This window comes from Colletotrichum karsti (genome assembly GCF_011947395.1).
Source record: "Colletotrichum karsti strain CkLH20 chromosome Unknown Scaffold54, whole genome shotgun sequence".
NCBI lineage: Eukaryota > Fungi > Ascomycota > Sordariomycetes > Glomerellales > Glomerellaceae > Colletotrichum > Colletotrichum karsti.
The window spans coordinates 140,924-393,136 of NW_024065954.1; the positions used below are offsets into that span (position 1 = coordinate 140,924).

The 252,213-nt window shown below is 50.5% G+C and overlaps 63 protein-coding genes across 63 annotated transcripts in view; 36 read left to right on the top strand and 27 right to left on the bottom strand.

Annotated features, from left to right (window-relative positions):
* CkaCkLH20_12081 (GATA zinc finger) overlaps positions 1-508 on the top strand; it is a gene marked incomplete at both ends in the record, with an annotated part of 3,220 nt that extends 2,712 nt beyond the window's left edge. Inside the window, 2 exons of the mRNA XM_038894795.1 lie at positions 1-147; positions 215-508. The exon at positions 1-147 is cut by the window's left edge and continues 2,712 nt beyond it. Of these exons, the coding sequence (XP_038739875.1) occupies positions 1-147; positions 215-508 (441 nt within the window). The remainder of the gene's footprint in view (positions 148-214) is intronic.
* Positions 509-2,279: 1,771 nt separating this feature from the next.
* CkaCkLH20_12082 (uncharacterized protein) lies at positions 2,280-3,803 on the bottom strand (the record flags this gene model as incomplete). The annotated part of the gene is made up of 1 exon (XM_038894796.1): positions 2,280-3,803. One exon carries the CDS (start codon positions 3,801-3,803, stop codon positions 2,280-2,282), a length of 1,524 nt encoding a protein of 507 aa, XP_038739876.1.
* Positions 3,804-5,561: 1,758 nt separating this feature from the next.
* CkaCkLH20_12083 (uncharacterized protein) lies at positions 5,562-9,298 on the bottom strand (the record flags this gene model as incomplete). The annotated part of the gene is made up of 5 exons (XM_038894797.1): positions 5,562-6,788; positions 7,189-7,748; positions 7,807-8,653; positions 8,710-8,812; positions 8,871-9,298. The coding sequence occupies 5 exons, from the start codon at positions 9,296-9,298 to the stop codon at positions 5,562-5,564; spliced, it is 3,165 nt and encodes a 1,054-aa protein (XP_038739877.1).
* Positions 9,299-11,126: 1,828 nt separating this feature from the next.
* Positions 11,127-12,341, top strand: CkaCkLH20_12084 (OTU-like cysteine protease; the record flags this gene model as incomplete). The annotated part of the gene is made up of 2 exons (XM_038894798.1): positions 11,127-11,493; positions 11,542-12,341. The coding sequence occupies 2 exons, from the start codon at positions 11,127-11,129 to the stop codon at positions 12,339-12,341; spliced, it is 1,167 nt and encodes a 388-aa protein (XP_038739878.1).
* Positions 12,342-12,545: 204 nt separating this feature from the next.
* CkaCkLH20_12085 (uncharacterized protein) lies at positions 12,546-14,515 on the bottom strand (the record flags this gene model as incomplete). Its single annotated transcript, XM_038894799.1, has 8 exons — positions 12,546-12,883; positions 12,950-13,192; positions 13,244-13,332; positions 13,432-13,734; positions 13,820-14,050; positions 14,106-14,163; positions 14,364-14,382; positions 14,441-14,515. The coding sequence occupies 8 exons, from the start codon at positions 14,513-14,515 to the stop codon at positions 12,546-12,548; spliced, it is 1,356 nt and encodes a 451-aa protein (XP_038739879.1).
* A 703-nt stretch (positions 14,516-15,218) lies between these two features.
* Positions 15,219-16,589, bottom strand: CkaCkLH20_12086 (uncharacterized protein; the record flags this gene model as incomplete). Its single annotated transcript, XM_038894800.1, has 4 exons — positions 15,219-15,929; positions 16,009-16,185; positions 16,264-16,370; positions 16,436-16,589. The coding sequence occupies 4 exons, from the start codon at positions 16,587-16,589 to the stop codon at positions 15,219-15,221; spliced, it is 1,149 nt and encodes a 382-aa protein (XP_038739880.1).
* Positions 16,590-18,907: 2,318 nt separating this feature from the next.
* Positions 18,908-21,596, top strand: CkaCkLH20_12087 (uncharacterized protein; the record flags this gene model as incomplete). Its single annotated transcript, XM_038894801.1, has 2 exons — positions 18,908-19,157; positions 19,219-21,596. 2 exons carry the CDS (start codon positions 18,908-18,910, stop codon positions 21,594-21,596), a joined length of 2,628 nt encoding a protein of 875 aa, XP_038739881.1.
* A 1,053-nt stretch (positions 21,597-22,649) lies between these two features.
* Positions 22,650-27,411, top strand: CkaCkLH20_12088 (RTA1 domain-containing protein; the record flags this gene model as incomplete). Its single annotated transcript, XM_038894802.1, has 4 exons — positions 22,650-22,756; positions 22,818-22,964; positions 23,029-23,781; positions 26,913-27,411. The coding sequence occupies 4 exons, from the start codon at positions 22,650-22,652 to the stop codon at positions 27,409-27,411; spliced, it is 1,506 nt and encodes a 501-aa protein (XP_038739882.1).
* Positions 27,412-28,742: 1,331 nt separating this feature from the next.
* CkaCkLH20_12089 (uncharacterized protein) lies at positions 28,743-29,504 on the top strand (the record flags this gene model as incomplete). The annotated part of the gene is made up of 1 exon (XM_038894803.1): positions 28,743-29,504. The coding sequence occupies one exon, from the start codon at positions 28,743-28,745 to the stop codon at positions 29,502-29,504; it is 762 nt and encodes a 253-aa protein (XP_038739883.1).
* A 4,379-nt stretch (positions 29,505-33,883) lies between these two features.
* On the bottom strand, positions 33,884-34,849 carry CkaCkLH20_12090 (thioredoxin reductase; the record flags this gene model as incomplete). Its single annotated transcript, XM_038894804.1, has 1 exon — positions 33,884-34,849. One exon carries the CDS (start codon positions 34,847-34,849, stop codon positions 33,884-33,886), a length of 966 nt encoding a protein of 321 aa, XP_038739884.1.
* Positions 34,850-35,440: 591 nt separating this feature from the next.
* On the bottom strand, positions 35,441-43,704 carry CkaCkLH20_12091 (uncharacterized protein; the record flags this gene model as incomplete). Its single annotated transcript, XM_038894805.1, has 9 exons — positions 35,441-36,896; positions 36,960-37,300; positions 37,362-37,436; positions 37,498-41,441; positions 41,499-41,675; positions 42,163-42,286; positions 42,351-42,440; positions 42,504-42,924; positions 43,001-43,704. The coding sequence occupies 9 exons, from the start codon at positions 43,702-43,704 to the stop codon at positions 35,441-35,443; spliced, it is 7,332 nt and encodes a 2,443-aa protein (XP_038739885.1).
* Positions 43,705-44,791: 1,087 nt separating this feature from the next.
* CkaCkLH20_12092 (Clavaminate synthase-like protein) lies at positions 44,792-46,083 on the bottom strand (the record flags this gene model as incomplete). Its single annotated transcript, XM_038894806.1, has 3 exons — positions 44,792-45,418; positions 45,645-45,702; positions 45,758-46,083. 3 exons carry the CDS (start codon positions 46,081-46,083, stop codon positions 44,792-44,794), a joined length of 1,011 nt encoding a protein of 336 aa, XP_038739886.1.
* A 532-nt stretch (positions 46,084-46,615) lies between these two features.
* CkaCkLH20_12093 (short chain dehydrogenase) lies at positions 46,616-47,439 on the bottom strand (the record flags this gene model as incomplete). Its single annotated transcript, XM_038894807.1, has 2 exons — positions 46,616-47,340; positions 47,403-47,439. 2 exons carry the CDS (start codon positions 47,437-47,439, stop codon positions 46,616-46,618), a joined length of 762 nt encoding a protein of 253 aa, XP_038739887.1.
* Positions 47,440-48,568: 1,129 nt separating this feature from the next.
* On the top strand, positions 48,569-53,081 carry CkaCkLH20_12094 (UPF0187 domain membrane protein; the record flags this gene model as incomplete). The annotated part of the gene is made up of 9 exons (XM_038894808.1): positions 48,569-48,688; positions 48,809-49,006; positions 49,079-49,131; positions 49,241-49,916; positions 50,031-50,178; positions 50,236-50,790; positions 51,705-51,763; positions 51,864-52,011; positions 52,066-53,081. 9 exons carry the CDS (start codon positions 48,569-48,571, stop codon positions 53,079-53,081), a joined length of 2,973 nt encoding a protein of 990 aa, XP_038739888.1.
* A 640-nt stretch (positions 53,082-53,721) lies between these two features.
* Positions 53,722-54,057, top strand: CkaCkLH20_12095 (uncharacterized protein; the record flags this gene model as incomplete). Its single annotated transcript, XM_038894809.1, has 1 exon — positions 53,722-54,057. The coding sequence occupies one exon, from the start codon at positions 53,722-53,724 to the stop codon at positions 54,055-54,057; it is 336 nt and encodes a 111-aa protein (XP_038739889.1).
* A 57-nt stretch (positions 54,058-54,114) lies between these two features.
* On the top strand, positions 54,115-55,062 carry CkaCkLH20_12096 (mitochondrial carrier protein; the record flags this gene model as incomplete). The annotated part of the gene is made up of 1 exon (XM_038894810.1): positions 54,115-55,062. One exon carries the CDS (start codon positions 54,115-54,117, stop codon positions 55,060-55,062), a length of 948 nt encoding a protein of 315 aa, XP_038739890.1.
* Positions 55,063-55,374: 312 nt separating this feature from the next.
* CkaCkLH20_12097 (uncharacterized protein) lies at positions 55,375-56,306 on the top strand (the record flags this gene model as incomplete). The annotated part of the gene is made up of 3 exons (XM_038894811.1): positions 55,375-55,436; positions 55,486-55,651; positions 55,707-56,306. 3 exons carry the CDS (start codon positions 55,375-55,377, stop codon positions 56,304-56,306), a joined length of 828 nt encoding a protein of 275 aa, XP_038739891.1.
* A 142-nt stretch (positions 56,307-56,448) lies between these two features.
* On the bottom strand, positions 56,449-58,512 carry CkaCkLH20_12098 (uncharacterized protein; the record flags this gene model as incomplete). The annotated part of the gene is made up of 1 exon (XM_038894812.1): positions 56,449-58,512. One exon carries the CDS (start codon positions 58,510-58,512, stop codon positions 56,449-56,451), a length of 2,064 nt encoding a protein of 687 aa, XP_038739892.1.
* An 11,699-nt stretch (positions 58,513-70,211) lies between these two features.
* CkaCkLH20_12099 (uncharacterized protein) lies at positions 70,212-72,700 on the top strand (the record flags this gene model as incomplete). The annotated part of the gene is made up of 2 exons (XM_038894813.1): positions 70,212-70,240; positions 70,297-72,700. The coding sequence occupies 2 exons, from the start codon at positions 70,212-70,214 to the stop codon at positions 72,698-72,700; spliced, it is 2,433 nt and encodes an 810-aa protein (XP_038739893.1).
* Positions 72,701-72,989: 289 nt separating this feature from the next.
* CkaCkLH20_12100 (udp-glucose: glycoprotein glucosyltransferase) lies at positions 72,990-77,552 on the bottom strand (the record flags this gene model as incomplete). Its single annotated transcript, XM_038894814.1, has 3 exons — positions 72,990-76,130; positions 76,185-77,358; positions 77,419-77,552. 3 exons carry the CDS (start codon positions 77,550-77,552, stop codon positions 72,990-72,992), a joined length of 4,449 nt encoding a protein of 1,482 aa, XP_038739894.1.
* An 841-nt stretch (positions 77,553-78,393) lies between these two features.
* On the top strand, positions 78,394-82,342 carry CkaCkLH20_12101 (coatomer WD associated region; the record flags this gene model as incomplete). Its single annotated transcript, XM_038894815.1, has 6 exons — positions 78,394-78,423; positions 78,495-78,544; positions 78,616-78,935; positions 78,998-80,896; positions 80,945-82,044; positions 82,100-82,342. 6 exons carry the CDS (start codon positions 78,394-78,396, stop codon positions 82,340-82,342), a joined length of 3,642 nt encoding a protein of 1,213 aa, XP_038739895.1.
* Positions 82,343-82,789: 447 nt separating this feature from the next.
* On the bottom strand, positions 82,790-83,684 carry CkaCkLH20_12102 (GANP/Nin1/mts3/eIF-3 p25 family protein; the record flags this gene model as incomplete). The annotated part of the gene is made up of 2 exons (XM_038894816.1): positions 82,790-83,068; positions 83,136-83,684. 2 exons carry the CDS (start codon positions 83,682-83,684, stop codon positions 82,790-82,792), a joined length of 828 nt encoding a protein of 275 aa, XP_038739896.1.
* Positions 83,685-87,642: 3,958 nt separating this feature from the next.
* CkaCkLH20_12103 (uncharacterized protein) lies at positions 87,643-90,533 on the top strand (the record flags this gene model as incomplete). The annotated part of the gene is made up of 2 exons (XM_038894817.1): positions 87,643-87,725; positions 87,878-90,533. The coding sequence occupies 2 exons, from the start codon at positions 87,643-87,645 to the stop codon at positions 90,531-90,533; spliced, it is 2,739 nt and encodes a 912-aa protein (XP_038739897.1).
* A 249-nt stretch (positions 90,534-90,782) lies between these two features.
* CkaCkLH20_12104 (uncharacterized protein) lies at positions 90,783-92,006 on the bottom strand (the record flags this gene model as incomplete). Its single annotated transcript, XM_038894818.1, has 4 exons — positions 90,783-91,096; positions 91,147-91,275; positions 91,333-91,692; positions 91,748-92,006. 4 exons carry the CDS (start codon positions 92,004-92,006, stop codon positions 90,783-90,785), a joined length of 1,062 nt encoding a protein of 353 aa, XP_038739898.1.
* A 1,907-nt stretch (positions 92,007-93,913) lies between these two features.
* Positions 93,914-95,902, top strand: CkaCkLH20_12105 (uncharacterized protein; the record flags this gene model as incomplete). Its single annotated transcript, XM_038894819.1, has 1 exon — positions 93,914-95,902. The coding sequence occupies one exon, from the start codon at positions 93,914-93,916 to the stop codon at positions 95,900-95,902; it is 1,989 nt and encodes a 662-aa protein (XP_038739899.1).
* Positions 95,903-97,525: 1,623 nt separating this feature from the next.
* Positions 97,526-98,953, top strand: CkaCkLH20_12106 (uncharacterized protein; the record flags this gene model as incomplete). Its single annotated transcript, XM_038894820.1, has 1 exon — positions 97,526-98,953. The coding sequence occupies one exon, from the start codon at positions 97,526-97,528 to the stop codon at positions 98,951-98,953; it is 1,428 nt and encodes a 475-aa protein (XP_038739900.1).
* An 883-nt stretch (positions 98,954-99,836) lies between these two features.
* Positions 99,837-100,949, top strand: CkaCkLH20_12107 (uncharacterized protein; the record flags this gene model as incomplete). Its single annotated transcript, XM_038894821.1, has 1 exon — positions 99,837-100,949. The coding sequence occupies one exon, from the start codon at positions 99,837-99,839 to the stop codon at positions 100,947-100,949; it is 1,113 nt and encodes a 370-aa protein (XP_038739901.1).
* Positions 100,950-101,771: 822 nt separating this feature from the next.
* On the top strand, positions 101,772-102,860 carry CkaCkLH20_12108 (uncharacterized protein; the record flags this gene model as incomplete). The annotated part of the gene is made up of 3 exons (XM_038894822.1): positions 101,772-101,944; positions 102,038-102,530; positions 102,609-102,860. 3 exons carry the CDS (start codon positions 101,772-101,774, stop codon positions 102,858-102,860), a joined length of 918 nt encoding a protein of 305 aa, XP_038739902.1.
* A 1,034-nt stretch (positions 102,861-103,894) lies between these two features.
* Positions 103,895-104,458, top strand: CkaCkLH20_12109 (uncharacterized protein; the record flags this gene model as incomplete). The annotated part of the gene is made up of 1 exon (XM_038894823.1): positions 103,895-104,458. One exon carries the CDS (start codon positions 103,895-103,897, stop codon positions 104,456-104,458), a length of 564 nt encoding a protein of 187 aa, XP_038739903.1.
* A 553-nt stretch (positions 104,459-105,011) lies between these two features.
* On the bottom strand, positions 105,012-110,771 carry CkaCkLH20_12110 (uncharacterized protein; the record flags this gene model as incomplete). Its single annotated transcript, XM_038894824.1, has 5 exons — positions 105,012-106,390; positions 106,443-106,450; positions 106,502-106,572; positions 106,627-106,712; positions 107,354-110,771. The coding sequence occupies 5 exons, from the start codon at positions 110,769-110,771 to the stop codon at positions 105,012-105,014; spliced, it is 4,962 nt and encodes a 1,653-aa protein (XP_038739904.1).
* Positions 110,772-112,662: 1,891 nt separating this feature from the next.
* On the top strand, positions 112,663-114,345 carry CkaCkLH20_12111 (major facilitator superfamily transporter; the record flags this gene model as incomplete). The annotated part of the gene is made up of 4 exons (XM_038894825.1): positions 112,663-112,987; positions 113,039-113,072; positions 113,130-113,712; positions 113,791-114,345. The coding sequence occupies 4 exons, from the start codon at positions 112,663-112,665 to the stop codon at positions 114,343-114,345; spliced, it is 1,497 nt and encodes a 498-aa protein (XP_038739905.1).
* Positions 114,346-115,137: 792 nt separating this feature from the next.
* Positions 115,138-125,465, top strand: CkaCkLH20_12112 (uncharacterized protein; the record flags this gene model as incomplete). Its single annotated transcript, XM_038894826.1, has 7 exons — positions 115,138-115,285; positions 115,343-115,481; positions 115,548-117,373; positions 117,696-119,076; positions 119,172-121,924; positions 122,034-124,648; positions 124,695-125,465. The coding sequence occupies 7 exons, from the start codon at positions 115,138-115,140 to the stop codon at positions 125,463-125,465; spliced, it is 9,633 nt and encodes a 3,210-aa protein (XP_038739906.1).
* Positions 125,466-125,873: 408 nt separating this feature from the next.
* CkaCkLH20_12113 (uncharacterized protein) lies at positions 125,874-126,488 on the bottom strand (the record flags this gene model as incomplete). Its single annotated transcript, XM_038894827.1, has 1 exon — positions 125,874-126,488. One exon carries the CDS (start codon positions 126,486-126,488, stop codon positions 125,874-125,876), a length of 615 nt encoding a protein of 204 aa, XP_038739907.1.
* A 6,742-nt stretch (positions 126,489-133,230) lies between these two features.
* CkaCkLH20_12114 (tartrate transporter) lies at positions 133,231-134,991 on the top strand (the record flags this gene model as incomplete). The annotated part of the gene is made up of 5 exons (XM_038894828.1): positions 133,231-133,420; positions 133,478-133,770; positions 133,830-134,003; positions 134,058-134,566; positions 134,628-134,991. 5 exons carry the CDS (start codon positions 133,231-133,233, stop codon positions 134,989-134,991), a joined length of 1,530 nt encoding a protein of 509 aa, XP_038739908.1.
* A 2,320-nt stretch (positions 134,992-137,311) lies between these two features.
* On the bottom strand, positions 137,312-143,439 carry CkaCkLH20_12115 (major facilitator superfamily transporter; the record flags this gene model as incomplete). Its single annotated transcript, XM_038894829.1, has 12 exons — positions 137,312-137,697; positions 137,761-138,128; positions 138,183-138,515; positions 138,571-138,777; positions 138,833-138,962; positions 139,031-139,164; positions 140,518-140,687; positions 140,745-140,856; positions 140,909-141,058; positions 141,114-141,272; positions 141,377-141,962; positions 143,361-143,439. 12 exons carry the CDS (start codon positions 143,437-143,439, stop codon positions 137,312-137,314), a joined length of 2,814 nt encoding a protein of 937 aa, XP_038739909.1.
* Positions 143,440-144,948: 1,509 nt separating this feature from the next.
* CkaCkLH20_12116 (cholinesterase) lies at positions 144,949-146,721 on the top strand (the record flags this gene model as incomplete). The annotated part of the gene is made up of 3 exons (XM_038894830.1): positions 144,949-145,237; positions 145,295-145,522; positions 145,583-146,721. 3 exons carry the CDS (start codon positions 144,949-144,951, stop codon positions 146,719-146,721), a joined length of 1,656 nt encoding a protein of 551 aa, XP_038739910.1.
* Positions 146,722-147,581: 860 nt separating this feature from the next.
* Positions 147,582-149,511, top strand: CkaCkLH20_12117 (uncharacterized protein; the record flags this gene model as incomplete). Its single annotated transcript, XM_038894831.1, has 2 exons — positions 147,582-148,081; positions 148,140-149,511. 2 exons carry the CDS (start codon positions 147,582-147,584, stop codon positions 149,509-149,511), a joined length of 1,872 nt encoding a protein of 623 aa, XP_038739911.1.
* Positions 149,512-150,420: 909 nt separating this feature from the next.
* CkaCkLH20_12118 (putative major facilitator superfamily transporter) lies at positions 150,421-155,815 on the top strand (the record flags this gene model as incomplete). The annotated part of the gene is made up of 9 exons (XM_038894832.1): positions 150,421-150,603; positions 150,717-150,963; positions 151,026-151,259; positions 151,313-151,745; positions 151,793-152,034; positions 152,095-152,153; positions 155,123-155,263; positions 155,425-155,457; positions 155,525-155,815. The coding sequence occupies 9 exons, from the start codon at positions 150,421-150,423 to the stop codon at positions 155,813-155,815; spliced, it is 1,863 nt and encodes a 620-aa protein (XP_038739912.1).
* A 2,603-nt stretch (positions 155,816-158,418) lies between these two features.
* On the bottom strand, positions 158,419-159,546 carry CkaCkLH20_12119 (uncharacterized protein; the record flags this gene model as incomplete). Its single annotated transcript, XM_038894833.1, has 1 exon — positions 158,419-159,546. One exon carries the CDS (start codon positions 159,544-159,546, stop codon positions 158,419-158,421), a length of 1,128 nt encoding a protein of 375 aa, XP_038739913.1.
* Positions 159,547-160,294: 748 nt separating this feature from the next.
* CkaCkLH20_12120 (uncharacterized protein) lies at positions 160,295-162,373 on the top strand (the record flags this gene model as incomplete). Its single annotated transcript, XM_038894834.1, has 1 exon — positions 160,295-162,373. The coding sequence occupies one exon, from the start codon at positions 160,295-160,297 to the stop codon at positions 162,371-162,373; it is 2,079 nt and encodes a 692-aa protein (XP_038739914.1).
* A 649-nt stretch (positions 162,374-163,022) lies between these two features.
* On the bottom strand, positions 163,023-164,030 carry CkaCkLH20_12121 (WW domain-containing oxidoreductase; the record flags this gene model as incomplete). Its single annotated transcript, XM_038894835.1, has 1 exon — positions 163,023-164,030. The coding sequence occupies one exon, from the start codon at positions 164,028-164,030 to the stop codon at positions 163,023-163,025; it is 1,008 nt and encodes a 335-aa protein (XP_038739915.1).
* A 4,499-nt stretch (positions 164,031-168,529) lies between these two features.
* On the top strand, positions 168,530-170,178 carry CkaCkLH20_12122 (evolved d-pantonohydrolase; the record flags this gene model as incomplete). The annotated part of the gene is made up of 8 exons (XM_038894836.1): positions 168,530-168,706; positions 168,766-168,920; positions 168,970-169,163; positions 169,222-169,329; positions 169,400-169,609; positions 169,681-169,777; positions 169,831-169,910; positions 169,967-170,178. 8 exons carry the CDS (start codon positions 168,530-168,532, stop codon positions 170,176-170,178), a joined length of 1,233 nt encoding a protein of 410 aa, XP_038739916.1.
* A 902-nt stretch (positions 170,179-171,080) lies between these two features.
* CkaCkLH20_12123 (uncharacterized protein) lies at positions 171,081-172,023 on the top strand (the record flags this gene model as incomplete). Its single annotated transcript, XM_038894837.1, has 2 exons — positions 171,081-171,449; positions 171,520-172,023. The coding sequence occupies 2 exons, from the start codon at positions 171,081-171,083 to the stop codon at positions 172,021-172,023; spliced, it is 873 nt and encodes a 290-aa protein (XP_038739917.1).
* Positions 172,024-173,419: 1,396 nt separating this feature from the next.
* CkaCkLH20_12124 (uncharacterized protein) lies at positions 173,420-176,537 on the top strand (the record flags this gene model as incomplete). The annotated part of the gene is made up of 3 exons (XM_038894838.1): positions 173,420-173,499; positions 173,573-175,838; positions 175,896-176,537. 3 exons carry the CDS (start codon positions 173,420-173,422, stop codon positions 176,535-176,537), a joined length of 2,988 nt encoding a protein of 995 aa, XP_038739918.1.
* An 860-nt stretch (positions 176,538-177,397) lies between these two features.
* CkaCkLH20_12125 (uncharacterized protein) lies at positions 177,398-179,085 on the top strand (the record flags this gene model as incomplete). The annotated part of the gene is made up of 9 exons (XM_038894839.1): positions 177,398-177,478; positions 177,544-177,603; positions 177,664-177,751; positions 177,977-178,099; positions 178,155-178,177; positions 178,231-178,268; positions 178,326-178,463; positions 178,534-178,956; positions 179,010-179,085. 9 exons carry the CDS (start codon positions 177,398-177,400, stop codon positions 179,083-179,085), a joined length of 1,050 nt encoding a protein of 349 aa, XP_038739919.1.
* Positions 179,086-179,403: 318 nt separating this feature from the next.
* Positions 179,404-180,418, bottom strand: CkaCkLH20_12126 (nucleoside-diphosphate-sugar epimerase family protein; the record flags this gene model as incomplete). Its single annotated transcript, XM_038894840.1, has 2 exons — positions 179,404-180,072; positions 180,137-180,418. The coding sequence occupies 2 exons, from the start codon at positions 180,416-180,418 to the stop codon at positions 179,404-179,406; spliced, it is 951 nt and encodes a 316-aa protein (XP_038739920.1).
* An 813-nt stretch (positions 180,419-181,231) lies between these two features.
* Positions 181,232-192,753, bottom strand: CkaCkLH20_12127 (uncharacterized protein; the record flags this gene model as incomplete). Its single annotated transcript, XM_038894841.1, has 7 exons — positions 181,232-182,496; positions 182,550-190,397; positions 190,452-190,664; positions 191,798-191,834; positions 191,891-191,959; positions 192,017-192,622; positions 192,673-192,753. 7 exons carry the CDS (start codon positions 192,751-192,753, stop codon positions 181,232-181,234), a joined length of 10,119 nt encoding a protein of 3,372 aa, XP_038739921.1.
* A 719-nt stretch (positions 192,754-193,472) lies between these two features.
* On the bottom strand, positions 193,473-194,346 carry CkaCkLH20_12128 (polysaccharide deacetylase; the record flags this gene model as incomplete). The annotated part of the gene is made up of 3 exons (XM_038894842.1): positions 193,473-193,546; positions 193,600-193,900; positions 193,954-194,346. The coding sequence occupies 3 exons, from the start codon at positions 194,344-194,346 to the stop codon at positions 193,473-193,475; spliced, it is 768 nt and encodes a 255-aa protein (XP_038739922.1).
* A 2,153-nt stretch (positions 194,347-196,499) lies between these two features.
* CkaCkLH20_12129 (uncharacterized protein) lies at positions 196,500-197,549 on the bottom strand (the record flags this gene model as incomplete). The annotated part of the gene is made up of 2 exons (XM_038894843.1): positions 196,500-197,239; positions 197,312-197,549. 2 exons carry the CDS (start codon positions 197,547-197,549, stop codon positions 196,500-196,502), a joined length of 978 nt encoding a protein of 325 aa, XP_038739923.1.
* A 4,789-nt stretch (positions 197,550-202,338) lies between these two features.
* On the top strand, positions 202,339-203,518 carry CkaCkLH20_12130 (C6 finger domain-containing protein; the record flags this gene model as incomplete). The annotated part of the gene is made up of 3 exons (XM_038894844.1): positions 202,339-202,436; positions 202,496-203,266; positions 203,317-203,518. 3 exons carry the CDS (start codon positions 202,339-202,341, stop codon positions 203,516-203,518), a joined length of 1,071 nt encoding a protein of 356 aa, XP_038739924.1.
* Positions 203,519-203,822: 304 nt separating this feature from the next.
* On the bottom strand, positions 203,823-205,641 carry CkaCkLH20_12131 (endoglucanase c; the record flags this gene model as incomplete). The annotated part of the gene is made up of 5 exons (XM_038894845.1): positions 203,823-204,415; positions 204,476-204,592; positions 204,649-205,153; positions 205,222-205,509; positions 205,567-205,641. 5 exons carry the CDS (start codon positions 205,639-205,641, stop codon positions 203,823-203,825), a joined length of 1,578 nt encoding a protein of 525 aa, XP_038739925.1.
* A 1,193-nt stretch (positions 205,642-206,834) lies between these two features.
* CkaCkLH20_12132 (hexose transporter protein) lies at positions 206,835-208,738 on the top strand (the record flags this gene model as incomplete). Its single annotated transcript, XM_038894846.1, has 6 exons — positions 206,835-207,081; positions 207,144-207,480; positions 207,536-207,816; positions 207,873-207,944; positions 208,006-208,053; positions 208,107-208,738. The coding sequence occupies 6 exons, from the start codon at positions 206,835-206,837 to the stop codon at positions 208,736-208,738; spliced, it is 1,617 nt and encodes a 538-aa protein (XP_038739926.1).
* Positions 208,739-209,158: 420 nt separating this feature from the next.
* Positions 209,159-210,602, bottom strand: CkaCkLH20_12133 (cytochrome p450 family protein; the record flags this gene model as incomplete). Its single annotated transcript, XM_038894847.1, has 5 exons — positions 209,159-209,234; positions 209,289-209,362; positions 209,594-209,731; positions 209,797-210,422; positions 210,479-210,602. The coding sequence occupies 5 exons, from the start codon at positions 210,600-210,602 to the stop codon at positions 209,159-209,161; spliced, it is 1,038 nt and encodes a 345-aa protein (XP_038739927.1).
* A 1,718-nt stretch (positions 210,603-212,320) lies between these two features.
* Positions 212,321-213,112, top strand: CkaCkLH20_12134 (uncharacterized protein; the record flags this gene model as incomplete). Its single annotated transcript, XM_038894848.1, has 4 exons — positions 212,321-212,371; positions 212,430-212,804; positions 212,862-212,903; positions 212,957-213,112. 4 exons carry the CDS (start codon positions 212,321-212,323, stop codon positions 213,110-213,112), a joined length of 624 nt encoding a protein of 207 aa, XP_038739928.1.
* An 871-nt stretch (positions 213,113-213,983) lies between these two features.
* Positions 213,984-214,761, top strand: CkaCkLH20_12135 (uncharacterized protein; the record flags this gene model as incomplete). Its single annotated transcript, XM_038894849.1, has 2 exons — positions 213,984-214,418; positions 214,483-214,761. The coding sequence occupies 2 exons, from the start codon at positions 213,984-213,986 to the stop codon at positions 214,759-214,761; spliced, it is 714 nt and encodes a 237-aa protein (XP_038739929.1).
* Positions 214,762-217,723: 2,962 nt separating this feature from the next.
* Positions 217,724-218,684, top strand: CkaCkLH20_12136 (pectate lyase; the record flags this gene model as incomplete). The annotated part of the gene is made up of 3 exons (XM_038894850.1): positions 217,724-218,240; positions 218,307-218,441; positions 218,512-218,684. 3 exons carry the CDS (start codon positions 217,724-217,726, stop codon positions 218,682-218,684), a joined length of 825 nt encoding a protein of 274 aa, XP_038739930.1.
* A 1,082-nt stretch (positions 218,685-219,766) lies between these two features.
* Positions 219,767-221,458, top strand: CkaCkLH20_12137 (periplasmic beta-glucosidase/beta-xylosidase; the record flags this gene model as incomplete). The annotated part of the gene is made up of 1 exon (XM_038894851.1): positions 219,767-221,458. The coding sequence occupies one exon, from the start codon at positions 219,767-219,769 to the stop codon at positions 221,456-221,458; it is 1,692 nt and encodes a 563-aa protein (XP_038739931.1).
* Positions 221,459-224,933: 3,475 nt separating this feature from the next.
* CkaCkLH20_12138 (2, 4-dichlorophenol 6-monooxygenase) lies at positions 224,934-227,087 on the top strand (the record flags this gene model as incomplete). Its single annotated transcript, XM_038894852.1, has 9 exons — positions 224,934-225,024; positions 225,087-225,147; positions 225,208-225,328; positions 225,377-225,487; positions 225,540-225,684; positions 225,745-225,899; positions 225,952-226,109; positions 226,167-226,515; positions 226,566-227,087. The coding sequence occupies 9 exons, from the start codon at positions 224,934-224,936 to the stop codon at positions 227,085-227,087; spliced, it is 1,713 nt and encodes a 570-aa protein (XP_038739932.1).
* A 71-nt stretch (positions 227,088-227,158) lies between these two features.
* CkaCkLH20_12139 (pectin acetylesterase) lies at positions 227,159-228,010 on the bottom strand (the record flags this gene model as incomplete). Its single annotated transcript, XM_038894853.1, has 1 exon — positions 227,159-228,010. The coding sequence occupies one exon, from the start codon at positions 228,008-228,010 to the stop codon at positions 227,159-227,161; it is 852 nt and encodes a 283-aa protein (XP_038739933.1).
* A 532-nt stretch (positions 228,011-228,542) lies between these two features.
* Positions 228,543-232,466, bottom strand: CkaCkLH20_12140 (uncharacterized protein; the record flags this gene model as incomplete). The annotated part of the gene is made up of 5 exons (XM_038894854.1): positions 228,543-228,698; positions 228,767-230,073; positions 230,126-230,337; positions 232,040-232,142; positions 232,202-232,466. 5 exons carry the CDS (start codon positions 232,464-232,466, stop codon positions 228,543-228,545), a joined length of 2,043 nt encoding a protein of 680 aa, XP_038739934.1.
* Positions 232,467-233,345: 879 nt separating this feature from the next.
* CkaCkLH20_12141 (uncharacterized protein) lies at positions 233,346-235,454 on the bottom strand (the record flags this gene model as incomplete). Its single annotated transcript, XM_038894855.1, has 4 exons — positions 233,346-234,040; positions 234,092-235,158; positions 235,212-235,288; positions 235,347-235,454. 4 exons carry the CDS (start codon positions 235,452-235,454, stop codon positions 233,346-233,348), a joined length of 1,947 nt encoding a protein of 648 aa, XP_038739935.1.
* Positions 235,455-235,988: 534 nt separating this feature from the next.
* On the bottom strand, positions 235,989-237,017 carry CkaCkLH20_12142 (uncharacterized protein; the record flags this gene model as incomplete). Its single annotated transcript, XM_038894856.1, has 3 exons — positions 235,989-236,522; positions 236,575-236,810; positions 236,861-237,017. The coding sequence occupies 3 exons, from the start codon at positions 237,015-237,017 to the stop codon at positions 235,989-235,991; spliced, it is 927 nt and encodes a 308-aa protein (XP_038739936.1).
* A 459-nt stretch (positions 237,018-237,476) lies between these two features.
* CkaCkLH20_12143 (nuclear condensin complex subunit) lies at positions 237,477-242,201 on the top strand (the record flags this gene model as incomplete). Its single annotated transcript, XM_038894857.1, has 3 exons — positions 237,477-238,505; positions 238,555-241,917; positions 241,977-242,201. 3 exons carry the CDS (start codon positions 237,477-237,479, stop codon positions 242,199-242,201), a joined length of 4,617 nt encoding a protein of 1,538 aa, XP_038739937.1.
* Between the last annotated feature and the right edge of the window lie 10,012 nt (positions 242,202-252,213).

The window sequence follows — 252,213 nt, forward strand, 5'->3', positions numbered from 1 at the left end:
AAGAAGAAAAGGAAGAGAAGGAAGGGTGTCGGCAATGTCGTCCGAGACTGCGCCAACTGCCATACCCGCAATACGCCCGAATGGCGACGCGGCCCAAGTGGACAACGGGACTTGTGTAACAGCTGTGGTCTACGGTGGGCGAAGCAGGTAAGAAGCCCCGGACAAACAACAATCGCTGATCGACTGGGAAACAACGATACTAATGGGGAATCAGGTTGGGCGCGTATCTCCACGCAATTCTTCTCGGGGTGGGGCAAACACCAACGGCGATGCCCTGAGCAAGAAGTCGAACTCGCCGAATCACTCGTCTCAGCTACAGAACGAGGTAAAGACCAGTAGTAGCACGCCTGCTCGCCCTGGCGATGTAACTTCTGGCAACGCGACACCCGCCACGAATGTTTCCAAGGGGCATAACACAATGCCTCCCCCGAGCCAACCGATGCTGGAAGGCGGCAGCAAAGGCGGCATGACTTCAATACGGGAAGAAGGGATGACCGGTCCTGGTTAACGTTGGCAATGGCCTGCTCTACTCAAACGAGCCCTAATTTTGATCGCCACTTTGCCCTTCGTGATACCATTCTTTTTCGTTCATGACTCCCCCCCACATAGGTGGTGGTGGATTGGTGCACTTTGATCTGGTGCAGGTAATCAGTGCACGGTAGTTGACGGATGTCTGGGATATCGGTGATCATTCAATCTCGACACACGTGGCGTTCTACTCTCTGGACAGGATGATGGGGATACTTTACCTTGCACGTTGCTGTCTTCGTTGTTGGCTTGCAGCCACTACTTACGCTCACGCTTACGACTGGGACTTACCTCTTTCGATACCAACCGTCGACATCATTTTGGGTGAGGCGACGCATGTTCTTTTCAGGGCTCTGTTTCCTTGGAGTAGGTGGCTAGAGTTCTTGTTCCTTGGTGCTGGATCTGGGCGGCAGCTTATCTCGTGTTGGGGGTTAGGGTGCGAATTTTCCGCAAGTGCGGACACGGATTAGAAAAAGAAGCGATCAAGCACCCAAAGGGCTGACCTGGTTTGTTCTTTTGAGGAATCTCGATGATGGAAGTCTCGGCTCGTTCACACGAGGACCTCTCAAAACTGACGAACTGGAGGATGCGATGTGAGCCATACACAAATGAGACTATCCGAATGAAACCAAGCTCTCTCTTGACCAACCCCTACGAGCATATTGTTCTCCTCCGATGAGACGCCCATTTACGTCGTACTGCTCCTCAGCGAACGTGACGATGCCTCCACTATCCGCGACCTGAAGTCGTGTGAGACCTTCGTCAACGATTTGGTAGTCGACAATGTGATCGAGTACTTGAAGCTAGGGTAAGACTGCCGCCAAGCTGGGCCTGAATGCTTACGCTCCGGCAGTGGGACAGCACATGCATACACATTCAGACGTCATTGAAGCATCAAAGGAAGAACATGTTGGTTTGCGGCGTTTGGCATTTCATGCCTCGACCGATTTTTTTCTGGTATTTTGACTCTAATAATGCCGGACATCTTGTATGCCTAGCTCGCAAGGAAGGCTCCCCAGCACTTTATGCTTCTTGGCTAGCCTGCATGTCTATTTTTGTTGACTTGCGTCCTCCTGCCCAGACGAATACCAAATGCGCCCCGCGTTTTGTGATTCAGACGCCAGTCCATCCGTTCCTGCAACATGGAACAAGGCAGATCAGCAGGTAAAAGAACCATCTCGAGGGGTATCTCCTGTCCGTCGCAAATCCCAACGCCGTTGTCGTCACCTTGCTTCGTTCCTGTGATAAAGAAACACACAAGCATCCAAATACCAATGTGCTATTCCAAGCTGTTAGAAACAAAAACGAGAAGAAAGACACAAGAAAAAAGACACAAGAAACCTAAAACAACGCGTAGAACCAAGTACTCATACGAGAAATGAAGGTAAGAAATCCACCGCCGCCCACTGTGTATGTTAGACTCGAAATTTTGCCTGTTGTTCCTTTTCGTTTGTATGTTGGGTCAATCTGCCAATACACCAATCAATTATTTTGGTGTGCACCAGGTGTACGCAGACCTTGTTCCATGTGTGCGAGATGCTAGCGAATAGACTCCTCGTCGTGTGTGAAAGGGCGAATCCCAATCTGATGCCAATGCCGAACCGTCTTTCAGGCGCATTTCCGAATTTATATCCCATCCCTATCATATTCATATCCCGAATCTCATCGACACAGGAGGCCGACAAGCTACTTTAGGGTGTGAAAATCGGTACTACCTTTCGGCAAGCACCACAAGATTTTTGATGTGTGATTCAAATCTTGATGCCCAAAGGCGAAATCGACTTGTGGAACGACCCAGACGCATCATTCGCGAGCCCGGATGCCGGCCTGAGAGAAGCCGCGCATCGGAAAGCGGTGATGCTACTGGTGGCAATGGAGTCAACCTCGTCCAAGGCGTTGGATGTGGAAATTTGCAGCTGCTGTTCGTGACCGACAGTGCTGCTCGATCGACTTGATGTGAATTGGTCCAATGGGGCCGGTCGGTAGCTTAGCACCGATCCAAAGCTCTTCACCTTCTTCTGAGGAGAAGGTATCCTCCATTTGCCCTGGAGCGGGCTGGCCTGAGCAGCCGAAAACTTCTCCGACTTGACTATCAGCGTCGACTCATTGACAGCCTCTTTTCCAAGAGATACAGTCCAGTGAGTTTTGCGCTTGAAAGAACTCTGCACAGAGCGAAGGCCGGGACGAGACGCGTGCTCTGCGGCGAGACTCTCCAACTGGGGACGGTAGACGGGGTTGCAGAACGCCTGAGTGTATGCATCGAGATAGTTGACGCTGTAACGGCCAGCCCATTGGTCGTTATCGACGAATTCCGGGCTAGTCCAGATGCCGGCGCAGGTGTTCTTGAAGGCATAAATCTCGACGGCCCAGCCACGTTTGAGAGCCCTCTTAACGTCGGCTGGGAAACCGTCGGAGAATCCGGTTTCGTTCTGGTTGCCATCACCGGTCACAAGGACCATGACACCGGGGTTGTCGTCCATCACGCTGTAGTGCATCTGCGTCTGAATCATCTCGTCCACGCCTTCCTCCGCTTGGTACGAGCCTGCCATATCATCAGAGTCGTCATCGTAGTAGTGTCTTCTCTGGGACTTCGCGTCCTTGGGCAATGTGACTCGGTTCTTTACCAGCGGTCGATAGCCAAGCGCCTCGGCGTCGTCGAAATACCTCGACCGCCTCTTGTGTGTAGGGTTCTTGGAACCGGCGATGTAGCTTTTGACGACGGTGCGTTTTCGTGCCAAAACCTCGTGCACTGCGCTCATGCTGATACAAGGAGGCAAGGGTTTGTGCTTGTGAACGCCAAGCAGCTGTTTGAGAGCGTCATAGAAGCCAAGAATTTGGTTGGAAGCATCGATGAAAATGTGAAGACCGTGTCGAAGGAGTTCAGGGTGGGTCCGTTTGAGGCCAGCGTCATGTACTCCAAAGTCGTCAACGACACGCAACGCAAGAGACTTCTCAGAGAGACCACGAGCTCTGCCAGCAGTGTTTCTTTCAAACAAACGATCGGCTGCAAAAGGTGTTGGTGCATGGATGAGAGGGCTAGTGGGTGGTGTGGTAATATCAGAAAGATCAGCGCCACCATTGATGTCCAATCCGTCTCCGACGGGATCAAAGTCTCCAAGAGATTGGACCGAGTCTGAGTCCGAGTCGCTGACATCATCGGAGACCCGAAGAACAGGTGATGAAGTCGAGTTGCTGGTGGTACGCTTAGCCGGATCTTCGACTCTGCGCCTTGCGGCGGCCTTGACCTCCTTGTGATTGTACTTCTGGCCAGCCATTATATCTCTAAAGACCTTTTCCGGAATTTCGAGAAGGCGGGTGCTTGAAGATGCGCTCTGAATAGGACAACTGGGTTCTGAAAGAGAAGAGAGCGGTTGTTGAGCTGGTTGCAAGGTAGCATCTTGACGAGAATCGATGAAGGAAAAGATCTTTGAGAAATCGCCAAGGCTGGGAGGAAGAGAAGTACAAGTGTCGGTGGTTGGGTGAGTCTGAATATGATCGTTCGTGATGCCTGGGCTATCTAATCGCTGTCTCTGTCGAGGCTTTCTTCGACTGATTGAGGATGCCATGATGAGATCTGAAGAATTGATATACGACTGTCGACATAGGGTTTGAAGAGACCGAGGTTGGTAATATTCGGGTCGACCCTGGATCGTCCCGGGCTGGGTCGTGAGACGACGTTGAGAAGACGATCTGTATCGTCAAACCCGGGAGTTGAGTTCGACAAACCAAGAACCGTTGAAGGCGACCAGTCAAGGTCGGCCGTCGAGGTGAGTTCGTGAGTCACCCGTGAGTGGATGGACCTCAGTGCCGGGAGAGCGTCCGAGATAGCATGTATTTGAGTGCAGCCAGGAACGGAGAAGAAGAACCAGAACCAGGAAATTATAAGAAGGCAATTCCCAATATGACCAAAACCTCCTTAGGCTGCTGTTGTGGGTTGGCGAAGGAACAAGACGCAAAAGTATGGAACAGTTTCAAGAGACAAATAGGTCGATGTCCTCAGGTACGGGGGGTTTTGAAGATGATGTGATGGGTTTTCGACGTTGAGGAGGCAAAAAATAGCTACCGAAGGTAAGGTGAAGTGGTGAAAGGAGGAAATGAAGAGAGGAAGTCGAGAACGTCAGCAGTTCGTGGTTGGCCACGCTTGAGGCTCAGTTAGCGTGCCTGATAAGTCGAGTGTCTGTCTGCAGCAAGTTTGCCCCCCAAGACGCCCACTTGGGCCGCAGAGAGATCCAGATCCAGCAGCAGTTCAGTTGTTCCCAGTGGCTCGGTCGTCGCGAGGGGCGAATCAGATGCACGCTAACCCCTCTTCGGCCTAACCCACAGCCGTTAATGCCCGGAGTCGGCGCTGTGACCACCTGACTAAAGTATGCGCCTGGAACGGGACGGAAGCTGCCTTACGTAAGGTGATACCTTACCTAAGGCAGGCCCAAGGGTCGGAGGCGAAGACGGCTCTGCCTTTTTCTGTCGAAGAAAGATACCGTTCGTACCTCAGGTACCTCACGGTCCTTGTGTCTTTTATATCATCCTCGATTCCTCACTGTCTCGCGAACTCCGATTATCCATCTGCACCCGGCGTCCTTGTGCAGTCGGACATACTGTACAAGCAGTCGCGAGTCTGTGTACCTTACTAAAAAGGTCTCATTTGAACGGACATTTGACAGAAGTCATATCCTCGATACCTACCTGCCCTTGTTTTGTTCTACCTTACCTCAGGCACCTAGGGAAGCAGGAACCTCCTGTTTGGTACCAAAAATAAAAATGAACCGTTCTTGGCATGGCACATCACATCATGAAAGTCGTGCTTACCCGCCTTCTATTCTTAGCATTACCTATGATGTACAATAACCGCAGGAACCCCATTGGCGAATGTCCTGTCTTCACACGATGAGCCATGGCTCCATAAACTCCAAACCAAAAGGTATCACAGCGATCCGATCCCTTGAACTCCTTGTCTATACAGTGACCCCAGTCCCACATCCCTTACTGCGTTGGGTTCTGCGGGACGTGATTCTGCTCTGAAAGCTGATACCTCATCAAACATGGCGAGGCTTGGATGGGCGCATACTGGTATGGGCGTGATAAATGCTTTCCAGGTAGTTGGCCTTCTTGGCCTCTTCGGCCCTCTCGGCCTCCTCTTCGCGTTCCTTCCGGGATTTGGCTCGAGTCGTGCGCTGGTCCTTCACGAGCTGTTCGTGGCCCGCCACATCGTCAACTTGCAGCATGCGTGCCGTCTCCTGGGCATGGCTCTTCCAGTACAGAGCCCAGGCGTCACTTGCCCAGTCGCGCAGTTCATCGTGGGTCTTGCCCTTTGTCATCTCATCGATGGCGATTTTGGTCTTCAACTCCTTCTGCTTGGCGACGGAGAATGCCTTTGCGCGGTTGGTACGCTCCGACAGCCATTCCGGATTGCTCTTGGCAAGGTAGGCGAGGCTGTGGCCGGTATTGGCGTGGTCCGGGGCGAGGCCATGCTCGGGACGGGCGACGGGCGGTGTGGTGAAGAAAATGATTCTGCCGTTCTCGTCCCTGTTGTACTGACTGCGCACCTCTTCGGGGATCTGGTCGTTGACGTGGTCCGGCAGAACAAAAACCTCGGGAGGCCGAGGCGGGTTGTAAGCGTTGTTTGGCGGCATGCCGTTGGAGCCGGACGCCATGGGGTTGCGGGCTGCAGCTGGGTGAGGCTGAGGCTGCATTTGATGGTGGTTGAAGGTCTGGCTGTGGCCTAAAGGGTTTGCTGGCATCATTTGCGGGTGCATTTGATGGTGCTGTGGGACGGGCGGCGCTTGGGCCTGCTGGTGGTGCTGGTACTGCTGAGGAGGAGGAGGAGGAGGCGGCGGCGGCTGGTGGTGTTGCTGGTGCTGAAACTGGTGGGGAAGGTGCTGTGGTGGATGCTGCGGGTGGTGCTGCTGGTGCTGCTGGTGTTGGTAAGGGCTTGGCACGAATCCCTGTTGCGGGTACATCGGACGGATGGGCTGTTGCGGAGAGTGAGACGCCTGATGAGGGATCTGGGGCAACGGCACTGGAGTTTGATGAGGCACCGCGACGGGAGACGCAGACGGGTGCTGAGGCGTGTATTGCTGGCCGTACATGGCCGGTGACGGCGACGGCGCACCTCCCATGCCGTGCCCGTATGGCGTCGGCGCGTTGTTCATCGACATGTCGCTGGGCGTTTGTCGCATGGCTTGGAGTACCGAAGGGCGTCGCGCCGCGTCCTGACTCATAACCGGGGGCGGAGACGGTGTTGGCTCAGGCGGAGGAGACTCCTGTATGAAGGAATTGCCGTGTCAGCTGTCTGAAATCTTGGAACGCGAGCGAGGCTATGAAGCAGGCGGTCTTGGTTGCGAACGAAGACGACCAAGGGAGAATGAAGGCAAAAAGTAAATAAAAACGAGACGCGAAATTTGCTGGGGGCTGACGGGATGCAGGGTACTGTTTGCTGTGTGGCATCCCTTCCCCTATGCGCGCCTCGCTCACTCCCTTTATCTACCTGTACTGGATAAGGCAACGGAACGGAGAAAGAGGGTTACGGCTCATCCAACGCATCCATTCAAGATCTGCCAAGACCAGGCGGGAATGGCGAGGACGGGAGGGAAAGCATTACCTGACCGGCCATGTATGTAGAAGGGGGAAAATGAAATCATTGGGAAATCCGTCACCACTCACATTTGATTCTCGCGGTCGTCGGTGCACGGCGCCAATGATAGGCGGTGCGTTTGGAGCTCCCCAAGTCGGCTTCGGGAGCTCGTCCGTCTCCTTCGCGTCGGCTTGCAGCAGGTGCTTGATCGGGCTGGGCACTTTTTTGAGCCGTCGGGGATGATCAAACAGATCCATCTCATAATCCTTTTCTCGCACCTCGTCCGGCACGCAACTGGCCCACGTCTTGATCTTGTTGAAGCGGCATGTTGCCTCGTTGTACCGCGACTCGCACACATACACTTCCTTGTCCGCAGGCAGCCCGCGTGGCCGACCTTTGTTGAAGCGTGTGACGAACATGACGAAGCATCGATCGAGCACCTCTTCGATCTGGTGGTCGCGGTACTGGCCCGTCTTGGCCACCTCGTTCTCGAAAAAATGCTTCTCAAACCGGTGCACCGTTTGCTCCGGCCGGTAATACCAGCAGGCGTTGATCCACCGCTGGCCGGCACGATCCTGCCAGGTGCGGAAGATCTGAGCGACGATGGGCTTGGCCATGTCGTTGACGTTACGAATATGTACCCAGTCACCTAAGGGAGTCGTTAGTCAGAACGATTTCGCCATGCCACGAATGCACGCGTGACTTACCAACCCTCCATGACTGGCCATTGTACTGGATCTCGGCCAGCGGTAGTTTGCCGTCTTCGTCTCGAAACTCGTCGTCAGACCTGGCCTTCTCCTGGCCTACGAGCTCCCGCGCTTGCTTCTGCAGCTCCACAGCAGCTTCGAAGATGTCACTGCCTTCCTCGTTGTAGTGTTTTGCGTTGTTGAACATGAGGTCAATGTCCTTGAGAACGCTATCGACTGTCGGGTACTTCTTCCTCTTGGCCTTTCGTTTTATGTTATCCAGCGCAATCGGTTCCGTAATCACCTGGTAGTAGTCAGGGTTCATGGCCTTATCCGGAAGCCTCTCAAAGGGACCGATGAGCAAGTCGCCGTCGTCCGACTTGAACTTGCGGAGGCCTTTGATGACGTTGTTGATACGGGCTTCAAGGGGCGTTAGGACCTTGGGAGGACGACCGCGCTTCTTATGCTCTTCGTCCTCCCTGGCCTCATCTGTTTGACGCCTGTTGAGAGAAGTCCGACCTCTTCTCCTGTTGCGGCGGCCTCTCCCATCGTCATCGGAATCATCATCCTCTTCCTCCTCCTCCTCCTCCTCTTCCTCCTCCTCTTCCTCTTCTTCAGACTCGGGCTCAGGAGAGGATTCGTCGGCGGGCGGGAGTTCGCCCAAGTCTGGCAACGCGGCCTCCTCGGGCTTGATGGTACCCTTCGTGACGAGTTTCTGCAACTCTTTCTTGAACAGGTCCCTGATTATGGTGGCGCCCTTGAAGATGGCGGAAGAAGGTCGGTTGTAGACCTGGGCGTTGTGGCAGATCTGGGCAACGTCGCGGACGAACTCGGGAAACTCGGTGTACAACTTTTTGCCGATTTTGTGCTGCTTCGCATTAGCTTTCCGTCATTCGCAGTGACCGACTAGAGTAGGAGACCTACGCGAATCGTGCTGAAAGCAATGGGGGTCTCGATAATCTCAAAATAGTCGGGCAGCTGGCGTTTATTCGGAATGCGCTGGAAGCTAGCAGCCCACCATTCCCCGCTACAAAGCATCAATGTTAGCAGAAAGTGGTAAGCACATTTGTCAGTGTAGCACGTACTCATCGTCCTTATAGTTACTGAGGAAAGAGTTGAGTGTCGAGATGATATCTAAAAGATCGCCGGGTTCAGACTCGGCCGGGGAAGCCGCGTCGTCGTCAGGGTCTCCGTCGGCATCGGGGTCTCCATCCGCGTCGGCGTCAGCATCCGCATCGGCGGCGGCATCGGCATTGGCATCGACATGAGCATTGGCGTCAACTTCTCCAGGTGCATCCACCTCCCCTTCTGCATCGGCGTCGGCGTCGGCGTCGGCATCGAGATCCATTTTCTCAGAAACATCAGGTTTCGCAGCAGTCGGTACCGATTCAACAATATTGGGAACAGATCCGGTAGAGGTGGCCGTGGGGGCGTCGGTCATTTCGACATCGTCAGTAACCTTGGCCTCGATGGACTCGCGCACTTCGGGCGCGTCGCTGCGCGTCGCAGTCATGGCTTCCACCACCACTTCGGGTCGCAAAGGCGATGACTGGATGTCGGTTTTGGAGGGCTAATTGACAGCGTAGAAAGCCAGTCTCGTTATTGGACCTTCTGCATTGACAAGCCTAGTTGGTAGACGGGGTTGAGAGGCTGTGTCGCAAAGGTCAAATTTTCCAGGAAGAAACCGTCCAAGAGGAAGAATTGAAGGTTCGCGAAAGCGGCGAGGCGGGAGAGCTGGCCGGGTGCTGGCGCAGAGTTACCTAAGGTACCCGACTCCGTACCTACCTGAGGAAGCTGCTGGGATGCAACGGGGTACAACAGGAACGACGAGGATTCCATTGTTAGTTGAGAAGCCATCGTAGCCCGAGAGTGCTATGCGCCGGGCCCACCTCGGCTAACGGAGGGAGTCGCTGATGGCCGATTGGATGACATAGCGAGGGTTCAGACCGACCTGAGCTTCTGGGAGGGAAGCCTTGCAATTGCAAATGCCCTGAAGCATCCATCTTCTTACAGCGTAATGAGGTGTTCTTCAACTTAAGGTAGGTATCTTACCTACCTTACGGATACGAGCAAAGGCAAAGAAGGGACGATGGTTCCTGGGAACGTTCCCTCTTGAATGAACATGCCATCTTGAAAGACGGGGATTCCCCGACATCGCGTAGGAATAATATCGCTCGGAATCTTCCCTCGTTTCTTATCGTCAATGGTCTCCGTTGCAACTGATGGCAGGTCTGGTCCAATGACCTGGTCTCACATCAGGAAACTCGGAACGATGGAAACCACCATTCGACTTTCTAGCCAGAAACCATGGCTCATAATTATATTACGCCTAGAGATCAGTCACCCATTTCCACGCCTCGCCAGTAACCACGGACACAACTAGCACTGCTCGAGGATCAAAGCCCAACAAACATCCTGATGCTTCGACCGGTGACGAGTAGAAAGTAGCACAACCTCAATAGGCATGCTGCGCAGCACCCTTTGTTAACGCTCTACAATTCGCCATAGCCAGAGCCAAAACCGTCTAAACAAATGTTCATGGAGTTTTCTTGATAAATTTCCCGTCGCCATGGCTACTTACGGATAGGTAGTCAGTCATTGGAGCTGCGGGACTCGACACAGCGTCAGCCCATGCAAGTCATGTCCTTGATTGCCACCTGGAGCTGTGAGGCGGTGCTTGAGGACAACACAACTCCTATTCCAACCTCTTCACCTCCTCAAGAAAGAGCATGATACCTCTTGAACGAAGCATTCGTCGCTCCCGTCACGGCACCCAATTCAGCCTTTGCTCCATCGTCGCACCCCGTCCTACTGTAGTTTCCTAGCCACGCCAACGCCGCCTTTGAGAAGTACTTAATAAGCGGAGAATCTTCTAGCCCTGTCTCAACATCCCCAGAACACCACCACTCACTTGGTTGCCACCTACACTGCGAGCATCTTTTGTGTATCGCATGCGACTTTACCCCATTCCTACAACACAAGTCTCTGAGGACGTTGACATCATTGGATTTTGTTACCTTCGACATACAACTTAACTATCACATACAAGGCTGCCGAGACATTGACAAGTCCTTCCCGTCTCTTCTGTCCCCGCCATCATCAAGACCTCCCGGCGTCTGAGGTGCTTTAGGTAAGATTAACCCCTCCGGTACCCCGCCGTTCCAGCCAAGACCTCTCGGGTGCCCGTCGGCTGCCCTCCGGATCCGGGCCGGTCGCATCGAAGCTCTTCCCGTCTTTCACCCCACAGATCTTGCCGCGCGGACTCGTCTCGCATATTTCGTCTCGGATACGACCTTGCGCTTGTCACGGGCTTCTTTCACTACGACTCATCCAGCGACATCATGAGGGCCAGGTACAAGGGCCCTGAAGGTTCTGGAGTGGTCTCACTCGGCGATGACGCTACCGTCGGTCAACTTTTCGACGAGATCAAGTCACAGACTGGCATCGCCGCATTCACCCTCAAGTATGGCTGGCCATTCCAGACCCTGAGCCTTGAGCAGAAGGATGCCAACGCAAAGGACCTCGGCCTCAATGGCCAATCCTTCACTATAGAACCGGCCCAGTCGCGAACCATCACGCCTCCGCCTCCCGCAAGAACAAATCCCCAGGCAAGCGTGCCTCTAGCCAAGAAGCCTCGACTCGGCCCTGCCGCCGACCCCAGCCCATCCGATATCAGCATTCCTTGGCCCGAACGCGAGTCGACTCTTCGTGAGTAACATCAACCATGAACTGCGAACCGTAGTTAACACTCAGCAGTGCTCCGTGTCATGCCTGATGACAACAGCTGTCTTTTCACGGCCTTTGGAGGCGCCATCCCTGGCAAGCAAATGGAGGCTAAAGAACTCCGCAAGATGATCGCAGATTACATCCGCCAGCATCCCGACGAGTATTCCGAGGCCGTCCTAGGAATGGCCCCTGACAAGTACTGCCGCACCATGCAGGATCCCGATCGCTGGGGCGGCGCCATTGAGCTGGGCATCTTCTCGGATCTCTTCGACCTCGAGATTCTCGCCTTCGACGTCAAGAGCCAAAACCCGCTCAAGTTTGGCGAGAACAAGGAGTCTCGCTGTATCCTTGTCTACTCGGGCATTCACTACGACCGCGTGGCCTGTAGCCCTTCGGAGGCCCCGTATACCCATTCCGATCTCCCTCCCGAGCTCGACCGCACCAACTGGAGCACCTCGGATGAGGCGGTTCTCGAGAAGACCAGGGAGCTCATCCGCAAGCTGCATGAGATGCACTACTTCACCGACACGGTCGAGTTCCTGCTCCGTTGTACGATTGCCGGCTGCGACTGGATCGGCAACGGCGAGAAGGAAGCCAACAAGCACGCTTCACTGACTGGTCACATGGGCTTCGATGAGATCAAAGATAAACCTGACGGTGGCGCGGGTACGGGTGCAGGTGCTGCTGCTTCGGCTACAGCCATCGGTGACAGCGCGCTACGAAAGTGCAATGCTTCTGGTTGCGACTGGCTTGGCACTAGTGCCGCCGAAGCTCAGATGCACACAAGTGAGACCGGGCACACTTCAATGTCCGAGATTCCCGACTTCTGAAGAGACATTGCTTAGAGACATGGAAGCATGGAGTTGGTGGTGATGCAGTGATGATGGGGAGCATGCGTTAGGTGTACTTGGGGAGTTTGGGTAGTTGCGGGTGCGAGAACGGCTTCAGAACAGACCTACGGTACTATTCTTCTTCACACAGTTAACGAACATGATCCCGTTCCACAATGTCCGTTTCACGTCTCACGGTCGCATTCAAACACCTCCCATGACTTTATCCTTGACATCCTCCACGACCGACTTCTTATACGTCAGCCCGCCACCGTAGCTATGCTCACTGTTCTCCCCGCCCTGCGTAATCTTGCCTTCCGTGACCCCCGTGGCGAACACGCAGTTGCCCAAATCACGCTTTTCAACCTTGCCAGCAGCCGGCGAGATGTCAAAGTCGAAGATGTCCATCGGCAACCCGATGGTCGTGCAGGCGTTGGGAATGTCGACAATGCCAGCCACGTGACCCTGGATCGGTGCGCACGACATGAGAAGGTACGCCTGGTAATCACTGTAACCGAAGCGGCGAAGGTATTCGATGACGCCTGATGTGGTCAATAGTCTTGCTCTGCATCGCAGTTCTGGACAAGCCAAGAAGCGGGTGAACTCACGAAGACACGTCTGGCGATATGCGACGGTGACATCCATGTAGTGCTGCTTGCCGTGCTGATCGACGGAGAACCCCTCAAAGTAGATTTGTCGTCCCGGTCCGAACTGGGGCTCGACGGGCCCCGGGATGTAGATGGGCGACTTGAGACCCAGATCCGCCACGCCGTTTTTGATGACCTTGAAGTTGATCGTGATGACTCCCGCCATTTCGATGGCGCCGCAGAAGGATATTTCCCCGTCGCCCTCTTGTTTCCATGTTAGTTCAAGAGAATGAGGCGCAGCTTGGCTAGACGTACGAGAAAAGTGCAAATCCCCCACGCTGAACTTCGCGCCCGCGACGTGAACCGGGAGATATACCTTGCTTCCCCTGCTCAGATTCTTGATGCTGTTCCATGTCAGTCTCTCAGAACCCACCGCACCGTCCACCAAGTCTCAACCACGACACCATACCATACTTATCCCAAAAGAGATGGGGATAACTCACTCGCAGTTTCCTCCGTGCTCAGGCCGTCCTGGGATCGTTCTGGCGCCCTCCTTTCCAACCCTCTCCTTCACAGCATCGTCGGCAGCCCCGGCGTGCACATTGATGGGCTCCGGAGGCTTCGCGACGTCTCGGTCGAGCTTGTTGGCACTGATGAGCTCGCCTTCGCGCGTATTCCATATGTCAAGAACCTCGGCGGAGGGCGCACAACCGAGGATGCCCGGGTGGATTAGGCCCGCAAACTTGACGCCGGGAATGTGGCGCGAGGTGCAATAGATTCCCTCAAAGTCCCAGATGGCCTTAGCTCTATATTTGGAAATCGTTTTCCATCGTCAGACCGGGCTTCGGCGATTTGGTCTCTGGGGAGTAGGAGACAAAATGACGGACTTACGCGGTGGGATAGAACTCGTCCAGGAAGCCGCCGCCGTTGTTCTTGTCGAACACGCCGGTGAATCCCCACGGCTGGTCCTCGAACGGCTGGACGTCCATGATTTCGACGAGCAGAAGGTCGCCTGGCTGGGCGCCTTCGACCTCGAAGGGACCGCTGAGGTAATGGATCTTGGTCAGATCGACATTGAGCATATCGTCTGCGGAGTCGTTGTTGCCGATTTGACCACCGGTCCTGAGATACGTCAGTGTCTACAAATACCACGAAACCGAACCGGCTGGGCTCTTACCAGTCGACACACTCGATCTTGACCGTTTCGCCATCCTTGATTGTTCCGGCGAAGGGGACTGAATTCGGTTACTTAAGTGGCCCATGTGTTCTTCCTGTTTGAATCCTATCGCTCATGAGAGGGATATGGTGAAATACGTGTCCAAGACGATGACGGCAGACAAGACGGCAGGGAAGTAGCAGTAGTTGCCATTGAGATGACCTTATCGCCTGCGCTCCTTCGAAATGTTCATGCTCGCCCGAAAACATCATTACTTACTTTCAGGGTGCCATCTGTTCTAGTTATACGAAAGTAAATACGAGGGGAACCACCATGCGCAGATCTTCAAGACTCACATGTAGACCAGGCTGTTCGGAAGCCGGCTTGTCAAAGCTGACCTTATTGGCCGTTCGAACTCCAGTCTTGCCCATTGTGAACGGGAAATGGGTTGCAGTAAGGTAGTCGAGTATTATCAGATACAGCGGAATTTCCAGAACTTGGGACGGAGCTGTTCTGCATCCACGGAAGATAGGTAGTGCATCGCTCACGCAGAACAGCCTAACCTCCCAGATATAAGAGCATCCAAGTGCCTAGCTAGGCCAACGCCTCCAGATTACCCCGCCTTCATTCCTCGGAACGGCTTGTTTCCCGTACGTCAACCGCGCCTCATTTGTTCATTCATTTTCGCTATCAGTTGGAGAATACAGACGATACGACGGATGGCTAGTGACGCGGTTGTGCGGTGCCGGGAGCAGTGCGGAGCTGGAGTCTGATAAGAGCTTCCCTCAACGCCGTATCAGGCTTATGACTGGCAACCCCCGCATGGCAAGGTGGGCTCCGCCGTCGGCCGAACGCATGCGCAAGTGGCACACCAATCGATAAGACCGCGTGGTGATCTCATGCCGCATGGATACCCTATCACTAAACGTAATTGCTTCGGGGTCCGGGGGTATTTATCTCGGCATCTGCTTTATGGGTGTTGCTCTGTGCCTTGTGGATGCAGCAACAACAGCGTCGCATTACGGAGCTCACAGTCCTGAAGATGGCACGGTGTTGTTATTGGATAGGAAGAGCTCAATATAATAGGCAGCGGATGACATGCGCATAGGGCGCCGTGGACATTTGTCAATGCTCTTATTGCAGTTTTCGGGTCTCCTCCCCGGCCTGCGTCTCATGCGGCTTGTTGTGGATGGCATCCAGGTTAGCAAGAGATAAGTTTAGGAACTCGTGTTTGTTAGTCCATTCTTGCTGGCGCTCGGCGAACACGGCCTTCTGGGCCGGAGGCGGCGGAGGGTCGGTGATCTTGGTGATCAAGTACGCTGTTGACGCCTCGGCAATGCCGTAGATCAAGACGCCGACCAAGGGGATCTTGATCATGGTGTAGAATCCAATGGCGAAGCCGAAAAGAAGCCCCTCACGGTTGCGGAACCAGTTACGCTTTTGCTCCTTGGTGAAGTGCACTCGAGAGAAGTATGGCTCCAGCAACTCTCTCATCAAACTCCTGGAAGCAAAGTAGCTCTGGAGAAAGATGATGAGGTAACGCTTAGGCAGGAAGATACCCGTTCCAAAAATGACCGAGGCCGGGCCCAGACCGACAGCTTTGTTGAAGGTGTAGAAACTGGCGGCGGGCAGAACGAAGCGGCCGACGACGGGTAGATACGAGAGGGCGAAGACTGCGAGAGAAATGGCACCCTTGCGGGCGAAGCGGTACAGAAACATACTGATGGCTTCGGCGGTGCTCGTGGAGTGGGTGCTGCCGTCACTGACCTTGTACTGCTTCAGGTTGGGATAGTACATGTCTCGTAGCTTGTCGGGGTCGTCGTGCTTGTGCTTCTGGACGTATGTCTGATCAACCCAGTTGAGTGAATCCATGAACCTGATGAATGTCAGCGTTTGCCATGGAGCACGAAGGAGAAAGGTTGACTTGCATATTGTCGAGAGTCGGAGTGACGTAGCGCATCAGTGCCATCAGAAAGAAGGGAACTTGGAGGACATATTCCTCAATGAAGTTGAGGCCTCCGACGATTTTGTCATCCCAAGTGACATGATCCAAGCTGAAGATCAGGGACATGAACCACAGTAGAACCTTGACGCCAATGATCTAGCCACATGTCAATTGCCCAGGCCCAACAACAACAACAATGTCACCAGGTGTTTCGAGCGGTTCGCGGAAGCTTACGGGGACGGAGATGATGAGGCGGATGGCCAAGCCGGTCAGAACGGCGATGCCGGCTTGTCGATAGTGGTCGGAAGTAAAGATGGCTGGGTTCTGGAGAGCTCGATGAGCTTACTTGAAGTTAGCATGACTGTCAGAGGCGACAATAAGAGGTTCCAGAGCTCATGATAGTTACCTCCGACCAGCGTCAATTGGGCACCGCGAATGACGGAGTTGATGTCAAAGTGGGAAAGGTCGAATTCCTGCTTCAAGGTCTCCTTGTCGATGGGCAGCTTGTCAAAGGGAATCTTGTCGAGCTTGCCGCCCTTCTCGTGCCTTTCGGTAGCCATGATTTCAGAGATTTCTAGGTTGATTGTGCAGATCAACGCAGAATTGGCTGTGATGGAGGTTGAGGGATGGAGGGGCACGCGAGCTCCCGTCAGATTGAACCAGGGCTCGCTGGTTGTAGCCGAGCTACCTAGCTACCTTGTGTACCAAGCTTGGCGGGTGCTGAGAAAGATGCAATGATGACGACAACTGCCGGGAATAACGGAGGTGCATACTTTTGTCGTTGCCGGCTGGTGCCGGATGGGTAGATCAGCTGAATTTAAGGCACTGGCTGCCAGTTGTCAGCTGAACACACCGCACTACCAAAGGTCAGGTACATACCAAACCCCGCCTGTCCATTGTAACAGGTATTATCTACCTAATCCGTACCCAGTCGCAGTTACAGGTCTCATGGTATGACTGGCTAAGGTAGGTAATAACGGGTTTCGATTCGACCCTCTAGAGCTGATGAGCTTAGCTCCAAGTGGATAGAGCCGTGGCACCGGTTCATGTCGAATGCTGCGGCCACTATTATGTACAGCTGCGGCTGCAATGCGCACGCGTCGAACTCGCATCCTAGGCTTTCTTGACTGGCTACAGCTGCAAACCCTGCAGGGCGCGCATCTCAGAGCACGCACGTTCTTCATGCGTTCTAATAAGGTGGGAGTTGTCATGGGAAACCCGGCCGAAGGTCTCGGGAAGAAAACGACTTGAAGAATGTGGTGAGAGCAGCACCACAGCCAAGAGCCAATGTGTATCCGTAGTTGTGACACAACCTTGAAGTCAACCAGAGCTGAAAATGCCACAAAAGTCGTGGTGTTGTGTTGAGGACCCTCAGTTCAAAAGCCCACCATCCCCATGCTGCTGCTGCTGTCATTCTAAGCGAACGCTGTCCTCCGTGCTCCGTAGCTGCAGCGCCCTTGTTCCCCCATAATCCTCATCGGATTTCTGCAGTAAGGATGCAGGAATCGGCTGGGATGCTTCGGTTGTCCCCGCCGCGACCCGAATCCCAGATTTCCAAGGGCCTCGGATACCACGCAACTAATCTCATTAGCAGCCTAGAGTCTATTCTAGAGGGGCCGGGCACTATCACAAGACGCGCTGGTTCGAGTCCCTAGTCTGATGTACTAGCGTAGTGAGTGCAAAGGCTTGGATGAGATGGGATCGTGTTGCTTCACCAGATCCCTCCCCCCTTTCTTGGGCTTGACTAGGTAGTGTTAGTATTGGAACAGAATCAGGGGTTTGCAGGAACATGCGGTATCCGTAAGGGTACGGAAACAAGAGACAAAACATGTGAACGGCGAATCGTATGTTGGCTGGAATCAAGTGTTTCTATCCATCATTCATTACCTTAGATACCTTGCGAAGTATCCAATGGCAGTAAACATCGTCCGTCGGAATGGTCAGTTGTCAATAATGCCAATCTACCTTATGCGTAGGGCGCCTCTTAAAGGCCCATCGCTATCAAACAGACGCGCCGCGGCAGAGATTCGAGGAAACTGGCAGCGTCAGAAACCCCCCTTGTCTTCGCGTGGTTTGCACCGGTGCGTCGAACGAGTCCCCAGAAAGCCGTGACATCGTTGCCCCCTGGTCGAACCATGGGCAAATCCGTCCAAGCTTCTTTCCGCATCCTGGCCTGACCTTGCTTCTTTCCCCAACCGCCTCACCCTCGCCAATTGAGTCCATCATCTCAAAAACCTTTTTTTTCCCTTCTTCTTCTTCTTCCTCTTTTTGGTCCACTCGCCGTTGGGTCTTTGGGGTTGTGTCGCTACATTTTGCGGCAAGAGTGGTTTCTTCTTCATCTGAAGGTTGGAATCGACGGGACCTCACGTCCTGAGACCCGCGCAAGACACGACATACCCATCCATCAGCTCGGCTCAAGAAGTGTCTTATCTTGTCTTGTCCCTCTCTCTCACATCCACATTCACTCCTACCTACGCCTCCCACATTCACGTCCACGTCCACGTCCATCCACGTCTACGTCCACGCATCCATACACTACCGAATGCACGCCGAACGCCAATCGATACCCACGCCGCTACCTGCCGATCGGATTCCTCAAATCACCCTCAAACCCCTGCCATCTCTCATCTACGGAATATAGGTGGGCGCGCCGACGAACGCCACGGAAATTGGGAGAAGCGAGTCCGGCACGAGGGGGAAAAAACACCATCTCCGAAGCCTGCCATGTTCCCGAACTCGGTCTTGACATGACCCAATGCCAACTACTTGCCCTCGCTCTCGCCCATCAGCTGACCCAATTCGCCCTTACGTGACGGAACCTTCAGTTACGACCGAACGACCGCCGCTCGCTACATTTCCCTTTCTCAGGGACACCACCATGGAGTCCCTCCGCACTAATTATCCGGCCCCTCGCCGTGTCGCGACAGCTCCGATACCGACGCCAGCTCCAGCCCCACGATCGACTTCAGCAGGCGGCCTCGTCGAGACACTTTACAATCATCCAAATGTCAAGATCGTGGCATTCTCCGCTGCCTCTAGAGGTCGCGCCCGGAGTCCCGGCCGTGGCCCCGCTGACGAGCCTGGCACCTTGTCCGCCTACTCGCAGTTGGAAAGGACAATCGCCGTAGGTATGTGTGGTGTCGTGATCCTGCTGCAGCTACCACCGCCGACTAATCTTCATGTCCACAGGTCCCTTTCGGATATACCGCACGGGTTCTGTAGCTTTTCTGAATTGCGGCTCCGCCCTGCAGCCTATGCTCCCCAAAAGCCAGTGCTGGGCCCTCGAAGAGGATTCGAGCAAGTTCGTCTTGCAAATACGTCGGCCGAACTACTGGAGGATAGAGATTCCTGTGACAAATCCCACCGAGCAGGAGCTCGCCGCGGCATTCAAAGTGGTCTTGGACCAGATTCTGCAGTTTGAGAAGACCGAATGCCCCTTCAGAAGATCGTTCACCATTCTGCTCCCCGAAAAGCCCAACACACCAGTCAAGAAGCGGCCGTGGACACCTCCCGTGAAACGCGCTCTTCCCGTCCTTTCTACGCCTACTCACGAGATATCGCCAACACAACCAAGGGCGCTCACACCCAAAACGCCGAAGAGGAGGGCATCGACATCTCTCAGCTTAAGGGGTCGCGCCGAGCAACGCCGCTTTTCCGTCATTGGAACCGAATTCCAGTCAAGCTCGGAGTCGAGAGACACCAGCATTGACACCTCCCCGTCTTTCGACCCTCCACGAGAACAGAGACCCATCAACGACTTGGCAATTGCAGAAGAAAAGACAGAGACGGAGGGTCCTACATCAGAAAGCGCTGTCAACGCTCAGCCATTACTTGACTCACCTCAGGTGCCGTTCGATGAGGGCGAGGCTGGCGATGCCGGCAGCTTTGAGGCAGCCGCCTCTGTGGATGAAGTGGACGAACCATGTCATGTGGACGTCGCCCTGCCGAAGAGAGCGGAGCCGAAGAATGTCGAGCTCGCGGCTGTTGTCGAGAAACGATTCGACGAGCCTGTTCAATCCACTGGAGAGCAATTAGACAGGATTCCGGACACGAAAGGGGTATTTCCGAACGGGAAAGAACAGGAGTCTGAAGAGCAAGGAGAGACAAGTCGACCTACTACAGCAATTGCAGTCGCTTCTGCCAAGCCTTTACTGTCCAAGGAAAACATGACGATTGCTCAGCCACCTAGCAAAAGCAAGCGCTCGTATGCTCAGCTTGGGGATAAAAAACCGTCGGCGTGTTTGGGAAACATGGAGCCTGAGAAGCGTTCAAGCAAACTCATGATTCCGGGACGGTCGAGAGCGTTGTCAAGTCCTACTGCACAACCTCAAATCAAAGAGCAGCTAATCACTGTCGAGATGACTCCTCGGACAGTCTCCGCGCTTGAAGTCGGCACGCCTACGCCGACGAATATTTACGACGTGATTCGCAATTACGAGCAGAAGCTGGCAGCTACTACTTCGACACTGGCGACCGCCGAGGAGACCAAGCTGGTAGGGGACGAGCCTAACGTTGCATTCGACAGCACCGGTGATACTGGGCCGGGCCTTGAGTCGACATCTGGAACCGATGGAGAGGTGCTGGAAGGCAGCGGCGTTGGTGGCGGCAAACGGAAGAAGCTGCGAAGTTTTAGGAAGGGCCGCGCTCTTGTTCCTCCACAACTGACCCTCGTCACCTCGCCGCCGTCGAAATCAGCCGCGAGGAAGACACCGATTTTGGAGGCAGACGACGCCGAAGAGCCGCTATCGCCCACGGGCTCAGCCGACTCGTTTCATAGTGTGAAATCGCGACATTCGCCTGTGACGCCCGTCCCGCGATCTCCTGCTTCGGATGTTTCCCCAACGAGGTTTCCGTACCCTCACGACAACATTTTAATCCCTAAGAAGCCATGGCACTATCGAGACGTCTCCGATCTGACTGTCACTCCCGAAACCCGTCGCACCTGGGATGCGATCTCATCAATTACCGACGACAGTTCGCTGGAAAGTGCGGCAACTGCACCGGACATGCCATCGGAGGCGGTGGAACAACCGGGCAAGACTGCTCTGTCCGAGGATGAAGCAGCTACGACGGCAGCCCCGCGACGCCCGTACATCCGCCACCGGGCCACTCCTAGTAGCATTTCGGTCGGACGCAACGGCCTGTCCCCGCTGCCACCCCCGGCCAATCTTTTTGCGCCTACGACCACCGCCACTAGACGACAGCCGTTTCTCCGCAGTCAATTGGAGATCGTCCGCAGAATCCCTATGGCCATTGTGTCAAAGACTTGCGAGATGCTTCTCGGCCCGCCCAGCCACTTGATTGCTTTGATGCTGCAGGTGGCCGCCAAGATTGCCGCCGGGCAATGGCGCGGCATGATGTTTGGTTACGGCGAGGGCGGGGAGACTATTCCCGTGCAGTGGGACTACTCGGATGATGAGTACAGCAGCTGGGGGGAAGATGACGACTACTATCTTAGTCAGGTTGAGTCGTCATGTGCAAACAGCGTGATAGGCTCCGATGACCGTGACGACGAGGCGGCGGACGATGCTGCGGACGGCAACGGTCGTGGTTGGGAAGTTGACTGAAGCCGGAACCGCGGCGGTCCGTAACGAATTCATGTATCACCACTGTATGTTTTAATAAGCAGCAAACCGTATCTAGGATGGAACCTTTTTTTAGGCGTTTGAGCAGTGAGGTACCACGCGGGGTGCCTTGGATATACGGAGATGTTCGAGTCGACAACCCGTTCCTGGCTGCGGTCGGTATTGGGTCTGTTGGGTTTTGCTATGATGAACAGGTAGTTGCATGGGAAACGGTGGGATGGGCCTTTTGTTTCTACTTCTTTGGCACTATGAGGTATTTGGTCGGGATATTGACCCCGCAAGCTACAATTCGAGATCATCCACCTTGATGCTCCTCTAATCTTCCGTGAATCTGTCACTGCATGAAACGTGCGCATATAGGCAATCTTGCACCAAGTGCTTGGCTTGGCAATACCGATCAAGTTCCCACTCTTGACGGGCTCACGGACGAACGAGTGGCGTCTGACTGCAGACAACCAGTGGGAAGAGGCAATGCGATCAATACACCGTCAAGCCAACACACCGGGTACAGCTCCCACACGTCATCAACTTCGGGCGTAGGGCCTGCGAACTGGACCAATGCGAGATACGATGATGCGCCATACTTCTTCCTATGGCTGCGCCATCCGCGCCCAACGTCTGTTGGCTTAGGGTAGAATATGCAGTGACTGCATCCATCGCCCTCCTCCCTTCAAGAAGCAAAACGAGTTCCTCCCAATTTGTGCAGTGTCTTGGTGGTCTTCGTTGCGTCGGGTCATCATCACGCCGGTTTGGGCATCGTATTTGAGGAAGAAATGCGATTGGTCGATGGGTTGTAAGGCTGATTTGGGACCGTATTCTTCGGGTTTTAGAGGTTATTGGGCTTTTTGTGACAGAATAATGCCTTTGACAACATTTATAAGGTCGTCGTCGTCCCAGGCTCGATGGCAGCTTATGGGACCGAGTTCGGGCAGGTTATTTGATATCATCAGAGAAGAAGGGTCCACCGGCGAACATGACAGACGGCAATTACGGTACTTCCAGCCAGATCCTTGATTGGGGGACTCTTTCTGACAGATGACAGTCGATGGTAGCTACTACTTTTACGCTCCAAACAAGGGAGCGCCGGTCTTCTTCGCGGTAGCTTTCCTCGCGTCCGGCCTGATGCACTTTTGGCAGTGCTAGTGAGTATTGCTCTTTGGCAACTCACGCCGAGGTCGTACTGATCAAATAACGCTTCGGCAGTCACTACAAGTTCTTCAAAGTCACGGGCCTGTTCTCTTTTTGCTGCCTTCTCTTCACAGCGGGCTTCGCACTTCGGATCTATGGCTCATATCGCTATGACGACCTCGACCCGTTCATCGCGAGCGTCTGTCTCATATACGCTGCGCCGTAGGGGAGATTCTTCTATATGGTGTCGGAACTATCAAAAAGCTAACTTGCGCACTTGACCCAGACCTCTCCTTGAACTCGCAAACTACCACATCCTAGGCCGCGTCCTCTACTACGTCCCGTACTGCTCCCCCATCCACCCAGGCCGTGTGCTAAGCACATTCGCCTTCTTTTCCAGCGTCGTCGAGGCGCTCAACGGCTGGGGCGCAAGCTACTCCGCCAACCGGTCGCTATCGGAGCGCGAGAGGGAGACGGGTCATGTGCTGATCAAGACGAGCCTGCTCCTCCAGATCTTCGTCATGGCGTGCTTCGTCGTCTTGGCGATGGTGTTCCAACGCCGGTGCGCCAAGATGGGCATCGCGTCCCGGCGTGGGGTGAGAGGGCCGTTGATCACGTTGTACGCCAGCGTGCTGCTGATTTTCACGAGGACTGTGTTCAGGATCGTGGAGTACTTTGGGGTTGCGAACATGCGCTGGGATTCGGATATGAGTGTCGATGACATCTCACCCGCGATTCGGTACGAGTGGTTCTTCTACGTCTTCGAGGCGAGCTTGATGTTGGCGAATGTGGTCATGTTCAACTTGAGGCACCCGAGGAGTTATCTTCCGGAGAAGTACACGGTGTATCTCGCCAAGGACGGGGCTACGGAGGTGGACGGGCCCGGATGGAAGGACCCGAGGCCGTTTTGGATGACGGTTATCGACCCGTTCGATTTGATGGGGGTGTTTCGTGGGCGTGATCGTAGTCAGGACAATTTCTGGGAGACGGAGGTTAGCGGACAAGATTCGACAAAGGGAAGTAAAGGCCCTGATGCTGTGTGAGTGAGGCAGCTGCGGATTGCTAGATTGTTTATTTGTTACTTGGCTGGTTTCTTTTTTCTTGTTTGAATCGAGGGAGTTATTGTTAGAAACCGTATGCTATATCTGTTGTGTTTGTGTTTGAAAGGCCGCGTTGGTTGTAATTTTAGCACCTGGCAGGGGCCAGATGGATTGCTGGGCGGCGGTAGGCATAGTCTAAGAAAAAGAGTTGCGGTGCAAAATCACCGCCAACGCCTTTGCTTGTTTGGGTCCAACCATCCATCCATGCCAATGATTCTTTGAACTGATTGACAAGGCTGGCCGCGAAATTGCATCGTCGGCCTGCGACCTGAGGCGATCGCATTTCCTCGGCGTTGGAGGACCAACAGTTGAGCTAAGCCTTGACAAATCGAAGGAGGTTCAGTTGTTGTTGATGCTTGTTACCGACGACAATGAACGGACATTGGATGTTTCGTCCGTTCTGCGTTGGAGGCTTGAAAATCGGGAACAAGCGGTCTGGCTGTGTCGTCGAGGAGCTCGGATGACGAGAAGTTCGGATCGTAAGCGAACGAGAGCAAAAGGCAGCGGGGTGCCGAATTTGACATTCCGTTGTCGTCGACAAGGCAACATGCACCCGATCGCTGACGACGGCGACAAGTCTGAGGAAATAATTGCGGAGGAAGCTTAGGAAGTTGGATCTCGAAATAGGGAAGCGAAGAGGCGGTGCTCGTAGGGCTCATCCACTTCCTCCTCGACCCTAGACTCGCGCCTGCAGGCGTCTTTTCCGAAGAAGCCTTTGTTAGGCGCCAGTTTTAGCCACGGTTAGCATGCTAAGAGATGGTCGCCTGAGTAGGAAGCCCTCCAGGCTTTCGGTTGTCGTGTTGAAGAGCGACTGACCGCGACGCCGAGCAGATACGGAGAGTTCAACTCAGGATCCGGGGCCTGTCCGGAGAGGGGCGGAGGAGTGGGGTCCTTGTGGACAGGAGAGGTCCGGGTTGGAGCGGGAGCGGGCGTGGACAAAAATAGCTGCACGTGGCCCGGGCGTATGTGGCTTGACAATCACTTCTTATGTAAGCTTGGTGGTGAGCCACTCGGCTAATTTTTAGACCGGGCCTGGATTGGATGCGACGGGTGATCACTACGTAAGGTACCTACCTAGCATGTAGCATGGCTGTTGACTGTTTGACCATCAGCAAACAAATGCGCGGCACAGCGTTCATTCTTGCCCTGACATGAAGACACTGAAAAGCCATGATGGTTGCTGCACTTTGCCGCACGGCGACATTCTGTGATGTCGAGCAAGGTATGGATGGCATTGAGTCCTATCTATATCTCCTATCCGAAGCTACGAATGCCATGCAGATGCAGCATAGCATCATACACAAGGTACGAATACTCCGTAAGGTCGCTGGTGATTTTTTAGGTGCTGACTGGTCCACTCCGTGGAAGGCTACCTGGAAGGTTCCATGAGGTGATCGATCAGTGTCTGTATGGTAGGTAAGGTACACCAAGGTAGGTAACAGGTAATAGCATCCAGCACTTGGATTTGGTGTCATCTTACTTCGCCGACCATACGTGAGATGTCATACCACGTACTCCGCAAACGACCTTGGCAATTCTGAAGCCCCTAAAACGAATCACTGAATAATGATGCCTACGATGATCCCGAGCGGTGGCAGACGATGGACATCTTGGCTGCAGTTGGAGCAACATGGCAAATTGCTAATAGCACTCTGGTGAAGGGTAGCCAGCCGCAGCCACCCACGTAGCTTACGGATACCCGCCTCAAGTCAAGCAGAGGCAGGCGGAGGCGGGCAGGCGGCAGGCCTGCGGAAACTTGTCGGAAGTTTTTTATATGGCTGCCTAGTTGATGGACGAGATGCAGATGTCCCGTCCCGCACGCTTCGCCAGAGTCAATTCCGGCGAGGACCCAATGACAGCGGTCGGCGAGGTCACAGCGGGGCTTCTGTTCTCGAATGACTGGTAAGGTATCGGCCGGGGATGATCGGCGGGTTCAATTGAGATTGAGACCCATGAGGCGATTAAACGGGACACGGGGGGCGAATGTCACCATCGGCCGCGGCCGACGAGTCGGGACACACGGCCGGAACGACACTCGACTTCTAAATGTTCTAGTGTGTCATCTGCGTGTCTCTGCTTGGTGCTTGGTATACTTCACGTTTGTCAAACGCGAATCCCAGATCTGATGTGACCAGAGCATGTCTGGCTGGCTGCCGACCGTCAACAAGAGATGAGATCAACAGCGCATCACGAGCCGGCAACCGAAAATGGCAATTGAGAAGAGGCTGAGCAGCGGCAGGTCTATCAGATCATCCTATACTATGTGCTATCGTTACTGAGAAGAGAAGTTTGAAGTTGCTTGAAGCCTAGAACTGAGGTATGCAGGTAAGTTAAGGTACCTTATTCGAGGTGAGGTATCCGTAGTTGTAAGTAGCATGCATGCTGCCCTTTCCCTGGCTTGACTGAGGTAGGTAGTCAACATATTGGGTGGGCTTTAACACTATAAAAATTATTAATAACGTGGCAAGATGAGTGAAAACAAATCAAATCATCAATCAGTTGTGCATGAATTGCTTCGTTGCTTCATGTTTTGTAAAAGTATGAATATGAAGAAGGGCAAGTACGGCTGCCACTGGAACGGGTCTGGGGATGGATTGGCTTCGGCGGGCATTTCCCAGGGTGCTTCGGGGGCCTGTACCCTGTTTCGGCTCCCGCAGCCCAGTCGACCCAGCGTTCCGAAGACCCCAATGATAGCCCGGAAATGGAACCCGCTGAAATATCCTAGGTACCTAAGTAAAGTAAGTACCTGTGCACCTCAGGAAAAGGAGGATTTTGCTGCATCTTTTCTCCCCTTCAATGAGGTAATTGGGATGGAAGTGAAAAGTACTTTCACATATTACCTGATGTTTTAACTGGGAAAGACACAACGACAGCATCTTCTCCAACCCGGGCGGGCGAGAAACAACGACCGAATGAGGTACGTACCTCGACCGACTTCTATCCGTACCTCGTCGATGTCGCCGCCAGGTTTCTCATCCTTCCACCAACCTAAGCTGTGCTGGGCTAAGCTCCCTCACCATTCCACCATTTCCTTTCCCTTTCTCTGCAGTGCCAACCTAACACTACCTAGGTATGCAGAAGTCCGTTCGCTCATTTCACCCGCGCCCCGCGAGGACGAGGGCGAGGGCGAGGGCGAGGCCCAGAGGAGGCGACACTGGCCGTTACTGGCCGCCAACCCAGTCGACCATGGCCATCTCCATCGCGGCATCCGACATGCCAGATTCGCTTTCGCCCTCGCCGCCGTCGTACTTGGCATCATCCCTCTTCGGCCGTATTCGACGACTCCCATCTCATTTCAAACCACATCTTCGCCCACTCCGCGACCCGAGCTGCCGTCACTTTACCCCATCAAACGCATTGTTTCCTATGGTACTCGCCCGTTGGTTTCGCCCGCGATAGTTCATCTGAAGCTCTCGCCAGATGAACGAGGCGCCGAGGGGCTGTACCTGCACCGTACCTACCGTTTGCTGTGCTGTGTTGTCACTGCTCCTGCAAACCTCACAGACGGCCGACTTGGCCCAAGGCAAACCTCGCTGTTCGAGGACGTGCTCTGCATCAAACAACATTGATGAATCTGTAATCTGCAAGCCATCATTGCCGCGGATACAAACTAGGTACGGCATCTGCGACTTGTCAAATATTACCCACAGATACGGGTCACTCACACGCCAGTTTATTCTGCTGCCTCAGCTGCCCTCCTCCACACCTCGCTCAGTCGAGGGAACGTACCTCGATTTGGTCTCGCCTCGCCTCGCCTCACACCTCCCGGTCTCACGCCGCACGCCTCTACGCCTCACCCAGCACACCAACACCAGCACCAGCTCCAGTACCAGCAATCCAATTCATGTACCAGGGCAAGCTTAAACCACCGCCAACTTGACGCTGGATCGCCAATCCTTGCCGTGCCCCCCAAGGGACCACCCCCTTTGGCTGTCCCTGCCCCTTCCCTCGCTCACCCTGCGCCGGCTGTGAGCTTTTCACGGCTACGATCCCTCGACGGACGGGGAAGGGTACGGAGATGGACGGGGACTGGGACGGGATTTCGAATGGGCGGTGTCTTGTTTCTTCCGCCACAAAACTCCCCCCTCTGGCTCCTTTCCCTTCCAAATACCTCCTTGGGCCATCTCGTGTCTCTTCGCTCGCCCAATGCAACATCGTGTGCCAGTTTGAGCTTTCTCGCCTTCCCTTCTTTTCCGAACCCGTCTCCCGCTTACATCGGAGGGATGATCCGCAGCATCTGATCTTACATCTCTCCTCGCCGCCTCGCCTCAGCGCTACCTTCTGCCCATCATATCACTGCGACACACACGCCTCGCCTCAGACCTTTGACACTAGCGTCCAAAACCAAAAGCTCGGTCCCGTCGTGGTACGGCGGCAGACAACGAGTACCTCACCCTTCGTACCGCATCGTACCGTGCCTCTCCCCATACCAAGCATTCCTTGACTTGCGGTACTACACGTCCGACTGCATCTCCGCTTTGTCCTATTTTCACCCTAGCCCAGACCACCGTCGAGTCCAGGTCACCCACTCCTTGGCCGCCTCCCTCGACCTCATATCAACCGCTCACGTCCCCCTCCCACCATGGGCACCCGATGGAGGACAGAACCTATCCCACCTCATCTACAGCTAGATCAAGACAACGATATGGCGTCAACTGCGAGCCGCCGGCCCCAAATCTTTGTCCATTTCGAGTTTGGAGTCTCGTTCTCACCCAGACATGCTCCCAATCAGCATTCGGTTACTTATGTCTCGAGGGGGATGCGCGATCGTGCCCAACACTTCCCCAGACAAGTCCCGCCTCCAACTACGAATTACCTCACGACACCCGCACACCAGGCCGGTCCGCCTGCGCAACCCTCACAAGCCGTTCATGAACAGGATCCGTCCTACTACCAGCCAATGCTGCCCCATCTCGAGCCGAGGAGGCAATCTCGACAGGAGACTCGATCATCCGGCTCATCACACGAACGAGGAAGCTCCGCGCCTCCTCCATGGAACGATAGCCCTTGGGACGCTGAACCAGACCCTTTGGGAAGCTCTGCCCTGCCACGTCAACGGCCACGAGCGCCCACGGCAAACGCTCCGGACTACTGGAAGGCTTTGCCTGAAGTCCCCTCACGTTTCCGACTAGGGGAAGATGAGCTGCCGTGGTCAGTTTCGTCATGGCCTGGCGAGTATGGAATGCCCGATGAAACAGAAGTCGACGACTACTCTTCGGAACTGTCAATGAAGTTCCGTAATGTTGCTGTCACCAACGTCGCGCCGAGTTCTCGAACTCCTCGCGAAAGGGAGGACCCCGAAAGACGGTACGAGCTGGAGGCACTTTCCGCGGCTATGATGACGGTCGACAATGGTTTCGAGGACCAATGGTGGTACCAGGGTGAAAGACAGCAGACGACGCCCCTGGCCGGGGAGCTGTTCACTTCCTCTGCATATGCGTCTGCTACGGCAACCGCAGAGGCTGTACCCCATACGCCAATACAGACAAATGACAGAGAGTCGATGGGTTGGACAGTTGGCCATGACGACCCTCACATGAGCTTGATGAGTGCAACGGCATACAACCCGAGCGTTTTGGTTTCTCCCATGACGGAGTATGCAAGCCCCCGCCTACATCGATCTATGACTACGAGGTCTGAGGAGCTCTTTCTTTGCAACTGAGAGCAGAACGAGATGAGAGTCGGAAATTTCATAGCAAGGCGCATGGTGTCATCCACTAGAGGTCATGATTATGGCGGTCGCGTAAAGGGAAGGTCGTTGTCACGAGAGGCTGGAGAGTCTTTTCGTAAAGGTGATATCTTGGGCTGGTGGACATTTTGATTGTGGAGGATATATCCCAATTCGCTGAGGCCTATGTCGCCCAGCCCTCGCCAAGGGCGAGCGAGCCGAGCAGAGCCACGATGCCAGTCTCGAATAATATTTGTTCCAGTTCCAAGCTCCCCCCGATCTTCTTGTTGCTCTCATCTTGCAAGATCCCTTCAACAAAGAAGTTGTCCGCTACCATTGGAACTCGCAGACAAGAAAAAGGTCGGATGTGCCGAAGGCAATAACAGCCTCATCGTCCGGGAAAGGCAAGTAATGCCCCGGCGGAACAGCTCGTTCTAGAAAGCAAGCCTGGACAGCCCTTGTTCATCCCATGATATAATAATTAATGACCCAAAGATGGCAGGAAACGGATCCGCGACTCTGCGGGCGGCTACCAGAACCGAGATCCAGGCGACGTTTGCCAATACCACCTTGTCTTCATGTGGAGCATCCAGTTCTGTCTACAATGATCCCAGCACGGAATCCGAACAGCCTACGATGTTGCTGTTCTTCAACTTACTGCCACCTTGATTGATCGATTCGAATCTCTGGCCATCACTAGATGACACCGCTCCGCCTCAATGGTCGTTAGTTCCAAACCGAGGTGTTCCACCAGAACTTACAATTTGAAACCTTTGTTTTTAACTCGTCTTCCGCCTGTCAGCGACGATGCCACTTTTCACCAACGTCGCGGATTCCTAGTGCCCACCATCGCACTCAATCACACTTGGAATCGACGGCAGATTTCACAATCGCACCGTTTTCGCGATCGGACGGAGACGACAGCCACGAACTCCCCACAAGGGCTTACTGGCGCACTTCCTCACCACCGTTCGGTCACGAAATCCATTTTACATCGCCGACAGCACACCTTGCTAACGTCGGCGTCATCTGCCAGGTTCGACTAACACCATCTTAGTCTAAGCCCCGGTCGCGTTTTGGAGACTGCTCCGGAGAAGGATCCCGCCGCCGTCAAAGCTTCTCGGCGCCAACTGAGAGCAATTTCGGCGGAGAGCGACCACCCGACAGTAGTGACGTACCTTCAATTTCCAACAATCTTCTTCTCAGAGTTGTGACTTGTGATGTGCCCAAACGGCGCGAAAAGGAGCCTCATCCCGCCTCACCTCACCTTAGATACTCCAGGGGGGTCCGCGGCGGTCGCATGAATGATCAACAGAGCCCCGGCCGGCGCCTGGCGGGGCCCTGAGTCTGTCATGAGCCACCCCCGCATAATAGAAGGTCAACGAGCCTACCTAGACCCTGATCACGAAACCAATATTTCTTCGCCCCCCGTTCCGGAATTACCATGATTCTTTTCGCACCGAGATGCTGGTGCGAATCCCACTTGGGAAATGCTTGAACCCCCACGCCGGGAACAACCCGTCGCTGCCTCGCCGTTTCATCCCATAAACACGCGAGGATTGGATGGGATGACACCCGTCAATCCCAAACTCCGTTTTCTATTTCTGACTCGTTCATATGCGCATGACCGTCGATATGGCAGGTGGTCTCTTGCTTACAGTTACTGGGAGATCCTCTCGACGAGTCCCACGGAGTGGAATGGTTTGCGCATGATGGCTAGTAGTTTCTGAATATACTCGTGAAGATTGACCCTTGTCGGCGCAACGTTAAGTGCGTTCTTGCGCGCTTCTTTTTGGACTTTGAGGGCATCATTATGATGAGACGGAAGAGGCAACGCCGAGCGGAATGCAAGGGAGTAGAGTATGGTCGACAGTGTCTCTAGATGGAGCCCGTCCAGTATACGTGGTCCGCAACCCGGTGAATTGCGGAAGTCTAGATGTGTGTGGCCATCAAAGTTCACAACATTGGCGAGTATACGGAAACTACCCATGCGCAGAATCTTTCCCAGAAAATATACGAAAACCCCATGCAAGCTTTCCTTCAGACACACCCAAGTCTAGAACACCGGGAACCCGAGCTTAATGCTCCCTCTATTCTCCTGCCACAAGTTGATTTCCTTGTTTGCCTGACAAAGTTTCGTTTCACGGAGACCGAAAACCGTCAGACGAGTGTCTAGACCGTGCTTCAGAAGGAAGTCCGCCGCGGTTTGATGGGGATCAGCCCCGCTCGGAAGACCGGAGGGCTGGGGCTATTACTCAGACGACGGAGGAAGTATTCGCTGTAAGCCGATGTCATTGCAGGCTTGATATTTCTTCAATGATGGAGATCACGCGCAAGGAGGCAGGACTAGAAACGTTTTGATATCCGAAGCTATTTCTGGTAACGTTCCATCCAAATATGAGAGACAAGGGCAACAAAACGTTCTCGGTGACACGGTTTGGGAGTCGTAGGGCTCGAGATCAAGAAAGCTGACCAGAATAATATATCAATGCCGGTAGTAATGGTTTAAACGAACACCCTTTGTCAGATTTCCAGAAAGAATATTTCAACATCGCTTGCTAATGCTGTTCTGAGATTCCGTTTTATCACATTGTGTATAAGTCTGCTTCAAATGTGTCAAATTGCGGCAGCTCATGTTGACTCGCATTTAATGAAAAACACGGCTTTTGAACAGGCCCAAGTGAAGAATTCCACATGTACAGGGGCCCGGGAGTGAGACGGAGAGAGACATATCACAAGAACTGGGCTTAATGTCAAATGGCATACACCGTAGTCTCTTTCTACGAGAAAGAAACGCAAATTAGAGCTGCCTTCGATCTCGATAGAAAACTGCCAACCAGGTTAACTTGGGAAGCTTCACAGTGGAGTCCCTGCTTATTACCCCAGCTCTTTGCTTCCAACTTTTCCGATCTTTAGTCACGAAAACTTACTACGTACAGGAGGACGAGGCTTTGAGTTGTGGTTGTCTCCTGACCTCGCCTGATATCCACACATGCTCACACACAAAGCGCAACAGGGAGTAAGTATTCATCAGACATCCATGGACGGTGGCGTCGGAAGCGATATCGACAGCTGTGTTGATTCGCGGGCGGTTTGCCGTGCGGATAGAATGCGGTTAGGAGAGCGTGGGTTTGCGGAGACAGAAATTCTGCTGCCTAATCCCCCGGCACGCCGCGATGGAAAGATGTGGGTGGGCACTAATGCACGCCGACAGGAGTCGGGCCGTACGTCTGATGAGTTTGACATCGGTTCGGCATTTTGAGGGTCGAGCAGTATTGAAAAGTCCGAGGAACTTCACAAAGACTAGTGTTGAAATCCGTGATGGAGGACTCGCTTTCCGTCGTTGTAGATGCGAAAAGCTACGTCATGAGTACACTGGCGAGCGGCTTGTTACAATTAACAACTAGTTTTGCTTCTCATAAGGAGAATTCGATATTGGATACAAAACCCGGACGAGTTCCCGGCTTCTTTATTGACGCACACCGGACAGGATACTATCTCCGACATAGCTTGAACGGGGTGTCTTTGGTTCCGGGGTGTTCTAGCCCCCACAAGACCGGGCTCATCTCTAGAATCCCTCATGCCACGATACGTTGCCAGCCTTCTTAACCCCTTGTATTTCGGAGTGCTTGGGGAGACTACCAGGCAAGCAGGGAAGTCCTTCGGCGGGTCCTGAAAGCTTGCGGTAGACTTCTTTGGATGTAAGAAGACTCGACCACCGTCCTCATTAAGATTGGATTGAAGAGAAGAAACCGGAACCATATGGTACCTGCCAGCAGGCAGCCAGATATATGATGCTGGTAGGGTGGACAACCGTTTCTAAATGCGCATCTACATGCATGGGACTATGCGAACCGTTGCACTCTTGTCCGGCGGCTGCCTCATCGCCAATGTTTTGCGAGAGGCGGTGTGACACTCTTGAGGCATTCTCTCAACTACTTGCAGATGTAATCTTGTTGCCTTGAGGTGGCCGATATTGCATCCCCCCTGGATAGCAACATATGCAAAGTCCTCGGAGCCCATCCCAAGACCTCAGGCCCAGGCTACTTGGTGTGGACGGCGATGTTCCTGAGCTTGACGTGCCGTATGATTCCGTAATCTCGATCTTGGGAACGTCATTCGACTCTCTGTATGTAATACAATTTGAGTTGAAATCCCTTCAAAAGAGCGAAGCGATCACCCTGCTACATTTGCATATTTAGACAACTCTCCTTTGCCTTTTGGGAAAGGCAAGGTCACGGAGAAGAAAGACAAAGGCGTGTCCAAAGAACCTGGGGCACTTCATGGCACTTCATGGCACATGCGGGAAATGTAATCAATATCAATGTTGAATTTGTGCTCGAATCAGAAAACCTGCCTTTGCAAAATAAGATTCACCCAATAATCTTTTCAGTCGCTTCCGCATCTAATTCGACCTTTGGCTCACTTTGTAACGGCACTACCATGCCGGCCACACACATCGCGCCACCTGTGGTCGCAGGTGCAACGGCTTTGATCATGTTTCCACAATCACCAACCGCGTAGATCCCCGCAATGCTCGTCTCCCCAAATGGCTGTGAAGTCTTAATGTCTCCGTTTTCCGCCATCTCGAGACCAAGCTGTTCAGCAAACGGGCCGTTCACCTTTGTGTAAGGTGCATGCGCTAGAAAACCCTCCATCACTTCTGCTCCGTCGGCGAAGGTGATGATGACGTTGCTCTTCTCGCCCATGCGCGTCTTGACAATCTTGCGCGGATCAACTCTCCAGGGTGAACCGGGAAAACCAGATAGCTCTGAGGCTAGGGCTTCGTTCCCGTTGGTGTAAATTGTGACTTGCCTAGCAAGCGGGCGGGCCATGTAGGCAATGTGTGACGCCATCTTTAGATTTCCAAGCATCCCGAAGCCAAGAATCCCTGCGCCTTCAGACCCGCGTTCCTCGAAGCCATGGCAGAAGAGGCAATGGAAGATTCCATGGCCCCAGCAGTCTGCGAAGCCTTGTATTTCTTCAGGCATGATATCCGCGACACCGGTGGCAAGAACGAGTTTCCGTCCGAACCAAGTCTTGCCTGTTGCGTCTTCAGCCGTAAAGATGCCGTTGTTGAGCTTTTCTGTCTTGGTGACTTCGACGTCGGCGAATGTTACGGTTTCGGAGTAGCGAGCTTGAATGTCTGATCTTGCTTTGGCTCTGTAAACAGGGGGAGGGACGTGGTCGAAGCCGAGGACGTTATGCATGTGGGTTGCGCGGGCGTTGCGGTATAGACCCGAGTCGAAGAGGACTGTGGTGTAGAGCTGGCGAGACAAAGCGGTGGCTGTGGAGAGACCTGCAGGTCCAGCGCCAATAATGAGAACATCGTGAAGCATTCGAGCCGTGGTGTTGGATGTCATCGTATTAAGCAGAAGTGTCTGTGTAAATGCCTTATGCAATGTCTTATGGAAGGATATCATATGAGGTTGCTTGTGTCTTTGGAAGTCTGTCTACGATGAACGAACAAACTTGGATTTACAATAGTTTTTTATTGCGGTTTTATACCAAATCGTTGTGACTCGCGTGCCCATATGTCTCCGAGGTCCCGGACCAGCTACGGCAGAATGTCGCCGAGACCGGTAGGATGTGGGGCGACCGCCCGGGCCGGGAAAATGTCTCCGAATAATGGTCCGAGATGACCGCGCCGGCGTTGAAACTGCGGCGGACCGGGTGGCTGAAGCTCTGTGAATATTTGCGCTACTTGATTCGTAAGTCTTGCGCATATTCATGGTCAGAACATTTTGAGTATGAGGCTTAAAATGAGGATGAAGCATTCTTGGTCTCAACAATGATATGCGAACATACTCTTAGTTGGATACCCGATAGTCACGGGACAACAATTTCTTTCACCCATCTGGCGCATTTCTCTGTTTAAAATATCTCGTACTCTCTTCTGAAAACTTTCTAGATGACGAGCTTTAGATGAATTACTCCGCAACCTGCGTAAACTTGGCTTTCAATCCGTCCGCCGCAAGCATCCCCAAAGCCTTCAGAGTTCCAGTCGCCAAAATTTCAAGAACGCTTATTTCCAGTCCAAAGGCAAGCTTCCACCAGCGTCGCAGCTCGATCGCCATCAGAGAGTCCAGCCCAATCTGCTGCAGTGTCATCGACGTATCGATCGTTTCTTCTTCCTTCAGCATGAGGCTGAAAACCTTTCTGCAGATCTCCTGAGCCAAGAAGTCTGCACTGCGAGCTTCGCTCAGCAAACTTGGGTTATTGACTGCGTCTACCAGAAACTTTGCAAGCTCGCTAGAGCCTTTCTGTGCGGATGACGCGGCTCGTGAAGCGTCCGAATCGCTGATGTTATGGTAGAAACCCATTCGACGGTCCCGTCGCCAGTTGGTCCGGGTGTTCGGGTTCTTGAGATCTCCCTCTGATCTGAGACCCATCACCATCTGAGACATGCTGGTCCATGGGCTCTTATAGAGAAGCTTTTCGGGAATTTCAAAGTGTGTGACGGCTTCGTTACTGGCCACCTCGGACGTCGAACGAGAAGACGCTGTGGCCGAAACAGGCGATAGTTGAATGGACAGCTCGAGGAAGTCGAGCAGCTCTGTTTCGCGGAGGAAGTAAAGACCCTGTGCCTTCATGTTTTTGCGAGCGAAAGAATTCTCCGCGACAAAGCCGACGCCATCAATAGGGCAGATGTTGAGGACTGACGCCGGAAGCCCCAGCGATCTTCGATATTGGGTGAAAGCCTCGAGGAAAGTGTTGGATGCGCTGTAATTGCCCTGACCTGGCTGTTCCACCACAGTCACGAGTGAGCTCGCCATGACAAAAAAGTCTAGAGCAACATCTTCGAGACACTCGTGAAGGTTCCAAGCTCCCTTGACCTTGGGGTCATTGGCTGCAAGCCAGTCCTCGTGTGCCATCGTGGCAATTGGAGAATCGCGAAGGACCATGGCGAGATGAATTACTCCTCGAACCGGCTGAGGGGCCAGGGCGATGGCTCCTTCGATGTCTTCCCTCGCCTCAGCTCGACCAGGTGCAAAGACGACGGAACACCCCGAAGTTTCAAGCTCACGCGAGAAAGCCTGGTCTTCGGGCTTGAGCCCGGCGCTTCTTGATAGAAACACCAACGACTTCGCCCCATGTTCGACAAGCCAGGTGGCAATGACCTTCCCAAGACCCCCAAGTCCGCCCGTCAGCAGATACGATGCGTCGCTCTTGAGCTGCAACTTTGTATCTTGAGGCGAGCTGAGGATAGTTGAGATGTCATCAGGAATTCTCACAACAGATTTGCCAATGTGGTTTCCATCTTGGACCCAGCCGAAAGCCTCCTGAACCGCGGCAGCTTCGAATGTGGCCACGGGACTCAAGGCTCCGATACTTCCGGCTTCGTACATGTCGATGCATCTCTTCAATAGTCTGTTGCCATCGTTGCTGTCAGCAAACCATCCGGCTCTGGCACATTATTCCACCGTCGGGGTAAGAATTGGGACTCACGCTCCAGCCCGCTGAGGGCGCTTCTGGGCCATGTGCGTCATGTCAACGCAGCAGTAAGACCGGTTCATTAGGAAATTTTGCATGCTGAGGCTTCCGCCTTCAACAATGTCTTTTTTTCCGATCTCGATTAGCTTGCCGAACTCAGCGACGCAGTCCCAAGACGCATGAAGTAGCTCGCCAGAGAGCGAGTTCAGCACGATGTCGACTCCACGCCCGTTTGTTGCACGCTTGAGTTCGGCGGCGAAAGACTCATCGCGAGAGTGGAATATATGATCTCTTGGAATGTTGAACTTGTCAACGAGGTAGTTTGCCTTCTCTTGGGTGCCAACAGTGGCATAAATCTGCAGAGTCATGATCAGTGAGTCTTCACGTTGACGAACGATCACCAGCCGTATGACGCACCTCGGCTCCCATGCTCTGGCATATCTGAATTGAAGCATGACCAATACCTCCGGTGGCTGAATGAATCAGGACGGACTACGGAATGGACTACGTTAGAGCCACATACTCTGAGGACTGACATGGGTTCATGACCTACCTGGCCACTCTCGAGCTGACCCAAATTGACCAAACCTTCAATCACAGTCGTATAACAAATTGGTAACGTTGCTGCATCTTCAAAACTCAAAGTCCGAGGTATTCTTTGTACCAAGGAGGCTGGGGTAGTGACGACGGTCTTGAATGCTGCGGACGGTGGCATGGCCAAGACTCTGTCGCCGACTTGCAAGTTGGACACGGCAGAGCCCACGCGAGATATTTCGCCAGCAACTTCAAGCCCGAAAGGAACAATGCTGTTGCTGTCAGGCTTGAGAACTCCCATAGCGTACAACACATCCTTGAAGTTCAGGCCAACTGCTCGGGTCTCAATAACCACTTCATCATCACCGATCTCGAGGCTGCTGGCAGTATCGCTGATCCAAGACAAATTCTCCAAAGAGCCGACATGGGAAGTATGCAGACTCTTGATGAAATTTTGCCGCGCCACCACATCGCCAGAGATCTGTCCGATCTCGCGCATTTCCTTTTTGACAAGGAATGGCTGGTAACGACCGATGTTGACGACGCCCTTGTCCACCACGTACTCCCTGTCGGGGGCCAGGAGCTCAGTATCACTACTGCGCTGCATCTTCTGTAGAACTTGACGCACAATTCTCGCAAAATCTGGCTCGGCAGCGTCAATCTCCAGTGTGTGGAAGGGTACGCGCGACTCGGCACGGATGGAACGCGCCACGCCAATTGTTTGAGCCGACCGCGGATCTTTGCAGTTGATTTGGGCCGGCCTGGTCAACCACAAGATGCTTCCGGACGCATGTCGCTGAAGGACCTGTTGGAAGTCTGTCCAACGATGCGAGTCAATCTCGGCAAAGAAGAACGCCTCAACATCGAGCAAAGAGATAATATCTTGATCGGTGGGTAGTGCGTTGTCGCCAAGTTGAAAGACGGTTGCCTCAATACCTGACTTTCGGAGTTCCGCCACCACAGTTCCAGAGAGGACGCCCACGGGATCATCGACGAGAACGGACACGCCTGGGAAGCCACATGCAGCTTTGGCAGTGTTGTTGTTCTCGTCTAATTTGGTACTCACAATAGCCGCACAATAGTGATATGGCTCTTGAGCGTCACGAACCGCGGTGTCAACACCAGAAAAGCCAGTGTTTCTGAGTTCATCATCCCACCGGTCAACGCTGACGTACGGCTCATTAGGGCGACCGTCAGACTCTCCAAGCCACCAACCCGAGAAATTGCCAAAGATGTAGTTGGGTGTACGGACAACAGCGCAAAGCTCGGTGAGCACGAGAAGACCTCCCGTTCTAAGCAGAGGGTGCAGATTACCGAGAGTCTCGCGGAGAGATGGCGTCGCATGGATGACATTGGGAGCGAGAATAACGTCGTAGGTACCGGCCTCGAATCCTTGCTCAAAAGGGCTTTGCGAGATATCAAAGACTCGGTAATCCATGTTGGGCGCGTATGAGAAACGGTCTTGCGCTTGTGGAAAGAAGCCAGCAGAGACGTCGGTGAATGTGTAGGTGCCGTAGGCAGGAAGACCGTCTGGACGAACGAGGTTTCGAAGAATCATTTCCGTAGTGCCGCCGGTACCAGCACCAACCTCAAGAACCCTGAGGTTAGGTTTCGAGTGCGAAAGAAGCTTGAAGAAATCTCCTTTCCCAAAGCTCACGGCGTTGTAGATCTCAGTCAAGATGTCGCCTTGCATCAACGTGTCCAGCGTGTCTGCTTGTCCTGAGAAAATGGCCTGGCAGTTGTCGTAGATGCGCTTGATGCCAACCGCAACAGCGCCTTTGGATGAAAGAGTGAGAAGTTTCTTGTAGCGTTCTTCGATCATAGCTTGTCGTTGCTCAGACGGCATGTCGAGATAGTCTTTGCCATACGTCTCCAGTAGTGGGTAGGTGCCATTTCTTGCACGACCAATTTCCAAATCAAGCCAGCTGCGAAACTTCTCGAAGTGCCAGTTACAGGGTGTCAGATCTCGGACCCTATCCGCTGTCTCGATGATGCACAAGAGTGTCATTTCCTCCTGAAGCTGCGTCTCCTCCGGGATCGATCGAGGGGGCGTGAACAGAGTCGCGTGGTTGATGAGGTCGAAATCGGGCAACCACTCAAGACGAGCAGCTGCGTGAGGCTCTTCTTGTGTCACATGGCCATCGTCAACAGGAGTCAAATCGAGGCCACTGAGACGAAGTACAACACTGTCGCCCGCTGTGACCTCTACTGAGAGGTCGTCAGACTGTTCACCCCGAGCAACGGCAGTCATGACAGGAGCACCACGTGAGACAAACAAGTCTTTGATCGTGGTCGGGACACGTAGCTGGCCGAATTTGCGGCCGATGCCTTTTACCATAGCAACCAAAAGGAGCTGCAGACAGGCATCTATAGCCACTGGATGGAGATGGAACGCTTCGTCAAGATGACGACTCTCATTGATCACCTTGGCCACAGCTACGTTGTCTGTGGTTGCTGACACGATGTCCGAAAGAGCCTGGAATTCTGGTCCGTAAACAACACCAATGCTGTCCATGCAGTCGTACCATCGGCTTGAGGGAATGTTTCGAATCATCTGTTCTGGGCTTGGCTTCTGAGACGGTGCCGGCGTGTCGGAACTGGCCTTGATCTGACCCTCGCAGTGTTTGAGCCAAGTTGAACCGTTATATGACACAACGCGGAACTCGTACCAAACAGAGTCGGTTGTTCTCGTCAACTTGAGGGGTCGAAGTGAAGTAATAAGCTCCACTGACTGCTCTGTGAGGATCATAGCTGACTTCACAGTTGCATCTCGCAAATGATACCCGCCTTGGACGCCCGTCAGCTGACGAATCGCCTCTCCAGCCATGGAGATGTAGCCAGCGAACGGGAACACCACATCGGAACGGATTTTGTGGTCAGAGAGCCAGGGCTCATCCACCAAGCTGAGTTGGTTACGCCACAGAGGCTCAACGTCAGAACTTTCCGGAACACGCAGGCCAAGTAACTTGTGATGTCCAAACTGGCGAAACCGTGACTCTCTTGAAACTCGAGCTTCGTACCAAAATGAACCGCTGCTGTGGTCCCAAGGATACCGCGGAAGATTTGTCAACACCCGACCGGAGGGCACTACGGCCGACCAATCTATGCCAATTCCGTGCTGATAAAGCTGGCCAAGCGCGGCAAGGGCAGTTCGGAAAGAGTCACAGCCGCGGGAAAGAGTCGACACGTAGCGATACTCAGTGCCAGAAACAGAGCAAGTCTGTCGTAGAGGACCGCCTAGGGTAGAGTGAGGTCCAACTTCCAGGAAGAGACACCGAGGCTGGTCCTCCAAAATTCTGAGAATGGCGTCGGTGAATCGAACACGAGAAGTGAGATTAGCGACCCAGTACGAAGGTCCAACATCCCTGCTGGAAATGATCTGTTTTCTCACAACGGAGGAGAACATAGGGATATTGGTAGTCGAGGGAGCGGTCGAAAGATCTTCGTGAGCAGCCAGTTCCTTTCTCAGAAGGTCTTCATAGCGAGCCGAAAGGGGTCCCATGTGGTGCGAGTGGTATGCCATGTCCACCTTGAGTTTCCTGGCAAGAGTATCCGGCTTGGTTTTCTTGATCTCAGACAAAACTTCATCCAGAGCGTCGAGATCGCCAGACAAGGTGACACTGCTCGGGCTGTTGTCGCAAGCAACCACAACACTAGCCGTGCCTTGGATGTAGGGTGTTACATCGGCTACACCCAACCCGACGGCAGCCATACCACCGCCAAGTGAAGTTGACTTGGTAATATAGCCGCGGTAATAAGCTGTTATGATGGCCTCCTTGATAGAAATCACACCTGCGGCGTATGCGGCTGCAATTTCACCGCTTGAGTGACCGACAACAGACACCGGGCAGATTCCGGCTCGTCTAAGGCGATGGAGAAGGGCAATTTGCAATGCTGTGCACAATGGTTGAGCCAACTCGGCAGTATGAAGTCGGCTTGTCTCGGGGGGCGCCAACATTTCGTCTAGGGACATAACGTTAGTTTGTATCGACTCAAGGTGTGCACGCGAGAACTATTTACCTTCGATAGTCCAGCTAGGGGGGTGGATCAACGACTTCAAGATGGAATCCATCTTTCGAATGTCATCTCTGAAGGCTTGGTCTGCATGAAAGAGGTCTTTGCCCATCTCAGGCCATTGTGCGCCTTGACCACTGAATACCATGACAACCGGAGGCTCAGTAGAGGAGGCCTTGGTGGCTGATGAGGTTTCAGTGACAATACCTTCGTTGTTGACAACCATGAATGCTCGATGGGGGAGACTTTCCCGATGGCATGCGAGTGTGTATGAAAGGTTGGAAATTTTCTCAGGGAAGCGTGATACATAATCTTGAACTCCCTCAATTGATGTCTTGAGTGACTTGGCGGTGTTGGCTGAAAGGATGAGAAGTTGAGATTCCTTCGGGATTGGGTTTGTGACAGCTAGCCTCTGGGGTGCTTCGAGGATGACCTAGTACAAGTGGTTTCATCAACACACGACCAAATGTAATTTGAACGGTCTGGATTCTCCTCACATGTGCATTTGAGCCTCCGATTCCGAATGAATTGATGCTCACTCGCTTGTCGCGGCCCGTAGGCCAAGCTTCTGGCTTGATTGGTACACTAAGGTTTTTGGATTTGAACGGAACTACATTATAACACAATGTGAGAAATTTTCGTTGGTTAGGGTAGAAACTTGGGGACTCACTCTTAGGATTGGGGTTGGAGAACTTGATATTGGGTGGTATGGTGTTGTGTTCAAGAGCCAGAACTCCCTTGATAAGACTCGTAAGGCCTGACGCGCCCTCAGAATGGCCAACGTTGGGTTTGACCTTTTCCCCCCGGCTATTAGCGACCAGACGATTGATCAGGAGACATGCGTTACAAAAAACTCACTGAGCCTATGTAGATGCCATGCGATCCGAAGACGTTGCCAACAGCATTTGTTTCCAATGGATCACCAGTTGGCGTTCCGGTACCGTGGCACTAATTTATAATCACGTTAGACTACCACGTCGGACTCATGGTTCTGTGCCCGAAAGACTGTACCTCGACGAAAGCTGTCTTGCCCGGATCCAAGCCGATGTCAGCGTAGACTTTACGCATCAAGGCCTCGTGCGCAGCGCTATTCGGCGTCAACAAGTTTTGACTTTTGCCGTCGCTGTTCGTGCCGGAGTTTCTGATGACAGCTCGAATTGGATTGTTGTCACGAATGGCGTCGTCGAGCAGCTTGATGTATATGGCGTTCACAGCTTCTCCACGGGCGTACCCATCTGCGGCAGCATCGAACGTTTTGCAAGAGCCCTCTGGCGAGAGCATACCCTCCTCGGTCATGGCGGCCGTCGTTGTTGGACCCATGATGAGATTGGCGCCCGCAATAATGGCGCCCGAGCAATCTCCGCTCTGAAGAGCGCGGCAGGCTTCGTGAAGACCAATCAATGATGCTGAGCATCCAGTCTTCAACACCATACTGGAGAACATTGTTTGTCAGTATATGTATTTGCGTGCACCAAGATATGCGAAAATAACACGAAAATTCTGCGCACCTAGGACCTTTGAGGTCATATTCGTAAGAGAGGCGATTGGCTAACATGAGATCGCCGTGGCCAGTCATCAGGTATCCGCCGGCATGTTGCTGTTCTCGAGCACTGAGCTGAAGCCAGTCTTCACCAAAGGTTCCAACATAACATCCAATGGGCTTTCCGCGGAAGTTGACTTCGCCGGCACTCTCGAGAACTTCGCGAGTCACTTCGAGAAGCTGACGCTGCTGCGGATCGCATCGCTCAAGCTCCGTCCTGCTCATGGTAAAGAAACTTGTGTCAAGGGTGTCGAGATTTTCATCAAGAAAGTATCCATGTTGCGTCTTGATGGCACCCCGCTTGCCGAGCTTGTCCGTGTAGGCCAATGCATTGTATCTAGTATCAGGTACCGGGCCCCGAAGATCCTTCTGGTTCACGAGAACTTCCCAGAACGCGTCAGTATCGCGAATCCCGTTGGGAAGACGGAGAGCCATTCCACAGATGGCGATGGGCCGAGGGGTTTGATGTCCTGCTTCTGAAGCCGCACCGCTCCAGCTCTCCGTCAGGGGAGGAGTTGAGGTTTGACCGTCCATTTTTGGCTCGACTTGAGAGCTGCTATTAGACTCAGTGTCGAAGATCTCGGATGTGCCGATTTGAGAGTTCATCTTATCCAGCGAAGTTGAGAAGCCCGAGGCTTCGGGAAGAACAGAAGCCATTGCGGACTTGATCATAGACTCAAGATGGTGTGAAAGTACGGAGAGAAATGTGAATGTGCCGGGACAGAGTAAGAAAGAAAAGTAAGAAAACACTCTAGACTTTGGGCCACGAATTAGGCTTATTTGAGAATAATGGCGTAAGGTAGAAGAAGAACAACCGTCATCGGCTTTCCAAAGTCAGTCCTGAGATGGACGTTTCTTCTTGATTGCGTTTACGCTCTCTGGACCAATCATTGATTCAAGAGCCGGCTTATGCGGTCAATTCTGCAAGATTTCCTTTGAGGGTCTCGAAAGCGGATCAATCTAGATATCTGACTGTCAAACACATACCAAGCCTACGTGCGTTGGGCAGGGGGCGTCATCCTTCCAATGTCACGAAGGAACACACTTGTATCTTTCCCAAGGCCTCATGTATTGATACAGCCATGTCAGGGCTGTTTGGGCCGAGACTTACTGCAACGTTTGGAAGTCTCCACAAACGAAGTGGCAACTCTGGTATCTACTGCAGTTATCCTCGGCCAAATTGCCCCGACTAAAAGACACCAAGATCTCACGAGATGCGGGGATCCACTGGTGAGATATTGGTCAACTCCTACACAGTGTCCTTGAAGCTTCATGTCACATCAAATATGCGGCTTTCTTCCGGGTGCAATTGGTTCGTTTGCGAACCGAGAGAACTTATGGTGTAAGCCTCAAAGCAAGTACGAGCAGAAGCGTGGCAAGGGTGAAGCCTGACACACTTGAGGGAGTTGAGGATAACTTCTTCGACGGTGGTCAGCGATCCTTCGGGGAGGCAATGGGTTTAAATTCCGGTCACTTAAACGTCTTGTGCGGGTCAAATCAGGATAATGGCATTTGTGCCTCTCCAATGGGAAGACATCTTTAGATAATTGCACATGTTCAAAATACCACTTCTTCATGATGTCTTACTCGACACGAAAATGCCCAAAACAACTTCGGTCATACTTCAAGCGATGCTTCGCCTATATGACTCTACGGACTTTCTCTGTGAATAATGATTCTCTTGACTTTATGTACTCGCAGATGCGCGAACGAAGAAGTCATCCTCTGACCAATGGCAGCACCAGAAAAGATCACCCGCTTATGTCTTGCGTTGTTCGAGGACCTGGTAGACCTTCTGGACACGCTGCGCCCCCCACTCCTCACAAGTCTGGATAGGTGCGGCGGCAAGCTCATCGCTCAAGGGGGGTATGACGGGGCTGGGAAGAGGGCGCATGGGGGTGTTGAGAGCAGGACGATATCCCAAAAGGACACTGTACTTGTCCAACCGGGCCTGGTTCCCCGGCGCGCCGATGACCCGGTGGAATCCCGACTTGAGGACCTCGTTTGTTAGGACGGCAAGGGCGTCTCCAAGGTTGACAATTACGTGTCCATCCACAGGCTCAACCCATCGCCAGGCAGATTCGTCGTAGCCGCCGGTGACAGGGTTGCTGCTACTACCTGGCTCGAGGATCTGCAAACCGCCAACCCAGGTAAAGAGGATGGCGACGCTGACGGAGTCACGATGGGGTGGGAACTTAGCGGCGTTGGGGTCGTCGCCAGGGAGGGTTGCAGGATACCGCAGCACGCGAAGGAAGTCGTTGGACGGATCCTGCACTCGATGCAGAGATGAAAGCTTCCCCGAGTCGAGCTGAAGGTGCTTCTCCAGGGCGCCAAGCAATACGCGGCAGATCTCGTTGCCGTGCGTTAGGATGGAGCCGAAAAGTTCCTGATGATCGGCTAGCCAAGACGGGAGCCGAAAGCTTGTTGTCTTATCCACCAACAATTCGTAGAGTGGAACCTGTCAGACGGACCCCACGTTATTATATGTGCTCATGCGGCGCGGCGGTCGCCCCCTTGTCAATCCCGCTCTATTCGACATGGGCTCCGAGATGATGCGAGAATCTCAAGGGGGGTGGGGGAGATCGAAGAAAGTTCTTCAAGGGTCTGCTTACGTTGAAGGCTTCGCTGAACTTAGGCTCGCCGGTCTTGCTGATGCTGGGACATTTGTATCTGACCAGTCGCGTTAGCTCTGATGTTGAGATGTTACGTCCATGTCTTGCCTGACCCCATATCGAATACGCCAGTCCTCTCTCTGGCTTTGTAAGACAGTTTGGTGTCCATGTCCAACTTGGGGAGGGTCTGTTTGCCGACCTCACAAATTCGGCAGGCTTTTTCCCACAGTCGCTGTCCGTCGGGATGATCTTGAAGATTGAGGTAGAAGAACCCCGTGGTGAGGCATATGTCAAAGATCTTCAACATCTCCGTCTCATCATTTTCGAGAAGGCCTCGAAGAGAGATGCGGGGAAGCTCGACAGTGGGCAGTCCCTCGGGAAAGGTTGCGGCAGGAGAAACTTCCGCAGGAAGAGACTGAGTGGTAGTAGTAGACGACATCGCTGTCATAAGATTGATTGCAGTGTAAGATATCCCAGTATGTGATGCTTCAAGAATCTTTCGGGAAGCGGTCAGAGAATTTCTTCCTCGCAATGCCTTTTTAAGTTGGTCTCGACGGTATTGGGCACATGACAGAGTGAGTTGGATGTGGCTACGCTCAATCGAAACTAACTGTGGAATGAGATGGGGTTACCGTTTCGAAACATAAAAGCTAGTATTACGATTATGTTGAAATACGGAAACTTATGTACCAGAAACATAGACATAGACAGAAGTACACGTACTCAAGCTTGTTCCGATGTTATATGAGCCGATTCAGGAGGGAGTCGGTCCAGTCAGAAACTTGACATTCTTCCAAAACGATCTAAGAATCATTCTGAGGATCAACATATGCAAAACGTTAGGAACGAATGTGCTTATCTCAGATTTTAGCTCTTGTCATAATAATAGAAGGTCAAATATCGTAGCACTATATGTATCGATGATCTGTTTGTTCCTAGGACTACTTTGGCTGAGGTGAGGATGTGACATACTACCAAGGACAGACACCATAGACTCCAACAACGCGACCAGCATTTTCATCCTTCTCACCCTTGATAACCGTAGCGACGCGTTCACCCCCGTCGGATGGCTCCGCAGCACCCCTGTTCCTCAAAGAAGTAGGGTCTCCGGTGAAGTTGGTGGCGCACAACCCCGGATCGGCACCGAGAACGAGGAATCCTTCGGGCTTCAGTCGAGCAGCGTACATGGTCAGCAGCATGTTGACTGCCGCCTTGCTGACTCTGTACTCGGTGCCGTGGGGGTTGTAGTAAGGAGAGGAAGGGTCGGCGGCATGTGTGATGGATCCCATACTGGAGCTCACGAAAACAAGGCGCGCAGGCGTGTGAGCAGCTTTCTTGAGAAGGGGCAGCAGCGCCTCAGTTACGCCTAGAGCTCCAATGACGTTCGTGTCCAGCACTTTCCGAAAGGCGGCGGTGCTAGGCGGGCTCGCCATAGAAATGATGCCGGCATTGTTGACGAGGACGTCCAGCCTTCCGTAGTCGGACTCGATGCGATCCGCTGCCGCTTGAATGGACTTGTCATCAGTCACATCTATCTGCACTGAGGATGCGCTGCCTTTGGCTCCTTCTGCGGACCGCAACTCCTTTGCAGCCGTTTCGCCTCTGCCGGCATCGCGACTACCCAGAATTACATGGTAATCAGCAGACGAGAGTAGCAGGTTTTTGGCTGTCTCGTAGCCAACACCCTGGTTTCCGCCTTTGCAAAGCAACGTATGTCAGCATGTAATGCAAGTCAAATACTCGGAATGGAAGACGTACCGGTGATGAAGACAATCTTTTTGTCGGTTGAAACCATGATGAATGCGAGAAGTGTTGTACCTGTTAGAGTCGATGGAACAGGTAGAGGCAGAGAAGTTGGTTGCGAATCGGTCTTCGTGCAAATTGCGATGTCGGTTGTTTCTACAACGATACAGCGAAGCGAAGCAATCGCTGCTGCAAATATAATAAGAAGGCGCCGGAGCGGTGCCGGCTCGGACCCCTCCATGCTATGCAGCAGTACGGCGGCGCGGCCCGGAGTTAATGAGAATAGTCCCGGTTCCACCGCCAACGCCCGGAGCCATTATTTCCGTCCCCATCTGCGCCTCCTTCTCTCTCGTCCACTGGAACGCAGATCTCAAGCTGCATTCCTTCGATGCCGCCGATCTTGTTTTCGAGACTCTCTGGAGGGGGGCCCCGAGTAGTTTGGATAAGCATGCGTGTGGCGTAGATGACCTTCTCGTATATCAGGCCAATCCGGGCTAGGGTGAGTGCTAAGCTTGCCAAGAGCGGGAGCCAAGTTCAGGGGAACGCGGCCCGGCGTGGATCTCTTTGGTATCAGTGGGGCCGCTGATGATGCTCTTGTGCAAGAGTCCGACCCAACAGGTAAGACGGGACGGGACTTCGGCCGCTGAATACCTGCAAGGTTCTATGCAAGGTTCTTTTACCCTGATTGCAAAAGTTCTGAACCGATGTGTTCCGGTTAGCCGATGACTACAGCCCGAGTCCAGTATCCCTCAGCTCCACTCCTACCATGCGTGGTGCATCGAAGAGGCCACGCAACGCGCCGATGCCTAGCACGTATCTAGAGAAAAGAAGTAGCGGTACATAGGCAGATATCTTTGAGAAGATCAACTGTTGGCTGGTAATAGGTCTATACTAGTAAGACACGCAGGATCACTCCCCGGCCGGGCGCAAGTCTGACTATCAATAAGTCGACCAACAAACGAAAGTAGCATTTTACCCTGCCACAGCGGTATCTAGACAAGGGAGCCAAGGCAGCAACTGAGCATTGGAGACTAGACTTTCAGCATATTCAGCCATTCGGATCGTATAAAGTCTGCATGATCATCACTGCGTCGATGAAACTGTGGATAGGCGTTGTATTCAGTGACTGGTCAGAATTTTGACTTGCAGGTTACCCCTCAGTTTGAATAGCAGTCCAAGCGATGAAGAGTGTAGCATTGTTGGCCGTGGCCCTGTTGGCAGGGTCAATATCGGCTGCAGAGTCGGATTATTACGGCGACGCACTCGGTAATACTGGGCACAATGAGACGTACGACTACGTGGTAAGTTGGTGTTTCATGTGTTCTAGCCAAATGAAGTAATTGTCATCGACATGAAGACTCTCATGAGTGGCGGGATTCATATACGTCACCATTCAAGCAGAGCTGACAAGTGAGCTGCAGATTGTAGGTGGTGGAAATGCTGGCTTGGTTGCTGCACTACGGTTGTCGGCCGATGGCAACTATACGGTTGCCGTTGTGGAGGCCGGAGGGTTCTACCAAGATGACGCCGGCAACATCACTGAGATACCAGCGTATGAATCTCAGTTCTTGAGCGCACCGCCAAGTATTGATTGGAAGATCACGACATCTCCTCAAGCCGTAAGCATTGAGCTTGCCACGACACCTATCCTGATTCCTGAACTTCGTGACTGATTGACCATCTCTCGTCAGCAATTGGGCAACCGTGCCGTACTTTACTCTCAAGGCAAGACACTCGGAGGCAGGTAAGACTAATTTCGTCATTAAGTTTGATGGTTGAAGGATTCTCGAAGACCGATTCTCCGTCATTCCGTCTTCTTACGTGATACGCGAGTTACTGACTTTAATGTACAGCACGGCACGTAATGGAATGGCCTATCAGAGAGCAACGGTCAGCTTCCACGACCAATGGGCGAGAATAGTGGGTGACGACAGCTACAACTGGGAAAATATGGTCCGCTTCCTCAGAAGAAGCATATCGTATACTCCAGCAAACATTGAGCTTCGCGGGGGTCCTCCAGTGGAATCGGACCCTGAAGCCTTTGAGCCATCCGGTGGTCCGTTGCACTTGACTTTCTGGAACTATTACGCACCGGTTTCTGCTGCCTTTGCTAAGGGCATGAGGGCGTTAGGGTTTAAGGAGACTGGTCTCATCCAGAGTGGTAGCCTCCTTGGCTTCGCACAGTTCCCTGCTACGATTGATCCCGACACCCAGATCCGCGACTCGTCGGAGACATCTTTCCTCAGGACAGCGGTCAAGCTCGATGAAGATCGTCGGAGGGTCAAGATCTATCCCCGTACGCTCGCCAAGCGAGTCATCTTTAACGAAAGCAAGTCGGCCACCGGCGTTTTGGTCAATGGGGATGGAACGGACTACGTTCTAAGTGCGTCGAAAGAAGTGGTGCTGGCGGCCGGGGTTTTCAGGACACCGCAGCTGCTACTTGTATCTGGCGTTGGACCGGCCAAGACATTGGAAACGTTTGAGATTCCCGTGATCAGCAACATATCAGGTGTTGGCCAGAACATGAGAGTGAGTGGGATTTTGACTTATTTCACGCACGAAAAGCTTCTTATCGTCGCTCGTCATTCATTTCTTTGGCCCGCCCAGAACAATACATAACTAACGTAAAGATACTATCCACAGGACCACCCCGGCTTTGGTACTCTATTCACCGTCAATGGAGTGTCGCAACACAGATTGTGGAACAACGCCACATACTCGGCCGAAGCTGAGACAGAATTCGAAAACTCACATTCTGGACCGTTGACGGCTTTCGCCAGCAACTATCTCTGTAAGCCTCAACATGTCATGCGGCTGTTCTGCACATGGCTGACGTCCTGGATCCCAGTGTTCGAGAAATTCCCCACGAGCGCAAATTTCAGTACCTCGACTCGTGAGACTATCAGCAAACTTCCAGAGGACTGGCCTCACGTTGAATACATCTGGAACACGGCCGGACTGCCGACCAATGCAAGCGGAGACCAGTTGAGCCTCGGGGTCGTTGTCCTCGCCCCAACTTCGCTCGGATCTGTCACATTGAACTCATCAGACACGTCGGACAACCCAGTGGTAGACGTAGGATGGTTCACTACTGAGTCTGATCGTCAACTCGGCATTGAAGGCTTGAAAAGGGCACGTGTGCTTGCCAATGCCACCGGTGTAGTTCTGAGTGAACAGCTTCCTGGCTCGAGTGTGCAGACAGACGCGGAGATCTGGGAGTGGATGAAGTCCGTCGCCTCACCGAGCCATCACGCGGTAGGTACTTGCCGAATGGGCTCTCGCGATGACCCTTCTGCGGTTGTAGACCCGAAGGGTTGTGTCTTGGGCGGCGTGTCTTCACTTCGCATCATCGATTCCAGTATCATGCCGCTGCTGCTGCCGGGCCAGCCCATGGCAACTGTGTGTAAGTTGCTGATGAGCATTTTTGCCTTGATTTCCTCTTTCTTTTCGAATACTAACGTAAAGTCACAGATGGCATTGCAGAGAAACTTTCCGCCGACATCTTGGCGGGGTCTAATTGTTAAGTCGGACATGTCTGTCATTTAAGTTGTTTGTAGAAACAGCAGGATGCATGAGAACTGGGGCCTTAGTTGAGAATACGGAGAATCTGAGATTGTACATTATTGAATTCCCTTTACATTTACTGCGTAATACTGGCATCACTCGAGTACGCACCGTCTCCGACTCATCTCGGGTACCTTATTTCGATTTAACTTGATGACCTCCCGGGCACTAAGGATGGAATTAATATTGTTCAACGGAAGCTTCGAGTATATTATGGGGTTAATAAACATGCAGTCGAGAGCAGTTAGTGCCCAGCACGTGACTGCAGGACGTTGTATAAGCCAGACACGGCAAAAGTCTGGTCGTGAAAACAAGCATCATTTCGATCAATTTTCCGGGGTCTTGTTGGGGATTCAACACACCTACTCAGACAGGCGGGTGGCTGGACTGCGGAGGCCGCGGGGATCCGGGTTGGCCCTCTGAGCTAGAAATAGCAAGTGGTTTCTTCAATTTTGACCAGTTTGGGCAGCATAGGAGGGTCAACCCTTGCTCTCTCCACCAGAACTTGTACCCTGAATCATGCTGCGGATCCTCTTTCGAGAATGGTTCCTTGCCATTGAAGCACTCCTGAAGGTAGGGGGAGTAAAGATGTAGATATATAAGATTGCAAGGAACCGAAGCTCTCAAAACTTGGGGTTTGTAAAGGGAGGGAGGTCGAAGCTAAGAAGGCCGGTGACTTTCATGTCTTTTCTCGTCATACTTCGTATCCGTCCCGATTATACCGCTAGTTTGCCATGACCGACTTCCACAAAGCTCCGGGTGCGGCATCTGACGAAGATGTTGAGATTGCCGGCACCTGGGCGTCGTATTTTGTACGTCTTCCTTGGTGAGAAGGGTCTGTCCTCGGCGAAAGCTATGGGGTTCAGTATTCGAGGGGATTTGGACATTCAACTCACAAGACATCCTTCGCAGATAGGCCCTAGGAACCTTGCCCATCACTCAAAATGGCCCATGTTCATGCGTATGTACGGCAGTGTCACACCGTTAATGATACTGCCCATCATTTTCGTCGCTTCTTGGGCTACAGCAATCACGCTGATATCGAAGAACGTTTACCACCGTGAGAAACCTCATACCCGCCGTCGTAGAGGCCGCTCTAATTGCCCCGTCTTAGTCGGAGTCAACCATGTCCTTCTTACGGTTCTCGGTTTTGTCGTTGGTCTGTCTCTGTCATTTCGAAGTTCGACGGCGTACGAGCGATACAACGAGGGCAGAAAGTACTGGGCGCAGTTGGAACATACCATCAACTGCCTGGCGCGCCTCGTTTGGGTTCATGCCGAGGAGCGCGCCGACCATGAGAAGGACGATCTGGTCGGAAAGGTTACCTTTTGCAACATGCTGCTTGCCTTTTCCGTGGCGTTGAAACACCGCCTACGGTTCGAGCCTTTCACCCACTATGAAGACCTACACCCGCGAATCAAGAACCTCAATGTTCTGGCTCACAAGGCGCCAGTCAGAGACTTTCCCGAACCGTCGGCTGGGAGAGTCGTGTGCTGGGTTTTGGGGCTGCCGATGGCCGAGTCCAACCCTCGGAAGCTCATCAAAAAGACGTGCGAGCCCCTCGGCAACATCCCGTTGGAGATCCTAAGCCACTGCTCAGCTTATATCAAGAAGTCGATCGATAACGGCACTCTGAAAGTCACGATTTATCAGACACAGGCCATGACGTTTCTCATGCAGATGAACGACGTCCTCGTGGGCACCGAGCGGGTGCTGAGCACGCCGCTGCCGATTGCTTACTCGATCGCCGTATCGCAGATAACTTGGGTGTATATCCTTCTGCTCCCATTCCAGCTCATCAACCTCCTGGGGTGGGTGACGATTCCGGCGACGGTGTTCGCGGCGTACATCATCCTCGGCATCGCCCTCATCGGGCGGGAGATCGAGAACCCGTTTGATGACGGCGTCAACGATTTGCCCCTCGATCACTACTGCGAGCAGATCCGGCGGGACCTCGACATCATCACCAGCAGTCCGGCGCCCAAACCCGAAGACTTCATCAAGAGGGGCGACAACGTTGTGCTCTGGCCAGCGGATGAGGACGGCTACTTCGAACTGCAGGCGCGTTCAATCGAGTCGATTCGCGAGGGTCTCAGGCTGAGAGTGGCAATGTCTCCTGCCAGGAATTGAGGACAGTCCAGATTCAGCGTGAAAAAGACCTTCGGATCGCGTTGTAGAGAAATTGGATAATAATATGTCACCTGAACTTGCAGGAAACCTGAATAGCGTCAATCGACCGAAACGATCTGAAGTCGGAATGGCCGAAAGTCTCTGCACGCTCAGGCCGTTTCCAGGCTGGCATGCAAGGTTACCCCGAAGAGCGAATAATTTCAGGGGCACCCTCCTGACCGTTGACGTCAGGTTAGGCGAGATAGGCGCGAATGTGATTTTCGGAGATTTTTTTTCCTTTTCTCTTTAGGAGCACAGCGAACGACTGGACGAGACCTTGTCAGTGTCACCAAGAAAACCGCCTCAGGCGACGACAATTGTTTGTTGAGGAATCCATGCACCTTCTTTTCGTTTAGTCGCGTCTTCATTTTCACTTCCTCAGAGCCAGTTCTTCTCCAACCCAATTGACTTCCACCCCGCATACCAAATCAGCCGACGACGCCCGCGCAACACCGTGACCCGCGTCTTTCACGTGCCTGGAATTCCGAATCTCGAACAGTCGGGTGGATCCAGATCTCGGCCTTCCCCTTGTCCCGGCAACTCTCGACGACCCGGAGTCTCTAACTCAAAGCGCGGCAAAACGACAAGAAACACAACCAAAATGTCACAGCATCCACATCCACATCCCAACCCCTCATCCTCCGCCTCCGATCCAACGACCCCGCTCGACCCTCCCTCCGCCCGCTCCGTCTGGATCGCCGACAACTGGATCTATCTTGTCGCCAGCACTGCTGTGGCTCAAGGCCTTCATTACCGACACATCGCTCGAAGCCGCAAACCGAACCCGAACTCGCTGAAGAATGCCCGCTTTTGGGCCCTAGCAAGCGGCGGATGGATGCTCTCGTACCTCGGCATCAGCACCCTCGTCGCCGTCGCCCAGGCCCGCGTTAACCACTACCGCGACCCCGATAACCGCCCCCAGTATCGCAATCCTTGATCCAGCACCGAGAACGTTCTTCGCTATTGAGCAAGGAATCACCCAACCAAACACACCATGTCTGCCGATTTCTGGGCCGGCTACATCAGCGGTGCCGTCGGCATCATCATCGGCAACCCACTCGACCTCCTCAAAGTCCGCCTACAAGCCCCGCCGAGCGCTCCTCCTCCCGGTCAAATCCCCGCCGCCGCAGCGACCTCATACCTCCGTCACTTTGAGAATCCCGCCTCCCTGGTCACCGGTTCCGCCGCTCCCATTCTCGGCTATGGCGCTCTCAATGCCCTCCTCTTCGTCTCCTACAACCGTACCGAGGCTGCCCTCAACTCTGCCCTCGACGTCAAGTCCAGTCTCTGGACCACATGGATTGCAGGAGCCGTCGGTGGCCTGGCTACCTGGGCTGTCAGCACGCCCACCGAGCTGATCAAGTGCCGCGCACAACTCTCTTCCCCGCCAGCTTCCAGCTGGGCCATCACCAAGGACGTATGGCGTGCCGAGGGCATTAGGGGTCTATACTTCGGCGGTGTTGTCACCGCGTTACGGGACAGTATCGGTTATGGCTTCTACTTTTGGTCGTACGAGCTCAGCACGCGCTGGATGGGCGTAGGTACTGCCAGCGCCAATGGCGAAACAGACTTGCGCGAGGAGGCCGCCAAGGTTCTCCTCTGCGGTGGCCTTGCGGGCATCGTGACGTGGGCAAGCATCTTTCCACTCGACGTCATCAAAACGCGCGTGCAAACCCAAGCATTCGAGAAACCCGCGGAAGCCTCTCCGCTTCTAGAGGCTCAGAGGACAGAACCCACGAAGCGCGCCGGAGCCATGCAGATCGCCCGGGAAGCGTACCGCGAAGGCGGCATGAAAGTCTTCTTCCGAGGCTTAACAATCTGCAGCGTCAGGGCCTTCGTCGTCAACGCAGTCCAATGGGCTGTGTATGAATGGGCCATGTATGAGATGGGTGAGGGTCGAAGACGGCCTGCTGCTACCCTTGACGTCGGACAGCCTATGTGAGTATTGGCGTGATGGGATTTTAGACGTTTCCCGTCGTGTAACGCTCCCTGCGGAGACTTTTCCTGCACCTGTTACCTGTCAGTCGTTATGTCCCCGCAGCGTGACACCCGTCCTTTTATGCCCCGAGAAAGTGGCGAGATGTTTCCGAATACTCTCCGATGACATAGACGTGTGGTCTGCGGGATAAGACCATACTTAGTATAAAAAAGACTGATTTAGGAAACAAGAAGAGTAATAGAAAGCCCTGTTGAAAGACTCTGCCTGCACTCTTCCACAAAATAGGCTATATCTTCCACACACCCATCCGCAACCATGACTGCCGAAATTCAAGGCAAGACAAACTCTCTCGCGGAACTCAACCGCAAGTTTTGGGAGTATGTGATGCCGTCCGATCGTTGCCCCAGACGACTGACCAGAATACAGTACGAACGCCGACTCCATCTTCGAGCAAGACTGGCTCAAGATCTTCGCGGAGCAACTCACTCGCTTCCTCCGCACACAAGCACCGAATCTGGGCTTTCGCTCCCGGGACGCAGAAAACCCCGTCCGCTTGCTTGACTATGCTTGCGCCCGTGGCGGGGCCTCGTGGGTGAGTCGGAATCTGGCCGTGCCGAGCTCGTCCCTCAGCTAAACTCGAGGCATAGTCCCTGGCCCCCTTCGTCGACGAGATCCTCGGCATCGACATCGCTCCAGCAATGGCCGACCGCTTCAACAGTCACGCATCGCGTCTGGGATACACCGCATCTCAAGCTCATGCCGTCGCGGGAGATCTTACCACCGATGACTCTCTCGCAGCGCCAGCCTCCTTCGACGTCGTCATCATCTCCCTCGCCCTGCACCACCTCGACGACCCGCCCGCCATGTTGGGCCGCCTTGCTGAGCGACTGAAGCCCGGTGGTGTGCTTGTTGCTGTTGAAGGGATAGATACCGATGAGAAACCTGCTGGTGCGGTTGCTGAGTTGGCCGTCACGTATGCAGCTCATGGAGACATACATCATCGCGGGCACAGCCATGACCATGGTCATTCACATACTCACAAGAACATCGAGGGAGAAGTGCTGGAGACGACGAACCAGCACATTTACGATGAGGCAACTTTCAGAAAGTGGTTTGGAGATGCTAGGTGTGACGACAAGTTTGTGTATATTGTGAACGACGAAGTTAGTCATATCCCTGCGTCGGCGTCTAATGTTCCCGGAGGCTTGAACCGAAAGATGGTGATTGCGGCGGCGATGAAGCGGTAGGATTTCTAGCATAGAATCAAGAGTCGCCCAAGGGGGTTGCCTTGTTCTCCAGTTCGTGGTCATCAAAGACATGATGGGTTCGCGGGGATTTCTCTGAGATTAGATACACATATACAGCTGGCTACATGACGGATACTAGATATCACTTGATACAAATTTCCCGCCATTCGGCCTGTTCACTTACCGCTTCTCCATGCATAATGCCGTGCAGGTATGCCTCTCCTACCACTCGGTGAAAACCAGACGTCGGAAGCCCTCGAAGAGCCATGGGCGAAGGGCAACCTGCAACTATCCAAAGTGAGTCGCCTAGCTGTAATGACTGACACCCAAGCCCAAGATACCCCGTATCTGTCAAGAAGGGACGTCGGTCCCAGAGTGTTTCGAACGCGAGGTTGACGTATGCCTGGCATTGATGCCGAAACCCCTCAAACAGGCCCTCGGCCTCTTCCTGTTTGTCCATCTCCCGCAGCCTCTCGAGGTAGGACTCAATGACTTCACAGCTTGGGACCGTCTTGCTGACATCCGAATCTGCCAATCTCTGAATGCTTTGCAGACGGGTCATGTAATCAGCGGTATCTGTTCCTTTCTTCATGGCGCAGTAAACTTCCCACACGACGTGGTCTGAAATCCAGTGATGAAATGCTTTCTGCAGGCTGGTGGGAGCGGGGTGGTTAAAGGCGTCGCGGTCGACGATCAAGGTTCGCCAGAATGCCTCGACGCGGCATTGGTTGGTTGGCTTGTAGACTGGGTCGCATTGCAGTAAGAAGTCGGCCCATTGAGTAAAGCTTCCGTTGACGGCCAGTTCGGAGTACACCTCCCCGACCAGAGACACTGTCCCGACGCAGAACGCCTTGACGTGCAAGATGCTGTCATCCTCGACATGGAAGTTAGCCGGAGCGGCTCGGCAAGCATCGAAATATGCCTCGCTAGCTGGCCATCTCAAGGCTAGAAACGCAGACGGTCCGTTTGCTGCGAAATCAGGTACCCATGACGGGAGACCGAAAACCTCCTTGACCGCGTCGTCGGGAATAGCAGTCAGAAGAGTGAGATTCTGAGTTTCTTCCATGATGAACATGGCGGCGTCGGTGAAAACACTGACGGCGGTCGAGCATGCGCGATAATCCGGCTCCAACTCTGTTCTCTCGCGACCGCTAATGTCCAGCAGCAGATTGAGGATGCCCATGAGGCCAAAAACCTGGTCTCTGGGGTCGCTTGCGTCGACGCCGCATGTCAAACGGAGCATCAGGAAAAGCAAGGCACCGGCGCTTTTGTACCTGTTGCCTTGATTGTCGCTGACGCTGCCGGAAGTCCCGACGATGTGATCGAGCGTCATGCTGTCCCAGCCTGTAAGAATGTCGTGCCTGCACCTCTGAATTGCGACAATGCCTGATGAATTGCTGCCTACGTGAATGCCCTTGACGGACGGGTTGTTGTCGTACAGCATCTCGGAAAGCTGCTCGTACAGGCGACTGTCGTATAGGAAATCGGAGCAATACGCGACTGTCCTCCATGGGATTATTTCGTCGCCCCAGAGCACACAGGCGTCTTTGCTTAATGCCACTTCCTGCACAACCCAGACACGATTGAACCATTTCCTGTCGAAAAAGGCAATGAAGGCGTACCAGATGCACTCCGATATACCCGTCAGCCCGTACTTCATCAAGGCATCTTTATCGAAGGTGTTTTCTGACGTGTACTCGAAATTGGCGCGCGTGTTATCGGACATTGTTTTGATCAACCGGGAAACTTCGGCGGGATAATGCTCGTCGCTCACGGAGCCAAGCCAGATGTCGACGCGAGCGGCCAGCTTGTAGACATGGTCCATGATTCCCACTTGAATTCCTCGCTCTGCGGTATCGGACTGGTTGATGCAAATGGCATCGATCCAGTACAGATCGCACGAGTCGCGGGCTCTGATCCACCGTAGAGCATCGTTCAAGTTTGGGAAAATGTCGAATTCAAAGCCGTTGAGGAGGATTGTCACTGGAATGGGTTCTGGCGAGAACCTTGCTTCTGCGATGGGCGAACCCCAAGTGTAAGAGAGGGCATTGTATGCTGGGAGACTACTGAGGGGGTGCTCTTCGAGAAGAAGGCTCAGCCGATCGGTCGTTACACTCCCGCAGCCCAGAATGCGGACAAGACGAAGTCTGTCATTGCCAATGGGGTTGTCGTACTGAAATCTGGCACTGCAGGATGTCATGACCATGTCCCAAAGATCTATTGAGAAAGTGTCGCCAGTCCATTTTGCATGAACTTCATCAGCATTAAGAGGAGCTGCTTGGATATCACCGACAGAAAACAAGGTGCATCACGAGTTATGTGAGCCACGTATGACTCCCGAAGAAGCGTCAGCTGCATCTTTAGGACCATGACTAACGCAACGCCAGGCCTGGTTCTCACGTACCGCGCATCCTTCCGCCATTGATCGATCCCTAGAATCTTCGTGTGTGATACAGGGCACGACTCGATTGATAGTTCACTCATGAACGATGGAGTTGGTGCCGGATATTACATCGCGAGGGTAAAGAATGCGGTTTCGCTGTCGGCGATAAGCACAGGCGCGTCACTGCCTCCACTACCAGCGCGCGTTAGGTACGTACCTACGGCACCTTGAGTGGATGGGTGCCTACCTTAGCTCAGTCATGTGATCGCGTGTTTGAGTGGCGACGTGTTGAGCAACAGTTACAGCCAGCAATATAGTATATTAAATATATTAATTAATATATAACTAGCTAAAAGGGGCTAAGTTAGCCTAAGCACCTAAAAAAAGGAGGGTATATATACCTAATATAAATAAGCTATATTTAGGTAGGAATCTATAAGTAGATTTATTAAGTTAATACTTATATTAATTGAATAATATAAAGTTTAATATATCCCTTTAGATCTTATAATATTAATATTATAAATTCTAAATATATAAAATAGACCTTAATAGCTATATAAAATAAAATAATAACTCCCTATTATAGTAAATAATATTATATAATAATAATAAGATATCTTTATAGCTCTAATTACTTTTAAAACTCTTATTAAAGTTCTACCCTTATAAGGATAACTTAGAGTATTTAGCTTAATAGTTTAGCTAGCTATAAAGTTATTTATAGTTAACTATAAAGCTTAATAAGCTTCTTATTAATATTTTAGGTTTAAATTATAATATAGATATTAAAGTTAACTAAATTTATAGTTATTAAAGTATAATAACTTTATATTATTATAAAGTTAATAAGTTTTTTTATTACCTTATTAGCCTTTAAGTTTAAATATCTCTATTAATAATCTATAGTATTATTCTTAAAGCTAGGTATAATATTAAAAGTATTTTAATAGGTTTCTCTTTTATTATTTTATTATAATAAAGTTAGTAATATTAATATTAAGTTATAATTAAAAGGAATAATAGTATAAGTTAGTTAATAACTTAACTTATAAAATAAAATAAGATATTTAAATTTAAAATAATAATTTATTAAATAACTTAAAAAGAAAGCTATATTTATAAGTAGACTTCTAACTATTAAAAAGAGTAAATTAAAGTAATTTAAATAATATATTTTCTAACTATAAAAGTAGTAGAGTTACTAAGATATTTAATAATAAAGTTAACTAAAAAGAGTTAACTATTCTAGTAGTTAAACTTTTTAATAAGGCTAATATTATTTAGTAAAGCTAATATTATATTATTAGTTATTAGAGACTTAATATAGGTTATACTTAATTATATAATAAATTAACTTTATTTTTATATTAATATTACTTTTATAAAACTATTTATTACTATTTTATTTATTTTAACCTATTTATATATAATATAATATCTTTTAATCTCTTATTATAGCTATAAGTTATTAATATTAATATAGTATAACTTACTTATTATATAGGGTCTTTTAGTAATTAAAAGGTATAATATTTAAGTATTATTATAATATATTATAAACTTATTATTAAGGTATAGTTATAGTTAATTAATAAGTTATATAACTATAATATACTCTTTTAATACCTATAAAAGGGCTATAAGTTTAGCTTTAATATTTAAAGTTATAATAATCTATTATTTTAATAACTTCTAACTAATAGGTCTCTTAAATAATATTATTATATAGCTTTAAGTACTCTTATAAGTAATATTACTATTAATAAATAAAGCATTAGAGATATAGAAAAGTATACCCTTATTATTAATATTAAACTTAATTACTAAATATTAAGTTTACTAGAGATATATAAAATATTAATTAACTACTTTATAATAGTCCTTTAAAGGGTTTAAAAGGAACTCTAATAACTATAATAAAGTCTTTATAATATTAAGGTATATAATAATAATAGTATAATTAATTAAGCTAACTTTATATTAATATAATTTAATCTCTTTTAGTATAGCAACTATTTTATTAAGTATAAAGTTATTAATACTTATAGGTATTACTATCTCTTTATTATTATCTCTTTTAATTTTAAACTTATTATATATCTTCTTAATATAATTATTAAAATAGAGCTAAATCTTTTATTAGTAATAGTTATAAATAATTTAAATACCTAAAAATATATTAAGTTTACTTATCTTTATAATCTTATATACTTTTTTTAGTTTATTAATAATATATTATACCTTATTATAATCTCTCTTTTAGAAAAGAATTATAATATTATTAATAAATATAAAGATTAATATACTATAGCTTATAAATATATAATTATCCTTATTAAATAGTTTTATATTAAATAGTTAAAGAGTTATATTAATACTCTTTTACTAGAGATATAGTAATCTTCTAAGCCTATGTAATATATTATATAATATAAGATATTTACTTAGTTTATTAAAACTAAAGGAGAAATAAATATAAACTAATTTATTAAGTATTATATTTATAAATATATTTATAATATTAAGTTAAATTAATTTAAAGCTAAATTAAATAGCTATTACTATAATACTTTAAAATAAAGTTAATATAATATAAATATTAATATATAAGTTTTTAACCTATTAAGTAGCTATAAGTCTCCTCTTATATAAATATATATCTTAAACTTCTTTAGATATCTATATTTATTAAATTTATATATAAATACCTATTTAAATAGTAAAATATAATACTTTTTTTTAATATTATTAATTTAAGTTATTTTAAATATTTCTTTACTCTATATAGTTTTTTATTTAATATTTATTATTATTAGCTATTTACTCTAGAAATAGTATTATTTTACTTTTAAATAGTTATTTAGTACTATTAGTAAATCTCTATAATAAATCTTTTTAAGACTCTCTATAAATATATTTATTAAGTCTTTATATTTTATTATATCTATTAATAATAAAAAGTAAAATAGTTTATAAGATTACTCTTTAGTTTAATATCTTATAGAGGGTCTTATAGTATTCATAAGTTAATAATTAACTTAACTAATAGAAACTTCTTAATTATATAGCTAATTATTATAGTTACTTTTTAACTTACTTTTTACTCTTATTAAAGGTATTAATAAATATAAATATATATTTATAATTATATTTATATTTTTTAGAGGTATAAAAATATTTATTATTATTATAATTATTTTTAATTTTAAACTATTATAATACTCTTTAATCTCTATATTAAAGTTAGCTTTATTAACTTCTATAAGTATTATAGCTATTATCTCTATCTCTTTAAATAGAGTTAGCTCTATTAATACTAAATAGTAAAATAGAGTTAATAGTAACTTAGCTTATTAAACTTATTAGCTAAGTAGTTACTATAGAGAAGAAGGCACTTTAGCTTATTGAGTTAATTTAATACTTTAAAATAGCTCTTTTATATAAATATTTTTAGCTTTATTATTATTATTATTAGTATTATTATTATTATTATCTCTATCTTTAGAGTATTTAATAGGATTTATAGAGCTAATTAATATAGTAAATATAATAATATATATTAATTAGACTTTTATTTTAACTAATAATATATCTACTTATAGAGGGATTTATTAACTTTAATATAGAGAGCTATTTATATTAACTAAAAATAGAGTATTAAATTACTATAAGTATTCTAGCTTCTTATTAATTATTTAGAAAAAAGTAAATTAAGTTAATAGTAATAATAATACTATATTTATATCTCTTATTACCCCCTTAATTAGAATAATAATATTAGCTAATACTTTATAAAATAAGCTAAGATTTAGTAATTATTATTTTAAGTTAGTATTAACGTCCTACTATTTTTTAAGCTATTATTATTAAATTAGCGCCTTTAGGCACTATATTATAATTTAAACTATATATTTAACTTACTCTAGGTTTAGCTTAGCCTACTAACTATCTAATAGCTATTTAGCTATATAACTTATAGACTCTATATATAAGCCCTCCTACTTTAGCTACTAATTTATTACTTTATATCTTAACTTTCCCTATTATAATAATAATAATAATAATAATAAATTTTTTACTATATATCTAACGCTATCTAACGCTTTAATACTCTTCCTCTAAGCTACTCCTCTTAGCTATCTACTAGATAATTAGCCCTAAAGCTATTAGGCTAGTACCCTATTATACTATTATACTATTATATTATTAATATTAAGCTTTTTAAGAAAATTTAAGTATAACTTTTTACTTATTATTACTATTAATACTATTTAATAAAGCTATTATAATCCTATTACTTACTATTAGCTATATTTATAATACTCTAAATAGGCTTAACTTATAGATTCTTAACCTTAGGCTTTAGATCTCTAGCTATTTAGAGGAAGCCTATAAAGTATATATAGGTAGATAAATTAATATTAATCTATATAAATAGCTCTATTTTACCTTCTTTATTATCTAAATGCTCTAAAAAAGGTAAAATAAGTCTAAAAAGTAGTTTATAATTAAGGATAAATTCTATAAGAGTTCTCCTTTTAGATAAGGTTATTAAGTCTTTATATCTAGAGCCTAAGTCCTAGATCCTATACTTAATAATTAGGTTTATTATATTATTAAGCTTATTAGGAAATATACTACATAATATCTTAGAGAAAGGATTTAAATATAGTAATAAAAAAGAATTATAAGAAAATAAAGAATAAGCCTCTAGCCTAAGAGTTAGAATAATAGCTAGCTTTATAGGCCTACTTAATAATATAATAGAGATACTATTTTAGCTAAAGGACCTTAAAGGTATTATAAAAAGGGATTTATAACTAAAAAGTTTAATACCTTTATAATAGGTTTAAGCTATTATTATTACCTATTAGTAACTAAGCTTACTATCTACTCCCCCCCTACTTTTTCTATAGCTCTTATAAATAATATATATATTTAAAAACCTTAGTTAGGCTAAATATATTAATACTAATTTAATTATAAATTATATCTATTTATTTTATTAGGAGATAATATAGGCTAAAGTATTACTATTATAATAAATATATTATAGAACTTTATATTAAGAAACCGCTATAAAGCTTATTTAGAGCTAAGTACTAGTTTATCTTTATTATTAAATTAGCTAAATTAGGTTTATATAAAATAGCTTATTATTATTCTAAATAGATAAATTAAATAGTAATTCCTTATTAATTAGGTCTAGGTATAGTATTTTAAGCTATTTAAATTAAATCTAAAGTTCTTTTTAATATAATATATTTATATCTTTAGTATTAAGATTATATATAATATTCTTTTATTTATACTATATATTTATACTATACTATAAAAAGTTAGGTTATAAATAATATTAAATAAATAGAGGCTAAATAGGAGCCTAGCGGTATAATAAGTATATTAAGTTATTTAGTTAAGGCTTTTTTGCTAGGTATATATAGTATAGGGTATTATACTATTTTATAAGTTATTTATACTAAGTATTTACTTATTAGGTTGATTTATATAACTAAAGCTATATATAGCTTTAACTTAAGCGTATAGAACCTTAATTATATAAATATATAATATTCTTATTAAATATAACGTCCTAAATATAAAGAACTTTACTTAATAATAATATATAAATATAATATATATTTATACTATTATATCTATAGAGATATTTAATATATATATATATAGAAATATTTTATTTATATATTATTTATCTCTTTTATATATTATTATTAATAGATATACTTAGTATTTAAATCTTTTAAGATAAGTAACTTATAGCTTTTTAATATAATAATAAGTTATACTTAATTATTTATTTAACTATTTATTAATTAAGCTTTTTAAAGTCTTTTAGTTATAATATTAATAGCTAAGCTAATTAGCTATATAAATTACTACTCTTATAAGCTTTAGAGCTAAGGATTTAGGGAATCTTAATTAATATCTTAAGGCTTATATAATTATAAAAATATATTCTTTATACCTTTTAGTAGGGTTTTAAGTACCTATATAATTAGTAGAGTACTTAATAAGTTTACTTTTTATTATTATTTATATCTTAAATATATTATATAATATAGAGTTTTAATTAAAATATAGAATAAATATAAATATATTATATTATTATTTAAGAAAGGTTATAATATTTTAAACTACTTTAAAGCCCTCTTTATATATATAAAGGGGCTATTTCTAGATAAATCTAAACTATTAATTATATAAAAGTAATAAAACCTTTTCTCTATTATATAGATTACTTATTATAAAGAAGTTAATAGTTATATAACTACTTAGTGCTATTAGCTAGTAATTAAGAGTTCTCCTTAATACTTATTAAATTACTTTATTAATAGTATATACTTTATATTTATCTTTTATAATCCCTTTAAGTTTAATACCTATTATTATCTTTATAAGTTATTTAAACCTTTATATACTTAAATAGCTAAGTCCTTTATATCAAAGCTAAGCTTTTACCTTATTAATATATAATAATAATAAGGGCTTAAATTTTATATATAACTAGCTAGTTTTATCCTTTAATATATTAAAGTAGACTATATATAATAGAGATTTAATATTATTATAGTCTATATCTATATTAAATTTCTAGTATTTAAGAATATATTAGCTATAAATTAAAGGGGTTTTATATACTACTTTATTCTACTTATTTAAAAGTTTAAAGACTCTCTAAAAGAATAATAAACCCTTCTTTTTAAATTAGCTAAATAATAATAATATTATAAAATAAAATAGATAATATTATACTTTATAAATATATAAATAAGCCTTTAGGCACTATATTATAATTCAAACTATATATTTAACTTACTTTAGGTTTAGCCTAACCTACTAACTAACTAATAGCTATTTAGCTATATAACTTATAGACCTTATATATAAGCCCTTCTACTTTAGCTATTAGTTTATTACTTTATATCTTAACTTCTTTTATTATAATAATAATAATAATAATAATAAATTTTTTATTAAGATATATCTAACGCTTTAATATTCTTCTTTTAAGCTACTTCTCTTAGCTATCTACTAGATAATTAGCTCTAAAGCTATTAAATTAGTACCCTATTATACTATTATACTAGTATACTATTAATATTAAGCTTTTTAAAATTATTTATAGAAAACTCTTTACTTATTACTATTATTATTACTATTTAATAAAGCTATTATCTTATTACTTATTATTAACTATATTTATAATATATTATCTAAATAGGCTTAATTTATAGATTTTTAATTACTTTAGGCTTTAGATCTATAGCTATTTAGAGGAAACTTATAAGATACTTATAAATAAATAAATTAGCTTTAATCTATATAAATAGCTTTATTTTATAAACTTTTAAATTATTTAATTACCTTAGAAAATATAAGATAAGCTTTAGAAGCTATTTATAGTTAAAGATAAATTTTATAAGAGTTTTCTTTTTAGCTAAGGTCTTTAAGTCTTTATATCTAGAGCTTACGTTTTAAATACTATACTTAGTAGCTAAAGCTTTTATATTATTATACTTATTAAGAAGTATATTAAATAATATCTTATTAAATAATATCTTAGAGGAAGGATTTAAATATAGTAATAAAGAAGGAAAATAAGAAATAAGCCTCTAGCTTAAGATAATAGCTAGCTTTATAAGCCTACTTAATAATATAATAGAGATATTATTCTAACTAAAGGACCTGAAGGGTATTATAAAGAGGGATTTATAATAGAGATACTATTTTAGCTAAAGGACCTTAAGAGCATTATAAAGAGGGATTTATAACTAAAAAGTTTAATACCTTTATAATAAGTTTAAGTTATTATTATTACTTATTAATAATTAAGCTTATTATTTACTTCCCCCCCTACTTTTTCTATAGCTCTTATAAATAATATATATACCTAAAAACCTTAGTTAGGCTAAATATATTAATATTAATTTAATTATATATTATATCTATTTATTTTATTAAGAGATAGTATAAGTTAAAGTACTACTATTATAAGAAATATATTATAGAACCTTATATTAAGAAACTATTATAAAGCTTATTTAGAGCTAGGTATTAGTTTATCTTTAAATATATAAGTAATATATCTCTTTACCTCTTTAGTTTAGCTATACTTTTATTAATCTAATAGTAATAGCTATAGTCTCTCTACTATTAATAAGATTAACTTTAATATATATATAGTTTAAATCTTTTATATGGTTTATATTATTATATATATAAAAGTTTATACTATAGTTTATAATTATATTATTATAGAGGGTATTACTATTAATATAACTTAAAGTAGTAATATAAAAAGAGGAATTAAAATAGATTAACTTTATATTAATATAAAAGATAGTATAGAAAGATATTTATTTATCCTTTTAATCCTTAGATTAAAAGTATCAATAAGAGGGTTCTTAGCTTTTATTATAATCTCTTTAGTTATATAAATTTATACCTAACTTCTTATTCTTCTATATATTACTTATATTAGTATTTATATTATTAAGCTTCCTCTTAAGATAACTATAAAATAGTATTAATAACTACTTATATTTAGCTTTAATCTTTTTTTTATTATTAAGATTATTAAGATTATATACTTTAAGCTAAATTAATAGGTTTATATAGATATAATCTATAGCTTTTAGTTATTATATTATATTTAGAAACTATATATTTAACTAACTTTAGGTTTAGCCTAGCTAACTTAACTAATTAATAGCTATTTAGTTATATAACTATATATAAGCTCTAGCTTTCTATCTTAGCTACTATTTTATTACTTGATGCTTTAACTTCCCTTATTATAATAATAATAATAAATTCTTTTATTAAGATATCTCTAATACTTTAGATCTCTTTCTTAATATTACTCCTTTCTATTATTTACTAACTAATTAACTCTTTTAACTATATAGCTATTAAGCTAATATATTATTATTAATTAAACTTTTTAAAAGACTATTAGCTTACTTTTAGTATTTAAGACTATTATAGTTCTATTACTTACTATTGGTAATATTATTAATATATTATAATTTAGATCTATAATACTTATAACTTAACTTTAGGCTTAAGATCTTTAGCTATTTAGAGGAAACCTATAAGATACTTATAAATTAATAGATTACTATTAATATTTACAATAAATATTTTAATAATATTAAGATCTTTATTCTTAAGCCTATTAAGAGTAAATATAATAATACTTTTATCTTTAAGGTCTAGAGCTAATAATATAGTCTTATAAGTAAAGAGAGCTAAAGTAACTTTTATATTAAAGTCTAAGTTATTATATTTATAGCTATTAATACCCTAAATATTATAAATATATATTAATTCTTTAATATTATTATTATTAAGCTTATTATATAGTATATTAAATTAAATAATACTTATTTCAAAAAAAAGATTTAAATATAGTAATAAATAAAGAAAATAAAGAATAAGCTTTTAGTTTAAAATAGCTAGCTTTTTATACCTACTTAATAATATAATAGAGATACTTTATTAGCTACTCTTTTAGCTAAAGGATTATAAAGGTATTATAAAAAGGGACTTATAACTAAAAGGTTTAATATTATTATAATAGATTTAAGCTATTATTACTACTTATTAGTAATAAGGCTTATTACTCCCCTTTTTCTTATAGCTCTTATAAACTTATATATATCTAAAGACCTTAACTAGGTTAAGCTTATTAGTTAATATTAGTTTAACTTTTATTTATATCTATTTATTATATTAAGAGATAGTATAAGCTAAAGTACTAAAATTATATTAAAGAACTAAAAAACTTATATTAATAAACTACTATATAAAGCTCCCTTAAAGCTAGGTAATATTTCTATTTTATAGATATAATCTATAGTAAAGTAAAACTTATTAATATAAATAGGATATTTTAATATATTATTATTATCTTTCTCTATCCCTTTAAGTAAGAGTATAATTATTATATTTTTATTATCCCCTTATTAAATAGTATAATTAATACCTTTAGATATAATAAAAAGAGGTTTTAATACTATTAGCTAATTTAAATAAAATATATAAACTTATTATTAAAACTTATTAGCTACTTTTATATCTATAGATTTTTCTTTTATTACTATTTTAGTCAGCTCTATTTTATAGCTATCCTCTAAAAATAATATTAAGATATTATTAAAATATTTAAATAAGATACCTTTAATAGTATATAAAAACTCTAAGACTTATATAAATAGATCTATAAGTATTAAAACTTTAATAGATATTATATCTATTATAATCTCTTTATAAGTTAATAGCTATTAGTTTAGTTAAAACCTCTTAATAGAGTAGAAATAAGTTTAATATTATTAATAAATATATCTCTATTATATAAAGTTATTTAGTTTAATATTATTTTTAATCTCTTTTAATATAGTATAAATATTACTATACTTAAGGATCTTTTAATAATATAATAATAAAATAGATTTTATAATCTCTTTAGCTATAGCTTATATATTAACTTTATTATCTTTTTACTCTTAGAGAGTATCTTAATATTATATCTTTATAAGAGATATCTTATTATTAAAGTTAATATTAGCTATATTAAAATATTAAATTATAAGCTTTTTATTAATATTAATTATATTTAGATTAATATATCTCTTAACTTTATATAGTTTAGTAACTATTATAATTTAAATATATTATTTATTATAGTTACTAAGGCTTTATAGAGTTAATTTATTATTTATATTAATATTAAAACCTATATTAATTATTTAAATATAAAATTAATAAATTATTTTCTTATTTTAATTAAAAAAATACTTTAAAGTATCTATTTTAATAATATTTTATATTTATATTAAGATCTTAATAATTTTAAGATATATAAGAGATCTTTTTATTTTAATATAGAGCTTTTATTTATTTTAATATATAAAGTTACTAGTTATTTATTTAATATAAATAATATTAAATATAATAAGGAATATTTAAATAATCTTTATTATTCCTATTATTTTATACTATTTATAATTACTAATTATATTACTTAGCTAAATTAAATATTAAAGCTATAATAAGCTCTACTATATTAGATCTATTGATTAATAGCTTAAATAATATATTAAATAATATATATAATAAAAGTCTATTACTAGAAATTACTTAAGCTTATAACTATTAAGTAATAATTATAACTAGTAATATAGTATATTAAATATATTAATTAATATATAACTAGCTAAAATTAGCTAAGTTAGCCTAAATACCTAAAAAAAGGAGGGTATATATACCTAATATAAATAAGCTATATTTAGGTGGGAATCTATAAGTAGATTTATTAAGTTAATGCTTATACTGGTTAAGCGGTGTAGGGTCTGACACGACGCGGGTCTAGTCGCGCTTTCTTGAGATCAACAAGGTCAGGGCTCTTTCTTCCCCCCTCCATCCTCATCCGCCACTCTCCTCCTGCCCTTCAACAACCTATTGAGTCGTCGGAAGATTGCAACGCACTCTGCAGGTTGCACAGCCGCCAATCGTGGTTCAAAATGTATGAACTTCAGACGAACTCATCATCCAAACATCAATCACTAACTCTAGTCGCAGGACTGCCGACGTCGCCGCCACCCCGGGCGCCAACAAGGAGAACGTCCCGTCTAAGAGATATGGCACTCCCCAGTCTGCCGACAAACTTCACAAGCCGTTCAAGTGTCCCGGATCCGCAACGCGAACCGTATCGACCGATCGCCCTGCGCGAAAGAAGAGAAAGGTCGATTATAAGGGCGCGGATGGCGCAGTTGACGCGGATAAGCCATGGACCAATGCCGACAGACTCGCCCTCGCCAATCGAGACGCGAACAAATTCCCAGTCTTTCAGGTGAAGGATAAATCAACAATCTTCCGCAAGGCATTCTCGATACCTCTTATCAACAAAGACTCTGCCGCCTTCAATCCGAATCGTCCGCCACCAACCCTCGGTTTACGCACGGGTGCCGTTTTCATCGCGAAGCCGCTGCACGACCCCAGTGGCGAATTTTCGATTGTGCTCTATGATCCGACCGTGGACGACAAGCCAAAAGTGCCCGAGAAGAAGGAGGAGAAGAAAGAGGTCGAGGCCGAGAAGATTGATGCACCTCTTGTCCACAAGAGCTTGGCGGAGATTCTCGGGATCAAGAAGAAGGTTGAGGGAGAGCATCCCAGGGTTCCAGTTGTCATCGACCCGAGACTGGCCAAGGTACTAAGACCTCATCAAGTCGAAGGTGTCAAGTTCATGTACAGATGCGTCACTGGTATGATCGAGGAGAAAGCCAACGGCTGCATCATGGCAGATGAAATGGGTCTTGGCAAGACGCTCCAGTGCATCACGCTTCTGTGGACTCTTTTGAAGCAGTCACCGGATGCAGGAAAGCCTACTATTCAGAAGGCCATTGTCGCATGCCCATCCAGTTTGGTACGCAATTGGGCCAACGAGCTGGTGAAGTGGCTGGGAGCCGATGCCATCACCCCTTTTGCAATCGATGGCAAGGCCTCAAAGGAAGAGTTGACACGGCAGCTGCGCCAGTGGGCCATTGCCAGCGGCAGATCAGTCACACGACCGGTCATTATTGTCTCTTACGAGACCCTTCGCCTCAATGTCGAGGAGTTGAAGCACACCAAGATTGGCCTGATGCTCTGCGACGAGGGCCACAGACTCAAGAACGGCGACAGTCAGACATTTAGTGCTCTCAACAACCTCAATGTCACCCGGAGAGTGATTTTGTCCGGCACACCTATTCAGAACGATTTGTCCGAGTACTTTGCACTGATCAGTTTTGCCAACCCTGATCTTCTTGGCACCCGCCTAGAGTTTCGCAAGAGATTTGAGCTTCCCATCCTGCGAGGCCGAGATGCTGATGCGGGCGAGGCCGAGAGGAAGAAGGGCGATGAGTGCTTGTCTGAGCTACTTGGCATCGTCAACAAGTTCATCATTCGCCGCACCAACGATATTCTGTCCAAGTACCTCCCCGTCAAGTACGAGCATGTCGTATTCTGCAACCTGGCGCCCTTCCAACTCGACTTATACAACTACTTCATCAAGAGTCCGGACATTCAGGCTCTTCTCCGTGGCAAGGGGAGCCAGCCACTCAAGGCCATCAACATCCTCAAGAAGCTTTGCAACCATCCTGACCTGCTCAACCTCACAGATGATCTTCCGGGATCGGAAAGCTGCTTCCCCGAAGACTACGTCCCCAAAGATGCTCGCGGCCGTGACAGGGACATCAAGCCGTGGTACTCGGGCAAAATGCAGGTCCTTGATCGCATGCTGGCCCGCATTCGCCAGGACACAAATGACAAGATCGTGCTCATCAGCAATTACACACAAACTCTCGACCTGTTTGAGAAGCTGTGCCGTTCACGACAATATGGCTGTCTTCGCCTTGATGGTACCATGAACGTCAACAAGCGTCAAAAGCTCGTCGACAAGTTCAACAACCCCGATGGAGAAGAGTTCGTCTTTCTCCTGAGTTCCAAGGCCGGTGGTTGCGGTCTCAACCTCATCGGTGCCAACCGTCTGGTTCTCTTCGACCCCGACTGGAACCCCGCAGCCGACCAGCAGGCCCTTGCCCGTGTGTGGCGTGACGGACAAAAGAAGGACTGCTTTGTGTACCGCTTCATCGCTACTGGCACCATCGAGGAGAAAATCTTCCAACGTCAGTCTCACAAGCAATCGCTGTCTTCATGCGTCGTCGATTCTGCCGAGGACGTCGAGCGACACTTCTCATTGGACAGTCTGCGTGAGCTGTTCCAGTACAGACCCGGCACGAAGTCTGACACGCACGACACGTTCAAGTGCAAGCGGTGCAAGCCCGATGGCAGGCAATATATGAAGTCGGCTGCCATGCTGTACGGCGACACAAGCACGTGGAACCACTTTGTCAATGAAGGATTGAAACCGATTCAGGACTTGCTGCTTCGGCAGGAGTGTGGCGAGCCTGAGGTGTCGGCGGTTTTCCAGTACATTTCACATTAGACGGGTACGATGCATGATTATGAAAGGGCGCTCTGGGTCCGGACCGGTAGATGTGTATGGAGTCAAGGCTTTTCGGTGAGGTTTGCGACGGTGTTTGGTGCGGGTTTCGTACTTTTGCTGTTGACGTCAACGAACTTGGGCGCGTTCAAATAGATCATTTCACACTGCACATTGCACGACGTAGATGTTACTTGTTTGCTCAAATCAAGACAATCAATCTTTGTTATGCAGAACCGGGTCGTTTCTAATGCTGTGTGTGCTTGGTATAAGTCAAAATGTCTCCCACCCTCTACAGCTCGTCTATTACGTGCGTCTTTTCGGCAGGCGGCTCCTCCCAGTTCCGACTCTTCGTGTTCTTCTCCTCGACCGTCTTCTCGCCCTCGCTCTTGATATCTTCCTTCTTGGGCGCTTCGGCCGGCAGACCCTTACGCTTGCGGTCGAGCACGGCAATCTCGTCATCGTACACAGTCCACTCCGGAACCTGGCGGCGCGCGCGGTCGAGCTTGGGCTCCTTGGTCTGCGGGTTGTTGCACAAATCAATCGTCTTGGCCTCGCGCTGGCTCTCGTCCGAACACCAAGTCTCGCACCACAACCACTCCTGGGGTAGGCTGTGGATGGGAATCTGGAACTGCATGTGGTTCGGCAGGTCTTGGTCCAGGTTGGCCAGGGAGTTGGGGTCGGCGCTGAGCGAGTGGTAGGTCTGGCGCAGTCGGTCCCCGGCGGCGAGCTCGCGGAAGCGACGGAGGTCGACGACGTAGAGGGCCGAAATGTGGTAGGGTTGGCCACGGAGGTAGTTAGCCCAGTAGCCCTGCTTCCAGAATCGGAAGCCCTCCATCTCGGTGCGGGAGTCGCACATGGGCGTGAAGCCGTAGGGCTTGCCCTCAAGGTCGTGGTTGACGAGGTTGATCATGTCTGTGCGGACGATCTGGTCGGCGTCGACGAAGATGACCTTGTCGAGAGAGAGGGGGAAGAGGACGTCGAGGAAGAGGATTTTGTAGCCCCAGATTTCGCGCTGTTTCTCCTTCTGTTGGCGGAGCCAGTGCGGCCACTTGAAGGTCACCATCTCATACTTGAAGCCATACTCCTTGGCCATGTGGGGAATGAAGTCCTTGAAGGACGGGGAGAGGAATTGCTCGATGAACCAGAACTTGACGGTGTGCTTCGTGTTCTTCATGACGCTGACCATCATAATGTTGAGCATGCGCTCGTAGAGATGGCCACTGGCGACGGAGAAGATGTTGATTTCGGCGTGTTCCTCGTCTGAGACAGACTTGGTCTTCTTGCCGAGGATGCCCTCGGCGAACTTAAGGCCGCGACCGACAATGCTGTTGTCTTCGGGTGACTCAGCGAGGACGTCGGCCTCCTCTTGGCCTGGCTTACGCGACAAGCGCGGGTAAAGAGTTGTCCCCTGGAAGTCCATCAACACCACCTCAGTGCCTTCGTCGCCTGGCACAGGTGTCCATCCCTTGGCGCCGATGGAATCGATGGTGTAGATTTCAGAGCTTTTTCCTTGCTTAAGTTGAATGTTGTAGAAGCCTGGATTGGCCTTGAACTGGAAGTAGCCAAGGTTCGCCATGACAATAGTGTCGGCGAAATGAGGTTCTTTCTCAGTGCCCAGCACAAGCTGCGCACCGCGTGGGGGTTGCGTGGCTCCACCCTCACGAGAATGGCCTTCAATGAGAATACTCTCCAGCTCGTAAGAAGCGTAAACATTTGTCTTGACAGAGCTCAGCTTGATGTTGTCAGGATCGTGCACGGAGATCTTGGGCGCCACTAGCCATGAAGGAGGGACATCCATGCCAGCGTTGAGAAGCGCTTCAGAAGGCAAGTTCTTGAAAGAGGCCTCGAGAGCTCGCACCTTGCCAGCCTGATCAAAGGTGGGCTCGGACTCAAGAACGTATCGGAAGAATCTCTTCACTGGCAGCTCGTCAATCTTATCTTTTGGGTTGAGGAAGAGCTTCAGGTAAACGCCTTCAAGTTCGGAAACGACCTTCAGAATCGGGGCCCATCGCTGAGCCTGTTCACTGGCAGGATTCAAAAGACCAACCAACTGAATGCTGGAAGCTTCTGGGTCGCCGATCTCAATCGCCGTATAGGTTGAGTTCCAAGTGTCGTAGGCACTGACTCGCATTGAAGGCGCGGATTCGAAGATACCCTCGGGCAGGTCAGACATGGTGGAAAGAGCCGTAACAGACGTGATCTTGGCCGCTGCGACAGGTCCGGAGATCTTGTCACTCAAGCCAAGCTCATCAACGGCTGCATACACAGGCAGGATACGAGCCTTCTGTTCGAAGTCGAGGAGGTACTGGAAGTCGTCGGCCTCGAAAGGCTCGTCGGCGGTGAAGGGTCCGACTACTCGTCCGTTCAGAATGAGTACATTCGATCCGGGCTTGATGGCAGCGAAAGATAGGAAATCGTTCAATGCTGCGGTGTGCATTGCATCGGTGTCGCTACCAGCTTTCTCGACAATCGCCTTGATGTCAGCCGGAGTCTCGACCTTGATAGGCTTGTCATTGTTCTTCAATGCAGTGTTCACTGCAGCAGCCGTAGCAGAGCTTTCAGGGTTATGGAGGATGTCGAGGCGAATGCCAGGGTTGTTCCGGCGGAAGTCCAGTGCAGAGAGAAGAAGCTCAGCTCCAGCGTCGGTGGTAACGTCAGTAACAACCGTCAAAACTGCCCAATTCTCCTTGGTAGAGTCGGCGTATGCCTCAATGACTGGAACCTTGCTGAAGAGATCGTCATGATCGGTATAAATCTTGTTGACATCCAAGATCTTGAGAGACTTGTCGTCCTCGGGGTAGATGTACGTGTTGCGTCTCTTAACGGCCTTCTCAATAAAAAAGTCCGGAACCCACATCTCGTCGTCAATCATGCCCATGTAGACAGCGCGCTGAATCGTTTGCAAATCATTTGCGGCCTTCACGCTCATCGCCTGTAGCCAGTTGTTCTCTCTCGGGACTGGAACGCCATCGATGAACACTGGGGGGACGGGAGTGTTGGCGTTGAGTCTCTTGACCCAGTGCTGAGCGAGTTTAATCACCTGTTGAGCTCCTTCAGACTGCAACACGTCGTCAAAAGTAACAGCCGTGGCTTCAGGCAGCAGTTCACGATCCTTGATAGCCTTTTCGAAGACAGTTGCATCGGCCTTGTCGGTCTTGGAATCTTGCAAAGCAATGTCCAAGTAGTCGACGAACGCGTCCATACCGTAGCTGTCAAGGAGGTAGTAGAGGATCTTGGCGATGCCGGTGGCCTCCTCTGTAGGAGTCAAGGGGACCAGACCGAATCGGAGGGGAAGTTTTCGCTTCACAAAGGAATTGAGCTGGGCGACGACACTTAGGTCATCGACCTTGGAGAAGTCGACGGGGACGATGAGATTGAAGATATCTCGGCGGACGGGAGGAAGCTGGCCAGGATAGACGCGTTGGAGGAGCTAGCAATAAGTTAAAACGGAACAACTCGGGAAGTGGGAATAGTCTCAGCTTACCGACATGAGGTCCGTAGGGAAGTTCTCATACTGCTCATCCTTCTCAAGATCATTGAGAAAGATGATAACCTTACCCTCTTCAATGTCATCCGTCCAGTCAAACCGTGGAGGCTCGTCTTCTGCCTTGGACTCGGCAACCTTAGGATGGCCCAAAAGGGCCACGGCCTGGCCACCGGTGAATCCAAGGTCGCGAACGCCATCAATGAGCTTGCGTTCGCGGCGGAGAAGGTCGATCAGAGTAAAAGCCTCGATTTGACGTTCAATGAGCTGAACGCCGTTCATCCAAAGCACATTCATGCCGCTCGGGACGAGTTGTTGACGGTTTTGTTGGTGCTCGGCGAGAAACTTGTCCGAAACGTTATGCGCAGCAATCGACGCTGAAAACTTGGGGAAATCCTGCGTGAGCTTGAGCAAAGCATCGAAGGGCTTCTGATTCTGCATGACGAACGAAGCTGCCTTCAAGCCGAGTTGCTCAAGCTCCGACTTTGCCAGAGGCTTCAGGTCTGCCACATCCTCCTCGGCGTCCAAGACCTCCTCTGAGGTGATCTTCTTTTCGGAGTCGTCCGCATGAGCCTCGCGATCGTCAATCACGATGTAATCAGTCCTCTTCAATGCCAGCTCCACGCCATAACCACTGACAGGTAGCGGATCGTTGTAGCTACCCGGCGGCTTGGTGTAGCGCACTCTGTATTCGATCTCGCCGTTGCGGGCCTTCTGCGCTAGCGCACTGTGGAATGCGCCAAATGCGGACGAGGTCGGATCCGCGTAGAGGACGGCTGGATTGCCTGAACCCAGAGTCCGATCGAAGGGCAGAGCCTTCGCCTCTGTCAGTTTCGTGTCCTGCGGGCTGTCTAAGGATGGGGTGCAGTATTGCTTTCCTCCCAATTCAGCCCACACTTGGCATGCGTCCTGGGCATCGGGCTCGATCTTCGGTTCGACAGCAGTTTGATAGTATTGATAGTGAGCCTCGACTCGCGGGGCGGCTGTTCTCAAGGAAAGAGCCAACTTGAATGTCGAGAGGGCATCGGGCGTTTTGATGTGTCCGTCATCGCGGAGGAGTTGAAGGAACTTGTCGTACACTTCCTTGTCGGTCTTGGAGTCGCCGAAATGCCCGCTGGCAATACGGTCGAGTAGAGGGAAGTATGACGTTGCGTTCTCACTTGCGGCAGTCTCTCTGGGAAATCGAGGTCAGCTCACTCACGATGCCACCAACAATGGGACTTGCGCAGCCTACAGCAACTCGAGAAGGTAAGGGCCCGACGGGAACGCTGCCTTCATATCCACAGTGACGGAAGGAACTGCCGCAACGTTGACGGCGGCCAGCAACGTCAGGGCAAGGCCCATTGGCAGCTGGGACGGGCGCACCATTGCGTAGGAGAAATTGCGACGGCCTGCGCGGGCTGTCCTCCGGAATGGTACTTGCGTTCAGTTGGTGGCTGTGGAAGGATGTAGTTGCTCCCGGTGGGAGATAATTAGCTCGGTGTCGCTTTCGAATTTCTTGGAGACAGGTAAACAAGGCTAGGCCGCCTGATTATTTAGCTATCTGCTCCGGTCGCATGGCACTTGTTGCGAGAATGTTTGGAGGGGTTCCAGAAATATGTCCGCCTAGGCCCAAGGAGGTAGTGCAATGTTCCAGGTGTAAGTGAAGCCCGCCTTCTGAACACATTGACAAAAGAGCTCTCCCAAAGCAGACTAGCGCCACGGTCGCCAGGGGTCGTAGGTCCACCCGAAAATGTGGCAGAAAACCGGCCTTACTGGAGGGGCAATGACAGGCGGCTCTTTTGGACACCTCTAGCTTTTTGGCAGGGGCGGCCACTGCCCGGTCCACGGGTCGGGTCGGGTGTCCAGTGTCCGGGCGGTGAGATGCCGGAGGACGGCGGAACTCTCTTGCGACAGCTCCTGTCAATCGGCGCCATTCGGGACCCACCTTAAACCCACACTTTACAGATGGCCACGAAGCGGAATTGTTACTAGGGGCCTGAGACGAGGAAGTGGCCTTTACGTATCTTGTCTACATCTGCGTGTCCAACCACTTCTCACCGCGCCTCAACCTACTCTTCGTGACCCGTGAATGTCACTATCTCCCCCCGACTCCAGCTGTACCTGATTCTGGTCGGTAAGCTGGCCTGCACCTGAATATTTCCCTCTGAGGTGCCGCCTGTTTCTCTAGTTGCTTGCTAGAAGCTCCAGCTTCACCTCCCCGCCAAAAATGCAGGCCTCCTCGGGCATGTTGACCAAGGTATGTCGGCAGCTGGCGCATTGGGTCGAGATCCCACTACGCATAGACTCGATTGCTCACAATCATTGCAGTTCGAGTCGAAGTCTTCGCGCGCGAAGGGCATTGCCTTCCACCCCAAGAGGTGAGCTAGCTATTCACTCTCCCCCAACTTCCTACCACGAGACGGCCCCCTTGCTGACGTATAGCTTCCAGACCATGGATCCTCGTCGCCCTCCACTCATCCACCATCCAGCTTTGGGATTACCGCATGGGAACTCTGATCGATCGATTCGAAGAACACGACGGACCGGTTCGAGGAATTGACTTCCACAAGACGCAGCCCCTCTTCGTGTCGGGAGGCGACGACTACAAGATCAAGGTTTGGTCCTACCAGACCCGGCGATGTCTGTTCACCTTGAACGGCCATCTCGACTACGTCCGAACCGTCTTCTTCCATCACGAGCTGCCATGGATCTTGTCGGCTTCCGACGACCAGACCATCAGGATATGGAACTGGCAAAATCGCTCTCTGAGTGCGCACAACCCCTGGGATACCTTGGTCGCGATGCAATGGCTGACTTACCGTGACTTGTAGTCTGCACAATGACAGGACACAACCACTACGCAATGTGCGCCCAGTTCCACCCCAAGGATGACCTCGTCGTCTCCGCCTCCCTCGACCAGTCCGTCCGAGTCTGGGACATTTCCGGCCTGCGCAAAAAGCACTCGGCACCGACATCGATGACTTTCGAAGACCAGGTCGCCCGGGCGAACCAGAACCAGACCGATATGTTTGGCAACACCGATGCGGTTGTCAAGTTCGTTTTGGAGGGACACGACCGCGGTGTCAACTGGGTTGCTTTCCACCCAACCATGCCCCTCATCGTGTCTGCCGGCGACGACCGCCTCGTCAAGTTGTGGCGCATGAGTGAAACGAAGGCCTGGGAGGTAGACACATGCAGAGGGCATTTCCAGAACGCCTCGGGCTGCTTGTTCCATCCTCACCAGGACTTGATCCTTTCCGTTGGCGAAGATAAGACGATCCGAGTCTGGGACCTCAACAAGCGCACCGCAGTCCAGTCCTTCAAGCGCGAGAACGACCGATTCTGGGTCATTGCTGCCCACCCCGAGATCAATCTGTTTGCCGCTGGTCATGACAACGGTGTCATGGTCTTCAAGCTTGAGAGAGAGCGCCCTGCATCTTCAGTTTACCAAAACAACCTTTTCTACATCACCAAGGAGAAGCATGTCAGGTCTTACGACTTCCAGAAGAATATCGAGAGCCCGACCCTCCTGTCGCTGAAGAAGCTCGGCAGCCCGTGGACTCCTCCCAGAACTCTCTCCTACAACCCGGCTGAGCGCTCTGTCTTGGTTACTTCACCCTCCGACAGCGGCTCCTATGAATTGATTAACCTTCCCCGTGACGGATCTGGTGCGATCGAACCTACCGAGTCCAAGCGCGGCCAGGGTAACTCCGCCATCTTCGTCGCGCGCAACCGCTTCGCGGTTCTGAACACCTCCGGCCAAACGATCGACATCAAGGACTTGTCCAACAACACCACCCGATCTTTCAAGCCCCCTATTGGAACTAGCGACATCTACTTTGGTGGCACTGGCAACCTGCTCATCATCACACCGACTGCTGTCCACCTTTACGACATTCAGCAGAAGAAGAGCGTTGCTGAGTTAGCTGTCAACGGTGTCAAGTATGTTGTTTGGTCAAATGATGGCTTGTACGCTGCGCTACTGAGCAAGCACAACGTCACAATCGTCACCAAGACTCTGGAGCAAGTCAGCACTCTCCACGAGACGATCCGTATCAAGAGCGCAACCTGGGATGATGCTGGTGTCCTCTTGTACTCGACTCTGAACCACATCAAGTACACTCTTCTCAACGGTGACAATGGTATTGTCCGCACCCTTGATCAGACTGTTTACTTGGTTCGTGTTAAGGGCCGCAATGTGTACTGCCTCGACAGAGCTGCCAAACCCAAGGTTCTGCACGTCGACCCCACCGAGTATCGCTTCAAGCTTGCCCTTGTTAAGAGGAACTACGAGGAGATGCTTCACATTATCCAAAACTCCAGTCTCGTCGGCCAGTCCATCATTTCTTACCTCCAGAAGAAGGGCTACCCCGAAATTGCCCTGCAGTTCGTTCAGGACCCGACTACCCGGTTCGAGCTTGCGATTGAGTGTGGCAACCTAGATGTTGCTGTTGAAATGGCTAAGGAGCTTGACCGCCCTAAGCTATGGCAGAGATTGAGCTCCGAGGCGCTGGCCCACGGCAACCATCAGGTTGTCGAAATGGCTTACCAAAAGCTCAAGCAGTTTGACAAGCTCTCGTTCCTCTACCTGTCTACCGGTGATCACTCTAAGCTCGCCCGCATGGCCAAGATTGCTGAGCACCGTGGCGACTTCACTGCCCGGTTCCAGAACGCTCTTTTCCTCGGCGAGGTTGAGGACAGAATCCAGATGTTCAAGGAGATTGACCTCTGTAAGCCAATTCGAATACGAAAACGTTCAACTCGCTAACTTGTGACAGACCCTCTGGCGTACATGACCGCCAAGTCCCACGGCATGGACGAGGAATGCCAAGCCATTCTGGAGGCTACCGGTCTTACCGAGGACCAGTTGGAGACTCCTACTATCGGAGAAGCCCTGACTCCTCCCAAGCCTGTTGTTCCCACTTTCAAGGCAAACTGGCCTACAAAGGCGACGTCAGTGTCCGTCTTCGAGAAGGCTCTCCTCGGCCAGGTCGAAGGTCTGTCGTTGGAGGACCAGCCTACAGCGGCTAACGGATTCGACGATACTGTCGAGGACGACGCGGCGAAGAAGAACGGCAACCTCATCGATGCCGAGGACGACGATGATGCTGCTGGCTGGGATCTGGGCGAGGACATTGTCCCGGAGGTTGACAGTGACTTCGTCAACGTAGACAGCGCGGAGGCCGGCGGCGCTGGAAGCAGCGAGGCTGACCTCTGGGCTCGTAACTCTCCTCTGGCTGTGGACCATGTTGCCGGTGGCTCATTCGAATCGGCCATGCAGCTTCTCAACAGGCAAGTGGGTGCGGTCAACTTTGCGCCACTTAAGCCTCGCTTCCTTGAGGTCTACCAGGCATCAAGGACATATCTGCCAGCTTCTGCGGGTCTTCCTCCGTTGATCAACTACGTGCGACGCACTGTCGAGGAAACAGATCCGAGAAAGGTGCTGCCGATTGTGCCCCGCGATCTCGAATTCCTCGCCACCAACGATCTTCAACAGGGTTACAACTCCATGAAGACCAACAAGCTTGAAGATGGCCTAAACGTCTTCAAGGGCATCCTCCACGCCATTCTCATTAACGCTGTGTCCAGCGAGAGCGAAGTTGCCGAGGCGAAAAAGCTCATCACGTCTGCCAGCGAATATGCAGTCGCTATGGAAATCGAGCTCAGCCGCCGCCAGCTTGGCACCAGCGCCGACCAACTCAAGCGCAGCCTGGAGCTGTCCGCCTACTTTACCATTCCTAAGATTGAAGTTCCTCACCGTCAACTTGCCCTCCACAACGCGATGCAGCTGGCCATCAGGAACAAGAACTACAACTCGGCGCTGAGCTTCGCCAACCGCATTATCGCGAACGGCGGCTCTAGCAAGCTGACCGAGAACGTAAGTGGCAACCGAATTCCCATCCCTTGAGCATCTTGAACTAACTATTTCATAGGCCAAAAAGGCAAAGGCACAGTGCGAGCGCAACCCGTCGGATGCGATCAACATCGAGTTCGACCAGTTCGCCGAGTTTGAGATTTGCGCAGCAAGCCACACACCCATCTACAGCGGCACTGCGTACGAAGAATGTGCCTTTGACGGTTCCAAGTACCACAGCAAGTACAAGGGGACCGTTTGCAAGGTGTGCGAGGTGTGCGAGGTTGGCAAGCACGGCAGCGGCTTGAAGCTCTTCGCGTAAGAGAGTACTATAATGGGTTTCAACCAGTGATGAAAAGCTGCCGGAGACGCAGTTTTCTCGGCCAGAAGTGGGCGGTCTTGGGAAAAGTTACTGTAGACAGGGCCGAAGGTCTGAATGAAGTCCCAGACTTTTGATTGTTAGCAATAGTTTGCGGGAGACGAATATATGTCATCTTTTGATCATGATGCTTCTTTTAACTCCAGGGTGCTGCGCATTTTCCCGAACCTTTCGTCTATTTCATCACATCTATGACGTCGATAGCAGTATGTTTAATGAGCACTGCGTACTCCAGATATCACCAGTGTTTATCGCATGTGCCATTGCTGCGGAGACCGTCAAACGCCAAAGCCTGGATTCCAATGTCCATGCCCCCAATTTCATGGTCTATCGCGTGATATTAGTAGTACAACTGAAAACAACCACCCTCTTCTCAGCCACGATCGTCTTTTACACAATGGTCTCGAGTTCTCTGGCGTAGCCCAACGTGTTCTCTATCACCATCTTGCTCATCTCCTTCTCTTGGGTGCCATCCTCGGCGGCGGCCTCAGCGGTATCGGGGAAGAGGATCTGGCCGTCCTTCAGGATCCAGCCGCGCTGCTGGGCAAACGAAATGACATCGCCTTCGGAGTCGAGGAAGAGGAGGGACTTTGCGGAGCTGATGGGCAGACTCGGGTAGGCACGCTCGCTGCTGGAGGCGATTTCGGAGCGGATCTGGAAGGTAAGAATCTGTGGTGTCTGTCAGCGCGTGTCCCTGCCACAATGTGAAGGAAGAAGAATATCGGGTCCAGCGTACCTCTGAGAAGACGCCGTACTCCTCGCAGGGCACGTCACGGCTCTTCATGGCGTTCCACACACGGTCGTAGCTCCCCTCCATCAACCATCTCTCCAAACGAATGGGGTAACCCAGGTATCTGTCGCCCTCGACGGCGCCGCTATCGCCGCCGCCCTCGCGGTTGGCCAGGCTCTCGAGCTCGGAGTGGAACTCGGCGTAGCGGCCCTGGGTAAGCAGGAGCAGCAGGTACAGGCCGGTAACCTTGTTGCGCTCGGGGACGTTGGGTGGAAGGACATTCGAGGGCAGCTCGTAGAAGGGCTGGAGCTGCTGGACGTAGCGTGTGAAGGCGTCCGGGTTCTTGGCGCGGATGGAGGCAAGGGCGCCGAGTTCGTACGTCTCGCGGGCGAGGGCGAGGAGGTCGGCGGAGGTTGTGGAGGAAGGGGTAAGGGCGTTGAGCTGAAGAAGGTGCAGCTTGGCTTTGGAGAGGTGGGCGGCGGAGTCGTTGTAGGAGAGGGAGGAGCCCTTTTGGCGGAGAGTGGTGAGAATCTGTTGGAGGCTGCGGTCGGCCATTGTGGCGGGGTGCGCTGTTGCAGAGGGGACTAGGGATCTTGGTTCCGTCGATTGGATTTAGGGAGGTATATTTGCACTTGTTAGAGACGGATGTATCGCTGGGGGTTGTTGTGGACGTGGTTTGCTGGCGTTGGTTGTGATGGTGATGTTGTGTCCGGATGCTCTGGGTGTTGTATTGATTGCTTGCGGTGGTGTTTGGTTGCTGCGTTTGGCTGCTAGGCTGAGAGGCTGACGAAAGGTGCCGTCAAGCTGGGAGGAGCCGTGCTGGGGTCTGTCGAGGTGGTGCTAGCCGCTTTCGGATACCACCGGGGAAGCTCTGAGGTGGCCGTGAAGTAGTCGATCACGTGCTACGGAGTAAAACTCTCCGTCATCCGACTAGCTGGGCTCCCGTCGGTAGGTGGATATCGGTCAGCCTCGGTCAATTGTCACCCTTGCCAAGTTAGATCTCGGTGAGGGGTCTCACAGTCAGATTTGCAGTTCCCCAGCTTCCACGTCCAAAATGATTCGACTAAGCCCATTCAAGCGAAGCATTCTTTACTTACGCTACTGATGCAACGCGCTTCACACTTGTGGATAGCTCGAAGTGAAGGTCACGCGATTCCGAATGGCCGCCTTTCAACCAGAGCCCGCGATCGGCAGCGATATAAGGCCAATTCTCGCACCAATGCCCCGTGACCAGCTCCAAGCGCAATCGGTCAACAGGTTCGACGGCGTAGACCGGCGGCTAGTTGGTATGGAAACTACTCAGCCTTATGACTCGGTCCCTACTTGAACCACTATGCAGCATGGGAAGTCGATCATGGTTGTTGCAAGCGTACTGGACACCTAGGCAGGTACTTTGCTCGTACATAAACAATTGAAAGTCACTTGGCCGCGGAAGTGTCGGATTCCGTGCTGGAAGTTTTAGGTGCTGACAGGAATGTCGCCGTCCACACAATTGGGTAAACTCCAAGCTGTGTTGATCTGCCGCAGCACCACCGGCCCACGAATCCGATGGCGAAGCAAGCCGTGGTATTCTTGACGGCTTTGGAATGTAGTTGGTCGCGCGCGGCAGAGCGGCGGCTGCTTGACGAGCCGGGAACGTTGGGATTTTGACGCGGTGTTTCAAGTTACCTGCCCCTTTGAGGCGATTACGCATGAGCGCCCGCGATGCGCCTCGTGGACTGTCAGGCTTATGTGGTGGCTAGTGCTACAGGGCACAGCCTGGGAGGGGGAAGACGATTTCGGCTGGCAGGAGAGATGGGATGATTGCCGTGGGCCTCCATTGAGACGTGGAGTTCAGGGGGGCTGGGATGACTGGTGGAAGGTCATGGAAGACGACTTTGTTGTTGTGCGGCTTCTGAGGACGATGTTTCATCTGGTCTGGCCACGAGTTGATGATATGCGGTTACATCCAGTTGCGGAATGTCATCTGTGCAAGATATTGCAGGGTATAACCAGATCGACCCAGGATGCAGCTATTCAAGCCCCTGAGCAGTCATAAATTTGCAGTTCCAATGATGACTAGGCTGACGCTTCCTAGCACATCTTGCGCGATTACAAGAAGCTCGAGATTCTCCTCGGCTGGGAGCCAACGGGGCCAGTTGCGGGATTGAATGTCACCTTCAAAAAGTCTTGATTTCCAAACATAGAAACATAGTCTCGATGTTGTGGCTGAGCAGAGGCGCACAATGGGAGGACCAGGGCCAGGTACCTGGCCTGTACCCAAGCACCCGCCTATCGGGAAATGGTTCACCTGGACTGGCCATGAACATATCAGAATCAAAGTGCAAAGATGCATGAGTGTAAGTGTCCATTCCATTAGGTTCCATGTTGACCTGAGCGTCCCGTTGGAACAGCGACTTTACTGCCCAAGAAACAACCCTGCCCGCTAACTGGAAGGCGGGAGCAGTAATAGGAAGGCACGATTGGCAGGTGCGCACTTGCCTTCTGTCAAATGAAGAATCAACATCCAATATTTCTGCGCAGCTGCCTATCTCACCTACATGGAAGGCCGGATAGGGCGGGTGCGGATTATTGTCCCATCTTTTCTGTATATTTTCAATTTTCCTCTGTTCATTCGTCTTGGTGTCTTTTATCCAAGCCGCATGAGTCTCAATTTTTCGGAGCTGTTGGCCAGGCCATCCAGTCATCGCCCCGACTGCCTCCCATTTTGTCGATCTAGAATTACCTTAATCCCAGCCGGCACTGACAAACCTTCGTCTTCTCTCGCCGTTCAACCGACAGGCAAGACATGACAAACTCCTACGAATACACATGGCCATACGCGCGGCATCTCCAGGGCCCTGCGCCGGCATCCGGTCGAGATCCACCAAACGACGGCGCCAACAGTCGCGGTGGAACTCCCGCTGGACCTGGACCGCATTCCATCTCCGGCTCTTCAAACCGTTGGCACCAAATCGGTAAGTCAAAATTGGACTTGCTCCCCCTTTCCCCTCTTCCTCAGCTGCTCCGGTCTAGATTCCTGAAGCATCTCATTTTATTACACCCCAGCTCTGCTTTGCTACGCTGCTGTTGACGCTGGCTCGTCTCTTCTTCGAACAAATTCCGTACCGGCACCGTCCGCGCGAAGGATATCACGGGCAGATCGAATATGGCAGTCGAGATACGTACACCACACTACAGTCAAGCACGCCCTCCCTGCGCCGCCTTATGCACCTGGGTGCCATGTGCACATGCCAAACCGCCCCCTTGAAGGATTATGGCTGCTGAGGTCTTCGATGACGATACGCCGTCACTCGCTCCTCTCGCTTTCTGCCGTTTGAATTACCACGGACTTCCAGCGCCTACATTATGCTTGTCAAAGGAGCCATCCTAGTCGCAGACGGGATGGACGAGCGCCGAATAATGGAAGGGCTCGCCAACGGCTATTCATATTGCCTATATTACATGCCTCATCCTGGGCCACTCTCGATTACCTTTCGGTACTCTGTACCTGATCAGCACAACCGGCCACCCCCTGCTGCGCCATCCACCAAGTACAGACGAAGTCCCTTTTCGACTTTCAGCTTGCAGCACGCGGCAGCACATTCTCAAAGCCAACGGCCACGCGGGGCACAAACAACAGCAAACTACGCAGTCCTAGCGGTGACATCCCTTAAGTTACCTCGCACTTGGTGCTGCGGCTTGGGTGGGCGGTGGAGCGGCATCTCACAACGAACCCCTCCTTCTCTATAACTTCCCTGACAAGTCCCGCTCCTGAAATCATGGGGACACGCGCGATCCCCCTTCCTCTTGACCCTGTTCCTCAAGAGAAGAGAAATGCGACTCTGGCACCTGGCACACCCATCCAGTCGAGCTCCAATGTTTCACTAGCCAAAACTGAGCACAAAAAAAGGGGACGCGAACAACATGTCTGCACGCTAAAAAGAAAGGGCCCGCCGTCGCAAATTCCGATGCTTTGAGCTTCGTCCCTCTCCACCCCGCTTCCGGACGCACTCAGTGTCATTCCTTCGAGACCACTGGCCAAAGAGACAACGAGAGAGCGAGTGAGAGCGAATCTTGGGCACCTCAGAGCGAACAGGAAGAGGCCTATTTTCCGCCCTTCAGCAACCCACACCAAGGTACATACATACAAACCTACATACCTACACAGCAGACAGCCACAACTCAAGTCAGCCCGGCCTCTTATTCCTCATTTTCGCCTATTTTCCCCCGTCCGATTCTGGCCCTGACCCGATCCTGGCTGAGTGGTCCAGAGAGGAAAGAGACCGTCAGACGACAACCCGGCAGCACCCAGCACATTAGCAACTCGGGGGCTCCAGCAGAAGGCGGCCGGCCACAGCAGTGTCAGCAAAGCAGAGCACCTACCTGACAGGCAAAACGAGCCCAGGAGAAAAGAAAAAAAAGCTAGCGGTGGCTCCAACCTAAACGTCATTCGAGTCAACCCCCCGCTGACTGGTAACCTCCTATTTATGCAGCTGCACCTCAGCCCAAAAACACAACTGAAGAGCCCGAGATGTCCAACTTCGGCGCAACCTTCGTCCCTGGAGGGTTCGACGACTATTACATGCCCGAGGTCGTTGCACCTTCGCCTCAGCGGTACGCGTATTCTTTCATTTTAATCTTGGGCGGATCATTTCATGGGTCCTCCTATCCGCCCGCTACAACTGGCGATGGGGCCGCCATCCTGCGGCGCCGAGCCTTTGTTCCCTTTTTCTCTCAGCCTGTTGCTGACATGATCTCTTCTCCAGTGTGACGCCCCAGGTCCCCCAGAACATGCAAAACGACCTTCAGCGCATGGAACTCGAAGCCCGCGAAGTCGACCCGAACCGCCGCGACCCCAACATCGTTAACCGTCACGGCCGCGAGCCGTCCCTGTCCTCCGTTCTCAAGCCCACCGACGCTGGCGCACCTGCCTTGCCCCCCAAGGGCTACACCAACCCCTCCGCTGCCGCGCCCTCTTCCGACAACTTCAAACCTTTTCACGAGGACAGCGCGAGCGGCAGTCACCATACCATGCGGCCGAGCGCGACGCCGTCCTTCTCCCCCTTTCCCAAGGTGAAGGGCGACAATATACCCCCAACCGATGAGGAGAAGGAGGAGATTTTGTGGAACGCCCGCGAACATGTCCTGCACTCCAACAATGTTTCCATGCAGCTGTCCTGGGCTCGTGACACTTTGGCTTGGGCCGAGATTGTCTCCGAAGCCAGGTCCAGGGACCCGGAGAGCGGCCGTCAAACACCAAAGGTCGAGCACGAGCTGCGTACCGACGCCTTCAACATCGTCGAATACTTGGTTGGCCAAGAGCATCCCGAGGCGCTCTTCATGAAGGCGAAATGGCTCGAGTTTGGCAAGTTCGGCTGCCGTCCTGACAAGAGAGATGCCTATGCAAAGTACACTCGCGCTGCAGAGCTCGGCTACGCGCGTGCTGAGTACCGCTTGGGCATGCTGTTCGAGAACTCCAACGATTACAGCAAGGCCGTCGAGCACTACTACCTAGGCCTGCGACTCAAAGACTCGGCAGCCATGTACCGCCTGGGAATGATGAGCCTGCTGGGCCAGCACAACCACCCCAAGGACTACCAACGCGGCTTGGATCTCATCAGAGAAGCAGCAGACCTGTCGGACGAGGATGCGCCACAGGGTTCTTACGTCTATGGTATGCTCCTTGCGAAAGATCTTCCCGACATCGAAGTTCCCGAGGCGTTGCTTCCTGTCGACCTGCCATTGGCCAAGATGTACGTCGAGAAGGCGGCTTACCTCGGCTTCGCCAAGGCTCAATTGAAGATTGGCCAGGCTTACGAGCTCTGCCAGTTGAGCTGCGACTTCAATCCGGCTTACTCCATTCACTACTACGGCCTTGCCGCTCAGCAGGGTCAGCCTGAAGCTGCGCTTGGAGTCAGTCGTTGGTTTCTGTTCGGATACGAGGGCATCTTCAATAAGAATGAGCAGCTCGCGTTCAAGTACGCACAGGACGCCGCCAACGCCAAGCTGCCAACGGGCGAGTTTGCGATGGGCTACTACTACGAAATCGGTGTTTACGTCCCCAAGGATCTTCGCCAGGCCAGATTCTGGTATGAGGCAGCAGCCGATCACGGCAACAAGGACGCCGTCGGTCGCCTCGAGGCCTTGGATCACTCTAAGAGCTTGACCAAGGCCGACCACGAGACAACGACGCTCACAAGGATCAAGTCCCAGCATGGGTCTCAGCGCGGCAAGCGGCCTGATCGCTTCAAGCAGCCCAAGCAGATGCCGACGGTTTCGGAGAGCGCGCCGGCCACCCCTACCGACCCCGGATACCCCACCAACACATCTGCCCGGACATCTCCCCATCCGTCTCCGCGAGCCAACCCGACTGTTGCCCAAGACAACGTTGACTTCCCCGATCCGTCCAGACCCAGCAGCCGCGGCAGACCTAACGCCTTCAACGTCAATCTTGATGCCAACTTGGCAATTAGACCCAAATCAGCTGCGCCGTACCCCGAAGACGACAGGCCAGCGCCTCTCAACCTCAACCGGCCAAAGTCAACGGCCCCGTACCCCGAGGATGATCGGCCCGGCCAGCGACCTGGGGCTGGTCCGCAGCTCTCTCCTCACTACAGCAGCGGTGGCCGCCCTCCTGCTGGCCCTCACTCTGACCGCCCGGGCAGTGCCTTCGGAATACGTACCGGACCTGGCCCCCAGGGAATGGCTGGCAACGTGCGACCGTCGCAGTCGATGGGCAATATGATTCCCCCGGCTGGCGCGGACCCGCGGGGCCGTCCCATGACGGGCGGCTGGGACCAGTCCGCACACAGACAGCCGAGCCCGGGCCCTGGCGCCCGACCGGCTACCACCCAGCCGTACCCCATGTCTCCTGGTCTTCCCTCAAACCCGGCCGCGAACAAGCTCACCAAGCAGGGCCCCCAGCAGTTCGCCAAACCTCAGCCGTCACCTCCATTTCAGCAAGGGTACGGACCGAGCGATTACGGCCAACCCGTACATGCGCAGCCCGGCCGTGACTATGGTCCGAGAATGTCATCCATCCCTCCTGCCGAGCAATATGGCTATGGCAGACCGCCTAGTGCCGCACCCAACGGCGCGCCCTCGCGCGTCGACTCATTGCCGCTCAGTCCCTCGGGTAACCCGCGTCCACAGGGCGGACCCGGCGGCGCGCCTCGACCCTATGCCAACAGGCCAGATCTCGTTGAGCAGCCCGGTCGCGTTGGCAGTGCGCCCCCTTCGTCTCAGCCGCGACCCCAGCAGAAGCCCAGCCCGGCTCCCAGCGCAGCAACAATGCCTCCTCCGAAGAAACAAGCGACAGGCCAGGGACCCGCGACTTTCGAGGAGATGGGTATTCCCAAGGGCAAGGATGATTCGGACTGCGTAAGTTCATCTCGTCTCTTGACATATGGAGCACTTTGCTAACAAATGTACAGATCGTGATGTAAATTTCTCTCAGATACCACAGCCACTTGACGATGTGATGCTTTCCACTTTGATACCGGGGGTGGTTGGAGCGTTCGTGCATGTAGATAGACTTCCATTCAGGCCAAAGAGATGGCTAGCGGGAGTACAACAGCACCCGAAGAACAATTGCAAGAAATTTGATCATGTCTATGCCAAAGTCTGCTCGCGAATGCGGTCTTGAACCATTTACTCGTCCGAGATCCTTGCTTACTTGGTCTCAGAAGCAGCATATTGAGCAGCCAAAGGGGCAATGCAGTCTCTCAAACTGGTCCAGCTCTGTCCTCCTCGCACACGTTTCAACAACTCAGTCGCCCTCTCGTTGGCGACAGTGCCTTGGTCTTCGGCGAGATCGGGCACGTCGGCCGGGAAGCTGCGGTCTGATTGCGTCTCCCGAAAGACGGCCAGAAAATCGTTGATGGTGAAGCGGCCAGCGTACGCGATCAGGCGTTCTGATTCGACGTCCGGGGAGAGAAGGGCGGCGATGTGCATGTGAGCGATGTCGACTACGTCGCAAAACCATTCTACCTTGCGTCAGATCAAGCTGTTCGTCTTTCACCCCGTCGAAACTTACGAGCTGGGAACATGGAGATGAGCTCCGGCGATATATGGCCTTGCCACAGCGCTTTGAGAAGCCCAACTGCTGTCGGGAAGCCTTGGTGCTCTGGAAGGAGAACCCTACCCAGTGCGGCGTTCGGGACGACTACACGAGGTTCTCGGTCAGTAGATGTCAGGCACAAACGGTCGCACTGCGACTCACTCGAGTTCAACACAAATCCGGGCTTCTCCTCGGAAAACCACTTCCATAGTGCCTGCTCGGCTTTGGTCTTTGCGGCAGAGTAGGCGAGGTAACCTCCAGCCAGCCCACCAGGCCCCTTGCCGGAGTAGGCGATGGCGACGGCTTCCTCGTTGTAGGTGTCCGCTTTGACCTCGTACGGCACGCCTGGCTTCGGCATCGCGGCGGCGCCGGAGGAGGAGGTGTAGACGAGACGCTTGACGGACGGAGAGGCGGCGGCGCTGCGGGCTATGGAGAGGGTCGCGGCGACGTTGGGAGGGACTACGTTATCGGGGTTAGGGTCCATGTTCATGATTGCGACTGTGTGGATCGCGGCGTCGGCTCCTGTCGGTGAGTGTTAGTGAGAGTAGTCTGGACCCAATACTGGCAGGGCGGTGACCTTTGACGACCTCATCGAAAGCCCCATCTTTGGTTACTTCGGGCACGGCATGCAGGGTGAAGCGCCCTGCGCCGTAGGTCTTGTCGAAGTGGGAGGATAGCCAGGTGGTTTTGGAAGGATCGCGGACAGTACCCCGGACAAGGTAGCCGGCGGCGAGGAGCTGGTCTGCGATGTGGCTTGCGATGAAGCCATTCGCGCCGGAGACTACGACGGTGCTGTTCTTTGGGAGTGCGGGATCCTGAATGGTAAGGGGCGCCATGTTGAGGTCTTGGGGTGATGGGCTCGAGATGCGTTTGCTTGAGGGCTGAAATTGATCATGGTGAGAGATGAGGAAGAGCTTGCTGGCTTTTATGAAAGTTGGTCGTTCGGACTGTTGAGACAGAATTAAGTCCGTTAGAGGCGGCCAAGATATTGTTTCTGAGCTTCGTTGTCGTCATGAACGGCGTTGGTTGGGCTTCAAATGGTGGTATCCCACCGGGGCCCGGAGGAGATTATGTGAGCAGGCGCGGAGGGCGGAGCCGGTGGGAGGTCCGGTGTTGTGGGATGGGATGCATAAGCAACTTCTATTGACATCGGAACGAATGTGATGGAGCTTCTTGAAACATATCATGCGAGACTCCCAGCTGTGTTCGATGATGGTGTTCCAGAGGGCTAGCTTGTCATTAACCTTTCCCCGTTTTGCTCAGGCGCGGTACTATTGCGTTTGGGTCTAATCAGCAAAGCTTGACTTCTGTCAAGTTCATCTCTTCTTTTACAAAGAAAGCTTCAATTAGGATGGAAGGCATCGTCGCTGTATTGGTGCCAAGGAAATCGATGCAAGTAGCCGTGAAGATGCAGCCACTGTCACTCCACGTCACAGTCACACTCTTACCGCCGCCGTCCACCAACCAGTACTCGCTGAGGATTCAATGGTCGATTAGACGCATTATCCGCTTAAGGCCTGCTAGTGTAGCTAAATGAGAGTTGCGACGCACATGGTCCTCCCGAGCTCCAACCGCCAAACGAGAGTCAACCTGGATAGCTCTTTCATATGTTTCAGGTATGGAATCTTTTGGTGTCAATTGCTGTCGACTGCTGCGTGGTTGAATCATGGCGAGATCGAAACGGTGCGCCGTGTAGACAATCTCAGGCCTCCGGGACAATCTTCCCGATCGGGGTGAGCAAACAAACCTACCATGCACGGTGATTTTGATGAGCGATCTGCAGGAGTCTCGACGCGTTTTTCATATTGCATCTACCCGTCGGTCTCATCGAGTAACGTCTTCGGATTTTGTTTGCTTTGGCAGGATGGCGGGGTTGGTTGGTGTTGGTGTTTTCCTGCGGTCCGTCCCCATTTCGAGTACAAAACGAACATGTTTCCTTAGGTCTCCTTTTCGCCGCTCGCCGCCGTCCCAGCAAAATTGGTGTATTTTTGTAAAGATTCCGAGTATTTGGGTTTTGGTGACGGAAATTGCTGATTGAGGCTGGTGATAATTGCCGCTTGGGAAAGCACCAAACCTTCCGCAGCGGTCGTCTTCCATCCCATCCCGTCTTGAGATCGCTTCTTTCCTGATACTGCAAACAAAAACACTACGCTTCTTCGTAGTGTAGCGGGCTGGCTACCCTACCTCACCTTAGGTATCTCGCATTCACCCTTGGACTTTGTTGCCAATTCACCTCTACGGAAGTCGACGCGACGCGATCGACTGCAGTCCAGTGGTAGACGCGCCCATTCTTTCTTTTTCTTCCCTCCTTTTTTCTCTTTTTTTTCTCTCTCCCTCCTTCTCTCTCGCGTGGTCAACAATCTCCTGGTCGACCATTTCCTCGACATCCCTCCGTCCCTCCTCCACCCCACCCTCACTCACCTCAACTTCGACCTCGACCTTAAAGGTTGGCCGCGTTCTTGCACCACCCGCGCGGCGACGCCATTGGCATCCTCACCCGCAACATACATACGAGATAAATCATTCGGCGCCAAAACTACAAACATGGTGAGTGCGCCCTTTTTTCTCCCCTCTTATGCTTTGTCCGCCTGCTTGTCCTCGTCGCACCTCCACGCGACACCCTGATCTCGGTCTCGAGTTCCGAAGATACCTTCAGTCCTTCGTTTTCGCCCGACATCTTCATTCACTACTCAGCGATCCTTTCGGCTAACTCAGAACAACAGATTACACAACAAGCAGCACCATGGCGAACGGAGCCTCGGCCCGCAGCCGGATGGCGTCGCCGCATGCTCTCAAGCAGAAGAGGCCATGCAGCGTTGCGTTCGCCGACACCGACGATGACGGAAACGACTACACTGACAACATTCCTGTCAAGAAGCAGAAGCTCGTCAGCTCCAAGCTGAGGCTTACTTACCCCTTGGATGAGATCAAGCAAGCCATGCGCGGAGAGCTTCTGTCCACCCCGGCTCTCAAGTATGTCTTGGACGAGATGGTCGAGGACATGGCCGACTGCAAGCAAGACGAGAGGCGCTCGCTGGGCTCCAACAAGTTCTTCGGGCCCACCAAGGCCGCCCTGAAGAATGGTCAGCAGTCTCTCGTTGGCATCAAGCGCTACCTTCTGGCCGAGGCATTCATCCGAATCGACAATTGGTCTCTGATCAACATCCGCGAGTGGTTCGACCTTGTGGCAGAGGCCGGTCTCGAGAAGGATTTCCGCGACCTGTATTGGGAGGACAATCAGAAAATCCACGCCATCCAAATCGCCAAGCTTGCCCGCCATGTCACCAAGCCCCAGAGCTCCAGAGTTCGCGAGCTCTCCCTGGCGCAAGCTGCCCAATTCGCCCAGGTTGGACAAGACATGGTCGCCCGCTCCGTCTTCGTCTCTGGTCGCGGTCATCCCATCATCCGCAGCGCTGCCGCCATCATGGTATTGGCTGAGTTTTCTGATGCAGAGCTCAGAGACAAGCGACAAGAGAACAACATTAGAGTGACCCAGATCTGGGCTGCCTGGTGCATCTCGAAGCACCTGGATGAGAAGGAAATGCAGTTCCTTGCGGTCCTCATTCTCGATCGCATCCACAAGAACGACATTGTGAAGGCTTGCTTTATCCACATCCACGAGGAGTTGAGACGATGCGCCCGGAAGGCAGACGAAGACGAGTACAAGAAGTGGCAAAGAATGCACTGGAAGTGTCATGTCATCAACTCCTCGGAGATCCTGAACAGACCCAAGGCACTCCAGACATTCGACGATTCGCGAGACACGCCCTCCCGTCAGAGCGACACAAGCAAGATTATCAAGACCAAGAACGCTGCTGGAACACCCAAGAATACGTCATCGTCTCGAAGACCCTCACCAACTGTTAAAGCAGGTGCTACATCCGGCACTAAGACCAAGAGGACCACCGACATGGCTGTCGAGACTACCGAAAGTACCATTGTCGAGACTGAGCAGACCGCTACAAACCACACGCATCCTGATGAGTCCGCGCAACCTAAATCTCAGACGACAACACTCAAGTCGACAAAGCTTGCGAAGGCGCCACATATTCAGCTATCTGTTCAACTGCCTCATCCTTCCGTTGCCTCTTCAACCCTGAGCTCGCCGTCTCCTCTGATGACGCCTGCATCCACCATGTCACCTAATCAAAGCATGTACCCCTCTTCTTCCGAGGATCCAATGGCCGTTGTCGCCAGCTTGATGCAGCAATTTGCACACCTGAACCAGGGGAAGAAGTCAGGGATCGACAACGAGCTGTACCAGGCAGCCATGGCGAACATGCGGGCTGAGGTGGCTGAGACAGCTGAGCCAATGCGCGACAGAATCAGTAATCTTGAGGGTCTTTACAAAGACATCGGCAACAACTGTCAGAATTTCTTCGATAGATGTGAGGCCATTGGGGGCCTAGAAGCTTTAGCGGAGAGACAAGGGTCCATGGCCCACAAACTGGAGTCTTTGGGCGACAAGCAGACGAATCTCGATAGGATCACGATTCAAAAGCTGGCAACCGAGTCTAAGAAAATTGGAGACCGAGACAATGCCATCCAGAGCCTTCAAAGCGAGGTCAGCTTCCTCAAGAATCGACTTAAGCAGTTATCCTCAGAAATGCGCGCCCTCTCCAACAATCGCCGCGGGGGGTCTAACTATCCGCCCCAGGCACCGATGGCCATGATGCATTCGGGTCAGCAAGACAGAACACCAGACCGATTCAATCGACGGGGAAGGAACTAAGTTACGAGTCACGGTGTGTGCAGAAAACATAGCGGCGGCTGGCCGATGACGAACGATGGAGACGATGATCGATGATGAGTTTGACGTGTTATGGCAACGCCGGTGGACAACGATAGCAGAGACAGACGACCATGGGGAGAATATGCTGACGCCTGCGGACAATTGTGTTTTTATTAAGTCGGAACGATTGGGGTGAGCCCCTTATGATGGATATACCCGGAGTTCTCTTTTGCAAAACGGCGGCCGGACTGGTACGATGACGATGATGGATACGGAAAGACTTTTCACTTTGAACATGGCCAAGTGTATTTCTGGGGCGGCGGACTCTTTGTATGAGAAAAGCATTACAGAATAGAAAAACAATGGAACAGGGATACCACCACTTTGGTCGTAAGACTGCTGGCCTTCCAGCGGATGACTCAAGGCTTCAAGGCGCGACAGACAGAACAAGCATTTTTCTCAATCTACTTGAGAGGCAGAATACAGCGTTTGGAAGAAGCCGACTTACTACGAAAGACGCAGACGAATCGTGCGTTCAGAGCTAGAAGGCAATAGACTGGTAAACAGCAAGGGCATGTGTCTGCTTAAAACTTGTTTCTTCATTCTCCGAAGCATCACTCAGGTCTACATGTGGACGCGGATTGAAATGTTCTCGTAGTTGTTAATGATTTCATACTGGTCCGCAGCATCATGTTTCTACATTGTTGATGTCACCTGAGGGGATGAGACCGCAGCCGTCAAATCATTATCGAGGCTTCCATGCCATGATAGCGGCATGTCGGCACAATGGCTGGTTAGTAGAAGATTTATTTTCACCCATTTCACCTACTATTCTATGAGAAAATACAGCCCGCTGGGTGTTCTTACACGCGTCTACTCGGGTGCAGTGGGGATGCTGAGGAACCAGCTTTCGGATCACAAGCCTCAGCTCAGTCAACTGATAAGATGAGAGAAGTCCAGCATCTTCTCGGAGACCGGATTCGCCAGAATATTTTTGTAATTCATCCGAGATATGGAAAAAGAGCAAGGACAAGATTTGTGAGTTATTGCGAGTGGATGGGTTTTAGTCAAGGATCTGGACTTTTTGTCCCATGCAAGACAGGGAGTGTCATTCAATCGCCCTTGAATAGCTCCACAGGGTATATAATATTTGGATGTAAAGAATCAAAGAAAGATTCATTGGCAGTGACTGTCCTTGTAAAGTATGCTGTGGAAAGAAATATCTTGACAAAGTCTTTGTACGGAAAACGTTCCTAGCGAGCCATTGACTGAATGAAACTCTAAGGATAGCCCTCGGATTGATGGCTGGTTCCTGGACAGCATGGATTGTTTCCAAAAAAGCAACAAAGATATCCGGAGACGACTCTCAAGTCCATCTGGCTTTATAACTACAGCAATAAATCTACCTAAATCTTACGAGTCCAGCATTACCATCACAAAACCAACAATAAGCATTCACACATTCACACACAAAAAACAGCCCTTCTTCAATCAAACCTTTTGATCATATAACTCGCCTACGACCGCCTCAACTACATTGATATTCTCTCTCAGGCTACAATCAGAATGTCGACCTCACCCTGTGTACCCCGTCATTTACTCGTGGCAAACCCCCTTCACGTTATGCCCGTCCGCATCCCCCTCTTTCCCAATCTCAACCCCGAGCAATATGAGGAGGCACTCATGAAATGGCGCGAAAACCGCACTCCGAAGGCGATCCGACGGCTGATATCCAGGTATGTCGTCTTTAAAAAGGACTACAACAATGTTGACTTCGCTCAGTGGAACCCGGACGCAACCCCTAGCACCCGCGACGTCAAGCAGATGCTGGATTGGTACACCGTCACCAAAACACATTACTTCCCGCGGGTTAAAAGCGTAAAGCTCCTGGGAGTTGGATTCACGAACGTGTACTTCGTGGTCAGATTCTACACCCCACAGGACACCCCCGGCGAGGGACCCATGACCTTGCCCGAGAAGTTGTACCTGCGATTCACACTACCATTGCACTACCCAGAGGATGCCATGCCTTGGGCCGGGCCGCGCCTGGAGCATGAAATCGCCACGATGTCCTGGGTTGCCGAATACAACTCCCTGACGCCCAAAATTTACTTGTTTGACTCCTTTGCGCAGAACCAGCTTCAACTGGAGTGGCTTATGATGGAGCCCGTGCAGGGATTTGTCCTCGAGAAGTGCATCGACAATCGATACTGCACATGCGAGACGGGTCTACAGGGCTTTGCACCAGTAGGTATGAAAGCTCCTGCTATGAACAGGGATGCTGTTGCGAAAACCTTCTCGGAAATTCATGGTGCTTTTAAGAAAATGACCTTTGCTCGCCCCGAGCAAGGCAAGGTAATCGCCGGGTTCCATGTCCACCAGGGCACCTGTTACGATTTTCTGGGCAGGGTGGTGTCCAAACAGTTCGACGTCGCGGCGAGAATTTCCAAGATTGAGACCAGCAGCGATCCATTCCCATCTTTCGAACATTACTTTGACGCATATTTTGACGCGGTGTACCACGACATGGACTCCGGCGACCGGCACATCAGGAAAATGAAGCTTTACAGCACACTTGAAGCCCGAGGAACGCCTTGCCGGAAGCTTTTCAGTTACATGCACCGCAAGAACGTCGACCCCAATTCAGATGAGCCACTCCTTCTCAGGAGCTTGAATCTGCACACCGGAAACGTCCTCGTTGACGAACATGGTCATGTTGTTGCTGTTCTGGGTTGGGAGGACGCGGTGGTCTTCCCACTAGAATGGTTAAAGTCAGCTGACGAACTGAATCAGGGTCTTCTTCATTGTACTAATGATCCTCTTTTCCGACCGTTGAGGAGCGTCATGGAGTCGTTTGACCTGATCCCCCGTGGCAGTCGGAGGCCGAAGTACGAACTGGGGTTCGATCACGGATGTCCTGATCATACTCGCGACAGCCAAACCCACTTCCGTCCTGACCATGATCGTACAGCCACCCCGAAAACTCCAAGGACCCCGATCACTCCCGTGAAAGAGATGTTTGGAAAGGTCTTCAAGGAGCTTAGAAAGTGAGAATGGTCCAGCCCAATGTTTTTGTAAGTCGTTTTAGTTTTCGTCAGCCATCAGGAAAATCCAAAAGTTGATACTTTTGAAACAACTCAGTTCTTTCCCAACAGTGAAAAGCATGTGATTCTTGAATGGTTGACCCCTCGACCAGGAAATAGTTGGGATGGAATATGAGTGGTGATCAAGCCGTTTGGCAAAAAAGGCGCAATAACCAGTAGCACCCCCCTCTTGTGTCTTCGGAACTGTTCAAGCAACTCCAAAGCCTCATGAAGTGCAAGAGGGGCTGAGGTACAGAAATTGAAGCACGATATCGGAGGAGCCAGTCTCTTGAAAAGTTCAAGTGAGATTCAAGGAAGAGAAACAAGAACTGGAGGATCCGAGAAGATCGAAGGCAATTTGTCCACTTCTAGTTCGAAATCAGCCGCCTGGAGGATCATGCATGTAAGGCAGAACGAGCCTTATCCTTGCCGCCCAATTGGCTGGCTCGGTAGTCGTAGGCTCATTGCTACCCAAAAGCCTCAGCAAACACCCATCAGCAGGCCAGATTGCTGTTTAACCGAGTAATCCGTGATGCGGTTGCCTAACCCGACAGGCTATGAATCATAGTGTTCTTACACACCCATTTCCCTACAAATGTGCAAATTTTGATGCCATTTTGACTTTAAAAGCTACAAAATGTTATAAAGGCGCCTGGCAGAGACCGCTTCCACAGAGACCATCAGTTGGTTATGTTTCTTTGGCAATAGACGAGTTTTCATTGCCGAGGGACGAGAATAATCAACAGCAACAGTCGAACGAAACCTGCACGCTAAACGAACCACAAGGCGCCTGTCTGAATCAGTGCTGGAAAGTTGAACTTGGCCAACTTCTCCGCGGGTAACGAGTGCCGATGAGATTTGAAAACACGGAAGATGATCCATCCCGCGACGTTAGAACGGCTGCCGGGGTGATCTCGGCCATCGTCATCTTTTTGGGTCTTTGCGCGGTCTGCGTGAAGTCCAGCAAGTTTCGCGAATCTGGAAAGTCTCGTGTCGTGGCGAGGAACCTCGACTTTACCAAGCTAGACATCCCAGCGGATTCTTCTGAAGAACAGATCATATCAAAACTTCAAAACGGATGGCAACAGCATCTTCGAGGCCGAGCGACATCACGCCTGGAGAACGAACGGGATACCTCACATGGGGAGCCCATCTGGTTGTCGATTTACGCCAACATGGCCAACTTCAGGCACTGGGCGCTCTTGACGCATCGGTACAAGTACGAGCTCAGGGAAAGAAAACGCAACGGAATCCGGTATGATCCGTATGATCTCGAGGCCGGCGGTTTCCAGAACGAAGCAGACCAGCCGGTGGAAGCATTCGCCGCTAGAGATGCTGTCGAGGACGTCAGCAACACGTCGGGATTCGCCAGGTACTACGAGCAAGTCATTCGCGAAGACAAGGATCACGATCCGATGATGGCACAACGCGCAGAGGCAATTCGACAGACCCAAGTGCCACGAGTTTACAAAGACAACGTTGGGCTTCTGTATGTCATCCACCTCGGGTGGACTACCAAAACAAAGGACGAAGTGGACAAGATTTGCGTGGCGGTAGCACAAAGCTTCGGCCGGTATAATGTTGTGAGCAACAACTGCCAACATTTTGTCAGGCTCCTTGCTACTAGCATCGTCGACAAGAAGTCGGAAGATTGGGAATGGTTTGAAGGAGCAGCGAATAAGAGGTATGAATATGTAGGGCCTCTGACGATAGGTCCTCCAGCAGGTCTTGCTCAGCTTTGTCTGGACAGACTGACCAGTATGCTGGCAAACGACGAGATCAAAGACCCCGAGGTGAAGGCGAAGATTATCGAGCACATACAGACGCTGTCTACGTACGTGGATAACTTGAAAAGGGAGATCGACGAGGAGCTCAACAGAACTGTGGAGTTTGGCAGGCGGGATGCGGGATGGAATCAAATGATGGGGCAAATGGGGAGCGGCGGGGGTATGGCCGGAGGGTGAGGCGGGCCTTGCTTGTTTCTAGTTTCCCTGGCATTTCGATTTTCAGAATACATCAAAATCATATCAAGTTGGATTTAAGAGAGTATAAATGATGGAGGGAAAGAAAAAAGGTCTCAAGCTGAATGAACGCGCTGAGTTGCGTCGTCATCACGAGCCACGTGGACTTTCGTGGACACTGACTGAGACATCCTCACATGCGAGGTAACACTAACAAGCATCACAGGTTTTCCTCACTGTAGCGCCCTTGAGAAACATGACTGACTGCGGGGTATTATATGAACTTCGCTACCTTAGCGATTTGACTGGCTTCTCGGGACTGAAGGCGCAGCGGCGCGCCGTCTCCGGTGCATCTGCATTGTCGCCTTGTTTTTATTCACTTTGGTTGGTTAGTTCGGGGCCTGGATGGTCAAATCGTCTCTTGGCCGAACGAAGTCCAGTACAAACTGGGGTTAGACCACATCTTGCTGAGGTGCTTGTGCGGCACAGCAGTCGCCCGGCCAGGGTGAAATGTTGCCAAGGTCAAGAATGAATCCCCAAAATCGTAAGCTCCTGGAAACCCGGTTCATGAATTACTTAAAGTGTTTGTCAGTCCGTACCTAATCGGAGGTTATTTTGTCGACTTGTTGAACCAGATCTTACTCATCGACATAACAGCAAAGGAAAAGACAGCTTCTATCATCAACAATTGCAGCACGCCGCGCAATAGGTACAATGCAGCAACCCTTTTCCCCTCTCCGCTCTATTCAGCATCTCGCCGTACCCAACGAGCACACATTTAACGTTCAACATGCGGACAAGTTTCTTGATAAGACAACTTCAATCATGGGTCTGCATACATGGGACATTCCACAGTTGGTTCAGACCATCCTCACTGGTCTAGTTCTCTTCCCAGCTATGGCCATCTTCGCTCTCGTCTTGTCCAAGCCGGGTGCCAAGCATGACTACACCCTCAAATGGGTCGACTTTACCAAAGTCGCCTTCGGGCTTTGGAGCGCGTAGGTCAACCTTCATTTTTGCGCCTGCGTTTACACTTGAATGTAATTGTTGGGGAAATATGATATGTTCTGACTCGCCCGACCCCATCATAGATCTCATCTTTTCAGCTTCATCGCGTCTATTATGTTATTGGTCATCTTCTCCCGCCAGTACTGGGGCCACTCCCTTGAAATTGACATCATCAGCTACTTTTACGTTGTCAGCTTATTTCTTGACATCGGCGCTCAAGTAACCTTCTTTCTCGCCATTTTCTACCTTGCGCATGCTTTTACCCAGCTCCGTATCGGTGCCGGAGCAAACGAGACCCAGCAGTTCCGCATCGGCCAAAAGGGTGCGCTCGGGGTGTCCGCACTCCTTGCCCTGATCGCCCTTGCCGTCTTTTCACTCGGGGTCGCTATGGTAGCCATGCTGAGCAGTACGAGGGGATCTGGAAATTTCAACGATTACGATACTATCGTGAGAATAAACATTGCCCGGGAATATCTTTACTATATCAACCTGGGCATCCTCACTGTTACTGCCCTCGCCGTCACCGTATACGCCATTGCGGCTCGCAGGAAGGAAAGAGACAGTCCCGTGGCGAAGGTACGGGAAACTCATTGACATTTTGCACAAAATCTTCCCCGAGACCGGAAGATGCTGACATATCTTTTATCTCTTCAGGCCGCCACGCTTTTGCTCGTCTCTGCGTCTCTCTGGCTCAGCACTCTCCTCTGGACTGTGATCTCCATCCTCGTAGCACGCTTCGCTCCCTTTCCTAGTGCTTATAGATACATGATGGTGATCGACGTTTTCCTCAGGGTCTGGCCTTCGTTCGCTACTCTGTTGGTGCTTTATCTCTTGGCCTCCAGTGACTCTTACGGTCTTTCGAGGATTCACTACCGGGTTAACGACGACGAAGAGCAAGATGCGTGAGCTTCTTCAGAGCACGTCCAAGATAAGCACTCAGTGTTCGGAGTAGTGCAAGTATGTTTCGTTTCAGTGTTATTGGAATCTGGATATACTTAATAGGCTAAAGTTATTTCTTTCGTGGAAGGTTGTATGTGATGTTACAAGGCGCATATTTGGAGCATGCAGAGCAGTTGGAAAGCAACATAGATACCCGCCACAGTATCCGACAGTTACTCTACCTCATCGTCATCAAAACCAGTTTTTGATTCTTCGGAGCCGTGTTATCACTTCGAAATCAACGTCGGTGTACTTTGACGCACTCCTTGGCACATTCTCTGCTGTCATACCGAAGGCGGAGACCTAATTGAACCTGTGAGCTATATTTGTCTGTGAGACTCTACGCAATTTACTGTTACTGGAGAGTTTTCGACTCTGCCCTGAGAATTCGAATCCTATTTGCCAGCGAAAGGCTCAGGAACTCGCGCTACAGCTACATTGAGCCTCTCAAAGTAGTGATAGGCAATCCTCTAACCTAGTGTTTGGTGGCACAGCATGATGGCTGGCTTAAACATAGGCATAGAGTTGCAATATTTGATCATCTAGGACGCATACTACATGATTTTCGTCGCGTTTTCTCGTATGGGCACCGGTTGTGCACATGAGATGACATGCATAAGAGCCTGAGATCAAGTATCAGGTCGAAAGCCCCTCAGTGGGGCGTGGAATATCGATTGGCCTCAATGATCTCAAAGTCTGTGAAAGAAAGTCAGTGGTACCAACAGGACTGCTCGGCATGGCCATGCAAGTAGGATCGCGATGTCTTAACCTTGGAGTTAGCTAGATAAGAAGTCGTCTAGATAAGAACATGGTGCTTACCTACAGAAGTGCTTTGTTCCGAAGAAAAGAGTCCACGGGTATATAAGTTCCATCAAGTTCCCGTAGTCTATCAACCATCAACCACACACATACTTCTTCAACTTCAACTTTCTCTGAAAACACACCAAGCAACCGTCATTGATTAACTGATTCCATTGTCAAATCAATCGTCCTTATAAACCATGAAGTTCACCAACACTCTTCGGATCGCTGTTCTTGCCATCGCCGGCCTGGCTCAGGCACTTTCTGATGGCTTTTACGAAGGCACCACCTTTTCAAACGGCACTATGAGTGTCAAGCAGCTTGGAGCCACTGAAGCCAAGCGCTTCACCATCGAGCCGCCCTCCGGCTGGGAAGGAACTCTCCAGGAGCGCGACCTTGTCGAAGGTGAAGCCGCCTCGCGCCTCGGGAAGCGTTTCGTCGACTGCTGGGGAAATGCCCTCGACCACTCCGGTACCGACTCCGCCGTGCAGGACTGGAAGAATCACGTCGGCGCGAACGGCCAACACTATCTCGAGTCCGGAAACAGCCCAAACTGGGTGGGCTACATTCGAGAAGCAGTCCTCGTATACTACTGTATCAACGCACCCCACAGCAGCGGCAGCCTCGACCTTGTTGACATCAACTACGCCCTTAGCCAGATGGATGCGGTGTGTGTCCGGTACACGGCAAGCTACTTCCGCTGGGATGGCTCTGTGGAGATCTTTGGCAAGGTCCAGCAGGGTGTGCCTATCTGTCTTGGTTGAGGTGTCATTTTGAGCATAGAAATAGGTCAGGAGAACACACGTAAGAAGTGAGGAGAGTTAGGGGCTTCCATTCTTGTCATTCGTTCATACGCTCATGTGTTTGATTACTTTTCTTCAATGACGGATATGTATGTGATGTGTTCTCGCCGTGAGAGCGGAAGTTGTTGGAAAATCTACGCCTCTCGGTCGAACGTCGGTGTCTTGACTTTCCCTGGGAGGCTGGCCAGACCTTGGGCATTGTTCTTACAACTGCAAGTCCTGTCCCTATCACTTCTTTTATTTAGACCCCAAAACATTCGCTTTCTGTGATAGTTGGACTGGCATCTCCCTTCGTGATTCCGTCGGCAAAAATTCGTAGAAGGCGTGACTTTGAAGCTTTGAAGTGCAAATGGACTCGTCACTGGGATTCAGTCTCGGTCGAAAAACTTGCGATTCACGAGTAATAGTACACGGTCAAGACCCAGAACTAATCTTTGGTGTGAAATCAACTGCTCTGCTGTCTCTACTCAAAACTCTAGAAACGCTATCTGTATCGCCAGCACCGGGACAACCTCTAAAGACGCATACCTGCAATCCCGGTCCCGAGCTGTTCAATTTCACGCGCATGTCGAACACCTTCTGCAGATTGATGATTTTGTCCACCGACAGGAGCCCCGCATTCGGGACACCGAGCTGCTTGCATCGCCATGCCGCATTCTCCGATGGTGAAAGGATGGCCGTTGCGACAAGTGTACCAGTGCCCAGTACCCAAGAATTCGCGAGACATGGCTTGGTAGACGGCTCGCATCTCGTCCTGGGAGACCTCGCTGTAGAAAACCCCATCGTGGAGCATCCGCCAGGCGGTGTCGCATTCGCCCTTGAGCACGGCTGTCGACTCGTGCTTTCCCATGAGTTCCTTCGCGATCTCCAGGTGCTCCAATCCGAGCTTTTTCATCTCCTCGTGTTGCGTCTGCTTATTCGGAGTTGTCGGCTTGTCTTCCGCAGTATCTGTAGCGGGCTTCTCGGTCTCAATGGGCTTCGGCTCGCTGGAAGGCGTCACGAAGGAACAGAACATGCCGATGAAAATATGTCCCTCGACTTCTTGGCGGACGTAGTTTCTTGTTCGCGCGGTCTGGATGAGTTTCTCGCAGTCATTGAGATATGTCCTCACATCAACCTTGGCAGACTTGACAACTCCGTCCGTCGGGCTGCGGCAGAGGCTGAGGTAGTCAGAGATGACGAGAAGTTCGCAACGAAGAAGGAGCGCCATGGCCTGAAGGTAACTGCCCATCTGGATAGCAGACTCGTCGAAAGAGAATCCACCGGCTTCCTTGTGCCGTCGCTTGTTAACATGCCAGACAAGATGGGCCACGCGTTGATACGGCTGCTCTTCCCGCTTGACCTTCCCAAGGAAGTTCTCGATCTGCCTCAAGACCTTCGCCATGTTCTTGTGCCGACTAGCTCCCGTGACCTTGAAAAGGTGATTTAGCTGTTCGTGACGCGCACCTTGTAGATCATAGGTCCCGGGTGGCTGGACCGGGAACACGAATGTTTCTTTGTCCAGCTCCTGTAGCGCTTTCTGACCGTTGAAGAAGATCTCGGAGAGTTTCTGCCACTCGGTGTTCGACCAGCTGATGAACTTTTTGGTCGACTCGTCGAGAAGGCCGCGACGAACTATCCTTCCGTATCGAGAGATGTTTCTTAGAGGGCCTCGGCAGTTAGGACAGACACTGATTTTCTCTGACAGGTCAAAGGGTCGCGAGTCACCCCTGACGGCAGTAGGAAATCCTTCTGGGGAGATCTCGTAGAAATCCTGCAATCTCATCTGTCCGTCCATTGTCGAGTAGGTCAGAAAGTGGCCGCAGTCTGGGAAGATGCAGGGCTCCTCGTTGAGGTCGATTGAGCCGTAGTCGCTCATCATGATGAGATCGACGACTGTACTCTTGATCTCATCTGTCGCACACTGCTGACAGTACCGATCATCTGGGCACAGTTCCCCACATACCGACGGACCTGAAGACAGTTAACAAAGTGACATGAGTTGAGGGTTAGGCAGGGACTCACACTGATGGCTGCATCCCAAGAGCTTGGTGCATCGCTTCGTGCAAGGAACCCAGTCGCAGGGCGCTGCACACCTGTGATCGCATTGTCAGCTCAGTAATGGAAATCAGGAGACATCAGCAACTTACGGCATACTGCATTTGGAATGCGGACAGCACGAAGAACACGTTTCTTCCGCACAAGGAGGACAGGGCTCGTGGCACTTCTTGCTGCACTTGGAGTGCATGCACTTGTTCTGACATGGGGAAGCGCATGGCGGGCAGTCCTTTCCTTCATGACAGGTCTCCCGACAACGATGACTGCAAGTGGTGTAGTTCCTGTCGCATATCTGTCGACAAACGCCATGATCCTCCTTGCTCACCTTCCCATCCGTTCGAGTCCGGCAGTCCCAACATCGTTTCTTGCATGCGTGACCACAGGGCCTGAGAAACCCGCAATCCGCCTTGCACAAGTAAGTGGCTGCAGCGACATCAACGTGACAAGATACCCTGACTGTATGCTTGCAGCCTGGAACCACTTGGTCGACCTGCACGGCACATTTGATGGCGGCGGGATCTTTCAGCTTCCAACACTCCACGGTGTTGATGACGTGCCCGCATGGAAGCCTGAGTCCTGCGTCGTGCACCACCTCCATGCAGAGCCTGTCGCAGGCATCGCCACATCGCTTGCGGCATGGGTGATCGCAGTGCTCCTTGGGCCTTGCGCAGTCCTCCAAACACTTGACGGCATTGTGAAGGAAGTTCGAGTGGCAGGGGCCGGTGCAGGCATGTCCACAGTTCAGTCTGCGGTCGCAACGAAGATGGCATCCTCCGTCTGGAGCAAACTGAACGAAGTGCTCTGGATGCGACACCATACTCCTATTGTCTGAATGTCGTGGGCACTGAAGCTCAAGTTCTGTGCCGAAGTTGTTGTCCCTTTGCAAGATGTCGATGGCCTGTGCCCACATCGGAACATGGCTGGACGTGTGCGAGTTGCCGATGATGTACATTCCATGCCGCGCACGAGATAGCAAAACGTTGATGCGGTTGGAAGTGCTGAGGAAGCCGCATCGTTTCTCGTTGTTGCTCCGAACAAGGGACACGATAACTACGTTGGCTTCTTCACCCTGGAAGTTGTCCACCGTCGCAGCGCGAACACCCTGCAAGGCGGAAGATTTTGCCGCTTCTTTCTTTGGGTTGCCTTGGGAAGGAGTGTCAGCTGACTCTAGGTCAGCTAGATCATCCATGTCCCGATCGTTGATAACAATCTGCATGGTAGACCCGAGCTTCGATCGTAGCTTATTCAGCTGTCCCAAGTACGGGGTCAAGACAGCGATTTCTCCCGCCTTGTAGACGCCCTGTCTCAAAAGATGCGAAACCAATGCCGCAACCATGTCGACCTCGAAGTCATTTGAGTAGGATGTTTCGATGGAATCCTGGTCAGATTTCCGTCCCGACTCGGGGCTTTCATGATGAAGCCAGAAGAGACGCTTGGTAATGCCACAGACAGCCGGATAGTCCTGCACAGTATCGGAATCTGCCAAGGAAGGGTACAACGCGGAGCGTATGAGCTCTGAGATAGAGGGGTGCATGCGCCGTTGTGTGTCCAGAATACTGAAAGGAAGAGTTGGCGTGTTGGGAATGGTCGGATGAACAAGTCGTTCGAAAAGAGATACATCGAGCGAGTACTTGACTCCTGCTGGATTCGCGCGCTGAAGTCTCCAGTCTTGAATCTGTGGGCGGAGCTGTAGATGGTCCCCAATCAAGATGGCATGCTCTATGGTCGGAAGAAGGGCCGTCAATAGGTGCGCTTCGAGGACCTCGCCCGCTTCTTCACACAGAAGAACCTTGCCGTTGACACGTCGGAGAAGGTCAAGATTGGTCGCCAGACCAGTGGTTGTCACGCCGATGATGTTCGCCTGCTGTAGACACCGAAGATCGATAGAGCTCCTGATACGATTGTTGCGTTCACGTGTCTTCTCGTACGTTTCGTGAGCCGCAGACAGTCTCTCCAATTCTGGTGCTAGGGCCTGACGTAACCAGTCTTGGTGCAGAATGGTTCGCTCTTTGTGAGTCATGTCGGATAATCTCGTGTAATAGAGTTGATCAAGAGGGCGACTGGGTGTGTTGTTGGTCGTACCACCTCGCAACCAAGTCTCCATGGCCCTTCTTCGTCCATGCCGGACGGTCTCCCAGCCATCGTCTTGTTGTTCGGAACCAAACAGCTCATCATGCAGAGATTTGTACTGCGCGGAAAGAAGAGCTCGGATCTTCTCGTTCGTGTTGAGATACTTGTAGGTGGAAAGCCTCTGGCCGACGTAAGAGCTTTCAGACTCAAGAGCCTCAATTGAGTCGTACATGGCCTTTCCCTCGGTCTTCGTGCGGGTCATTCCCTCGGCGACCTTTCTGAGATTCACGGGCTCAAGTCTCTCCGATTTGGATCGAGAACCAATGCGCACAATGTTCTGGACATCCGCATCGATGAGATGCTCCAGAAGTTGATCCAAGGCGTGGTTGGTATAGCACACGCACATGACTGGACCAAGCTTGGCTTTTGACTTGTTGGCGAGAAGCACTTTGATGAGAGCCTCTCCAGTGTAGCTCTTGCCTGTGCCTGGTGGACCTTGAATGAGGGCAAATGATCGACTGAGGGAGTTGAGAATGGCCTCGGACTGAGTCAAGTCCAATGTGGTATGCCTGCTTAGCCCGGCTGGGTCGATGGGATTGCCGGGCGTGTACGACAGGTTCGATCCGTCATTGGATAAACTGCTGAGGTCGAACGAGAACCCCGGACGCTTAGAATAAAGCGGAGGGTCGATCACTGGCGGCCGATCCGTGCCGTGAAGAGTAAGGAGATGTCGAAACGGCAAATCAAGCTTCTCGGACATGGACTGCAAGGCTTTGAGTGGAGGAGCGAATGCAGGAAGAAGGATGGACGGAAACTCGAAAAGCTGCCGATGCTGTCTCGATCCCATATTCTTGAACCAGAGAAGTGACCTTCTGACCTCGGCAATACTCGCATCGACAAGCTTGAGGTATACGAAAGCATGGCGTTTGTCATCGGACAAGCTGTATCGAGGGCCGTCTCGCTCTCCTGATGTCTGATCACGCTGGTTCGAATCGTCGAGCGTCCGAACAGTGGACCTAGATACTTGGAAGAAGAAGATGTCGCCCATGTCGTCCACAATGCAGACAAGTGTTCCATCGGTGAGCCTCTTTGTCTGAACCCACCACGCCGCACGTTCTAGCTTGTCCAAAGCCCTTGCTGCCTTCGGCTGGTCAATCTTGACGATGAACTCGAGACCAGAGCGTTTATCGAAGGTGACCTCCACAGCAGTGGCATAGTCGTATACCACTATCTTGGTTCTGACTTCGCGGACTCTGTCGGTCGACTCGACTCGCGTTCGAATGGCGTTGCGCAGATCGTGCAAGGTATCTTCGCGAAGAAGTCGAAAGTGACGATCCAGTAGGCCGGGTAGCCCCTTCAAATGATGCTGCGATGGGTTGATTGTCGGCAAGTACTCGTCGCGAAAAGACATGATTTCGTTGAGAGTGGGCATGAGCTTGATGTCAGCAATTTGAGCATGATCGTTGTCGTGACGTCTTCCTCTCCGGGACAGAGTGCCAGGGAGGTCCTGGCTGAGCACAAACTCAGCAACGGGGGCCGATTGAGTGGAGATTGAGGCGTCGGGGAGAGAATGGCCGATGCCCAGTCGGCGACGGACATATTCGAGGTATTTCGAGGCTTGCACGGAATAGAAGGCCGCTTCTTGGTCGCCAAAGACGTCGAGACGGAGCTGGATTTTCTCGACAATGGACACGAAGTGTGCGTTGACAATATTGGCGGAACTCGTGTCAATGACCTTTGCCAGAACTCCACATCCGAGCGACAAGGCTTCGATGGCAGAAGCATCCGCGGATTGGAAAGGAAGCTCCGTCCAATGATCAACGATGTGAAATACAAAGTTGTAGAGTCGCTTGAGGCGAGCTGTGTCGACGCCCAGAAGAGATCGATAAATCGTGGCCAGTTCCAGTTCCAGAACGACGGAATCCACAATGACAGGATGGAGAATAATCTGAAAGAACGAAGAGATGCGCGACTCCCAAAGGTGGGCCGCCAGTGACGGTGTTACTGTCAACGAAAGTCCCTCGAGAACGTCTTTGATCAGAGACAACCGGCGCTCTGTAGCCAAGTCTCTGATGACTTCTTGCGCGAGACTGACATCCTCTTCGACAAGATCAAGGGCCAAGCGGAAGAATCTGGCTGTCTCGGCGTCTTGAGCGAAGGCTGGCATAGGCCGAAGACGTCTCCAGGAGTAGACTTTCTCGCGGTCGGGACCAGGAGCTTGGCTTGAGCTGCCAGATCCGCCGGGATGTCCATTCTGAGGCCGGCCGCCTCGGGCACCTCGGTCGTGGGAGAACTTGCAATTGGACCCGTATCTACATCTTCCATGCATCCACTGGTGACATGGCGCAGACGACGAGAATCCGGGGTTGCCGCGGGATCTGGTCACATAACTATTAGCCTGGCTGAATACTGAACAGTGATTGACACTGATGCTGTTGCATATCTCACACTCGTCCTGGAGCCATCGCGAATGGTCAAAACTGTAGGTTTCTGAAAAGCGTGAATGCCGGCGTGAACGCGTAGGGATGATTGAGAAAACAGAAGATATGCTCCGAGAGAATTGGGAAGAGGAAAAGAGGCGCTTTTGAGCAGCTTGGACTTGTGGACAATGTCTGATCTTACATATTTCTCATAGCCGTAGATTCATATGCAACGACAGCGGCTACAGTCTGCCTGCAGCTGGTTCGAGAAGCATCTCGGCAGACCCAACCAACACCACTCACCGAGCATGTTGGAGTAGCAGCGGGCAAAGCATGCCAAGGTAAAAGAAAAGAAACTCCACCCAAAAAGCACTGGATCCTGCATTGCCCTCAGGGATCAAAGAAAAGTGTAAGAATCTAGGGGCATTCCAAGTCTCGTTTGACCAATGAACGATGCTGTACGTCAAGCCGGAGGCCGACTGAAACTCCAAGCACTATCGTGGGAGGTGGCTGCAGCGAACCATCCACGACGAATGATGACGACCGGAGCAGCGAGATTGCATGGCAGAAGGATGCAGACTCTGAGTTATGCCTTGCAGTCAGGCAATTGGTTTTCAGGACACTGCCTGCATGGCCACAAAGTGGCCGGAGGGCGCTGATGAAATCTTAGTGGAGTTGTGGCCAACAAACGGGCCGTGTTTGGCCAGCGACATGGCTGAGTTCTTATTGTTGGCTGAGGCAGCGTAAGTCTCTCCATGGATCAAGCTCCTTGCTGTTGCATTCTGAATGGTATGCGAGCATTGAAGGCGAAGCTTTGTCGACTGACCGATCTGGCGACGGGAAGGTGAAGTTGAACAACCTGACGGACGTACCAGGGACGAGGACGGAGGAAAGATTCCGGGGTTGGACTGGTTTTATTAGTCATCCAAGAAGAAGCTGTGGTACGTAAGCAAAGCTCAGCAACAAGGTCAACAAACCGTTCCAGCTGTGACCAGATGGCGCTTCTCTGGGAGCTCTCAGGTGGAGCCAATGCCGAGCGGGCCGTATCCCGAATTCACCGGAACCGGACCCGGCCGATCCTCCGTCTACCGGGTGCGGGCGTGATGCCATCCAATTCGAAGACGGAAATGATGCACGTCACCACCGGCTATTGAAAGCTGCGGAGCAGCCGTTCATCACCTTAATCAGCGCTCTGGCGCACACAGTTTTGGCAAAGATTGCCGACCCCGAAAATTACAGTCGGTAAAATAACTCGCAGCGTCATTCTGCGTCGCATCGCTGCGGTGACCCACTCCGAACCCCAGGTCGTTTATCTCAAAAAGGAGACAATCTATCCCGGCCGAAACCAACTTCGCCGATGGCCGGTGCAAAAACGTTGAAATGCCATGACTCAGGCGACCCTCAAATAATCACCATGTCGCGTTCGTTCCTCCCCAGTACCATGCAGTCTATCGCAACGTTGATCAAACACTTTCCAGCAGTTCTGTTCATCGAAACTACCGAGTATGATGATGACCTGCTGACGATTACACGTATCCTTTCCATTTAGTCGCGAACGAAGCATGATGCCATCAAGTCTTGTCTAACCACAAAACACCCGGCGACGCTTTGGGTTGGGCTTTTCTCCGCTAGCTGGTTATGGCCCCTTCCTCACCCCCTCTATCGCACCTCAATCGCGATGCCGAAAAACAGACTCCGGGGATGATGCACAATTTCGGCCACAAAGCACCCGATGCAGATGAGAAAGCAGCAGATACCGAGAAATATGGAAAGGCAGAGACTCCTTCTCTATTTGTGCCATTACCGGAAGAGAGCGATGAGCCCGACTCGTTGCCCGGCGCCACAGACCTAAATGCCGATCCGGACGGAGGCGAGGCGGACCGGGCCATGAGCCGGATAACGACACAATCAAGCATCGGCCCTGGACCGCCTCCCGATGGAGGACTGCAGGCGTGGCTGGCAAGTAAGTTTCGACCGACATCACCGTCTGCAGAACTGAGTTGACTCGACATAGTCTTCGCAACTCATCTGGTCATCATGAATACCTGGTAAACATTTCGCCCCCTTTCACACCCGTAGCATAGTGATCTAAAACGGGCATGTAGGGGCATCGTCAATTCTTACGGCGTCTTCCAGCCTTACTACACAACCACTCTTTCACGCCCGCCATCCGACATCGCATGGATCGGTTCATTCGAGGTCTTCCTGTTATTTTTCATCGGTGCATTCGCCGGTCGGCTCACTGATGCGGGCTACTTCCGCCCCCTGTTCATATCTGGTTTCCTCCTTGTGGTCCTAGGCATGGTCGCCACGTCTTTTTGCACTCAGTACTGGCAGTTTTTCTTGGCGCAGGGCATCTGCATGGGCCTTGGAAATGGTTTTCTTTTCTGCCCGAGCCTATCTACTGCGTCGACCTACTTCGACAAGAAAAAAGCCCTGGCCCTCGGCTTTGTGTCCATCGGAAGTTCGACGGGAGGGATGATCTATCCTAGTATGGTACGGCAGTTGCTTCCCAAGATCGGTTTCGGGTGGACCATTAGGGCTATCGCACTTGTACAGATGGTGACGTTACTCGTCACCTCCCTGGTTCTCAAGCCCCGGATCAAGCCGAGAAAAGCTGGAAGCTTGGTTGAGTGGGCTGCTTTCAAGGAGTTGGAATACACCTTTTACGCCGTGGGTTCATGGCTGGTAAGACTTCTCTCTCTCTCTTTCTTTCTCATGCCGGATAGAGTAAGCTGGTAACTAACATTGTGATCTCTCGTCAAGAACTACCTTGGGGTATTCTTCGCTTCATATTACATAGCGGCGTACTCTCGCGACATCATTGGGCTGAGCTACACTTCCTCACTCAACCTCCTTCTATTGTTGAACGGCACAGGGGTTCCCGGGAGAGTGATACCGGCCTACTTTGCTTCATACTACATCGGCACCATCAACATGTTCATACCCATGTCCTTCATTTCCGGCATCATGATGCTATGCTGGCCTGCTGTGTCATCTGTCACCGGTCTTTACATCTGGACCACATTTTACGGGTTTTTCACGGGGGCCATACAGAGTCTTATGCCATCGGGCATCGGCACTCTGACAGTAGATCCGAGGAAGCAAGGTACGAGAATGGGAATGACTTTTACCATCATCAGCTTCGCGGTCTTGATCGGCCAACCCATCGCTGGTGCAATCATCTCTGCAATGGGCGGAAGCTATGTGGGCGCGCAGGTATATGCAGGGGCATGTATGCTTGCCGGCATGTGCTTTCTCGTCGCCGCGCGGATGGCGAGGGCAAGGAAGTCAGGAAAATGGTTATGGATCAAAGTCTGAGGAACGGGCTCGTACTTTCTTTCATCAGTAAGTAGAAAGCGAGTCTTTATTTGTACTGATTCCTTGACTTGAGCTCAAGTAGAGCTGGGTTTGTTAATAATCTTCATGTCTATTGTTCACTTCTGGCCCAGAACTTCAATCGCCAGGACAACGACAGAGTGCCTGGCACAAGTGCTTTGGCATCTTTGGATGAATTCAGATAGACTTCTTGGTTGACACGGATGAGTGACGACTTGGGATGATCAACATCTGGTCTTTACATAACTTCTTCCACCCATCTCTTCAGGGGCTTCCACCGTGGCGTGGCGCCTTGAGCAGATCTGAGGCTGAGGCATCCCGGCCTCACCTCATCGACTCACCAACGCTCTGCCTAAAAGGCCGTTTGTCTCTTGCCCCAAACGCGACACAGGAGGCAGGTGCCGACAAAAAGCGAAGTGGGTCCGCTGCCTTCCCGCTCCTGCCTTCAAAGTCTTCAGATCTCAGACTTCAACCGAACTGAGCCTCAGGTTAAGTACGCGCTACCGACTTCTCCCACCTCCCACCTCACATTTTGTTGTTGCCGTGTTTTTCCCCCTCCTTCTCCCACTTCGCGTCGTGTTGACCGCTGATTTTCCCTCTTCTCTTCGCACTATCCCAGTTGCACTTCCATCTCACCCAGGGTGTCCCAGAACGTCACCGGACGGGACGACAAACAAGAGCAATACCAACTCCCACCATACTACCAACTGAAAACGACCAAAGGAAAAAGACCGGCACCAGCTGCAGCGCCGCCGATCGGCAGCATCGCCGAAGATGGAGCCAGTACCCATCAACGACCTGCTGTACGACCATCTGGTGCTGCCCGCCCAACTTCCTCAGGGACGGGAACATGATCGTCAGCTGCGGCTTGTGGAGGAAGCCCTCACCAAGCGACTTATCGACGCGGCCAAGGTCATGCAAGGTATCCCCGGCAACATTTCAGGGCATCTTTGGAAGTCACTTCACCAAACAATCGTAGCCTCCGGCGCCCTCAACCGCAATGGCAGAATCGACAAGTCCGCATTTCTTCTTGAACTCCAACGCCTTGGCCCATCTGGCTGTCTGATTCTCCACATCGAGAGCCAAAATGCTGGTCTCCTCATCCGGAGGCAACAAGAGTAAGCCTTTGCCAATATGATCACGTGCAACTTACAGGAGTCGCGACAGCTAACATCTTCCCACAGCCCTATCTTCAATGATTGCGTCGTTTTCGAAGCATTTGAGGCTTCTCCGAGAAACGAGGACGTGCTTGCCACCAAAGGTGCCCTGCAGTGGGACTTTCCCGGCATCGCCGTGGCAGTCCCTTTCGCCACGACTTTTAGTGACGACGACTTCCTACTCAATGTGGCGACTTTCATTGAGCAGGCGTCGCTGGAAAACACCAAGTCGTTTGCTGCCCATACCTTCAAGGCCGGCGCCGTCGTCTACGAATACCGAAATACCGGCGACCCGTCCATCATTACCTCTTTGTTCATGGCAATCCTCGAAGAGAATGGAAGAAGGGTGGCACCGACGCTGTTGAGGAAGCGAGTCAGGGACGATGTTTGCTGGAACCGGGCTGAGAAGCCTTGGCGGCGACTGCCCTACTGGCTGGTCCTACGTGTCGGCATCCAGCGCTATCTATCACTTGCCTCGGACCTCAACGCAGAGGGTGGTCGTTTTGAGTACAAGTTTTTCATCGCCGTTGTTCTCTCGACCTTCCTCGACGATGCACCAAGCCAGTCGATCAGTGTCGAACGTGTCCACTTCCTGAGGAAGAAGCTTTGCAGACGTCTCGTCAAGCTCGATCTCGACAAGCAACGTTGCACTGGCGACATAGCGTCGTCCCGCTGTGACTTCCTTTTCGACTACCTGGGGCCAAAGTTCAACAAGACCATCGAGTACTGTACCAACGTTCTGAACCGCGCCTTGGCCACTCAAAGGGCTGCCGTCATAAAGCAGATTCCCCTACTGCCACCCCGGGCTGCGGATGCAGATGTCCGTCTGAATCTCCGGCTGAGTCACCCATACCTCAAGAGCGCCCTCCAAGGCTTCCGGTTCCCTCGGAAGGCGAAGCGATTTAGAGCAATGCCGGACGCAGCCCTGACTGAGGCAGCCAAGGATCACTTGAGCCAGTACGCTCAATCCTATCACAAGCTGATCGACAAAGAGCTTCAACTTGCCAGGTTGCCAGGAGAGAGTTGTTTCGAAATATCTCGACAGATCTTGGACTATGTCAATATGGCCAAGCCACTGTATGCGGGAAATCCAGAGCAGAACAGTCAGATGTTGCTGACCGTGATGGAGATGTGGCAAAAGATGGATGCCATTGCTTGTCGCTCCTTCCCATTGCTCTCTGAGTTTCATCCAGTTTTCCAGCCGCAGATGCTCGACGTCCTTCTTCTTCCTCAATTTTCGGACATGGTACGGCTCAACGCTCTTCAGCTGCTCCTATCTGATCGCGTGAGACGCGCGAACAGCGACCGCCGAAACATCTTCGAGGACCCTTCGATCGGCTGCTTTGGAGAAAGATACTATTCTGAGTCGTCGGATGCGGCTGCTCTCAAGCAGCTGCATGAGTCGATCGTTGAGATGGCAGACGACACGCGCGAACGGAAACTGGAAGAGTGGAAAACGAAAACCCAGAAATACGACAATCTGATCCGCCGTATCGACACCAGTGCCTGCACCTACTTCCCAGATGATATCGACCCGTTGGGTCGTGGACGTCACGACCCGGATTGCCTCAGATGCGGCTTGATGTGGAACGCGCAGAAAATGCGGATCGCCATCTTCGAGGATCCCTTACCGACAGATCCCATTGCCACGCGGGCTGTCATTTTCGAACTTGCCTGCCCAAGGGAATTCACCATTTATCGCGATACCACTTGGTGGATTCTCCGACAACTGGCAACTCCCTTTGACGACGAGGGTGTCAAGCCTAGATGCTTGCTCAAAGATTATGTCCAACTGAAGCCCTTCTTCGAGGTAGGCTCAAGCAAAGTCGGCTTGGCATCGACTACGAAACCTTGTGAGTAATTTACGTTCAGTCTTTTCTCCTCTATCGGTCGTCCTCTCGTCACTCTTCCACACTTTCTGGTTCCCCTTCGTCCTCACAATCGCCTCTTGTTCCAGGCTGTTCTTGTTCTTGCTTCTCCCACAAGTTACGACAGTCTGCTAACAGTTCTTAGTTGCAACAACCCATTATATATCTGTCCCATTCCCAGTCGAATGGGAGGGAGGCAGAGATGGCGTTTGTCGGCCTAACGGAATGAAATTGGCAATGTTTGACGAACAGACTTCGACATGGCCCGGAAGGCTCAAGTTTCGCCCGACGTTCTCTCATCATACAGCGCTTGTTCTGCCCAGGTCATCTCCCTTCGCCAGGATTTTCGATAACAGGACATTCGCCGTGGATGGGCCTGGACCCTCATCCTACGAAATTATGGCCAGTCAGTCCGGTTGTCCCGCCGGTGCCAATTTGCACGAGTATCTGGCGATGCAGACACTGATGTGTGGCAAATCGCAACGATGGATTGCTTTGCTGACTGAACTTGGATCCACCAACTTGAACTTTTCCAGCGAAGTTACTATGCTCGTTGTGTCTCACCTCGCAACCCTCAGCGGACCGATGGACGATGACAACAGCAGCAGTACGAACAACGATACAGGTGTTCGGGGCGAAAACCTTTGCCGGGCGGCATATGCCGGGGGCAGGAACAACAAGGATGTCCTACGGAAGGTTCACAAGATATTCCGCGATCAATGCTTCTGCGACAAATTGGTGGAGCAGCTATCCACGCGGTTGAACAGCATGGAAGCTAACTGGCGCGAGACGTACTTAATGGATGTGGTCATCACCATCCTGCTGCGCACCCATACTCTCACGGCAACAAACCCAAATGCCTCACTCAAAGCATTGGAGGCATTGATTCGAGCCCGTGAGGTTTGCTTACGTTGGGTGGAGATGCTTCGGGCGGAGACATACAAGTCCAGCGATACTGAAGTGGCAAAGAGGTGTCAGCAGTACGCACTCTGGGCTGCAATCCTTTGCAAGCGAACTTATGTCATCCACCGAAACCAGTCCACGATTCTGGATGCCAGACCCCTTCAAACTTATATCGAGTGTTGCATTACAGTCCAGGACAATTTAGTTGTGGAGGTTGGCGCATTGCCCCAAGTTCTCCAGCACGCCGTTGTCTCCGACCTGAAGCTTTCCCATCGCCTGGCCCCCCTGGTGGGCAACTCAATCGTCAACAGTCCCGATGTCTTCCGAACTGCTATTCGAGCCGTTTGGCCGGAACCCGAAGACCGTCCCCGCCAGCTTTACCACTTGAGATCAGATCTGTCACAAGCGGGATGGGTTCTTTGTGAGATCCAAGAGAACGATCATGAGCAACTCGTACAGGTCCACTACAACTATGTACAGGGACTCCTTCTCGTCGATAACAAGCCTCTGGGAAAGCTTCCAAAGGCACCTGAGCACATTGAGGCCCTCAATGAGCTTTTTGGAGACCAAGCTCTTTTGGCCTTGCCCTCCGCCTCCGGCATGGATTACACTTTGTGCATCCGGCCTAACAACTACCGCATTGATATTGGATTTGAAGCCGGAAACATGATTGTTCGAGCTATGAAAGGATCTCAATTCCTCCAGCTTGTGGACCGGAAAGTGTTTTATTCAGAGAACTCGTCCGATCTCCCGGGGCCCCTTCTCGAAGGCTGTTTTCACTGGCTGTAAGTTTTCTGGGCACATCCCCTTCCTATGAACGACCCGAGTTACATTCATGCATCAGCCGTTTCCAGAGAGAAAGGTTCTAACTTTTTCGTAGAGATCTTCATACCGGTACACTGTTCATCACCCAGGCACCAGAAATCTGGAACATCAGCAGATACAACTGGACTCTCAATGTCCATCACCAAACTTGTTCCCGAAAGCGATTGAATGGTGTTGAAAGAGTTGTTGACCCAGGCAGCCCTTTGTTCAACAGAGTGAGCAGAATTTTCAGCGGCTTTGAGGACAGGCAGAAAATCATGGTCTATCAACCCGAGGGAAGAAACTTACAAGTGGAGATCAAACGGTTGCAACTTCTCTTCTACGTGAACGCTCGTCAGGTGCTTCAGTCGCCACAACTCGGATCCGAAATCGATGTGGACCAGGATGCCGGTACCTGGTACGGGCTCAGCAGCAAGCTTGTCTTTCGCAACCCGCGCGATCCTCTGCAGAGAACAATTCTGGTTCCGCTTGGACAGATCGAGGCCAAGAAAGACGGAGACAACATGCTCGTACGCACGCTTCCCGACCCGGACTACGGCAGATTCATCATCAACAAATCCCTCGGGCGTTTGGATTGCGCAGCAGAACCGGCGCTTCTTTACACCAAGGCCCTACTGCACGCGTATACTTCCTCGGTTTTCCCAGACCCTTTGACCGGGAGAACCGGGACTGAAGAAGCTTTGCAGTGGCTTTCTTCCGGGGTCTGCCAGCCATGGCAGGTGTTGGGCAACGGTCCATGTCATAAACTTCTGAAGATCGCCGAGCTGAGCCCCCGGCACGACTACTACCCCGATGACTTGAAAGTCATGAAGACGGACAACTGGAATGATCAAGCGACCGAGAGCATTCAGCATGAAGATTTCAGGCCACTAGTTGAGAAGATTCTATCGACCTCCGACGAGCTTCAAACATTTTCGCTGCTCGACGCCCATCCAGGTTTGGCGCTGTTACCTCCACCCGGGAACGAGCATCTTCGTGACAGGGCGAAGTCCCGCCGACAAGTCTTTGAGCGATCATTTGACGACAAGATAAACATCGGCCCGGTAAAGGATGAGGAATATGGCCCTCGCGACAGTCCTATGCCTTCCAACCCTCGCCACCGCCAAACGCTTGAAGTTGTTCATCTCATCCGAACTTGGCCTGAGAAAATGGAAACCACACAGTCTCTAGCTCAACAACTCTCCATGGGCAGTACTGTTGGTGGGTTTAGAGACGTTTTCGACAAGGTCTCACTGAGTGATCGCCTGAGTGTTGATGCCGTGGCTCACTGGGGGTCCCTGGTGAAGGCTTGCATAGTGCAGGAAAGCCCTTTTGCCTTGATGTTTACCCTGGCACCAATCGCATTCAGTTTCAAAGTGGACTTGGGGCTGGTCAAGACTCTTGCAGCGTTTGGCATATTTGAAGAGTTGAAAGCCGTTGATCTTCCCATCTGGGAAGAGTACGAGCGATTCAAGCCCAATCAATCGCCTCAACTCGAGTCCCTCACGAAACTCATCTTGCCCTTCCGCACCCCGCCACCCAGAGATGACAGCGATGAATTGCGGCAATTTGCCAGTGCCAAACTTCTCCGAAAAATGAGGGACCAGAAAGATACCTGGGAAAGACGATCTGAACAGGACTGCAAAATCTTGGCAAATTTTCTCCTCGCTCAATGGCCCTGTGTGGAGCCTAATGTTGCAGGGCTCTCAAACTCTTTACTTGTCGACGTCGGGGCTGCTTTGGATATTGTCAGAGAAGAGTGGAAGAGACTTTACCAGAACATGGATTTGTCGATTCATCTCGATGCCGTTCAGAATGTTCTCAACCGACGACGCGGTGACGAGGACTCGGCCTACGAATGCCCGCTCTTCATACCCTCCGAAGAAATACTCCAGGAACGTCTTCGCGGGGGTGAGATACCACGTCTGAGGGCCGACCTACTCAGAAAGGCTTTCCCTGTAGCCAACGGCTCGCACAGTACCAAGGCTCCGAATGGGACCAAGACCCCGAACGGCACTGAGCACAACATAAAGAGAAACGTCAAGCCTCCCAGTGCTCCAGCCATGCCTCGCCACCCGGCTCACATCCGTGGACCTATTGCCCTGCCGACTACTTCCAACTCGCGAAGCACAGGCACAAATGTCTTGGCGCCCAGTTGGATGTCATCGAAAACGGCATTGATACCGTCAAGCGATTCGACAGCGGAGCTGAAACAGATTGTCACTGGGTTCTCGATGTCTCAATCCATGGTACGACAGAAGTACGCAGAAGACTTGCAAAAAAGCCTGGATGCCTTTGTGACGCGGAAGCAGCCAAGAGACTGCGCTAAGCAAACGCCACTGACCCTTGTCGCTCGAGAAGTTTCAATGTCTCTCCTGTCTATTCAACGTCGATTCGACAATATTCAAAGGGCTTTGGAGACGCCTGACGATAGCATCTCTGCCCAACGTGTGTTGTGGCTCAAATCCGGCCAGCTCTGGCCTGCTGTGACCTATGTGACTCTTTTAGAGCAGCTGCGGACAACAGCATCGCCTGCTGCTTTTGGTAAATACGCCAAGGAGACGTTGATTGGCTTTGGCCTTGCAATCACAAATACGCAACGAGATCTCCGGATCAACGACTTCGTTCTTAGAGGCGATGCAGGAAGATACAAGGATGAGATGGAAAATCAAGGCCATTCGAATTGGCAGCCAGCCGAGCATCCTGACTGGTTGCTTCTTGAGATCGAAGCCAACTTGCTTATCCGGCCTGATCAAGTTGATGTGGCTTTGGCTACCATTTCTCCGGCGTCTGGTGCCAATTCTGTTTTGCAGATGAACATGGGACAAGGTTAGTAACGCTGCTGCCCCCCCCCCCCCCTCCTTTGTGGAAAAGTTCTCCATTTTCCCAACTTCCTTCCCGTTATCTCGTACACAACAGATGTACTAACTAGTCGAAGGCAAAACATCCTGCATCATTCCGATGGTTGCCGCAGCCCTGGCAGATGGCCAACACCTTGTGAGAGTTGTTGTGCCAAAAGCCTTGCTACTGCAGACGTCGCAGCTACTCCAGGGCCGGCTGGGCGGGTTGCTGGATCGTCAAGTCCGCCATATCCCGTTCTCCCGCCGGACACCTACAGACGAAACCATCATTCGCGCTTATCACAGAGTCCACCGAACAATTTTGAAGCAGGCAGGAGTCATGGTCTGTCAGCCTGAGCACAGTTTGTCTTTCATGCTGAGTGGCCTACAACGTCTCCTTGACAACCGAGTGCCAGAAGCAGGACCGATGATCAACGTCCAGACCTGGCTGCGAACTCGCTGTCGCGATATTCTTGACGAGTCCGACCACACACTGGCTGTTCGAACGCAGCTTATCTATCCATCTGGTTCTCAGATGACGGTTGATGGCCATCCCCATCGGTGGCAGGTAGCCCAGGCAGTCTTACGTCTGGTAGACCGCCACTCGTACAGCTTAGCGCATGCTTTCCCTAACTCGGTCGAAGTTGTTCGACGCCCCTGTGGAGGGTTCCCTATCCTCTACTTCCTCCGGCCTGACGCAGAGGATGGATTGATTCGCGGACTTACGACGGATATCGTGCGAGGTATTGACGGAATACTCCCAAACTTGGATCCAGATGACCGTCGTGCGGTTCGAAACTTCCTGACAGCAAAGCCGCATGAGACCGTCATACAACATGTCAAACAGCTTTGCCCAGATAGACCTTCGGTTCGTCAGACTGTGTACCTGCTGCGAGGAATCTTGGTCAACCGCATCCTCATGATGACTCTCAAGAAGAGATGGAACGTCCAGTACGGATTGCATCCCCTTCGGGACCCCATTGCAGTCCCTTATCACGCCAAAGGAGTGCCAAGCGAACAGTCGGAGTGGGGACATCCAGACGTCGCAATTCTGTTCACCTGCCTCGCTTTTTACTATGACGGTATCAGCATCGCTCAGCTCACCCAGTCTCTTGAGCATCTACTAAAGTCGGACGACCCATCAGCCGAGTATGAAAAATGGACACAAGCTGCAGATGCGTTTCCGGAGTCTCTCAAAGCCTGGAACTCCATCAACGTGGACGACGACATGCAGCTCGCAGAGATTTGGAAGGCCGTGCGACACAACATCCCAACCATCGATTATTTCATGAACAATTTCGTATTCCCGCAGCATGCGAAGCAATTCAAGGTCAAACTCCAATCGAATGGCTGGGATATTCCCCTGTTCTCGGTCACCAACACCTCGCTTTCTTGCAATAGCGGAACGGAAGGGCGGCCTCCAGCCCTCACCACTGGTTTCAGCGGCACCAACGACAATCGGACTATGCTGCCTCTCACAATCAAGCAAGAGGATCTTCCAGGTCTATCCCACACCAACGCCGAGGTTCTGACCTATCTACTTCACCCCCGGTCTCGCGAATGCCACAGGATTGTTGGTCGCTACGGCGCAAGAGCCTCGGAGTCAGATTTACTGGAAGAGCTCAAAAGGCGCGACATCAATATTCTCATCGATGCTGGAGCTCAGATTCTTGAGATGAACAACGTAAGCCTTGCGATGAAGTGGCTCGAGATCGACGGACGAGCTCTCGCTGCCCTGTACTTTGACGAACAAAACAAGCCGTGGGTTGTTCAGAGGGGAGGAAGAACGACCCCCTTTTTGGCCTCGCCGTACGCAGACGACTTGAGTAAGTGCCTCGTGTACTTGGATGAGGCTCACACAAGAGGCACTGATCTCAAGTTCCCACCGACCGCTCGGGGTGCGTTAACCCTCGGCCTGGGACAAAGCAAGGATCACACAGTTCAGGCTGCTATGCGTTTGCGACAGCTAGGGACGACCCAGTCTGTGACCTTTTTTGCTCCGCCAGAGGTTCATCAGAGCATCCTCGACCTTCAGTCGAAGTCAAGTGGTGCGCAGCTCGACTCACACGACGTCATATGCTGGCTGCTAGACAATACATGTGACGGGATTGAACAGTTGCAGCCTCTTTACTATGCTCAAGGCATCGATTATTGCCGGCGCATGCAAGCAGCAGTCGAAAATCCCGACTTCCTTCGAGATTCGCAACAGCGCGAGGATTATCTTGCCATCATCAAGCAGAATGAACAGCACACCCTTCAACAACTTTACGAGCCAAAACGCAAGATCAAGGGCACTGGGGAGTTCCGCGCAGGATCAGATATGAAGATTAGGTCATTCGTCAAGGAGCTCAATACGAGGCGGAAGGCATTTCAAGACAATGGCCGAGCAGTTCACGCGTCTGCTTTGCAAGAGGTCGAGCAAGAACGAGAAATGGCGTTCGAGGTGCAAACGGTTCGGCAGGTCAAGAGGCCTCAATCGTATCCTGCATTGTCATTTCCAGGCTTGCATCAAGACATCGAGTCCTTTGCAAAGACAGGAAGGATGCCCGCCGGCGCGCAGGCGCTTGTTCCGGTCTTCAAGTCTTTGGCCAAGACTGGTAACGGAAAGAAGTACAAGATATCCGACCGGCTCTTCCCAGCAAGACTATTCGTGTCGACAGAGTTTGAGCGGACTATCAAACTCACCTTTGACTTGACCAATGACAACTTTCTTGTAAGTCCAAAATCTTCTTTCCTAGACTTTGCTAATTGCTCTATAGCGGAATGTCAACTGGATTCTATGGAGCCAGTCAAGCGAGATTGCAGTAATTATCATTCCTGAGGAAGCTGAGATGCTTCTGCCCTTGATGCGAAGCAAGGCTTTCAGGCCCGCCACCCATCTCCTCACCTATTCCGCGCCTGTCACCCGCAAAATGTTACACTTCGGCGAATTGAATTTCTACAGCATTCCCCTCCTCCCAGAGGATTGGAAAGCACCAATGTGGTTGAAGATCGAGCTTGGATTATATGCCGGACGACTGTACTTCGAGTGGGACGAATACGCTCATATTTGCAATCTTCTGGGCATTGATGAGGATTCGTCTCTCGAGTGTTTGGACGAATGCTCCGATGAAGGACCCACTGAGGATCAAACTGACGGACCGAATCAAACTGCCAACCGGGCTGCTGCTTCATCCAGCACTGGTTTGACCTCCCGGCCTCTGACTTTCTTGCAAGAGTGGTTGGCTGCACGGCGTCGCGGCCAGGACTTTGTGTCAACTCCCATGGGCTTTGTCGCTCAGGGCAAGCCTCTTCAAGCCAGTCACCCTTTCTTCCGGAAAGCCGAGGAGAACGCCAAATGTGAGAGACTGTTTGTTCCAGTCAATCGAAAACATGTGCAACAAGACGCCGAAGACCACCCTGTGGATTATTACGATATGGATTTTATGGGCAACCATGGGGAGCCGGAGAGTGACGCTGAGTACGCAGAGATTGAGTACAACGACTCGGAAATGGAGAGTGGAAGCGAAGAATTGGAGTCAGAAGACTGATCGGGCAGTTCTTGCCAAGAATGTTGCTTTACATCTCCGGTGGATGAGAAATTGCTTTTCAGATTGTTTGAGTTTTGAGAGATTCTGTGGGTTTACTTGTTGTTCATCGGCTCAGATAGACACCTAATGTTCTTGGTACCATACAATGCTTCTCTGACGTACTTTTGAGTGAAACCAACCAATCCTTCCGGGTGCCACCCGAAACAGTTGCTGTCCTTGGGCTGTCTCGTTATGTCGTTTTAACTGAGATAATGTCTGTATTCCCGAACCCTATTCCGCCTAAAGCTATTTTATTTACATAGAACGCGATCCCTTGGTGGTTGTGTGAGGTGCTACTGACTGGAAGGTGCGTGCCTGTCATCTTGTCCTCATCGAGATTCGATGTCCACGGTGCTACCCACTGACCAGCTAGGGCTTGGTGAGCCAAGACTTCAGAGGAGTAATCCTCTCAACTGCATCCGACTTCGAGATTGCGACGACGGTGTCGTCCTCGAATCGGCCGTAGTAATACCGCATGTGCCGTCCACGGTCCGTGAATCCCTCGACGATGCCCCTTAGACCGGAGGACTTGATCGCCTCGCAAACCGCGTCCAGATGCTCGCCGATCTCGGCGTGGGACAGTGAATCGGAGAGATAGATCATCCAGGTCTTCTCGTAGATCGCTCCTCCGATAACAGCCATCTTGCCACCGGCCTCGCGTCGGACGCGTTCGAGGTTCATCGGCTCCTCGGCGGAGCTTTTCAGGGGGAGGAAGCTCTTACAGCCACCTCCGATGTGGCTTGCATACCGATCACCGACGATGACCATGTAGGGAAGAGGGTCGGGCTGCGAGGGCTTGGCGGAGGGGAGCGTGGTGGTTGGCCACCAGGTGTCGGTTTTGGGCCACCAGGCGTTTGTCTTTGGCCACCAACGGTTGGTTTTGATGACTTCGTCCTTGATGGATGCAGCGAAGACTCCCAGAACGAGTAAGAATGCAAGGGTGGCGAAGAAACGAAGAACAACGATGAAGCGGTGGGAGATCATTTCGTATGGTGCTTTTTGTGAAGGCTGTGTATAAACGGAAGAGTTTTCGATGGGTAGGGACTGCGATAGATCGTCGGTAATGGTGATAATGATGATGGCAATGGTCAAGATCTGTGTATTGCAAAAGATGGATGAAGTGGGATATTCTGACTTCTAATTGCTTCGAATTCAGTGGGAGTGGGATACGTTTATATGTCTGATCTTTTGCGATACCATGGCCCAGCCTCAGTCTCCCACAGTCACTCATGGTCGGGCAAGGCTACTATGTTGGTAAGGATGGCCTCTGACACTGGATGGAAGTTCTTCGTCGTTATATTCTCATCACGGATCGATCAATTATTTTAACTCCAGTGCTTTCCCGATATCTGATATCGATATAGGTTGGCTGGGCTCTGCGAAGCAAACTGAGCCGGGGGGAGCCGGCTGTGTGGGGCCGACCGGGCCGTGCCCGACGGAAACGACGGCGTCTCCGGGATTCTTCAAGAGATCTGATACTCAAGATGCGGGACAAAGAACATTTTTGCTATTGGTGAGTGGCAACAGGATATGTCACAATCTGATAATCACAAGTGCGGATGCAAATCTGGACCAGAATTCGGTCCTCTTTGATTTATTACACATGTCTCATCTGCATCAGGTAGGATATGCGGGCCATGTCCCCTCCCACTGCTCAAAGGTGAGATTGAAACCTCTTAATCAGAACGATGTTTTATGCATTTTGGTCGGCTTTGGAATGAACTTGGATGAAACATGTGGCGGCCTGTCGACTTTTTGAATAATCAAACCAAATACAGGGGGTCCAAAGACGCCCTCAGCAAGATAATCCCCTCCCCAGCTCGTCAATGGCTCGGCCGGCCCTGGTAGTGCCTGTTCCCCCTCGGTGTCTTTCCGCAGACCAGTTTGACGCATAATGTCACCAAAATATCAATAAAATGACTCGCATACGGATTCTGATCGATTTCCTTGCGTCTCTCCCGGGTGCTTCGAATTAGAATGCGGCAGCGTGGGACTCTTCCATTAACCAGTCGAAGCCTTCCACAGGACGTCGAAGAGAACATAACGCATAGCCGTAATCATCAAAATGTGGAATGCGAAGAACAAGGTCCAGAGAGTCCAACCTGCGGTCTTCATTCCGATTGTTTCTCTTTCCTGTTCTGGCGCCTCGGGGTCTTTGTTAAATCTTCCCATTCCCTCCATGAAAGTCTCATACTCTCTGCAGGACGTGGCCCGTAGTCTTTGAAGCTCTTCGTGGAATGGAGGCAGTTTCTTTTGGCCAAAGACCCTCGTATTCGTGGGTAGATACTTCCCGCAAATACTCAGGCTCGTGATATTGATAAACGTCTCGGCCGATGGTAGAGTTGGAGGCCAAGCCGGAGGATTTGTTTGGAAAGATGTGAATCGAGGCTTGAGACTTGTGTTTTTGGTAAACTACAGGCTGAAATGATAGCTACTGGTATGGCTTCGTTAAAAGATGTGGACGATATGATATGCCTTGATGTGGAATTCGGCAAAGTTTTCGCAGTCAGGCCCAGAAATCCATCCAGGTTGGCATGATTGAATGCAGCTAGCTCTTGTTTACGTTGGGCTATCGGCGCCATGAAAACATCCTCCGGGCCTATGGTGATGATACTGCCGTTGGGTTTCACGGATTCAGGTTGCAACCAACCAAGTACAAGGCCGACATCTTGAGACAATTTGCATGCCATGATCAACTGCCGCGCTTTACTGATCATTGCCTACTATTTTCTTTGGTCTATGATAGACGGTGCACTCTTCAGCTTATCCTAACGCACCGTTGAAGCAACTGACATTCAGGCGCAGAAGAAAGAAGTATGAAGCTGTTCTTGTTTCGCCGCCTTCGGTATTCTACCTGTGAGTTGGCATAAATACGTATTCATGTAAGAAGCCTGGAAGTCCGCTCCAAATCATCGAAGGCCAAAAGGGTATGAACGTAATTTGCTACCATTTGGGCTCCGACCACACGGGTTCACATGCTCTCTCATTCCATGGGTATAAGAACCTCGCAGATCTATTGTTGTTAAGTCACACACGCTCCCCGTTTCCATTCTCCCATCACACACACACGTTTCCCAACGCGGACGTTCATATCGAATACTCCTCACTTTCATCCAAAATTTATCACCGACCATGGCTTTACTCATCCGGGCTTTGGCTTTCGTCTTCTTCGCCTCACTATTGGCTTCTGTCCATGCCTTTCCCACCAACGCCACCAAGGCAGCCATGCGTCCACTAGAAGTGCCAATCACGGAGCTCCGTTGCTTCGGTAAAAGTCCTCTGGTCGATCTAAACGGCCCCTACCTAGGAGGAAACATAACACATATTACAAACGGCAAATATCCTCCCGATCTCTTCATTACAATGGATCGCCGCATCGTCAAGAACTCTTACACCATCCACCTTGATTTTGGACAGGAGGCGAAGGCGAGCGACTCTGATTACCGTCGACACTTCACACAGATATGCGATCTTCTTGCGAAACACAACTACCCAAACATGCAGGGCCAGATCAGCGGCGGTCGAAAAACCGGACGAACCCAATTTCAATACGATGCAAAGGTGGACAACTTCATGATTTCGCGGATTTCCAGCCTCTCGTCAGTCAAAATGATCATGCCACAGACCGAGAAAGTTTGACTTCGGCTTCAAAGCATCATTCGTCACCGAATGCTTAAGAACAGAATGTTTTGCAACCTTCACCCCATCGAGTGTGTGGAGGGTGGCCAGGGCTTCGGAAAGGCAATGATTTCGATTTGAGAAACATTTGAATGTGAGAAAAAGTACTGTCAGCTAGGGTCGTTTAGTCTGCTAAGGATCTTATTTCCATGTATCATGAGTGAACAAATGAATCAGGTCTTGGTTATATGCGACTATTCATAATCATGGTGTGCTTGCTCGGTGATTCCACAAAGAATGGATTCGGTCCCGCAGTAAGTCGAGACAAGAACAATAATCCAACTTGGGATGAATTCTTATTCATGATTTAACACATCGCTCATGAGTCATTCTGCAAGCCGGGATGTGGCTGAGTGAAAAGCCCTGAAGCTATCAACTTTGCTTATTTGGGTATCCTAAGACCGAACGCTAACATGAAAACATGGGAAAGCCCTAGAGTCCATGTCGGCTCTATTTACTTCTCAATATCCAACGTCTTAAAGTCGATTCGCCGTTGTCCAACGAGCAGCCGGGGCTGTGAGATAACTCTCGACCTCGACGACTGGCATGGCGCCAAGTGTGGAAGAGCTGGCCTGAGAGTCGAAAGAGCGGCGGTTGTTACTGCGCTCAGCCATCACGCGCTTCGACGCCTTAACTGCGGGGGAAAAGGAGAAAGAGAAACGTTTGTTGGAGCTTTGTCTTGGTGTTAGTTTCTATGTGCTGAGAATTTGGAAATAGACATACTTGGGTGCCATGTTGGTTTCGTGTTGGGGGGTTTGATGATGAAGTTTTGAAGGTGATTGTACTATTTTGGTGTAGTGTTTGATCGTGCTTGTTTGCTGTTGAAGTCTCCAACTCTTCCTCTCATTGAAAGAGCATCCCGGGGTTTATATAACATGTTTCCATGAGGGTTGACTGTAGGATTCCATACAAATTCTCAAATGCGATACGCGTCATTTACAGCCATCGCCGTGGGAAGCTCATGAACATCATTCCGTAATTGAAGCCTTTCAAGACGGTTCCGAGACCCAGCTGACTGAAGATCCAGTATACAAGCAGCCTTGGCCACCACTTCAAGCACCGCCTCGCAACCAACCGCGCCCTTTTCAGTGGCTACAATTGTCATGCGCCACCGCCGATGACGTTTTGAAGTGATGTGCTCGTTCGAAGTTGGTGGGCTCATAATAAACGCCGACTTCAACCTGCGCGGCACAGTCCAATCGCAGCGGCGGCGATCCTCCGGATCGACAGCCCCGGAGCTGTCCAGGACCCTTCTTGCATCACCATGCAGAGCGAACCGCCCTCTGAATTTTTCAATGCTGAGGCTACGCTCTCCAGTTTATTATTGCGAAGATTTACATGGAACCTTCACGAATCAGGGGTCGGTGTCTTCATCGATTGTACGCCCCGCCATCCAATCTAAGCAGGCGATCTGAGGAATGACTACCCTTTTTACATCGAGATTCAGCGAATGAGTAATATCTTTTTAATTGCCCGCATGATATTGTGCTGCTCTGCGTACACTTTGGATGCCTCAAATCACCACTGATGATGTAAGTCATAGCGATGGCCGATTTCAATTGTGAGAGAACAATAGGCGTGACCATAACAGTCGGCCGAGGAAGTGAATCTCACGCTTGCTTCACTGCCAACATAGCAAGTCACTTCGCATAATGACCTAGCTCCAAAACTGGGAGAGGTCAAGTTCTTCCCCGTACCAGTCTTGTAAACAAGGAAAGCCTGAGCTGCAGAAGCCAATTTGCCTTGAGCGGCGGTGCGTTATTCCAATAAGGAGAGACCTGATGCGTAGGTGAAGCTCAGCTCCTTTTGTAAACTAATTAAACACTCGTCATGTCTTAAGTTGGTGGCTTCCCAAATGCGCAAGTAACTAGGCAGTGAACCGGCGCTCGCCGAGTGGGGCCGGACCGAAGACCGGCTGGAGAACCGCGCCTTCCGCGTCGCCCGTGATTACGTGGTTTTCGAGACCTCTTGGAATTTCCGCCTTTCTCGATTCAATGTTTTCTCAGTGAGCTTCGGAGCGTTGTTATGCTGCTCACCTACTCTGGCAAACTTTTCGATCACATGAGCCACTGGTCCCATGCTTAGGTTCTGCTTTTCTTTCTTTCTTTCTTTTATTGATTTGGGTACTTCTGTGTATCGTTTCGAGTCGAACCTGGTGATCTTTTGTTCGAGTGGTAGATACACTTTCGTCTTTCACACGACATCTACTACTCATACGATGTATATATTGAGTCAACGTTTGGCGTAGAAACCTTGACAACCTGCTGTGACTGAGTTTCGTTTCGCAAGAACTCATCATACTATCGAAAGACCACGGGAATCAGTTTCTTCCAGTAAATATTCACGGCGTTCTGTCCGTTAATTGTGGTGTTGTGACCGGCGGGGCACCGGTTTTAACTTCTTGGCCCGAGCCGTTCGGACTGCGAACCACCAACCAGATTCTCGTCATGAGCCAGATGCAGTAATTCAAGCCCCATTTAGAATCTTAGGGTGCTCTGTTGAACAGGCCTAATCCAAGCTCAACATTTGCTTCCATCAACATGGAGAGAAGATTTATAATCGATAGACCAACCATGACGAAGTCAAGCTCTGCCAAGCAGCGCCGAGGCCACGCAAGACTCGCGATTTAAAAATATTGGAAATTGTTCGTAACGAGACCCCAGCGTTTTCATCTCAACATTCGGCAGAGCGTTTGACGTGCATGGACTTCACGTGAGGAAGTCCATCAAACACCATTTCAGAGTTTTCTCCCAATACGTCGGATCAAGCTGCTTTTTTTGGTGTCATGGGAGACGACACAAAAACGTCATTTTCACATTGAAGAAGATGGCCACGTGAGATGGTGGTTGCGAGAACGAGACAGTAGTTGTTGGGAGTTGACAAGCCGTTCAGAAAAGGTCGGGAAATTTCGAAACGACCAGCTCACGTCACAGCCGTTAAACTCCGCAAGACTCCGCGCCTTGGTGCTTGAGAGACCGACTCTTCTCGGCCTTGTATCCCGGAACGGGATAGCAACGCCGACAATCTTGCCCATAATAAGTCAAGCTCGCTTAGTCGGTGAGGACTTCATTGGATGATTTCTCCACGTTGCCCCCCTCCATTCTGGTCCCACTATCCTGCTTGCGAAAGGCACTTGGAATGCTTGAATTGTCAGGTCTGTCTCCCCAAAACGCCAGACTCCCGCAGCGTGGTGCAGCTTGCGCCCGGAATTTACGGATCTCGTCCGGGACTTGAGGCAAATTGTTGCCAAGATGGCGGGGCGCGCCGGTGAAAACTTCAGTCCTATCCTGCATCAGAAAGATTTCCCCAGTCGTGCGAGGTTTTTCAAACAAGAGGATTTGCGGGATCCCCTCGGGGTCATGGAATCTGGAGTCTGGGAAACTGGGGATGTCAGCGTGAGAAAGAATTTCCACTCGGGCCCTCCAAGGACTCCATGTGACCGCAAAACCCGGCTTTTGGGGAATGGAGCAAATGGGGCAAATGGAGCTGTTCATCCCCTCGCTCGTTTCCCCCCGGGACGCAAGGTGACGTTCCCCGCGGACTCGAATGCGAAGCGGCGAGCCATCTCAGTGGTTTCTCAACCAATTCATTGTCTCCCCGTCCAACCCATCCCCCTTTCCCCGTGGATAGGCTTATCCCCACGTCATTCCGATGCGGCCGAGGAAGCTCCATTGCAGCTGCATCGTCAAAGTTGCTGGTAGGCCAGTGTAATCCAGGGGCACAAGAGCGAATCCCGGCCGCCTCCCAAAGTCTTACACCACAGTCCATAACACGCGCCGCGCGATTACACGATGGGGACCTGGGTTCAGCAGCTTTAACCCCACATTAAAATGCTGTTTGGAGGGGTGGTTATATGTTACCCCGGGACTTGACCGAGACCGGGCATTTCTTTATAAACTATTAGCCTCCCGTCTCGTGGCAGCCTTTTTGGGACCTCATCTCGACTCAATCCAGACGTCCTCTCACCCGGCCAACTCCATCTCATCACCGACCTCTTTCGACTGCTTGTTGTGAAGAGCGAAGTCCGAGATCCGGCAATATCGACAAGATGGATGACAAGATCGACCACGCGGACACCAACAAGGGCGTCTACGCCGACAATGTCGAAAACCAGCCTCAGGCGCATGATCCTAATGCGCCGCGTGTCATGGACCCGGCTCATCGCGCCGCCGTTGAGAAGAGCATGAAGCGCAAGCTCGATCTCCGTTGCTCTCTCTTCGTGCTCATCTACATTCTCAGTAGGGCTCTACCAGCTGCACCGCCACTCAACTTTGAGCTAATACGATGAACACCAGACTACCTCGACAGAAACAATATTGCTGCTGCCCGCCTCAAGGGTCTGCAAGATGATCTCCAGCTCAACAACACCGAATACGCCACCTGCTTGAGTATTCTCTACGTCGGCTACATTCTGATGCAGGTTCCATCCAACATGATTGTTAATAAGATCTCTCGCCCTTCGCTGTACATTGCTGCCGCTATGTTGGTCTGGGGTCTTATTTCTACTCTGTCTGGTGTCACCACGAGCTTCGGCGGCATGGTTGCGACCCGTTTCTTCTTGGGTTTCATCGAGGCCGCGTTCCTCCCTGTGAGTAGTTTATATCCAAGAGTCGAGAGGAAGCCGGTACTAACTCTGTATCTACCCAGGGTGCCCTCCTGATTCTTTCAAAGTGGTACACGCGTCGTGAACTCACTACTCGCAACGCCATCTTGTTCTGCGGAAACCTCATCTCTAACGCATTTTCGGCTCTCGTCGGTGCTGGTGTTCTTTCGAACATGCAGGGCGTTCTTGGACACTCAGCCTGGCGATGGCTTTTCTGGGTACGCAGAACTTTCCTTGGATGATGTTGTGTAATACAGCTAACGCGAGTCCAGATCGAGGGAGCCGTCACCATGGCCGTTGCCATTTCCGCCGCCTTCATCTTGCCCGACCTCCCCACCAACTCCAAGGGCTTCACTGAGGAGGAGCTCTACGTTGCTCAGCTGCGTATGACTGAGGATGTTGGTGAGGCCGATGCCGACTCTGCTGAAATGGGCCCCATGGACGGTCTCATCATGGCTGTGAAGGATGTCAAGATCTACGTTATGATGCTCACCTTCACTGCTTACGTTGTCGGTCTCTCCTTCAACGCCTTCTTCCCTACTCTCACTGGCACTCTCGGTTTCGCATACGTCCCGACCTTGCTCATGAGCGCTCCCCCTTGGGCTTTCTCCTGCATTATCTCCCTCATCAACGCTTGGCACGCTGATCGCTGCCAAGAGAGATTCTGGCACATTGTTGGCCCCATTTGCGTCGGCATGGTTGGTTTCATCATCTCCATGTCGACGTTGAACGTCGCTGCTCGCTACATCGCTCTCTTCCTCCAGGCCAGTGCCTATGCTGGGTAAGTCGAACCATCACGCCCCACCTTCAAAGGGAACATTCACTCATTCATCGTGCCACAGATTCATCGTTTTTTACTCCTGGATCTCGTCCTCGTTCCCTCGTCCTCCCGCTAAGCGCGCTGTCGCCATCGCCATGATCAACGCCTTCTCCCAGCTCGGAAACGTCGCTGGCTCCTATGTTTGGGATCTCAAGGAGAATGGTTACCGCAAGAGTTACGGTATTGTCACTGCCATGTTCGGTGTCACCATCGTCGGCTGCTACATTTTCAAGGTCATCCTTGACAACCTCAACAAGCAGTTGGAGGCTGGCGAGCGTGAATGGGAGGTTCACGGTGACGTCGCGCAGCAGACGGCTGACGTCACCAAGACTGATGAGATTGAGGCCGCTCGCATGATGGGCAAGGGCTTCAGGTACCTCGTCTAAACAGATGACCCCAAGAAACGGGGAATGAGGGACAATAATGGTCATTTGATACCCATGATAAAGAGCGAATTCTGTATGTAAATTAGTAAGGCTAGGTCGCAACACGACTACGTCGCATCACCTACGACCTGGAAATGAATCCATAACGACTTGTGCCTTAGATATTTGACAGTCCAGTTCGTAGAGTGAATGGTTACAAGCCGCTACTGTGTGCAGAGCTCACCACCCCTGTTAGGCCAAAAAATCTTTACATTGGGGAATCGACGAGGGTCCAGGAATTGGAGAAATTTCCCCAACGTAAGAACAAGCTGCTGTGGAGTCCGATTGTGGGCTGGAAAATATTCGAAGTGATGCAAATTGCCAAGTTTTGTGCAGCCCAGAAGTTCACATTCAACGATGCGTAGTCGCACATGAACTCACGAAAAACAACCGGAACCTGCTGTACGCAGGACTCAACATCCCCGCGTTTTCATATCCCGCAATTCCACATAAGCGTCTCTGGGGAGCACCCCGAGGAGCTCTGGAGTAGCTTCCTCCACCTTTTGTCCCGCGTCTCCCCTCACAACTGGGCTTCTAGCGTCCACGACGACGGACTCTGACCGAGCACGAAAAAGAGCGCCAAATCCCGTGCGGCGCTTTGCCAGGGATTAGCCGCAAATCCACTCCTCCTCTACCTCCAATATTTCTTCCCAGATCCACTTCATCTGTAACCGTTCGGGCCAGATCCTTGGTCAGCCGCTACAACCTTGCTTTTGCGTTACGTAGCGTGGAGAAGTTGCTCGGGTACGCAGTAGTCGTCGGGAACTTCACGACATGACGCGACGACGCGAGCCGACCGCACACCGAAGTCTGCATGCCTCGAGAACGTGAACTTAGCCCAGGCTTCGGAACATTTGTCCTCCGGTCGTCGACTGAGCGGATTGGGATCAAGAGTTGATGTTCAGCCTCAAGCAACTACGAACATGTGCTCGACTTTAATCTGCAACCGCCAAGGTCAACGAGTACACCTCTTAAAACAACGCGCGGGATGTTCTTGACAATAGTTTGGAGTCTAATTGTATTGACAGGCCTGGCCAATAGGCGTGAAGACCGATGGTTGTTCCACCGGCTCACGACCCGCTTAACAACCAATTACTGGAAATATTGCCGAATGTGGTGATGACAGTAGGTAAGGCCTTCACGAATGAAGGGTCTCTCATCTTGAGAATGAAGATAGATTGCCCGTGGAATCCAATCTCTTTCAAGATTCCGGGGCTAGGAGTGTTTGCCAGCTGCCTCACGGTGTGATATCTGAACTATGTCGTTGGGTGACCCGATGATCTGGACTATGAGATGACTTCAGAGAAGCTGTTGCATACCCGCTCCAACTTGACCCTGGCTGCTTTGCCGTCAAGTACTTGCCGGGACATCCCGCGCTTGCATTGCAGCATATGCCGAGCTGCTGCAGCTGGCCCTGCTCATGGTTCATATTTACATGGCTTGGAACCCAGTCTGCCACATGGCGCGGATACAACCATCAGCTTCCTTCGAGTGGTTTACCTACCCCTCATCAGACATGGTTTGTTCACTCTGTGTCAAAGACGACTGCTTCAGTCCTAGGGTATACTCCGAGTTGACCAACGAACTTGAGATGATCAACTCATAGCATTCTGTGTCATGACCGAATAGATTTAGTCATGTCTGTACTCACGATTCTGATTGCCTTCAATCGAGAATGCTCAATACGTCGTTCCATTTTCGTCTGATGCGGTCTGGCTCACACCCCTGAAGCCCCTGCAGTCGATCAGCCTTGAACCGGTTCACCGGAACTTTCGATGCCCAATGCCCCATACACATCTACACTCTTCTTACAAAGATCCTAGCTCATACATGTGTACACTACCACTCACATATTGTAAGCATCTGTCAATGCCCCCCACACTCCGATGACATTGACCCGCCGGGACGGTTCCGGTGGGATCGCCGTAGTCATAAGTTCCGACCTATGGAACGGAACGGAGCTCCACTCGGCCGTTCTCTACCCAATGATTTCCAACAAGTTGGCGCATTCATTATTCATATCACCAGACGTTACTGTCTGGAAAAGACGCTAGCAGAGCCTAAGGCTTTCGTCATTAACGGTTCCCAGGAGTTAGTATGACACTTTAAGGGACTAAACATAATGGTAGAGCGGAGGGTCGGACGGAGAAAAGAGTTACTAGATCTATGATGTACACGACCGGAGTGTTTAATTATAGTACAACGGCGGGTTTCAAACCCCTCTTTCAACATTTAAGCTTCAGTTGGCGCCAAGCCAAGCTGGTGGAACCGAGAGAAAGACTCATGATTCTTCCTTGGAAACTTTTGCTCGATCGATTTCCTCTGATTTCTTCATCATGCTCCTCGACGGCGCTGACTCGGGGGCGGAATGTTTTGCTCGAAGAAAGAGAGGAGGGAAGGCGAAGAATACCTGCACAACTGCAAGAACAGTTACCGCGATCCATTGGAGACGGTACACATCGTTGTAAGTTCGACGGACCATTGAAGCTATCTCCTTATCCATCCTAGGCAGAACTGTAGTTGGCGAGCTGAGAATTGCCTCCACGGCATTCTCAGGCAGTGACTTAAGTCGCTCTGGCATCTCGCTGTGCAAAATCGCAGAGCACACAGAGAGGGATATGCAACCCCCCATTGTTCGGATTGTGTTGAAAGCACCCATCATCACAGCTATCAAAAATATGTCAGCTATACCTCAAACTTCGAGGTTTGAGCGAATAGGTAAGCGCCTACCATTGTCTCTGTCTTCCACTTCCACCCTTCCAAGAATCATCAGTACCGGCATCGCTATACCAAGACCAATGCCAATGACAACTTCATAGCCGTAAGTCCTGGCAAGAACGTCATCATCGAACGGGAGCTCGATGAGCAAGCCAACGCCGATTAGCGATATGCAAGACCCAACAGCGATGGTCTGCCAACCAAATCGAGTTGTCTTGGACAGCATGATTCCTGCAATCATGGAGAAGAAAGAGGACACCAAAAGAAGCGGCATCAGCCGGATTCCAGCCATCGTGGCCGAGTTATGGTGTACGATTTGGTTAAGTTGCGGAATGTTGATCACAACAGGATAGAAAACGCTTCCTTGGAAGAATGCGGTACTGTTACTGTGTCGTCAGCGCTCAGCTCCAGCTCTGATCCGAATTTGGTCTTACAGCAACAGGCAAGTGACCCGTGGGTTCTTGAAAAGACGGAGTGGTAGCACTGGCTCAATCACAGCTTCTGCGTTACGCTGGATGAACCACTCGTAAATGACGAAGATGACGATGCTCACACCACCAGCTACGATCGTTCCCACGATCCTACCGTCGCTCCATGGGTGTTCAGCGCCGCCGGTCTGAAGGCCGTAAAGCAGCATGACGGCAGAGCCGATAGATAGAAGCGATCCGATGAAGTCGATTCTTCGAAAGATGGATTTGCCGAAATCTGTGTCATCCTGAGGAAAGTAGAAGAGGAGAATAGATCCAGCGATGGCGGCACCTGGAACACTGCATGGGTCATTAGCATATACGCTCAATTTCATTGAATGGAGGTGTAACTAACTTCAGGAGGAAGATCCATTTCCAATCTCCAGTATCGCTAATTACTCCCCCAACGATGGGGCCCAAGATCGAAGCTAATGCAAATATCGAGCTGACTGCTGCCGAATAAGGACCTATCCAACGAGCAGGACAGATGTCAATCACTGAGACAAAGACCGTTGAGAAGATGCCAGAAGCACCAACTCCTTGAAGTGCTCGGAAGACGATTCTGTTGTCGCGTTAGACAGACTTTCACTTGAAACGCTAATTAGTACGTGACTTACAGATGCGTCAGGGTCATCGATTGAGATGCAGCGCAAAGACCTGAGAAAAGAGCGAACCAAGCTAAGGCGAAAAGAAGTACATTTCGCTGGCCGAAGATGTCGGTCAGTTTTGAGTAAGTTAAGATGAAGCCTGGACGAAAAGATTAGGCACACTCTATTACACGATGCAACTATTTTGGGTGAATAGGTGCTTCTTACCACTGTTGGTCACCAGATACGCAGTCACCACCCATCCAATCTTGTTGTAGTCATTGAAATGTGCGCCAATGGTGGTCAGGGTTGTGGCAACGATGGTTGTCTCGAGGGCGGAAAGCAATAAAGCGAGTGACAGGCTGCGGGCACAATGTTGGTCGTCGTCATCACTTTTGGTATGCACAGGGCGGAGACGAATACTTACCCGAGCATACAGATATGAAGCCTCCAACCATAGATCGCACGGGCAGGATCTTGAAGCTTGTGTCCAACGGTGGTTGTATTCATGTTGTTGCCTGCATCGGACAAGGGTGACGGGTCTGGCCTTTTTTCTTCCATCTTGGATCGGTGGGGACTACACGGCGGAGGTGATCTAGGTATCGGCTTGCGTCTGGAGAGGTAGACAATTGGAAAAAGTAGAATGGAAAGTAAAAGGTTTCAAATCTGCAATGCGCGACTATTCAAGGAACATTTGTATCGGATCCCGAAATGCGGATTGGAGTGTGTCGCCGAGTCGGCGTGTTTATTACAAAAACCCGCCGAGTGGTGCGATCTCGCGAGAGACGTTTCCGCGGTGGATGGCCATACTACGCTGGCCGAATTTCCACGTCCACTAAAAGGGTTAAAAGCACCGATAAGCACGTCTTAAAACCAGGCTGCAGTCCTCGACAGTTCTGGAGGTCAATGTCAGCAATCGTGTCCGGTGACTGGGCTCGCGTTCCACTGATTCGTCGGCTGTAGTTCAATGCATGCACCATAAGCAGCCTTCCAAACTTTTCATGCATCTGTGTGGTATTGAAAAGAAGAGGAGTAGACAGCGGATTCTTCCTGTCTTACATTCCCAGAATGGTGACGGGAGCTACAATCGCTCACCCCGTTGATGACAAGGATGGCCTTCCCCGTCGCAAGAGTTAGCATCGGCTTGCTGTGCTGATGGTGGCCCGAAAAACGGCGCCGGTGTACGGGGCCGGAGTGGGGCTACTTCGGCAGCTGGAAGCTCCCGCATCCGCTTGCTCTTCCCGGCATCGGAACTGGCAGCACGTGGATCTGGAAAAGAAAAACGGTACGAAAACCAGTGACGATGGCCCGGAACAACCAATCAGTTGGGAAGTTTACCGAGTTCATGTGGCGCTCAGGAATTTCTGTCTCTCGACGACTACGATTAAGTGGCTGTGACAGAGATTCGGTTTGGACTTTCGTCTTGCATGCCCGGACTGTTCCGCCTATCCAACGGCTTTCAAGTGTAGCTGCTGACATAGAAGTAAGCGATGCATTCAGTGGCGCATCGAAATGTCATGCTGGTGGGTGAGAATTGGCGTAATCTTTTCAGATTGGCATGGCTGATGGACCCATTTCGTGCCGCTAAAGATACAGTTTAACTATAACATGAGATCGTGCATCCTTATGGAATGATCGGTATGCTACTTGATCTACTCGATCTGCTTTCCCGTCTCCAGCAATCCGGCGTTTCTAGCCGGTCAGACGGTTCCGACCCTCGCCTCATGTCGGGTGATGGGATAGCTTGCATGTAAAAGTCAGGCTGCCGTGCGTAACCTGAGCCAGTCACGCGTGTGTCGTGACCTCGTTGGTAATCCTTCAAAAGGGCGTAGAAGAATGCGGTGTTTGCGACTATGCAAGCACAGAGGATCTCGATGGATGCCCACTGGAGAGCTGTTAGTCAAGCTTTCTAAACCCGATGTGTGAATTTTAGCAGCCTTACCATGGAGCGGGACCGCTGTGATACTGCCTGGTTCAGTATCATGGGCAGTCGCATGATGGTAATTACAACAATAAGGCCGGCGATGCTGAATAGTAGGATGAGCTGCGCCTTTCTGCCGGGATATTAGTGACTTTTTCTGCATCTTCGGGCGACAGAGAACGCACACTTTGCCGTCAAGCTTGACATGACGCAATATTGGGAACGGAAAAATGATGAGCGCGATATCAGTAATGATGTTAAATACAGCCATGGTGACGAGGTTGCCGACAGCTCGATGGCAGAAATTTTGGTTGTTGGGATCGGGTAACCACATGCTTGATCAATCAGCTTAGGTCAACATCGAGATATGCATCTTGATATCGAACTTACAGAGATAGTGGTCGACATTCGGCGAGAGTGGGTATCAATACAATAAAGAAAGTGATGACGATGAACCACCAAAGTGCAGTGGTGGCGACCTTGCCCCAATGAAAAACATCAACGAAGCGGGAGTAAAAGTTGAGTAAGCACAACTTAAGCGACCATAAACTATTGAAAGAAGAGTGAGTCAGACGTGCATCGCTTTTGCGCATCATCTCACCGCCATACTGCCGCGCAGGGCTGGATCGACGTGTCAGCGAGAGCATACGTACAACATGGCATAGAATATCCGTGACGGGATTAGCAGTTTGTGTGAGATTATGTAGTTCTCCTCAACCTGCTCGACGGTGAGACCCTGCGCGGCGGCATCTGCTGATGTTGGCAGCCCGAAGGTATGTGTCGGGTTGAGAACGAAGGAGAGGGCGATGCAGGTGGTGCGGCCGATGAGAGGCACTATGGCAAAAGCCATGTATGCGTCGTCGGCGTGCCATGTCCGGTGGCAGGAATCGTGTATTCTGCAGCGCGAGAAGAGACGATAGCCGCAGCGGACGAGAATAAGAGTCGCGCAGATGCTGGCCGTCACAATGTCGAAAGTCACGTCCACTGACATGTTCATGATCTCGTTGTTGTCCCGGTCGACGTTGGCGCGGTTGTCGGCGAGGAAAGTGATGTTCGCTTCTGCTCGGTGGCGGCAAAGGCGACCATGGCATGTTATGCGGCGGCTGACATGGTGATTTGTACTCTGAACGATTCTCAGGTACTCGGTCGCTTCGTTCGATGGTCCGAAGAAGAATAGATGTTGGTTGTCTTTGAACGTCGCGCTGCTTTTGACGAAAACGGCGAACTCCAAGCTCGAGACTGTCACTGGAAGTCAATCGTTCCGATGCTTCGACGTTGGACCGCGTTGACGTCGGGGTGTGGGGAATAAGGGAGACACGGATGGGACGAACTGGACAGGCATGGACTGGATTCTTAAGAGAAAGAGAAGCCGAGTCGGCAGAATAGCACTGGGGTTACGCAAAGAGAATGGGCGTAGGAAAGGGAAAGGATCAAAGGGAAGACAGGATGTCTGAGTCAGCTACTGTGTGCCATCCAACACACCCCCAGCCATTCGCCAAGACTAGTTCATCGTCTCCTTTTGAGCTTTCGAGCCCGTCGGACGCGGGGTGGGAGAGAGAGGCGGGAAAGGCAGGGAGGGAAATAAGAAGGATGAATGGCCAAGCTTTCTTTTTACGCTGTTGGACCACCGCGCCGGAAAGACACAAATCAACCGGCGGATTGCAGCATGACAAAGATCCGGTGATGGTTGCCAAGGCGTATGCAGCTAAACTTTGAAAAAGGTCATTGATGATCCAGGATTGCGGTCGCGGCAAGGTTTGATTCGCGCGCAGGCCCGGGGAAATGGGAAGGCCTGCCGCCTCCAAGTCGTTGGTATGTTGGCAGCGAGCTCTTCTCGGGTTGACGGGGCCTTTCGCAGGTCGATGATCCAATTTCCCCGCATGGAAATGCATGGGAACACCCTTGACGCCAAGAATCAACCAGAGTGATCTCTCGTACCGGAGCGGCGGATGTGATGATGAAGATTTTGCGTCTCCGGTCCCCGCCGCCGTGTTGAAGGCTTAGATCTATGCGCTTATGAGCTGCAACTAGCATAGTGATGCGATCATATGTTGAGCTGGCTCAGCCCGAGAGATTGTTGATTGAGACATTCGATGATGGGACGGAGTCGAGAAAGACAAGAATACGCTGCCCAACGGTTCACAACGGCTTCTCGGCACCGGACATGGGAGAATTGCGTAGGCTCTCCGCGCCTCGCTCGCTTTCTAGGCTTGGTCTCCTCTTTGAGTTCGGTCTAAAATCGAGCCTGGGAGGTTGGCTGGCGCACTTGTCACATTCGTCCCAACCCTATTTCCTGATGCCGTCCTTTCATAATCCCGCCGCACCATCGGATGACAGATTCGAGAATGGTCCAGGCACAATGTTTAGTCGAGGCCTTACGATCTTAGCAGGGTTATTGATGACAGATTCGGGGCGGTTCATCAACGGTGTTTGCTTTGAGACTCCGCCCGTCTCCGCATGCCGCCAGTTCCCCGAAAGAGCGCAGACCCTACCTAAACCTCGCATCCTTGTAGAGTTCAATCAATCAGGGCCGAGGTAGCATCGCTTGCCAAATAGCTGGATGTGCGCTGCACATCCGACCCTGCAGGTCGATTGGATGTTGGACTTCTTATGACGATGATCTGCAGGCAAAATTACGTGCCTCATTAGGCGGACTGCCCCAATGCCTTCCTAGGAAGTCGTTGGCATACTTTGTGTCCCGCTTGATGTCGCTCATTATTTGATCAAGTGAGTCGGCCAACACCTCGTTGCGCCACCGCTGAGGAGTTACATTGTGTGACTGACTGCCAGGATTTGCGGCAATAAAACCAAAAGACATTTGACATCGCATCCGTCAGCTTTGAACGCCCTGCAGCCTGCCGGTGATACGGTAAACCGAAGCTGTCTGAAAGCAGCTGGGGGCCAGACGCCGTGTCTAAGCCGTCGGAGCCACCCGATCCTAGGTAGTTTGCTTTCTCAGCCACACATTCAAATAGGTGACTTTCGACTATTTGGGACACAATTGTTGGAATCTTAAATTGCGGCTCACCTCTTCTCGGACTCAAGGATGTAAATAAACAACACCAGACCGTATGAGTTCGCCATCTGGATTTTGTCTCGGCGGCCACGAAGCGAGAAGCGTCCTTGGAAAAGTCGGAATTGTAACATGAAGAAACGCGTCTGTCTCTTATTAGACGGCATGTTCCATGCAATTTCGGATAGCAATTTGCAGGTCTTCGCGCTTCTCTTCTGCTTTGTGAATGAAGAAAACTACATCTGTCGTTTTAATCGAACATCTAACGAAAAGCAAGCATTTGAAGGCAACGCATAAGTTGCACGAAACGACGCGACTGCCAAATACTGAAATAGGTGCCCGAAAGATGCGAAAGGTCCACGAACACAAGCTTCAAACTATGCGGTTAATGGTTTGGGTTAATGGCTGTGCTATTACTAAAGACAACCCATGTTTGTCATGTAACCATCTTTCTTGGTAAGGATGATATAAGCTTAATTGATCGTTGATGGTGGTCACCAACCTTCATGTTTCAGGGAAACAGCTAAACATGTTCTGCGTTGGGAAATCCGGCCAGGTATCAAAAAGGTAGTTCGTAATGTCAAGCGCGATTATGGAAATTCCGGAGCTTATGAAACAGCTTGGTCCTCACTTCACACGCCGTGACTTTTTCTTGCAATACAATATCGTGAGGAAACACTTCCATCGGTGCGCTTGACTCTGTAGTTTGGTAGTTGCTCAAGTTCAACCGTTTTGATACCGGCATCGTGTCTGCCGAGTTGGAAGAGTATCTGTCTGCGCATCATGTACGTAAGTGAGCTCACGCCGGAATTTCCGATATCGTTCTAGATATCCCAGTACGCCCAAAGCCGATAAACTTTGCGAAATCCCACCGGCCTCTCGTCTCGCAAAGACATTGTTTCTCCATACAGTCCAATCAGTCGCTGGATCAAACCACAAGCTTAGATGATTCTGAAACATTCGGCAAATCGTACTTCATAGAACCTCACACGTATTCACAATGAACGCAGGTCATAGCTAGGAAAGGGGACACCCATAGGTGTGAAGTCGACGAGTGTGGCTCGGAATAGCCGTCTTGCGCGCTTGAGTTCAACCCCAGACTTGTTGAAGTCATTTCGATAAAACCAGGTCAGGATGCATGGCAGCAAATTATTGACACGTTGGTTTCTCATTGCATCTCTGATAAACTCCGTGAATTTGTATTACTGGATCATGAACTCTTCTCCCAGCCGGCGGCGCCTCATGGCGGGAATCGCGCAAGTCGCGATCCTTTATATTGGCCTAACCTCCTTCATCGTCAATGCGCAGCAGCCTGTCCAAGTTCAACTTGATGATGGCATGTATTCCGGATTTGCAGAGGCTGGAGTCAACAAATTCCTAGGACTTCGTTATGCGGCGCCTCCTGAGCGATTCGGCCCCCCTGTGGCAGCTAGTACGACACCACACGCCGGCGTACAGAATGCCACGACATTTGGTGCGTCCTGCATGCAGGCAATTCCGGGTGAGTTATCCTGCAGCCTGATATCTTGACAGTCCACTGATCAACTTGTCACAAAAGCCGCCATTGCTGCAGCTATGGGTTCCATGGGCCCCCAAAGCGAAGATTGCTTGTTCGTCAACGTCTTTGCGCCATCTTCTCCCCCTCCCACGGAGGGTCGGACCGTAATGGTCTGGTACTATGGCGGCGGTTTTCAGTTTGGGAGTGCGAATGTCCCTGCTTTTGATGGCTCTAGTTTCGCGCGGAACCAAGATGTGATCATCGTCACGCCAAACTACCGAACAAGCGGTCAGTGCTTACACTTTGTGCTTTCACTTCACTATATCTGACTTTTGAATCATCATACAGTTTTCGGATTCCCCGGAAACGTGGACGGAATTCCTCCGACTATGCGCAATGTTGGACTGATGGATCAAAAGCTGGCATTGCAATGGGTCCAGCGTAACATTAAGGCCTTCGGCGGCGATCCAAACAAAGTCACGATCTTCGGAGAATCTGCGGGGGGCGCATCGGTCGATATTCTCCTTCTTACGAGCGGCCTAAGTCCCCCGTTCCGCGCAGCTATTACTGAGTCTGGGAGCGCCTATCTAGTCAGCGCACCACAAGCTGGCGGTAACATCGTTGGGCTCATGGCTGGCCCTATTCCTGGAGCGACCAATACGCCCAGCTCGATCCAGACCCTGGCAAGTGCTCTTAATTGCGGAAGTCAACGAGCTCTCGACTGTGTCAAGGCAGCGCCTGTGGATGTCGTCGTATCGATTTTGGCGAATGGGCTTTTCAATTTCCCCCCAGTTGCCGACGGAGATACCAACATGCCGTCCTTACCCGATGCCAGTCGTGCTGCGGGCCGAGTTCCTCGCATACCACTCATGCTTGGGACGAACATGAGAGAAGCCGACATCTTCACCATGGGCATGCCTCCCACAACAACCCTGAACGCCTTTCTGGAAATCACGTTTCCTGGGAACTCCGCTTTGCAAAAGTCTGTTGCGGCGGCATACCCCGTAGGACCCGGCGCTCGATTCCCAACGGACAAAGACGCCATTACGCAGATGGCCACAGACTTGGACTGGACTTGCGGCATATCGCATGAGGCACGCATTTCAGCCGCGTCCGGGGTGCCAACATGGAGGTACCTGTTTAATTCGAGCTCTTTCCCGCCCACCCCTGGGGGCGTGTTGTCCCGTCCTGTCCATGGTTCTGAGATTGGCTTCGTGTACGGCAATCTACCACCGCCGCCAGCGTCACCAGACGCAGCTCTCGGACTAAGCAAGTTCATGCAAACAGCTTGGGCCAATTTTGCGAAAAGCCCCGCCAACGGTCCCGGAGTACCAGCGTGGACTCCGTATACCGGGAAACAAGGAGCAGCGGACTTGGGCAATTTGGGAGGCGTTGTTGCGGATGGAGTGGTGATGGTGGACCCAAATATTATTGACAGCCGATGCAATCTTTTTGATGATCTGTATGGTAAATCTATGACCCCTTGATCACTGAAATCTTTACCTCAGTTCTCAAATGGGTTGGAGACCAATGCGAAATCACCAGCCCCCCAAGAACAGACGCAAGGTTCTGAGCTATATACAGCCTAGTCGTATTTAAAGAATGAGGAACTTCAGTCATTAAAACAGAACCACTACGCGATACTAGGGGTAGCAAGGAATCTCTCTCACGAAACAAACCTACAGCAAGGCACATGCAAAAAGTCACTAGAGCGACACGACCACAACAGTGAAAGTGCATGTTTGATGGGAACTTTGCCCACTAAAGACGGCAAAGAAGTCTGGACTAACGAAGACACCAAAAGGCGTCATTCTGTTGCTTCGTAGTTCTTGAACCCACGTACACCGGCTGGGGTACCCGTGGTGCCGTATCTGACTAAATCAACCGGTGATCAGGCGGAGAGAAGGTCGAATCCCGGTTCTGAGGGTAACTTCAAGAGACGTACTACCAGAAGGGCATGCTGCAAGATACAATGTGGTTCAAGATTTCCGAGAGAAAATGTTACCGAAGCCGATTCATCGGGCGTGTGGGTCTGAGTTGGGTATCGTTTTCCGTTCGGAGTCGGAAACTTCCCCGGACCATGACCGTTCACGCGGGGAAGACCCCATAATACCAACTGGAGTCAACGCCGCCGAAGTCCGGTGGCGTCTCAGGTGGCTTTGTGTCAAAGGCGTTGAGATGAATCGGCTCGGTAACTCTGGGCTAATGGACTCCGAAGAAACGAGCCGGTTACAGATACATATTAAACAGGTCGCATGACTGAGTACGATGCGATGCCTGCTGTTGAATGAGCTCCATCAATCTGCGACTCATCTTTGCAATCTAACACAACCTGACATTTCCCACCATGCCATCAGTAAAACGAGCAATCCGAATCGCCGGGTCTTCCGGTGGGTTCTCTGATCGGCAGCGCGCCATCGGCGACCTTGCGAAGAATTGCGAGATCGACTGCATCATCGGCGACTGGCTATCCGAATGCACAATGACCCTTCATGGAGCGCAAAAGACAGAAAACCAGAGATTACGTCAAGCCGGACAGCTTCAAGGAGCTACTGTCGGCCTTTTCGATCCCACCTTCATGGAGAATCTCTCGCCTGCGCTGCCTTACATGCAGAGCAAGAGTATCAAAATGGCCGTCAACGCTGGTGCAAGCGACACGGAACTATTGGCGGGTCTGGTAGAGGATGAAATCAAGAAGCAGGGGCTTGATCTGAAGGTTGGTTGGGTGAGCGGTGATGAGGTCACGGAAACCGTAAAGAAGCTTCGTGACCAGGGCGAGGTCTTTACCAGCCTGATGAACGGGCAACCGTTGAAAGACTGGGGATTTGATGATATACTTGCCGCGCAGTAAGCCAGAAATTTCAGCTGAAAAGATGCCGTTATGGTGCTGACTGAATGTGTATAGATGCTACCTTGGTGGAGCAGGCATCGCTGAAGCATTTCGCCAGGGGTGCGACATAGTCATCGCTGGTCGCGTTGCCGATGCAGCCCCGACTATTGGAGCCTCAATGTGGTGGCATGGGTGGGATCGCGAAACGGATCTTGACCAAATCGCCGGCTCCCTCGTCTGTGGACACTTGATCGAATGCTCCGCCTACGTCTGTGGAGGTTATTACTCCGGCTTCAAAGCTCTGATGGACAAGTGCGAGAACATTGGGTTCCCAATCGCGGAGGTAGAGGCCGACGGCACCTGTGTTATCACCAAGGAATCTGGCACCGGAGGTGAGGTTTCTGTTGGCACGGTGAGCTCTCAGCTGCTTTACGAGATCCAAGGCCCGTTGTATTACGGCTCCGATGTCACTGCCAACCTCGAAGGCGTCGTCATGACTCAGGTAGGCCCAGACCGAGTGCAAGTCACTGGCGTCAAGGGCCTGCCAGCTCCTTCAACAACAAAGGTCGGCTTGACAGCTTTCGGCGGTTACCAGGCCGAGTTTCACTACTACATCGTCGGACTCGATCTTGAAGCCAAGGCCGAGTGGACGGAAAGACAGATTCGGCACTCTATCGGCGACGCAATCAAGGACCTCTCGTGCCTCAAGTTCACTCTTAATGGCTACTGCCCAGAAAACCCTCGAAACCAAGAAGTCGCGACCGTCGATTTCCGCATCTTCGTGCAGACGAAGCGCAAAGCGCTCGTCGACAAGTTCACGCTGGACGTTCCTGGTTTCAACCGGTGGTGCATGGAGAACTTCCTCCAGAGTTGCCCCGGAGCGACCTTGGGCAACGACCAGCGACAATCCGAGGGCAAGCCATTCTACGAGTACTACGTCACATTGCTCCCGCAGTCCGAGGTCAAACACCGCGTTGAGATGCCATGGGCCGGCAAGTCAATTGACATCCCCGTGCAGAACAACGTGCGGTCGGACTACCCTCGCGACCAGAAGAGTTACGAGACCGACAGTCCAGTCGAGCTCGACAGGTTTGGGCCAACGACAAGAGGACCCCTCGGATGGATTGTTGGCGGGCGGTCGGGCGACAAAGCGAGTGATGCGAATGTCGGGTTTTACGTGCGTCATGCTGACGAGTGGGATTGGCTGCGAAGCGTCCTCACGATTGAGAAGGTGAAGCAATTGCTGGACGGAAGCGATAAGGGTAAAAAGGTCGAGAGGTTCGAGATTCCAGGGATTCGCGCAGTTCATTTTCTGCTGAGGGACCACTTGGACCGTGGATTTAACTCGACGAGTGAGTATGATACGCTGGGTAAGAATGTCTGCGAATACTTGAGGGCAAAGCATGTGGACATTCCTAACAAGTTTCTTCGGCGGGGTATCTTTTAGCGTGTTAGAAAATCTGTTGTTGGGCATAAGCTTGGTCAATGAAATTGCTTGAACTACTTGATTTGCGCCTACTAGAAAGACGGAATGGACTCCGGAGGAAATAGTGGATCATCGTCGCCGATGCGGTCCCCGAGGAGCCCGATACTAAGCTTCCGGCTCGGGCACAGTGGAGACCAGCAGCCGGCTCAGAGCGCCGAGAACGCATCCGTATGCCCTCAGAAAAACGTGCGAAAACACATGACTTTTGTAGGGTAAGTCACACCTTCACCTCGCACGGCGCGTCATCTTTCTTATCTGTGGTGTCGCATGTCCGACCTGCGTGCCCTGGCAATCTGACGCCGCAGCCGGGGCATAATCCGCCGATCCCCCAACCTTGCGTTCGTTCCCCCTCCCACGTGGGGTGTTTCTCTTGCACATTATTGGTGTATAACCCAAAGAACAGAAGCACCACCAGGAGGAACGTTTCATCGGGAATGGTCTCAATTTCTTTCGCCTCACCGAACATCCAATGAGACACTGCACATATCGACATTCAAAAGAGCACAATCGACCCTGAATGAATCTGAGTTTTTTCCCTCAACTGCGGCAATTGGGGCAACATCCCACGTGTGGCTTTTCAACGAGGGATACCTTGCAGGCGCCACCCTCGTACGGAACGAGACCACGCAGTGGATGGCCAAGATTCGAGTCGCAAGGAACACGGCAAACGAGATGGCCTCAAAACACTGCGCGTTCAAGCACAATAGTGGGGTACCCATGCACAATCTGGCCCGAGGTTCGACATTGGTTGGATGTTGTACCCTTCAAACTCCCCGCTAACCGAGCTTCTTGGACCTTTCGTCTGAAGTACTCTGCCATTTCTCGTTTGATTTCGAAATCTGCATCTCTCATCTGTTTTCCCCTACGACAATGTACGAAACGTTTAGCCCGGCAGCAATGAAAGACCCCTCTGTGCAGAAGAAAGCGGCCGAGTCCGACGCGCCGGCGCCGGGTTTCGACGCGGAAGACAGCTCCATTAGCTCGGCCAAGGATATCTTGGAGAATGAGGGCGAGGATCCCGTGCTTGCCAGGAAAATGCACCTCGTCAATGACGTATGATACACAACTCCGCGGGCTCACGGGCATCACAACCCAGACAGACCCAATTGCTCCAGAAGACTCAGACAAGGTCTCAATTAACCACAGAAGAGAACTGACCTTTGCAGGCGAACGACGAAATCGGCTGGACTCCCTTCCACTGGAAGCTATTCGTGCTCAACGGCTTCGGTTATGCTGTCGACTCTCTGATTGCGCTGGTTCAGTCGGTGACTAACACCGGCGCATTCCTCGAACTCGCTTCACCTTCGTCATACGCAAACACCGGTACCATCTCGCTATACGTCGGACTGCTAATCGGAGCATTATTCTGGGGGTTCGGCGCCGACATTATTGGCAGGAGAATTGCCTTCAACGGTAAGATCGAGGAAGGTCTGCGCGGGGCCTGACGTATTTGCGACTGATCAAGTTGGGAACAGTTACACTGCTCATTACGTCCCTTGCGACCATCGTCTCCGGCGCGAGTCCCAATCTCCCCGCCTGGGGCTTTTTCATCGCCCTTTCAGCCTTTGGAGCCGGCGGAAATCTGGTCCTTGACCCGACAGTCTTTCTCGAGTTCCTTCCGAGCAACAAGCAGTGGACTGTGACAGCGCTGGCCCTTTGGTGGGGATTAGGACAGGCCGTGACGGGCTTCATTGCGTGGGGATTCTTGAGTGCGTTGAGACGTCGACAGCTGGCTTGCTGACAGAAGCTAACCTGCTTGCAGCCCAGGAACGATGGAATTGTACTGAAGGTCAGACTTGCAACTGGTCAAACAATGCCGGTTGGAGATACGTCTCGTTCACAGCAGGAGCATTCGTTTTTGTGGCTTCGATTCTCCGCGTCACCGTTATGCGCCTCCAGGAAACACCGAAATACCTTCTCAGTGTTGGTCGCGATGCCGACTTGGTCCGGAACTATCAGAAGCTTGCGCAGAAGTACAGCAGGTCTTGTTCCCTTACTCTCGAAAAGCTCGAAGCGTGCGGTCAAATTAAGTCAGCCGGGCAGAAACGCAATACCGTGGCATTTGTCGGACGCGAGCTTGTGGCTCACGTAAAGGGTCTTTTCCTTACGAAGAAGATGTCTCTGAGCACTGCAATGGTGTGGCTATCGTGGACGCTCATCGGCCTTGCGTATCCGCTATTCTACGTTTTCCTGCCGTAAGAGAACATGACTGCGAGGGAGGCGCATCGCTAACAGCATGCAGATCTTACCTTGCCACGAGAGTACCTGACTCCAAGGAAACGCCGTTCGAGACCTGGCGCAACTACACGCTGACCAACATCTCCGGTATTCCTGGACCTATCATCGCCGGATACCTCGCCAACCTCCCAGCTGTTGGTCGCAAGTACACCATGGTTATTGGAGCCCTGATATCAATGGCGCTATTCTTTGGCTACACGGCTGTCAGCACTGCTGAACAGAACGTGGGAATCAGCTGTGCGATCGGTAAGGAAGCTCCATTGGAACGTTTTACTTTGGGAGATCAGCGACTCATCAGCGACACAGCCTGCGGCATTAACATCTACTACGGAACGTTGTACGCGTACACAGTCGAGGTTTTCCCGGTGAGTTTGTCGATGTTTCTTGGCATTCTATTCATTGCCGAGCCTAATTTTCTATCCCTTTTCTAGTCCGCTCACCGAGCCACGGGAAACGGAATTGCAGTCGCTTGCAATCGCCTCATGGGAATCGTGTCCGCATTTGTAGCGTCGTCGGGTAACACGACCACAGCAGTTCCTCTTTACGTTTGCGCGGCGCTCTTCGGACTCATGGCGGGCGTATCAGCCCTGTTCCCTTTTGAGCCTTACGGTCGCCGGAGTTCGTAGGCCTTCAAAGTATATGATACCCTCCATTCAACATGGATTCACGTTTAGAGATACAATAATTCGTCGGATAGATGTGATTAGAAATTGGCTTGTCAGCTCGATGAATCTCATAGCGACCTCGAATATTTGCAACCTGGTCCCTGAGCTTAAGATGTGAGCTCGCAACAAGAATTTCTAGGTACTCAAGGCTGCACACCATCCGTGGGAAATTCCTGAACCTAGGTCGCGAACGCCACTGAAAGGAGGGGCTCCCAAGATTTCCGACGAACGTGACCATACGTTTGTCTTTCGTGTGTTCTTGAGGAGCTTTGTATGAATACTTGAAGGCTCGAATACGCTTACGCTTCTGCCTCATTTTGAGGAGAACGTCGAGGAACCAGATACATGAGATCTCAAATCCCAGCTGAAAAGCGGGTGAATCTCTTGAACCGTAAGTCTACTCGCAAAGCGCAATGTCACCCACATGTTTTCAAGCCCTCCATCTCCTCAAAGCTTGATCATTTTCACCATTCAGGCCATTGGGCAGCGTCTTGGCGGCCGAGGGTATCAGATCGAGCTTGCTTTGACCAACATCCACCCATCAACCGAATACTTTGTGTTGTCGGCATAGAGGCGACAGATGACAGCTCAAGGATAGAGTGTAGAGCCCTGGAATTTAATGAGCAGACATGATTATTCGATTTGAACAGGAGGGCATCACATGTGTGTGGTCAGAACAGTCGCTCGTGATTCATCCCAACTCGCTGGGGATCTGGCCCGCACATCACAGTTGAGGGCATCACACCTTCAGCGTAGTCGGTTGGAATTTCCGTCGCTTTCGGCGCGCGCAGTGTCACTAAAGAGGGGGTGACACACCAAACTTGTGTGATCATGACGGAAGTGACTCTCACTCGCACGGAGCAGTTCCTTCGAGAACTGCAACTGCCGGGCCTCGACTCGGGCGAGACCGAATTGCCAAGATCTTGGCTCAGATATCCGCCGCACATGCTTTCACTTTCAAAAGTTCAAAGTGAAGCCTTTTCGTCCGTCATACACGTCGTCTCAATTCGTTCGTGCCCAGCCATAGCTTGCGTGGTGTGGCCAAAAGCGTTTCCTCGTTCTGATCCGTAGAGTACAACGTTTTGGAAAGAATAGGCCAGGACCGGGTCGATATTATCGAATGAAGTGATTTGTAGACATAAACTCATGGCGAGTGAACTAGAGCCGTTTCAACATCTGTGATCATTACATCCATGATCCAGTCGACTCCATCCCGGGACCGATAACACTATCTTGGCTTCACATGAAAACTTCGGACCCCAATCACACTGAGCATTGCCCGTAATTCAGATGTTCTTCGGCGAAAGGGAACGCGAGAATGTCCGCTGCCAAATGTCCAGCCCGACCCATTCCATTCCATCCCATCAATTCTCCTCGGCAGCCCGCAACGGGTAGACTTTTTGCAATTGGAAACTTCACCCGCCAGAGAAGTTCCGAACGAGTTATCGTATGAGCACGGCTCAGGTTACTGCGCAAGATCGCGTCACGAATCGTCCTATGATCAGAGCTCTCCCGGGTCTTGCCAGAAACCCGTTCTCAATTCTCATTGACGAACTAGAAGTTTAACGACATCCTCAATCCTTCATGATCTCATCCTGTGCTGTTGGAAGCATAAGCTCTCCGCCATTTCCCCTCTCGGCGGCCTGTTTCATTTTGCTCCCGCTGATGCATGTCGACATGTGCCTCTCTCTTCGAACGGCAAAACTCAGAAGTTTAAACTCGAAGCTCGTCTGATCCACCACATTTGACAAAGAACGCCTCTATTTCAAACTGAGACTTTTCATACCAGTTCCTGCGGGGAAGTCGAGGGCAGCAAAGTTAAGGCAGGTTGACGCTGATGCAGGCGACCGACTTCTTCGAAAGATGCTTATTCGTGGGTTCTCAGCTGCTAAACTCAAGGCCGGTGGGATCAGCTAAGTTGTGTCAAGATTGCGTGCATTCTCTTATTTATACTAAAATTAGGCGATTGAAGTGTCATTCTATGTATTGCAGATTTCTTCGATAGACGATAATCATCAGCCCCAAGAACCGACGACGACACCACTTGCTTGGATCGCCCTGAAAACCATGCTCGGCTACATATCCGTGCATCCATTTCCGTAAGACGAAACGAAAGAACCGGAATCTTGAAGGAGATAATAGCCGAGGAAGTTTGACATGGTTGCCATGTCACCAACCAGCAAAAGCTTGGGAACTTGGGACGATTAGATGCCCGCCCGGTTATTCTTAGCCCACGAATCCCAAAACAGAGTTTCGTCGCATCTGAATCTTCATGTTCGTTGATCTATCCTGACCGCACAAGCTCGGAAATAGTGCGTTGAGCGGATCTCCGAGTGGTGCGCTTCGTTCTCGTGGATAGAGTCTGGTTGGAAATCGACATGCAATATGGAAACCCCTCTTCATCTTTGCTCTTGGCTCGAGAGACTTCATGTTGAAACCTCCGGAAGTAAAGTCTAAGATGCTGCAGACGCGAGACCATGGGGCTGGATTGTAGTCCTGGCCGGGCTCGGGATGGCACTAGTTCACAAGAGTGAAGACTCCGCACTCGCAAGTGTGTGTTTGGTGAGCTGAACCGGTTTGATCCGAGTTGGCCCTCAAGTATAAGTATTCAAAGTCACTTCTGCCTGTTACGGGTGGAGGGAGTATTTTTGCTTACAACACAAGAAAAGTACATCGCTGGACTTCAAGTCTTCAACATGCTTCTTCCATCTCTGAAATCCATTACCACTCTTGGCCTGGCGTTCTACGCCACAATCTCCCTCGCAGTTCCCAAGGTTCAGCTTGGCACTGAAGTGCAGAATCTTTACGAGGTACGCGTGCTCAGGAATCTGGAAGCTGGTCTATAGCAGAGGCTAATGAGATCCTGTCTCCGATAGAGAGATGAAGCTATTGTGAGTTGAGTCCTTGCTATTTACTTCAACAGGAGGCCGCGTCCAACAACTAAACTGGTATCCTGACTTGAACCACACAGGGAGATACAAATCCTGAACCTGACTTCGTACCGGTAAGTTGTTTGACCCAGGCTTGTACTCTGCTCATACTCTCTCCGTAGGCACTCGGAGAGACGTTAGAGGCCCGTGCCAAACGCCCTGGTGGCGGCGGCGGCCGTCCCCGCCGGCCTCCGAATGGCCGGCCGCCGCGAAATGGCGGTCCACTTCCGCCACCTCGGAATGGCCGTCCACCCCCGCCCCCTCGGAACGGCCGTCCACCACCACCGCCTCCAAACGGCCGTCCACCACCGCCGCCTCCGAACGGCCGTCCTCCCCCGCCGCCTCCGAACGGCCGTCCTCCTCGGCCCCCAAACGGCCGCCCTCCCCGTCCTCCCAGACGCCCACCCTAACCGAAGGCATAAGAGGCATTGAGCCTAATAACAAGAAAGGTTATGGGGGCAAGAAGGCGGCGAAAATCACAGGAAGTATTCAGGTGGTGACTATTGTGTCTTTGTTGATGAAAACGGGCCGGTTGCCGTTGTCTACACGCAAGAATGGAACTTTGACGGAGCAATTGTGTGACCGGACACGTAGGAGGACCAGAAAAGTCAGTTCGTTAATAATTAGGTTCGACCAAAATGTTGATGAAGATTTCAGAGGAAGGGTTGTATGAAATCTTAAGAAAAGAAAAAATATTGATGTTACGGAAGTTCGGGCTTGTTAATCATTAAGGGACCTCGTATGACTCTCGTGATCTCTGGATATTCTGAGGAAGCATTCATACGTGTGAGAGGACTTGAAGCTCAGAATTAGATGAAGGTGCTTGCAGTCCTCATGCCACGCAGCATCCATACTGGGAACGTTTCTTGGCTCTAGGAACAGTCCGCGGCTCACAAAGTCGTTGATTGAATATGAGTGGTTACTGATTCCGCCCACATGTATTGTCGAATTGGAGACGAGGTTGAAAATAAGACGGAAAGCAAAGTCTTGATGACGCATGCTTGCTGCCTGCTTGTAACCACCTTCCCAATTCGGTTGTTTCGTGCTCCGTTTATCATCTGACGCTGACAGGGTGGGCACTTCACCAGCCCTTGAATTCGAGATCCACGCTGAATTTCTACCGAGCTGATCTTATTGAAACATTGAGTGAGCGCACGCAAGCAACAGCATTCCGCTGAACCTTGAACCTCTACGTCCGACAAAGCAACCTCGAGCCGAGCCGCTGGCCTTTCAGTCAACTATCAGGATGCTCGACTTCAACTGGCATCTAAGCACTCCGCGCTTGCACATCTCGCAGATCAATCCTCTGAATGATGTTCACTGCGACTTTCTCATAGAATATATGGGCAACCGGGATATAATGGCCAAGTTGGAAGACATGTCAAAGTCAATGTCTAAACGAGAAGCAATCGCGAAGCTACAGATCGAGCCGAGAATGGCGAGAATGGAAGAGTTCGGCTGGGGACGTTACCTCGTTTCACTAAAGCCCCCTGCACTTGACGAAGAGGCCGTCGCCGTACCTTTCTCACAGCGTTATTACGAACCGATTGGATGTGTCACCATGCAACATGCCCGCTTTCCGGGAGGGCCAACTATTCCGGATATTGGCTTCTCGTTTCTCGACCGGTACCAGGGCAAAGGCTATGCCACGGAGGCCGCACAGCGTTTGATGGAATACTTCCGAGATGAACGAGGGCAGAAAGGGTTCTTGGGTGTCACGGACACGGATAATGAGAACGCAAAGAAATTGTTTCGCCGATTGGGGTTTGATGACCGGGGCGTAAGAGATGTCAATGGCATGGTGGAAGGCAAAGTGATCACTGTATCCATCTGGAGCATCGGTTTGGAAGGTCAACTGGAGGAGTACGGCTTCGAAAGAATCAGCACAAAAGCAGTCCACTATTGAATTAACCCGTTCGAGAAGATAGCGTCTATAAAATTTCATCAATCAGTCGATTGGCTATTATGAGACAATGTCTCATGAACTGATGTTGATAAGCTAAGTTGGCCCTTTGCTATGTCATGGCTTGACAAACTACTCCTCTGCTATCCTCATTGAAACAACACTGACCCGAACCCGGGCCTATTTGGCAAACGGTTCTGTGTCCCTGGCAGCCGTAACAGCCAAGACCAGTGTTGCACTCTCCTCTGCCAGCTGTGCAGGGCTCCCCGGTTACCCTGCCACGCTTCTGAAGACCCAGCTATGTAAGAAATGATTAGCTGAAACAAATTCTTCTCCCTTCCTAAGAATGAGAAAATGATGTTTGCGGAGGAACTTACAATGTTATCACCTGTCCAGCTGATTCCGTCTACAATTATCGAGGGCACGGGCGCCGGAGTTGCAAAAACGTGGTTCAAAGTTCCCAGAAGAACTGGAAGCATAAATGTACTGACAGCCTTCATGTTGGCGAGAGCTGGGCTCGTCGGAGGACTAGGAACTGTGTGGAAAGGGGCTGTTTTTGGGCCTTGCGTGTAATTGAGCGTAGGACGAAATGATGAGCTGAGTTAAACGTTATTAATTGAACAGGGAAATGATAGCTACCTGAGCGGGAAGATTCACAGTTGCCGTTTAAATGTCCCGTTGCGCACAAACCTCCAGCATCGTCATCTTGAGCCCCTGTGCCTCAAGTTGCATCGTCTGATAAAGGTCGACAGTTGACCGCTGTACAGCACGGGCACTTTGACAGGTTCTGAGACGGTATTCTCTTCCAGCAACGTCAGCTCAGCGCATGCATGCATTGACGTTATCAGTCCTCTCGCTTGCTGTCCGTCACTGCACGGAACTAGAGTAAAAAGGGTCGCGGTCTTTCAAGAAAGTGATATTCTGTTTCTAGTAAGGATGGGAATTTTACGGGTTAACTGGAAAAACTGAGTCAAAAGCCTATTGAAACACATGTATTCTTAAATACGGATCTTGAGGTTCATACTCGTCAAGTGTTATGCGAACTTATGCAGATTGACTGGTACATCATCTTGGCCCATCTTTCGCACGCCCAGGAGTTGATGGAAAGGTCAATCCATTGCTTCTAGCTGACTTATGACCGACCAGCATATCTCTTTTTTCTCTGCCGCCGTGTAGGCATGTAACGAGGCTCGTCCAAGAAGAGGCCAATCAATCGGCGCCAATTTAGATGTAAGGGGTTCTCCAGGAGAGGCTTCACACGTTCATATGTGAAGGGAGCTTCTTCCAGAAAGTCCAGAGGGCCGTCGTCTGGTAATGAGGGGTCCATGAACCACATGAGCGTAATGTCGTGTCTGGGTACGTGTTTGAACTGGTGAAGCGGCAAGAACCATTCCTCGTGAGGCATAGGGTAACGAGCATACTGGGGATACATCCAGATTTGAAGATCCTTCAAATGTGGAAGCTTCATCGCAACAGCCGTCCACAGGTCGGTCCATTTCATCTTGGCTGCCATAGCTTCCTCATCTTCTGGGTCCATGTACGATTCTATCGGGGCGCTCCATACAAGATGGAGAGCAGTAATCCGCAAGAGTGACTCCGTTGAGGTTGTCGCCAGGAATCGCGAAAGCGCATCCGAGCCGATGAAAGAGAATGTTATTGCATCGTATATCGAATCAATAGCCTCCTGATGCATGCGCTTGCAAGTGAGCAGTATGCTCAGAAAGGGGCTGAACTCCTTCACCATCACTCGTTGCTTCTTCTTGTCGTCATCCTTATCGCCGATCCAGCCATCCACCGGGCGTAAGACCGGAGGATGTTCTTCACATGCCCAGTGGTGGCACCAAACTGACGCATTGCGCAGTCTCCAGTCGTTGATTTCATCTCGCTGAATGGCAGCTTCTTCAGTGAGAGCTCCGGCCTGGCCCTCCGCCGGCTCTAGAGGCGGGGTAGCCAAGATGCGGGTGAGTTCGATCTCCCGGATGTCTTCGGCATTCGGGTCCGAGATACACTGGCAATGAGACAGAGGCGCCAGAAAAGAAGGGCCGGCCTTGTAGACGTGTTGCGTCGATCCGGCCGCTATCCACAGTTGCCGGTAGATGTTCTGACGTATTTCGAGTGGCAGGGCGGAGAAGAAGCCGGATTGCAGCTGAAAAAATGTAGGGATGGTTTCGGAAGAGGAGCCGCCCTCGGCGCTTTCATCCGTGTGCTTATTCGCGGCGGAGGAGATCTCTTGCGACTCTGTCACTCGCGACTCTGTCATGACGCTGAAATGAGGAGAAAGTGACCGCGACTGAGATACTGATGAAATGAGATGGAAAAGAGATGACCGCGATTGAATGCAAGTCTGTCGTGAGTGAGATGTTACGCCGTCTGCCTGGCGTTGACGACACTTCCCTGTCTCACCTCCCCAAACAAGTTTAACGCTGCTTACTACATCTCTTTGTCCAATGGTGTCGAGACATTCATGATGGCGAGCCAACACCTTCTTTTAGCTGCCTGCATGCGTACCTTTTGGCACCAACTCTCCGAACTAGCCCGTAGCTTCATGATTTCAACGGTATTGAAACTCACACGAGTCCATCAAGGTTTTCCTTCCCATCTAAAAAAGAGAGACTATTACGTATCTGCGATCCATATCAGGGACTTAACACTGGGGTTTAGCAATTCCAGCTCAATGATTGGTCAGATTGGCGGATTCCGGGGCTTTTGTTTGTCTTACCCCGGATTCAGGGAGAGGTCAGGTCCGGTCTTATCTCTTCAAGGCTACCCCCAGACCGCTTTCCAACCAAATAAAGTCTTTTCTACACAATTTACTTATCAAATTCCTTCTACCCCATCGCATTACCTCCCAATTGACCACTAGAGACTGACGTTGTTGATCTCTGAGAAGAGCGATGAGCTGCCCGTCGATCCGGCAGCTTGCCCTGCTGCGTGGGGCGCCGGCTCAACGCGCTTTAACGCGGGCTGGACACCATATCTCGATTACAGGACGTCGAGCTCCCTCGACTCTGAACACGACGATATCACAACATGCCGCGGATCCATGGAGGTCCTCGGCGTCTCTAGGCATTCAATCGCGGCGGCTGCTGAGCAGCACAACGGGTAGACGCAATGCCGCAGAAGACGAGGAAGAGACCGGCAGCTACAGCGAGGCCGATCACGAGCACGCCGTCATCTCAACATTTGACCTGTTTTCCATCGGCATAGGCCCGTCATCATCCCACACCGTCGGTCCGATGAGGGCTGGAAACATTTTCGTGGCTGATCTTGCTGAGGCGAGTCTTTTGCACAAGGTCAATAAGATTCGGGTTTCCATTTACGGCAGCTTGGCGCTCACTGGCGAAGGCCACATGACCCCATCTGCCTTGTTGCTCGGCCTCGAGAGTGCGGACGTCGAGACGGTTGACACGGCATACGTTCCGGAAAGGTTCACCGAGATCAAGAACACGAAGAAGCTTTACCTCGGTCAGGGCCTACCCGATGGCAAGGGAAAAGAAGTTGCCTTCGATTATGAGCGCGACTTCGTCTGGGAATGGGGCCGGAAGCTGCCCATGCACAGCAACGGCATGCGCTTCACAGTATTCGATAAAGAAGGTTACGTGCTCGCGACCAACGACATGTTCAGCGTCGGCGGCGGTTTTGTCGTGAACGGCGCCTTGTCCATCAACCCAGACGTTTCGTCCTCTTCATCATCTGGTCTTTCCAGGGTAGAATCCCCCGACCCGTATGCGGAGGATACTGCTGGAAGGCATCCGGTGGATCTTGCCGAGAATCTGTTTTACAAGGAGATCCGGCGATCTGACGCCGCTGGAGATCGTCGGACAGGTGCCGAAGTCAAGCCCCTCGACGAGGCAGGAAACGACGCCATGCTTCTGGGAAAGACACCAGACGATCTCTCACCGGTCGCATCGCAGAGCAACGACATCAATGCTTCAGAAACCCCCGAAAGTGAGCGCGAGACGTCGAGCCAAGGCCCTCGGTATCCGTTCCGAGATGCTTCGAGCTTGCTCTCGTTGTGCCGAAAACACAACCTTACTATCGCCCAGCTTGTCTACGAAAATGAGAAAAGCCACGGCTACACGGACGAGGAGATCTATCATAAGCTCTTCAAAATTTGGCAGGTTATGGACACCAGCATCTTGGAGAGCGTTCAAGCGCCGCTGGACACCAAGCTCCCCGGATCCTTGAAGCTCCATCGGCGCGCACCCGCACTCTATCGGAGGCTGACCCGAGGACTGTACTCCACCCCTGGTCAAACATCCAACAACCCAAACGAACAAAGAAGCGATGGAAAGGACATCAAGTTCATTGGATCTTCAGGATTGGCTGCGAACTCAACAACGCCTGCGACGCTTAGCAAGACCAAATCGACGAGCGTCGGCCTCGGTCCGGGCCGACGTCAGCCTCCCCGAGTGCTGGGCTCCCTCGACCACCCGATCACGCCATCCCCCTCGCGCCGGACGACTTTCCCGACAATGGATTATCTCACAGTCTACGCTATTGCGGTCAACGAGACCAATGCAGCAGGTGGCCGCATCGTGACGGCGCCCACGAATGGTGCGGCCGGTATCATCCCCGCTGTACTGAAGTACACCATCGAGTTCATCAGCGACGATCCCGAACGCGATATTCCGACGTTTCTCCTTACAGCTGCCGCCATCGGAATGCTCTACAAGCGCGGTGCCACGATATCTGCCGCCGAGGGAGGATGCATGGCTGAGGTCGGCGTAGCCTGTTCCATGGCCGCGGGAGCATTTGCCGCGTGCATGGGCGCCAGTCCGGAGGCGATTGAACAAGCTGCTGAGATTGGTATCGAGCACAACCTTGGCTTGACATGCGACCCCATCGGCGGTCTGGTGCAGGCGCCCTGCATTGAGCGTAATGCTCTGGGTGCCATCAAGGCTATCTCCAGTGCCAACTTGGCGCTGAGCAGCGAGACAGGCACGCAGAAGGTGAGGCTTGATGACGCCATTCGAGCGATGCGTCTGACGGCCAAGGGAATGAGGAATGAATTTAAGGAAACTAGTTTGAGCGGTTTGGCTACCAGCGTGCCTTTCAATATTCCAGTCAGTGTACCTGACTGCTGAGTTCGGCGTTTGTCTGCGAGATTTGGAAAGGGAACACATAGACTAGGGGTTTAACGGAGCTTTATCAAGACGATAAAACACAGCGATTCACGGATAGAAACTACCAAAGACATGACATTTAACAAGCGTTTTATCCTTCTTCTTCCCACTTTTGCAACTTACAACCGCCGATGAACGGAGACGGACATAATAGGTCAAAAAGCAACCCGCGAAACATTTCCTTTTACAAGCCGCAAACAAAAAGAAGAAATTGACAACTGTGAGATTCGAACTCACGCCTCTTTCGAGACCAGAATACGCCCCGTTGTGGGGAAGATGCGAAGGTGGAAACCTCTTCTCTTGAGTCTGGCGCCTTAGACCGCTCGGCCAAGTTGCCCACATGCCAGATTAGGCAGAGGGGATGCTGGTTGCTGCAGTAAGCTCCACCATGACCATAGTGTAGGCAGCGAGGAAACGCAGAATTGTGCCATCTCCATTATTGAAGCGTCTGGAAAGCAACGAGACGTCAAGCAGGCATAGGGTGATGGTGGTCATACGAGACTCCTGCAAACACATAAAGACTCATTCATCTGTTCGAGCTCCGTGATCATTCGTAATGTCGGCTAACTTAATCAACACTGGGCTCCTCTATGCAATGACCCAAGCTACTCTAGTAATCATCTTCCAGGCCGACAAGCTCCAGCGAATCCTTCCACAACCTTTTCTCTTTCTCCGCATCGTAAGCATGAGGAGCATAGAATCTGCCATCGTAGATGTCGGAGTCATCTTGTTCAGGAACAGCTTCCATGCAGTCAGTGAGGAACCTGCCTCCTCGGCTACCCCATTCCTTTCCCACAGCTGCCCAGACCGTGGTTGCAGCGCCTTGCTCTGGACTCTTCATTTGGCTTGCAACGGTTCCAGTGGTAAGTATTTCGCTCAACTGAGCTGGGTCGATGTGCTTTGAAAGCGGGGTGTCGATAACGCCGGGATGAAGGCTGGTCGCGTGAAGCCCCCGAGACCCGTAGCGCCGCTCGATCTCGTTTGCCATGTAAATGTTCGCCGTCTTTGACTGTCCGTATGCTTGAAATGCATCATAGCCGCTCTTCTCGTAGTTGTAGTCGCCCGACTCGTTGATGCCATGAAATCGGTGGCCCGCGGACGCTACGTTGACAACTCGGGAGGGAAAGTCCGATGTCGAGGCAGCAAGAAGAGCCGGCTTCAAAAGCTGGAAGAAGAGAAAATGAGACAGGTGATTGGTGCCGAATTGCAATTCATGTCCATCTTTGGTGAACTGGAGGTTCTTGACGCCCATAATTCCTGCGTTGTTGATGAGGACGTTGACGCGGTCGGTCTCAGCTAGAATAGCCTTAGCAGCAGAGCGCACCGAGCCTAGAGACTCCTGGTCCATCTCAAACAACTTCATGTGGGTTGAGTCGAAAATATTGGCCAGTGCTGCCTTGGCTTTGGCCAAGTTCCTAGCCGTAAGATACAGAGTAGCTCCAGTTACGGCGAGAGCACGAACGGTCTCGATTCCGAGCCCGGATGAAGTGCCAGTTATGACGAAGATCTTCCCCTTGAGCTTGCCCTCTAGGCCTTCGTCTTGGACGATTTGCAAAGCTGTAGGGCGAGAATCGCCGGGCCCGATAGGCTTGGCGTGGGCTTCGGTGTATCGAGACATGCTCAAAAATGGTGAGGCGGTCGTATGGGATTTGATGAATCTCTCTGAGAGTATAGCGGAAAGAAATGGTGGTTTGCGATGGGTGTTGGAGAATACTTGAAAGTTGGATATGAGGTTTTACTTATATAGTGAAAGATTTCTGTATTGATGGCTAAGTACATCAATGATCTTTCAACTTGTTCCACAGCCGGGCTGCAATATGGCCCATGTGCCCTGTTGGTGTTATGCATTGAGTGTACTGGTACAGGCAATCGTCGGTGTGTCGGGGTAACATGAGCGTAGCTTGGACACTGCCAGCCAACGTACTGTGAATGTGTCCGAGACTGCATCTTAGATACCCAGAGCCGCTTGTCACGATTGCTAACTACGTCTTTCAAACGCCAAGACGGACGTGGTGCGTTAGTTCGAGAGTTGGCTGACTGCCTTTGCCATTTCCATCATGGGCCAGTGGGTTCGGCCAAAGTTGCGTGAACTGACATGTTGATTTTCGAACAAGCATCCCAGCAAACTGGCTGACAACAATTGCCTAATTGGGGGATGCGGGCTCCACGTTATCTCCGCCCGCTTCTCCGCCCTCTCCTCCGTCCGCGCCGGCATCGATGCTGACAAACCGGCTGACCCTTCTTGCCTTTTCCATCTCGAATACTGATATCTTCAAATCCTCATCACTAGTTTCCCGATTCACCAAGTCATTTCCGGTATCTCGGGGCCAGGAAATATCTCTCCTGAAAGTCATGTCAACCCAAATCAAGACAAGCATACCCGCAGATGGTCCAACGCCGGTGGAGTTGAGGAAACTACGGAAGAGAACTCAAAATCGATTGAACCAAAGAGCTCATAGTGAGTCCGAGACTTCACATCCCAATCCAGCAATTCAGGTCAGCCAGGCTCATTATGTGTCAAGGAAGGCGCTTGGAAGCAATAAAGCCAGACTCCTCCCCAGACCGATACCCGTTTCGGGTTGACCGCTGGCGAATTGACCGTCCAGACTCTTGCGAAGGGCCGCAAACCTCAAAAGATGCCGCTTTTGCTGAGGTGATCACAAATGGGACTCGAACCGATCCTATCATCCCTCTCGACCGATCTCGATCCTCAGGCAAGAGTGAGATGGCAGCTTCTGGGAGTGCTACTTCCTCTTACTGCCCCACCAACAGCCTTTACGCTGATCTCTTGCTTCATCTCATCTACCAAAACGTCTTCAGAGCGTTTGTACTGAACGCCGATGTTCTGGATCTCATGACTGCAATAGCTCGTCCACGTCCTCTGCCTAATCCTCCTGTCATATACCGCAGCGACTTTCGATGCTCGCTGGTCGCTACCATTCACCAGGTGGACGCAGGCATACCCAACTCCCTCTCACCCACTCCGCTTCAAGCAAGCGACACTCACAGCTTCTGGATCAATGTGATACCGTTCGAGCGACTACGAGACAATCTTATCAGATGGGAGGCCTGCTTCGATCACAAGGACTTTTTGCGGGACATTCTTGGATCGCAGCTTGTGGATGGGCCGCCACCGAGTGAGAGTCGGGCGGATGAAACAAGCGCACCTCGGTTATACACCAGCGAAAATGACGCCAAAGATGAAGATAATGATGAGGTGACGAGTGGCAGACGAGGCTTTATCGTTTGGGGCGAGCCACACGACAAGCGGAATTGGGAAGCGACACCTGGCTTTCTTGCCAAGTGGGCTTGGGCTGTGGAGGGATGCGAAGAGCTGGTAGAAGTCAGCAACGATTGGAGACTTTCAAGAGGAGAGGAACCGGTATCTATATCGTCGACGGGAGATGTTTCGATGATCCGAGCGTCGGACATTCCGCTCGTCGTTGATTGAGAAAAATGAACCCATTGCTTTGAGTTCCTTATGTCTCCATGATTACGGGCATCAAAGGAAAAGAAACGACATCCAAGACGTATCGTACCACTGGTATCTTCATAAATAAGAACCTGAAATGGAGTTTGCATTGCGCACCCGTTTTTCACATTCGTATTCGGATTGCCTGGGTCACGCCACTTAATGTGGGCTGACGGTTCAAGGGCATAACATTTGGATAGTTCCGTTGGTCTTCAGCTTCAAGTCTTAGCAGCGAGGTCAGGCGACTAGTCCTTAGTTCAATTTCGGAGAATTACGGAATAATTATCCAGCGTTTCTTCAACGGTTCACTCTCGTTCGAGTGCGATTCAATCATCTCGGTGGTTGCAGGGAAGCAATTACATCGCGAGAATGGCCGGATCAACCCGTACAACAAGCATGAGAAAAACACCGAAGATGTAGGAATCGCTATAAATGTCTGACCATTTATAATATGAAGAAGCTGGAGTGATTTCAACAATGCAGCTTTCCAACAGAGGCGAGTACTTCTCAAACTTTGTTTCTATCCTCATGTCGCAAACTGTTCATCCCTTCGAACTAAGGCGAGTTGGCCACAGCTCAATCCTTATCTGCAGGAACATGGAAACGGTGAAAATCGGTGTGTTGGTTCCAGATCTTGTTCAACTTCAGGATCTCGCCTGCGTCGACATACTTGGCATGATGGGAAAGACTCATCTGAAGTCCTTGGAGCAATCCGAATATCTTATAGATTTGGCGCCGCACATCGAGATTTCATACATTTCAACGTCGCAACTTGAAACAACGGTGCGAAGCTCATCGAATGCTCAAATCTTAACAACTCGTTCTATTCACGATGCGGACGTTCAGCCAGGAAAGCTCGACATTTTGATGGTGCCCGGCTCGGTAAGCCATGGTGGCTGGAACGACGCATTGCTCAAATTCGTACGAGGCCATATCGAGCACGAATCAACCGACGTTCTCATTGTTTCGAACGGAGTTTATCTGTGCGGAGAAACAGGAGCGCTTGATGGCCGTATCATTGCTGGACCAAAGGACCTTGTAGACAGTTTGAGGTCAAGATATGAAGGGGCGAACATCGTGGGCGACAAATTCCGTTGGGTTCAAGACGGCCAGCTTTGGTCAAGCGGTAAGGTACATGCGCGAACTGACCAAATTGGTTTGTTTCAAGACTATATCTGACTTGTTGGACTGCACTAGGACGAATGATGAACGGAGGCGACATGGTAGCAGCGTATGCGCTTCAAAGCCCACATTTTGCAAAGCCGGTAGTTGAAGCGGTTATGTCTATCGCTGAACTTGGACAACGGTCACAACAGTATTGAGGATATAGTATGGCATCGATATCTTGCGGGCGGTAGTGTGATGGATGTATTATATCATACGTGAGTTACTACCAGTTTAAGAACTTAGCCACATAGGAACAGTCTCATCTCAAGACGAAGTCGTTTAGTATTCTGTGCAAAAATAATTCCAAAGGGTTGCGCTCTCCAGGTATCAAAGTGTACAAATAGTTGCCGGTCTCAATCTATGTTGGTCATTCAACGGTCCCGTCTCATACTCCAAGGTACGACCATCAAAATCAACCCGATACATTCGACCTGACTGGAGCAGGATTTTGGTCTGCCGAAGCTGGTTTTGCGGCTGTTCATGTATCCGACTGCTTTGCTTATCCGCCGGAGGGCTTCTCTGCCGACTGCCGAGGATCTTTTCCGCCCAAGGGCTTCATGGCAGCATTTGGAGAACGGTGACAGGGGTAGGAGGCATTCGCAGCACCAGCCAGATGGACCATGACCAGAACCGATTCTCATGAAGTGAACCTGGTTTTGTTTAAAAGGCTGCCTGTACATATTAGATAAGAAACGAAGGATGGCCTCCTTAAGTTGCAATATTTGAGAATTAAGAGATCGAGCGGCGGAAATCCGAGGTATCGAGAGATATCGCCGGATTCTCAGGGCTTGGCACCGGGTCCCAACCCCGCCCGTCAATATTTGCTCCGCTATGTCCACCGGGATGTGACTGAGGCCTTTGAGATTGGCTTGGCTTGGCAGCCCAACAAAGTTTGTTCTGGGATTTTGTTCATCCCGACCTTTTCAGGCTGCATTGTGATTCCCGATGAGATGTTTATATGATGTGTCCAATTGTGTGTCAACTTTGAGTAACTCCCTCGAGATCCAAATGCTCGAAGTCATCACGAATGTTCCGTAGATTTGATGCTCTTCCCCAGACCCCGCACCCCGCAATCAGGAGCTTTGCATGCATCCTGCACCTCTCCATTCCACCCAACAGACGTCATGTGCTGTCGGCCGACGGTTCTCTCGGGGAACAAGAAGCGGATATGCACCAAAAGCAGCCGCAATAGCTCCGATACAGGTGAATGAATGCCGCTCGGCCCCCTCAACCAAGTCTAGATCTTTCCATTGGGACTCCTCATTCCGGGCACCGTCCAGGTGCTTGGGTCAAGGGATCGACAAACAAGCGAGATGCCGGCTCTCTACCCCTCAGGTCCCGTTCGTGATGGCTGGGAAACTCGGCATTGCGGAGTCGGAAGCTTGGCATCGAGTTATAAAAGCTCGTGCGTGGTACTCATCTGGCCAAGACTTTAGTTCCAAGAGATCGCACTCCCAGCTCGAGGACCCGTCAACGACATGGCTTTCCCAAGACTTGCTTCCGGCTTGGCCCTATTCCAGGGCCTCGGCCTCTTCTCCGGTGTTCAGGCACAGTCTTCCGAGAGACCGTTGCCCGAGAAAGCTCAGATCATCGACCAGAAGAGTTTCCTTGTCTTGGAGAACGTTCCACCCCCGGCGGAGGCTAATGCCACCACGGTAGGTATTCAGTCTGCGAAGAAAGTTCAACTTCCGGATAACTAAGACCATTATTTCAGGTCTTCCTCTGGCCCGGTGTCACTCAGGAATCTCTCACCGAGAGACCGTTCCACGTGTATGACCCGGAATTTTACGACATCATTGGCAGTGATCCTTCGTTGACTCTGATTGCCACATCAGAGGTTGACCCAATCTTCCACGAGGCCGTGACATGGTACGTTGACCCGCAAAGCCTTGTACTCACAGGGAGCTGACCGAAGTAGGTATCCTCCCACCGAAGAAGTGTTCTTCGTTCAGAACGCTGGAGCACTTGATGCGGGCACCGGCCTGAACAAGTCCTCGATCGTCCAGAAGATCTCCCTTGTAGATGCGGAGGCCTTGAGGAACGGCTCTCTTGGCGCCGAGGAGGTCACCGTTCACACGGTGCCTTCGAACCCGCAGGTTATCAACCCGAATGGTAAGTGATCAAGTCGACAGTCAAACAACTCATTTCTTTAGTGGCTGACACAAGAAAGGCGGCACCAACTACAATGGTAACATCATCTTCGCTGGCGAGGGCCAAGGAGACCGCATTCCGTCTGCGTTGTACTTGATGAACCCGCTCGAGCCATACAACACCACACGTGAGTATTCCATTCTCATTCGCATTGCTTTTGTCCTAGTGAGAAACCAATATTGACAGTGTGTTTCAAGTGCTCGTCAACAACTTCTTTGGCAGGCAGTTCAACTCACTCAACGACGTTGCCGTGAACCCCCAGAACAAGGACATCTACTTCACCGATACCCTCTACGGATACTACCAATACTTCCGTCCTGAGCCTGCCATGCGAAACCAGGTGTACCGACTCACCCCCAGCACCGGCGCCTTGACCGTCGTTGCAGATGACTTTGTGTTGCCCAACGGTGAGTTGGTTATCCGATCTGAGTTGCCACAACACCAAAAGGGTCATCGCAGCTGATTGTACAATGTCTAGGAATCACCTTCTCCCCCGAAGGCGACTATGCGTATGTCACCGATACTGGAATCAGCCGTGCGCTATTTGGCATGAACATGACTCAACCTGCCTCCATGTGAGTTGCCCTGAAGCGTCGCGCATGTCTCTCATGCTAACGATGAACCGTAGTTACCGCTTCGACGTCAAACCCGACGGCACTTTCGAAAACCAGAAGACGTTTGCCTACGTTCACGCTCGCGTTCCCGATGGTGAGCAAGAACTCTCGGAATGCAAGCAGATACTTTGCTAACCGATGATGACACAGGAATCCACACCGATTCCAAGGGCAACGTCTATGCTGGTTGCAACGACGGCGTTCACGTCTGGAACCCTTCCGGCAAGTTGATCGGAAAGATTTATACGGGGATTGTCGCTGCCAACTTCCAGTTCGCTGGAGATGGCCGCATGATTATCATGGGACGCACGAAGTTGTTTTATGCCACTCTTGCTGCCTCGGGAGCACCGCTGTTCTACTGAACCGATACCATTCAACGTTCTGCAATGCAACTCGGCGTTTAGATGTCCCCTGAAACTAGCCGTAGCCAATGTCAGAACGGACATTACTTCGAAACCGAGTTGGTTTCTCTCGGAGAGGCACGTTCTTACAGTGGTGCGAGGCTTCGTAGTCGAGAAATTGAGATAATAATGCCCACCCAAGAAAGCTTTAATGGGAACCACATAATCAAACTCTCAGGGAAATGTCAGACGTGACCCCAATATGCAGTCAATAAGAACGGCAGCGTGCATCCCATAGCTGGGTTGCTGAATTTGCCGGTGAAGACACCGTCTTCTGTGTTAGCAAAGTCACAGCACAAGAGCAACTGTCTACAGTCTCTTGTTTGGAGTACTGCAATTGTGGCTCTAATGAATTTAGTCTCTAGGGGCTGATTTGGCTAGGCGGTCTTGAGAAAGTCATCGTATCACGATCAGCCCGCAGAGGATCATCGGCTGCCCTCAATGACAGTTCCATCGAAGGTCGTACGGCAAAACCGTGGGATTTGAAACAAAACGATTGTGAATGTTATCGTAGGCGATCGCATGGGAGAATTGCGACTCATCAACTGCTTTGGCGACTCTTGTTGACTCGTCGTGAGATTTCGAAAAGCTTCACATCGCCCGAGCTATTTTCCATTTGGCGCCATTGAACGAGAAACCGTCAATTGGCGTGGGAGTCCCTGCGAAATTAGTGGGCTGTGAGTATTTATGTCCAATCAGAAGACGACGCGTCGGATGACGTAGGTAGCCATTTGAGCACCTGAACACCAAAAGTTCGTGTCCAAGCGACCCCAACCTGGAAGTCCGACTCAAAAGCGACGACAGCCTCTTGCGACATGCATCCTACGACCTAAAATCTTTTTGAGCCTGACTGCCACTTCATCATGCCAGATTCACAGCCGTCGGCGCGGTCTTCCCGCGTCGATCTCCTCCTACGCCCTGTCGAGCGACCGGTCGGCTACTTGAAGCGCGCCGCCGTGGCGACCTCGTACCCCCTACGCGGCATTTGGTATTTCCTACGAAACAAGGAATTCTGGCCTCTTTTCCTCAGCAGATTGTTGCCTCTTTCTATCATCTCTTTCCTCGTCTATTTCATTCTCTTCACATTCGCATTTCTCCCGCAATTCGCCTTCCTGGCGATCTTCCACGGATGGGGCGCGTGGGTCAACGCCGTGGTGCTGGTCCTTGGAGAGGGTCTGGTGGTGATCCAGGGTCTTTTTGAGGGCTTCTTCGTCGATGAATGCCGGGTGGACGTGTTTGACGTGAATAATTCCCTCCCTTTACGACCTGACACATATGGGCATAGCTGACCAGATCCTACAGGCCACCCTGATCAAGGAGTCGCATACCGATCTCGTCGCCCCGCACCGAATCCTCTTTCCCGATGCCCCGACCGCCGTCAAGATGCTGGGCAAGCCTACCAGCTCGGCCATCTATACTCCGTGGAGCATGATACAGATCGTCGAGCTGGTCGTCTTTCTTCCGCTCAACTTTGTGCCCGTGGTCGGAACACCGGCGTTCATCATCATCACGGGCACACGGTTGGGCAAGTTGGCGCACTACAGATGGTTCCAGCTTCGGGGTTTGAGCAAGAAGGAGAGCAAGAGGGAGATACGGGCGAGGACGTGGGAATACGTCTGGTTCGGCACGGCGGCCATGATCCTAGAGCTGGTTCCTGTGCTGTCGTTCTTCTTTCTCCTGACCACGTCGGCTGGGTCCGCGCTCTGGGCGGCGAGGATGGAGGACGAGAAGAGGAGGCAGGCCGTGGAGAGCTTGGTGGGAGAGCCTCTGCCGCCGCCGCCTCCCTACGAAGATGACCCAGTTTAGACGAGAACATTTTCATATTCCTTCATTCGAGCAGCCAGCAAGCAAGCAATTGAGACCTCATTCACTTGGACTTCAGAATTTCGTCAATGCATACATCACAGCCATCATCCATCCTCAAGGCATGCCGTGTCCCACCACGTCCTTCCCATTCTGCTGGGACAGCGCCTGCCCCCTCCGAATCACATGGCTCTTTCCCGCCCTCCAGTTCTCTCCTTCCTCCTCTTGCCACGAGGATGCCAAGGGCAGCCACCCTCCTTCTCGCCTTCCCCGGGGAAGGTGCTCATGCTGTCTCCTTCCTGCAGCGGATTGATCTCGCAAGGTACCCAGTTTCAGAAAATTTCCTCCGTCTTCCGTCTTCCATGCCCCTCATCACTTTGGCAAGTGCCCTAAATGGAATGTGCAATGGGAAAAGAGCGAGGGTATGCCACCACCGGCCTCATTCGCCTGATGTGAAGCGTTTTCACCTGGTGACCTTTGTAAAAGAGCGAGGGAAATTTTCATCTTTGGCAACATCCGAACGGGCTGTTTCCTCACAACACAATCTTCTCCCATTGACTTCCTACCTTCCCACCTCATTCGTCTCTCCTACATGTTTGATATCACAACCACGTGTGTGACGTGATGGAACGGTCGAGCACGGGGATACCACACGTGCCCCGGGCCGAGGAAGCTGGAGCATCGCCCACCTCATTTATCTCGTCTCCATGGAATAGGTTGTGGAAGGCACCTGCACCTGCCCGTCCCAAACGATGTTATCATTGTGTTTGGATCTACCATGACGGTTGATACGGTCGAGTAGTATTCTTCTGGTCCTAGCAGTAAGTCTGTCTCTTCCAAGATTGCCCCTGAATGTGTCTTGTAGTAGATCTGATCTCCTTGAATCGACCTGTTATCCTGTGTTTCTACCTTCCTTGTCCTCAAGACTGTTGCTGTCCAGTGTCCAGGCGTGTACCCGCCATCGTCCTTGCGTTTCCTGGTGTTCCTGCCTCATGCTGGCCGGGTCCTGCCGCCCTCGTGGCGACTCCTCCTGCCTTTCTTGCCCTGTCCAACATCGAGCCTTCCTTCATCAACTGGACGAGCGACTTCCTCTTGCCTTCAATAGATGGTTCCTTCTGGAATCAACATCAACCGGAAGGAGCATGTCCTTTCCTGCCGCCAGACCGTTGACACAGTCTTCCCCCGTCTCCCCCCGTCTCCCCCCGTCCCTATTTATACCTCTCTTCTCACCCATCTCTTCTTCCACAATCTTCTCCTCTTTACACCTCAATCCATTCCTTCATCCCACTCCAACCTTCGTTCGTCTCTCCTAGACTTTCAGTCGTCACGATCTTTCAACATCACCTGCGTATCCTACGTATCCCACGTATTCACGCCCCTCAGCACTCGTTCACACAATATGCGAGCTCGATCTCTCGCCGGCCTGGCGGCCATGGGCCTCGCGGGTCTCGCTTCGGCTGACCCCGTCCCTCTTCCAATGTGAGTCTTCCAATCCATCCTCGCTCTTCTTGGTCGTCAACCAGGAGCATTGGACCGCAAGCTGACCAAACAGTCCCGGTCCTGGAGATGGCGCTCTCTACACTTGTCCTCCTGCTTCTACCCAGACCATCTTCGTCACAGTCGGCTCTGGCAGCGACCCTGTTCCCTCCGTCGCTGTCCAGACTCTCACTGCCACTGTCTGGCCTGGTGCTGAGCAGCCTACCTCTCCTGCTTATCCCACTCCTGTCTACCCCTCTCTTCCCCCGACTCTGACCGTCACGATCGACTCCTACGGCCCTCCTACTGGTGGCTCGCAGTACACTGGACCCAGACCTTGGAACTCTGGTGCCGCTCTCACTTCCACTGTCTACGTTCCTGCTGCTCCCGCCGGTTCTGTCGCAAGCGACCCTGGCAACGCTGGTGGAAACCCTCCTGCTTCCATCATTCCCAGCGATCAGGTCACTCCAGGCTCTCCTGATGGCAGTGGCCGAGGCACAACGACAGTCTACACCTTCCCTGGACAGACACCGCCTGCCTTCCCCTGGAACCCCACTCAGCCTGCTCCTGGTCCCGGCACTGATGGTGTCGTTGTCTTCAGCACCACCCTCTACAACACCAGACCTGGCTCGGGAGGCACGCCCACCGTCGACACTCTGGTGACTTGCTTCACCGTCACTTTCCCTCCTGCTACCGGCACGGCACCCCCTGTTGGCCCGCCCAACGCTGGCGTCTCTGTCGGTACTGTCGTCGTTCCCACGATGGTCCCTGGCCCTGATGGCAGTCTTTCCTACTCTCTCCACACAATGCTGTCGACCTTCACTCCTGGCGTTGGCACTGCTGCTCCTCCTGCCTCTGTCATCACAACGACCTATGTCTTCCCTGGCTCTCCCACGGACACTGCGGGTCAAGATCCTGCCACTGGAACCCCCGTCGTCGCTACCATCACCCTCACGGTGCCTGAGCCACCCGCCACAGCCGGCGTCTCGCAGCCTCCGACAGGTCCTGGTGCCCCTGGTGCCCCCGGTGCTCCTGGCAACTCTGGCATCCCATCTGGCCCAGTCACTGTCACTGTCATCCAGCCAAACCCCTCAAACCCGGCTGCGCCTGGCACTGTCTTCGTCACTGCTGGCGTCCCTCCCTCTGGCGGCGTTCCCGGTACTCCTGGCAGTGGTGGCTCGCAGACAACCGCCCAGAGCAACACCATTCCTGGCAGCTACGGAGACTCTGATCCCTCTGCTGGCCTTCCTCCCGCAGTCACAGTCACCGCTCCTGCTGGCTCTGGCAACACTCAAGCTCCTGCAGGTGGTCTTCCAGGTCCGGTCACTGTCACCGTCCCTGCCGGCTCGGGCAACACTCAAGTTCCTGCAGGCGGTTCTCCAGTCACTGTCACAGTCCCTGCAGGCTCTGTCTTCTCCCAGGATCCCAACGCTGGCTTGCCCTCCGCAGTCACCGTCACTGTCCCTGCTGGTTCCGCCAACCCTCAGGATCCCGCTGGTGGTGTTCCAGTCACTGCTTCTCCCGCTGGCGGTGCCGGTGCGAGCAGCATCCTCGGTGGCTACAGTGATCCGGCACAGGCACCCTCTGCTGCTCCCGGCACTGGCGCTGGTGCTCCCGTTAGTGGTGCTCCTGGCTCTCTTGGCTCACCCTCTGTCATCACTCTGTGGCCTACGATTGCGAACACGGTTCAAGGTCCCGTCGAGACAGCTCCGAACACCGTTCCGGGCGCTGGTGTCACTGCGGTCGACTCTGCTCTTCCTGTCACCGGCACAAAGACATCTTGCACGTCCACCCTGGTTGATTCAACATCTGTCGAGCCGGCTGTCTCGTCTGTCGTCGTCTCTTCTGTTCTTACAAGCACTCTGGTGAACGCTGTTCCTCAGTCTACGACCACGTACTTGTTCCCCTTCGAGTCGCTTGTCACCTCCGTCAGCACTGCAGTCTTCACTGGTGACGTCGCCGGAGGCAGTCCCACCACTACTCAGGCCGCCGTCAGCGACGCCGGTGGTGCCGGACAACCCTCGGTCTTGAGCTCCTTGATTCTCAGCACCTGGATTCAGAGCACGCTGGTTCCTGCCACTGCAGTCAGCACCAGCCAGGCAACCATCTCTGACGCTGGAGGCGCCGGGCAACCCACGGTCTTGAGCTCCTTGATTCTCAGCACCTGGGTTCAGAGCACATTGATCCAGAGCACGCTTGTCTCAGTGCCTACGCCCGCAGCTGTCGAGCGTCGCGGCATTCAGAAGCGCCAGGGAAACTCCACCTTGACTTCCACGGCCCCCATTTCTGTTGCCACGCCCATGTGCACTGGCACGACGGAGGTTGGCACTCTCACTCTGGACGTAAGTCAACCCACTCTGCCTTGATTTGAGTACGCCTGACTGACACTTTTCTCATAGTTCGATGACCTCGACAAGTTTGGCCCCATCTACAACCCGTACCATCGCTTCTGGTTCTCCAAGGGTTTCCTCGTCGGCCCGCCTCCCAAGATGCCGTATCTCCCGTCGTCTGGTGGCCAGCTCGTGGAGTTCGTGCCCCCCATGCTGTCCAACTCCACTGGCCAGTTCTCCAACGACACTGCGCAGATTGGCATGGGCAAGCAGGCATCTTCTCCTTGCTTCCAATTCAACTTCTACGGCGCGAGACTTGGCTGCGATGCTCGCGTGCCCGACCAGTTGTGCGAGTTCACTTTCACGGGATACAAGTGGGATGCGGCCCAGGGCAACGAGACAGAGGCTGTGAGCCAGAAGACTTGGGTTCCTTCGTGCCCCAAGATGGACGGTTGCGCTCTCACACCTTTCTCGGCCACGGGCTTCGACGGACTCAGCTCCATCCTGGTCACCCTTCGCGTCGATGGGCGCCCTCAGGTCTGGTGGGCTGATGATCTCCAAGTCGGCTGGACCAAGAACGACTGCGACTCCGCCACTTGCCGGCAGCAGCCTGTGGCTTTGGACGTTGCCTCGGACAACGATCCCCTCTGGTACTGGACCCGGGCGGGCATGAGAGTTCTCAAGCCGTCCCGTATCCACAAGCATTTCTGAGTCGGGTCTTGATGTGACGAATAATGAGTGGCATGAATGTTTAACAATCATGGTTCAATGGTAACGGATGTGATCGATCCTACGATTTCTTGGTAGACTCGCAGAGTGGTGTGGAGTTGTAATGAAAGACATGAGGATGGAGGAAATGGACCAACTGCGCCTATGTATTCTAGCATGAGTATTTCAAATGAATTGTTTTGGAGGTTCATGACGTTTTCTTTCGTGCCAGATTTGCATTTTTGACTCTGCTTTCTTGCCAGTGGACAGTGCATGCTGTCGACGATGCGACTCTCATTGCCAGCTAGTCGATGTCGTAGGCGTTGTCTACGCTGCTTCCAGTTTCGGCTTTGATGTGCGGTGCATCGTCAGTGCTGTAGTCGCTACAAGACCCCCGCCGCCCTGAGACACACATTCCCCCGCCGATGGTAAAAGCCATTCACGGGATTGATTGAGTACTTGATTGGTAGGAGTCGGGCATGTCTCTTCCTGACTACCCTCCTTAGGCTTAGCTGGACGGCTTCTTCGACGGGGTCAAGTGCCATTTATCATCAACGAACTTGACCGTTTTTAAGTTGGCATGGATTTGGCGCCGTGGATGGAACGATCTGGCTATGCAAATGAGCGTAAGCGACCTGCAACCATCCGACGCAGGCCAATCAAGGGGAGAGCCGAAAGACAGAATCAAGCATTTCAAGGTGGTGCCAAGAAACATCATTGGAAGGAATTCGGTGCTCTCTATTCATCCGGGACGCGCGGGGAAAACCACATATCACCCGCCATGAGACCATCTTCAGCCGATGAAACCTGCATTTCTATAGCTTCGGCCGGATATTCCAGTGAATTTGACGCGAAGCATTACGATGGCTGATGCACAAGAGCAACCCGCAGCTCCTGCGACAACTGACGCGCCTGCGACGACTACTGAGGCGACCACGGCTCCAGTAATATTGACCCATTTCTCATCGCGTGATGTATTCGTACGACGGTTGTGGCTGATGGCGAACAGATCCCTCCAGCTGATGATAACGACAATGAAACCTCTGATGGCTCGGTCTATGAGGATTCCGTGAGTTCCAGACAATCATGTGTGTGGATGCTTGGATTCACAGTTAATTGATTACTTCAGTCGGCGACTTCGCTGTCGTCTCTGCGATCGAGCATCTTGGAATACCGGAGGGAAAATGGACGCACTTATCACAGCATGAGTGACGGGAGTGAGCGAATGGCCCTAGTCATGGAGAGAGAGATTCACCTGCTGATCACTATCCTCGGAAAATAGAGTATCATCTTCCCAACGACGAGGTACTGTATCAAGCCAAATCTGATGCATTCTATGTTGACATTATCTCCTAGATAGAACAGGACCGGTTGGGTAAGACAATGAATCAATCAAAGCTGGCGTGCTGTACAGAAAGACGTCGGCTAACAAGGCGTGACAGATCTGACGCACCATCTGTGGCTCGTTACTTGGGATGGGGAGTTGTGCAACTCGCCCAAGAAAGACGGTGCCAAGCGCGTTCTTGACGTCGGCACTGGGACGGGGATTTGGGCGTTGGAATACGGTGAGATCTTGCAAGAGTTTCTGAACCTCAGAGACACCGCTGACAGTTGGCGCAGCCGATCTTCATCCCGAGGCAGACGTATGCAACATTCACAATTTCAAAGCTGTTCCAAGCTAAAGATTTATGAATAGGTCATCGGCGTTGACCTTAGTCCGATTCAGCCGTCCTAGTAAGCCTCTGCTTCACAACATACGGAAGATAATGATTTTGATGAAATGGGTGGCAGCGTACCTTCGAACTGTCATTTCGAGGTTGACGATGTCGAGAAAGAATGGACTTGGAAACGACCCTTCGACTTCATCTTCGTCCGAGCCATGATCTCCAGTTTCTCGGACTGGCCTGCGATGGTCAAGAAAGCATACGAGTGAGCGAATAAACACTAAAAGCCCTGATCCAGCCCTTGCTACTGAAACTCCAACTGACACTCTCAACAGCAATCTCGAACCAGGAGGCTACCTCGAAATGCACGACGACGTCTTCCCCCACCGCTGCGACGACGGCACCATGACCGAGGACTCGCTCATCTACAAGTGGGGAAACTACCTCGTCGAGGCCACGGACAAGATCGGGAGGCCGATCACGGTGGCGCCCAAGTTCAAGCAGATGCTCGAGGAGGCGGGCTTCGTCGACGTCGTCGAGAAGCAGGAGAAATGGCCCGTCAACACGTGGCTGGAGCGAGACGACAAGGCGCAGCAGCTGGCGCCGTGGTCGCACGCGGCGACTCTCCAGGGGCTCGAGCCCGCCTCGCTCGCCCTCTTCACCCGCGTGCTTGATTGGACCAAGGAGGAGACTCTTGTCTTCTGTGCTCACGTGCGGAATGAGGTGCGCAGCAAGGACATCCACGCGTACTTTGGGGTGTAAGTATCCAGATGCGTGATCGGGATCTAGTGGTTGCTAAGATGTGAAATAGGTACGGCGTTTATGGTCGCAAGCCCGAGGAGGCGGCGGAGGCTGCGGAAGCGGCGGGAGCTCCGGAGGACCCCTAGGTCGAATGCTCCCGTTGACCATATTCCATGCAATCTAGCACTCTTTCAACAACAAGGTTGATGCGTTTTTAGCAAAGCTTTCAGACGATACAACAGTGTGTAAGTGACCGGTAAATAAACGATCTGTGATTTTGATTCTATTCGTCCATAACGTGAATAATGGCGGGGCTTCTCATCGAAACGTCTCCATATTAGTGCCTCCATTAAACGACTGAAGTAAAGTCGACGGAAATCTAAAATCCTTCCCAGAGCTAATAAATCCGAGCAACGATACCTGCCATACCTGTCATAGCCCCTTCACTGAACTGATTTGATGTTCTATGTGTCCTTCCTTTCGACAAATTGACTTTCCAACTCCAGCCATTGATCAAAGTTCAACAATTGAGGATGCTGTCTCCTGACTGAAGGGATGTCCACGCCAAAACCATCAGTACGAAACCACTTGTAGGTTGCTCCGAAATCCGCAATAAGCCAATGCATAAACCTAACAAGAAACTGGAACGTCTCGGGAATCTCGGTGCCAACCTTCCGCTTGAAGATAACGTTCGCTTGGTCAAGGGTCAGTTCATCCCCTGCGATGGGAACCTGCTTGCCAGAGTACTCCTGCGGTTGGAGAAACGCCTGTGCCGCAAACCATCCAATGTCTTTGATTGCCGTGAGTTGTAGCGGCCTTTCTCTGACAGCAACTCTCCAAGAGGTCGCCATGATCTTGACCTCCATTCCCGGGATCATGTTGTCCATGAAGGCGGCCGGGCGGAGAATGGTCCAGTTCATCTTGTCCTTTGCCTTCTCGACGAGGTGATGCTCGATTCGGTACTTGCTCTGTAAGTGTTGAACTTCGGGCACGAAGTTGTCGAAGGATGCGTCGCCGCCGCGATCGATGGATGAGTAGACGAAGAATTTGACGTTGTTTGCGATAGACTCATCAACCAGAGCCTTTCCTTGTCTTTCTTCTGACTCTGCCGACGCGCCTTTGCCTATAGCAGTCTGAGGAGATTCCATTAGCATTCTGAGCCCTTGAAGATGCTGTTGATGTTGTTCGTCTACACACCTGGACGCTGTAGACACCCCAGATCTCCGACGCAGCTTCGCCCAGTGACGCCTTTGCAGCTGAAAAAATGGCAGGGACATCGTTGAGATCACCCTGAACTATCTTGATACCTCGATTTTGTAGCGACTTGGCTGCTGCAGCGGAGGGGTTGCGAGTGACGGCCAGGATGTTGTGCGTTTTCCCAGCACCGGCTTCAAGAAGAGCTGCAATGACGGCGCCTCCCTGTTTGCCTGTTGCGCCGGTCACGAGGATCGTCTTTCGGTTTTGCAATATTTGGGACATGTTTCTAAGCAAAGACTGGAACTCGGGTTACTGAGATGATGCTGAAAGATGGAATCTTGAATCCTAAGTTGTTGTGTGAAATTGTCTGTGATCGTGCGAGTTGATCCAGATAGCTACGGCATGGGCGAAGCTATTAAATATATACGCCATGACAACAGGCGCTCGGCTTCTCGCCTCTCGCGAAAACGTTCGGAAAAGAGAGTTGCTTTCAAAACACCCATCACCATGTTCACCGACCACTCGGCCGTTGATAGCATATTCCAACGGATGGCGAGATTAGCGACGGCTTACTTCACAGGTAGACTAGACTCAATATGGAAGCTTTCCTCGAGCTTCTGCACGGATTCAGACAGCCGATAGCGCCGAATTTAGGGCGCCCAATGATGTACAGCTGTGCTTAGCAATCCTCGGACTTTTACCATTTGGTGATTGGATGGTCAGTATGAGTGCTCCATGGTATGCAATCCTGTTCTGACAAGGAAATGCTTCAGTTGGATACAGTACGTCTGGCGCGCAAAAGTTGTGGCCGTCGAAGTAGCCTAATTCGCCATGCATCACGAGTGGCTACTGAAGTGTGCCCGTGAACTACAACACGAGTTGACACGACCCAAACCCTATTTCCATGAGCGCGATACTAGTTGCATGCAAGATACCCTTTGTTAATAGGCTAGAGATTTCTCATGAATTATCTATAATTACAATAATCAAGCTACTTCTTCTACGCGCAAGTCCTTGTACTGTGACACCACCGAACATACCCTTCTCAACCGCAAAGTTCTGCTGTTGATCAATTTGGATATCAACTGATCCATATCACACAAAATCCTCAGCACTGAGCAACCTGTGATCCAGAACGCGTCCAATGTGAGTCTTGTCGATGGATTCGCAGTTCCTTCGGATCTTGGTCATCAAAACACGGACGAAATGGATGACCTCTGTGTCACCCATGCCAGCAACCGCCACTGGAGAAGCGCCAGAGGACAGTTCGCTGGAAACAACATCTTCGGCCGGGATAAGCCCCAGAAACCTGCGAACTTCGCCGTACTCGTCCAGAGACTTGAAGTACAATTGACCCGAAAACAAGTTCAACTCGGTTGTGAGCGGAAGAGATAGAGAACGAGGGACCTGCTGATGAGGAACCGTGTAGAGGTCAAGAGCGTCGAGAGGCCTATACCCCAGGTTGGGACGAGGAGCATATAAATGCAGCGACACCATTTTCGATTGTGTGATGTCCGGGAGAAGCTCCTGAGCTTCATAGGGACTAATCATGATCGCAATCTCAACAACTCCAGCTCCAGAAACTTTCGTGAGGATCCATTGCACCGACCTCTGGAAAAGATCAGATACATAGCCTTGCTCAGACCTTTCGACAGTCCGAACAAAGTCTGCAGTCACAAGAAGTCTTTCTCGAAACTGAGTAACGTCGAAATCCTGCGCAGCTGTTGTTTCTGAAAGTGCCATGAACGCAGGCATGTAAGCAGGGGAATTCTTGACCAGCATGCCGTAGGATACGAAGGTTTGAATGTCTGTGTGCAGAGCATGAGCTGCCGGCTTCGCAGGCGGTGGTCTTTGAATCTCGCGCTCTTGTTCGACCTCGGGCGATAGCTCTCGCTCTTGCTCTTCCCGGAACGTAGCTGTGCCAGGTTTCATATCTCCGAACTCGAGGACTCGGGCGGTAATTGCATCAACATCAACATTCATCCTTTCTGGTGGACATAAGGATCCGCCAACTCTTTGAACCGTAGGACGATACCTCTTATTCAAGGTTTGGGCCTCTTCCTCGAGAAACTTCAGAGCGTGTTCTCGGGTCAAGTTGGTGGAAACACCGGCTGATGCTCCCGACCACAGCATTTTGTGGTGTTCAAAGCGTCTACCTTGGTTTGCCCAGAGACAAATGCCTCGTCGTAAGTCAACCATGGTTTCGGAAATAGCCCATTCGAGAATGTCCAATACACTAATCGCGGAAATTTGGCTACCGGTCCGGATCGTTGACTGCGAGAAGATCTTCTGTTGTATCTCGTCCGGGACGCAGAAAACCACTGATTGTCCCTTTCCCAATTTTCGCATTCGCATACACGCTAAAACTCAAGTCAGCACGGAATCGTGAAGTAAACGATGTTCATCAGCTTACCCTGAACCAATCTGTCCTTGGTCAAACTTGCTCCCAGAGTCACAGCAGCTCGGTAGTTTCCAGGGAGCTTTAGATCCGTCCCTCTGGTGTGCGCTTCGTCTAAAAAGACCAGGCAAACATCACTCTGGCTCGCAAATGGCGACGTGTGAAAGGTCTCTACACGGCCTTGTCGGTCCACCACGCAGATCTGATCATCTTCATCACAAAACACAACGGCTTGAGTCCTTTCGTCATGTCGTGTGATTTCGAGCCATCGTTGTGCGACACCAATGTTGTCGAGCTCAAGAATCTGTGCACCGACATCGAGAATGACACGGACGGGTGGATGCAAGTTGGTAACCAGCTGCAACAACGCCTCAGCGTCGGATTGGACCGTACTCGTTCTCTTCGGCATTAAAGCCACGGAGTTCTCATCTCGAAGAAGATATTCCAGAACCAGAGCGTTCGTATGCTGCTGACTGGGATCTTCCAGTTGCGAAACCGCTAGAGGCAGAAATGCCTTCGAGTCGTTGGTGCCGCTGAAGCCAGTCGTTGTTTTCGACTTTTCCTCGCCAATGTCCCATCCAGAAGCTGACAACTTGAAAGGGAATTCTTTCAGTTCTTTGGGAAAGACAATATGGGCGAGGAAATAGTCCACAACACCCTTGGCGTATCGAAGGCTCGGAAATACTTTCTTGACACACTGAGCTCCATCTTCCAGGTTGACACCCGAGAGCTGATGGAATGCTAAAGGCAGATCATCGCTGTCCATCACCCACACACGGTACTCCATGTCGGCTTGGTCGGACCGCACAATGTGACGGAAACTGAGAAACAGCTCTTCATCTGTCAAGCCACCATAGTAATAACTGAGCGAAGTAAGAGCGATTATCACTTCGGGGTGGCTGAATTCCGACCTGGCGGCTGGGCTGTCTTTGGCTCGATACGGCACCGCAAGTCTTGTTTTGGGATGTCTATTGACATCTAGACCGTAGTCTACGCGCCAACGCTTTTGACAAAAGACAAAACTGAGAACTCCTAGGCCCAGAAGCCCACGCAGAAGAAGTAAGGTTTCCTTTGTCGGTGAAGCCCACAGCCCTGAACGTTCAACTGCATCGATCTCAAGTTGACTGAGGTTCGATTTGGAGATGTAGCTAAAGACTGCCTTTTGAACACTGCTTGACTGAGTTGCCATAGGCAGGCCCGTGGAACCAGCTTGACTCAGATGACGGGCCACGTTATTGAGTAGCATATTTTTGGTGCTTTCCTTCAGGATACGCAGTCGGGGAAAGCCACCACGGCATTGCGAGGAGACTTCAATCCCTGTGGTGTCGTCTCGCTGTATAGCTGGCAGCAGCTTTCTTAGGACGTCTAACACGTCGTGTACGCAAACCCATCGGTCAGGGCTGTGCTCAATTGATCGTTGTGTTCCCATCGTATAAACCAACTCAAACTTGACGCTGAAGTTCTCGTCGCTTTCATCGACGATGTCGCGCGAGTATTTGTCCAGAAAGTCCTTGGTCTTGAGCAGAGAACGGCTTACATCCATCTTGCCGGCAATGGCACATTCTATGGCCATCAGTCGTAAAGACAAAATGTGTGCTGGCTGGACCAGCAGAACGCCCCCTGATTCCATGCATTCGCGGCAGATAGAATTGATGATCTCGGCCTCCTCGGGTCCAACTTTCACGGAGCGGGTGAAAGGCAGGTGAAAGACGCGGCGATTCAGAAGTCCGCCAAACTTTGAGACCAGCATCTGCAGCATTTGCTTTGATTGGGGCTTAGCAACGATGCCTCGGACGATCCTAGTCCCGTCTGCGAGGTATGAAGCAGTCATTGGCACGATGACGGAAGACTTCCCTTCTCCCATATTTAGCTGCATGACGGCATTTCTACCCATTGGAGGATCTCTCATCCGGGATGCGATCTCTTCCTGAACCTCTCTGACCATGATGCCACTTTCGATCTCCAAAAGCAGAGTATCGGGATAGTCCAGAGGGTCCCAGTTTGTATGGCCTGGATTTTGGAGCTCATTAAATAAGGCGGCAGTGTCGTCCCAGCACGCCAACATTCGCTGCGCTCGTTGAAGCTGCGTCATAGACACACCGTACGCAGTAATACACTTGGTCCATTCAGTATGAGTGCTCCTGCGGTTGTCCTTCCCCAGCCTTGTGAGAAATGAAGCTGTAGAAATACGGGGTCGTTGATAGTAGTTGAACAACCGAGAAGGCAAGTCGTTTTCTTCTGCCACGAGACCCAAGATGGCATGTCTCATGGTTTCATGGCGGAGCTTCACCTCCTTGCGAAGTTGCTGGTAATTTTTCACGAGTCTTTCTCTCGTGATGACTGTGGTATTCCGCCCATGGCCAATCGAGTCTCCGCTGTGCATTGCGTGTAGACTTGCACGCAGATCATCCACGTAGCGTTGCTCGTACACCCCTTGCGCCGCATCTTGCAGCCGCTGCAGCAATGCTGGAAGACGGCAATCCTGCTGATTTGACCGGGGAATATTTCCTAAGCATAGCGCGGGGCTGCCCATTATCGGGACAGACGGTGGAGGTTGTGAGAAGATATCATCCTCGTTTATGAAGGTGGCCTTCCTGCAATACACCCACGGGTTTGTGCTTAACTTCAGTGTGGGCATGTCCAGCGTAGTAGTGAAAGATGGAAGTCCTTGAGAAATCTCCTCCAGATAGCTTTTGAATTGCAAATTGTCGTACCATCCCAGGAAATGGTCACTGATTGCCGGACCAATGTTTTCCAATTTGAGATATGTGTTCCACTGCGAGCTGCTTCTGTGATCAGATGGTATATCCGGGACCATGCAAGGCCATTGGGAAATCAGGCAAGCTGCAAGACTACGAACAGCCTCATCCGCTTTTGAATGATGTAAGGACAATGTTCGGTCTTCAAATGCGAAAGCTGACTCGTACGGTTCTTGGCTTATAGACGCCTCGGGGCAGAGATAGAAAGGCTTGAGATGACAACGGAGACTGCGGCTCAGAACATCTCGGTCCACACAGGCGCCGAGGGCCAGGTCGAAATGACCCTGTCCAGTCTGGCAAACGGGAGGTAATATTTCGTCCAACGGCGTAGCCGTCCGGAACGATGCCAATGTCTGAATGATGTCCATGTCGGCCTCATCCACGAAAGCAAGCGTAGCCAGCCAAATCATCAACTTAAATTTGTTGACTGCGGGGATGATATCTTTGTGTAGTGTGATCCATTGCTCCGTAATGAAATCAGATGATGCCAATAGAAAGTCGGCATCATAATGGATCTCATTTTCTACCGCTGGCTTGTGGCAGTCCTGACAGCGAACACTGGAGGTTTTCTTGTTGGAAGACTTATCCCGGGGAATCTTGTCCGCTAGAAAGCTCCAGAGATGCTCTGACAGGCTAGAGACCTGAGGTTCGGAAAGATTTTGCCGACCACTGAGCACAAAATGCGCCATCGAAAAGGATCTACAGCTTTTGTGGTTTTGATCTCGATCTCTAGACGTATAATCCTTATCGCCGAGTACCGTGTGGGCCTCGGCACCGAAGCCAGAGACACGAAATGTGGATGCGCGGTTGTGATCCCTTTCGTACAGATCGTTTCCAACATGATCCAGCTTTGGGGGCTCGATGTATAACTGCGGGTGGAAGAATCGTGTTGTTCGTGCAACATCCAAGATCGAGCGTACCCGATCGTAGAAAAGACCGTGTTGGGAGAGAAAGCTGAGATGCGGCAACCAGTCTACAGTTTGCATCACGCGCTCGTGTTCAGGGTAGTAACTTCGTCCGGGTGTCAGACTTGCGATGGTGCAGAGCATGTCGACGCTGTTTTGCGGTAAAGTTTCGAACGACTTCATGGCAGCAGAGTCAAGAATTCCCAATGCCTCTTCTGAACCAGTTCTCCCAGTCAATGGATCCGGTATGCAGAACGATGTCAGAGCATGGAGATAGCAGAGGAAGAGCTTGCTCTGATAAGACCCGTTGCTGGCTATTTTTCCAAGGCCGTCGTCAACGTCATACGCATGAACCTTCTGACCAAAGTCCTTTTTGATGGTCACTTCGATATGGTCTGAAGTACCAATGTACTTTACGTCCCCTTCTAGGACCAAGACCTTCCGATCTGCAGAAAGCGCCGGGTCTGGAAGGCTGTCGACTTTCAAAACCAACTTGTCCTTCAGGCCAATCAAAGTTCCAATGGCCTGGCTTGTGTCAACTGACATGCCACGATATTCTCTTGAGGAGATGAGCGAGTCTCCTGGCGTCAAGCTAAACTGCAGGCCCGGCCGATGAAGATCGATTAGGATTGATGGTCTCGAGTTTCGGTAAGTGGCATGGATCCAGAACCGATTCTCGAGAGGAGCCAGAATGCTTCCAATGAGTTTCGCAGATTTGCTGTTGACATTAAGAAGCGACGAATCGTTTCTTGAAAGAACCCAGAAGCCTGGTCTTTGTTCTCTGTGTCTCCTTAACTTCCAGTTCGATTCTCCTCGTGACCAAGGAGCAAGGCCATCACAGAATTCGATTGTGTCGTCATCGTGGTTGTACCAGTGAATGTAGTTCTCGACGAAAGCCGTAGGTAATTTACCCGCCAGATAATGAGACGGTATTAAATCGAATGCTCGCTGGTCTTGCGTTGCATGCACAAGAAGATCGGTATGACTGGCCGCGTCGGGGATGCTGAGTAGCAAGTGGACATCGTGTCCGGCATACGCCGACTTAGAGGAAAATTTCATGCCGGGGACTGAGGTTGGCATGATTTCCAATGACAATCGTCCGAAGAGCCTTCGATAATCCAGATGGCTCAAATATTCCCCAGGCAAATGGTCCAAAGGCACACCATCCACAAGGAGCTCGCCAGTCAGCAAGCCGTAATGGATATGTTGCTCTGATTCCGTAAGACTGCACAGCCAATGGTCGTGTTCGTTGGAGTAAACTGTCCATTGACCGGTTGGCGCGTAGGCTGCCCACGAGGCCTGGATTGCGCGATCCAGAGCGTTGCTCCCGTGCATCACAGTTCTATCTGCTAAGTATCCGTAGCATGATAGCGCCACCCGTTTCCATCGACTGTAGAGGTTTTGGACGGGCTTTTCAAGTGAAGCTGAGAGAGATTGACTATGCTCCTGAATGGCGATAGAACACTGAAAAAAGATCGTTGCGTTATCGTCGTCAGCGAAAATGGACTGCTGGAAGGCTTGATCGGTGTTGAAAGTATCCGAACAAACCAAGAACACCTCCATCGCCCTTCGTTGCAACTTCGTCTTTTCGTCATCGTCATCAAAGGTTTCCCGAGCCTTTTCCCGCAACTGATTCGCCCAGCCAAATGTGACTGCTCTGGCCCTGCACAGGTAGGCAAGAAGCTGCTTGCTGATTTGGGGTACTTTGTTGAGCGTGAGGAGACGACAGACCACAGAGATAAACGTTGCTAATGCGGTAGAAGACTGCCAGTTCTCTTCAAAATGACCGGTACACTCTTCGATTCCAGCTAGCATCTTTGGGGCGAAGTTGGCGTCCTCCGCGACTGCATGGGCGCTCCTCAGCACGGTTCCATTGTCTGGGCCGGCCTGGTAGATACATTGTAGAACGAAAAGTCCTACTTCTCCCTTTTTAAAATCAATGGTCGGGGAGAAGAGCTGCAGCAGGATATTCTGCCACTGAATCCTGTGCCCGAGCGGAATTGATGCAAGAGCCTTGTACTCATCCACAGACATCCCATCTGGGCAATCGCATTGAGTGGCAATGACTGTATTCGGCGAGGGGCCATTGGGTTGCCAGTAAGGTCTAAAAAAAAACATTTGGAGCGCAGACGAAGCTCGAGGAAGCTCGTAAGTACATGCCTTTGGCACTGTTTCCTGCAGTTCAAAAGAGTCCACAAAACAGGACCTGTCGCAGTCGAAGTATGCGTAGCGCAGCCCATTGTTCAAGCATACCATCGATTGAGTCGCTGTGCTGATGGGAATCGATTTGCGGTGCGTCACCTTGTTTGGCTTCGTCTCGGAAACAAGGCCGATCCGCGTTTGATCTACTCGTGTGTCAAAGAATCGCCGCAGGTCTTGGTTCGTTGCCAAGGAGTACTGCGATTGAGGTCGTCGCGGAGAGGCGTGCTCCATTCCAAGGACGTCGAGAAGGAAAAAGGCACTAGCTGCTCTCCAATGACCAAAGGCCTCCGGGAGAGCGAGTTCGAAGACTACTGACTTCTTTTCAAGCTTCTTTTGTGGCAGAGGCCACTCAAATATCGAGATATCCATCTGGCGAGCCTTGTTTTGTGTGATGCACCTTTTGCACTTGTTCGCGTGACCCGAGTAATGACGTTGCCGTTGCGGATCATACCGCCGCTCATAGGTACACTCCATGTTCTCGTACTTTTGCTTGAGTTGATTGTACTGCATTTTCTTGGAATCGAGTTCCTGAATCTTCAAGTCGTGGGCTTCTTGTGCTTCGATCTCAATCTTTCTTAACAGTTGTTGATGTGCCGCCGATAGGTCGAAGCTTCGCACAGAAAAGCAGTTCGTGGTTCCGTAAGCGCTGTAAATGTTGGTGGTGGGAGTGTCTGGCCCACAGGCTTTAGATCGGTCAGTCAAATACAACTCTGCGCAAAAGAGTCGTTCCATGGCTCTTCTGGGAGGCAGTAGCAAACTCTGGAATAGCCTCAGAGGAACTCCAGGATCGTATTCTTCAAGCAATGGATGCAGCTTCAGAGCGATCTTGTCGCAAGCAATCCAAAGCTCAAGGATGGTAAGCAACATGACCGAAGTCAATTCTGGGTCTCCATCGTAAAGGCTTCTAGCAGCTCCATGGTAGGCCTTGATAAGCCCTCGTAATTGGCCGCAAGCAGCCGAGCAGTTGTTCTCAAGTTGCAGCTGAACCCATTTCGAGAGATGGTCCGCGACCCAACCTTCGAAGGACAGAAGGTTGAGGAAGAGATGCTCATTATCAGCAGCCGAAAATCCGGGCAAGTCGTCGGATTGGTACTTTTGCAAGACCCACGACGGGCAGAACTGGCCCACGCTTGACAATTTGACACGATTGGCGAGGGAGGCAATGAAAGAATCGAGTTCCGGGAGCTGCGTCATCGTGTCTCCTGTGAAGTCCAAAGTCTTCAGACGGAAAAGCTCTTCGCTGAGATCAGGCGAGTCCTTTTGTTGTATGTCGATCCATCTTCTTCGTAAGGTTTCGTTGGCGCAACACATACGCTGGCGAACATCGTCAAGGGCAGGATCAGTTATCTCTGAGCCCAGTTTGACCATGCGTCTGGATAGTTTGGCGGTCATTGTGAAAAAAATGTCAGATCGAAGACCGACATCGATTGCGTGTTGAAGAATGTTTCCCATGAGAAACGCCATGAACCTCTTGTAGATGTCACGATGGGCGATGGAGTGTTGCGAAGATCGAAAGAAAACCAGATGGAGAACGACGCGTATGAGAATCCAGAGAGGCGATCGGCGCCACGGTAGGTAGCAATTCTTCCAGAGCACTTCGTCCCGGGTATTCTTCCAGATTCTTGTGCCCTCAAGCGGCTGTCCAATAGCCAGTAAGAATGCGGTCAGAAGCTCAGTGACCATCTTTGGATGAGTGGTATCTCGATTCTCGTCTTGTAAATTTCCGGCCTTCTTGACGCGAGGTCGAGTTTCGGGAGCTGGCTGGGTACTCATCTTGGCGATTGTTGCTGCTAGAGTGTCAAAAAAGCCCGGCTCACGAGCTTTGTCAAGACTAAGAGTAACCGCGGTTCCCGGAAAGCTCCTGCGCAGTCGCCCGATCGTGGTGGTGACAGCTTCATTGGTGGGCGATAGCTCGAAGCTTTCAATATGAAGTGCAAAGTCAGTCTTGGTGATGAGAACTCCAGCGTTCTGCTCTTTCACATAGGCTGCGATTGAGCCTGTAGTATGTTAGTGCATGGGAACGGACTTTTGTGATCGGTGAAGATGCTCACCAGATTCTGGTAGCCCCCGCAGAGCGCGAACCAGCTCGCCCTCATCGACAACCACGCCCATTTTTGATGTCTTATGAATCTTTAACATGGCATCGATGACACCAGTCGCCTTTTGGACGGGGAAAGACAGCTCGGTTCCAACATGTTCGTTGAATTTGACAAGACATTGGAACGCGAATTGCATCAGCAACGCCTCGTTGTCAGGGCCACCATCTTCACTCTGGGGAAGTTTAGATGGAAGAAAAATATGATGAAAGAGATAGAGAACGGCCTCCTCAGAGAGCTGATTTTCAGAAGACGTCATGGTCAAAATACTTGATTGAATACGAAAGTGATAAATACTCTTGCTTGGTGTGTGTATTTTAGAAAAGAATACTCGGTAGGTCAGATTTGGAGCCTGAGAAACGGCAAACCCACCCCTTCATGTGTTCTTCCTTTTTCCTTCTGGCAGAGGTGGGTGTTCAAAAATAACGTAGGTTTTAATTTTGGGGCGAGAATCAAATCTAAACCTTGAAAGTCTCGATGACCTTGTGAGCCAAGACCTAATGCACCCTTCTTGCTGCGGGAGGCCCTCGTCCGTATTGAGGTAATACCTTGGGCGGCAGTCTCTCATATCTACTGTCAAACGATAATTGGCTAGCTGAGCTGGTACTGACTTCAAAATTTCTCGATAGCAGTATTTTATGTGAGTGTCCGAGGATGACTGTCGCGATCACATGCAGAATTATACACACTTTTTGATGTTGATAGGTGTTTTACGTCTCTCGGAATGCCATCAGTCTTTCCGAGTCCGCCATATCTGCTCTGCCATTGAGCTCGAAAGGCTGATACAACAGGCAACCAAATTACAGGTCCGAGAGTTTTTCAAGCCTATCGGTGTCAGTTATTCTTAAATTTGGCACATGCGGACCTTGCTGCCAACGTAAGAAACTGTCGAAATACCCCCCCCCCCCCCCCCAACATGTCAAAAAAGATGGGAATTATAAGGTATCTCTTCAAAATGAGGAATAAGAATTTAAAATGTAGTTCGAATGCATTGATTAGATGGCCAAACTCCGAAGGAACAGAAAATATGTGTCCGTGTATTTTTAGTCAAACATGATGGACATAAATGAGCATTGTCAATCACATTCGTGATTTATACTTGACTTGTAGTCACATGAAGAGTCTGGTTTCTTGTTCGCACCAATCCCAAAACCTCGTTGATAGGGGTTTGCGGCTGCTTGGAACTGCCTTGAATCCTTCTGCGATGTCTTCTGGGATGCATCCAAATCTGCCCCAAGGAATGATGTATGATCCATTTCTTGCTGTGGTGACATCGGGAGAACAACTGGCGAACAGCTCACTGTAAGCACCATATTTTGGGCCTTTGAAGACCAGGCCCTGTCAAGGTTGTCAATGAATGTGACCTTGAGATCCCGATGTAAGATCAGACGTACCATTACCGCACTCATCGCTGCTGGGGCATGTCTCTGCAGCTCTGTCTTGACCAGCCCAGGGTTGACACTCTGCGTATGTTTAGTGAATCATCCGTCTATTCTGATACAGGGGCATAAAAAACTTACAACGGAAATGACTTGACTATTGTCTGGTCTTTTGGAAAATTGCTCTGCCAAGAAGACGCAGCCAACTTTGCTTTGCATGTAATCGGCCATGGAATCACCCAGCTCTTTGGATGCTTCCCTCTCGTTGTCCCAGACAACGCCGCCCTTGGGAGCTCCTAGCGAGATCATACTTGCGACCCAAACCACTCTCACGCTGCCCTTCGGTACGCCTTCTAGACCAGCGGTCATACGGAGTCTCTCTTCCAGGCATCTCGTTAAGAGGAAAGGTCCTAGTGCGTTGGTGCCCATTTGCAGTTCATGCCCTTGGGCACTCCTGCGGTCTTGCGGGGGCATCATCACGCCGGCATTATGCACCAAGACGTCTAACCTCGGCTCCTTGGCAAGGAATACCTCTACCGCAGGCTTGATAGTTGTTAGATCGGACAGGTCGAGGACCAATGATTCGAGACGCCCTTTGCTGGACGGGTGTAAAGACTTGAGCTGCGCGATTGCGGCTATGATTTTCGAGGCCGATCGCGTGGCGATGTAGATGGTTGCATTTGCGCCGTACAGAATTTTGCAGAGCTCAAGTCCAATGCCAGAGACCCCACCTGTGACGAAGTAGACCTTGAAAAGTCAGCTTTTGAGAAGTAAGTTTGGGCTGGATGGAAACCAACTCTGCCTGTCTGGTCCGGTAACTCATGTTCAGTAAATGTAGGCTTGGGAGGGAAGAGTTGATTGAAGTTGCGGCCAGCCATAGCTTTTGGTGATGGACTGCAAATCGCGATGATCAGGTTTAGAAAAATGTCTCTTGCGTAAATGCGCTCAAAGTCAAGTGGTGAGCTCATGGAACTCAGGTGGCAGCTCACGGATACCGTATATAAATTTCCTATGATCTTGCTCCGACTACCCAAGGGATCGAACGTGGCCGCGCCTGCGAAATGGTTCTGACACAGTGCTTACAACTCCATGCTGCGCCCGTGTTGTCGAACTTCCGCGCGAGCAGACGATACCGCGTCGGTGGCCGGGCGGGACGGGCTCCACATTGACCGATCCTACCGGACCGGATTGTCAAAGTCTTGGCTTTCACCCGAAGGTTCGGACGGAAATATGCTGTTCGCCAAGTCGCCGCGGCGCAAAGCCGATTCAAATCGGGTTTACGTCCGATCGATGGCCCAGTAAACCCGAAGGTCGAATCCTTTGGCGCCAAAGCCTCAATTTCCGGTGGGCCGGAGAGTCAGTGGGCACCAGGAGTTGTGAGTCGTGAGAGTCTGCCTAGAGCGGAGCTTCTGCGAACTCGGCGGCGCGCAGGTCATCAGGTACATAACAATAGCAGAATATCATGATGGAATGAACAGACAAATTTGGCATATGGTTGTATGTACAGGGAATCATTTGTATGTCCAATCATTTTACTAAAATCCTCCATCACGACACCCCAGAAAGGATCAATTCCTTGACCTTCTATCGCTAGCATTTAGCAGGTCGACTGGCCATTGCCGGTAAAGCTGCCGGCCTGGTAAGCTCCGCTGCCGTCATCAAGACATTCAGCTGTGGTAGTTGTCAGTATATTTCAATGAGGAAGCGAAATGCGTATGACTTACCAACAGTCACGAGCTTGAGGTTGTTCTGCTTGGCCCAGTTGATCAACCACGGCGTCAGGGTCTGCACCGTGCTGGCGTAGGTCTCGTGCATGAGGGGAATGTGTCCGTTGCCGCCGGCTCCAGCCTGCGTGAACTTTTGCTCACTCTGCGCAGCAGTCTGGCCGTTCCAGTCACCGGAGTCGACGTCGTCGGTGATGACCTTGTATCCCAGGGTCTTCATCGTCGACAGGACGGAGCCGCCGGTAGCAAGGTACGGGGGCCGCATGTAAGCGGGCTTCTTGCCGATGATGTTGACCATCGCCTGTGTGTACGTAAGTTTTGGCACTTAAATGCATATTCATCAAAGTTGCTTACCTGCTCAAGCTTCTGCATCTGCGAAGTAAGGTCGGCCTGGCTGAGACTGCCGAAGTTGGAAGGGTGCGTCCAGGTGTGCGAAGCAATCTGGTGGCCGGAATCGAACGCCTTCTTGACGGCAGTCTTCTGGTTGTAAATGCAACCGTACAGCGTGCCCGTCATGAAGAAAGTAGCCTTGGCACCACCATTGTTGAGAATATCGACCAGCTGCGAGGTGTACTGGTAAGGACCATCATCGTAGGCCAGGGCGAGAACGCCGGGCTTGGAGCACTTCTGGATCACGACGCCTGGGCTGGGGGCGCGTTTCATCAATTCGATGGGCGACTCAATGGGGACTGCCACGGCACTGGCGGCCAGCAGCAGGGCGGCGACGACGGTGTCCACGAAGTGCATTTTGGGAAGATTCGAATGGCAGTGTTGAGAATGGGCTGAAGCGAAAGATCGAGACACCAGGCCTTGAGGAACAGGAGAGAGAGGCAGGAATGACCCGGCTTCGACGTTGTCTATATATGCTTGTTCGGATTGAATCTTTAACTGACGATTTTGTGTCCACTAGGACCACTTCAATCTCGTCGATCCGGACAACTAGAAAAGACGGGAGAAACTCCTTGGTGGGTGTTTGGCGACGACGAGCATGGGGAAATCGGCCGGCGGGATCCCATTCGGCATTTCGCCTCACGAACCTTGCTTCTTCCAGGGGCACAAGTGCGGCAGCAAGCCGGCAGTGGAAGGTCTGAAGGGATACGAGATGGTCGGTTGGACTCGCATCGGGTTAAGTGCCATCAAGTTGCAATCTAAGTGAGCCAGGAAAGGAGAGCCAGGACGGCATTGATTGAACAGACTCATTTAGGCTCTTTTCCAGGCCACCGGTGCTCAATCTGGAACGGAGGGATACGGTCAAAAGGAGATTTTGGCGGGGATTGAGCAGGTCATGAGCACGGGGATCGCTTGCGCCGACTGGGGTTCGTCAGGGGCTTAAGGGCGGCTGTTTGCTGCGACATGACGGCTCTGCCGATGGTCATTGAAAGACTGTTTTCTCCGCGCGAAAAACACTTTCGACTGCCCGATGATGAGGCTAGGTTGATGCCATCTGGGGCGGCTGAATCGGCAAGCCGGCATGGGCTGGGCCACGGAGATCATCCAGAACCTGGGGAAAGCCAAGTCCGGCCCAGGGAAGGCCGTCATCGTCGTACTGCGTCTTCTGGCTAAATACCAAGCTCCGAGTGACGTGACGTCCTGACGATGAACTGCGCGGATAGATGTTATTGAGCAACAACAGGCGACAAGACAATGCCGGCGTGGACATGTTCGCTGGAGGTAAGGAGCTTTTCAGCTTCCAGAGGGAAGAATTCAGCTGCGGTGGCTGACTCATCACACTCGCTGCCGCTTGTCATTCACTCGCTGCTCATCTCACTCGTTCTAGCTCACTTGCTTTCCATCTCACTCATTTGGTGTCTTCAACTTTAGTCCCATGCCCATAGAGACTTCATTGTGTGTGAGTTTCACTTGATACCGGAGGCGTTTGGCGTCTCGATCTCCGCTAGACTGAAATGTTGAGTTCAAATTTCTCCAACCGACTTGTCGCTCAGACGTCAGAGCTGAACCAACCCAGTAACCCAGTAGCAATCCCGATAGGCGCGCCCTTCAGGTGTCAAAGCTGAGCCAAAGGGCGAATCACTTCTGATCCACCGCATATTCTCATCAAAGTACTCTCGACTTCATCCAACTCGTATCCCATTTATCTTCATTTCCAAGTCTTCCTCATAATTTACATATGAACGTCCAGTCAACATGAATGTCGAGTGCCAGTGCTCAACTGTCAACTTCAAGACGCCGGCACCCGAGCCCATCGACATTTACTGCTGCCACTGCTCACAATGCCGCAGACAATCGGCCTCAGCATTCGGCACATCCGCCATCTTCCCAGCCGATGGTCTCTTCCCCCTATCAGAAGACCTCAAAGCCAAGCTGCAAGTTTGGACGCGACCGACCAAAGGCGGCGGGCAGATGGACTGCTACTTCTGCCGAACGTGCGGAACCCGTGTCTTTCATCGCGTTCGTGGTCATGACGGGACTTGGAAATCGACCGTCAGTATCAAAGGAGGAACAATCGTTGGGCTGAAGCTCAACAAAGGGAAACATATTTGGACGAATAGCGCAGTGGTTCTGATACCCGAGGATGCTGAGAAATGGCCCGGGTCACCGCCCGTTACACCGACTGAGCATGAGATTATCGAGGGATGACAGTCCGGCTTTTGTGGTGTTGCACAAGCGGTCCTCGAAAGCAGGAGGCAGATTGGATAAAGTACCAAAACCAGTACGCTTTTCAGCACACTTTCTTGTGTGCACCAAAAAGGCCGAATGGGTGTTTCTGACAGGACCTCTGGTCGTCATTCGTTTAGTTAAAAAGTCTATGTACACGGTGTTCAACATGGCACAAGAGAAGTAGAAAGAAGTTGTACATCGCATCGTTCCACGTATTGCGAATCGCAATACAACTGATATGATGATTTGCGTATCGGCACTTGCAGTTACCCCTATCCGCCTTAGACAGAAGACCTGCTGCGAGACTGGGAACGCTGTCCGATGCTGCGCTTAGCGTTCATCATCTTGACGCTCTCATCGTAGTCGCTCGTTCCGTTGTTAGGGTCGGCGTCCTTCGCGTTGCTCGCGCCGCACTTGGATCCAGCGTTGTACTTTCCATCAGGTCCGTCAACACCGGCGAAGTCGCGCTTGCTGTTGGCCTTGAGCATGTTGGTCGCGGCCTCGGGAAGCCATCCGTTGATGAAGTCGCCGTGGGAGCAGAAGGAGTTGCCGCACGCGAGCTCGAAGGGCGGGGCTCCATTCCAGCCGTCGGGGAGGACCTTGCGGAGGTCGTAGCGGATGGAAAAACGCAGCTGGGGCATGCGCTTCATGCCGGAGGGGCATCTGTTGGCGGGCTTGAAACCATCCTTCCAGTTCTGGGTGCCAGAGTAGGCCGACTCCAGTGTGTCCTCGTTGACGCAGTCGTGGAAGAGCAGCAGGGTCTGGAGGTGCGTAGAGCAGGTCTTGGTTGGCCAGGCGGCGGCATCCTTGCTCTCGCCCTCGTCGCCCTCGCAAAACCACTGGATACCAGCAAGCTCCTCGACATCAGCCTGCGACTTGCCGGCGGCGTTTCCAGCGACAGTCTTGTAGTTCTGGGGAATAGCGACCTCGGCGTTTTCGATGGAAACGTAGTAAGCGGAGAATCGGGAGAAAGGAACCGGAGTCATGCCCGCGTCATCCTTAACATAGAGAGTTGGGACCCCTGAGTTGTTATTAGTACCGATGCTGAAGGACGGAGAATTTCGGGATGTTTTATCTCATATTATCAACTCACAGTAAGATGAATAGTCGTTGGGGTTCTCGGCAGTGGAGCAACCGGCCTGAAGCTCCTTGGAAGAGTTCGTGTTGAGAGTGACGGCATCAGAACCGAAGAAAGTGTGCATGTGGCTCTTGTACTGGCCGGGAATGACGACAGGATCGATGTTCTTGCGCATGAAAGGCTCTGCCACGGCAATGGTGTACGCGTTGGCGATGCCAGCACCGGCAAGCAGAAGAGAGGCAGCGGAAAGCATGATGAAGCGTTGTTTGGAAGGGGAATGAACGAATGGACAACTCAAAGAGCCACAGCGAAAGAAGAAGAGAAAGACTGAGAACGATGGACTGGCTCCAAAACGGCAACTAGAAGGCGACCAAGATCAAATCGAAGGTCATGAGCCTTCTTTAATATGTTAAGTCGTTCACCACTCAACCTCTGTTCGTCCCATAATCGACTACATCTCAAAGACCCGCCTGTATCTCATCGATCCCGGTAGGATACGCAAGGATTAGGGCGCCATGGTGTGGACTCGGGCAGCTGAAACGCCATGTCAACTTGGCGGGTTGCCATTTGAGCGAATGGATGGCAGTTCTTGTGCGGCTTCGTCCCCAGGACTGGATTGGCGTAGGCGCCGCAAGGTACGGACTTTAATTTCAATTGAAACGTCTTCGACAGGGAGGTCGATTTACTACGTGAGGTTATGGGCTCCTACAGCCAACACTAGCGGACTCATCCGTCTTCGCTACTATGTGGTTTGCATCAACGGCCAAAGTAGCCCGGGCTGTCGGATATTTGCACCGCATGGGACAATGGCTAGAGCATAGGGCCCAAGGCCTACTCTGTACCTCTCCTCCGTGAAAATCTCGTCCTTGTGGAAGTCTCCGTCTCCAATCGGGCAATTTATTGCTGACGACGACAGCTGTTAGTTTTCTGGGTCTACCCCACGATTCAGAATTTGCGATGATGAGCGTCTTTGATCACTCGCCAGTATGCGCGAGGAGCAGCTTCAATTCCAACGAGCCAGTGCTCCCTGCTGTTATCAGATACATCTTGGTCTAATGAGTGAGATATTCAAGTCATATTTGTACGGGTATTGTAGCTATTGGGACGACAGATCGGTTTAATCCTCGATCGCAGGCGATCGCAGATCTATCCGTAGTGTATGTCTCCAGAAGTGTAGTGAACGGTCAGTGCAGCACCCCTTTTACGAGACCCAGGGTTCGACCCCTGGAACGCGAAAGCGAACTGCTGTTGGGGCTTGCCCACACCAACAGAAGTTTGCAGGTTGTCTTGCCCACAACCTCAGCAATATTCTTCTATTGCTATGATCTAAGCCAACTCGGTATGGCAAGGGGTAAGCCATCGGTCACAGGTTGATAGATTGCCGGTCCAGGCTTCATCATGGCCTGGCTAAAATCTTGGGTCCGGTGGAAAACCGGCACATCTGCCGTGATTTTGCTGCGTTCTCCGTGCGTTCCGCGGGTCCTGCCCCGGTGCCAGGCCGTGTGTGCCGGCCAGATATTTGATGACCGTCGCACAGATTTTTTCAAACGAGCCACTGAACTGAAAGAAGAAATGTTTGCCGTTCTTGGCCAGACGGCACCGCAGTCAGGAACCTCTTACTGACGACTTCCCGGAAGGTCATTCTCTTTGAGACTTGACAGCTCTGTTATTCCTTAACTATCGCTGGGTTTGCCTTGTCGGTACCCGGCATAAACTGCACTCCACGTCAATGACCGAATCTTCAATAATCTTCACAGGGCTATATGCTCCTACGTTATCCTGATCGATAACTCACTCCTCTGTTGTGTTGGTCTTTCCAGTAAGAAAGTTCGCTCAGGATATGAGTTGATGCCTTTCGCTATTCAAGCCCATGCACCACCTCAGGCCCCTAGCAGCAGGCCTTCAACGTTGGCAGCGACGACACCGCGAATGCAATCAAATTCAGACCATCGAACAAAACCATCATCTTAGAAACAATGAGATGCTTCAGTATTGCTTCTCGATGTTGTGCTTTCTATTCTTATCCATGACGTCAAAAAGTGTTTCGCGCCTCAATCAATCTGAAGAAGCGCAGCACCGAAGTGGATCCCTCAACCTGATGACCAAGTTACTCATGGGTTGTGAACTGTTCTGTTCATGATCGGTCTGGACCATACATAGAAGTTGACCTCATAGCCAAGGCCCCTTAAGGTGCTGGTGGCTTTCGTTCGATTGCCCTTCGGACCCCGCCATGTGCTGTGACGTCCTATTCCGCCACAATCCTGGGCTACTTGGTTTTCGTGTATGGTGTTCCGCGCGAGATAAACTATGTGGACGGTAAGCGGCACCCCTCAGTTGTGCGTGCTGTATTTTCAAATTGTAGCCACCAATTGCAGCTTCATGTTGTCATGAATCACACGAGACGAGTTCGAGCGTCCTTGCCCCGTCAAAATTCTCAGAGGTAGATGTTAATTATATTATAAGGAGAGTAGTTATTCAAGTGAGGGACAACTTCGTAACACGCATGCGCCAAGTCTTCCCGGCAAGGCTTCCAACACTCAATAGTGTCACATGTCCCTTTCGTAATGAGAGTCTGCCTCTGTGCAACTACGGCGACATCGAAACCCTTGATTGTCAGCAGACTTCGCCTTCATTTTCAAATTACTTATCCAATACTTACTCGTGAAGCCTTGCTCGAGTAATGAGAGACGAAAGATAAGAGACTTGAGTCGAATAATCAAGTACCCCGAGAGGCTTTGGCAGGAGCGATTGATGGTAGACTAAATAAGTTGAATGAAGTAGGGAAGGAAAGTAAGTTGTGTGCGAAATGAGGAGGTCGTCACTTCTTGCCTGAAAGAGAGGAAGTTTAAACAGCTGTGCTGTTTGAGTTGTGCTGAGCTGTGCTTGGATTGAAAGAAGGAAAAGCTGGTGGCTGAGATGATGAAATGCCGGAATGGTGGGCACATCGCCAGCTTTTTATAATGATCACTCTTGCAGGCTGATTTAACCTTACATCGTGGCCCCCTCCGTCTATCGGGATGATATTTTGGTAACATTCCAAATGCCTCTTGCCCATTTAAAGTATGTAACCATGGAAGTTTGGATGGCATTGCCGGTGACACATTGTAGATCGGCTGAAACTTTGCTGACTTTCACACCCCGCATCCCGCAGCCTTATATTCAAAAGATGGAATGATCCTCAGTATGATCAACGCACAGGAAACGAAACGAAGCGGCAGTAACCATGCATCATTGAGACCATATCGACGATAGTACTGGTGCCGGCTAATGCAGTGACGAGTATGCGTTGTTATAATGTTCCGGTTTCGCTATATCGCAGCTTGGATTTGACTTTACTATTGTTTTAGCACGTCGATCAAGTTGGCTGATGTGGTTTGAAACGAGGAAGAGGTATGGATATGCCTCTCGGATCTCAAGGATGCGATGAGGGAAACATGCCGTGTCCTCCGTTTGAAGCGTCACAACATTGAGATTCCTATCTATCGTCTCGAATATGAGCAAATGTAAGCAAAAAATATCAGACCAAAATGGACGGCCACTAATAATGAAAGTGTCTTAGAAGAGAATGCATGTTAGCCTGGCTCAATATTCAATGCGAATTATCCATAATATGGGGACTTCAATTACTGAGATAGATACGCATGATTGCTATCAAGAGTGATTCAATAGTCTTTCAGTATCATATGTTAGAGGTTACTCAAGTTTCAGAGTATTCGCCGTGATATTCATTTGTGTAGGCTGCAAGTTCATTCTCTCGGCACATTCATCATCTCCGCCGTGTCAATCCGAGTAGCTTCGGACAACTTCCCGGAAAGTATCCGGCGCCGAGCGCGTTAACTCGGCGGGGTCAGGCGGGGGAGCTCCCACATGGCGCCCCTGGCCGGACTCTTCGAGCCCAGCCTTGAGCCAGTAAAGTCGCTGAAAATTACACTTCTTCCCTCCTTTACTCCGCGTCAACCCAATAGCTTCAGATCAAGTTCCGGACTCCGAGAATGGAAACCTCTTCCGGCTTTTCGGCGGCGCATTATTTTCCAGCACGGCGACGAGTATGGCAGGCATGTACCAATTGCCGGGCACGTAAGACTCGATGCGACGCGGCCAAGCCCAAGTGCAGCTTGTGCATGGCCCAGAACGTGGAATGCATCTACCGAGACTCGAACCAGCCACGTATCGAGCAGAACACGAGGATCTTGCTGGAGCGCATCCAGATGCTCGAAGATAGACTGTTTTCTTCACCGGTCTTTTCAGTCCAGTCAACATCAACTCGGCAACAAACAATAGACACCGCGTCGCCTCGAGCAACCCGTCTACCAACAACGCCAGCATCAGGTCCGCGCTCGCAGCCAGATTTAACCCAGGATGCAGGGGTGGCGAATGAGCATGTGCAACCAGGTAATTCGGCAGTGCCTGAGACCGATGCTCAGATTCCCATCCCGTTATCGCATACGGCAAACGCAAATCATGTTTTCGAGTGGCCGATCGTTCAACAGCTGCTTTCCATGGAGCCTGTGCCGCCACGGCTCGCGATGCCAGGAGGAGTTCGGTCGACTGAAGCCACGGACATCTTTTTCCAAGAAACTCCAGATTCTCAAACCAAAGTACCTCCAGAATCCTGGAGGCTTTTCCAGGATCGGAGTCTGCCAGTGTCTATCGACGCCTCAGAAAGATACGTTGAGGTGATCCACGAGTACTTCGCCGAAGTAAACATCTTCTTCCCATTACTGTCGTTGGATGATATACTCGCGATTCTCAACGAGGTTGTGGCTTGTGAGAGATCGGTCGGACTGAGTTCTGGCTCTATATCTACTTCAAGATACTGCCTCCTCTTACTGGTTCTCTGTTTGGGATCGTTCGTGTGTACAGGGGATTATCGAGTCTCACTCAACGAAGTCGCCGGTCGAAATGACGACCAAGAACACCAGTCTTTGGGTTCAGGGTTCTTCAAAGAGGCTTCAGGGCTAGACAAGAAATTGTGGCACAAGGCGTGCTTACTGCTCGGGTTCGTCTCGTCAGACTCCAATATCGAAGCTGCTCAATGCACAATGCTGGCAAGTCTGTACATGGGTGCCAATGGTCAAGTGGCAGACTCTTTTCATTGGGCTCATGCAACCGCTGTAAAATGCGAGACACTTGCAAGACGGTGAGTTACATGACTCTTCTTCTTCATGTCCAACAGCATTACTGATAGTGTCAACCCAGGGCAGTGACAAGCACGAGTGAGACGGATCGTTTCTCAGATGCCTTTCGCAGGCTATACTGGGTCTCGCTCATCTACGAGGGAGACTTCATTTCTGAGATATCGATTACCCTCCCATCAGGCATTGCCCGATATGAAGATATTGTCCCATATCCGGCCCCTGAAACACCGATACATCCGCATGAACACGCCGCCACATTTTCCTCCCAGGAAGCCAACCCGACGAGCCCGGCGAGCTCGACGGTTTATCGGACCGAGGAGCTGGTTGCGTTCCAGATCAGCACCAATGCCGCCATCAGACGATTCCTGAACCGAGTCAATAGCGTTGTTTACGACAGTAAGGACCAATGCCGGATGACAAGAGCCAACTACGCAAACTGGCTGCTTCGTATAACGGAAGACCTATGGTCATATCATGGAGCTCTTTATCGGAACTTGCCCGACTTTCTTCTTACCAGCCAGCCGAGGAAAAGGCCCGACCAAGACACGGCGAGTTCTCCCGTGACTCCGGGCATTATCAGGCTTGAAGAGCTCGGAAACAATCCTTGGAACGTCCTTCGACTCAAAGGCCGTTACTACGCTGGGCAATACATCATCCATCGGCCGTTCATTGAATACGTACTCCTCAACATGGCTCACTTCGAAACGCATCCTTGCAAGGAAGCAATACTCGAGCGGTGTCGATTATGCCTGGAAGGATGCCGGGGGTTCATCAACGTATTTGATATTGATCCGGCCAACAGCATCACATGTCTGTTTGCCAGCGGTATGGTGTAAGTTGTGACAGCCTCTCCGTGCTTTGACTGAGACTGACAACACCCAGAACCTTCACCATGGTCATCATTCTCCGGGTCGCATCCATGTGTCCTGTCTTCCGCGATGCCCTCCCCACAGACGTCGAGCACGCCATATTTGTTGGAACGCGCAATCTGCGAAGGTTTAACATCAGTATCAAGGAATTCGAGTGGCACCTCGGCATGTTGGAACGAATGGAAGCATCGTGCAAAGATAGAATGGCCATGTGATGAAAGGACTTGATATTGAGTATAACGAATAGGCATATTATATTTGGAAACGCTGTGCAAGGTTGTGTATGGCAAACTAGTTTCAAGAGATGGACACTTCCTCGAGAGGAAGTCCACATGTATGGAAGAGATACCCCAATGGAATGATGTCGGAACGGACACAACGATGCTATTTCTGTTACGAACCATTGATCAATGCCAGAGAACAGTGAAATCGACTTGACTTTAATTTCGTCTATTGAAGAACACATGAAAAACGCCGACATATGCATTTCGTACCTAATGTCTCAAGATCGTAGACCAATCATGAAGCAACGGCAACGGGTGTCCCGTTGGTCTGCGCAAGCATCTTCGCCTTCTCTTCAGGCGACAACTCGAACACCCCGACACCAGATACTGTCTGCTTGGGCTTCTCTCCGTCTTTCTCAGCCTCAGGTCGGATGACCTTACCCTTTAGCCTGTCGTCCTCGGGAGCCATTGGCGCGTAAAACTTCAGTAGCTCGTTCAACCTCTCGCGCTGGCAGCAATTCTCACACTTCCAACTCGCGGCCAACTCGTCCAGCTCTTCGAATGTCTTGTCCTTGAAGTAGTCGGCCCACTCGGGGATCATGTACTCAGCCATGGTGATTCCGCGAATGCCACGGAAGACGTGCATGTGCATGCGCCACTGCCACGGGTACTTCTTGTTGTATTGCGCCGGGACATTGTCCTCGAACCACTTGTGCAACGGACCGAAAAGACCGGGCTGCAAGTGAGCATCGTCGTAGGCCCAGCTGTCGACAGCAAGGTCGCGCTTCTTTCGAATGATGGGCCCCAGAAGCTTGAGCCATGCAGAGTCTGGGGAAAGATATGTCATGCCCATTACGTTGACGTCCTTGTAAGCCCAGATACTCCAAGCTGCAACCTCATGTTAGCTTGATCGAATTGATGCATGAATACTAATGAGTCGGGACTTACCAATACCCTCATCGGTATAGATGGCCATTTGCTTATCCAGCATGTCGTATCTCTCATCGTTGTGGACCTTCCAGTCAGGGTTGTACTCTTCCCGCTCGTAGATCGGACCAAACTCGCCTATTTGAAAAAAGGTCAGCACGCTGAAAAGCTGTGATCACGGGACTGATATTTACCGTTCCAGATGGGCACGTTGTGCTCTTTCATGAAAGCGACCTTGCGGTCATACATCTGGCGGATGTATGCATCCTGCTCTTTCTGCCCCTGGTATCTACCGATACGGTTCGGGAACCCAAAGCCGCAGTAGTCGTGGACGGCGTACACGGAGTTGGGGAAAACTTTCGTGAAGCCAGAAAAGTCCATGCTGAAGGTGTTGCCCTCAAGGAAAAGGATGTGATCGGGATCGATGTTGCGAATGGCGGGCACGATCCTGTCGTAGAACGAGAGAAGGCGACTCCACTCGACGTCGGCAGGCTCATTGAGGGGGTTGTAACCAGCGACCCAAGGGTTTCCCTTATACCGCTTTGCAATCACCTCCCATAAGTTGATGACACGGTCTTGGAAGTGCTTGTGATCCCAAAAGGCGGCGTAGCCGGTCGGGTTGTCGGAATGCCAGTCTTGGTTCTGGCCGCCTGGTGCGGAGTGAAGATCGAGGATTGTGTAGATTCCGTACTTGGCGCACTATGGTGATGACTTCTTAGCTTCATTCTGTCGAACGGGAAATGGCATCGGAAGATAGCTGTACATACAATTTCAACCGCGCGGTCAAGGTGCTTGAAGCCCTCTTCCTTGATCACGAAGGGGTTCATGTCGTCCTCAAAGTGATGGTAGTTGAAAGAAAGGCGCACACAGTTGAAACCAACAGAGGCGAGGAACTCGGCGTCTTTCTCAGTGAAGAAGTATTCAAGGAATTTGTCGAAGAAGAAATCGCACTTTTCTTTGCCGAGGACCTTAAGCAGCGCGGCGCGGATCTGGTGCTCGCGACCGGGGAAGCCGTTCATGAAATTCTCCATGAGCATCCAGCCGCCGAGGGCAGTCTGATGGAGACTACGGTCAGAAACATCTTACTTGAGGAGCTTGGAAACGCAACTTACCCCGCGGAGGCGGACGGCCTTGCCATCAGCATCGACAACGTCGGGGCCAGACGTTCTGAGAATCCCGTTGGACATGGTGTCGTGTGTTTTAGTCCAAGTTAACTATGATAAGAGACAGGAAGTTGCAGAATACAGTGATGCGATCGAGGTCAGAGCAGCTCGAGCTCCTAAATAAGAGCGCCTCACATGCGACATGCGCGTTGAGCAACGAGCCATGCTGGGCTGTCACATGGATTGCGGAGTTGTTGCATCTATCCCACATCCCCCATGACGTGTGGTGCCACTCGAGGTGTCTCCTCGTTAGCTGATTCGAAGTGAAAACTTACACCAACGCGTCTTCTTCCGCGGTTGAGTTGAAAGATTATGACCCGCGTCGACAATCGGGGCAAGGCCAGACGCTCCCCCGACCCCACGTTCCAACCGTCCTGGATGACCCGCATAACCGCCGGCGACATTAACCGAGAGAAAAGGACGCTAGGGGGAAGATTTTGGCTGCCCCGAACTGATCCATGTTTGTTCGGGGGAAGCATTTAGATGCCCCGACGAGTCATGATTGGACAGTCTTCAGTAAAAAAGGGGGTTCCAAAGTCGAAGAGGAATCTCAACTTCTCCACTTGGCGGACGCTACACAACTCGAGCGAGTCTCGGCACAACTTTGTGGTTATCAAGTGCAAGTCTACCGCGCTCCTGCGGAAACTGGCCGAGTCAGACGAGCATGACTGCAATATGTTGTTGATCATGTGTTTCCCCGTGGAGTCTGGCTTAGTCTGGTCAGTATTCTTCTCATGAATGTCTTCTGAGTGGAGATAGAACCGCACTTTACCCCAGCCCCCGGATTGCCCTTGCTTCTTCTCCGCATCTCATCATCCGACCTGATCCTTGCCTTGTTACTTCTCCTTGATAGGTTTTCAGAGTCCCGGGACTACGGTTCTGTCAGTCAGTCAGGCGAGCTTGTTCCCGCGCCAATGGCGATATCGCTCGATCGACCTCGTTTCGTCTAGCCCCGGATGCCGACTATTCGACTTCATTACCTGGCTTGTACTCCCACTTGACGAGTAAAACCCGGGAGCGGTGCATGCGGCCAGGACATCCTGATCGTTCCACTTCTGCACCTGAAAGGAATGCATGCATATAAGGACACCTGAAAACCCGACTTCATGGTTGAGGAGTTGGTTCAGACTAGTCCTCTCCATCTTACATCAACGTCCTCCGCCGCCGCCGATCAAGCTTCTGGTACACCAACTCTCCGAGTATTGGTATCAGTCACCATGGACTTCCTCCGTCAACGTCTTCCGGCTCCGAGGCAAGACCAGCAAGCTCGCCGGGCTCGCAAGCAAGGCGGTCCGGCCGTGGCGAACGAGACCTACCAGCCATCTCGCATTGCGCAGCTCGCGCAAGAGTCGCCGGCATGGTACCGATCTTCCGCTCGGAGGAAGCTTTACTTTCTCCTATTCCCGGCAGCTGTTGTCTCTTACGCAACCAGCGGCTACGATGGTTCCATGATGAACAGCTTGCGTAAGTCATGCTGCTGCTTTGAAGGTCCGAACATCCGCGGCTAATGTTGACGTTCTTCGTAGAAACGGTGTCCTATTTTGACGACTTCTTCGACAATCCTCGCGGTGCGGTTCTTGGCTTGATGAGCGCCATCATGTCTCTGGGAAGCATCTGCTCGACCCCTATAGCACCGTGGGTGGCAGATCGCTTTGGCCGACGATGGGGTATCACGGTGGGAAGTTTGATCATGATTGCCGGTGCTATCCTTCAATGCGAGAGTACAGAGTTCGCCATGTTCGTGGTCAGCAGATTTATTCTGGGCTTTGGTCTATCCTTTGCTACGACTTCCGCTCCTAGTTTGGTCAGCGAGCTGTCACATCCGAAGGATCGTGTGACGATTACTGCTATCTGCAACACCTGGTAAGCATCAACCCCTCTCGGCCTTCGAACGAAACGCAGACTAATGATTCATAAGTTGGTACGTAGGAAGTATCTGTGCCGCCTGGATTACCTTCGGCACCCGAACGATCCCAAGTACATGGTCCTGGCGAATTCCCTCCCTGCTTCAAATGGCACCTAGTGTTGTGCAGCTCGCTGCTGTCTGGTTTGTCCCCGAATCACCAAGATGGCTCATCTCTAAAGACCGCGATCACGATGCGCTCGAAGCTCTCAAGCGATACCACGGTGATGGCGAGGAGACGGAGTTGGTCAGGCTGGAGTATGAAGAGATAAGAACGGCGATCGATAACGAGAAGAGTAAGAGAAAGCTTGTCTTGGTAGTTGTCGGGAACAACGGCTAACCTTAGTCGTAGGACTTGGGTCTACTACTTGGAAGTCAATGGTCACGACAAAGGGCAACCGTTACCGCATGTTTCTTGTCATCTGTAAGACCCTCCTTCTCACAACTCATTGCTCCATCATCCACTAACTGCCGGTGATCCGCAGGCATGGGCTTCTTTTCCCAGTGGTCCGGTAATGGCCTGATTGCGTACTGTAAGTTTTCTGTCTGTCTTGGGCTGACTTACTGCAAATCTAACAATGATAAGATCTCTCTAGAATCATGGACACTGTCGGCATCAAAGACAAGAACACGCAAGCTTTAGTCAACGGTCTCATCAACATCTGGAACTTTGGACTCGCGCTTACTACTGCTTTCTTCGTCGAAAGAATTGGCAGGCGCCCGCTTTTCCGTATCTCCACTGTCGGCATGCTCACAGTCTTCATCGCCTGGACCATTGCTTCGGCACGCTTTGCCGAGACCAGCGACAGGTCTGCCGGTATCGCTGTCATGGCTCTGATCTTCGTCTACCAGGTCTTCTACTGCATCGCTTTCTCGCCCCTGCCTGTCGCTTACTCCGTCGAAATTCTACCTTTCTCAATCCGAGCCAAGGGTATGGCGACCTATGTCTTTGCGACTAAGGCCGCCGTCTTCGTCAACCAATACGTCAACCCCATTGGGCTTCAGAACATTGGATGGAAGTTCTACATCGTCTACGTTGCCATCTTGGCGGTTGAGAGCTTCGTTGCTTATGGATGGTTCTTGGAGACCAAGGGAAAGGCTTTGGAAGAGATTGCGGTAATCTTCGACGGCGACCAAGCGAATGTTCGGGTTGACGAGAACGGAAAAGGAGACGGCCCTGTTGATGTGGAGGAAAACGAGCATGTCAACAAAGTTTGAGATTATGTTGGGGAGTCACGTTGATGATAGTTAATTTCAAACAATATTATAATAATCGTATCTTTGCACAGCCATATGTCTTGCCTGTGACAGTTGGGTTGCAGGCTTTTACATGTACTTGCGTGGGCTGGTGGAGATGAATCACGGGTGTAATGCTAGTTCATTACTGACACGGCCCGGCCACGAGACTCGGATGTTGCATGACGAAACTTGATAAATGACTCGTCTTATTTTTCTGTTTCTAGTTCAGACATCAATATCAACATTCCTTATTGCTGTGCTGAGATGTCTTGTCTGAAAACTCGTAACCGTCGCCACCCCGTGCTGGACACACAGTCTGAGGCATGACCTTGATAGATCCATCATATCGAGGGGTAGATTAATTTGTCGTAAGAAGGCGTTCAAATTTTTCAAGTAGCTTCAGTCCGTATTCATAACATCTGGGAGTTGTCTTCGACGGAGCCGAACGTTGAGACCCTTCTGCATGACAAACCAGCTAGAAAACATCAATTAGCATCGGTCAAACAAGTGTCCAAGTCAGTGTACTCACTAGCATCTTTCCTCCAAAGGGACATTTGGGTCCGCCAACTCCAAGTCAAAATGCAGAAACAGCGTCGGAATGAGCTACAAGCAAGTCAGTATGCGGATGGTTTTATGGTGCTTGTAGGAACCTGGATGGCGTTGACCAACCTTCGCCATTTCCATCCAGCTAATGTCTGTATCACTCATCAGCATTCTGCTTTTGTCTGAATGCATACACGTGGTTTCACATACTTCTTCCCAGACACATGCGAGCACCTGACCCGAAGGCAAAGAAAAAGCGATCTGGACATTTAAGTCAGAGATTTGTGGTACATGCTTGCCAAGAAGGAAGAACTTGCGCATGTCCCCATTGTTTTCCTTGAGCCATCGCTCCGGCCTGAATGAATGTACATCTTGGCCGTATACGTCGGTGCTTCGATGTACTACCCATGGATTGACGCCCACAACAGACTGATAGAGAGGAGCATGTTAGTCCACATTTCAATAACTGATCGTCCTGTAGACGGAGAACTTACTCCGGCGGGCATAAAACGTCCGTCAATCTCATAACCGCCCTTGGGAACAACGCGTGGCAGTGTCATGCCTACAGCAGGGTGTAACCTCAAGGCTTCGTACATCGCGGCCTGCAGATACGGCATATTCTCGGACTGCGAGACGGTGATGGGGTCGCTGAGTTTTCCTTGTTTCCAGAGTTCGTCAACTTCTTCGACGAGCTTGCGCTTACTTTCGGGGTTCTTCAGCATGTAGTATATGATCGATCGAATTGAAATTGCTGTCGTGTCACTTCCGGCAAAGATGTTCGATGTCGCCATAGAAACCAAGTCGGACCCGTCGAACTGATCGGGCTTTTGGTGATGAACTTCCAGGAGCTTGCCAAGAATATCCTGGTGATCCGATCCTCGATCTTGCCGAGCATCAACCTCACGGGCTGCGAACTGGCGCAGACTGCCGTGGCGCGACGTTATGCCAAGCCAATTTCCAATGACTGGAGACAAATAGTCATGGAGCCAGTAAAACCACGGCACTTGGCCTATCCATGCAGCTGAAATCAGAGCATTCTCGATCTGCTGGAAAGAGCCGTCGTCGGAACCGACATCCATGAAGCCGAAACGTTTCGAGAAGGTCACCTCGCCAATGACATCTTGAAGTGATTAGTATTCGTATCCATGATAAATGACAAAGGATGCTAATACATACCAAACGCATATAGCTGAACCCAGTTGCCCATATCAACAGTTCGTCCCACCATCTCACTGAGTTTACCGAGGAAGACACGGATGCCGCTGTCTACGTAAGGCTCAAGCTCTTTTAAGGAAGACATGGCGTAAGGCCTGGTGACCAGTCGACGTTGAGCTGAATGGACTCCGTCGTCTCGTTCGGCGAACAGGTCAAACTTCCGTCTCCCCTGCCAAACACTATACCAGTCCGATTTCCGAAACTTTGATCCAGCGCCTGTATGTGAGTGTTAGTCCGTAGTCCTTTGAGCTATCGAGTGGCCGGCTTGCCGTAGATTGTTTTGATTGAAGTGAGATCTGAGATGCTCCTGTGAACCCATTAGAATGAATGTCACGACATTGAATGCCTCGAGACTTCTCCTCCGGTTGCACTTACACCTCACTTGGCGCAATTCGAACGACTTTTCCATGGACTTCATGAAGACGCATCATGATCACATGAAGATCCCCCTTGTTCGAGTGCCAAGTAAGCCATGCCCGAGAAAGGCTCGCCGCATATGGGCCCGGAATCCCCGCAAAAGGGGACAGGTAACGTTGATAGACGACCCATGAGAGGACCAGAACGATCGGCACGAGCTGGAAAGCCACAGCCGGAGAAAATGAACTCGCCGGATCATTGACTTTGTCCATGATTGAGGTTGTGTAACAAAATGGGTATAATCTCAAAGATCATGCTGTGGCTGCAGGCATTTGAGTTAAAGGCCAGTATTTAAAATGCTATGTAGCAGCCCGAGGCCCCCGAATGCCAATCGGCTCCTTGCCAATGGTCAAGTTCAACCAGGGTTACCGGCTGTCCCGGGAGTGTCCCCGCGAGTGCGAGCTCCTCGAAGAGCTGCGGGGTAAATGGGATGTATTCGCTACGATCGCTTCTTGAGACGTGTTCCCCCAAAAATGAAAATGAACCCGGCAAGTGAAGTCGGGTAGATCGCAGACGGCCCCGCATGTCCGCCGGCCCCGCCCCCGCTATCACCGATGCAAGTCCGGAAACCAGTAATGACGAGTGAATATTGTATTACGTATATGGCAGTGTGGTGCATGAGAATACTAACGTAAAAGAGAGAGCTGGGTGTTTGTCTTGGTTTTCCCGCAGCAGGCTATACATGCAGGCTTCTTGCAGTTTAGTCAGAGCGGCCCGGGCTCTGTAACAATAGAAAAATAACTTAGAAAGGGGGCAGGCATTGACGCACAGCCAGTTGTTTTGAATTGAGCTGAGCGTAAGTAGAAATACTCTTTTGAAGGACTCGGGAAAGATTTAAGAAGAACTCAATACCTTCTGTAGGCTTCAAAGTTTCAATAGTCACCAAGTCACACTACTATGTGGAAGGCAAATGGTCAGTTGATGGCAACAAGACCTGTGCTAGTAGGCCTGAGGTGATTGTTGGTGAAGAGTTAGTAAATAGGATTGGCCCGTCATTGTTCCCATTTTATGGCATATTCACTGCTACAAACATGAGGATCAAGGCGCTTGGCCAACAGTCACAGGACTTGTCAATAATTTTACGGATTCTTATGGCGCCACTGAACATTCACTTGACCCCCCATATCTGAGAGGAGAGGTTCTGAAACCTACAAGATGACTTATGAATGAATACAACAAATTGAATGGCAACCCATCGGGTGAATCAGAGGCTCTAGCGGCCTCAGCATTCAAAAGACACATGTGAGGACCAGGCAGAGTATAAAATGATACTTCAATCCTCGAGATACTTGTTTCTCTTTTAAGCACAGAAAAGAAGCAAACGGTTCCTAGCATAACTGGCCACCAAACCCCAATCATACTAGATATTTGCAATCCATCTTCATCATGCAGTTCAACATTCTCTTCCTGCTACCTCTTGGAGCTGCAGTTGTCAAGGTAAGGAAAAGACCAACCCTCTGACTACAACTGATTCAAGCTAACGGAAGTTTCATAGGCCGCCGCAACGGGTCCCAAACTTGCCGAGGCGCCAATTGAGGGCTACAGCGTGTTCGTACCCCAGTGGGAAGTTCAAGCTACCCCTGGCGGTGAGACACTCATCATGAGTGGAACGGTTCAAGAAGTTCTCGACAAGCTTCGCAAGGCCAACCCTTACTACGATGACTCGTTCCTCAACGAATTCAACGTCACCGCTTCGGAAGAAAATGAGCAGACTGAAGCCCTACGACCTCGCGCAGACTTCACCGGTGCTCCCGCCAACTGCGACCCCTGGGAGTTGGCTGGCCGTAATCGCATTTACCAAGGCATCGAATACCTTGAGAGGATTGGTGGCAAGCCGCACAATGCTGCGGGCCCGGCTGCCTGCGGTAGGGTGAGTCGGCTCTTTATTCTCTTAGCTCGTTGCTTTACTAAACGAACTTCGCTTTAGGTCAGCTGCAGCTACAACAGCGCCATCGAAATCTGCAATGATGTGAGTAGCCTGCTTTCATTGGTTGAATATCTGGTACTGACCATACACAACAGGATTCCAAGCCAAAGACTCTTAACTCCTTCAAGGATATCGCTGACGGCGCACGCTATGTTGATCACATGTGCCATCGATGGGAGAGCACCAGATTGGCTGGCCAAGTGCACCACAAGGACAAATGGAACGTCATTGTTCGTTGGGCAAGGTGCTAAGTCATTATTTCAGATTTGCAAATAGCAGAATAAGTAGCATGAGTGGGAGGAAAGGATAATGGTTGGAGATGACAGTAAGTGAACATCAAGTATCAGTATCAATTTGCACGAGGTTTAGTCCAGACTTGTTCATTTTCAAAATCGTAGCTTGAGTGCACAATCATGAGCTTTGGTCTCCTAGATATGTTATTTATTGATTTTTTCACATTAATATTCCATCAATATGAATCTGGTTCTGCGTTGCTGAGGCTCGGTTGTTTCACTGAGTTGCCAAGACCGAAGGGGATGATAAGGTTGACACCGATATTAAAGCCCCCACCTGACTGACTCAATAGGCAGGAGGAGATCGCGCTGCCGCGCGCTAGAAAACGCATATTCGTCGGCATGTGCTTGTTCGCGAGGCAACTTTACCCCCTTTTGGCTCTTGAATGCAACTCTGTGTCGACTCCAATGCGAGGCCCCGATCCCAGAGCCTGATAGTCCGAAATGGTGTCATCTCACCCGGGCCGGACAGCGGAAGATCCCTTTCATGCTATGCAGCTAAGCAGCCCGGAGCGATGACCTGCAATGGCTTAGTTCGTATTGATGGCAACATGACCACTTGATGCCCGACTTTCCCTTGCCCTTGCACTTTGCATCTAGTCTCCGAGACCCAATAATATCGCTCTTAATCCAAGTTACTCAGCCGCGAAATTCTCCCACCGGCAATTATCTATGTGAGTCTATGAGAATTAACGGTGTCTCCGATCCTGCTCAAGTGAGCAGGGTAGCCTACGAGTACAAGTAGGTAGGCTGCGTGATCTTTTCATTTCCAATGTGCTTCGATCTCATCGCCTCTTGTCACTCGTTTGTTCTCACTCGTACACCCAGCATGCGATTGCTCTTCTTTGCTTACATGGCTTCGGCCGCTATGGCCATTCTCACCGAAGAAGAGTACCCCTGGCAGCCACCGCAACCTGGTGATTTGCGTTCACCGTGCCCTGGAATCAACGCTCTCGCTAACCACGGGTTGCTTCCTCGAGATGGACGCAACATTGACTTGGACATCCTCGGGACGGCTAGTCAACTCGGATTTAATATGGATCACGAGACGATGCTTCTAGTTGGCATTCCCGCCCTGAGAACCTCAACTACAGGCAACGCCTCAACTTTTCACCTCAGCGATGTCGACCAGCACCTGCCACAAGTTATTGAACACGACGGCAGCATGACCCGGGAAGATGCTTACTTTGGCGACTCGCTTCACTTCAGCCCGGCTGCATGGGGTCGTACCCTTTCCGGATGGGGCGATGTTGAAATCATTGATGTTCGTTTGCCCAATCAGCACTTTTTGCTATGAAGAAGATCACTAATTGATGTGGACATCACAGTTTGCTGCTGCTGCAAGAGAAATAAAGGCTAGATTCGAGTGGGGTGAGAAGTTCAACCCCGAATTCAACGCCACGTTTGCGAGGAGCGGTTCACTACTTCAATACGCTCTCCTGCTGTCAGCTTTTGGGAATTATGGCGACGCCAATAAGACCCTCGTGCGTTATTGGGTTGAGAACGAGAGATTGCCACTGGACCTGGGCTGGCAGCCGCCCGTACAACCAATCACTCACAACATGAACGCTCTTATTGCGGCCAACATCTCTGCTCTTTGGGTATAATCAGTATGAAACAACAAATAGACATAATAAACTAGAACATTGCCTCCCATCAACATGTGTGTACGACTTTCACATTTCGCTTAAGAGCCGTACGGATCCTGCGAGGGTCGCGGTCGCACTCTGCTTACGGTGGGCTCGATTGTCTGACATGGCTCTAGCGAATGAAAGCCACGTTCTCGCGCGACACGAATGGAACCGCGTTCCTCTAACCAATGGAAGGCTTGCAGTAAGATCATTCAGCGTCTGTCTTGCCACAATACGTATGCAAACTTGACTGGTTCCCAGCTCGCTCCTTTTTCTTCTTTCGTTTCCTTTAAATATCTCAGCAAAGTACATGTTTTCACGAACATAGAGCCTTTTTTGGTGTGAAATGGCATCTGAAATTCGACGGAAACCTCTCCCACACAAATCCGGGGAGGTGTTGGTATCAGAAACTGCTTCCAGCTCATCCAAAACTCCGATTTACCCGACACAAACACCACAAAACAGTCATTTTGATTTGTTTCCACCGAGACGCCAGCCAATATTCAAGCTTTGGGCCCTTGAGCTGACCTCGGTGTGCCTTGCCAGTTCTCTCTTGGCCGTCATAATATGGATACTCGCACGCGAGAATGGCAAGCCCACGGATCGTTGGTCATTTCCCATAAACCTCAACTCTCTCGTTGCCACCATCTCAACTGTCTACAGAGCTGTTCTGGTAGCCGTGGCTGCTGAAATCATCTCCCAGTTCAAATGGGTATGGTTCTGGTCAAAATCCTCTCCACCTCGGCCACTTCGACATCTGAGCGACTTCGACAATGCCAGTAGGGGGATATGGGGAGCTCTCAGGTTGGCTCCGACTGTTGCCACAAGAAGTTTCCCCTCGTTCATGGCGCTGATTATCATGGTCCTATCTTTCGCAACTGGACCATTCTTTCAGCAAGCCATCAATGTTGTATCGCGAACCATTCCACTCCCTGGACGGGCTGCATCTATTCCGGTATCCTATTCAGTCTACGGCACTATGAACGATACCTATTACCGTACCCATATGAGTGGTCTCCTAGGGCCTTTCGACCTTCGGCCTCAGGTTCGTGGGATTGTGTACTCAGCACTTGCAAGTCCTCGCAGTAACGACACCAATATTCGTGCATCATGTCCCACCAGCGACTGCACGTTTCCAAGCTGGTTGCGGGACGAAGCCGAAGATCCACACCTCAATAACGAAACCACACATGCAACAGTTGGTGTTTGCAGCGTTTGTACGGATCTTACCTCAATTGTTGTTAAAGTCAACGAATCTTTTGCTCATTTGCCCAATGGCATGGGTATTGGCCAGGGCGACGGTTGGGACGCCATGATCAGCAAGCACGAGTCCGATCTTTCTTGGGCTGGAGAGCTCATTACCTCGGATACGTCTGAGCAGATTCAATGGGCATTCGCCAACATCACCATATTATCCAGGAGAGCTGGACCGATGATCCCGCCGATCTCTTGGGCCGACCTTCTTTCAGAATACGTCGCAGTCTCCTGTTCTCTCCTACCTTGCGTAAGATCCTACTCTGCATTCGTCAAAAATGGAGAATTCAAGGAAACTCTGGTCAAGTCGACACCCATGTACGGCGACGCATTTGAATATCCCAAATTCAACTCATCGACTTTCTACAGGCTGTTGATGACCACCGCGCCGGGAAGGAACCAGTCCCTCGCAGCAGTCCAGTCACCTTGCCGCTTGAACGGTTCTCGCTACTTCGCTGGCGATAAAAAGAACGAAGGAGATACCGGCTTAACGGATGTCAGGATCTTGGCTCCATGGAACGCCCCAAGCTTTCTAAACGAGACAGTGCCGCAAGCATGTACGTTCCGTCTTAGCGGTTGGATGTTTTCCATGCTGTCCTTTCTTTGGCAAGGTGAGATATTCACAGAGAATTGCACCTGGAACAGCCGTCAGTTGGATGTCGTCGACTGCAACGGCAAGTGGTGGCTTTCGTTGCTGTGGAACCAAAACAACGCAACCTATGAGTCTCTTTCCACAAGATTCTCTGACTTTGCAGACTCGATGACAAGTCAGTTCAGGCTTGGTTTTGCGAGGGCGGAAGGCAGTGAAACGCATGTTTACGGCACCGCATTTGAGACGGTCCCGTATACTGAGGTCAGGTGGCAATGGTTGGTGTTCCCCTTGTTATTACTGGCAATCGAGATAATGATCATGGTTTGGGTCATTGGGCGCAGCTTACATCACAGAAAAGATGAGATGGTGTGGAAAAGCAACCTTTGGCCTCTTCTTTTCTACAAGGAAAGCTTCTTCAGTCCGGACGGAGAACAACTAGGGAAAGGAGAACTCGAGATGGTTTCTAGGACAGAGGATGGACAACTGTTGAGCACTTCGGAGATGGAGAAGATCTCCAAGATGATTCACGTTAAGTTGACTCGTGCTGGAGAATCACCCGCTTCTACGTTGGAAATGCAGAACATGCAGGACCTACGACTCAGGGGCTCATCAAACCACCAATCGGACAGTGAGACCTTACTGCGAAGCAACCCTCACCATGATATATAAACAAAAGCTAGCCACATAAAGATTCAGACACATATTCGAGCACTGTGGTTGAATTTTAAACCTTCGTCCCGCATTCGAGTGCCTTCAACTTGAATGATCATGTCAGTCCAGCCCGGTATCAACCTGCTGTGATTGGTGGAAGAAGCCAAGCCGCTCACTTCCACCCTCCCTCCACAACTTCAAGTCCGTCTGTCTTGGCAAAGGACTCTAAGCAATATGCTGAGGCCTCTGTTGTACAAGGCAAAGATTCATTATCGTTGGCGGAAATTTGACGGCCTTCAGCGTTCTAACCACAGGTGAAACTGTCGGCAGGTAATCATCAGAATACAAGACTTGATTGCTTCTCAACTCTTGAAGAACAAACAGCTGAATCTCATTTGAATCAGAAGTCGATACGCCAAGATACGACTTACCACGGTCAAAATGTTCTTTCCATCTGCTCCTGTTCTGCCTCTGCTCATCGCTCTGGCTGCAGCCCAGTCACGAACCTCCTCAAGCTCGACACGCCGCACAACTACTAGCACCATCAAATGGCAAGCTTCGGGTGGCGTTTCTTGTCCTCACCCCGCGGTCAACACCATTTGGCCCTCTCCTACGGGTAGTACGTCTTTTCCCACGGCATCTGTCATTCCGGCCAACGCCGTGTTTGACGGCAAGATGGCTGTTTTCGACCGTAGGGGCAGCGCCGGAGACTGCAAAGGCCAAGCAGAACAGGACGAGGCTGCTGCTGTCTTCATCCTCGAACCAGGTGCAACCTTGAAGAACGCCATCATTGGTCCAGCTCAAGCTGAAGGCGTTCATTGTCGAGGCCCATGCAACATCGAGAACGTATGGTGGGAGGATGTATGCGAAGACGCTGCCACCTTCAAGGGCAGTGGGCCAAGATATGTTCGAGGTGGCGGGGCGAGGGAGGCCAGCGATAAGGTCTTTCAACACAATGGTCCGTCTACTTTCGGTTATGTTTATCCCCTGGCGACAATCTTGACTGACCTGGTACTTTCTGAAGGGGAGGGATGGCTGCATATTGACGGCTTTTACGCCAACAAGTTCGGAAAGTTCTACCGCTCCTGTGGCAACTGCAGTCAACAATTTCAACGTCACGTAAACATCACCAACTTCGTTGGCATTCAGGGAGTCGTTAGTAAGTTGTACTTGCAGGAATACCGGGACCTAGGTCCGTGTTTAAGGATTTGGCTTAACATGCTCGCTAGTGGGAGTCAACCAGAACTACGGAGATACTGGAACATTGTCCAACTACTGCGTGGCCAAGATCGGGGTAATTTGCACTCGATATGAGGGCTGCGTGAAGCCTTGCGAAGCAGGCGAGATCGGAGAAGGTGCACTGGCTCCTTACTGCGTTGTCAACGGGCAAGACTGGTCTTGACTCCAGTCGTCATATCCACTTGGAGGCCACTCTGAAGCAGCAAAGATAGGCTAGCCTTTGAGGACAACGAAGCTGTTCTCGACATAAAGAGCGGGAATGAATGAAATCAAGGGATGTGGGGTTCAATAATGAATCGAAGAAGTCCGGAAATGAGGAAACTCGCAACAAGTCAATCCAGCAATACTGTGCCAATGACTAATACTCCTGCTTCGCTGTGCCGTAGATTCGATATTGACATGTGCCCCCCGATACGCCGTCAGGAGCGCCGTTGAGAGAGGCGATTCGGACCGACAAACAACTTGGTAGACAAGCATTTCCTCGTTCGAAACACAGAAAGTTGATAAATCAGTTCACGTCCGGCTTGCAACCACTTCAACTAGAAGCAGTTGACGATGTGGAGCAGTGGTAGGACAAGCAATACGCGGAGAGGAAAAGATCGCTTCTTGGAAATCCTTTTCCCCGCGTTTGAATTTGATCAACGATATCATTCGGCTCAACGAGGGGTTGGCGACCCATCCTGCCGGGTCTGACTGGATGGAGTCTCTTGGCTTTCCCCATGGGGAATTCTTGGCCGCTTCTAGGGCTATTGGACTTGCAGCGAAGAATCGCTTCTGTGAAATCCAGAACCTACCAGCGTAGTTCGGCCCGAATATCTGCGCAAGCTGCTGACAGGTGACGCGAATGACACTGCCAAATCTCAATAGTTTTGATTCCAGTATGCACGTCGGTTTCGCTTTCTTCTGCAAGACTTGGCGTATCGTCAAAAAAAAATCTAGCACTATATTCACTACGATACAATCGATTTAGAATGCTGTCCTCGAAAGTACATAAATACGGATCAAGTCAGCTCTGGAGTCATGATTCCATTGCCACAATAGTACCAGACATTCGACTGCTCAGTAATCTACTCCTTTGAACATCTCACTATGAGCATCAAAGCTTTCGTGTGGTTTCTCGCCACGAGGAGCATTGTTTGTGGTCAAATCTTTTCAACAAACATTGCAAGTCTCGACCAAATACTTCTCCCCTACAAAAATGCGTCTGTCTCCATTGATGGTCGGGTTGATGATCTTCTATCCAGAATGACCGTTGAAGAGAAGGCCGGTCAGATGTATCATGGTCGCGACATCCCAGGCCGGGGAGATGAAACCAGAGGCATGGTCAAGGATAATCTCATGACGCACTTCGTTTACAGTGGCGGAATCAGTGACACCGACGCCTTCATCGACTGGCATAATGAGCTACAGGCACTTGCACTCAACTCGACCCGCTTAGGAATACCCATTACGATCTCCACCGATCCCCAACACGGCTGGACGCAGGATGGCGGAACTTCAAACGTCGGGCTATCTTTCTCACGATGGACGGAGCCCATGGGTCTCGCTGCTCTTCGATCCCCGGAAATGACGTTTGCCTACGGCGACGTTGTGAGGCAGGAGCTGTCTGCGGTTGGCGTTCGGCAAGTGCTCTATCCTCAGGTCGATCTCGCAACGGAACCGAGATGGGGTCGCACTGGGCTCACCATGGGCGAGGACGCCAACTTGACCAGCACTCTTCTTATTGAGATACTTCGAGGTTTTCAAAAGACTGAGGAAGTCGGAATCGAGTCTATCGTCGCTACGGTCAAGCACTTTCCAGGTGCAGGGCCGATGCAGGACGGCGAGGACGCACACTTCCCGTGGGGAAAGTGGCAAGTGTATCCGGGAAACAACTCGGAGTACCACATGGTTCCTTTCAAAGCCGCCATAAGCCGTGGAGTGCCTCAAATCATGCCATATTACTCCCTTCCCAAAGGAACTGAGTGGGAAGAGACTGGGTTTGCCTTCAGCAAGGAAGTCATCACCGGCCTTCTCAAAGAGAAACTTGGTTTCAAGGGAATAGTTCTCACGGACTTTGGAATTCTCACTATGACACCGTGGGGTGTTGAGGACAAGACCGAATTGGAGAGAACGCAGCTCGCCATTGATGCAGGATGCGACATTATCGGCGGCGAATCGAGCACCCAGCTGACTATCGAGCTCGTCACTTCTGGGGCTATCAAAGAAGACCGGATCAACGAATCAGTTCGGAAACTCCTCAGACAGAAGTTTGAGCTGGGATTGTTTGATAAGCCGTTCGCTGACAAGAACTTGGCTAAAGCAGTGCTTGCAAAGGAGGAGTTCACCCGCCTCGGAAACGAAACGCAGCGTCGTTCTTTCACCCTCTTGACGAACAAGAACAACTTACTTCCTTTGCCTCGCGCAGCACGCAGAGCCAAGATATACGCTGAAGGAATCGACAAATCTGTTCTCGAACAGCGTGGTCTCACCCTTACTGATGACCCTGATAATGCGGATTATGCCTTCCTTCGACTTGCATCGCCACGGCGACAACCCGATGGCTCGGATTTGGCTGCGGTGCTCATAAACAATGGCACACTTGAATTCAACTCCACGGAGCAGGCCCGCCAAAAGGAGATTTACTCCGCCGTTCCGACGATCGTGGACATCAAGTTCAACCGCCCAGCCGCCATACCCGAAGTTGCGGAACAAGCTGCAGCGCTGATGGGAAGCTATGGAAGCAGTCACGACGCGTTTCTTGATGTAGTCTTTGGTATCGATGGGTGGGCACCTGAGGGCAAGCTACCGTTCGACATGCCGCGATCGATGAAAGCTGTGGAAGAGTCATTTGAGGATCTGCCGTTCGACACGAAAGATCCGTTGTTCAGATTTGGTAATGGACTTCAGTATGATACCAAACCCTGCGCTCGCCGACCTCACTCTATGAGGTCATAAGGGTACGCTTCGAGCTTGATTCATAGGCTGTTCATAGGATAACACTACATATCGTTACACTGTCGTACACTCTCTTCTGTCGTTTTTCTTGGTGTCAACCCTTTTTATCGGAAGGCCGCATCAGACCATGCATTCCAATGCTCAAAATTCAAAAAGTTCCAGACCACATTCGGATCGACCAAGTTCGCATCGAAGTCACCCGGAATCAAGTTCTCTCCCAACTCATTATCTCCGCGATGAACATTCATGTCTTCTGGAACGAAGAGCGGTGATGTCTGCAGCGCTTGCGTTTCGTCCTGGAGCTTGATCGCGGGCCCTGTTTCTGCTGGCATCGGCATGCCTGTCTGTAGTTGATTTCCCGGGTTGCTGGCGTTCGTTGCCACATTGAGTAGCTCTGTAACTATCTCGGCGCATCGCCGCGCTACTGCGAGCATCTTCATCGCCTTGAAGATCTCGATGCTCATCTCGAGGTTTTCAATGACTTCTTCATTCGGGAATGGGGATATGTTGGAAATGAGAACGTGAAGTAACACCATGCAGGCGTCGAGTAGGTACATGCAGTTGTACCACCTGTTGACAGGTAGTTAGTATTGCACATAAAATCATGATACGGTGGATCGACATACCATGTCCTGAAGTAAGGCCGATGAAGGTAGCTCGTGTGCATGAATCTAATAGTCTCGGTCGCAGCTTTTACGCAAGATGATACGTGACGGGACAGAGTCTTGCGGTCGGACTCAGGTGCTTTAAGGATGAGAAACTGTCTATGAAGGAGGATCCTGGCGTTCAAGAAGCCTGTTTCGCTGTAAGCGGAAATTCTCTTTCATAAGTTCAAGGACGGCACCTACGTAGCTTCAGAACTGTCTTCTGCTTCATGGCAAATTCGCTGTCCTCCAACGATGAAGTATCGAATCTAAGCTCTCGTGGAAGTCCCGACCTCCAATCATCTAGCTCTCGGTCGAGATTCAACGCCGTCTGCGACAATCGCGTTAAGGATGTGTGGCTGTTGTGAAGACTCAGGTTGTCGGTCATCCACATCAGAATCTTGGCCAAGTCGACCATTGGGTTGATGAGACATGATGAAGAGCTCACAAAACCCTGCAATAAGTTGTTAGTCAGTTCACACTTCGTTCATGTGTTGACTCAATGTGTCTCACCGCAGTCTTCGGGAACGGAATTGAGTAAGAACTAGGACCTCGCAGTCCTGACTGGCGGCCAGCAGAAAAGCACATTTCGCTGCTTCATTAGTATGTGAATCGATACGAGGAAGAATAAAAGACCCACATCTCATGAGAATAAAGAGACCTTCGTCGTGTCAGTGAAGCTCCAAGTGTTCATGTCAATGGTTAGGGTCTTACCACCAGAGTAGGCTTTCCTGGCTCGTCTCGGATCGGATGTTTGTGGGAATTCCCATCGCCGATGCAGTTCGAATGGCCATGCCGCTGTACATGTAACAGCTATGAGGCTTGAGCGCATTCTGACAGAAAACGGACTGTAGTCGTCAGCAGCGCTTCCAGGACGACGGGTAGTGAGTGCTTCATACCATGAGGAACAGAGTTTGAGCCGTCTCGAGTGAACTCGATTCGCAGATGTCCTCCAGGTATAGCTTCGCCTTCTCAAAATACCTCCTCGCTAGTTTGATAGGCGGATAAGTCGTCTCATTCTCCCCGGGCTGCTCCGTTCGATCCAAGAATTGCAGCGTGGGGTCTTCCATCAGCAAGGACGTCTCTCCCGCAGTGATGGCTCCGATCGCCAGGACAGAGTTAAATAGTGAAAGAAATCTGGCCCCACGACGCTGCTGTGAAGGCTCCTCAAAGCCCGATTTCCTCTGCCAAACCTCTTCGTCGCAGCGCTTTGCGAACCCTGATTGCTCTAAGATAGGATGAATGTTGTGTAGATTTTGAAAGTAAAGCCGCACACATTCTCGTTCGATCTCGGTCGCGAAGGCGGCGTCTGCCGGAGTCAAAATCTTTCCGTTGCCGTACTGTACTGAGTCGCGTCTGGTACCACTGTTTGATGGCGTCCCCTTTCCCGGTGTGTGGCCATGTCGATTGTCTGGTGAAGTCGAGTAGTCGGAGCTGTGAAGAAGATTGACGACTGAAGTTTGATTCAAACTCTTTCCCGGCGAAGTCTTAGAGTCGGGACCGATCTGTGGCTGCTTCTGATTGTTCGTATTGTTTGCTCTGGAACGAAGTCGGGCTAGGAAGTAGAATGTTCCTGTCGGACCATAGAACTCGGCCCCCTCTGTGTGATCATTAACCCGTCCAAGTCCATCGACCTCATGCTCGGATGAGATGGATGATCCCCTCTCCTGATCTACAGGTGGTTCCGGCATGAACGGCGTCGGGTTCGGATTCTCGACTTTGAGCGGTTCATCTAGGCTGACTGGCGACGGGTGAAGTTGCTCTGCTGATGTTGGCTGGCTTGGTGGACGCTGTTGAATACGGCCCGTCGGATCAAATATCCTCTTACTGACGCCATAGTCAGACATGATGAACGTAGATCCCCCGATGCTGTTGCTGTTGACATACGATTCTTCCGGTCTGTCCTTGTACGAACACGAGAACTCATGTCCTGTATCTAACATTAGGATCATGTATCGATGGACAGTCAGTGGGTTCTTGGTCAACTCACGGACGCAATTAGAGCACGGCGAGCTCCCATCACACTATTGCCGAATTGTCAGCACTTTCGTGTTCGTCTGCATGATATTTTCATCATCAATGAGCACTAGCCTTGACCTTGCGCGCCCGACAGGTACCACACGCCACAGGCGCACGTGGGCGACGCTTTCTCTTAAGAGTGCCAGACTCTGAGTTATCCGAGGCGCCTGTTGGTAGAGTGGGGATTTCCGCCTCCATACTAATAGCCGATTTGATATCAGAGTCGTAATTACGAGCAGATAAGGTCGACGAACGTTTGTGTGAAGTGTGAATAACGTGGCTAGGATGGAAGGCGGGGTTTCGAACCATACGTCTGGACAGCTGGAGACGCGTCCCCGGCGGCAACGGCGGCGCTTCCTGTCCATGGCCATTCTTTCTTGGTGTGCTGTGACTTCAGCGTGAGGTCAATGCAGGCTGAGGAACTAAGGTAGTGTCAGAAGTTGCGTGTGAGACGTGTCTCTCGGGCAGAGTTCTGGCTTAGGTCCAATGGCGTAACGGACGAAGTCGCCGCTTTGACATCGCGACTAATGACTTGACGAATCGGAATGCTGACTTCGGACTAAGATGACCGCGGCGAATGAGAGTTTGGTTGTCGGAGATCGGGCGTCTCGGAATGGTATCCTCGTGTTATTGATATCGGGCTCCATCCCCGTCCATCAGAATGACCCTCCGTGGAGAGAAGCAGATTCCGTGGAACACAGAAGTAATCAGTTCCAAATTCCTAGCGCGCGTTTCCGCGATTAGAATATTCATATTTCTAGTACTTTGAAAGACCAGTCCTCGACTTGATTTTTGAGACTACCACAAAAAAGATGGAAAATGTTTCAGCCGATGTACCTGTTCTCATAGTAGGCGGAGGGCCCACGGGTCTGTTCACAGCATACATGCTCTCCAAGCACGGAGGTTGGTCGGCCTGATGTCCGCAGTTGGGCTGGTGAGTTGCGATGAGCTAACCAGTATTTCAGTCAAATCACTACTCATCGAAAAGTATCCTCAACGCCTGGCTGCACCAAAAGCTCATGCCTTGTGCCCTCGAACTCTGGAATCTTGCAGGCAGTATGGTCTCGACACAAACGCGATCCGCAGGCTCGGAAGTCCCCGCGATGATGCCTTTTGGGTTAATTTTCTCACCAATCTCAGCGGTGAGAGGATTGGGTACTTACCATATGAGAGAATGGACGCAGAGGTCTTGGAAAATACACCCGAGGTAAATGCGATGATGAGATTACAATGCTTCAATGCTGATAGGAAACAGATGATACACAATGTGCCTCAGCCAGATTTTGAGAGATTCGTTGCCGAGCAGTTAGTATTTGATTCGAATGTTGAGCTTCGAAAAGGAATTGCTTTTGTGTGTTGCAAACAAGTACGTCAAGTCCTGGGATTGTGGTTGAGCTGAAGCACTGATGAGATGACAGCATGGAGACAAAGTCGTCACAACAGTTGAAGAACGTTCATCAAAAAAGCGTTGGAATATCACTTCGAATTTTGTAATTGCATGTGACGGGGCAAAGAGCCAAGTTCGCAAGTCTCTAAATATTCAGACTGAGGGCGAGGACGGTTGTAAGTGTCCTGCGGTCGGCTATTTGTGTTCCATCGAATCGATGAGCTGACCATGCACAGATGAGACCATGATGACAATTCATTTCAATGCAGATCTTAGACCTGTGGTGAGAGAACGAGTTGGCATGTTGCACTGGGTCATGGATCCAGCTTGTTCCGGGCTCATAATCGCATACGATCTTGGTGGAAACCAAGTGCTGATCAGCAACTTCGATGTAAGTCTTCATCATCTTCCAGGAGCGCATCAATAATGACTAGTGTTTGCAGCCGAAAAAGCATCCCGCTGAGGCATGGAGCGAGGAACTTGCCCGCGCCACGGTTACAGCCGCGATAGGGCAAGACATTCCATTCAAAGTACTGAGCTTCAGGCCGTGGGTGCTGAGCCGAAAAGTAGCGAAAGAGTACAGACGAGGAAACACATTTTTGTAAGTGACACACGCCTCAACCATCTGATGAGACTTGGAGACTCATGTGTTGGATAGACTAGGCGATGCTGCGCACTCCTTCCCACCTACGGGAGGTCTCGGTCTCAACTCCGGGCTGGCCGATGCCCACAATTTGGTTTACAAAATTGCAGCGGTATATCAAGGATGGGCCAAGCCTTCTCTTCTCGACACTTATGAAGCCGAGCGACAGCCGATTGCCCTGGTCGCCTCCTCTCAGAGTGTCGAAAACGGGAAGACTGTATTTTCCTTTCTCAAAGCCATCGGCACCGCTGATATCGATGACGTCGAAGAGGCCAGGCGGAACATGTACAGAACGATACGTGACCCTGCGAAGCAAGACTTGATCGCTGAACGCGTCGAAGGTCAGCGGGAGCATTTTGATAACGTGAGCCACCCTTCTTTGTGAACGAGAACGATGAGACTGATCTTTGACAGCTTGAGATACATATCGGTTACGTTTATGGCGATGCTAGACCTCCAGCGAATGCTTCACACTACACACCAAAATTCAAAGTCGGCGCCCGGTTACCTCATGCCTGGATCAACATTCTCACCCCAAACGATCGTCTTCCTCAAAAGTGCATCGACACATCATATGTCAAAGAACTCTCAAAGGACCAGGTGCTCGCTCGCCAGTTCTCAATGCTCGATCTTGTTGTCCCAGGTGGCTTCAGTCTCATCGTCGAGTGCCGTGATCTGTGGATTCAGCGGTTCAAGGAATTCGAAGAGGCACTATCAGGAAGAATCGGCCGCAGGTTGTACTTTTGGGCTGAGGGCACTGACTTCGAGTTCTCCAATGAGTGTCATCGCAGGCTGTTTCACAAACAGGGCCGGCTGGCCCAGGGAGGCGCCCTGCTGGTGAGGCCGGATCAACACTTGCTGGGATGTTTGGGACCTGAGGCTTCGGCGCATGATTTGATATCCCTTGTCATGAACCACTTGGGTTTTAAGGAATAGGGAAAATAAAAAGTCCTAGACAGCCATTTCGTTTCCATTACTGCACATACACCCTGTCTCTCGACCCTTTCTCAGGCTAGAATTCCTCTCTGCTTCAACCATGCCTCACACAGTCGAGGCCAGTCCGACACCGGCAAGCCCTTGGTATCCAATGCAAACCCATGAGGCGCATCCGCAAAAACATGCAACTCGACAGCCCCCCCCGCCTCTTGGATGCCCTGCGCAATCCGGTACGCATTGACGACCGGGACGATAGGATCGTTCCCAGAATACACGACGAAACTAGGCGGCGCCGGCCGGCGAAGCTGCTGATCCGGGATCACGACGTCGTACAACTCCTGCTTCTCAGGCGGGTCGAGGGGGGCCTTGTTTGGAACTATTTGGTGACCCTTTGCGTTGGTTGAAATAGGTCCGTATCCAATGATGGCGAACTCGAGCTCCGGAACAGCAGGACCGGCTGTGGCGGACCACGCAGCGGGGTACTCCGCCAAGAGCGCCGACGCGAGATGACCTCCCGATGATAACCCACACACGCCCAGGCTCGATGCCTCTGAGTGCTCCTTGATAAGCCGCAAAGCCTGCCGCGCGTCATCGACGGGCGCAGAGGGGCTGGTCGAGGCGGTCGGGAATCGATGGACGAGGACGTAAGCTTCGAAGCCCAGAAATGCCAGCCAGCGTGCTACCTGGACTCCCTCGCGTCCAACCATCAGCTGGACGTAGCCTCCGCCTCCAAGAATAAGGATCGCGCGTTTGTTGGGTGTTGTGGTGGGCTTGTAGCCGAAGAGCCATGGCCGTGTGACGCTTGATGCGACAGCTTGGTCGATAGGGCCATCGGGTTGTTCGAGGGTGAAGGCTCCCTCGAAGGGAAGTGTGTTCCAGAGGGGGCGGGCTGAATCGGAACCGAAAGGTGTCGCTGAGGTCATTTTGATGGGCTAAGTAGTGGCGATGGCACTTCAAGGGAACAAGTCTGGAGGGACATGTTTCTACATGTTTTGTGAGAAGAGGAGGGAGCTGGTGGGTTATTGTGGTCCTCGGTTTCCATTACACCGAGTTGCCGAGAAATTGGGAAGAACACTCGGCTCTACGAAACGCAAAGAAGTACTAGATAAAAGCTTGATTCATTCCGAATAAAACATTTTATGAATAGTATTTCGAAGCACAATCTCCGGTGCAAGGAATCTGCTTGACATCGCCGGAGTCTCACCTTCCACACCCCGCGTGGAGGCGGGGGCGGGGGCGGGTCACTCGGCATCGGATTGACGGCGTCGCAGCGCGGAGAATTGTGGAATCAGTTTGATCGATGTTGTGAATAGTTGGAAGAAGACAGGCGTATGACAATTGCGACCGTGATTCAGACCAATATGTACAGCAGAAAGAGAAAGATCCCATCGACATTCTCAGCCAGAGGCCATCTCCTCGGGCCCTAGCCCACACAATCACCAACTAAGTTCATACTCAAGGGTTCAGGGTGTATGTGACATTGTTTCCCGGGACACGAGGGTAGAACTCGAAAGTAAACACCGTCGATTTGCCGCTGGTAATGACAGCCTGGACAGTGGCTTGTGGCAATATCACCTTTTCGCCGTCATACTGCCACTGGCCATTGAAGGTCTAGAGCATCCACGATGTTAGCATACTGAACAGAGTTGCTTGTCTAGATGCCCAGCACGTTGACTTACGATGTGAGCCTGCTGAAGCGGGCCAAGATACTGGGTCCAGTCATCAAATAGGTAGACGCCATCGCTCCTCAAGGCCTTCACGGCAGCCGGCATCTTCAACCCCTTGTACTCGATCGGGATATTCAGATCCGCCCCAGAAACAGCCTTACTGCTGGTAGCGGAGAGACGAGGCACATCCCACTGTATGACCTCCACCTGCACCGTCGAACCTGCTGAGAACTCCACCGTCAAGTTCGCCTTGCTTCCGGGGGCTGCCGTGGCAGAAAGCCACTGGTTCAGGGAACTGGCCTTGAAGGTGATTGAGGAAGATGTCACGCTGTAGTCTTTGTCGACAGCGAGCGCGGCTCCGGTGTTGGTCTTGACGCTCTTGAGAGTATTTCCGTTGAAAAGCCACGGCAATGTCGTGTCCTTGGGCGTCTCTCCAACCTTGTTCCACACGAAGGCAGACGAGGACTGCGTGGTCGTCGCTGCATCGACGGTACTGTCTGGCAGGGAATTCTTGACTCCCTTGGCCGCATTCTTGACGATGCCGAGGGATGTCGGGTCGCGCCAGGTATGCGTGTTCCGATCAAGGTGGTCCAGCCCGTTATCCCAGATGATGATCGCCGTGTTGAGTTCAGTTGCGGTACGGACAAAGTGGTCCGTCCACTTCCATCGTGCCGCGGGCTCGGTATTCAGCGGGCTGGCATCGAATTCTCCGATGATCAGGGGAATGTCGGTGAAGTTGCCTCGCACGACGCTCAGATCAGTCTTCATTGCCGCCTTGTCTGCATCGCTGCCCCAAATCGTCTTGCCCCACGCTGCGAAGACGAAGTCATAGGGTGAATAGTAGTGGTACTGAATAGCCCAAGGGTTTTTTATCGAGGCAGGAGCCTTGAACCAGTCCGTAGTTTTGTAGCCGTCCATTCCACCGCCTACTAAGTTCACTACGCGACGAGTGTTAAAGCCGCCGCTGTCCGCCAGGGCCTTTAGGAAAAGCTCGTTAAGGGTGTTGAGGTGGGCACCGTGTTCGGCTGTGGTGGCAGGCGGCTCATTGATGGGTTCGAGGGAGACAAGGTTTGATTTGCAGGCCAACTTCTTGCCGATCTGGAGCCAGACTGCGTAGAACTTATCGTTAAGGACCTTTTTGGCGTCGTCTGTCGTGGCCTGTGTAACGTCGGCCCAGTTCCAGGAGTCATGGTGGACGTTTGTGAGGACGTAGAGGCCGCGGGCGGTGGCCATATCAACGACGTCGGACACGCGTTGAAGCCAGGCGGGATCAACGGTGTAGTTTGGTGCTGCGCTGGTGAAGTGATCGCTGTATGTAACTGCGACTTCTTGTTAGTGATTGGTAATTCCATGTTAAAGACGAGGACTGACCAGGAATCCGAACGCTCTTGAAACCGGCGGCCTTGATGTCATCAAACGTCTCCGCCTTGACAGGCGGATTGTTCCACGATCCTTCGTTGGGGATGGCGTCGAGAGTGTTGCCGAGGTTCCATCCCGGGTTCATTGCCTTGACGTAGTCGACGGCGGAGATGTCCGTGAAGCTGCCGGAGCATGCTGTCGGGGCGGCACTGGTCGAAGAAGATCTAGTAGTGGATGTTAGTGCCCGGGAAGTGGTAGCTGTCACAGCTGGCTTTGAAGTTGTGACGAGTGTAGTTGGCGCGGCTGATCCCTCAAGACACTGCGAGTACCCTATGCTTTTGTGAGTGAGAGTGTTGACAGGAATAAAGAAGAACCTACATTCGTTTTGCTTCTGACATGTCCAGCCCGACACACAAGTCGTTGGACCCGTCCATCCACTTCCGCCGCATTGGCCGTATGGCGTTTGCTGAGCAGAGGCTTCATGAAGCGCGGCTAAAAGCACGACGAGCCCGTATGACTTCATGTTGAAAGGTGTATTGACGAATGCGTGGCGCAGAAGCGAACGACGGGTACTCACAGGGTCTCAATGGGATCGATCTAGTTATACAAAAAGCACTCGCTTCATTCGAGCATTCCGCCCGATTGGGGCAAGGCACCTGGGCAATCAGTGACGCTCCAAGGGCTACTCACAAGACGATAGCAGCCGCCAACGCGCGCAGCGCAGCTCTTGGTGGAAAATCGCGTGACAACATGGCCGAGAGAGCGTAGCGAAACCGAACAAAGCGGAAGGTGCTGTCGCCAGAAGAGAACGATTGGAAGGGGTCAGATTCGAGTCACACCGGGACCAAATGGAGATATCGGCTTCCAATAAAACGGGAAGACCATCCTATTTTGAGGACGGAGACTTGGCCAAGTGTTCGCAACGACCTAGATGGGCAGGATTCAGGGCAGATGAACGGCTTGCATCACGTAGATTGCGGGAGACCTTCGTGTCCGAAAGAGGCAATTTGAAGGTCTGCCTCCGCAGCGACCCCTCAATCGGCTTAGCAGCACGATTAAACGGCCCGGGAGTGGACCGGAGTTGTGGTCCAGAGGAAGAGAGATGGGAGGCATTTGCTAGAAGCGAGATATTAGAGTTGAGTTGCAAGTCGACCCATGAACGTGGTCGGATGTTTGTGACGGGACGGAGAAATTTCAGGGACTGCAGCTAAAAGCTTGTTTTGAGCTGGGTAACCCAACATTTCGATGGAGACTGACCATCTCCATGCCGTAGTAAGCTAAGATGAGAAGTATATTTAATTTGCTCCCTTTGAGTCATGTGGTCGGCCTGGCCATCAACATCAGACGAAACACACGATAGCTTCGTTTGCTTCTGATGCTGCGTACCTGGATACACCGTCGCTTTCGCAAGTTTCCAAGCCCGGTGGGAGCGCCCATCGGCTCCATCGGAGTGCCCTGGCTCCGTCAATGATCCGGCCTGCTCGGAAGCAGCCGCATTGCAGTCAACCGGCTACGGGCAGTGAACTCCGCATATCCAGATCGGGTATGAAGGAAGTTGCTGCCCTTGAAACTGTGTCCGAGCCGCGGTCGGCTTCACACCATGCCCTTACGATTCCGTACTCCGAACACCAACGCAAATACCAACGCCAATTTCATGACACGCAGGAATCGTGGAAGCAGCGCTACGGCAACTTTATACGCAACTTGTTTCCTGCTTCGCTTCGCTCTGGGGAAAGCATCCACGGAGGCGCGTCGTAAATCTTCGGCTTGTGGAGCGGATCCCACGCGAGCTTCTATCGATCGCGGAAGCCATCATGCCAAATAAATAGGCCGAACGTCCTATGTGAAGTTTGAGGAGAGTGCATCTGCCCGCATTCGTTCGCAGAGTCGTGTAATCGTTCAATCGTGCGTGGTCGTAGGCCTCACCGCTTGGGCGGTCCAGGCGGCGGCGAGTCTGTCGAAGTGCCACGAAGCTGGTTTTTGAGCTCCTGGAAGAAGTGGTGAGCGAAGCCTTTCCCTTCAGGATCGGCTGCGATACCAGTCAGCGCTCCGTTCTGTGCCTTTCCTCGTCGATTTATGTAGACATACCTGACGCCTGTCCTTGTCGCAAGGGCTCGTGGGGCATCGGGCCGTTCTGTTTCTCGTCGACGAACCGTTGGATGCGACCTACGCCGCGATGGAAACCGGGGCTCCGGAGGATCTGTGGGACATAAGGCGTTAGCAGGTGATCTGCGATGCCGCTCGCGATGCTTGCAGAGGAGCCGGAGGGGGTGGAGGGGTCGCGAACCTGTCGGATAATGACATCCTCGAAGGCGACGAGGGCGCGGATGAGCACGTTCGGTGGAATCGCCATATTCGATGATTGTGAACCTTCTATTCCAAAAGAATAGGAAGTTTCGGCGATGCGGATTCGAACAGTACGAGCTGGACTTGGAGTGATTGCTGCTGAAAGTAAAAGGTCCAAAGTGATTGATCGTGTTGGTGGCGACCGGGTGTTCGGCCGTTCGGCGGTTGCGCCCCACTCGCTTGGTAATCGACGAATCATAGGAACACTGCAGGATTCCTGCAGTCCGTCACAGCACCAAGGCAAAGTCTGTCAACTGTTCGGGTAGAGCTCGTTCAGATACCATTTTATTCCTGTCAATCGACTATTTACTTCGAGAACCTAGTCATTCATTCGATTGAATGGTTGCAAATATGGTGATTCTACGCATAAGTCATGGTCATTCTGCCCCAGAAAGGTATGCGCTGCATGAAGACCGCGGCTCTAGTCCGAAAGCATTCCGACTGCTGGAGCTATGCACGAAAACTACGCTCCTAGGCACATCTCTAAGTCTGGGAGTAGTTGATGCGCCGTGCCTTGATCTCATTCCACACTAAAGTACACCAAGTCCACGGGGTAGGAAATGCAACATGGCTTACTTCACCCGCATTTTCTTTCGGAGGCAGCGTGGAACAGGCCGCTGAGACTCGGCTTCCACTCAGGTCTATACTCAAAGGATCGCGTTCTGAGAAGAGGCGCCCGCATAGTGGTTCTCCATGGAACCACCGGGTTCGAAGCTGGGTATCTTGTTAATTCACAAAAGCTCCGGTTCCCATGCGGAAGTAAAGCCAACTCGGCGCTAGCATGATGATGTTGTTGGTCTTGTTGGGCGCGACGATGTCGGCTTAACCCTGTGTCGCTCAGCGGGCGAAGTATGAAGTATTTGAGTGCACCAATGTTGTTGGTTCCTCAACCGGTGAACTGGTCCCACTCGCTCCAGTTGAGAGGCATTCCGATATCTAGGTTCGCTTCCAACACGTTGTCGACCGCAGGAAGATTAAAGTTTGGGTCAAAGTGACCAAAAACGTCCACGTGCGGAATAGCATCAACGGCCGAAAAGTCGAAAGTGTCCAGATTGGGAAACGCAGATGTCGTGGTCGCCAGAGGAACTTGAGGTACGGCATCTTGCGCCGCTGGCGCAGCCATAAGATCCTCGACTCTTCCATTGGCAGACACGTCTGCTTGGGAAACCTGTGGTACTGCAGCCCCCGCCGCAAGCGAAGTGGCAGCTCGCTCCATCTCTCTAAGAATGCGTTCTCCCAAGCTGGCCACCACTTTGGCGCTCCAGAAGACGTCTCCGAAGCGCTTCATAAGCTCCGAATTGGACTTGAATGCGCCTCGAGCCCGCGTACGGAACATGGGGAGGGCGCTGTGACGCATCTTGCGGTACTCGACACTCAGAGCAAGAGAAAGGGCGTACGGGACGAGAGGCACGGGGCTGAGATGATCTCGTCGAATAGCTGAGGAGATGCGCTCAGCGGCGAGAGAACGACGTGCATTGGCCGATGCCGGCGGTATTATCTGGGCATAATTCGATGGCGGGCCGGGCCTGGGCAGACGACATGATAGAATAATAACGGCATGGTAGAAAACCTCGATCGTTGCTGCGAAGAGTTAGTACGGCAACTTCAGTGCGAGAAACAATATCGACGTACCAAGTAGAGGAGTAGGGACCTGCAACGCCCCGGCCTCGAGAATCATCGGCTCCAAGACAGGAAGGTCGATGAATGGTTTCGTCTCTAGAGATTGTGCGATAACTCCGGGACGATATAATTCAATGACCTTGTCTAACCACTGAACAACGGAGAGGAAGAGGCGGAAGCACGGAGCCTGCCTCCGGAAGCAGTCCTCAAGGCCGGGACCAATATCTCGTTCGTGAATGACAGACGGCCGTCCGTAAGCAGCGGCGTTGATGCGATCAAGCGCCCAAACGGCACAAAAAAGGGTATCTAGAGCATCGTCACTGGTGTGGAAAAGCTGCAGACCGAGAGTCTGTGAGTGGTGAACTGCCCTAGCGCCAAGTTGTGCAGGCAAATCCGCCTCGTCAGCTCCTGACGGCTGAACGTACAGGGACAACATGCAAAGTGCACGAATGTGAATTGTCCGGTCCGTGATCAAACTCGTTTCCAGGATTGTCCGGATTGAACCAGAAAGGTGCTGATGGAAGTCATGGTAGGGCAATTTCCTGTTCCCTTGGTTTGCAAGGCGGAGATGACTCTTCATCTCTGGGTCGGAAGCAGCCGCCAAAGAGACAACTTGCCGCATGACGATTGCCGCCGGTGAATCCCCATCGACTAAAAGGTCCTCAGGGACGAGTGCGAAGATGGGGTGGATCTTCTCGCGGTAGACCCTGTGGAGGTGCTTGAAGTCTTTCTCTGGGGGAACGCAAGTGAGACAGTTCTGCTTGACGAAAGGCAGCAGTACCTTGTCGATCATGGCGGCCGGCCGAGACACCACGCTATTTGAGGCCTGGCCCGAAGATGTATCTCCAGATGGGAGCCAGACGCCAACTTCGGCTTTTTGCGTTGGGTTGGCTATTGATTCCGAGTCGGCGGCCTCGGTGAACATGCCTTCCGGGTTAAGGTCACCGACAAATCTTGTCTGACCGCCGTGGGCGTCCGTCTTCGCGTCGGATTCCCGACGGGAAGGGGATAGGATCAGGCCGGCATCTGGAGCAGCTGATGTCGAATTACGTTGCTTCGTGGGCGACCCTGAGCCTGGGCTTGGGAGGTGTCAGTCTTGGGAATGAATCCACTGCCAGATCGGGAAACTAACCCATCATTACTGGGCGATGATGCCCCAGCCGCTTCACCGGGTTCCGAGTTTGGTGGCTCGGCATGGATGCATCGTTTCTAAGGGACAATTAGTCCAAAGTCCAATTCGTAGGAAAAAAAGTTATGACTGACGAACCTTCTTCTTGCGACAGGAATCACATGCTTGCTGAACTTGCTTCCGCTTCAATGGCAGTCCTGAAGCGTCAGAGCCGACGAACTTTACGCCTTTGGCCGAGTTATTCATGGTCCCGGTTTGTTGGCGACTCTGTGTAAGATTATACAAAGTGAGGCAAATGAGTGAGGATTCAGCATCATCACGATGAGTAACAGTAATTCATGGTAGTGAGAGACGGTGAGTATGTATTGAATTGGTTTAGCGCTGAGAACCCATTTCGTTTGGGGCAGGTGGGACGAAGAACCGCTGTGACTCGACAGGCTCAGCAGGCTTAGTCATACGGTCTATTTTTCGGTGTATCGTCGGTGTAGCTGCCACCTTTTCTTCACCTTGGTTTCTGCCCGTTTATTTGGGGATCCAAGTTGAGAGGAAAGTGAGACGCTCTCTCAATGCAGAGACTGTATAAAATGCTCTCAGTATTGCTGATTATTCTTGGAAAGAGTTAACTTTTGTACCCGCAGTCTATTGCATCCTCATTAAGAGACAATTTCCTCAGCCTTCAATTGCAGAAGGCTGTCTACAAGACTGGAGATGAACATGCCTAAACGCCAACGCTATGCCGAAATGTGCAATCCCATTCACCCAGTACTTCCACGCGCGTAATTACTCTGCGCGGCCCCCAAGACCGCTTTTAATGCCTTCCAGCGCAACTCCCCAGTGACTTCCCAGGCCCTTGTCTTTGATGGCATCACTGTATCGGCCTGTGACGAGCTTGCGCATGAGAAGCGTGTCTTTGGCTCTCTTGAGCTTCTTGCCATCCTCCTTGGAAAGATACTCCTCGAACCACTCCTCTTCTGTCGCATCGAATGGCAAGCCGATCAACTCCGTTGCCCGAGCGGCAGTCTCGTCGTTGGGTGGAGAATCGAGGACGGACAACACCAATTGACGGAACAGCCGGCCCCGAACAGACTCGGAGTGCGTCCTTGAGTAGAAGAAGGCCTCGGTCACGCTGGCCCTAGCCATGGCGTTGAATAGCAACTCCAGTGCCTCGGGTGTCTTGAGAATCGGCTGGACCGTGTGGAAGTAGGAGAGAGGCAATGTGTCGTCGCCCTCAGGAGCATGGCGCACCAGCACGGTCATGATCTCGTCGGCGAAGTCGGTGGTAAGTGAAGGGTGCGCAATGTACTCGAGGGCTTTCTGTGAATTGGTTGTTAGCCGATGCAACTCCGCCAGCTGACTGCGGCCGTACCTCGAATTGTTGGTGATCCAACAGCCAAAGGCCCTTCATGAAGATCTGATAGTTCTTGGGGACACCGGAAGAGACCGCGAACTTGGATGATGCCTGCGCTCTAGTCTGACTGGTATCGAAATCGAGAAGGATGTAGTAGAAGATGGAGAGGCGGTGGTGCGTCGAGATGCCAGCTTCGCAGAGCTGCTGGTGGAGGTTGCGGAGGGCATTGTCGGACTTGGGAGGGTATGTCTTGGCTGCGATACACCGTCAGTAACCATGTAATACAAAGCTTCGACCAGCGTACATTTTGTGAGGCCCAGTGCCTTCAGGACGCGATCGATGAAGAGGGCGCCATCGAGGCTCTTGCGGAAGGTCTCGATCTCCTGAATAGACTTGCGGTCGTATGCAAACGTATGCGACCCAAAGACGTGGTCGAAGTTTGTGTAGTCGAACATGGCCATGGTGCTTCGCAGTTCTGGGACGATGCGACAGATTGGTGTTGACAACGGAGTAATTTTGAGTCTCTTGACTGCATTTGCCGCCCGTCTGAATGATTTACGCCGACAGCTCCAGCCACATTTTAATGGTCTTCCGCCACAGTCGCGTACCCGCGTCTCCGAATTTGGGTGTGAGCGGGGAAGGCGGTGTGGGAGGTGTGGCTTGTTTGTTTACACTCGGCCAGATTGGTGAGCAATTCAAACAAATCAAAGTGGGGGAACAAACAACACAATCACAATTCCGCTTTCCCACCAACCGCAACATTGCGATACCTTTGCCAGCAAAGTTGCTGTCGCTACTTTTCCTTCCTTTTTGGCCCTTGCGCTTTGGCTGTCAATTTGTTGATTGAGATACCCTCGTAAATACATACACATACACGTCTTTACAACGCTCTCTCGTTTTCGCAACACACAGACCTCAGCATGTCATCCCGACCGCGCCGTGCGACGCGCCGGCAGGCCATCGTCGACTCGTCCGACGATGAGGACGTCGCCAACACTACCGTCAAGGTCGAAGATGAAGAAGATTTCGAACCAGAGCCATCTCAAAGCCCAGTGCGACGACCAACTCGGTCGCGAAAGAGCGCCGCTGCATCAACTGCCGCATCTACCCCGACTCCCACGACAGCAGCACCGCGTAAGAGAGGTAGACCGAAGAAGAATGCCGAGGCTTCAGTGGTCGCAGACCAATCGACTGTCGAGCCTACGCCCAAGACCGAGGAGCCCGACAACACCACGGTCTTGCAAGATGCCCCTCTCGCAGACGAACCCGTTTCCACCATCGAACCGAGTGAAATGCTCGACGCCGACCAGACCGCTGCGACAGTCGAGCAGGAGAACACCCCCAAGAAGCCTTCGCCCACTCCCAGGAAACCGAGAAAGAGCGCCGCGCCGCGTGCCTCGAACAAGTCTGCAACGCCCGAGATGGCCACCCCTCTCTCGAAGCCTAAGCCATCGGGCTCGCCTCAGCGCGAGTCGTCACAGCGCCGTAGCGAGCCGCTGGCCGACATCACCAATGCTAGCGTCAACGAGCAAAGGTCCGCTGTCGACGAGACGCCAGAGACCCCGGCTACCGTCAAGCCTATTCGTGCCATGGACACAATCATGGAGAAGCCCATGGACATTGTGCTCAAGTCGCGAACTATGGCGGTCCCCGTCGTCGAGGACACGACTCCGAAGCCCCGCCTAGTCATCACATACCTGATCTTGACCAACTTCAAGAGTTACGCCGGGCGTCAGGAAGTCGGTCCTTTTCACGGCTCCTTCTCATCTGTCGTTGGCCCCAACGGATCTGGAAAGTCCAACGTTATCGACTCCCTGCTCTTCGTTTTTGGATTCCGCGCCAGCAAGATGCGTCAGGGCAAGCTATCTGCTCTGATCCACAACTCCGCCCAGTATCCTAATCTGGATCACTGTGAGGTCTCCGTGCACTTCCGGGAAGTCATGGACCAGGTAAGCTAGATGTTTGGACTTGTTCGGCACAGTGGCTAAGATATAGCAGCCCGGCGGCGGTCATGAAGTCATCCCTGACTCTGATCTCATCATCTCGCGAAAGGCTTTCAAAAACAACTCCAGCTCATACTTCATCAACGGAAAGAACTCCAACTTCACCACGGTGACGACCCTCCTGCGCGACCGCGGCATCGATCTCGACCACAAGCGATTCCTCATCTTGCAGGGTGAAGTCGAGTCCATTGCTCAGATGAAGCCCAAGGCTGCCAACGAGCACGATGACGGCCTTCTCGAGTACCTCGAGGACATCATCGGCACTTCCAAGTACAAAACACCAATCGAAGAGGCTGCGGCTGAAGTGGAAAGTCTCAATGAGACCTGCATGGAGAAGAGCGGCCGCGTCCAGCACGTGGAGAAGGAAAAGAACAGTCTCGAGGACAAGAAGAATAAGGCGTTGGCGTACATTCGCGACGAGAACGAGTTGACCATCAAGCAATCCGCTCTCTACCAACTTTACATCAGCGAGTGCAACGACAACGTCGCCGTCACCGAAGAGGCCATCAGTCAGATGCAAGCTCAGCTCGACGAAGAACTGGAGAAGCATCACGGCAGCGAGAAGGTCATCAAGGAGTTGCAGAAGGCGCACTCTCAAGTCAGCAAACAGCACGAGGCCGAATCCAAAAAGACCGAGGCCCTTGTTAAGGAGATGGCCAAGTTCGAACAGGAACGTGTCAAGTTCGACGAGAAGAAGAAGTTCCTCAACGACAAGCAGAAGAAGCTCGAAAAGACGATTGCCAATGCCGAGAAGAATGCGACTGAGGCCGAAGAAACGATTGTCGAGTGCGGCGAGGAGATTGAGAGCCGCGCCAAGGAGATTGCCTCTTTGGAAATCCGTGTCCAAGAAGAAGAGGCAGAGCTTGCGACCATACGCGAGGGCCTCAAAGGGAAAACTCAAAAGTTCTCTGACCAAATCGCCGTCAAGCAAAAGTCCCTCGAGCCCTGGAAGGAGAAGGTCAACCAGGTCCAGTCCGCAATCGCTGTTGCCGAGAGCGAGAAGACCATTCTCGAGGAGAAGGCTAACGCTGGTGCCGTGGCTATCTCTGAGACGGAAGCCAAGATCGCGGCCATCGAAGACCGTCGGGCGGCCAAAATGGAGGAGCTCAAGGAATGCCAGGCTGAGAAGGCCAAGCTGGAGCAAGAAGCAAAGGAGGTCGAACATGAGCTTACCCGCTTCAGTGCCCATGAGCCCAAGATCCGCTCCAAGGTGTCCAATGCCAGACAGAAGGCCGACGAAGCTCGCTCAAGTCTGTCTAAGACGCAGACTCAGGGCAACGTTCTGACTGCTTTGATGCGCATGAGGGAGTCTGGTCGTATCGATGGCTTTCACGGAAGACTCGGAAACCTGGGTGCCATTGACGAGAAGTACGACGTCGCCATCTCGACTGCTTGCGGTGCGCTCCACAACTTTGTCACCGATACGGTTGAGGCTGGTCAGCAGTGCATCGAGTACCTGCGAAAGACCAATTTGGGTCGTGGCAACTTCATGTGCTTGGACAAACTCAGAGTTCGAGACATGAACCCGATTCAGACGCCCGAGAATGCGCCTCGTCTCTTTGATCTAGTGAACCCCAAAGAAGAGAAGTTCCGCCCTGCCTTCTATCACGCCCTGCAAGATACTCTGGTTGCCAAAGACCTCGCTCAGGCGAACAGAATTGCCTACGGTGCCAAGAGATGGCGGGTGGTGACTCTGGCTGGAGAGCTTATCGACAAGTCCGGTACCATGTCCGGTGGTGGTAACACTGTCAAGAAGGGACTCATGTCTTCTAAGCTCGCTTCCGACACTACCAAGGAACAGGTTACCAAGCTTGAAGAGGACCGCGACGTGCTTGAAGAGAAGTATCAAGACTTCCAGGAGCAACAGAGAGAGCTCGAGAACAGGTTTCGCGATCTGAATGAGCAGATTCCGCAGCTCGACACCAAGATGCAAAAGATCAACCTCGAAATCGAGAGCGCTGCTAGGAATCTCGCAGACGCGCACCGCCGCATCAAGGAGTTGAGCAAGGAGCACCAGCCATCGGCATCAGACGACAAGCGCATTGCCGCTCTCAGCAAGGAAATTGCCAAGCTCAACAAGGAGCTCGAGAAACTCCACGACGAAACCTCCGGTGTCGAGGAGGAGATCAAGGCCCTGCAGGACAAGATTATGCAGGTTGGTGGTGAGAAGCTTCGTCTTCAGAAGGCAAACGTCGACGCTTTGAAGGAAGAGATTGCCTCGCAGAACGAAGAGACCTCCAACGCCGAGGTTCGCAAGGTTAAGGCCGAGAAGCAGAAGACGAAGCTCGAAAAGGACCACGCCAAGGCGACCAAGGAGCTTGAGGCTGCGATCCGTGACCTTGAGAAGCTGGAGAACGAGGTCGAGAACCAGGGCGAAAAGGCAGAAACATTCCAAGCTCAGGTCGACGAGGCCGAAGAGGGTTTGGCAGCGAAGAAGAGCGAGCTGTCATCCCTCAAGGCTGAGCTCGACGAGAAGACATCAGAGCTCAACGCCACACGTGCTCTTGAGATCGAGATGCGTAACAAGCTCGAGGAAAACACGAAGGTCCTGCAAGAGAACCAGAAGAGGCTCATGTACTGGAATGACAAACTCAACAAGCTCACGCTTCAGAACGTGGACGATCTTACTGGTCCATCCAATGCAGCTTCCAGGCGGACCCCTGCGCCCACGCCAAAGAAGGCACCTTCCGAGGGCGACGAAGACGAGGAGGGCGAAGAGAACGACGACACTGTTGTTCGGGCCGAAGCCGACCAATCTCTTCAGTCTGCCGTTGCCGATGAGGCTGACGAAGACGAAGAAGCCGAGGGCGATCAGCCTGCCACGCAGCCTTCAGAACTGCCAGTGTACACCCCAGACGAGCTGGCTGACATGAGCAAGGAGAAGCTCAAGGGCGAAATCGCCGCCTTGGAGGAGAAGACGCAAAACGTCAACGTGGATCTTGGTGTTCTTGCCGAGTACCGCCGCCGCGTTGACGAGCACGCCCAGAGATCATCTGACCTGCAGAACGCTGTTGGTCAGCGTGATGCTGCCAAGAAGCGCTGCGATGAACTCCGCCGCCTGCGTCTCGAAGGCTTCATGGAGGGTTTCAGCACCATTTCACTCCGGCTGAAGGAAATGTACCAGATGATCACCATGGGTGGTAACGCCGAGCTTGAGCTTGTCGATTCTCTCGACCCCTTCAGCGAAGGCATCCTCTTCAGTGTCATGCCTCCCAAGAAGTCATGGAAGAACATCAGCAACTTGTCCGGTGGTGAGAAGACGCTCAGCAGTTTGGCCCTGGTCTTCGCTCTGCATCACTACAAGCCGACGCCTCTGTACGTCATGGACGAGATTGACGCCGCGCTGGATTTCAGAAACGTAAGTCCAAGATATCGACCCCTTCGTACCCTCAGCTACGCTAACATTCGCCACTCCAGGTCTCGATCGTCGCAAACTACATCAAGGAGCGCACGAAGAACGCCCAATTCGTTGTCATCTCGCTCCGAAACAACATGTTTGAGCTGGCCGCCCGTCTTGTCGGCGTCTACAAAGTAAATCACATGACGAAGAGTGTGACGATCGAAAACCAGGACTACATCGTCCGCACCCGGCAGGTGCCCCCGGGTAGTCAGGCGACGCAGCAAACAGCAGCAGCAAGATAGAGAAAAGGGGGGATTTTGATTGATGAATGACGGCTCTTGTGTTTTTGGTTGGCATTTGTTTCTGTTTTATTCCCAACGACTAGCCTTGTCTTGGATTGGTCCTTGTGTGTCATGGGTATAATGACTGTACGAGAGGCGCTGGGTAGATGTAATGGATCGCACGAAATGAAATGGAGGCTTTTTGGTTGTCAGACGAAGCTTTTGGTCGTACGTGAGTGTAAAGATGTTGATCCTGGTCCGAGGAGTCGGTGAAAACCCCCTATAATGGTCGCGGACTGAGGGCTGTTTGGTCATACTCGCTCACGGTCAATGACCGAATTCGGTCGCACATCTCGGTTCTTATAAGACGCAAGCTCGGGAACATCACGTTCTACGTCGCACACCAGCTGCATGTGCGCATCCGAGACCATGGCCGACCGTCAAGATCATGCAGGTACCAACTTGACAGCGCCCAGCCGCAGGAACAGTCACGATCTTCTCGGCCAATATATCACGACCATCTATTTTCCCCGCGTCCTCGTTTCAGCCATCGGCCCTCGAAGTTGGAGCACGCCACCTCGTGAGAGGCGGCGTCACGTTGTTCTCACGTTGCTATTCGTCGACGAATGTTTTGACTCACTTGCCTCGCGCATCAGGGATTCAACCAAGCCCTTGCTGTGCGATGCCCTCGGTCCAACTTCGTGGTTCACCGAGGATGAGATCAGGCACGCCAGGGTTGAGGAAGCGAGAGAATGTGAGTACGAGCAGCGTCTCCAGTGAAGGTGTCTCGGAGGGCGTATTGATTCCTGACTCTCGGCAATGGAAGTCCCATCGTGGGATTTGCGAGAACGGGATTAGGAACAGGGGAGGATACCGGTATAAAGGTCTCGTTTGAGGGCAATGGATGCAGCTGTTCCTCACCGAGACCAGTGGCCGATGACAAGCTATCAACACTCGCTCAATCATTCGCTCTTACCATCCGGCTCTCGTGTTTCCCTACGTTCTTTTACTGCGATGCGTGTTTCGTTGGTGCTGGCGCTTGGCGCCGCGGTCACGGTCGCTGCGGAGGGCTGCCATGGTGATAACCTCCTCCGCGGCATGGAGCGGCACAATGCCAGCGCGTACTGTTCTTCGGTGCTGTTCACTGTATCTGCGACGACGACATTGACGATGCCTGACGGTGTGCCGACGGGGTCCGAGCCCGGGCCTATCTCTTCTGCTGTAAGTCGACTACCGTTGGACGTGAGTGTTTCTTCGCTGACGGATGCTAGTGTTCTTGTCTCTTGGGGATCGACTCGGCTGTCTCTCGCACGTCATGCCAGTCCAAGACAGCAAGCTGGACGGAGAGCCCGGGTTTCTCCACAGAGACCACGGCGACGGATGCTTCGTCGACAGTCGACTCTGATATTGTTGGCCGTCCTACCGCAACGAACTCCGACATTGGCGGTGGTTACTCTTTCTCTTTCCCCAACGGCCCCTTGACATCCACCACGGCTTCAACGTGTGGGTGGGCGGAGGCGACTACCACCGTCCAAGTGACCGAGACGAGCGTCGAGACGGTGTACGTTACCAGTTTACCAGCTACCGCAGGTCGTCCGCCACCTTCGAGTACTTCGGGTCTTTCTACAGTTGATGCCGAGGCCACCAGCTCCGATGCGTTTAGTGTCATTACTCTGTCAGGAGAGCCGAGCGGAACAGCTCCTGCGTGGGTTTCGACCGTCACTCTTAGTGGCGATTCGACTTTGGGCATACCGTTTCTCACGACGGTCACGAGCGGAAGCTCCACGATCGTGAGCACCATTACAGGAACTCCGTTGAGACCTCCTCAGGGCCGTCCTGTGACCACATTCACTCTGATCATCGGTAATACTGTCACAACTATCACCGGGGAGCTCCTTGACCCTTCGTCGCCGACATCGACGTTGCCCTCAAGCTCTCAGAGCTCGGACGCTTCGAAGTGGACTCTTTCGTCGATCTCGGGGTCAACTGAAAGTGCTCCTACGGTGACCACAACTCCACGACTGACTACCATCACAAGTGATGTTGGCAATGGAGTTTTATCAACCTGGATTGTGACGCTTACTGGCACTGGTGTCCCGTTTCCGAACACGACTTCGAGCACTGACGCGACAGGGACTCAAACTCAGAGTATTGAGGTCTCTGTTACGACCAGCCTGGCTGCTGGGGGAGCTACAACTATCTCGGTTATCGGAGGCTCGACTGTCCTGGAATCTGGAAATAGCAGCTTGCCAACCGCGAGTTCGACACCCTCGGACACCGTTTCTTCCGGATTCAGCGTCATTACGACTACCGTCAGTGGTCAGGCGACCACAATCACTGCAGCTGGAAATTCGACAGTGTGGTCTGCTACCAGTTCTTCAATCACTTCGAGTCCGACTGCGTCTGGATTGATCTCTTCGGGGTTCACAATCATTTCGACAGTGATTGGAGGAATTGCCACAACTTTCACTCTTAGTGATGGATTCACGTTGACCCCAGAGTCTCAGAGTCCGACAAGTACCCTTACAACAAGCACGTCAGAGGCTTCGTCTCCAGTATCTACAGTCATCACGAGCGTCATTGGCGGCATTGTAATGACACTCACTGTTATTGGCGGATCAACCGTTACCCCTTCCACTGCTAGTAGCACAACAACATCTACGACAAGCCCTTCAGAGACCTTGCCTCCTGGCTTCTCAGTCATCACGAGTACTGTCAACGGCGCTGCTACGATTATTACGGTCTCCGGCAACTCAACGTTATCCCCTTCTTCAAGCACAACCCTGACAGCCAGTCCGATTGTTACTGGTAGTATCACCGTCATTACCAGTCTTATCAACGGCGCTCCTTCGACGTGGACTGTGTCCGACGGGTCCACTCTAGTTGCCTCGAACACTACCAGTTCGACGCCGTCTAGTAACATCACTTCCGCTACATCTACTCCGACGGATGGGGTTGTCGTGATTACCGGTGTCATAAGTGGTCAAGCCTCAACATGGACGGTCTCGGATGGCATTACGCTAGGGATTCCTTCTTCCAACACAACGTCCTCGACGCCTACTCCAACTACTGGAATCGTGACAGTTACCACCATCATTGGAGGAGCTGTGAGCACTTTCACGGTGTCTGACGGAGTTACTCTAGGAGGAACGAATAGCAGCACATCTACTTCGCCAACGCCAACTGAAGAAATCATCACAGTCACGACAGTAATCAACGGTGAACCTTCAACTTGGATCGTCTCAGATGGTATCACCTTCAGCCCAATCACGAGCACGACTTCTCCACCTCCGACGGCGACTGGGGTGACTGTCATCACAAGTACAATTAGCGGCCAGCCGACGATATGGACCATCTCCAACGGCTCGACCTTATCCGAGCCTGGGGTTTCTAACGCCACATCTACCCAAACCCCAACTCCGACTGTAGGTTTCACAGTTATCACTACCGTGATCAATGGTGTCGCATCAACCTGGACGATTTCAGATGGCGTGACCATCTCCGGCACATCGACTCCCGCTCCAACTGCAACAGGTGTGATCACCGTTATCAGCAGTGTCATCGGTGGCGGGGCGTCGACTTGGGTAGTCTCGAACGGAGTGACACTTCCCGCATCTTCCAACTCCACGGCTGCGAGTCCCACCCCCGTAGTCCAAGTTACAGTAATCACAAGTTCTATCAACGGCGCAGCATCAACATGGACCGTATCAAACGGATCAACTCTCACCGGCAGTCCAACTTCCACCAGCACCCCCACGCCGACGGGTAATGTAATTACTTTGACGAGCACTGCGTTCGATGGCAGTGTTTCGATCTGGACCATCACTGGCGGTGTCGCATCAACTACGTCTTTGAATACAACCTCTTCCACCCCAACATCAAGCACTACTTCCACCGCAGCGTCATCTACTTCATCGGGCTTCGACTCGGCCTTTACCGGGATCACCGTCGTAGCAGCACAGAGCGCGACGACATGCTACTCACTACCGGTTCCGACAGAGTCTCTACATGAGTCTCTCCTAGATAACGAAGGCCGGGAACCACCGTACGTCGATGCATTCTACTTCAATGAGACCACCAGCGCGGTTCAATACCTTCGTCTCGTCAACACCTCTTCGGACCCCATTCTTCTAGATGTTTCCGATCCGTCGAGACTGGCTATCGTTGACAAGGACGGCGATGTTCTCCTCATTGATAGCCAAGGCCTACATTTCACCTCCGCCAGGTGCTCACCAAAGATTGACATCTTCATCTCTGGATTCTTCGAGCAGCTTGACACCCTGACAAACTCAACTTGTGGTGGTCAGTCAAGCATCTCAGCCAGCGGCACACAGGATTTGACCGCAGCAGGCTCGCAAGAGAAACGACAAGTGAGGGCTTTCGATGTCCTTCTCCGCCTGAAAGACCAGTGCGGAGACCCCGCTCGAGCGAATCTTCCTGTCGCTGTGGCCTTGGGTGAGAGCCAATGCGTGGTGTCCCCGAGGGATCCAGGCGACTTCCTTGCAACTTGCGCTTTCCCTGGAGGTGAGAGGTCGTCGGCTGAATGCGAGACCTCGGTTCAACAGACGCTCGAACGTCTCACACAGGGCTCTTTTGCTGGAACATGTTCATCCTTTACGTCTGTCTGGACTCTCCTCTTCCAGCAGTTGAGCAACGTCATTGATATCGACCAGCTCCTCAAGCCATTCGTCGACGCTGGTCTGGACGTTGACACGGACACTGGCAGAAGCATTCTCTCCAACATCGACAGCTACTTGGACCTGTTCGATTACTCCACCTCGACGTTCAAGAACTCGACATCTCAAGCTGGGTCAGGTCTGGGAGATATGATCGAAGGTTACGGCGTAACAACCATCCAAACACAAGTTTGCCGTTCCCTTCTCAATCAGGATGCCTTCAACCTCACATTCACTGCGGGCTTGTCAACCACCCCGTCTCTTCTCGCAGAGGTCTCAACAATCCCTTCCCCAACGCCCGAGTATGAGCGGAACGTCACCGACCCAACCGGTGTTGCATGCTGCCCCAACCCAGGGAAGTGTATCATCGATGGAGAGTCCCGACGTTACCCCAACTCGTCCAAAATCGAGGGATCTGACTGTCTCTGTGGCGCAAGAGCAGAGGGAGGCGGCATTGCTTTTCGAACGGGGAGGTGCCTTGGTTATGACCAGTGTAACACTACCTCTCCTTGCGCTGCAGGCTCGGCCTGTTTGGTCGATAATTGCTGTGGGTTCAGTGTATGTGTGAATGGTACGGAATGTTCGGTGCCAAAGGTTCAAAAGAGGTGGGCTAGTCTTTTCGGGTCTGACACTTCGGCGGGTATCTTCTAACTGATGTAAATTCTCGGAGATTTCTTTTCTGCAGAGGGAGGTTGTTGTTGACTGTTTTGGTCCTTACTGCGACTTTTTACTTGATATTTTACTTCACCCTGAATCTACTTTAAGAACTGACTGATCAAACTGACACAATGCCTTTCTTGAACGTTATCTTTTCGAAGTGGACAGGGCTGCGCTACTTATTTCTGTCAAGACTGCTCTGAAATTATCAGTCTCACGTCACGGAAGACTAATACCCAGCTTCATATTTGTCAGGCTCCACCTCTATTCAGCGAATCGAGTAAGAGGGGTAGTTATTCTCAATATCGTTAAGGGGTTGAAGACGACGGTTGGGGTTTGTGATCGCATTAATAAGGATATTAATATTAGCTAGCATAAGGCTAGGGATATAAGAGGAAGATATTTTAAGTAGATAGAAGAGGGGATAAAAGGATAAAGGGATAAAAGGATAAAGGTTATAGTATAATCTTAGTAGAAGGGATAGTCTCTTATAGACTAATATCCCTCATTAAGGTCTTACCCCCTCTAACCTTAAGTAAGGCTATTTATATGCTACTATATATACTATAAAGCTTATTAGGATAGAGTTTTATTCTTTTAGAATATTAAATATATTGCATTAGAGATAGAGGTATAGCTTTATCTATAAGGCTAAGAGGTTATATAATAAGTACTAGAACTAAATTAGCGCTTATAACTTAGATCTTATAGCTAGGGTATAACTAGAAATATATATAGCTAGTCCTATATATATATTAATTAGTTAGAGAATTAAGCCTTTTTTATTCTATTTAACTTAATATATACTAGCTAACTTATAATAGTTATAAGCTTAGCTCTAATTAGATAAATTATCTAAATATTCTCTCTTAAGTCTATTATATATACTAGAGAGATCTACTTTATATATTCTGTTTTATAAGACTTATTAAATTTATTAATAAGTACTTTATCTATATAATAGAATTTCTAGCTAAGTTAATTATTATTAAGTATATCTTTAAAATAAGAGAGAATTAACTTATTTAATAGGCTAAATATTTATATTATATTTAGGACTAAAGTATTTTATATCTTATTAATTTTAACTTTAAGCTAAACTATAAGCTTATTAAAAATAATAAGCTAGCTCTAACTATTAATAGTTTTATACTATAAAAGTATATAAAATATATGGCTAACTATTAAATTAAGATTACTAAGTATAAATACTTAAAGGTAGCTATAGAGTATACTATAGCTAATTAGTTTTAAGGTGCTCTCTAAATAATTCTAATAAGATTAATTAACTTTATACTTATTATAAAGAATAATATATATAGTAATTAGAATAATATACTTAAAATCTATATAGTAAATATAATATCCCTTAACTTAATACTTATAGGATTTAAGAACTATTAGAATTACTTAAATAAAGTAGTATACTTATTACTCCTTTAGGTAGTATATATAGATATAATTTAGATTAAGGATTATACTCTTTAGGGTATTCTTAAAGCTCTTAAAGCTAAGCTAGTATTTATATTAACTATATTAAATATATTTATAGTTATTAAATATAATATTATCCTATAAAAAGCTTCTATTAATATTAATATAGCTTATTAGTTATTTAATTAGGAAGAGGTATATATAAGATATTACTTTTAATATATCCTATAAGTAAAAGAAATAAATATAACTATTAACTTCTTTAGGGTAATTAGTAGCTATTTTAATCTAATTTAGATAGAGAAGACTATTAATAATATCTATTAGGCTAAGATATTTAAGCTCTTTATATTAACTCTTTTTTAAGTTTTAAATATATTTAAAATAAAAGTCTATTATAGTAATATCTTAAAAAAGTCTTTAAAGCTTATTAAATACTTTTTAATCTTTATTAAATAGTTTAATTTAGTTTTAAATATAAGCTTTAACTTAATTTAAATAAAATATCTTTATAAAAGAGGTTACCTATAGGTAGTAACTAATTATTACTATATTGAAAAGATACTTATAAGTAAATTTAATAAATCTATCTATATAATTAAGAAAAAGGACTTAAAGATTTAATAAGAAATATTTAATATTAATAAATAATTTATACTTATAGGGTAACTTAAGTAAAAAGAATAAGTTATAAATAATAAAAAGGCTATAGCTATAGCTTTAAGAATAATATTAACTTTAGAGAACTAAAGTATATTTTTTAAAAAGATTATTATTTTTCTATTAATTAATCTTACCCTTAGAGACCTTAAGAGAAGCCTATTAAGTATTTTTAATATATTAAGTAATATACTTTACTTATTCTTCTATAATATAATAATAAATATATATAGTACTACTTATTTAGTAAATAATATTATTCTTCTTAAGTTTAGCTTATTTATTTAGAAACTTAATACCTATTTTATCTATTATAATAAGGAAAGACTTTTAATTTTAAAGAAAAGTATTTATATAATAAAAAACGCTTTAATAGAATAAAAGAGACCTTTATTTAAGGACTTAATATTAAAGGAGGTAATATATATAAAGGATTTTTATATTAATATTATATCTAAAATACTTATTAAGTATATTAAGATATAGTATTATAGTTAGAATAATACTCTATACTATAGATCTATAGTAAATAGTATAACTCTTTAGAAACTTATATTTTAAGATAATATTCTCCTCTTTAAATATAAACTTATTATTAATTACTCTTTTTTATAGATTTTAACTAACTTAATAGGTATTATAGCTTATATTAATAACTTATTAACTTATTTTAAGAGACCTTTATAAAAGCTTAAGCTTAACTATATTATTAATACTATATTTTAGTATTTTTATATTAGTTATTTAGGCCTTAAAGTACTCTTAAAGCTTCTCTTTATAATAAGGGGGGTAAAAGTTATAAAACTAATAAAAATTTAATATAAAGTATATTTAACTATTTAAGCTTATTAAATTATCTTAAGATACCTATTTAAAAATAGATCTCTTTAACTATTTTAATATATCTTTTAGGATCTCTTTAATTACTTATTAAGTAGCTATAGGAACTCCTTATAGCTACTTCTTATTAAAGATAAGTTTATAAATATTAAATTTAGATTTATATTACTTAATAAGAAGTAAGAGAGTATTTTTTTAGTCCTCTATATATTTAAGGTATAAATTAAGAGGTAGTATCGCCTTTATATATATAAGATCTATTAGGATATTAAGTATACTATTATTAAAATCTTTAATATTATTATATTTAAGAAATAGGCTTATAGCTATAAAATTAATTTAGAATACCCTCTAGTAGATATTAAAGAACTTATTAGAGATATTAAGAGAGTAAAAAGGAGAGTTATTAATAAGGGACTTATAATAATATTTATTATTAATTTCTTATTAAAAATATAAATAGAAGTAATATTTACTATTATTTAAATTAATAATAACTATTTATATACCTTAAAGGACTAAAGATCCCTAAATTAAGTTTTTATAAAATAACTTTAGGGCTATTAAAAGTAATTCTTAAGGAATTTTATATTTACTCTAAATTAAAACTTATAGCTCTATTTTAGAGAACTCTTTATATATAGTTATAAAGTATATATCCTATATTAAGCCTATAAAGGTAGCTATAAGTAAAGAGACTTTAAGACTTAAGTATATATATATATTAGATATCTTATTAGATATTATTTAAAAACTTATAACCTCTTTAAAATCTAAATACTCTTTTTAAACTAAATAGTAATTATATAAAACGTTATATTTAATAAGACCTCTTTCTATAAGACCTCTTTCTATAAGAAATAAAAAGTAATAGCTATTATTTTAAATAGTAAAGCTATTATACTACTTAAAGAGCTTAATATATAGTGTTACGACCCGTTGGGCATGCTTAGTAGAGAAAAAGCCCCATAAGGACAACTGGGCGGCTAGAACGTCACATTTATATATAGGATCACGGGAATAGAAAGGACTTACCTTAGAACGGAAGAACTATAGAATGAGTTATGTAACCTCAGCTAATGAGATAAGAGTTAATAGAGTTAGTAGCTAACTCTAGCAACTCTTAAGTATACTAATTAAGATAAAGTTAATAGAGTTAATAGTTAACTCCTATAACTCTAAGGTAGAAGTATAGAGGAACGGCTTAGGACTTGTATATAGGATAGACTTAAGCCTAGCTTAAGGATAGACTTCTATAGCTCTTTAGTAATTAACTTTATAACTACCCTTACTAGTACTTTTAGCTATACCTAAGTAATAACTACTTTATAACTCTTATTAAGGCCTTAACTAATTACTAAGACCTTTAAAGACCTATAATTACTTAAATAGCCCTATAGAATAACTTAATACTATTTATAGTTTTTAATCCCTAACTTACTATTAATATAAACCTACTATTAGTTAGCTAGCTATAATATTTTAATTACTCCTATTTAGTAAGTTACCCTTTAGAAACTACTAATAGTATTATAATATCTTTATAACTCTCTAGAAAGACCCCTAGTACTAGATCCTCCTCTAGCGCTAGGAAGGCCCCTATTAAGAAGAACCTTACTTAAGAACTTAGGGATTAAAAAATAAAAGATAATAGTAATAGTAATAATAATAATACGCTTAAGGAATAGCTTAAATAAGCTAACTATAATATCTAATAGATATAGGAAATATTTAATACTAACGCCTATACTACTAAAGAACTTTAG